This window comes from Sciurus carolinensis, chromosome 1, assembly GCF_902686445.1.
Source record: "Sciurus carolinensis chromosome 1, mSciCar1.2, whole genome shotgun sequence".
In the NCBI taxonomy this organism is placed as follows: Eukaryota; Metazoa; Chordata; class Mammalia; order Rodentia; family Sciuridae; genus Sciurus; species Sciurus carolinensis.
In genome coordinates, this window is record NC_062213.1 from 191,894,894 (window position 1) to 192,178,290 (window position 283,397).

At 50.7% G+C, this 283,397-nt stretch overlaps 5 protein-coding genes, 1 long non-coding RNA gene and 1 pseudogene across 23 annotated transcripts; 3 read left to right on the plus strand and 4 right to left on the minus strand.

The window, feature by feature from the left end:
* Positions 1–1,649: 1,649 nt before the first annotated feature.
* Positions 1,650–37,319, minus strand: Ncmap (non-compact myelin associated protein). The gene is made up of 5 exons (XM_047565489.1): positions 37,287–37,319; positions 14,803–15,001; positions 10,682–10,767; positions 6,203–6,287; positions 1,650–4,386 (listed from the first exon to the last, which is right to left on the minus strand). The coding sequence occupies exons 3-5, from the start codon at positions 10,758–10,760 to the stop codon at positions 4,245–4,247; spliced, it is 306 nt and encodes a 101-aa protein (XP_047421445.1). The 5' UTR covers positions 10,761–10,767; positions 14,803–15,001; positions 37,287–37,319; the 3' UTR covers positions 1,650–4,244.
* Positions 22,140–27,144, plus strand: LOC124966009 (centrosomal protein of 83 kDa-like; annotated as a pseudogene).
* Positions 37,320–56,716: 19,397 nt separating the features above from the next.
* Rcan3 (RCAN family member 3) lies at positions 56,717–83,538 on the minus strand. 4 transcript variants are annotated; one of them, XM_047565641.1, is made up of 5 exons: positions 83,523–83,538; positions 75,425–75,676; positions 59,654–59,827; positions 58,224–58,395; positions 56,717–57,033 (listed from the first exon to the last, which is right to left on the minus strand). In XM_047565641.1, the coding sequence occupies exons 2-5, from the start codon at positions 75,620–75,622 to the stop codon at positions 56,852–56,854; spliced, it is 726 nt and encodes a 241-aa protein (XP_047421597.1). In that variant the 5' UTR covers positions 75,623–75,676; positions 83,523–83,538; the 3' UTR covers positions 56,717–56,851. The 4 variants fall into 4 exon arrangements, with proteins under 4 accessions (XP_047421597.1, XP_047421587.1, XP_047421603.1 ...); XM_047565631.1 differs by lacking the exon at positions 83,523–83,538 and adding an exon at positions 83,101–83,359; XM_047565647.1 differs by lacking the exon at positions 83,523–83,538 and adding an exon at positions 82,727–82,912 and having other exon boundaries at positions 59,654–59,776.
* A 6,333-nt stretch (positions 83,539–89,871) lies between these two features.
* Positions 89,872–92,343, plus strand: LOC124984959 (uncharacterized). 2 transcript variants are annotated; one of them, XR_007108759.1, is made up of 4 exons: positions 90,135–90,418; positions 90,958–91,040; positions 91,177–92,066; positions 92,177–92,343. It is a non-coding gene; the product is annotated as an uncharacterized LOC124984959 (long non-coding RNA). The 2 variants fall into 2 exon arrangements; XR_007108760.1 differs by lacking the exon at positions 90,135–90,418 and adding an exon at positions 89,872–90,009 and having other exon boundaries at positions 90,958–92,066.
* Positions 92,344–95,124: 2,781 nt separating this feature from the next.
* On the minus strand, positions 95,125–141,607 carry Nipal3 (NIPA like domain containing 3). Of its 2 annotated transcripts, none has more exons than XM_047553162.1 (12): positions 141,175–141,607; positions 137,760–138,103; positions 119,587–119,655; positions 119,044–119,215; positions 116,995–117,054; positions 115,193–115,338; positions 112,628–112,724; positions 110,449–110,584; positions 108,825–108,913; positions 107,355–107,418; positions 105,368–105,462; positions 95,125–96,449 (listed from the first exon to the last, which is right to left on the minus strand). In XM_047553162.1, exons 2-12 carry the CDS (start codon positions 137,850–137,852, stop codon positions 96,307–96,309), a joined length of 1,164 nt encoding a protein of 387 aa, XP_047409118.1. In that variant the 5' UTR covers positions 137,853–138,103; positions 141,175–141,607; the 3' UTR covers positions 95,125–96,306. The 2 variants fall into 2 exon arrangements, with proteins under 2 accessions (XP_047409118.1, XP_047409108.1); XM_047553152.1 differs by lacking the exon at positions 95,125–96,449 and adding an exon at positions 97,707–101,126 and having other exon boundaries at positions 141,175–141,589.
* Positions 141,608–141,965: 358 nt separating this feature from the next.
* Stpg1 (sperm tail PG-rich repeat containing 1) lies at positions 141,966–181,231 on the plus strand. Of its 13 annotated transcripts, none has more exons than XR_007104972.1 (11): positions 142,648–142,775; positions 144,842–144,960; positions 148,973–149,116; positions 152,798–152,916; positions 158,695–158,796; positions 162,297–162,467; positions 166,805–166,913; positions 170,715–170,880; positions 178,050–178,240; positions 180,128–180,514; positions 180,613–180,753. XR_007104972.1 is itself a non-coding variant. In XM_047524792.1 (11 exons), exons 4-11 carry the CDS (start codon positions 149,047–149,049, stop codon positions 180,202–180,204), a joined length of 1,005 nt encoding a protein of 334 aa, XP_047380748.1. In that variant the 5' UTR covers positions 142,660–142,775; positions 142,867–142,924; positions 144,842–144,960; positions 148,973–149,046; the 3' UTR covers positions 180,205–180,755. The 13 variants fall into 13 exon arrangements, 12 of the variants coding, with proteins under 12 accessions (XP_047380758.1, XP_047380775.1, XP_047380793.1 ...); XM_047524792.1 differs by adding an exon at positions 142,867–142,924 and having other exon boundaries at positions 142,660–142,775; positions 180,128–180,755; XM_047524802.1 differs by lacking the exon at positions 142,648–142,775 and adding an exon at positions 141,966–142,220 and having other exon boundaries at positions 180,128–180,755.
* A 3,253-nt stretch (positions 181,232–184,484) lies between these two features.
* Grhl3 (grainyhead like transcription factor 3) lies at positions 184,485–216,744 on the minus strand. Its single transcript, XM_047529326.1, has 16 exons — positions 216,521–216,744; positions 204,797–204,983; positions 202,145–202,206; positions 200,172–200,517; positions 199,845–199,918; positions 199,236–199,389; positions 199,017–199,128; positions 197,933–198,027; positions 196,043–196,201; positions 195,568–195,646; positions 195,336–195,469; positions 193,693–193,727; positions 192,778–192,866; positions 191,929–192,014; positions 188,883–188,947; positions 184,485–185,314 (listed from the first exon to the last, which is right to left on the minus strand). Exons 1-16 carry the CDS (start codon positions 216,535–216,537, stop codon positions 185,200–185,202), a joined length of 1,809 nt encoding a protein of 602 aa, XP_047385282.1. The 5' UTR covers positions 216,538–216,744; the 3' UTR covers positions 184,485–185,199.
* Between the last annotated feature and the right edge of the window lie 66,653 nt (positions 216,745–283,397).

Here is a 283,397-nt window from a genome sequence, read left to right on the forward strand (position 1 = left end):
TGCTGTGACTAAAAGACCAGAACAATTGTAGATGAGGAAAAGTTTATTTAGGGTCTCGCGGTTTCAGAGACTTTAGTCCACATTTGGCAGGCTCCATTCCTGGGGCCTGCGGCGAGGCAGAACGTCATGGTGGAAGGGTGTGGCAGAGGGAAGCAGCTCACATGATGATCAGGACGCAGAGAGACACCACTTATCAGATACAAAATACATACCCCACGCCACGCCCCCAATGCCAGCTCCTCCAGTCACTCCCTACCCACCATCAGTTACCACTCAGTTAATCCCCCAGGATTAACTCACTGACTGGTTAAGGCCCTCATAACCCAATGGTTTCTACTCATACCCTCTTGCGTTGTCTCTCACATGAGCTTTTGGGGGACACCTCACATCCAGACCATAACAACTACTAAGCTACAGCCCCAGCCCTTCCTATTTTTTTTTTAATTTTGAGACAGGGTCTCACTAAGTTGCTTGAACTTTGATCCTCCTGCCTCAGTTTCCTGAGTCGCTGGGATTATAGACATGCGCCAGGGTGCCCGGCTTTTGTGGGCTCCTTTCATGACTTGACCTGGCTTAGGAACATCTGTATGAGAAAGCAAGAGATTGGAGACCAGTCCCTTCCCAGGTGGGTCACCATGAATAAGTCTGCCACAGCCGTAGGCTTATCAGCTACTGTAGCAGGGCCAGGTGATTGGAAGCCTTGGAAGGGTGGAACTGGGCTTAGAGCCCGGCGTACGACGCCTAAGCTCACACTAAGGCTCTACCCACACCACTGCTCTCGCTGGGCACAACCCACCCGGCCGGCTCCATGGACACGGGGTATAAACCCATGATAATGATGCAGCGCAGCCCCTGGAAGTTCTGATACGCTGCCTCCTGAAATAGTGCCACACACCTGCCACCGGGCAGATTCTGCACAATTCCTGTCCCTTTACGCGACCAGCTTTTAGACTCAACATTCACGACAGGAGTCTGATGGGCAGAGCCTAAGTCTAGACCTTCTTTCTAGCTGCCAGGGACTCTGGGAAAATGAGTGTTTGGCCTTTTCAGCTTTTATGGCAGAAGGTGGCCTGGATGCTTAGAGGATTTCCCAACATGGCAGTGGTCACCAAAAGCAAGACAAGTGCCCACTGCGTCCTCAAAGGACAAGTTACTGCCCTAAGCCTGTTTCCTCATTCACAAAATGGGGATAATGGCGGATCCCATGGGTGGTCTGATAAAGGGGCAGAGGGACTGTTGGTGTAAAAGGCCCCTTGTATGTGGGCACAGTAGGATGGTATTTTATGGTAAATATCATTATTGGTGATTTGAGGTTTTTTCCCTAATGTCTCCTATAATCTCTGGGGTCCCCAAACCTTGGCATCTCAGTGCCTCTGGTTTCTAACCGCAGGCTGTGAGATGGGATTCCACTTGTCATATCTAAGCACGGTGACACGTTTTCTAATTCACGGAAAGGTCTGTTGTGGGGGGCCTGCCGTTCCCTTCAGTCTACAGAAGTGTGTGAAAGGGCTCAGGTATTCCCCAAGAACCCCACTTACACTGTCAGGGAAAGGCGGTGTTTAGAAAAGACACTTGTTAGCTCTAAACTTGATTGGAAATAACTCAACACATGTTTTGAGTTAAACCTTTTTTTATTTTTAAACTTTCTACTTTAAGCATTTAATATCTTTTATGGATTCAGTGGCCGAAGGAGGGGACATCTACTCAGTCAAGCGAGGCACCTTGTCAGAAATGAAATCCAGAACTGTGCCCCCGGTGACAGGACCAGCCGCTGGAGCCTGGAGAGCAGGGACCCAGGCTTCCTGTGCGTGCTGGCACCTCAGTCTGCACGTGGGGGCCCTTAGAGGTTGCTTCCTGAGTTATCTTCATTAGTTAAAAACAAGACACTAAAATCCTTTTATCTGCATCCCCTTCACCCCTCTGTCCCCCTTCTTTCCTGCATGTCCAAGTCTCCATTTAGCCAAACTCAGGCTGCAGGTGGAGCTCAGTGGGGGAGCACTTGCCTGTTCTGTGCAAGGCCCCAGGTCCATCCCCCGGGTTGCAATGACAGCAAAACAGGACAGAGAGCAGAGGATGGCCCAGGAAGACTCCGCTTCGGAGAAGAGCAGAGTTTCTGGGCTAAAACATTCCAGACCATCCTTTATAAAGCAAAAAAGTGTTTAAGGGAGCATATCTGTTTGAGGCTTGAGATCTCCAAGAAATGACTTTGCCCTGGCTAGGTGACCTTCCTTCCCTTGTCCCTGGTGCCTCAGTAGCAGGGTGAGTGAAGCAGGAAGCCAGAGAGCTTGGATGGGTTGAGAAAGGGCTTTGATCATGGAGGCCCAGAGACTGCTACCAAATGGCTTTGCCCCTGCTTTCAGCTTGGAAGACAGACCCCTGGACCCTACGCAGTCACAGACAAGCCTGTCCTCCTTTCAGCTCACAAAGGGAGCTGTGCTTCTTTGGCCAGGAATGGCAGGTGAATCACAGAAAGGGACCTGGTTTGGAGTCCAGTCGTTGTAACTCCAGCTGTGTGACTGTGGACAAATACTGATTATTTTTGAGTTGGAAATTTTCATGTGCAAATGGGCAAAATAATGCCTCGCAGGGTTTTGGGGAAAACTAAATCTTACATGGGCTAATTTATGTGAACGCAGAGTACAGAGTACCTGATACTAGCAGAGGTTGAGACACGGAAGGAAGAAAAGATGGTGGTAGAGGAAGAATTTGCCAGTACTTCTCCAGAGCTATTTGAAGGAGTGTTTTTATAGTGGAATAAATGACCTGTGTGACCTGGGCCAGTCCTCTTACCCCATTGCCCCTTGATTTCAAAAGGGATTTCTGACCCCAAGAGAGAGAGACTTCTTGATCTTCTGGGTAAATGTCAGACTAGGTCACTTTCTATGACACAGTATTTATTACCTTGTTTAAGATGCACAATTAAGTCAAAGGGACAGAAAGAATAAAAAAGAAACGGGGAACCCATCCATTGTAAGACATGTTCTGATTTCAGAATCTTTAAAATGTAACCAAATGTATGTAAGTATGTAACTACCACATACCATTGTAATTGGGCTGGTTCCCATTTACTAATGGTCTACTGGGGGGCTGGGCACTCTATTCAAGCTGTAAAGACTTGTGATAACCCGTGAGGCAGTTGTTTCCATTTCTACTTGGTGGTTAGGAAGCTGAACATAGAGAGATGGCCGTTTTTCCAAGGTCACACACCAGGAAGTGAGGCTTGGAAGTTAAGTCTTCTTAATCCTAAAGTGCTATCCCTGATAAGTAGATTGTTCTCCCAGCTCAGGATGAGGGATCAGCTCTCTGCAGAAAAATGGTTGGTGAATGTGGTGTTTGATTATGTCTTGGGTCTCTGCAAGGTGACCAAGAAGGACAGAAGTGACTGAGTTGGAATCTAATTCGTCTCCAAATACTGATCCCTGGAGGTAAGGGGTTAACAGGACTGTCGGGGCTGTTTAGAGTAGAGAGAAATGAGACTGAGGCAGGCCAGTCAACCTACAGCGGGAGGAGGGACCATGATCCAGGGACAGTGTGACAACTTTTATCTTTGCTATTCCTCAAGGTCACCCTACTCCTTCTACGGCACTTTAATAACAGAGCAGAAAACTTTTGAGAAGAATTCCATTTTCTTTTTAACCTTAAAGCAGGGGAATGTGCAGACCAATTGTCACGGGCTAGCTAGCGGTCACCCAGTCCTGGAACAGGTTATAAATTAACAAGTTGTTTTCTGGTTAGTTAGTCCAAGTTAGTTCCCCTGTGCCTGATGATGGGATTGAATGTTTTGCTCTGCAAAGCTGTGGGTACGGCACCTCATCTGAGATGACCCCAGGGGCAGACTCCTCTGTGACACTCTCAGAAACACTCCTGGACCCTCGCCTCCTGACCAGCAGAGTCAGGACCACATGTCTGTCTGTCTGTCTGTCTGTCTGCCTATCTGTCTAGTTAGAGCATTTGTGGGCAGAGAGCCAAACCCACGTCAGTGGGTTCTCAGCTTAGCTCCACCTCATCAGATGACAAAAAAAAAAAAAAAAATGTTGCACAGCTTTCGCAGAGTGGCAGCAGGGACGAGGACGCGGGTGGGGTGGGCCAGGCCAGAACGAGGGTAAGGACCTCCTGAAGCTGTGGGATGGCGTGGAAGATGCCTCTGCCCACGGACTGGAAGAGCAGCCAGAGAAGCGCGCCTCCAGGCCTCCACTCTGGAGGGAGCTCCTTGGACAGCGGCAGAGACAGCGCCAGGGCAGGGGTCACCGGGTCTCCACGTGGACATCAGCAGGGCCGAAGGTCACCGCGGCAGGCTGCTGGCTGCTGCTGCTGTTTGGGTCCAGGGCAGAAGGCGTCGCCGGCTTGGGGCTCTTGGGCTCCAGCTCCCGCCTTATCCTCATTTTCCTGTAACGAGAGGCACAAGTAGCAGGGAATGGGACTAGGGTTCTGAGGAAAGGGTCAGCGCAGATCATCATGACGCAACTGTTGACTGCAGAATTTATCAGCTGGAAGGACCTTAGACATCAGCTGGTCTGACCCTTCAATTTTTTGTTTAGCTTATTTAGTTTTATTTGTTCCTATTAATGAATGAATGAAGTGTCAGAAGAGCGACTATATTCAAGACAAGATGAGAATGTTACATGACTTTCATTCAGAGGTTTAGTGTTAATTAAGCTCTGCAGCCTCATATGCTTGCTAAGTCTATTGCTAGAAATATTTAAAAGCTTTTTCTTTTTTCTTTTTGTTATGGGGAATTGAATCTGGGGTGCTTTACTACTGAGCTAAGTCCTTTTTTAATTTTTAATTTTGAGACAGAGTCTTACTAAGTTGCTTAGGGTCTCACTAAATTGCTGAGGCTAGCCTCCATCCAACTTGCAATCCTCCTGCCTCAGCCTCCAGAGTTGCTGGGATTACAGGCGAGTGTCACTGGGTCTAACTTAAAAACTTTTTACATCATTGAGAATGTACTTAAAAGGTATATCCTGTCTTCAGTTCATGCCATAAAAATCAATAACTAACAACTGTGAATTCTAACACCTATGTATTTCATTTTGTTGACAGGATTGTTTTTAAAAAGTTTACATCCTTCAGAAGTGGCACAAATATTACAATTAGCACCCCAAAACATTTCACCAATTTACCAACTGTTGAAAAGTTGTCACATTTGGTTTTCTCTCTCATCTGTCTTTCTGTCTCTCTCTTTGCATGTGCTCAGAGTTCTTAAACATCATGAGCCCACCGTGAGCCAGGGGCAGACGGATCCCGTGACTTCACTCCTGTGGGTGCCTATAAAGAACAAGGGCGCTCTCCATGTGCTCCTGACTCAATTGTCACACTCTGAGATGCTTCCATTTTAAAGATCATGGAATCGAGACACAGGTTTTGACAGAATGAAGAGGTGCCCAAGTCTCAAATCCCAGCCCAGGCAGCAGCGTGAACAGGAACTGGGGTGTCCAACCAGATGAGCACCTGGGAGAGGGCCCACAGCTCCAGCAATGAGGGAGAGGAACGAAGGTGGGCATCGGTGTGATCTGATGCCACTTCTTGGTTTGGGATCGACCCAAATGCTAACACCGTAAGTATTTCTAAGAAAAACACTTAATGTTACTGTTGTTATGGTTTGGATATGAGGGGTTCCCCAAAAGTTCCTGTGTTAATGCAGGAATATCCAGGGTGAAATGACTGGATTGTGAGAGCCGAACCTAACCAGTGGATCCTAGTTTGAATGGAGGGTGTGGTCCCTGTAGGCAGTGGGGTGCGGCTGGCCCATGCGGGTCACTAGAGCTGTGTCCTGAGGGGCTCATCTTCCCGGCAGCCCCTGCCCCTTGCTCTGCTTCTCAGCTTCCAGGAGGTGAGTAGCTTTTTTCCACCATGCCCTCTGCCATGATGCTCTGCCTCACCTGGGGCCCAGAGCCATGGAGCCAGCTGACCATGGACTGAACTTCTGAAATTATGAACTTAAGATAAACTTTTCCTCTTCTAAGTTGTTCTTGTCAGGTATTTTGGCCACAGTGACAAAGAGCTAACAGTTATTATTACATGTAACAAGGGGAGTGTTTTCTTTGACGCCAGAAGGACTGGGTTTGAATCCCACCTTGGCCAGTTAGGACCGAGCCACCTTGAACACGTGACTCAGGCCCAGCACCAGTTTCTACACTGAAGGGAACAGACAGAGCCCAGGGCCCAGAACCCAGGGCCCAGAGCCCAGGGCCTCCCATACCTGTTGTACATCTTGAGCAGGATCAGAACCACGGTGAAGATGATGATGACAACCACCACAATGGCGGCCACAATGGCTCCAGAACCTAGAGGGGAGAGGAGCCAAGATGGCGACTGTGGATTCAGTTAGACGTGCAATGTGGGGGGTGCCCTCCGCGCCACAGGAAGGAAGATGGGACCTTCCAGCCCTGCTGGGAGGAGGCGTGTGACCACTCTCCACGTGACTCTGTCCTGGGATCAACTGGGAGGGATCCAGGACATCACCATCTCTCCTCCTTCCCCAGGAAACCTAGTTTTATTTGAATTTGAAGTAAACAAAGAATAATATTTTAGGATGTCTTTGCCATGCAAAAAAATTGACACTTTCTTATACTAAATATTTGCTTATTGTTTGTCCAAAAATCTAATTTAAATGGGAATTCTGGAGTTTATTTGGCAACCCTACCACCAAAGGTCAACTGGCAATGTCTGGCAATGTTTTCGGCTATCACAACTTGGGGACAGGGGACAGACGAAGGAATTGCAGCTAGTGTCCTGGGTGGGGATCAGGAATAATGTAACTGAGGCACAAGACAGCTCCCCACACAGAGAATTATCCAGCAGAGGTTGAAAACCTTAATTAAAGTCTTCACACGAGACTCTTCAGGGAGGAAAGAGCCATGTTGCCCTGGGGTGGGTGGCATCCCTGCTCCTCCTAATTTCCCTTCTGGTCTTTCTTCCTATGAATATTTGTAAGTGATTTTTTGCTTTGTTTTTATTTTAGTTAACCTTTTAAAAAGGCATGATGTGTATTCACAAAAGAACCCAAATCATAAGCTGAGTACACACACCTGTGTCAACAACCTCCCTATCAAGAGACAGGCCCGCACCAGGATTCCGGGAGGCCTGGCGCCCCCTCCAGGCAGCCCAGCGAACCTCCTCCTAGTCTCTTCTACCACCACAGGTGGGTGCCACCTGGCTTTGAACTTCCTGTCTATGGAAAGGGTACCGTTTAAATGGAAGAGTACCTTTTGCATCTGGTTTCTTTTATTCAACATTATGTTTCTATGCACATAATCTAATGGTTGTGACATAGTGTGTATAAAATGTGTATATATCTCATTCTAATTTCTACATTTATATCATCACAGTATTCCCATGGTACCAGTCTTCATAATCAACATTTATTATTTGACATTTCATGGGTTAAATTATTATACCTTGTTAAGTCATTTAGAATATGAGTAATGCGGGATTAAACATCCTCATACAGCTTTTCAATATTCAGGATTATTTCCTTAAAGTTAATTCCCCAGGGCTGGGGTTGAGGCTCAGTGGTAGAGCGCTTGCCTAGCATGTGTGAGGCATTAGGTTCGATTCTCAGAGCCACATAAAAAAATAAATTAAATAAAGATATTGTGTCCATCTACCGCTAAAAATATTTTTTTAAAAAAATGAATTCCCTAGAATCACATAGATTGAAGTATGGACATGTTTATGGTTCTTGATATTTTCATTATCAGTCCTGACATGGATGTTGATTTTGAATCTAAAATTAGGGAGGGGTGGGAAGGGTGGGAGGGGTGGGGGGGAAGGGAAAAAATAACAGAATGAATCAAACAACATTACCCTATTTAAATTTGTGATTACACAAATGGTATGCCTTTACGCCATGTACAAACAGAGAAACAACATGTATCCCATTTGTTTACAATAAAAAAAAAAAGTAGAAGTGGTAAAATATAACACATTTTGTAAATTTCTTTTTATTAAAATTCTTATGTAATGTTTTGGGTGAAGGCAATAGCCAAACCCCCTGTTCAGGAGTACAGAATGTATGCTGGTCCTCGGGAGCACCAGGCACTGTGTTTACCATGAGGCAAGAGTTGTTTCTTATGTCTGTGGGTTTTGTTTACTTTGTTTTGCTGTGTATCTAGTGTGTATAAAAGACAAAAGAGTCCTAATCTGCAGCAAGTCTTTCTAGATGTTAAAGAGGTTGCCATTGTATGACAAAAGTAGAATTTGTAAACAAATTTTGTATGTTTTGTTTTGAAGTTCCTAGGAAGGATTGTCTTCTAAAAATTTGAGCATTATAGCCCACTGGGTCAGTGAAGGGCCAGAATGCTCATGTGTTGAAGACATTTTCAAATTAGAACTATCATTACATGTATGTAGTTTATTCAAGACTGTCATGTACATGGTGGACATGGTGGACAAATTAAGTCCTCACTTGAAACATGTAGTCTGTCCAGATGTTTAGAAGTGTCCAGTGTATATTAAATATAGAGGTAGTAAAATATCACTTTATAAATATCTTTTTGCTAAAATTCATATGAAATATTGTCTTTTGGGAATGGAACTGTTAAACCACCTCTGTGAGCAGTATAGTACTGTCTGCACTTGTTCAGTGATGTGGAGGAGGTGGGAGGGAAGCAATTGCAAAAGGTTACTGTGTTCATACTTGGACATTTTCAGACATGCCTTTTGTTTTGCTGTGTATATAGTATATATATTGGACAAATGAGTCCAAATTTTGCAACATCTAGTCTCTAAATGTTAAAGAGGTTGCCAGTGTATGACCAAGTAATTAGTAAAATTAGCACATTTTATTAAAAAATAAATAAATAAATAAGTAAAATAAAATTAGGGACCAGGAGCTGGTATTGAAATTAGAGTCCCAGATACTGAACTTGTTTTTAATAGTGAAAAATGAAAACAACATAAGTATTCTCAACATTTGAGATTATTGGGAATTGGTGAAGATTATGGTGTTCTGGACAATGGAGTGCTGTGTAGCCATCAAAAATCATGAAGGAAATATGTAATTACATGGAAAGATGATTATGATATTAGAAAACAGAATAGGGAACATGCTTGCATTTTTACCATGTGCCTATTTTTCCATATTTGGGAATATTTCCTTAGGATAGATTTTCCAGATATAGGATTAATAAGTTATTTGAAGATATTAATAGAGATTTAATATGCACATACAGGGTCACATTGGCGAATGCAGACCCGTGGTTCTTAGGGCAGTGAGGTCTTTTTCCTCCTCCCTTTTAGCTTATATTTATACTTTCAGAATTATCTACAAAAATCATGTTACTTTTGTATTACTGAAACAAGGAGAGGTATTTTGCCTGTCTGTTTTATGGGAAAAGTTTGCAACTGTGCTGGGGCTGATACGAATAGATCTGGCCTACAGCAGAGTTTGGAGAAGAGACGGTGAACCCAGGGCAGATTCAGATGACCTGGGGGACCCCACCCCAAGAGCGACCCCTTCTGGGTCTCCAAGGAAGAGATGCGTGCCGCCATCCATCCAGGCCCCTGTCTGGATGGTATCACAGCCTGGGGCTGCCGCTGGGGACACTCTCCTTGGGTGTGGAAGCCTGTGCTCAGGTGGAGGTGTGAACCGTTAAACACACAGCCCGCTGAGGGACCCGAAGAACCCCTGCGTCTCCTTGTGCAATCAGCTGGCTTTCTGAAAGACCTGTCCTCACATTTTTCTTTCTAGGTCCCCCTCGTTCCTGGCAAGATCTCCCCAGGACTGGCTCTTCCCTCCTCCATTAAGTTACTCCTTTAGGAGTCGATGGGATGTTTTCGGCTTGCAAAATAGTATGAAGTAATACTGGGGAATGATATTGGCCAAATTATGTTGATATAGTGTGTGTATGTTAAAAAAGGTAACAATGAATCCATCATTAGGTACAACTATTAATGTATCAATAAAAATATGGAAAAATAGTGCGAAAGTAGCTACATTTTAAAGAGACATCTTCAAAGAGAGATTCAAATTTCCATTGCCTTCTAGACCTGAAGACTCCCTAATAAAAATAACAGTAAAATAAGTCTATAATAATAATAATAATACTTGTTAGGAACTTAGCATGCGCCAGAGGCTATTCTTTTTTTTTTTTTTTTTTTGGTGCTGGGATTGAACTCAGTTACTTAACCACTGAGCCTCATCCTCAGTCCTTTTACATTTATTTTATTATTTATTTATTTATTTCTTGGTGCTGGGGATTGAACCCAGGGCCTTGTACATGTGAGGCAAGCACTCTATCAACTGAGCTGTATCCCCTGCCCCTTTCTTTATTTTTTACTTTGAGACAGGGTCTTGCTAAATTGCCTAGGGCCTCACTAAGTTGCTGAGGCTAGCTCTGAACTTGCAATCCTCCTGCCTCAAGCTCCTAAATCGCTGGGATTATAGGTGCGTACCACCGCGCCCAGCACCAGAGGCTATTCTAAACTCTTCCAGGGATTATGTCTTTGAGTTCTTACAACATTTGCATGAGGCAGCTTCATTAACATCCCTATCTTATTGATGAGGAAACTGAGGCCCAGGACAGAGGTTATGTGCCCCGGGTCATGCGGTTAGCCAGTGGTTGAACAGGGACTGAGGCCCAGCCCTCCGTCTCCAGAGTCCCTCTGTGCTCTTGACCTCTGCACCAGGAGCTGACCTGGCCCACCTTCCCCAGCCTTCATGCCCGGGTGGCCTTACTCTTGTACAGGAAGTCTTCGCCCCTGGTGGTCATGTTCAAGAAGAAGGTGGTATCCCCCAAAGTGGTGGCTGTGGTCATCTCGATCCTGATGAGAACACAGAAGAAATTTTGCTTAAAACCAGAATAAGCCATATTATTCCTTTTGGTCTTTATCTGGATGACTGTAGAATATTCTAGTTTGCAGTTTCTTTTTTGACAGCCAGTAAACCCATGGCCCATTACTAGCTACCCCCTCCCAGTAGGGGGTGTTGAAAAAACGATACACAAGATTTCTAAAGAGCTTCATTCTTCAAAGAAGTTTAAATTCATTCAATGGTGTTCATTCAACTCCTCCTGTGTTTCAAAATACCTAAAATGATCTTCTAGAAGCCATGTGAGGTAAGTTACTGATGACACGAAGCCCTCAGGGTTATACGGAGCCCAGGTTTACCCAGTGCAGTTTAACCCAGTTGACCTCCCATTCTAGCGGGCCTTTCTTCACCTGGCAATAAGGCCTGGAATGGGGATTCTGCATTTAGAAGGGTTTTGTTTTTGTGTTTGGTACCAGGGAATGTCTCTGCACCTTGGCACAGTACTTATCCTCTCTGTCACTGAGAAGTGGCTGTCCTCTGCATTGTGCTGTGGAGCAAGGAGAGGCTCAGAGTGGTTGAATGATTTTGCCAAAGTCACACAGCAAGGAAGAGACAGAACTTAAGACGTAAACATACTCTCTGAGTGAACAATGTGTGTGTGTGTGTGTGTGTATATATATATATATATATATTTTTTTTTTTTTTTTTTTTTTTTTCCCCCTGACACCACACAAATCAAAATTCACAATACTAAACTGGTGGTGGTGGTGTGTTCATGTAACCACACTACTCAGGAAGCTGAGGTGGCAGGATCACTTGAGTCCAGGAGCTTGAGCCCAGCCTGGGCAACAGAGAGGCCCTGTCTCAAAAATATTAATAAACATCACAATCCTATAATGTCACTCTTGAGGGGCAAGTCAGGAGTGTGGAGTTAATTTGATGTCATGCCACCAGAAGAAACAGTTGAGATTCTTCACCATGAATTACAGTGCCCACAGTGATAATTACAGATCAATTACAGATCATTGCTCTGAACTATAGGGGTTAAGAAAAAAGGGGAAACAAACTGGGGGGGGTCTTTTTTTTTTTTTTTTTTTTAGACAGGGTCCTGCTATGTCTTCCAAGCTGACCTCGAACTCCTGGGCTCAACACCCTCCTGCTTCAGCCTCCTGAGTAGCTGAAACTGCACCTGTACATCACTGTGCCCAGCTACACATCTGTTTTGCTACACTATTTCAGAGTGGTTCTTTTACTACAGCTGTGGACAGCTTGGTGGCTCATGAAGAATAAGTTAGATGTGGTGGCAGACATCAGTAATCCCAGTGAGCCAAGTCGGGAGAATGGCAAGTTAGAGGCCGGCCTCAGCAACTAAGTGAGACCCTGTCTCAAAATAAGACATAAAGAGGGCTGGGGATGTGGTTCAGTAGTAAAGTGTCTCCGGTTCAATCCTCAGTACCAAGAAAAGAAAGAGAGAGGGAGAATTATCTTGGGCTATTTATAATCCTAAGAAGCCAGAAGGCTCGATGCAGCCACACCATCTTCTAGAGAAAAGATATTTTGTATATTAAAATATATTCTGTGTAATAAAATATGTGCATATTTTCTTTTTTAAAGTGAGATTTTTTGGGGGGGGAGGATTGGGGATTGAATCCAAGGGCATTCTACCACTGAGCCACATCCCATCTCCTTTTAAAATTTTTATTTTGAGGCAGGTTGGGTTCAAACTTGAACTCCTCCTGTTTGGGATTACAGCCATGTGCCTCCATGCGGAGCTGAAGTACTTTTTAAATTACAAAGATGAATAGAATAGGATCCCACGTACTTGCCACTCAGATTTAACATATTTACAGTCACGTTTTCTTCAGTTCTTTATTAAAAATTGAGATGAAGTTGAAGTAGCTTTTGTCTCAATCCCATTTTCTCCCTTCCTCAAGAAACTGTGACCTTGACCATCAGGGGTATCCCCATCAAAGCTTTAAAATGTCCCAGGCAGACGTCTCTACCCTCCAACGTTCTCTACAGAGGGGCTCTACGCCTTTATTAGATGGCTGTCAAGCGCCCGCTAGGCCACCTGGCGCCACGCTAGGTGCTGGGAAGACCCTAGTGAAGTCACCTCCTTGCCGTGGGAAGCTCACCCTGGGGGAGGGTGGGGAAGAGAGTCTGTCGGGTTTGCTGCTGTCACCCCGGGGCTCGGTCTTCCCCGTAGGTGCACCTACATCCGGCAGAGAACGCCGGTCCCTGACTTCCCAGCCCATTTCCAGCCTCTCGGCTCCTGACATCGCCGCTCCTGAAGGGCCAAATGGTGGCCGCACCCCTCCCGCCATGGCTGGTGCTGCTGTGTCTGGGAGGGTCACTGTGGGTCCCCCACACTCCTCACAGTGGTCCTCCCTGAGAATCCCCGCCTCCGGCTGCAGCTCCCCAGCCTCCCAGCTCTGATGGACCTGGTCAGCCTTCCCCTGCACACGTCCACCGGGTCAGACGTTTGCTCCCAGCCCGGGGATTCTGGCGACTGTGGCCTGCACTGGGGTCCTCACAGCTTCACAGTGGCCGCCGGCCGCCTGGCCCCGTTGATCCGCAGGAAGGGTTCTGCCTTCACCCTGAGTCCAGGGTCTGCCTGTCGGTTCTCCTTCCCAAGGGCCTAATCCTCAGACCCCCACCAGGAGACCCCAGGGGCTCTGCCTGGGTCCCTCGCCCACCACCGTCTTCCGCCTGGCCTTCTGGGCTCCCACTGCCTTAACCGGGCCCAGCCAGCCAAGCTCTGGGCCAGCCGCCCTGGGGGGACTCCCACCTGAGAGAATCAACCGTCCTGTCCTCTCCCTCCCACGGCAGAGCTGCTCTGCCAGAAACGCCACCTCCTGTCGCAGTCACTGTCTGGCAAGTTCATGGCCAGGGACTTGAAGGGAGAGACTAAGGGTCTGGGTCTTCTCGCCCTGGAGCCAGTCACCGAGGCCCTCCCAGTTGAGTTCACTCTTTGTAAACGGAGGGGCCTTTCTCCCAGGGAGCTGAGGCTCAGGGGAAAGGCGTGGAAAGGCCTCGAAGTGCTTCCTAAAGGGCAGCTCTAAGCATCGCAGTGGGTAGTAGTAAATAGTTGCTGAGCGAATTAAGAGGGGGATCTGGAGCTCCAATCAAGGAAAAGTTCTGTCCATAAAAATAAGCATGGACACACACGAGAATGTGGAGTGGAAGTCCCCCCACCCCTACCAGCAAGGAGAGATGCCGGCTCTCACGTACAGGCGTCCATCCCAGCATGCAAAGGGTGTTAGGTGCAAGTCGCTAAACCTTGTGCTTCTATCCTCAGCAGCATCAAGCCGAGAAGACTCACCAGTGATGCTTTCTTACAATTCCTTTTAAAAACAGAAATGCAGGGCTGGGGATATAGCTCTGTTGGTAGAGTGCTTGCCTCATAAGCACAAAGCCCTGGGTTCGATCCCTAGTACCACAAACAAACAAAAACAGAAATGCAAATAGGTGGCCACTGATCAAGGGTCACTCTGAGAGAGAGATGTGATACAATCACTGGATAACCCAAACTGCACCTGCAGAAACATCCTCCAGAAAACCAACGTGTGACCTGCATCTGACCTGCAACGTCAGAAGCCACCATCTGAGCACCTGCCACAGGCCAAGACCTTGTGCCAGGTGTTTCTTACCCATGCACTGGTTGTGCAGAGCTGGGAATGGAGCCCAGGGCATCTACCACTGAGCTACACCCCCAGTCCTTTTAATTTTTTTGAGACAGGGTCTTGCTGAGTTGTCCAGTCTGACCATGGACTTGAGATCCTCCTGCCTCAGTGTCTGGAGTTGCTGAAATTACAGGTGTGCTCCACAACACCCGACCTTTCCCCTGGTTTCAGCTGAGGACCCCAAGACCTGGGACTATGAAGCTTACTTTCCATATAGTCTGGAAGCTGTAGAGCTGGGGTGTGAATCTAACATTGCAGTTTGCAAAGCCCACCCACCACCATCACCCTACTCCTGATTTGCACCCAATGGGGTCCATGAATAATCACCACAAGAATCCATGGGCATACACAGGCACACACACTGACCCGTAATGCAGCACCTACGGACACAGGACACAGGTTCCTCCGCAGGTCCTTCAGGGGCGACCTCCTGGGTGCTGAGTTCCAGGTGCAGACTCTCTCTCCGATGGGCCCAGTTCCTCCTCTTTCTGGGAGAACAGTGAATAATCCCAGAGCAGATCTTGCCTCATCTCAGGACCGAAGGCTTTCAATTACATCTCTGTTCCTGCCACATCAGAGAAGGTGGGAGGGGGGTGGTGAACATCTATGGCCAAGGATGTGGGTGTTTTCATGTGTGGGACCTCGGCGACTGTTGCTAACCAAGTGAGGTCCAGTCGAGGAATTTTAGAATCAAGTGTGACTGAGATGAGGGTCCATGGTCGCAGAAAACAGGGAGGTTCCAGAGAGGGTGAGGCCAGTTTTCACTGACAGAGGCTAATTTAATGATAATGATGTATTGTGCGACAGGCACTACACTTTACATGCTAGATCTCATTTAATCCTCAGTCCTATCCAGTAAGGAGGTGGCGATCATTGCGTCCCTGCTATAGATGGAGAAACTGAGGCTCAGAGCAGAGAAGAAACCCCTAAGTTCACAAGGCTAATATGAAAGCCATGGTAGGATTTAGGTAGGGGTCTGATCACAGCCTCTTCTTCATAAACCCTCATTGGCTTCCCGTTCTGGGAATGCCCCGAATCAATGTGGGGAGTTGAGAAAACCCACTCAGGTTAGGGTTCAGCAGAGAGGCATGGCCCTTGTCCCAGGCCCTGGACTTTGACTATGACCCAATTGGACCCGGTGCTTGGCCACACTCTGGTCTCTGCCTTTGGCTGAGCCTTAATCACATTTACAGAATCTGCAAGGAACTGTTGTTCCCGGGGGCTGTGGACAAATGGCCCTGCGTGGGAGGCCAGTTTGGGAAGCGGTGGAGGGTCATGAACATTTACTTGTTGACTCATTCCTCAAGTGTGAGAACCATCTGGGAAATAAATGCTGTCTGACCCCCGTCCCCAAGCTGGCTCCCCTAGGGCACCCCTTTCCCTCTGGCTTGCCTTACACGTTCCTGCCTGATGTGACAACAAGGACACTGCCAACCCCAGCAGACGCCCCCACGAAGTGCCAACAGTAATGCAAGCATAGGTCACCCATGAAGGCCCTGAACCTACCCAAACATTGGGGTTGACTTCTGCCGTTACCTGAGAGATGCCAGGCGCCGTGCCTTGATCTCCGGAGACAAGGACCTCGCTGTGCCCTGAGCAGTCCCCCGAGCTACTGAATGCTTCGTCAGAAAACCAACCTTCATGTTGACACCCGTAATTTTTTTTTTTTGGTGGTGCTGGGTATTGAACCCAGAGCCTTGGGCATGCCTGGCAAGCACCCTACCAACTGAGCAATAGCCCCAACCCCCTCGTAATTTTTAAAAATTCAAAACTGACATTTTATTTTTCTGAAGTTTATCATTTTTTTACTGTTCTACTTCGTTATACAAGAAAGCAGAATGCATTTTGATTCATCGTACACAAATGGAGTACAGTTTTTCATTTCTCTGGTTGTACTGAAGTTTATAATTTTTACAAAACAAAAAGCATGTATCAAATCCAGCAGAACGGATAGAATTTCTGTACCAGCTTTCACAAAAGTCAGCGATTTTGAAACTGGTAACCAATGTAAATATGAAACACTTGGGCACCTTGTGATTTTCACTTATTGACCCTAATTCTCTCTGTCTTTTTTAAAGTGTATTTTTAGTTGTCAATGAATCTTTTATTTTATTTATTTATATGCAGTACTGAGTATCAAACCCAGGACCTCATACATGGCAGGCAAGCGCTCTACCACTGAGCCATGACTCCAGCCCCCTAGTTCTCTTTTGCCATCTCTTCTACATGACAACCTGTCAGTCTTGAGAGCACTTCTCTGTATGGAAGGTGGAATTCAAACTCACCTGGGTGTAAATTAGGACTGTTGATTTCAGCACAGCAATTCTACCTCCCACCAGTAGGTGGCGATAGCGTTGGCTGTAGGTTGGTAAATGTCCTGTTGAACCCAAACTTGCTAAATAGAGGGACTTTCTGTCTCCTGGAAAACAGTAATTGTGTGTTTTCTGATGATTTTCTTCTCTGGCTTAAATATTCCCAGCTCCTCAAACCATCCTTAGATAACAGTGTCCATCATTCCTGTGTCAACATCTCCCTTAAATATGGTACACTAAACTGCACACATGACGTCGGCGGGGGGCCTGATGTGTTTAGAATGACATTTCTCTTGAGACTCCAGAGACCTGAGTGTGAATTCTACCACTTCCTAGCTGCATGTTGTAGGTCAACCTTTTTTCATCTGTTGATTTTCTGATCTGTAAAATAGGAATTACCGTTGTCATAGGGTTTGGGGAAATAAATGAGATGAAACATGTAACATATTTGGCATCCCAGCGGGAACCTCATCCACTGCTGTCACACTGGGTTAATGCAAATGGCCCACGAGCAGCTGCAGAGCACCACTCTCCTGTGCCCGTTGACCACCCACAACCCTTTCCAGACTTATCTTGCTTCTGGGCAAACAAAGCCCCAAGGTCTGCAGGTCAAGTGAGCTTCATAAACTCCAAGGCAACAGAGCAGCATTATGAGTGGTGACAATATTATGACGAGCTCTTGTCCCGTGACCAGGACTCCATTCTACACTTGTGGAAATGACTTTGGGAAATTCAGTGCAGGACTTTACATTGGCCCTCGTTAGCCTTGACCTTGTTGATTTGGTCCCTCAGGAGAGAGATTCCAGCTCCTCCTGGGAGGCTCTTGAGAACAGTGTGGTGGCGGTTCCCAGGTGGTAGTGTGGTGACAGAGCACATTGTGGAGGAGCTTGTGACCCAATGGATTCTAATCTTGGCCTTACCACTGACCAGTTCCATGGGCCGCTTCTCCAGGCCTCAGTGTTTTCCTCTGTAAACTGGGCTAACGTGAGAATCAACGAGCTGCCCTGACTGGCCAGCATGGTGCCTGTGGGTGGTGGCTCTTGGGTCAGTGTCCATTGCCGTGCTTCTTCCCTTCTTCTCTGACTCCAGTCTGAGAGCTCCCTGCTCCTCCTTGGAGCTCCCTGTTCTCCATCGGGTCACGCACTTAAGCAGGTATAGACAGGGATGTGAGGGAGCCAGACCGTGTGCGTGGTGTCCCAGGAGGGCATCTGAGGTGGGCTTCACCAGGACTTCTGGAAGCTCTGACCTTCCTCTCTTCCACTGAGGGCAGAGCCAGAGCAAATAGTGACCCCCACCAGGGAGGCAGGAGGTCCCAAGGGGAGGAGTAGGGCTCAGGAGCTACTGATGGCAGGAGAGCAAGCCACAGGTTTATCACTTGGGTGAAAATCTGGTGACCAGGATTGACTTGGCCACTCACCTGCCATGTGACCCTGGAAAGGCCTCCTCCTTCCTGGATCTTGGTTTTCCGGTCTGCAAAATGGCCCAGATTGGAGATAATCTTGGAGGGCCTGCCCAACCTGTGGTTCGGGTACACGGAGCTGACATTCACAGCTTAACTCAAGGACTACTGTTTCCCAGAGGTTATCCTTCGGTGTATGGACTCGGGGGTGTCAGAGAGGGAGTCAGCAGGAGTGGATCCAGCTGGAAGGCAGGAATCCTTCCTGGAAGGCAGCAGACACCAGCGTAACCAGAGAACTTCCGGGGGCGGGGGTGGGAGGTTTGACGAGGCCGCAGCAGTGCCGTGGAACCCCTCAGAAAGAGTCTCCAAACACCCTGCTGGGTGCACAGTACCCAGGTTGCTCAAATCCTCCACAGCCATTCCCTGCATTCTCCATTGCTGCGGGGTCTCAGGCCATCTCATATGCACCCCATCTGTCCTGTCTGTTTGGGGTTCCTTCCCATTGTGTGTCAGAACTCCCAAAGTTGAGGTCTGAATTCTGCTGAATGCCCTTGAACCTAAGTCAGACACAACTGCATGCAGAATAATGTTCCATATGGTTGGTTCTCAGAAATTTGGAAGCACATCTTATGCTTCCTATACCCATCCGTGCCTTCCTCCTCCCAACCTCTGATGTACCACCACTGTCCTCGGGGCACGCATCCATCCTTCCACCTGTCCTCCTGCCCTGTCCTTCATTCAGCCAGTACCCACCACAGCCCAGCACCATGAGGACTGTAGAGCTCAGTCAGAGAGGATGAGCAATGGAGCTGTTTCCTTCCAGAATCTTTCCTCCAGTCAGTCCTTATTGGACAGCTTCCTCCCCACACTGGCTCTGCACTGATCATGGAGATGTGATGATTCATATTCTAGTGAAGAATTACGGGAGGAAGTGGTTCTGGAAGTGTTTGTTCCGGGCCCACCTCATCTGAGAAGTCTTATTGACTTGCTCTGTTTAGATGATGGCTTGAATATCCTTCCCGTCTCTGATTGTGTGGCTCACATTGTAAGGAAAGGGGCTCAAGGAGTTTCTAACCCAAGACCTGCAAACACCATGAGCTCATGCTCAAGCGTAACAGAGGTCCCAGATGAAAGTGGTCACAAGGCACATTTTGCCTAGTGCCAAGAGGTCAGCACAGAGTGTGCCAGGAGTCGGTGGGAGGAAGGGACCGTGGGCGTCCTGGTCGAGACAGACCGAACTGGAATGTGACCTGGGGTTTCCATTCGCCCCTCAGTCTTTAGGCCTAAGCCAAGGGCCCAGCGCTCAAGCGTTCTCAGACTACATCTGAGCTCCCGCAAGCCTCGCCAGGTGTCCCACCCTCCCCGAGGGAGGAGGGAAGGCACAGTGTTGAAGGTTGATGCCGCTCAGTGTAGTTAGAGGAAAGTAATTTCACCCTGAAGTTCTAACTAGAAAGGGAGGGAGCTAACGTTTAGGCAGACACGACGTGCCAGGAACCGGGGTCTTACTTACGTCTCTCATTTAATCAACACAAGGGAGTGCTCCGTATCTCCATTTTGCTGATGAGACTCAGAGATTCAGAGAGGTTAAGTGATTAGCCCAAAGCAGCAAGTGAATGGAGGAGCTGAGTCTCCAACTCGGCTCTTGCACTTCCAAACTGTCAGAGGCTGCCAAGGCCCCAGGAGGTAAGCAGTATCGTAGGGACACTCTGGGGGCAAGTGGCCCTGCTGGGGAAGGACTCTGCTCATTGTCCTTTCTACCTGTTGACATTTGGAAGCCAAGAAGTACAGCAGGGCCTGAGGACAGCAGGGTTTCCTAGGCCCTGCGCTACTGACACTGGGTCCAGATCACTCTTTGTCACACAGGGCTGTCCTGCGCATAGTAGGATGTTTAGTTGCTTCCTGGATCTTTAAGAGGCCGGAAGCATCCCCTAGTTGTGATGACCCCCTGGCTGAGAACCACTGGAGCAGCGCCACCAGACCTATTCTGAACAGTTTCCTACTCTCTCCCTCCAAGAAGTTTCTAGACAAGGAGGAAAACGTCCAGTTTGTTCTTACATCTGTGGATAAACAACCAATAACAATGATGATGATGATGATGATCACCACAAACACAATAGGTACCTTTAGCGGGCTGGGGAGATAGCTCAGCTGGTAGAGTGCTTGCCTCTCAAGCACTAGGCCCTGAGTTCAATCCCCAGTACCGCAAAAAAAAAAAAAAAAAAAAAAAGGTACCTTTAGCAAGTGCTTACTGTGTACCAGCTACCACGCTAAGTACTACATGCTAAGTACCACTTACCATACTAAGTACTACATGCTAAGTACTTTACATATATTTTTCCACAGATATTTTCCCAATTTTACAGATGAAGGAACTGAGGCTCAGAGAGGTTAGGTAATTTGCCTGAGGTATCTGTGCTAATATATGGCAAAGCTAGGATAAATTCATTTCCTATTGCTGCACTTACAAATGTCTTCAAACTTAGTGGCTTAAAACAACGTGTGTGTGTGTGTGTGTGTGTGTGTGTGTGTGTGTGGCGTTAGGGGCAGCTGTCTAAAGGCAGTCTCAGTGGGCTAAAGTCAGGGTCCGCAGGGCTGCCTCCTTCTGAAGGCTCTGGGGGACAATCTTTCCTGCCCACACTGCTTGGCTCCTTCCCGGGTCTCGCGACCAGCAGGGTGGCACCCTCCTGTCTCCTGATCTCTGCTTCCCTCATTGTATCTGGCTGAGAACCATTGTATCTCATTTCTTTGATTCTCAGGCCACCTCTTATAAGGACCTTGTGGTCAGTCCAGGGTCATGTCCCCATCTCCAAGGCTTAAATTAGTCCCTTTTGCCTTACAGACTCGGGTATTCCCAGGCTGCGGGGCTGGGTGTGGACGTCTTTGGCCTGCTGCACACGATTTGGACTCTTCTGTGAACCTAAGGTTTGTGCCTCCCTGCCCGCCCTTCATCCTGGGATGAGAGCCAGGGCCTTGTGCACGCTGGGCAAGTCCTCGGCCACTGAGTCGGATCAGACAGCGGCAGGGCGGTTGGCAATGGCTGCATCAAGAGGACATCAGAGCAGGAGCCACCAGGACCACGCCTGGCTGGCTGGGGCGGGGTGTGCACACGGGGCTCGGGAGGCCCTGGGCAGGTAGACCTCTGCGCCCAGGAGGTGATTGTGTGCGCCCAGTAGCCCACCCTGTACCCGAACTTCAAACACCTCCAACAGCTCCTCCTGCCCTGAGGTAGGGACCCCTCCCCGCCCCAACCCGACCCTCCAGTTGGGCTCTTCTGCCTTCGCCCAAGGGAAGTGACTTATATTCTAAAATTCACAGGAGAATGCGTCCTGGAGGACGTGCCTGCTACAGGGGCAGAGCAGGACAGGTGAAGGGGACCCGGGGACTGGGACCCTGACAGGAAGGAGCTGGGGGAACCAGGGGCTGCCCACTGGGGGGAGGAGCAGGTGCAGGGGACTTTGTCAGGCATGAAAAAATGAAACAAGTAGATCTGCTGATGTGTCTGTCTAGACTGAACAGTGATCTACTCTCCTGTTGGCTTTGGGAGATTCACTTACGATAGAAAACCAACTCCCCAAGGGCTCTCCTGGCATGTGCGAGGCCCTGAGCTCAGGCCGTGGTACAGAGGTTTCTGGGTTACTTCTGTCACCTATTAAAAGCAAGAATATGGGTCTCAGGACCGGGTCGGCACTGCGGTCCTGAGCTGTGATGGGCGTCTGGCTGAGCTGGCGCCTCCGCCGCGCCTGGGCGCCGGGACCGTTCCCGCATCCTTGAGGGGTCCTGACCACCGAGGAGGAGCGGGGCCTCTTCGCGGCCGCCCTCTCCATTCTCGGAGCTCTCCCGGGACACCTCATATTTCCCCAGGGTCCCGAGCCTGAGAGTCCCTCTTGGTCCTCCTACTCCAGTACTGCAGCCTGCGGCGCGAGCGGCCGCTCGGACCTCGCCAGACCTGGCGGGCTGGGCGGACACCCCTACCGTGGGACCTTATCTCTCAGCCCCAATGCCTCCGCGAGCAGAGTTGAGTGGGTGCCGGTGGTTGGAGCTGTGGAGGTGTCCTCCCGGGGCGGATGTGGCCAGAACACCCGTCACGGTTAAGTTTTCTGCGCGCACGTTGCAAGGACCGTGTGGGAGAATGGTATAATTTGGTTTCCTGAGATTCTGTCTTAACAAGAAAGAAGTGGGAAATACTCCTGAAAAAAAGAACTAAAACAAAAAGAAAGCCACAACTTACTTTTACATGATTGTCAGCTTAGTTACCAATATGGACACTTTTCCTAACATTTTTCCACCTGGTGGAGACAGTGGACTAAATTCTGAATCTGAGTTCCAAAAATTGCTAATTGATGAAAGGTTACGATGTGACCATCATAAAACTAATTATCAGACTCTCAAAGCCGAACACACAAGATTGCAGGGTGAGTATATAAAGTCACAAAATGAACTCAAGCGCCTGTTAAATGAAAAGGAAATGAACCAGGAAAAATTCCAGCTGCTGCTTGAAGAGCTAAAAAGGGAACTAGTAGAGCAAACTAAAGACTTAGAAGAAATAAAACTTCAGGTATTAACTCCACAAAAACTGGAATTGTTAAGAGCCCAAATACAACAAGAATTAGACACTCCAATGAGAGAACGTTTACAGAATCTGGATGAAGAAGTGGAGAAGTATAGAGCTGAATATAATAAGCTTCGCTATGAACATACATTTCTCAAGTCAGAATTTGAACACCAGAAAGGAGAGTTTGCACGCATTTCAGAAGAAGAAAAAATAAAAGACTGCAAGACTGGAGAAAGATAAAGAAGAACTACATAACCAGCTGTTTAGTGTTGATCTCACAAGAGACAGCAAACGAGTGGAGCAACTTGTAGGAGAAAAAGTCCATTTGTCTCAGAAATTAAAAGGTTTAGAGACTGAAGTAGCAGAATTACGGGCTGAAAAAGAGAATTCTGGTGCTCAGATAGAAAATGTCCAAAGAATACAGGTGTGACAGTTGGCTGAGATGCAGGCTACAGTTAGGTCCCTGCAGGTAAGGTTTTAATTGCTTCCCAGTAGAGTATGGCATAGTTTTTAAAAATGCAATTGACAAGCCTTTGAGTTTTAGAGCATAAATGTGTGCTCACCAGTCTAATGCTGACGCATTTGTGGAATCCCAAGAGTATGTGTTTTCTCTGTAAAGAATAAAGCTATTGATTCATAAGCAAAAAAAAAAAAAAAAAAAAAAAAAAAAAGCAAGAATATGTAATGTAATTAATTGACTTTTCCCAGGTGAGGACCACCAACCTCCTCCACGCTATGCTCCCTGGAGCTCTTTATTTATTTATTTCTAAAGAACAAAGGCGAGGTCAGACATGGCAGCGCACATCTGTAATCCCAGTGACTCAGGAGGCTGAGGCAGGAAGATTCAAGTTCAAAGCCAGCCTCAGCAACTCAGTGAGACCCTGTTTCAAAATAAAAATAAAATACAATAAAATAAAAATTAACTAAAAAGGGCTGGGCATGTAACTCAATGGTAAAGCACCCCTGAGTTTAATCCCCAGAACCAAAAAAACCAAAAACCAAAAAACAAACAGATAAATAAACCAAAAAACCCCACCAAGGCCAGTAACTCTTGGCAATTCAAAAACCCTGAGTTTTTCCCATAATTGACTTTTGATTCTCTGCCTTTCCCGCTGCTTTTCTAGGGGCTCGAACAACCTCCAGGTGTTTGTTACTAATGGGTTGAGGATACAATGCTCCCTGGAGTATCTGCATTGTGATCCAGAATTCTAGGAAACCCGGCGGTCCGCTACCTTACTGTGACAATCCTTGGAGCCTGAGTGTGCTGGTCTGTGGACCTTCCTGATTCAGGGGGCCGCCTTGGAAGCCCTGACCAGAGACCGGATGTGGGGCGAGAACCCTGGCCTGGAAGCGAGGAGCCCTGGACTCAGTCTCGCCCCTGATCCTCACTCGCTGTGTGACCTCGGGCAGCTCATCTGGTCTGCAGCTTGCTCTCTGCTGAACCCAGAGCTGGGACCCAGTGACCTCCCTCTTGAGTCCTTCCATCCTGCGACTTGGAGGCCCGGTGAGGTTGGGGACGTGGCCCGGCCCTCCCCAGCGCTGCTGCCCACGCCCTGCATCCCGGCAGGCTGTGCCCTCCCCTGGCCTGCCCACGCGGGGCCCGGACCGCTGCTGGCCAGGAGGAACAATGCCAGCCGTTCAGGCTGAGTGGCTGGCGAGAGCTGGCCGGCGGCCAGTCACAACAGCCCGGGGTACAGAGGGGCGTTTGTCTGGGGACCACGGCTTCATGTAAACTGCCCTCTGGTCTCCTGCCTCCCCTTCTCTACCCTCATGGGACGTGGACGCTGCACAGACCCCAGCAGCTCTGCCGTGGCCTGGAGGCTGGAAAGAGGAGGAGGCGGCAGGAAGGCAGGGAGGCCTGTGTGCAGCCAGGGGCCCCCGTGGGTGGCAGGGGAGACCCTGGAGGGACGTGGCCAGGCTGCCCAGAGAGGCTCGGGGCGGCTCCTGACTCCCTCACTGACTAGTGAAGAGATCGTGGGCCCAGGTTTCCCCCTCTCTGGGCCTCAGTGTCCTCAGCTTTAAAATGGGGTGACTGTCTTGCCCTGAGGACTCCACTAAATAAAACCAGGGCTGGTAACCGGCAGCGTGTGTAGTGAGAGCGAGCGTGGACTCAGGGCTCGGGTCCCAAGCCACCTGACACCCGAAACTCACTCTTGGGGACAAACTTCTCAGTGTCCCCGTTTTCCTCCTCTGGACCATAGGACTGAATAAGAAGCGAGTGACGGCATCCTGCCCGGTGAGCATGCTTGCACGGACGCGGACTCGGTCACGGCCACGGTCACGGCCACATCCTCATTTTTCTCCTATGATACCTTTTTTGTGGTCTCTAAATATTATTTATTTTCCAATATGGAAACATTATTTTCCACCTTCAAAAGACTTGTCCTCTGATTTGAAAAGAAATTAAAACCTCCTTGGGGGTCCTTGAAAGTGTTACAGTCCTGGTCCGCCGTGCCCAGTGGCTGTGCCTTGCTTCAGAGTTCTCTCGGTGCTGACCTGCCCTGGGCACCCTCGCCAAGGTCCGCTGGGCCCCAGGAACCTTTGGCTCTGAGGGATCCACCTTGGGCTCAGGACCCTGGGACGCTGGTGCCTCACACCCCACAGAGCTGAGCTCAGGAGGCCTGTCTGTGCCAAACCTCCTAGTTTTAATGTGGTCGAGCCCTGTCCCCAGAGGCTGAGGGGACCCCAGAGAACCTCAGGTCTGGGAGAATCCAGGTGAGCCCCACAGCGGGGGGCCCAGGTGTGTGGCTGGGCCTGACTCCCCGGGAACCAGGGTGTCGGGTGATGAGCATCTCCACTGGCTCTGTGCCACCCCTGGGGCTTGGGGCTTCGTGTTCCTGGTCCCGGTGAACCCTCATTGCACACCACCCTGCTTTACACCCAAGGAAACAGGCTCAGAGAGGCCGGGTAAGCTGTCCAGAGTCACAGAGCTGCCAGAGCAGGGTCGGCCTGCCCTGCTCCCTCCCTCCTTAAGTGTTGGAGGGAGGTGGAAGGAACTTTCTGGGTGTTCGCGCACGAGAGCAAACTGTGAGTCGGGTCCCGGAAAGACAAGAATGGGCAGGAAAGTGGTTCTGGAGGATGTGTGGAGTGCAAACAGGACACCCCATCCTCGCAGGCTGAGGGGCCGAGACGTGGGGAGAGGACGGTGCAGTGCGTGTGCCTCCCTGTGTGGGGGTCCCCAGCCCGCCCCACATGGCCAACAGGTACCATCTCCTCACCAAGCTGCCAGGGCCACGTCTGTTTACCCAGAAACCACAGCGGGCGCAGAGCTCAGCCCAAACCTGCCCATTCAGGGACTCCTGGCTGCCTTGGGAAGGGCCTCTGAGTCTCAGAGGAAGAAGTGACTGAGGCCAGGCGGGCCAGGGGCCCAAGGGAGGAGGGGGTTCTAGTTCTAGCCCACCCCCACCTCCAAATCGCTCATTAGCTGGCGGGTGCTGTGCCCTCCGTGTGACCCATCGGCCCACAATGGGGAGGATGGGGAGCTACCAGCTGCGTCCAACCCGCCCTGGGAACCCTGAGACGGCAAATGTGACCTCGCCTGTCTCTGCTTAGACCTTCAGCGGACCCATCGCTCTGGTGCGTGAAGCCGGAACTCCCGGCTGGCCCTCCACCTGGCGCCCAGGCGCCGCGGCCACGCTGGTCAAGGTTTGTTCTGAGTGTCGCACACCCAAGGGGCTTCAAAGCCTCTGCACAAAATCAAAGAATGTAAAATCGCGCATTCAGGATTGTTTTCTGCCCATCCCAAGTGAAAATGATGCTACTTGGGCTACACTGGATTAATGCCATATCCAAACCCAGCCGGCTCCTTGTTGCTTTGGGGACGTGGTTCCTGGGCCTTTCGAGTTATGCCTGTGGCCGGTATTGTGGAGAAGGGCGCTGATTCATACCCCGCCCTCTCTTGGCTGCCTCTCCTACCAACACTGACTCATTCATTTGTTCAGTGCATTCAGGAAATATCTGCGGAGCACGTACCATGTGCTAGGGAGAGCGTCACACACTGGCGACGAGAAGGAAATGACACCGCGGTGGCCTTTGGGGCCACGTGGAGCTTCTGAACACTGCCTCAAAGACACCGAGGAGCTGGGTGGCACACTCGCGGGCCCTGAATCACACGGCCACTGCTTCCTTTCACACTTATTCTAGAATGGCCTCCTAACCCCGTCTGCCTGGAGAACTTCTATTTATACTTCAAAACCCCAAAACCTTCAAACACTTAAAAAACTCACATTAAGGCTGTCACTAAGCTCTAAAAGAGTCACCCCTGAGGACTTCACCACCTCCACTCCCTTCTAGGATCCCTCACTACGATTTCCTGCTGTCGGCACGTGACGGTCCTACTGGTCTCAGCGTCACCGCCTGTCCTGCTCCCCTCCCAGACTTTCCGCCCCACTCCCCCTCCTGAACTCCTCCAGAGAAGAGCCACCAACTGGAACTGCCTGCTGTGAGCTGCCCGTCCTCTAGAGAAGCTGGCTGCTGCACAAGGGCACCTGTCTTTCTCCTCCAAGGCCGGGGTCCAGTGCCCGGCACGGTTCTTGGTGCCTTGAAGGCAGCTGGACGTGCGGAGGGTGGACCCTGGCAGCTGAGAGCAGGCTGTGACTCGCAGGCCCAGCAGCGGGACTGCTGGGTCCAGTCCTGGCCTTTTCTCAGGGTCCCACTGGCCGTTATCATCATCAAATCACGTGATCAGCTACGGTTGTCGCCACATGTCCGCTGTCCCCAGCCGCTCCATCAGCAACCTGAGTGCCCAGGCTGTGTCTTGGTCCTGCCCTGCCCAGCGCACGTCTCAGAATCTGGTCTTTCCATTGCAGAGAATGACACATCATTCGGGGGCTTCCGAAGCTAGAAACCTAAGACGCCCCGCCGTCACCAGTCCACCAACCCGTCACAGCTCTCTGTCGCCCTTTCTTACAGATGCCTTGTCTCCCTCCCCGTCCCCACCTCTCCAGGTCTAGGCTCCTTCAGGATCTGGACCCAATAGCTCCCTGCAGCCTCCTCCCTGTAGGAGCTCAGCCCTGTCAGTCACTCCCAGCTCTGCCACAGGGCCTTTGCATGTGCCAGGCCACCTTTTCCTCCCTACTGATTCCTCTGATGCTTTAACCCCGTGTTGCATCAGATCTCCACACTGTGTCCCCTCACGGTGCTGTGTCCCCTGCTCGCCACGGGTGGTAGTTAGCACCTTCCCTTAGACCAGTGGAGGATCCCCTCCTGGACTCTGAATTCCATGAAAGCAGGGGCTTTATTCAGCCTCAACCGCCAGCGCTGTGGACACCACGGGGCACAGCGTAGGCGGCAACGCTCAGTCGGTGCATGAGCTAAATAAGTTCCCACTAAGTGGATGAGCAGAGGGCCTCCAAGATGGCTGGCTGGCCAACAGCCCTGAGCAAGGGTGGAGCCCGGGCCACCGCGCCTGCTTCTCGCTCCACCTGTGGCCCCACCGTGACACAGTGTGACACTAAGCACGCGATGGCTCCGGGGGCCGTGGAGCTCAGGGGGAGGGCGCCGACTGGAGGGCTGGAACCAGAGAGGCACCAGTGGCCACGGGGCTCTCGGGCCGTGGGGTCAGAGTGACCAGGCCTGAATCAGTCACAGAACAGCAGCCGGCGTTCATCCGGTTCTCAGGGCCAGGCCCTGCTGAGGGTCTCGTCCCCCCAGAAGGACGCACATTATCATCTAAAATTTATATGTGGGGAAACTGAGGCACCAGAGGCTAAGTTTTTACCCATGATGCCAAGTGAGGTTGATGTGAACCAGGGAGTCTGACTTCAGAGTCTGGCCACGTGTGGAGGATTCCACTGTAAAAACATTCAGTGAGCGCTTACTGTGCCCCAAGCACTTTCTAAACACTTCATAAATAAGTTTCTCACTGGAATAGTCTGTAACCCATTTCACCCGGTAAGAACTCTATGAGGTGAGTATCAGGATCTTCACCTGAGGTTCAGAGGGGTTAAGTAACTTGTCTGGGGTCACACAGCTTGCAAAAGTGGTGGAACAGGGTGGAACTTAGACTAAATAGCCCAGAGTTCCAAATTTCAGTCTCTGTTTCACTGCTTCTTCTCGATGAGTGAGAATCGTTATTAACTGAGATTTTGTAAGGTGGAGAAAGGAGGAGTGATATCCCAGCTGGGACGAACAGTGAGGATGAAGACGGCGGGGGGGGGGGGCAAGACACACTCAGGAAGGGAAGTGGAGGGCTGGTTGGGGATGGGACAGTGAGGGACCCAGGACAGCGGAGCTGAGGGCCCAGGGAAGGCCAGGGTGTAGATGAGAGGTGAGGGTTTCAGTGGGAATCAACCCCTCAGGGAAGAAGCTCCATGCTCTGCTCTCAAGAATCCCTATGCTGTGACTCCATGTGAGGGGTTGGAAAAGTCAGCAGGTCAGAGCCTGACGGGCTCTGCTGGGTGGTCTTTGGAAAGTTACTTACCCTCTCTGTGCTTTTATTTCCTTTTCTGTAAAATGGAGGTAATAACAGGACCCCCCTTCACTGGATGACTGTCTAGGTGAAATGAAATAATAAGTATCAAGCCCCTGATGGTGTTCAGCACAGAGCAGCCCTTGAATAGTGTTCATTTTCCTCCCTTCCCAAAGATCTCTCCAAACCACCAGCTGTGCCAGAATCAAGAATAAAATTAATGACGGCCCTAAGGTGAGGGAGGAAGAAGAGGGGACCTGCAGCTTTCCAGTTTCAAAGTTCGTCTGAGACCAAGAAAAAAGAATTGGTTTCCATCCTGCTGTGTCAACTCTGGGTTTTATAACCGAGTCCCCAGGTAGGAGCCCTGTGGGGCCTCCAGGAGGCAGGCCGGCGGCCGCATAAATAAATACCCTGCACTCTGTCCCGGCGCAGGTGGCAACGCCCAGCCTGCAAGGGCGGCCTGGCCCGAGGAAGCTGGGTGGGGCCTGAGCTCTGCAGGGCAGGGCAGGAGACCTGGGATCCAGGCCCAACCCTGCCTGGGACAGGGACACATCACGAGCCAGCACCTCCTTAGGCGCTGGGTGCCTGGGAGGCGAGATTCCTGCGGGGCTGGGAGCTGTGGAGCCCAGGGGCTGCGCCCCAACCACCTGCCTCCCGCCACCCGTCCCCCCATCCTGCCTCCTGCACCCTCCACAGCTTGGCTGTGGGACTTCTGGGGACCTGCTGGCATTTGTCCCCTCTTGTGAGATGCAGGCTTTGGAATCAGACCTGGGTGCGAATTCCGACGGTCTTGTCACCTTGGGCCTGTGACCCCGAGGCCTGTCTCCTTCCTCGTTGTGAACACCAAAGGTGCTAAATATTTCGCCTTACTGTATGCACCAGGCACACGAAGGGCCCTGCAGGCCTACCTCACCCTCCCTCTCCTCCAAGACCACCCGAGGTTCCTGCCCGTCAAGGAGGCCATGCTCCCTTGGGACCCTCTCGTCCGCCTACAGCAGGCGCCTGGCCAGCACTGGCCTGGGCCGAGCTCTCAGTGGGGCGGCCCTGTCTTCCTTTCTATGGGAGGTGCCCCTGGGGACACAGTGCCTCAGTTACAGCCACGCTGCCAGCACGGGCTGCCCTTCAGAAGGCCCCCAAAGAAGAGAGGAGGAGCCCGTGTGGACAGGAGGAGAGCAGCCCCGGAGGCCTGGCCAGCAGGGTGGGCTCTGACATCCACTCTGTCCTCTGCTCCGACCGCCTGAGCCCAGGCCACCAGGCAGCCCCTCTCAGCGCTGTGTGACCAGGGAGCTTCTCTGGGCTCCTTCAGTGCCTGGACGTAGGGCAGATTTTTTTAATTGCAAATTAGGACATTGGTTCCAATGAAGTGGCCAAGTGTGGACCTGGACGCTACGGGATGAAGGCCCGACCGTGCGCCCAGCATTCAGGAACCGTCTCCCAGGTGCCCAGAGGGACGCGCGGCGAGCTTTCTTGGCCGCTTGGGGCTGGGATGTGTTAGTGTGAAGGACGGGCCACAGCCCCTCCCGAGGAGCAGCCACTTAAGGGAAGCAGAACTGGAATCACGGAACGTTGCCGCCCTCTCCGGTCTCCGAGTTCACGGATCCCTTCAAACAGGCTGCGGAATGGAGCCCAGTTCTGCCCCAGCAGCCAAACCTCCGGAGACAGCTCTGTCTTCCCCGCGCTGACTTCCTCCCTCGCCCACTCCTGCAGAATGGGTGGCTTCCTGTCCCCTAATCTCACCAGCACGTCCCCCTGTGCAAGCTGCAGTTTCCCAAGGGCCACACGGCACACCAGACCATGCCCCATCCAGAGGCAGAGCCACCTGCCCGCTTGCCTGGCGTGGGTGGCCCCATGGCGCCTGAGAGCACTAGCGCATGTTGGAAGTGATGCTGGCTTTCTGGACATTGTCTCCAAGTGGCAGCCACTGCTTCCTGCCTCTCCAGATCCTCATTCTTGGGACCCTCCCTCTCGGACCTGGGTCACCATGCTGCAGAGGTCCAGGGCACGCGGGGAGGAGCATGTGCTAGGTGACAGCCCCTGCTGAGCTCCCAGTGACCAGCCTGGTGGAAAGCCCTGGGAGGGAGCCGTCGCGGACCCCCAAGCCACTGAGCCTTTGGAGCATCTGGCCACAACCTCAGGATCTCCTGAGCGCCTCCCGGCCGATCCCAGCCGACTGAAGGAGGCGGGAGAGCAGGTAAGTTGTTTTAAGCCACCAGGTGTTGGAGTGGTCGGTTCCACCGCCCAGGGAGCCCGCCAGCCCACACCCAGCCAGCCCGCTCTGCCATGGCGCCCACCGCTCCAGCTGAGTCTCCTCCACCTCGGCTCTCTTCTAAAAATTGTTTGCAACAGTCCCGAGGGCTTTGTATGGAGAGCCCGTCTTTCCTTAAGACACGCTGGCCTCATTCTAAACAGAGATTTTCCTTCTTTCTTTTTTTTCCTCCCCGGGTTAGGGATCAAACTTGGCTTCGCACCCTGAGCTACATCCCAGCCCCCTAAACAGAAAATTCCTACCACTTCTCAAAATGGGAAACCAATGTCACTTGCCATTAAAAGAAAGTAACAAAGGGAATCAGATGAAACAATGTCATTAAGTTCCAGCTAGACAGGGCTTCCTTCCAAATGTCTGAGCCCAAGGCCCCCCTCTTCTCTTGGAAAGTTAAACAACAGTGCTTCAGGGACACTGTGACACAGGCAACCAGACCCCGAGTTCCAGGACCTGGAGTGACACACAGCAGCTTTTGGATCCCCAGATCTGGAACTGAGCCATGTGGCCTTGGATCCAGCAGTTCTGGGCAGCTTGCGACTCCTCCGCTTGACCGATTTGGGCAGTCCCTGGTTCCCCAGACAATGGCTCCCCGGATCTGGCCAGCTCTCAGCATTTAGGAAGGCCCCAGACTTTCCAATACTTTTTTTTTTTCAAAAACTAGTTGTGTCAGATACTGTCCTTCCTAGAGTGCCCAACACCACTTCTGGGTCTTGCGCTAACTTGCACACGCTAACTCTGCAGCTTGCACACGCAAACTGCAGCTCTGCAGCATCTCCTGGAACGGGCTCCTTTTATTATTTTAGTATTCCTCTGGGAGCACTTTCAATGTGGTCTTTGTGTATTCCACCTTCTGAGGCTTTATTTGCCCAAGAATATTTTTTTAATGACCTCATGTTTCAATGACAATTTGGCTGGCTTTAAGATGCTGGATTGAAAGAGTTCTTTTCTTTCAATTCTTTATGACATTACCTCCTCGACTTCCTTTGTGGGGTGTTGTTAGGGAGAACTCTGTCAATCTGATTTTTGCTCCTTGGTAAATGATCTGCTATTCCTGCTCTTTGTCTTTGTCCTCCCCGTTTCTAATTTTGCCATGGTATTTCTGGATTTTTCTTCTACTGTTGGTTATTGCATGAATCCTTTCAATCCGCGTTCATTCACCTCTCTGTAATTTTGGAATATTTCATCTCCATTAGTTCTTCAATAAGAAATATTTGACTGGCACTCTGCCAGGTATGACAAGAGGCTTCACCTTTAAGTCCCTGGGGAGAAGCGGGCTGGGCTCCTATGAGATTCCACCTGCAGGGCTGGGTGGGGGTGGGGCTAGAGGAAGGTGGATGGAGGAGGAAGTCTGAGCCCTGGGCTTTTCTGAATGGCTCAGTCCTGCAGGCTTCAGCTGTACCAGAGGACGTCCTCCTGGACCCCTGGACCGGAGCTGCCAATTTCTGCATGAATGAGGCAGACAGTGATTGACTCAGGACAAGGAGCAGGGACCCAGGTGAGGGAGCGTCCCTAAAGGGCAGGCAAGTGGTAGGGCCTGGAGTCCAGACTCTGTCAAGCTTCCTCATTCCCTACTCGTGCAGGAGGAAGCAGGAGACCCTCTGCGGCTGCAGGTTCCTCCTCCGTGGGTCCAGTCAATGGTGGATTGAAATACTTGAAAATCAACTGCATCTGCATGGAACACACTCTTTTTTTAAATCCCCTAACACGATAACTGCTATTTACATAGCATGTACAGTCTTAGGTATTATAAGTCATCTCGAGATGATCCAAGATGATTTGAAGCCCACAGGGAGGATGTGGGCAGGTTTTGTGCAAATATGTCACCATTTTATCCTCAGGGACTTAGCATCCACGGATGTGGATGTCGGTGGGAGGGTCCCCTGTATGACCCACAGCACTGCGCTGGGTGGTGGGGAGTCCACAGGAAACCAGGCACAGCCCTGGCCTTCCTGGGGGTTACACTCTGGCCACACACAAGACTTGGGCCCAAATTCTGGCACCACCACCTGGGAAAGCCTTTCTGGCTTCAGTGTCTGCAACTGGAGATAGAGGTGGCGCTTCACCATAGGGTTCCCGAGGCTTAGGGGTAGGGGCGGGGGCTGTGGAAAGGCTGCCACGTGATTAGCACAATGGCCAGAGCACGGAAAGCTCGTGAAAATGTTAAGTATTCTTGCTACCATGACCAGTGGCGTTACTGGGGGAATCAGGTAGATAGGGACTTGGAGCTCTTTCTTAAAGGTACACGAATTCATTCCCTTTCATCCTACGGGCAAACGAGTCACACTTCAGGTTTGTACCTGGAGAGAAGGCAGAGGAGGGGCATCCCGAATTTCAGAGAAAGAAAGAAGACGGAATGAATGGGCTTGGCTCTTCGAAAGGTTTGATCAAAAAGCAGCAAGGGCCAAGGCAGTGGACGACACTTGTCATCCCAGCAACTTGGGAGGCTGAGGTACGAGGATCACAAGTTCAGAGCCAGCCTCGACAATTGAGCAAGGCCTTCAGCAACTCAGCGAGACCCTGTCTCAAAATAAAATGTAAAAAGGACTGGGGATGTGGCTTAGTGGTCAAGCACTCCTGGGCATAGTCCCTGGTACCAATAAAATAAAAGAGCAGCCAGGGGGTTGGACATGTGGCTCAGTGGTGGAGCCCTGGCTTAGCGCACGTGAGACCCTGACCCTGGGCTCAATTCTCAGGATGGGAAAAAAAAAAAAAAAAAAAAAAAAAAAAAGGCGGCAACAGGGAGGGAAAAACAAACAAACCGAGTTCTACTTTCTCGAACAAACTCAATACCATTAAAGGTGCTGAGATCACAGATAACCAGTCCTTTCCCCCAGTTTTCTTTTTCCTTCCCCCCTCCCTTCCTCCTTTCTCTCTTCCTGCCTTCCTAGCCAACAGGCGGTACAGCGAAGGGGTCAGAGCTCCACAGTGACGGGCGGGCCGAGTCCCAGGCCTGCCCCTCCTTTGCACAGGGGGCCTAGTGGCCCAGGGCCCGCGAAGCTTTCAGAAGCCCACAAATGTTGTCATTTCTTTCAAAATCCTAAGGAAAAAGGATCTTGTAGGTTGAAGAAAATGCTCTAATGTACCAATACAATCATAAACTTCATTTTAAATATTTTTTGTAAGAGAAGGGGCTCACAAAGGCCTAACAGCCTCAGGCCAGGCAAGTCAGAATCCATCCCTGCCTGACTCTGTGACAACAGGCAAGTTGCTTCATCTCTCTGGACTTAGCAGGGAACTAAGGAACAACCACACCCCCCAGGGATGCTGTGGGTGGAACAGGGACTGAGGCATGTGGAGCATTTAGCCCTGTGTGGGCACCGAGGAGACTCTCACGGGCAAGGGCTGCCGTTTGTTTGCCTCTGTGAGCTGCAGGCTGAAGTCCTAGGGACCCTCAGGAGGGAGGTGGGCTGGCACAGCAGTGGGGGCAAGCCACGCAGCTGCTAAGGAGACACCCCAGGCGGAGGAACAGGTAGAAACCTCAGAGCAAACCCCTGGGTGCCGGCGGCCTGTCAAACCCACGCAGGCCGCAGCGCGCTCCCCCGAGCTCCCAGCAGAGCGAGGGCTGTGCTGAAGAGGTGGGCTCTGTCCCTGACGGCCTGACCGGCTAAATGCAGGGGAACCGTGACAGGAATTTTACTTATTTGTTTATTCCGGTTCACGGTTTCAGAGGTTTAGTCCACCGTCGGCTCCGGGTCCCAGGCGAGGCGGAACGGTGTGGCAGAAGGCATGGCAGAGAAGCACCGCTGCCTCAAGGTGGCCGGAGAGCAGAGGGAGAGGGGGACAGGAATTTTAAGCCCCTGAGGCTGTTTGTCCTAAAAGTTGGCTCAGTGGCCCCAGACACAGGATTCTCCAAAGAGGAAACCCACACTCATTACGTGACTGCTGTGGAATCACCGTCTCTCATTAAGACATCAGGAAACTGAGGCTCAGGGAGGCCATGGGCTTGAGCCCAGGGCAGGGTGCAGGGCAAAGTCCCTGTGCTCTGTCCCTCTGCTGCTGCACTGCTGCTTGGAGCAAGGCCCGCCGGCCCTCCACCAGTGTGGCCAGCGTGGCCAGCCCCACCGAGGGCCCCAGTGGCTCAGGCGTGCCTGGCTCGGGCCACAGGCCCCCGAGCAGGCCTGGGGCTGGAGCAGAACAGACCTCTCTGTCTCAGACGTTGGCACGCCCTCTTTTCCATCCTCAGGCCAAACTGCAGCCACCTCCCGTGGGAGTTTCAAACCACACGAGCGGTTCCAGCCCCACCGCCCCGCCCCCGCAGCCTCCCCAGGAGTCCGAGGAGCCCCACTGGCAGCTCCAACTCCTTCCTGTGGCCCTGCCTCCTCCTGCCCACCGAGGATCTATACTTCAGATCAGCAGCTCAATTCAGGGCAAACAAGGGCTCCATTCTACCAGATCCCAAGGCAAAGAGCGGGATGCCAGGGGCGGAGAGACCTGGGCGGCTCGGGAGGCCGACGGATGGGGAGCCTGAGTGCGCCTACCCTCTCCGGAGCCCAGTGTCCTCGCCTTTGACCGAGGGGCACCCTCTGCTGCCTTCCGGGTTCCTGCAGCTCCGACACTGACTCCTCGCACTGGGACCAGTGGGGTGGGCTCGGCCTTTCTCTCAGAGACCCAGGCTAGCACACTGGCCAGGCCTCCTGGAAGGTGCAGAAGTCCAGTACCGGCTCCTCTTCTGACATGGAGGGAGAGTGGAGTGACCGACATGGGAGGGGGATCCACCCCTCAAGTTGGAAGTGGACAATGAAAACAGAAGCTCAAGGTCAGTTTCGTCAGGATCTCCCCTCAAAGCCAAGCACCCAGACGGCACCCTGGCTGTCTCCGTCCCACCAATATTCACTGGGCCCCTGACAGGTGCCAGGCGCCAGGCTGGGCCGGGTAAAATGAGGATCCAGGCAGCTTCGCTCTCCGTGCTCAGAGTTCACAGATATTAAACAAATGACGGGGACCATGACTGATAAAGGCAGAAGAAGCCACACGCTCTTGGAGGGGCGGAGTCTCCGGATGATGTGATTCTCTGAATCTGTCAGAAAAACTGCTTCCCGTGGAACCCCTGGGAAAGGAGGGGCTGGCCCAGGGTTAAGACAGCCAGGAGTTAGGAGCAACCTGAGTCCCCACCTGCACAGTGAACCACCGGGTCCCCTCCCAGCTCCGCTCAAATCCCACCTCTTCCAAAAAGTCCTCCAGGATTTTCCTCCCAGACTCCAGGGCTTCCTGTTCCTTCTAACCCTGTCTTGTATTTGACCCAGTCACCTCCTCCTCCCTCAGGGGTACCCTGAGGACCAGAGTCCTCTGCATCTTTCCTCTGAGGGGGCAGCTCAGTGGGTGCTGTGGGACCTGCTCCAGTCGGTCTGTCCAATTTGCTGATCTGATCGAAACCTGGGTTCCTCCCAGTGGGTTTTCATCTCTTCAAACTGCAAATCCTCCAGAGGGGCCTCCGCATTGGGCCGACCGTCAAGACGCCCATTTCACAGAGGAGGCAAACACTGGTCCCAAGCGAGTCAAAGCCCATTCTACCGCGCGGCTTTTGTTCCAGGGGTCTAGGTCTCACCACTGGGGGCTTGGATGGTGGGTGGGAGGAGGAAACGATTTCTAGACGCCCAAAATATTACCCCCCAGTGCTGGCTGACTCTAGGGCGCTTCTCCGTGCTGGGTGGGGTTCGGTTTGCACTCTGGACACCTTTACGCACGCGCTCGGACTCCACCTGGATGATCAGCCTCCCCCCACCGTTCCCGACCACCGCCCCAAAGGGTCAGGCACCAGACACTCACTCCCACGAAGGTGGGGCGAGATCGGGGGCGCCTCGACCGCACCCTCGGACTCTCCCAGCCGGGTGCGCCGGGCAGGTGACGGCGAGCCGCAGACCTGAACCTGGCCGCGGCTCGCACTCGGCGGATCCAGACGACACCGCCCCTCCTACCTGCTCGGACGACCCCGCTCGGCCTCCTGCCGGCCCCACCGCGGTCCCTACGCGTGGTGGCCGCCGCCGTCGGCTCCCGGCGCCGCCCACCTGGGGATCCCGCCCCTGCCCGGGGGTCCCGCCCCGGCCCCGCCCCGCACAGGTGATCTCCGGGAGCCTCGGGGGCCGCCTGGGGGTGCCAGCGTCCCGCACGCTGGAGTGGCGGCGCCTCCCCGCGGCGTCCCCACGCAGTTCTTGGGCCCGGCTCTTTTTGGGGACTCGGTTTTGGCACCCCTGGGTGCTCAGTCCCCGGCTACATCTTTCAGGTGAGACTCCGCAGAAGGCAACAGGACAAATTACGCTGATCTGAGCCCTGGGAACCTGCGGAGTGTCCTGAAAGTAGGAGGACGGAGATCTGACTGAAGGGTTTGGGGGCAGCTTGAGATTTGGACCATGGCGGAATGTTAGACCCCAGCGACCAAGGACTGACAGCTGGCAGGGGTCAAAACTTGCGCAGGGAATCAGACTCTCCTGTCAGGCTCTTGCTGTCTCCTGGGAGCCCAGAACTGTATGCCTGGCACACAGTAGGCCTCCACCGGTATTGATGGAAAGAGGGAGAGATCTTAGAAGGGGTAATCTCAATCCCCTCCTAGAACAAGGAGGGAAACGGAGACTTGAGAAGCAGAGGTGATTTTGCTCAAGGTCACAAAGCAGGTGAGTGACGAGGAGGATAGACCCACATTTCCGGATATCATTTTCAGATTATATCCAGAAAATGACTGGTTATGCATTGAGTGCTGGTGAGGTGCTTTCAAGCTCTGATCCTTTCCTCCCTGTTAACTATGAACTGAGAAAGAGCTTACTCTACCTTCATAGGAAACTCCAAGGTATAATTCCGTCACTTTCCTTCTTTACTAAAGACATGGGGCGTGAGGTTTCAAGGGCTTCCCTGTGGTGGGTGGACCTGGTCACTAGGAGGAACCGTGTCTGGAGCCAGGAGGTCAGGGGGAGTCTGAGGCACGAAACTATATATAGGGCCACTTTAGGATGTTTCCAGAAACTCTTCTGTGCTGTGTCTCGAAGCAGGGGCACAGCAGTCAGATGGTCTAGGTTCAAATTCTGGTTCATGGTTTACTAATTCAAAACAGCAGTAGTTTTTATAAGTTCTCTGAGACTCAGTTCCTTCTGGAAAGTGAAAATAATATACTATACTATGGTATGATTATGGTGAGGAATGCAAATGAGGCGTTTGTAATGCTGGCAAATGGGAGAACTATCTGGCTATGTGGTAGGACCTGGGGAGGGGAAGGTGCTGGCGTATAGGAGCCTTGGCATCTCCAAGAAGGTCCTCCTCTGAGAGATTTGGAGATTCTTCTGTTCTCCATGGCTGTGCCCCACCTCCTATGGTCTCCCTTAACTCAAGCCCAAGCCTGCAGAACACCTGCATGTCAGAATGACCTGAAGGGGCTTGGGGACAGAGTTTTGTCTCACCAGTCCTCCCCATAACCAGGGTCAGGCACAAAAGGGAGCCATGCCCCGTGAGGCACAAGAATAAGAAGGCTCCAGGTAAGCTTTATCTCTCAGCTTATTCATTCATTAAGCACTGCAGAATGTTCATGAAGGGCTGGGCACTTAGAGAGGCAGGGCTGAGTCAACAGCAGCCCCTCCCAGCTCTGTAGACCTCACCTTCCAGTGGGGGCAGCTCAGGGCCAGTTGGTACCCAGCGACCAAGGATGGTAATGCAAAGCAAAAGTAATTTGCTGAAAGTTCTATGAAGGAAGTAATAACACTCTGTCATTGGTCATTTTGGACGGGAGTCTGTGTGTGCCGAGTCTGAGGGCAGAGTGGACAGAATGAGAGCAAAGGCAGGCAGAGGTCAGATGCTGCAAGATCTTACAAGTCAGAGCAAGGAGTACAGACTTTATTCCAAGGCCTGTGGAGGGTGCGAAGGAAAGCAACAACTTGCTTTTGCCTACTTGCTTTTGCCTTTTTTTTACTGCTAAAAATCACCCGACTGGCTGCATGGTGATTGAGGGACCCCAGGTGGGAGGGTGATTGGACAGTAGGTAGCAGTGGGAACTAAGTGATGTGTGATATGTCCTGCAGGAAGGACGGACAGGAACTGCTGATGCGAGGAAGGTTAAAAAAAAAAACGGTCTTGAGGTGTCTTGGTTGCCGGTGAGTCAATTCGTGCCCTGAGCATCCGAGGCTTCCATGACCGAAATCTCCTAGCTGAGCAGGAGGCAATTCAGGGACCGTCTTGTCTTCCTTGGGCCTTGTACCAAGAGCCTGAGCCCAGGGAGGCAAGAACCAAGCCCAGGTCTCACGCGTGTTATGTAAAATCTGCACACACTCACAGTTCCAAGGGACAGTGTAGCCAGACTCACCGTGCCGCATCAGGAAGCCTCAGACACACAAGCACTGGGAGTTGGCAGCACGTGGGAATGCACGCGCACACAGAAAGTGGAAACACACGCGTGAACTCCTCCAGCTGTAGCATGTCTGTGCCTGTGTGCTGATTAAGATCTGAGGGACAGTGGTGGACATGAAGAAAGCGTGCTGATCTTCCCCGTCTTCTTTCCTAAAAAAGATGATGCTTACCTAAGCAGGTTTGCATGTCAACGAGAATTGCTTGTAGAATCGCCAGCAAGCCATCTTGGTCTCGGTTGTGCCACGGGGATTCTGTGTCCTGGGAGATCACAAAGTAGGAGGAAGGGCTTGGGGGTGGAGCTCAGGGGTGGAGTTTCAGCCTCACATGCCCGAGGCCCTGGGTTCAATCCCCAGACCCAACCATGGAAAGGGAAAAAGAAAAAGGACAAACGTTGCTCCACATGCCACCATCCACGTCCACATGCCGCCAGCGACCCTTCCCTGCCTGATGAGCAGAGGTCGCTGCGGCCTGCAGGCGGCTGGGTTTTCATCTCAGCCAGGATTGTCCGGTCTCCCTCCTTCCCTCAAAGCCTTAATCTGCTGTTCGTGGCTTTCGAGGCGGTTGCTGGGGGAACCAGCCAAATGTCACGTAGGATTAAAATGCAGTTTCCGTGGGGAGACGAAGCACAGGGAATCATGAGTCCAGAGAAACCCCAGTCCACACGGAATAGCCAATATGGAAAAGAAAGGATAACTGCTTCTGGAATCAGCTCCTTGCCTCTCAACCAAGGGGGTGGGGGACTGCAGAGGCCAAAAGACTCCGGTCATGGCTCTTAATTATTTACCGGGCACAAAGTGCTGTTCGTCACACGGCTGTTTCCAGATAGATGCCTGCTGCATGCTGCCTAGGGGTGGGACTCAGAGGAGGGCAGGGCTCCTGTCCTGTATGCCAACTCCCATTTCCCCTCTGGGAACATCTGAGGATGGAGAGTGAGGAGAGAAGAGAGTCAGGGACCAGCGTCAGGGTCTGGAACCCCCCCGCAGGCTGCGTGATCTCTCTGGGACCCTGTCTTCTTATTTGTAAAATGTCAGGTGCACCACGTGGTCTCAGAGACCTCTCCCAGCTCGGCGCTAAGTTCCATTCTCACGGCTGCCCCTTTAAATAGCCAGTCCGGGGAATTCCCCCAGAGCTTCCTCATTTTCGTGCTACATTTTAGGAATCAGCACAAACCACTTACAGGTAACTAAAGGGGAAAAGTCCCTTCCCAGAGTGAAAATGGGAAGCAGTAAATTAAGTTAAGCCCTTTGCCATCAGCAGAAGCCACTTTTCACCTTGAACCAGGAAGACAGGTTTATGTCTAGAGAATCTGAAGAGCACTTCCGGCTGCAGTTAGCCCTCACAGCCCTCTTGAGGCGGAACCTGCGTCCTCTGAACCTGCAGGGTCCATCACTGTCAAGCTCACCCTAGCAATCCCAGAGTAGAGCCAGAGAAAACAGTGAGAAGAGACCTAATCCAATAGCCACTATTTTTGTGACCCCGGTCAGGTCTCCTAACCTCCATGTCTCCAATCTCTTCCATAATCAGTTCATTCATTCCATGAATATTTACTGAGTGCCTGCTGTATACCAGCAATGAGTAAAAGAGAACAGTAATCCCACCTTGATGACTATATCATTCGAAGGGGGAACCAACAAACATGAATAAGCCAAGCTGGGTGCATTGGCACCTGCCTATAATTCCAGCGGCTCAGGAGGCAGCTGAGGCAGGAGGATCCCAAGTTCAAGGCCAGCCTCAGCAAATAAGCAGGTCCTAAGCAACTTAGTGAGACCCTGTCTCAAAATAAAAAGTAAAAATGGCTGGGAATGTAATTATAGTATTATAAATGGACATTTTGTGCAATCAGCACATTACAGCAGTTCCTTTTTTTGTGGGGGGTGCTGGGGATGGAACCCAGGGCCTCATGCATGCGAGGCAAGCACTCCACCGATTGAGCCATATCCCCAGCCCCGTCTGTAACAGTTCTAAAAGCCCAGGACACGTGACGATCCAGGAAGAGAGAACCCCAGTGTGGGCAGACGTGAGCATCCTCCCACCGACTCTGAAAGACTTTTGCAGGGCCCAGCCACAGAACTGGGCCTCTAAGGTGGGGCCAGACTGCCATGCCTGTTGATGAGGGACCCAGGTGATTCCAGGGCCACTCAGGTTCAGGCCTAGAGAGAGTGGCCTGCACAAGGGCTGGCAGCTGGGAACTCTGGTACCCAGACCTGAACTCCTCTCCCAGGCTGGACGTTCACTGTGTGCCCTTCAAGTGTCTTGGGAGCCCCACCAGGGTGTCCCGGCATCTTGCCCCCGCCCACCTTCCTGCAGCTGGGCTGTCTCACTCGTTGAGGACAAAACACGGAGGGCTCTGATGGACTCTTCCCATGGTGACCAGGCTGTCAGTCATTCCGTGTCAACCTCGGTATGGGGGACCTGTGTTCCCCCTACTCATATACTGAAGTCCTAACCTCCAGAACAGACAGTCTCCATGGTTCAATGATGATTTTTGACTTTACAATGATGTGAAGATGATATACATTAAGTAGGAACCGTACTTCGAATTGAGAATTTTGAATGTTTTCAGGCTAGTGATATTTGGGCTACTCATCTCCTGAGACGACGGAGGGCAACAAGTGCAGCTCCCAGGTAGCTCCGTGATCACCAGGAGGCACAGACACTCTACAGTGTATGTGTTGCTAAGCCAAGAGGTGCAATGTGTGTAGGTGTATTAAATCCATTTCTGACTTTTAAAATATTTATTAAATATTATTATTATTATTATTATTTTGGTACCAGGGCTTGAACCCAGGGGAACTTTCCCACTGAGCCACGTCCCCAGCCCTTTTTATTGTGAGACAGGGTCTCACTAAGTTGCCGAGGCTTGTCTCGAACCTGTGCTTCTCCTGCCTCTCAGCCTCCTGAGTCGCCGGGATTGCAGGCGTGTACCACTGTGCCTGGCAGCCATTTTGACTTTTGGTATTTCTAACTTAGGATGAGTTTCTCTTTTCAAGTCACTTTAGAATGTAACTATTAAAAGAAAAGGCCTTTAAAGTGGTAATTAAGGCAAACTGAGATCATATGGGTGAACCCTGAACCAGTATGACTGGTGTCCTTATGGTAAGAGGAGTTAAGGGAACCCACACAGAGGGAGGACCATGTGAGGACACTGGAAAAGGGCTCTCTGTAAGCCAAAGAGGGGTGGGACCTGTGGAGAGCGGTGACAGAGGATGGGAGAGCAGTGACAGATTGGGGGTCTCTGATGACCTCATGGCTGTGGCAAGCCTGGTGCCTGGGATGTTCCTGTGCAAGGGCACAGGATGCTCAGCTGCTGTGGCAATGCCCTGCACGAGGAGGCTGTGCAAGAGTCCTGTCAGCTCTGACCTCGATCCCGGCACACAGCTCCCAGGAAGGAAGGAATTCTCATGCTAGACAGCCACGATGTTTCCCCAGCTCCACTTCTCCGGGTCCTGCCCACCTTACAGCAACTTCAAGCAATGGACTTCCTTGGGAGCTGCACAAAGCTCCTAGCATTGCACTTTGCAGCTGTGGATTGAAACTGTGGAGAAGCTACATAGATGTCCTAGTTTCTGTAACTTTCCTGAATACAAAGAATAATGGTTGCATCGTCTTTAACCTGATAACAAGACGTATATAAATAAAGATTGCTGGCGTGACTCTTCAGATCTGCATCTCCATCAGAGAGTAGGCTCCACCTGATCCCAGCTTTATCTTCAAAATCTGTGTCTGTGAATCTTTATTTTTCAAATCCCCCTTCACCCCTCACCGGACCCGAGAGTTTGGTCGAGCTGGTCATGACAGTGGCCCAGAGGAAATCAACCTTGCCAACACCTTGATCCTGGACTTGCAGCCTCCAGAACTGTGAGGAAACAAATGTGTCACTTAGCTAAGTCACTAGTCTATGGTACCTTATTATGACAGCCCTAACAAAACCAATGCAATTAAACTTCAGGGGAAGCCTGAAAAAACCCTCTAACTTCACTTGTTTATATATATATATATATATATATATATATATATATATATATATATATATATATATTTTTTTTTTTTTTTTTTTTTTTTTTTTTAGTGCTGGGGATTAAGCCCAGGGCCTTGGATCTGTCAGGCAAGTGCTCTGCCACTCAGCTACACCTGGAGTCTTTCACTTGCTTGAATTACTTGCTTCCAGTTGACTTTAAAATCACGAATTTTGGAGGTCACACAGCCAGTTGAGCGATGAATTGTGACTCTCCCACCAGCTTGGCTTAAGATTACACCTCTGACGTGTGGTCATGATAATAACAGTTGCCTAGGATACTTTTCAGGGACTTGAAGGCCTTTTCAGGGTCTTTTCAGTTGAGCCTGGACAGGTGTCCAGTGGGTGCCATCGAAAGGAGGAAAGCTCATGCTAATACCACCGTTTTCTGAATATGAGTCCCATGAAAAACCAATGAGAGTATGACCCCGGGTGGCCCATGGGTGACATCACCTCCAGCACCTTTCCCCACACTTTAAGGCACTCTGATTCTTAATCCATAAATATCCTAAAATCCCATCCTCAGAGAGGCAAGTTGGAGCCAGGGTCCCCCCTCCATGTTTGGCCACTGTGCAATTAAGTTTTCTCTTTTGCAAAGATATTGCTTCAGTTAATTGCACGGCAGGCAGAACAGGCTAGGTTTGGTAATGTGACCCTGTAGTCGGCCACCTCACAGGGGCTTCCAGGCCTTGTTGGCATTGGAAGGTCAAAGGAGATCTTGGTTTGATTGTGCTAGCAGCCTCTGAACTATATGCACCCTTCCAGGTTCAAGACTAATTTCAACTATCCGTTCCCAAGGAACTTTTTTTTATACTCACAATAGAATTGACCTTACTTTTCCTTTGGAGAGGGTACTGGGAAGTGAACCCACTGAACTCCACCCATAACCTTTTTTTATTTTGAGACAGAGTCTTGCTAGGTTGCTGAGGCTGGCCTTGAACTTGTGCTCCTCCTGCCTCAGCCTCCTGAGTTGTTAGGTTTGCAGGTGTGTGCTAATTCACCTAGCCATTTCCTTTTCTTGTAGATACAGGTGAATTTATTTTCCTTCTCCTACTAGATCGTGGGCATCTCATTTCATCTTCATCTTTGCATCCTCTAGAAACACAATCCTCTAGAAACATACTAGATGTCTAGAAAATGATCAGGTTGAGTAAACTAGTCTTTGGCCATCGGATAAGGGTCAATGATAAAAATTACAGCTCACAACTAGGTAACGTGTGTAACGTATACAACCCACTTAATCACGTAGACAACTCTCAGTGGTGGATACACTATTGCACTTTACACATGGAGGAACTGAGGCTTGGACAGGTCTCCCACCCGCCCAGGGTACCCAGGGAGAGCCCTTGTGATCGGAGCTGGAGATGGCCACGGATCTTCGGGGAACCTAAGCTCTGGGCGGACTCTTCATTAACACTCCTCATCTGACGGTGTTCGACTCTTGCCCGTGTCCCTGGAGCATCATTGCTGCCCTCACTGTGCTCCCCCGCTTTGCCAGAGCTCCCCCCTTCTCCACCCACCTCCCTGGGGGCCGCACCGGGCCATTCCTCCCAGAGACCAGCACCTGCGCACTCAGCTCCTCCTCTCCACGACGGCCTTCCTTCACCATCCCATGCCAAGTCCCATCTAACCTCACAAGTTGTTGGCGAAGGCTTGGTCCTTGTCCCCAGTGCCAATCCAATCATGAGGACACGGTTTTGAAGAAAAGAGAAAAGGAAGTTTTATTGCTTTGCTAGCAAGGGAGAAACATGGGAGACTCCTGTCCCAAAGGCTGCGATTCTACCCATCAGGGGAACAGGGGGCTTTTAGAGAGGTGGGTGACTCAAAGGTTACGTGCCCGTGTTCTCTGTTGGAGTCAAAATTCACTTGTTAATTTGGGAGATGGTCATTTCTGAGATCTTCTGGTGCCATCCCCAAAGTCTGGATTACTTTGTTTCTGTGATGGATGTGTGCTCAAGGACAGAAAAATCTGCCTAAAATGTGGAAGAAAGATAAACCTTTTCCCCCTGAGATCAGGGATGGGGAGAGATTAGGGAGGAGCAGTGAGAGAGGAAGAAAAGAAACATGTCCATTTTAAAAATAAGTTGCCGTGACAGAGCAGTAAGAGCTGGATTCAAAGCATAAAGTGGATCACGGTTACAAAATGATGTCCCCCCACACCAACACCACCGTGGGGCTTGATGGCGCCTGCCTGTAATCTAGTGGCTCTGGAGACTGAGGTAGGGGGATTGTGAGTTCAAAGCCAGCCTCAGCAACTTAGCGAGGCCCTAAGCAACTCAGTGAGACCCTGTCTCTAAATAAAATACAAAATAGGACTGGGGAGGTGGCTCAGTGGTCGAGTGTCCCTGAGTTCAATTCCTGGTACCAAAAAACAAACAAACAAAATGACTTCCCCCCTCTTGGGGCATCCTGGCTCTGGCTTTGCACCCCTACCGAGCCCTCGGTTGTCTTCTGTCTCATGTTTGGCTGCCTGTTTTGTTGTAGGCTCTAGGAGGGGAGGCTGGGATTTATATTTCCTGGAGTATTTTATGCTGAATAGATTTTAAAAATAAGTTTGAATTGCAAAATGGGCTCATTTGCCTTATAACACCCTTTGACTTGCGCAGACTCTGTGCTCCTTGCCAGCTGTGCCTGAGGCCAGCAGAGGTGCCTAGCTGGGCATTTACACAAGAGACGCTTACTCAGGGTGCACGTTGGGGCTCTGAGACATTTGGGACCAGATGTGGCCATTGACTTTATTTTTCTCTTTGCCTAGAGCTGCTCGGTCTAGGGACATCACTCCTGGGAGAGGAAGGAGTGTCTATGTGGGGTGTTCACAGCTCCCAGAATCCAGGACTTGGCTTTCTGTTCTAAGACCTTCTCAGGCACTCAGGGAAAATGGAGGTGGAGGTGACCCAGTCCCCTCCCTTTATCATCCAAATCTGCTAAACACAGAATTCCGGCTGCCCACCCGTCTGGGCGCTGTGGGATTTTTTTCTGAAAAGACAGGTGTCCCCAGAGACGTGCCTTTCAGATTGGCAGACGAAGGCCGAGCATTTTCGTGCTTCTCTTAGTCTCTCTACCAGGCGAACTGGAGAACCCCGTCCGCGCAGCCTGGCCTGGTTCAAAGGCCAGTGTTCTTTGGGTCTAGTGCGGCTCACCGGGGATTTGGGAAGTGGCACAGGTTTGACACCAAATAGCTCTGCTTGCCAGGTGTTTGCTCACACTGTGAGGTGGGGTCGTTACCCTGTGTAACACACGGGAAAGTGGGCCACAAAATGACCGGCCAAGACATCACGGCATTGCTGAGATTTGGAGCACAGTGGCTTAATTCTGAACCCCTGTTTCCTTCCAGGTTTTAATTACACACACCCTCCCCAGCCTGAGAGTGCGCATGGAACACTGTGGGCCTGGGCGTCAGGGTCAGCCATGCTTTGGGGTGTCTTCTCAGACTTTGTCATTTCGCCCAGTTCTTCTGGCTTTGGGAATGACAAAGCCAGCCCTCATTTATCATTTGGGAATGACACTCAGCCCTCAGCTTCTTAGAGTGGAAGGGACTTGCTGTGGTCACCTGGGGAGCTCTGAGGAGTCAAGGTCATAACCGGACTTGCGGCTGCCTCTGTCCTACGGAGGCTTTGGCCAGGGCAACCAGAGCTTGTGCCAGAGAAAACTCATCTCACCAATCAGGGGCAGCTCACAGATGAGCAGCCACCCAACAGGACAGGCGATGGCATCCCAGGGAAGCCGGTGGCGGTGCCCTAAATACAACATTGGTCATAAATAAAGATACCAAAAGTTGTTTTCAGGACCACGCCTTTGGCTATTGGTCAAATGCAAGCACAGAAGAATTTGTAACCATCAAGTTCAGCAAGCATAACACAAAATCAACACCATTCCAGACCATTGTGCTCTCTGCTGATGGGACCATCCTCCTACATCCCTGTCACTACCACTTTTGGGACAAAGTATAAACTCGCTAGGTGGCAGCCAGGGTCCGCCGTCTTTCCCGCACTGTCTCCTACGGTGGCCTCTTACACTCAGCCCTCAGCTGAACAGCTTACTCCCGAAACCTTGCCTCTCCTGTCTGAGGCCTCCAGCTGGGCTCGGTCCCGGTCCTGCTCTCCGCCGGCCCTGGTTCCTGTTGTTCTTGAGTGGAACGTGCTAACCGTGTAGACTCAGTCGCTTGGTTTTCCTGTGTTTAAGGCCCCTGTGCGACGTCCTCGGATGCTGCTATGATCACATCCCAGGTCTCCACCGGGAGCGCGCTCACTGTTCATTTCCCGAAACCAGGTTTTCTAGAAACAGCTTTGTCTTCCCAACTAACTGAAAAGATGTGTAGAAGGGTCGTTTTAAATTTCTCTTTGTTTGGAGATCCCTTCATGTGGATGGATATGGCATATAGGATTTTGCTGTGGGTAATGACTCGAACATTTCCTTGTGACCTAACCCTCGATGACTTTCTTTTTTGATGTTTGATACACGACGTGCTACTTTCTGAGTGCAGTTCTTTGCTATGGTCTGAATGACTGTGACCTTCCAAAATTCCTCTATTGAATCCTAGCCCTCAGTGTGATAGAATCAGGTGACTGGGGGTGATTAGGTTTTGGGAACTGGCGCCCCCTTGTAAGGCCTCCTGATAGGGTTAGTGGCCTCATAAGAGGCTGAAGAGAGCAGCGTTTTCCTCTTCTACCATGAGAGGGCACAGCGAGAAAGGGGCCTCTCCAGAGGCCGAGTCTGCTGGCACCTCGACCTTGAATTCTACCAGCCTCCAGCCTGTGACTATAAATCAATTTGTTGTTTTTAAGTATTTACGCCCACTTTACGGTCTTCTGTTGCAGCAGTCTAAATGGACTTTGATGGTTTTATTTATATACATGCACACACATACTATGTGATATACAATCTATAATATAGATCACATAGTTATATGTCATGATACTAGAGTATATTATGATGTAATACGTATTTTATATAATGTGATATAGTCCATATTACACATAACCTATACTTGGGCTGTTTATCATTTATTTATCCATTTTGTGGTTCTGGGTACAGAACCCAGGGCTTGTGATGTTGGACAAATGCTCCACCCCTGAGCTACACCCCGGCCCTAGCTTGTTATTTAAATCTCTGTTATCCGCACTCTTGTTTGCCTACCTGATCTCTCAGGATAGACAGTGAAACCTCCCCTTCCTTGCCCCATGTCGCACAGTGCTGGGTCACCATCTGACCCCAGGCTTGGTCTGACTCCAAACCCAGGATCACTGACTATCTGCAGAGATCCTCGCCACCCAGACTTCACCAGAAGTCTCCTCCCCGGGCCACTCAACTCTCCTTCTCCATGCCGCAGGGTGGCCCCCCACCACCACTTCTGCGACATCACCTGTCCTGAAGCCCCACCTGCACAGTCCTCCTTCACCTCACCCTCCCTCAAACCCGGTAACCCACAGGGCAGAGTTCCCCACCTCAGCCTCACTACCCGCTCCTCCAGCATGAGTGCTCCGCTGGCCCAGTTCAGCGTCTGCTTTGGCTGCTCCCTGTCTCAGGACCTTCCTCTTTGTCTCTTCCCTACCAAGGTTTACTCTTTTCTTACTGCCCTGCTCATCCCTTCTCTCTCATGAGGACTTTCTTACTGAGTTCAGCTTGCTGTGATGGCTCCACCTGAAGAATTTCTATAGTACTTCTCCATCCATCCATCCATCCATCCATCCATCCATCCATCCGTCTTGCCATCCATTCTTCCATCCATCCATCCATCTTACCATCCATCCTTCCATCCATCCATCCATCCATCTTACCATCCATCCATCCTTCAGTCCATTCATCCTTCCATCCTTCCATCTTGGCATCCATCCTTCCATTCATCTATCCATACTCCATCCCTTCATCCTTTCATTCACCCATCCTTCCATTCTTCCATCCATCCATCCTTCAGTCTGTTCATCCCTCCATCCTTCCATCTTAGCATTCATCCTTCCATCCATCTATCCATACATCCATCCCTTCATCCTTTCATTCACCCATCCTTCCATTCTTCCATCCATCCATCCTTCTGTCCATTCATCCTTCCATCCCTCCATCTTACCATCCATCCTTCCATCCATCCATTTTTCCTTCCATCTATTCATCCATTCATCCATCCATCCACCCACCCATCCCTCCATCCTTTCATCCACCCATCCTTCCACCTATCCGTCCATCCTTCCATCTTGCCATTCATCCTTCTATATTTCCATCTTTCCATCCATCCTTCTATCCTTCCATCCTCCCATCCATCCATCCTTCCACCCTCCAGTCCTTCCATCCTGCAGAGCTGGGTTTTATCAGGTACAGCACACACACTAAGAATGAGGCATAGGTCTAGCTCCAGATTAGGAAGAGATGACTGCAATCCACACCAATGGCACAGGGTAATTTCACATGATGACATTGGGCCGAGCACCATGGGAACATGATGATGCACAAGAGGAGCACGATCCCTGGCCCGTGGAGCCTGCACCCTCTGGGGAGACCTCCAGTGCCAGGACCGAAGGTGCACAGGGCTGGAGAGCTGGTAGAGGCAAGGAGCAAGCAAGGACCTGCAACCCAGGTAGTGGCAGCAGGGCTGGAGAAGGGACACCAGAGATGGTCGTGCCTGGCAAGATTTTCATATGGAGTAAGAAGCGCTAACGACTTGCTCCTACACTGTGTAGGGCTGCTGCAGCAAGGTACCACAAGCTGGGTAGTTTAGACAACAGAAGTGTGTTGTTGTCTCATAGTTATGGAGGCTGGAAGTTCAAGGTCAAGTTGTCAGCAGAGTCAGCTCCTCCTGGCCTTTAGGAGAATCACTACAATCTCTGTGTTCATCTTCACATGGCATTCACCGTGTGTGTGTGTGTGTGTGTGTGTGTGTGTCTGTCTGTCTGTCCAATTTCCCTTTTTTTTTTTTTTAGAAGAACACCAGTCACATTGAATCAGGGCCCACTCTAATGACCATGTCTCCAATGACTCTATCTCCAAATGAGGTCACCATATGAAATACTGTGGGATAGGACTTCAACTTCTTTAATGAAAGATAAAAATATATTGATAAGCCAGCCACCATGGCACACACCTGTATTTCCAGCCACTCAGGAGACTGAGGCAGGAGGATCACAAATTTGAGGCCAGCCTTGGCAATTTAGCAGACCCTAAGCAGCCTAATGAGATCAGGCATGGTAGTGCACACTGGTAATCCCAGCGGTCCAGAAGCCTGAGGTAGGAGGATAGAAAGTTCGGTCAGCCTTGGCAACTTAGTGAGACCCTGTCTCAAAAGAAAAAGGGCTAGGAATGTTGCTCAGTGGTTAAGTGCCCCTGGGTTCAATTCTGGTATAAAATAAAATAAAATGAAATAAAAAGAGTTAGGGATATGACTCAGTGGAAAAGCACCCCTGGGTTCAGTCCCTATGGGAAAAACAAAAAAAGAATTAGCAGGCTGCTAGAAAATCATCTGCTGCCCAAAGGCTGCTTCTCATTTGCCAAAGAGACAAATCTCCATCCTAAAGTTTCCAGCAGTTATTATAAATTTCTGATGGGATAGAATAAATAGCCTAGGAAATGACTAAAGTTATCAAGGAAATAAGTAATAGAAGATGAGAAAATTTGGACCATTAAAGTAGGTAATGCCATTACCATTAAAGTAGGGCTCAGCCAGGCAATCTCTGGGAAATTATTTTTGGTCTCATTTCCTCTCTCGGTGGAGGGGACCTGGTCAAATCTCCCAGCTTAGAAGACAGCATACATTTCCATTAAATATATCAATTATTCAAAAGACACGAGAAAGACAGCGCCAGGTCAACAATTCACCTGATTACCTCTTTGAACCAAAAGGAAATGGTGAATCTAGATTCAAACCACACACTGTGCCATTTTCCCGCAGTTGGTGGTTCTTGCACCAGCCTCATGTAACCACAGGTTGTTCCAATGACGACTGCATGTACGTGATGGCCCCAGTGGATTGTATCACCTAGGGACGTCGGGCTGTCTCAGTTGGTGTTAAATATGCTCGTGAGGTTCACGCCCCAACATTTCCTAATGACGCATTTCTGAGAGCGTAATCCTGTCCTTAGGCCATGCACAACCCTACGGCGACCTGGAGACTGAGTGCACATTTAGAAGTTCCTAGAATTATTGCAATCCAGAAACTTTAATTCTGCCCAATATTTTGGACCACAATGCTTTCCAAAATAACATACTCTGAATCACCCATTTACGGGTCACTTCCACTTATACTTTGTCTCAGATGACCAGGGAAGCTCGGCAAAATCTGAGAACTTTCCTACATAAGAATTTTAATCCTTTCTGCTTCTATTTTACAGCCATGTTTCCTGGTGAGCATAGAAGGAAGTGAGAGTTATGCTTGCTCCTTCTCTTTTGACATTTCTTGGTGATAAGAGGACTCTGAGGGCTGGGGAGATAGCTCAGTCGGTAGAGTGCCTGCCTCGCATGCATAAGGCCCTGGGTTCGATCCTCAGCACCGCAAAAAAAAAAAAAAAAAAAAAAAAGACTCTGATACCTACGTTGTTGAATTTTACTTTTAAGATCATCTATGAGGGAAGTTTCTTAAATCTTTATGTTTTCCATTCTGTATTTTTTAAAATTATTTTTTCCCTTAGGATGTTTATAGTGGTTTTCCAACTTGCTGTCTTAACCAGAGCGCCCTTAGCTCACATGAAACCTGGTGCTGAGATCAGCGTGTTCAACGGACAGAAGTTGAAGAAAGAGGGCCCCGGCCCCAGGAACCCCGCTGCTAAGCTCCACCTGGAGGCACAACAGTTTGGAGAAGCATCTGTAAAAGTGGATATGGCTTTGGTGGCCGTGCTTTCGTTTTATTAAGAGCAAAGATATTTAGAACCTTTGACTAAGATATTTTCTCTGGAAAACTCAAAGATTTCAGTTTAACAGAGCAGAATGGTAGAAAGAACCTGGAATCATGGCTTCTGGTCATTCCCAGGTGGCTCCGGCCCAGGTGTGCGAGCTGGGTGTCACCTTGTGTGCAGGCGTGGGGTGGGTGGAGAGGGAGAGGCAGCTGAAGGGGCTTTGGTTCTGCAGAGCTCTGGCTGGGCTGAGGCGCCCCCCTCCTTCACACCTAGCCACCCGTTACCTGTTCTTTTTTACACTGGGTGTCATGTAAGATTTCTTTTGAACAAAGAGCAGAGTTCTAAGGCTTAAAAATAAGTCTTAACAAAACCATTGTACCAGAGAAACTCCACAGTCTTCCAGTTTCAATATTTTGATTTGGAGATTTTTTTTTAAAAGTCAAGACAGAAAATAAGCCTTATCAGGAATAAACCATGCTTAAGGGAGGAGTAAACCAGGCGGAGACTTTTCTTGGTGTGCAGCTACACTACAGTCTTTATTCGGGCGGTGATGACTCACGCTTGAACTCCGGCACAGAACAGCATTAATGTTCAATGGGACTCTTGTTACAGGAACAAACATAATATTTCACTTCCCTGTCTTTTTTGTGTTATTACCTAAATGTAACTGATACATATTGAGAATTGTACAAAGAACTCAATTCAGTGGACTGATTAAATAAAAACTTTATTTTTATTACTTTTAAAAACAAAACAGGTCACAAGTCATCACAAAGCTTCCCCGCCAAAATTACATTCTGCTTTTGTGTCACCTCGACAGGACAAGGAATGTTCAGAGGTCCTCAAAACAGAAGTGTGAAAGCTCGCAAGGAACAAACAGGTACAAACCATGGGCTGTCTGTCCAAGCCACTGACCTGCGGAACACACACACACAGAGATCACAGTTCCCTGAAGGACAAAGAATATTCTCCACGGCTTACAGTACCAGGAAGTACCCAGACGGGAAGTGAGATCACAAATGTGTTCAGATACAACAGTAAATTCAACTCTTGGGCAATGTGACATGACGGAGGAAGTCTCTGAGGCTGGAAGGTGTGCAGGACGGAGGACGTACACCCACACTCGCTCTGGGGACAGAAGCTCCGAGGCACGTGGTCCAATGATGGCGTGGGCCCTCTCTCTCCTCGAGCCCCAATCTGAGTTTGGAGGACTGGGGACCAAAGAGGAAATGATGTGGAGAAGCACATGTCACCTGCATAGATCAACATAAACCTTCTGCACCACAGGAAGGGACCTTCCGTCAAGGCCACGCTGGAGCTGGAGTTGGATGGCGTGACGGTTGGAGAAGGAAACGTGGGTTTGCGGGACGGACCCTGCGTCGGATTTAGTGAAAGGTCTTTAGACGTTTATGTCAGTGGGCAGAGGCGCTAGTACTCAGCCCCAGGTTGGTTCTTAACCTGGGCTGGACGACGTTCGCCATGGTTTTTAGTCAGTGGACTCAGCAGTTATTCTTGCTTCAGCTGCCGTGGGGCTTGCGGATTTGGATGACGGCACCTCCAAGTTGGTCACACCCACCCCCCAATTTGTGATGGAGGAAAACAGCTCACTCTGATGGCCATGCTGTGGCTGACCCCTCGAAGGGGAGCTGCCAAAGCACGCAGGTACTGATCAAATGATTGACCAGGGCTCACACCTCTGATCATTTCAGTGTATGCTTTAAAAAAGGCAGTTTCTATAATAGTTGCTAGAAGCAACTCTTGCCCCTGGTCATCTGTTCCTTTACACAGTCCCAGTAATTTTAAGTCGCTTGTTTCCTTGAATGCAGGAAGGTGTAAATGTGCAAAATAAGGAGCACGGAGAGGAAGAGGAAAGACTGTCAGCCCACCTGTCCCACAGGTCTGAGGTCCTGACTCCACAGAGAGGACAGGACCTGGCCCATCACAAACTGAGTGCATTTTCCATGGCTTCATTATGTCTGAGATTTGCCTTCTGAAAATAAATCCATAATTTATATAGAAAGTATATAGAAATAATATATAGAAAGTATAGCCGGGGGTGGTGGGGCACACCTGTAATCCCAGCGGCTCGGGAGGCTGAGGCAGGAGGCTTCGAGTTCAAAGCCAGCCTCGGCAAAAGTGAGGTGCTAAACAACTCAGTGAGAAAAAAAAAAAGTATAAAGCATGTACTTTTGGTTTAAAATTTTCTTCAATTTATTCAGTACTCTCAAAAAAATTAAGAAAAAAAGAATAAAAAAAATTGATTAGGTTGTACTGCTTGACTTCATGGAAAAAAATCTTACATGTTCTTCAATTGGCAGGTAGAGAAGGAAAGCCAAGCCAAATAACAAAACATCATGGGTTTTGATCATTTCAAATATTAGAGTGAATAAATATTACCTAATAGGAAATTTTTAAATTTCCCAACTGTTGAAATTATATGCATTTCCTGACAAATAGGATCCATCCTGCTATCAGAAAGAGGCAGAGTCCCGAGCTCAAAACTGCAGAGCAGAGCTGGGTGCTGGCGGGTGCCAGGGTCCCAGCGCCCCAAAGCATCAGCTGAGCCCAGGAGTTTGAGACCAACCAGGGTGACACAGTAAGACTGCATTGCAAAAAATAAATAAATAACAAAATAAATTTACCGTGTGGCTCTCAGCTGAACTGAGAAATGATGATCTGAATTCAATAAATTACTTGTTTATGGAATTGTAAATTTCAACTGAATTTACATGGAGGCTTAGCAATGGCAAATATGTACAAATAGAAGAGTTTATCATCTCAGGATGTGTGGGGAACAAAAAAACCCCAGAAAGATTTTATTTTCTTCAATTTGTTTGTGAGTGTGTGTGCAATATATTTTAAGTCCTCAGAAATAAATTCTACTATAATAACAACTAAACTACAACGACATGTGACCAACAATACACAGGGATCACGGTTTGAATTTCTGTACTTTTCTTTCTTTGCAGCGGCAGTCACTTTGGTTTATCAGCTCTAACTGCTACACAATTCCTTCACATACAGCCCGGGAGCTCTGGACACTGCCACACAAAGAAAGCAGCACACAGAGTACAGAGCCAGCCGGCCAGCCTGGCCAAGAGCAAAGCCCTCTCAGCTGCGGGCCCTTTTGGTAAGAGGGGCTGCAAATTCTGAATAGACCACAAAGCATTAAGAGGACCCTATTTCTACCTTGGGAGGTTCGAATACACATTCTGAAATGTAAGTGAGAAACTATCCTGTTTTAAGGAAAAATGACAACGGTAAGCCAACATAAGAAATTTCATTGAAAAGAAAAGTATGATCTTCCCCTCACCTGCTAATTCACAGAAAAATAGTACGTAGGACTTTTCCTCCCAAGCAAGCTGAAAATGTTTCCATGGAAAAATTTAAAATAGTCATCAGAAAAACCTCGTGGTTACCTTTTCTAATTTCAAGACTACGATGATAAACACAAATGTCTGTATAGCACAGAAAAACTCAAGAACTAGTGGTTAACACATGCTGGAGAAGGTAGTGGGGGAACAGTGGGGAGTACAGAGGCAGCACAGGGTCACCGTAACAGGATGCAGCAGCCACCCCAATCGCAGCCAGTCAAGCTTCCTGGTGACGCGTCTCTCTTCCCAAGTGCCAGTTCTTCCCCAGCAGCCCATCTCTGGGCCGTCATATACCAGGAAGAGAGATCGGCACGCACCATTCCCCAGCTTCTCAACAGGAGCCTACAAGGGGAAAGAACAGCGCTGCACACTGATCCAAGCTATTGGGTCCGATAATCATAGTGGATTTGGCATTTCTTCCCCAACGCTAACCAAAGAATAAAATTGGGAAAAATGATTTCTAAGAATTATTCTGTATTCAATGTTCTTTTTCGTGCAGAAAAAAAAAGGCATCTAGCCAAATAACAATTACCCTTGATGGATCTATTAGATAGAAGCCATCATACCAATACAAGAACACCCACACCAGATTATCAAAATGGTCAGACTATTTTTAAATTCATAAAAATGGGACTGTAAACGGGGTGATTACGGCTCAGGTGTTGGTACCCCGTGCTGTGTGCAATCGGGGGAGTTAATGTTGCCAGGGGTGGGGAAGCCATTTCCTAGTCGTTCCTGTTTAAAATGGTCACCCGTGCCACATCTTGGGGGCTAATCCTTTAACGTGCCATTTGGAGTATCACTCAACATTTCAATCGGGTGAAATCAGCGGCGACTCCATCCCACCCGCAGTGAAAGGACGGGCCTGGGTCCCTTGCAGCCTCACCCCCTGGGACCACAGCGCCCCCAGGCGGCGACGGCCAGAGCTGCTGCGGAGGCTCCGCCCGGGCTCACAGCGCGCAGTCGAAGGCCTGGGGCTCCGTGCGCACGGTGCTGGGGGGTTCCGGGCGCCGGGTCTGGGTGATTCTCTGCTTGGGCAGTTTGGGTTCCTCCTCTTCAGTTTCGCTTTCGCAGACATGAACCACCACGCTGGGCGTGGACTCGGTTCCCGCGTGCAGTTCGTACTTCTCCCCTGTGGAGGCAGACGGGCCACAATGGCCCCAAAGCGTCAGTGCCAGCGCAGAGACCCGCTGGTCCCCCTGCACAGCTTGCTCTATTGGCAGGTTTACTATCTGATTTTTAAAGGTCTCTAAATCCTCTGGCAGAGTACTTTATCTCGCTTTGGAGTTAGAGAGGCGACAATTCAAGGCTCCTACAGTGTTGTTCCGGGCCTTAACATGGAAGTGCCCTTTACTGTTTCGTGAGGGATGTCAGGGAACCTGCTTGACCTCTCGATGGCTTCAGTGTCCCCCGGAGACGCTGGTAGGGCTCCGGGCAGCACTGGCAATCTCTCTATCCTGGACCCTCAGACGTCTAAAGGGGTCTCTGATGTCTAAAAACAGCACCAGCCCCTTCTCTAAGCCACCCCAACCCCTACACCTGGAGGTGCAGGTTGCCCTGGGCGGACATGGGATCTCTTTCTTAGGTACTTTAAAGGATACGGCAGGTAGAGAGATTAGAGAAGCAGTATAACAAATACAAGCCCAGAGAAGAATTTGGAAGGGATGATGTGACCTGGCTACTAAGTCCCTGAGACACACTCGAAGTAGTGGTCATCTGTCTGGAACATGATGGGGCCCAAGAGAGAAGTCACCTAATACTGGTCCTCGAAGAATTTGTAACAGTGAAAATTACAGTAATATCGAACTGGTGCGGTGGCGCCCGCCTGTAATCCCAGCGGCTCAGGAGGCTGAGGCAGGAGGATGGAAGTCCAAAACCAGCCTCAGCAACTTAGCGAGACCCTGTCTTTTAAATACAATAAACAAACAAACAAACAAAAAAATGGTGCTGCGGACGTGGCTCAGCAGTTAAGTGGCCCTGAGTTTAATCCCTGGCACCAAGAAAAAAAAAGTCAGTAATATTGAGTGTCATGCATATATAATTTAATCCCCATAATCACAGTGAACATTAGGACTATAACTGAATATATTAGGGTTATGTCTACTTTATGGAGGAAAGAAACCAAGGCTCAGAAACCTGAGGCTCGGAACTTGCTCAGGACCTCAGAACTAGAGAGTGCACGGCTGGAACCTGGGCCGAGGCTGGGGCGGCTGCATTTCCATTCTCACTGTGCGCCCAGGTGGCTAGAACACACCACGCTGAATGCGGTCTCTGACACAAAAGTGTCTGGGGTTGAAAACAGGAAAAACCAAAGTCTGTTACCTGGCCCCAGTTTGGAAACCGCACAGAGAAGGTCGTAATTTATCACAGGCATGGCGTCTTGGCTCTGCTTCCATCCCACCGGAGGGGATGCTGGAGGGGAGATGAGGAACTGCTTGGCAGGCTGTGGTGGCAGTAGGTAGGACTTGTCCCGGGCCTCACTGGACATCTGCACCTGCAGGAAGGGAGAGACTCACAGCCACTTTGCAGATCTGGCGATTTTTCTTTATTGCCATCTTTACAAGAATTGTTACAGTGTTTCAGAGAAAATGTAAACTTGCTCTTAAATGGTCTATGATCTCCAAGAAGGTGGGATGGGGTCCATTTGGTTCGCTGCACGGGGCCACATATATCAGGTGCTTATTAAATATGAGATGGGCGGAAGAATGAATGAATGAACAATAAGCAGGGAGAGGCATAGCAGAGACGCTTCCCAAAGGTCCACGAGGTCAGGGCCTGCTCCCCGGTGGCCCTCTGGGGCAGCCCGCAGGACGCGGCGCTAATGGGAGGTCTTCAGTGCCTTGAAGGGGACCGTGGGACTCCTGCCTCTTTCCTTTCTGCTTCCTGAACTCGAGGTGAGTGGCTCCGGCCCCCTGAGCTCTGGCCACAAGGTGCTGCCCTCACCGTGCACTCTTGCTCAAAGCAAGGGGCCAGCGATCACCCACAGAAACCTCCAAACCAGGAGCCAAAGCACCCTCTTCTGGTTACAGGTCGGGTCCCCAGGGGTTTGCTCTAGTGATGCAGAGCCAGTCCCCTGCCAAACCCCCTTCTGAGAAGACACGTGACTGTGTCGTCTGATTCTGAACTCCCTCTCAAAGGACGACTGGGAACTGTCCACACAGCTCCTTCATTAGGCAGCACCTGGAACGCAAGATGACAAACCTCTCGCTGTTCATTTAGAAGCTGAGACCAAGGCGGGCGGGAATGCTTTTTTTAAAATAGTATACTTCATTCATGAGAAGAGACCTAATGACTTGTTCCAATGACTTCTTTGGGGGTGGGGGGACTGGTTTATGATAGAGCCACACTCCTGCAGGATCAGAGGACCAGGGCCAACCGCCCACAGCCTGAATCAAAACCCAGAAAGGTGATCAGAGAGACGTCTCTCTCCAATCTCAGGAGGATGTCGCATTCTCAGTGCCAGATACAGAGGGAAAAAATTAATTCCCTAAGCACAGCGTCGCAGGGCTCCACCCTCGCAGAGCCCTCCGCTGAACAAAGCTGGCGGGCAAAGGAATTCCTTAAACTCGTTACAGCAAAACCAAGTTAAGAGGTGAATAAGGTTGTGGGCGTATGAAAGGGACATTTTACATGATCTTGCTGGCTGGTATCGTTCGTTTCAAAAACCTCTGATAGGATGGGACGGAAAAGGGAGAGCTGGAAGTACTTGCAGGGGAGGAAGGAGAGAGCGCCCCCTGCGGGCGGCAAGGTACCTGTGCGAAATACAGCTTCAGCTTCTTCCCGTGGAAGTCGGTTTCGTGGAGCTCGATGCGAGCGCGCGCGGCCGCCTCAGGCTTGCTGAAATTTATCCTGACTCTTCGAAAGCTTTTGAATAACTGAAAGGTAACGCGGTCATCGTAGAGGGTGAAAAGGGCTTGGAATCTCTCCTGTAAAGGGAGGAGCAGCGGGGTACGGAGCGTGGGGAAAGGAGAAAAAGTAGATTTTAAGGCTCCGTTCCATGTGCACGCAATACAGGGCGAGGAAATCACTGCCCGTTTAACCAAAGGAAATTTAAATCACTCAACAGAAGTAAGGGGGTAAAACTCACTAGGAGTTATCTTTTCCCCCCAAAAGCAGACTTCTCCTGTAGGCACGTAAGATTTAAGATCCTGGCATTCATATGCTAAATTCTGCAATTTGCACTTACCTTAAATAAAATGGACTTTATTAAATACTGTGTAGATTCAAATGCTATAAATACAAGGTATAAATATATGCTACAAATGTCCAATGACAGAACAAGAACATGACCACTGTTTTGAAGTCACCAATGCCAGTTTTTTTCCTTATCACATTCTATTCCTCCACCCTAATTTCTAGAATTTTGTGAGTATTCCCTTGCTTTCTTTTCATAATTTCACGACATTTTTCTGTGTCCTTAAAAATGGACACAGACTTCCACAACTTGTGATTTTGTTTAGATTGTGTTCTTAGGATTCTACCTGTTCCTCTGTTAATGTGTTCTTTTTCAGGGCTATTTAATATTCTATGGCTGAACCATAATGCAGTTTAGCTATTCCAACACCGTGGTGAATTGAACTGCCTCCAGTTTTTTACTACTACAGTGCTGCAGTGAACATTCTTGTACAAAGATGTTGGTACCCACATGTGTGAGATTCTCTGGTGCATATACATACATGTGGAACTCTTTGGGTCTTGGGGTTGGCACATCTTTTTTATTTTTTAACATTTTTATTTGTTGATGGACCTTTATTTTATTCACTTATTTATATGTGGTGCTGAGAATCGAATCCCGTGCCTCACAATGCTAGGCAAGCGCTCTACCACTGAGCCCCAGCTCCAGCCCAGGCACATCTTTAATAGACAATGCAAGATAGTTTCCCAATGTGTTTGTACCATTTATTCTCTAAGAGCAGATATATGTTCTCTTGTTTCACATCTCTGCCTACCCTTGACAGTTAATTCATGAGGTCTGGGACAGGAAATGGCCTCTCTAGCTTTGACAATAATTCATATTTCCTTGAATGATAACAAGGTTGAGCCTCTTCACATTTATTATTTGGTTTCTTCTCTCCCCCCGACCCCAGCTCCTTCTTTTTGGTACTGGGGATTGAACCCAGGGTACTCCACCACTGAGCTACAACTCCAGCACCATGTCTCATCTCCTGCTGTTGGAAGCTCTTTATCCTGATTTCTTTTTTTGTCTGTCTGTCTGAACTCCCGATCACCAGGAGAGACGGGTTAATTTCTCCCACTACTCGGCGAGCTTACTCTCCCTCGTCACCTGCTCGTTTTTACCTGTATTTCTTGAGGTTCTGTTATCACCAGCGTACAGGCTGGTGCGGGGAGCAGTCTCCATCCTGTGCGTCTGACCTTTCTGTACCCTTGTTTTGGATATGTCCCCTGAACTGTGTGCGCGCGCACACGATGGATGTGTGCTCTCCTGGTGTAAATAAACCCGGTTCATCTTTTAAAGGAGGAACCAGTCCACGGTTGGGATTACTGACATTTTTAGATGGCTACTATCCTAAGTATTTGTCTCAGATTTTTATGTCTGTTTTCTTTCCTTTTTGTCCCCGCCCCGCACTTCCCTCCACTGAATGAAATTCCTATGAAAGATACTAATGTGCTTTTGGCACCTTTAAAAAAGAAAAATGCCTGATTCCCAGTGGCTGCAGCTTCTGTATGACGAAGGCAAAACAAGATCTTTTTCTTTCTCAAGGTTTATATTGGGATTATGTATTTTCACAGAATAGCAGGATTTTTTTTGATAAAAAGTAAAATTATATATATCCATACACATATCCACAACACACACCTGAGCACAAACTAATGGAAGACAGAACGGAATTAGAACAGGAAGAACAGAAATATTTGAGTCATTCTATGAGGTTGAGAAAAAAAAATAACTGGCTCTTTTTTCATTTATTCATGAACGAGGATAATGGAAAAATTAACTTCAGCTACCAGAAGAACAGCAATGAAACTTTCTTCACCATATACGTAACAGTTTAATAACTGAAAGGTAACAAAACAGACTTAAGAAACTTCTTGGTGCTTCTAGAAATACTCCCTTGGCTTGTCGGTAGTGAAACAATAAGGACCCACGCATTAGCTTTGCTCTGCCCATTTCAATTGTCTGCTGATCCTAAAGTGTAAATCCTACGAGCCTCACGTATGAACACTTACCTAACACTTTGCAAGACTCCTCCAATCAGATAAGATATAAAAGTTTGTCCTGAAGCAAATATTCTTTCCATGTTCAAATGCCCCTCGTTATCTAGAAAATTACAATTATCCTAAAAATTATGTTATTAATTTTATTCATTCAAAAAATGTTAAGCAACTAAATGCACGCTCAACCTGGTATTAAGTCTGGCTCTTCAATGTTGTACAAGCAGCTTTAAAAGAAGGTCAGCTTTAAGATAAGCCCTATTTTTACTTACTATTGTTTTCACATATTAAAGTAAAATGGACAAATACATAATATAGACAAAGAATTTTAAAATAGCATATCAGTTCTTAAATGAAAACATGTTCCATCAGCATCCATTTCAAAGATTTGTTGCTTTTAAAAAGAATTAGAATGAAGATGTTGTGAAATCACATTAAATTCTTGATAGCAGTGTATTTTAAATGTTTTGATATTAAAATTTCCATGAGTGATAGTTAAGAAACATCAATACTGAACACAGTAGAAATGGAAATTAAGGCCAGACTAATTAAGTATGGCTGGTGACATATGTTGTCATTCTGTACATAAATTGTTTTCTTTGTCCAGGATAACAATAGGACACTAGGATTTGGGTTTGGTTTTTTTTTTGGTAATTGGAATTAAACCCAGGAAGTGGACAGGGGTTGTGGCTCAGTGGCACTGGGTTCCATCCTCAGCACCACATAAAAAGTATTGTGTCCATCCACAACTAAAAAACATATATTTAAAAAAAAAAAAAAAAACCCAGGGGAGCTTGACCCTACCTATAGCCCAGTACTTCCTTTCTTTCTTTCTCTTTTCTTGAGACAGGGTCTTGCTAAACTGCCCAGGCTGGCCTCCAACTTGCAATCCTCCTGTCCCCACCTCTCAGAGTGGCTGGGATCATAGACTTAGGCCTTGCTGCTAATTATTCCTAATAACTCACAACGAATAACTTTTCAGAATTGGTTTTGTTGTTTGTTTTTTCCACAATCCCACAGTGCTGGGGATTCGAACCCGGGCCTTGCACATGCAAGACAAGCACTCTACGTGATGGGCTATGTCCTCAGCACAAATAACTTTTCAATGTAACAATGCCTGTATGACACAAACTGTCTTGCAAATGGTTACTTGTATACATTTTTCTTCCTACTGCCCTTCAAAACAAATTTTTTTTCATTCCAGAAATACACTGGAGCTGAGTGTACCCTGCAGAGGAGAGCAGGGGTCATCTGGGTCCCTCCCTGCTAAATCCACTACTTTGACCTAATTAAGAACTTTCGAAAACCGTGGGCTCTGGGGTGTAGCTCTGTGGTACAGAACATGTTCAGTACAAGAGACCCTGGGTTTGGTCCCCAGCGTGCACTCAGTTTTACACACACACACACCTTACACAGGAATGAGGACATGCAAGAGTTGATTAGTAAGTTTTTCTAAGTTTTGTGATTGTTGTTTCCCTCTCATATTCATTTTTCTCCTTTATGTGGCATAACCATGGATTATGAAGTATGTGACATCTAGCAGAAACTTGAACATTTTTTAAGAGCAAAACTTATAGGTTGTATATCTCTGTCTGAAAAGCTTGGGACCAGAAGTGGCTCAGGTTGAATATTCGCATAGACTTTACCAGTTAAGCATCCCTAATCCAAAAATCCAAAATATGAAATGTTGTAAAATTCAAAACTTTTCCCACACCAACACAATGTTCAAAAAATCTTAGATTTTGGAGCATTTTGGATTTGGGACTTTTGGATTCGGGATGCTCAACCTATATTAATTGAGTAATAAATTAATTGAGTAATATAGGTAAAAGCCCTCGGCTGGTAGCCTTCCTGAGCTGCCCCTGCTGTCACAGAAGGGATTTAGAGGACAGTGAACCGAAAATGACTTGTGGTGACCACTAAGGTTAGCAGTTCAAAAACCAAATTTTCTCCTTAGAATCGTTTCAGCACTAATTCACTTTTATAAGTTTCCGAATTTCCTGATATAAAATTAACATCACCCTGTTATAAGGTCGTGGTTGCACATTTCCTTCAGATAAAAAAACGGGACGTGCAACATGGAAACAGCCTGGACCTGGCTCCGCCGGCTCACGCCACGCCCTGGCTCTTCTCTCACCTGCGTGGGTTTCCGCCAAGCAGAGCGGAGGTTGCCTTCTGAGCCCGAGGTCACTAGGTAGCTGGGCAACCGGACCCCCAAATCGGTCGTGTGGAAAAGCCAGCTGGGAAGGTGGGCTTCCAGGAGTTAGAGAGGAGGGCCCAGGGCAGGTTGTCCTGACCTTCCTGAAGCCCCACGGCCCCTCTCCGCCCCCCTGTGCCAGAGCAGCAGAGCTTCCCTGTCACCGAGGAGCGAGTATGGACGTGACCTTCTGTACCCCCCCCCCCTCGGCCTGGTAGCGAGAAGCCCATCCCTTCTGAACAATTCCCTGTTGAGAAGCGGTGCTCCATCCACTCCCTGTGAAACTCTCCTTGGTGTCCTAAGGCAAGAAACTTCCACACCCTACGTCTTTCTGTAAGTCCGATACAGAAAATTCCATTTCTCCAGTGGGCAGGGACTGCAGGTTCCTTGATGTCTTGGGCAAGGCCTCCCTTTCTGCCTGGTGACAGGCAAGTGCCTGTTGTGATCCTAAGGTCTAAGTCTTTCCAAAATTCCTGTTGAAATGGAATCCCTAATGTGGTTGTATTAACAGGTGACTGGGTCAAGAGGGGTCCCCTTATAAATGCGATTAACATTTGCATGAAAGAGGCCTGAGGAACACCATATGGGACACAAAGAAGGGGCGATCTATGAGGAACAGTCCTCATCAGACACCAGATGTGCTGGAGCCTTCATCTCCGACTTCCCAGCCTCTAGACCTGTAAGCAATACCTTTTTGCTGTTTATAAACTACCCATCGTGGGGTATTTTGTTACAGTAACCCAAACTAAGACACTGCCTTTGTTTCTCCTCAATCATCACTGCTCACTAAAACAATCAGAGAAGACTTGACTGACCAGAAAAAGGCGCACATACAGCTAAGCAGGACGAATTAAAAACTTTGATAATCTCAGCACTCGTAGAATTCTGGGACCTGAATTCAAAAGTGCTAGACGGGAGAACATATTACAAAATTCAAAACCTTCTATAACCTTTATTATTTATGATGCTTCAACACTTTTACAGACCAGAAAGAAGCATGTAACTGAATCAAAATTCAAGAACATACAAAATTCACCAAACTGGACACTTCCACCAAGTTAATAAAAAAATGCACAGGGAAAACAGGAGGAGGCAGGAGCAGGAGGCTAGAGCTGCAGACAGAGGAGGCTCATGGGCCTCAGCCTCACTGAGCGCAGCCTGTGGGACCAGAGCCTGTGTCCTGAGTGCCTGTCACCAAGCTGGCTGTGAGCACAGGAAGGCTGACTCTGGCCAGGTACTACTCCCCACTTTGAATCAGGACAACACATCCTTAGATTAGTAGTAATTCTGCTTATTAAAATTCCGGTCTTCTGTAGATAAGTTGGAAGAGATCTATCAACACACAAGTTGCTTTGGAGCAGTGCTAGCTCAGAAGAGCTAGAAAACACAGGAAGGAGCGCAGCACAGCCACGGCCAAGTGCACCCCGCGGAGCATCAGCGGCGAGGCTGATTAGCAGCTGTCTGGCCTCTGCCAGGGGTCCGGCCGCACAGTGTTCACGGAGCGAAGGCGCTGTTCTCGCGTGGTGATACTTACGCCACGTGGCCACCAACAGAAAGCACTTAATTTGGCCCTTCTGGACAACACTTTTTGGAGACATGTGATCTCCAGAAGCAGTTCGAGAACCCCTACAAGCACGGCTTTGTTTGTTTGTTTGTTTGCGATGCTGGGGATTAAACCAGGCTCAGCGCTTGCTGAGCACGCAAGGTACCAGCTTCTGACAGCTGGTTTCTGTTTTGCAGCCTGAAGGTTGTTTGGTTGTTCAGATTATGAAGCCCCATGTCCCCTCACTGCCCCACTGGCTACCTTCGTCATCGCTGGGCACCTTGAAGAGGCTGTCAGGTTACAGGTAGGCAATTATCTAAAGTCTCAAAATAGCCCACAGAACCCTTCAGGCTCTGAACCTGCCCAGGCCCTTGAGCTCGATGTACCACTTTGATCTACGCCATCCCGGGTGAGAAGAGCACTCCGTGTCTTCCTCCTGCAAAGCACACAACTGTCCCAGGACCAGGCAAGCTGGGTCGCACAGACGGCTGCCCAGGTCAGCCAGGAGGGTCCACGCCAGATTCACGAGGAAACCCACCATGCCGCTTGCCTGGTGCCCCCCGACCTGTACCCGCTCTGCCTGTCCTGAGAAAGTCCAGGCTGTGCCTCAATCTCCAGCCCCGCCCGGGGCTCCATCTTGCACACCTGCCTCTTCTCCCCGGGCGTAGAATGCTGCCCCCGCCCGTCAGAGACCACACTGTCAACCCGATGACCTCTTCTCTGTGATTTTGGTGACTGAGCACTGGCTTCATAAATACCCACGCCACCTCCCTTCTGAGTAGACAGGCTCCACTCCTGAGGGTTGGTGGCTTTCTGTCGCTGGCCTTTCATGTGGATAAAATACTCCTGGGTCCAGTAAGAGACTGCCCGTTTCTTCCAACAGGAGACCACGAAAGAAAGGCCTCAGGAGGAGCCCGCAGCCTGGGCGGTGACTTCAGGAAGACCTGCGGAAGCCGTGGCCTGTCAGCTGTACAGCAGCGGCACGCCGGCCCTCTGCCGTCTGGGTGTCGGTTCTGGCTCTCCTAGATAGCTGCATGACCGTGGGCAAGGGAATTTCCTTTGCTGTGCCTACAAGTTCAATGAGGAAGATACAAAAGCCCACTTCCTGGGGTTGCTGAGAGGGAACACACAGAGCTCTGAGAACAGCTCTCTACCAGGCAGAACCGCTTCCCCTAACAAACAGGGAAGCGCTCTCCAGGGGTCCACTGGACAGTCCCGCCACGGAAAAACTGGGATCCCAGGAAGGTGGCGAATGCCCAGTGAGGACACGATATGAACCAGACAGCAGGCACGTGGAAATCGCTGATGTGAGAGTAGAATGTGCCCTCCTGACAGTCCCACCCCTGCTGGACACTCTCCTGGGAGACCTGTCCCAGGCGGCTTGGTACAGTGGGTGACAAGGTAACCGCTCATCAGTGACATCAGTGGTCAACTTCCTAGGATCCTTCTAACTGTCCCTATGGTCCTGAGCACCCTGAAGCAGAGGACCCTGTCACTCTGCCGTGAACCCTGACTTGAAGGGGGTGCCGGAGAGGGCTGTGTTTCTAGTCAGTCTACACAGTGGAAAAGTGCATTGCATTCACTTCTGCAGCTTTTATTAATTTTATCTTTTTTGTTTGTTTGTTTTCTATTGGTTAAAATGAACTGCTCCCGATGGCCTTGATGATGGCCTGCCTCTGGTGCCATGCCAGAATGGGACAATGAAAAGCCACCTAAAACAAAGTGGCTGATTCAAAGTTGTCAACATATGTAAGAAAAACGAGGAGCAGGAGGACAGATGTTGGGGGCTATGCCATGTGGGCTGTGTCGGTATGGCGCCTGGCGGCCAGCCGGAGGTTGCTTTGATCACATTGGCTGTGAGGAGGTTGATTAACATAAGCACACCCAGGTGATTTGTCATTGGTGGTATCCAATTAAGTCCATGCACACAACGAGTGCACAGGTGTTCCTGAGTGCTCCTGCTTGGGCCTGCTTGTTTTAACCTTTGCCGTGATAGGGCAGCTGGCTCCTCGCCTGATCTCAACTGGTGTGGTCCTGCCCTCCGCCTCCTGGAGGGAATATAAGCAGGCAATAGGCAGAAGGCAAAAAGCAGCAGCTAGCAGAGAGAAGCAGCAGCAGTAAGAAGCAGCAGAACTCGAAGAAAAAATAGATCTCTGATAAGTGTAGAAGCCTATCTTTCTCTAAATCTTTCTCTATAAGCATAGAAGCCGGGGCTGGGGAGATAGCTCAGTTGGTAGAGTGCTTGCCTTGTAAGCACAAGGCCCTGGGTTCAATCCCCAGCACCCCCCCAAAAAAAAAAAAGCATAGAAGCCTGTCTTTCTCTGAAAACTTCCTATAAAGGCAAAGCCTCTCTTCCTCTCAAAGGTTTCTCTTCTTCTATAAATTAGTGAATATAGGAAAAGTAGTTTATTCCCAGTCTGCCTCCGATAAATACCCGTGCAATTGTTGCTGCAGGTGGTAATAAATATCCACGGAATTGTTGCCGCGGGCGGCGACAGACAGGATTGTTCATTAAGGCTGATTACACACAAAGATGAATGAAAACAGCCAGGTGCAGTGGCACACACCTGTAATCCCAGCAGCTCGGGAGGCTGAGGCAGGAGGATCTCAAGTTCAAAGCCAGCCTCAACAACTTAGCAACTCAGTGAGACCCTGTCTCTAAATAAAATGCAAAATAGGGCTGGGGATGTGGCTCCGTGGTAGAGGGCTCCTGGGTTCAATTGCTGGTATCCATTGGAAAAAAACCCAAAAAACCCACCAGATTTCCCGCGTGGGCCTGCCTGTGCGCCCAGTGACTGCGGAGGACAGGAGCTCTGCTTCCCTGGGCTCGTCTGCATTTCTGTGTGCACCTCACTCGAGACTATCTGGAGGTCCCTCCACGCACCCACTCATCTGCTAAGCCCGGCACCGGTCAGGGTGTGAGGAACACCGGTTGGTGTGGGTTCTTCTGGTGCAGAGGTTCTTCTTCTTCTTGGTAGTGTGTCCTGCATGCATATCAGAGGATGGAGTGAGCTGGAAGGGTAGTGACCTCTCTTTCCAAAAGGAGGTAAACTTGAAGGAATGTCAGAAACAATCATGGGAAGGAACTGAAGGAGGCACATTATTTGGTGTTTTGGAAAAAAATCTGACTCTTCCTGAAGATTCCATCAGGAAGCATTAAATGGGGCCACTTGATAGAGCATGCACATGCTGATGGGCAGCGTGGGGATGTGCGTGGGGATCCCAGCGGGGGTGAGGGGGCGATCATGTGGAGGGTGGCCTGGCATGGGGTGTCAGAGCCCAGCAGGGATGAGGACAGCGTGTCCAAGGAAGGGCAGCCCGACACAGGATGCAGAGGGAGGGTGTCCGGGCAGAGCTGCCAGAGGACGGTGCCGAAGCCCAGGCAGGGTGACAGGGGAGGAGGGGGAAGTGTACAGGCGGGAACGCTGTAGAAAGGAGTGTCCGTCCAGGACGGTGGCCCAGGACACACAGGAAGTGGGTGGCTGCACCATAGCAGGGGAGGTGACTCAACAAACGAACATGAGACCATTTCTTCTCTCAGAGGAAAGCGTCATAATGCGGTTCCTGGAGTTGGGAGCACCAGGTTACACCCGTGAGTACATCTGTACCTCTGCATTTCCTGGCTGCGTCCAGCAAGTGACCCTCCAAGAGAAGCGAGCACACCCAGCTCCCACACCTTGGCTTCTAAACACCTCACTGAAAGTCGTTAGCGAGATGGCTGATCCCTGGGCGGCGGCAGGGAAGGCGCCAAGTCATCCCGGAATATCCTGGTGTGCTAACAAGTCAAGGGCCCAAAGAATGACGGGCGGGCGTCAGCAGGCGCAGGAGCCGTCTCGCGCAGGGCGAACGCTGGCCCCGTCTTTATTTTGTTTTTTCATACTGGGGGTTGAACCCAGGAGCCCGTAAGGGTGCTCGACCTGAGCTACTTCCTCAGCCCTTTCTGCTTGGAGACAGGGCCTCCCTAAGTTGCCCAAACTGGTCTTGAACTTGTGATCGTTTCGTTTTAGCTTCCCAAGTTGCTGGGATTACAGTAGGCTTGTGCCACTGCATCTGGCTGGGTTTTTCAATTTCTGCCCAAAACAAAACAAAACAAAAAACAAACCTTTGGGATTCTGATAGGTATTGAGCTGGATCTAAAATTTGGGGCCTAGTATCAGCCAACCTTCTGTATCTGTGGGTTCTGCATCTGCAGAATCGACCAACCATGGATTAAAAATGTAGTTCGGCCTGTGATAGTTGTGTTTATACAAAACACCTACAGACATTTTCCATGTCATTATTCCCTAAACAATACAGCAGAACACAGACCTACCTTTATAGGCATCATAAAGACTCTGGAGGTGAGTTAAAGTACACGGGAGGATGGGCGCAGGCTCTGCCACTTCACATAAGGTCCTGAAGGTCCACAGACTGTGGGATCTGTGGGGATCTCAGAACCCTTCCCTACAGACACTGAGGACAACTGTACTGAGTTTCCCTGTTCATGAACATGGGCCACCTTTCCATTTACTTGTCTTTTTTAACTCCTTGCATCAAGGTTTTATAGTTTCCAGTGTACAAGTGAAAAATGAGTTCTAGAACAAGTCCTGACTGTGAGCCCGCTGGATAAAGTAGGTTCTCCAGTATTTAACCTAGCCTCATCGCTGACTAAATCTATTGAATTCTTGACCAGAAAAGCACAGTAGATTCAATCAAATCCTCCTTTGTTGAAATCTTATGATGTGTCAGGCTGTTAAAAACACAGTTCACAATATCAGGAACATTCTTCCTTAGAGTCCCCCTTCAACAAACCACTTTCCTCAAATGCTTTTACTTCTGGGTGGAATACAGTGCTGGAACACCCAACAACTGATTTTAGTCAAATCAGCTCATTCGGCTAACTTCCAAGTATCACTTGTTTTTCTTATTTTCTATTCTGCCTTAGATAAAGAGGGTAGAATCAAACACTAGACAGAACAATTTAAATAGTTTACATGACTACACAGACCCCGAGAGAATTTGGGTCATTGTATCTGAGATCATAAATTTCAGATTACATCTCCAACTTACAACATAACCTACCTCTGCTCTTTTTTTTTTTTTTTTTTGTTAACCTTATTTTTCTATTTATTTGCATTGTCATGTGTTTTAACATTAAAAATACATTCTTTAGGAATGAAAGTCTGAATATGCAGCACTGTTGTTATTAAATTGTTCTGTTTCTGAAGATTATCGGCATGCAATGATTTTACGACATATTATTAATTCCAAACATTTATTTCACTTCATTCTTCAATACCCTCTTGTTTTTGCCCCCAGACTGAGATTTTACAGACTGTTTTGCAGCCCTCTGTATAAAGTACGTTCCCAGGTGGACACCCATGAAAGACACCCCAGCTACAAGAAGCCAGTTCTTTCTAATCCAACTGGTGCTTTTTATTTCTTCTTTTGATATCAAGTTCTGGCTCAAAGTCGCTTCTTTCTGAAAGTCGCAAGCCTACTATTTCCCTTGGATCTGGCTCTTCGGTGAACTTGCAAGTGTCAGACTATCTGGCTCAGGAATGTCGTCCTTATTAGTATTTGGAAGACAGGACTGCTTTTGATTCTTTGCCACCCCAAATGTATGAGCCCAATTAAAGGTACAACCAGAACTTTGTAGTCTCTCCAGAAGTTCTGAAAGCTCATAGTCCTTTGGCGTCAATGTACCTGCCCACCAGCCGCTGTGCTTCCTGAGGCCGCCACGCCGCCAGCAGGCACGCGAGGCTGAACCTCACTCTGCTGCAGCCCCCCTACCTCTGCTCTTAATTCTGTTTCTTGGTCCCAGCACAGCAGCATTAATCACCAACAGCCAGGACACAGAATCCATCCGTTGACACACACACACACAGGTGTCACTCTGCCCTGGGAACTGAGATGCTGAGTGTCCCTGATCAAGCAGGGGATCTTGATACACCCCATTAAAATGAGAAAAACACTCAAATAAAAGGAGAACAGGTCAGTAGAAGTCATTCTTTATCCAAAGAGACTGTATTCCACAACCCACGCTGCATTTCTTTACAAAGTCAGTCCTGGGCTGTTTTGGCCTAGTCTAGAGTACTGCTCTCAGTACCACTTACTGAGTCCACGCAGACACCAGACCTAAGGCACACATTATAAAAACTTACATTATATTTTGAAAACACCTCATGCTCAAATCACAAGCAAGTCCAATTTTCCTGCACCATAACCAGCCACCCAATGCTAAGGAAATAAGAATGTTCCTGGTTTACTTTCTTTGGGTTAATTGTTTTCCTCTCACATGCACACTGCTTTTAAGAAACATTGATGATGGACAGCCCAAATCCAGCAAATTTGCCTTTATATGTTAACGGCACCTGTGATATTTGTGCTAGTACCATTCAGAAAGATGTAAAAGCTTGTTTCAACCACGAGCTGGCCATAAAGACAAAAATCTTTTCAAGTCAGGAAAAAAGTTATTTTAAAAATAAAGTGCTTAATTGCAATCAGGACAGATTTTTCTAAAATCCATCAAAAGTGTTCACTCTTTTGAGTTCTGCATCCACGAGGATCACCTGCAAAAACAGGTGATTCCAAAGCCAGGCGCAATAGTGCACGCCTGTAAATCCAGCTACTCAGGAGGCTGAGGCAGGAGGATCCCAAGTTTCAGCAACTCAGTGAGACTCTGCTTTAAAATAATGTAAACAGGGCTGGGGATGTGGCTCAGTAGTAGAGCCTTGAGCACGTGTGAGGCCTTGGGTTCAATCTCCAGCACGGCCAACAAAACACAGGTGATTCCAGGAGAAAATAAAGCAGAAGCAAAACATGAACAAACCCTTTGCTTTTGCCCACATTTTATATCCAACTGATAATCTCTGTATATGTACGTGTGTGTGTACACACATACACATATTTACAGTTTCAGATAATACTGTTGAAATGATTACCCAAGATTCACTACGATGAGGAATTACATACCATGTGAAGGCTACTGAATTGCCACTGCTACTAGAATTTCTGCTGAGATGATTTTTGGTCTGAATCTGGGTTAGATACAACCCCCAGGTTATTTTAAAAATGAAAACTATCAAGAACTCACCCCTTTGGCAAGTTAAAAACCTCCTAGGCTGTGGTTAGAAAAGGTTGAAAAAGGTTTAAAATTGTGAGGCTTCTTGCCAGAATTCTTACGAGTCCAAATTTATGACAAACTGGTCTGAAGACCCCCCCACACACACACCAGGTCTCTGGAAGAGCGCCGCGTCTGCAGGTAAGCCTTGCAGCCTCCCATCTACTTCCGTCCTCTCTAGGTTATTTAAAATACCTAACTCAATGCAAATGCTATGTAAACAGCTGTCACACAGCACTGCTTAGGGGCTGTGACAAGGAAAAACCGCACAGCACACATTCATGGGAGTTACTTTTTTTGAATATTTTCAACCACCCGCAAGACATGAAGGGCCAGAGGTCAGACGTGTGGTTTCTCACAACAAACAGCAAGGTTTACTTATTTATAGTATAAAAATTTAGAGTTCTCTAAAAGAGGGGAAAACTAGGAAAGACAATTCAAAATTTCCAAATTGTGACAGAACCTGGGACAGGAAATAACATTTATAAATGAAAATGACCCCCAAAGACACAAAGTTCAGGACTGGGACCCCCTTGCTCCACTGCGGGGTCTGTCACTGAGCCGCAGGTTTACTTGGAGAACCTAAGAGTCTCTCCCTACCACTCCACCTCCACTGGTCAGCTGACCTTCCTACCCAGTTCCGATGGCTATTCCTGTAGGGAATACACCCCACGGAGGGCAGGTTCGTGCAACTGACCCAGCGCTCTGCACAATGGCCCTGCACCAGCCTGATTTCTGCCAGCCACACAGGACTGCCTTCTGCCTGGCATGTCCATACTCCCTGATGCAGCTCTCTTGCATAGTCTGTTCCCTCTGGGCCCAATTCCCTGCTTTTCTATGCTAAAATTCCCTCCCGCAGTGCCTCACTGATACCAAGTCCTCAGGAGATCTTTTATTTTACCTGGTGTGATCCTGTCTCCTTGGATACCTCAGAACACTTGCAAGGGCTTCCAAAAGTGCTAACGTTCCATCTTATATCATAACCGATCATCATCTCGCCACCAGACTGTAAACCCTGGGATGCGGAAGCTGCATGAGTCATGCTCTATCCACAAAGCAGGTGGCGTGGTGCCTTACACACTGTAGATGCTCAAGGGTGGACTGAGTCAAACTGGAGGGGTTCCACTCCAGGAAGGAAATCGTTTGAGTGCGCAGACAGAAAATTAAAGGGGTAATAATGTACTTTGAGAAGAAGTCTCAGAACATGGGAAACACAGAACAGTGGCAGAAACACATTACTTTTTGTGGGATTAAAACCTATGCCCTTAGCCAGGCACAGTGGTGCACACCTGTAATCCTAGCAGCTTGGGAGGCTGAGGCAGGAGGATCTCGAGTTCAAAGCCAGCCTCAGCAAGAGTGAGACACTAAGTAACTCAATGAGACCCTGTCTCTAAATAAAATTAAAAAATAGGGCTGGGGATGTGGCTCAGAGGCTGAGTGTCCCTGAGTTCAGTCCCCAGTACCAAAAAAAAAAAAAAAAAAAAAAAAAAAAAAAGACCTATGGGCATATTTAGCCAGTTGTGGTGGTGCATACCTGTAATCCCAGCAACTCAGGAGGCTGAGGCAGAGGATCAAAAATTTGAGGCCAGTCTCAGCAAATGAGAGAGACCCTCTCTCAAAATAAAAAAATAAAAAAGAGCTGGGGATGTGGCTTAGTGGTAAAGCACCTCTGGGCTCAATCTCCAGTACAAAAAACAAAAAAGACCTGAGGGCTTTTGAGGTTATGATGAGAAACTACACATCACATAAAACTTCTTTCCAGGTAAATAATAAATGAACTAAAGGACAGTACCCTTTAAAGAAACAAACTGAATAATTTTTTCCCAGACAAGTTGTCAAAAGTATTAAAAAATGTTTAACAATGATGCTACAATGAAATTCTAAGTAGTCCTAACTGGCTGTATGTAATCCGCCCCAGGAAAAAGCAGAATTACTTCTTTTGTGAGTACTCCCAGGGAATAGGAAGACAAGCTGAAAATCTTGAGCTTTTCCTTAATTGCAGTCTCCAAAAAAGAATGAATACATGAATGAGTAGATTTAATAAGACTTATGCAAAGTCCATTAAAAGCCAGTGCTTTATGCCGGACATGGTGGCATGTGCCTATTATCCTAGCAGTTCTGGAGGCTGAGGCAGAAGGATCACGAGTCAAAGTCAGCCTCAGCAAAAGCGAGGTGCTAAGCAACTCAGTGAGACCTTGTCTGCAAATAAAATACAAAATAGGGCTGGGGATTGGCTCAGTGGTCAGGTGCCCTTGAGTTCAATCCCCAGTATAAAAAAAATAATAATAAAATAAATAGAAGCCAGTGCTTCTCAAAATATTTGTGGAGAAGGACTGGTTTTTAAATATTTCCTATCTCTGCACACCTGTACTCTTTTCAAATCCAACACAAAGGCCTTAGGTTGACAAGCTTTCTGTACTGACTTTGTCAAGGGTCAATAAAACTTGCTTCCCCCAAACCCACATTCTACAGGTTAGAAACTCAGGGTAGGCAGGATGGGCGCCTACCTTCTGCTCCGGGACTTCGAACACTGCTTCGTGGACACTGCAAGCAAAGAGTGAGGTAGGCAGATCGCTTAAATCCATCATCTCTTCCAAATCATCTTCATTTTCACCAAAAACCATCTCTTCTTCCTCTTCTTGGTCACTGCTACACAGATCTGATTGGCTGTCATTCCAAGATTTCATAGTGTCCCTTAGCATCATCCTCTAAAAGCAGATCTTTTCTGTTTTTCAAGTTCTAGGATCTCTACCGGGAACCTACAGGTAAAAGGAAAAAAATAAAACAACACAGAGATAAAACTCTGAACCACTCCATGCCCCATTCACTCAATCTCAAGACAGCTGTCCATCAAGGGGAGTGACTCCCTCCAGGAAAGCTCAATCAGCATTCAAATCAACGCCCCTCTGGCCTCACAGGTGAATTCCACACCCCCTAATTCGGCTGGCTTGGCACGATTTGCAGGACAGATGAAGAAAGCAAGTGTCTTCTAGTGACACTGGAAGAGGACACCGGACCAAGATCCTGCCGACGTGTTCGCTGGCTGGCAAGCAGCAGGAAGGAAGTCTGTGAGCCAGAGCGGCTGGCACATATTTGTTTTGCGTTTTAGCTCTAAAACATTGAAACTGGCACAGCAGAATCAAACCCACGCGGAGCCGCCCGCCATCTGCGCCCTGGAGCGTGGTCTGCGGAGCGGTTCTTGGCCAGGGTAGTCTTTTTCGACGACTTCTCTCTAAGCATTGCTACTCAGAACCGAAAGCTCTACCGAGTCAGTCTTTCTGAATACATCCTAGAAGTGTTTACAGGAGCCAAGCCCCACACAAACGACAATCCAAAAGATGTCCTTTCCTGAACTTTTACACACCACGAATTTAAGTGAGAGACCTGGAGCCGAGAGTGTCCCTCTGCAGTCAGGCTGCTCATCACCACCCAGGCCGAGTCCCACCGACAGCCCACGTTCCAAGGGCAGTTTGAGAACGCGCATGTCAGGCGCAGGAACACTCGGGGATCCTGAGTATTGCTACCGTCGTGGTACCCGAGATTTTTCTCCTTTATTTGAAAGAACACAAGACCACTGCACAATGATAATTATAGGATAAAGTAGTTTTTTTCCCCATTTCTCTATGGTATCAATCAAGACTAATTCTAAAAAGTATGTAGCTCAGTGGCAGAGGGCTTGCCTCACACGTGCTGGATTCTCAGCACCACAAATAAATGAACAAAATAAAGGTCTATCAACATCTAAAAAATATTTAAAAAGAAGTAAAGTCTTCACTCGTTCTCATAAACATTCTGAGTGCCTGCAGCCTGGTACCAGGGGACACTAGATGAACGGGACATGGTTCCTACCCTCACCAAGCCCCGCCCAAGCAAGCATTTCCCCTCCTCAGTGCCAGTCATCCTCCGGGCTCCTCCTAAAGCACCCCACTCCTACCTGGCTGCTACACTCTCAGCTCCTCCGCCCCCACCTGCTCCTCCGGAGACAGGGCGCTGGAGATCCCCACCACTGGATTCTCCCTTCCCGCTCCCACCTGGCTCCCCTTCGCCTTTCCCACCAGCTTCCTGGGGAGAGTCATCCACATTTGCTTTCCTCACCTCCTCACCACCTGCCACTCCCCAATCCAGTAGGTTGGGCTCCTGCCACTGTCTCTCAGCTCCAGCTGTCCTCGTTAAGGTCAGCAACAAGTTCCAGGAGTTGGACTCGGATTCCAGGTCTCAGCCTGCGCCTGCCCCGCCTGCCCTCGCTGCCCACCCGCTCATCCTCACACCTGTCCCTGACTCCTCCTCACCAGCCGGTTCCCACTGGCTCCTTCTCCACCCCCTTTACACCTGAGCCTGCAGGAGGCTTCCACCCCTTCTCTCCTCCTTCTCCTGGTCTTCCAGGGGGTCAGATTCGCGCTGGAACCTTTACCCCCCAGCGGTTCTCAACTCAGTTCTGGGTCTCCACATGTGGGTGCCCCAACACTGCCTCTCATTTCACACGGTTCTCAAGCCAGGAGGGATGGCACCAAGGCTGTGGGAGAAGCGAGAGCTGGATCTTGTCCCCCCACCAAGAGCCCCCAGGAGGTTCGGAGCTGGTCCGTGGTCCTTCTTGACTCTGTCCGGGCCTCAGCCCCTTTCTCCTGGGAGGCTGGCAGGTCCTACGGCTGTTTTGCACTGATTCCTTTAATTAGATCAGTGTGCCAGAGCTCTCCAGCCTGAGGGGGCCCCGGAGAGGGTGGCGCAGGTAGGAAACGCTATCACACTGAAGTTTCCTTATCATCTTTAGGACCAGGATGTCACGCGAGTCTGCCACTTCTCTGTTCGACGTTATGGTTATTTATTTTCAACTCACTCCTGCCCACCACACTGCCAGTGCCTCTGAACTCCAGCCCTGCCTCGTTTCCAGCCGCCAGCTGCTTAACAAGCTCTCCTGAACAGAAGCAGAGCGCGCCACGCTGACCCTCTGGCACGTAAGCGCGGACAAAGGGGAGTTTAATTCTGCCTGGGATTAGAGAGCGGCCCTCCAAGGAGGCTGCACTGAGAGGTCCGGGATGAACAGAGTTTCGGCAGGAAAAGAATGGGGTGTGCTCGGGGTCGAGCCAACTGTGCATGAGTGCAGACAGGGACACAAAAAGATGAGCGTGCTCACAAGTCACATGCTGTGGAGCGGGTGCGGTGCAGGGACCGAGGGGGTGGCAGAGACAAAGCCAGACAGGCAGGTGTGGGCCAGGCTGCCACGCCAGTGGAGCTACAGGGCTTGACCTGAAACCAGTCAATCAGCACACCAGGGAGGTGACAAAAACCAACCCAATTTAACTTCTAGTATCGGTAAAACTTCTAGTATCAGGGGCTCTCAGTGGCACTGTTAATATCTGCTCCCTCCCAGCCATTAAAAAGAGGCACGGAAAAGGCTGTGCCCAGATTTTTAAGAGGTTGAGATGTTGGGGGGCTCTGGATGGAAAGCTTTTGAGAAAGCGAGCTTATCTTTTTGTGTGTGTGTGGTGGCAGGTGCGGCACCCACTCGGCCACAGCCCAGCCCCCAGCCTATTTTTGATAAGACATTTTTGTTTGTTTCATGTTCCCTCCTCCAACCCTAAAAAGAAGAAGCAGAGCACAGGAAACAATCCTTCACCTAACTTAAAAAAAAAAAAAATCTTAGAATGATGTATCTTCATTTCCTGTTTTCTACCTTCAGTTTTGAGTAACTTTTTCTTTTGATGAAACTTCAAACAGAAGTTATAAGAATCATCCAAGGAACTCCTGAATAGCCTTTACCCAGAGTTACCAGTTTTGCCCATTTGCGTCATCATTCTTTGTCTCTATTTAAAAAAAAAGATTTTTCATGTATTTTGGTCATGTCAGGTACTAGAGATTGAACCCAGGATGCTATACCACTGAGCTACATCCCCAGTCCTTTTAATTAAAAAAAAAAAATTTTGGGGGGGGGGACTGGGAATTGAACTCAGGGACACTCAACCACTGAACCACATCCCCAGCCCTATTTTGTATATTATTTAGAAACAGGGTCTCACTGAGTTGCTTAGGGCCTCACTAAGTTGGTGAGGTTGGCTTTGAACTCTCGATCCTCCTGCCTCAGCCTCCCAATCCTCTGGGATTACACACATGTGATATCACACCCAGCCTTTTACCTTTTCTCTATTTTTACACACATGCTCTGAACCATTAAAAGTAAGATCAAGTATATACCCTATTACTCCCAAATGACTTCAGTGTGTACGAACAAGATCATTCTCTTGCATAACCCAAAGTATTGAAAACATTGATATAAAACTATCTAATTCACGATCTATATTCAAATTTTCTGTTATCCCAATAATGTCCCTTTCAAAGTTGTAGATTACTATTATTTGCACTTATACCAAAATATTTCAATAATCTTTACAGTCCTGCTACATTTTATTCACTCACACATTTTTACATACTTAGAAAGGATGGACAGCTAAAATGCCACAGTAACTACAGACACGTCTGAGCAGTCCGTAGGTAACCCCAGGAAGAGTCAGGCTCCAACTCAGCCTTCCTAGGTTTGAATTCTGGCTCCTTCAATACTCTATGTTGGATAAACCGTTTTGCCTATTTCTTCAACTATAAATAGAGATAATAATCCTCACCCATTAAGGATATTAGGAGAATTAAGTGAGAGAATACATGCTAAAATCCAGAATAATAGTTTGCATATAGTTTGGGCTCAATAATGAATTATTTTAACATAAGCATGATCTGTTAGTGCACTGTTGGGTTGAAAGGGCCCCAAAGGTATCAGAACCATTGGTGGAACTGATATTCAAATCATAAAATGAACAACAACAACAACAACAACAAAAAAAAAAAAAAAACAAGGAAAATACATACCTCCAAATGATCTAATTCCAAACACCCAAAAAAAAAAAAAAAGGGGTAGCAAAAATAAAACAATTTGTATCCCCAAGAAAACTACTGCAGCAGACTTATAAACAAAGACAGCTTCCGAACTACTAGTAGAGATAGTAATCTGGTTCCATTATGAAAACATGTGAAGATTAAAAACAGAGCTGGCTGGGAAAAGGCCACAGTGCCATTTTATGGGCCTTACAGAATTTTATGTCACCATGCATATAGCATACATTAGAGACTTTATCATTCAGATGTTGATTCTCTTGCTAAAGACAAACCAGGAGGGTTTCTTCAACATTGTCAACCGTTGCATAATTTTCTCACATCAGAAAATCACATGTGAAAAGGAGAGTAATATGTTGGAAGGTCATTTAGGGTAACTCAGCTGTTACTTAAAAGGTAAACTCCGTTTCATTAGGGCAAAGAAAACAACTGCAGAAGCCCATTGGTTCTTTGAGGCTCTTCCTGGAGTCGTTACTGACTCTGCCTGACTCTATTATAAGACTGGGTTCTCCCTCGGTTCACTAACCCAGGGAAATCTTGACCCACCCGGCAGAAAGGCTGAGCCCACATCCTCTTGCTTCTGCAAGCAAAGGTCTGAGCTAATCAGGGTTCAGCATCATCTCCTGCGCAACTGTAGCTGGGGCTGGCTTCTGGCAAACTGTTTCTTCATGGAAACATCAAATGAGTGGAAAAACTCCAAGGAGCAGGACCATCTGCTCCACTAGGACAGGCCTTGTGACAAAAGCAATCCATCAAGGCAAAATGTCACACACACGGAGTTGATTTTGCATTTTCTGCTCTGATAAGAAAAAGGTAAATTCCCCTCTAGGCTTTTAACAAATAATTTTTCAAAAATAACATGATTTCAATTTGGGAAACATTTTAATGCCTTAGCCAGATGTACTTCCTAATGTTTTGGGTATGTTTAAAATGCTACAAATACTGGAAGCAAATGTGTACCTCATTTGAATTTATAATTTAGAGTAAAATTTTAAAAGGCCACTCAGGACTGACAATGTGGAGGTTCTGAATGTCTATTTTGAAGTCTCTACCTTCTGTTTTGTTCTCATTTACCGCTCACAGGTAAAATGTTACCATTTTTAGTAGCTGTAATAAAAAAATTGGTGCAATAATTAAGTAGGTGAAATTATGGGCTAGGGATGTAACTCAGCATTAGAATACTTTCCTACCATATGCAAGGTTCCATCCCCAGCACTGCAAAAGGAAAAAAAAAAAAAGGTGAAAATTAGATTTTTATATTTGTGTGTGTGTTCACAACCTATGCTGTTTTTGCTGCTAATCTAGAATTGGTCCTGTTACAATTGAGGTTCCTGCTGCACCAGAAACAGCAGTATCTGTTGGCATGAGAGAGAAAACAGAAATAACAACAAAAATAAACTGTCAAGAATATAAGAAAATAACAGGTTTTAAAGAATAATTGAAGTAGGGCTGGGGAGATAGCTCAGCTGGTAGAGTGCTTGCCTCGCAAGCACAAGGCCCTGAGTTCGATCCCCAGTACCGCAAAAAAAGAAGAAAAAAAAAAAGAATTGAAATAGAGCCATGAAAGTCTCATGCTATTTGTTTAATGTATATAATCTACTTCTACTTAATATAATCTCTACCTTCTAGGGGCAAAGTGGAGATCCCTGTCTGGCCTCTACCTTCCATGGGATCTGGGGTAGGGGCCCTAAGAAACAAAAGCCACTGACCCTTAGGGCTTCCACTATGTCACAGGCTTCACTCTGACAGATTTCTAAGTCACATTATTCTTCACAATGGTTTGCTTTTTCTTAGACCAACAACCCCTATAACATCATACAGAATTGGTTCTCATTTGTTACCCTAACGTTCACGTTTTAAAGCTTTCAAATGGTACATTTCAACAGCAGGAGAAATCCTATTTAACATAAATAGGCACGGAAATCTCTATCCAAGGAAACCTCTGGCCAGTGAGGTGAAATGTAAAGCTGTTGATATGGGTAATGGTACTCTGAGTTGCTCAGCTTTTCTGTCTTCCTGCATCCAAAGTCCATTTCTAGAATAACCTACATAAAATATCCACTGAAAGAATGAATTTGTGCGATGCATAAACATCTAGATCCCAAGTCTTCATATTATATTTTTGCAGTTCAATATACCTAACCAGAGCTAATGAGATAGTCTTAAGAGATTTTAAGTCCCATGTAACCCCGGGTACAGATAAATCAGTTGATTCTCTTGCCTAATAGTACATCAGAGACTTCTATTAAATGAGACTTCCATGAAAAGTTCAATGTGTTGTACTGGGTAGTTTTCAATAAGGGAAATCGAGTATTTTTGGTTTTGAACCCCATATCAAAACATCATTTTAATCCTAGTGTGCATCTGAAAAACGGATGTGAACTGCTCCCTACGCTAGAATCCTAATCTCTAAAGGAGATGATCAGATTTTGCACGGAAGCTGGGACGAAGCGACCTGGGAAGAGGCCACTGACTGCTCTACCTGTGCAGGCAGCAGACAGGCGCAGGTAACAAGTTGCAAGAAGTCACGGAATAAATGTGGCGGTTATCCATGCACCACGGGGAAGGGGCCCTGGAGGACGACAGGGGCTTCCACCTCCTGGCCCGGGTTTACTAACTGCACCTTCCTGCCTTCCGGGGAAGAGCGGGCCTGTCAGCTTTTGGAAAAGTCAGTTTGTGGGAGAGAATTGCCGGTGGAGGAGAGAAAGCGTGGTGGTGGTGGGGGGTGGTCCTGGATGCACCCGACCCCACCCCGCAAAGACAGCCAGGGAAGAGCCGGGCGCGGGCGGCTGGACAGGGGGCACTCGCCGCCGCGCCTGGGGGCCCGGCTCGCCGGGGCACCCCCCTCCCGGGCACCTGCGACGGCCCCCGCCCCGGCTGCACACCTGCTGGGAGAGGCCAGGCGCCCGCCCCGCGGGGAGGGGACTCACCTGCGCGCTCGCCGCGGCGGGAAGGAGGGCCCAGGCCGGGGCTGCGGGGAGCTGGCGCGGCGACCAGCGCGGCCGGGGGCGCACAGACGCCGCGCCCGGGCGGAGGGCAGAGCCGGAGCCGCCGCCGCCACGCCCTCGACGCGGGGAAGCGGCCGCCTCGGCGGGGACGCGGGCGGCGCCTGGGGCCGAGCGCGGCTGCCCGCGCTGCGCGCGCTCCCGGGCCGCACCCCCTCCTCCTTCCGGCGGGCGGGGGCCCTCCCTGCGCGCTCCCGCCCGCCGCGCCCGCCGCGCCCGCCGCGCCCGCCGCCCGTTCCCCGTTGCTCCGAGGTGGGGGCTTTAGGTACCCCCGAAAACGGGATCTTGGGCGGCCTTACCGTTTCCCACCGTGGCCAGAAATAGGCTCTCTCTTTTCCTGCCAGCCCCATATGGCAGTCCCCAGCTCAGTGAGTGGGAATGTCACTAACTCAGGGCCAGTTACTACGTACACGGCGCACAGCGCTCGGCCAGCTTCACCTCGCTTAACCTCTCAGCCACCAGCGAGCCGGATATTATTGTCCCCGCCTTACAGACAAGGAGGGGCTTCCTGGTCCTAATCGCCGAGGAGCGGCGGCTAGCAAGGGGCCGAGGGGTGGATGGCACCAGGTGTGTGACGAGGTCCCCCGGCTCCATCCTGGCGCGCTGCGCCCCCTCGCCTTCCTCTTCGCGCTCCGCCCTCTCCCTTCCCCCTCCTTTCCTTGCCCTCCCTCCTCTTGCTGCTCTTCGCCCTACGCCTTATTACTGCGTTAATAATATTTACATTTTTAATGCTCTTTTTGTTTACAAAGCCTTTTCACGCACAGTCTGCTTGTCCCCGAAGCCCTAGGAGACAGTGGGACCTGACGATGCCTGTTTTGCAGTTGAGAGAAGCAGCGGCCTGTGTTGTGCAGGGCCTTGTCCAGTCCAGGTGGCAGGACTGAGGCTACACTGGCAGGTATTATGGTCACAGTTTTGACGAAGCGCCAAAGCCCAGGCTGGAGGGGACTGCGTCTCTTCCTGAGAAGGCAATGGGGATCCCGAGCAGGAAAGGAAACTTGTCTCAGCTCAAGTCTGCAAAGATATGCAGTTAGAAAAAAAATCAGCTCTGATCACTCCCTATGCCCCCCTTCAGAGGCCACATAAAGCAAAGTGAAATTCAAGGGCAAAGAAGCCGTGTTGTCACCCAGCACTGGCGTCACAGGGCCGAAAGGTGAAGCCGAGTGTAACATGGTCTAATTACTGTTAGAATTAAATCAGGAAAAGGGTTGGTTTAGGACCCCATCCTCCTTAGGACTACTCCCCAGCATAGCCACAGCTGTGCCCACAGATCACCCCGTGGCTCTCAGTGCTCTCTGCAGCCCCTGACCTGGGGCTCCCACTCCATCTTGACTAACCGAGTTCTTCACCTTCACTTATTGACGAGTGTTTACCGAGAGCCACTTTTTTGTCAAGGTCACACTAAGAACTGCAGTCATTTTTCCTTCTCCAAATTTTTCTTAAACAGCAGCTTCTGCAAAGATTGAGTTTTTAAGTCTGATGTTTTTGCACACTGGGGGTTTTGTATCCCTGCTTAAGATCCATGATTCACAGAAGTGGTTTTGAGAGATCCTAAGTCAAAAGACCAGATAGGCCTTGTTTAACTCGGTCTCCCCATGCTACCAACCAGAGTCCTCGAACTGTGTCCCACTGGTCTGATTTGGGTTACTGGCACATCACAAACCCGCCCTCTGGAGAAAGGGTGTTGGAACATTCCCACAGCCCAGGCCTGGGTCATATGCTCAGTCTCATGGACTGAGAACTGGGGAGAGGTGGCTTCCTGGGCTAGGGATTTTGTCCCTCACTCCAGGTCTGCTCCCTGCCCCACCCTGATGCATGCCTCAAGAGGCCAACCTGCCTGCCCCGCTTCCATAGGTCCCTTATCCTTTGGCTTATTGTTGAATTTGTCCGATAGAAGATGCTTGTGGAGGCAGGGGCTGGAGGAAGGAAGGGCATCCATGGTCCCTTCCCTTCTGGGTGGCTACACACGTGCACTGAATGAAGCTTTTGCCAGGTGACCTTCTTCATTCAGGTGCTCTCTCCTGGCTCTGGTGAACCCAGTGGCTCCCCTGTGGCCACCCTCAGGGTGTCACACCGTCCCTCCTGCCTGTTTCCCTCTACCCTGTTCAAACGTGTGTCTAGAACAGTCACTGAGCCTTCCCTGCACCAGCGATTTGCTGGAACGATGGTCACATTGACCAAAGGACATCCCAGCTTCTGTTACCAAGGGAAAGGGAAGTGAATGAGGAGTCAGCACCAGCAACAAGATCACAGTACTGGTTGGGAAGAGGAATGACAATGATGCAGACCAGAGACCACCGTGACCTGGACAAAGGGCCTTTAGGAAGAAATGGTGACAAAGAGTAGGATTCTGGCTGTATTTCAAAAGCAAATTTCATGCAATTTACTGACGAGTTATTTGTAAATGACAAGCAACAGAGAGGAGTCAAGGACAGAAGGGGTGGAGTGTAGGCCTGAACTCCCTCCGTCTGGGGACTTGGGAAAGAGGCCTGGTGGCTGGTTGAACGTGAGGGCTTACATGAGATGACCCAGGGGAAGACGCAGAACAGAACACAAAACAGTCAGAGGAAAAATCCAGAACAGCACTGAGGTGGGCCAAGGAAGAGTTGCCATCTTGTATCAGTCAACTAGGTTGTGAGCAACTCGAGAACTGGAGGAGAATGGAATCTTCCACACCCTTCTTCTTTCCGGTCCCGGGTAGCCAGGCGACCGGCACACAGCGTGTAACAAATGCTCGTTATGAATGAACTGGACACCGGCCCCTCCCTCCTCGCATCACCGAGAGGCTTGACCTACAGGAAAGGGGAGCGTGAAAGTGATCCGGCCTGGCTCCAGCCACTGAAACCCCTGCCCAGGCTGATAAGCGTTTCGCGGTCCTGGAAAACTCGAGAAGCACCGGTCGGTGATGCAGCACATCCTGTGTAGCACAGCTCTTGTCTTTCGGGAAAATTTCCAGACAGGAGATTTCGTTTCAGATTTCCTTATCCTTACTTGAGTGGGTTTAACAGTCACTACTCTAAAACATCTTTATTAGATGGGTGTTAGGCTGTACTCGGGAGTAACGCAAGTGACAGAAGGGGTCCCTTTCAACCTGAAATGCTGTGCCGGTGGGATGCAAAGGGATGCAGCCATTTTGGAAACTGCTTGCCGGTTCATAAGGCTAAATGTACACCTCACCCATGCCCCCGAAGTTCCACTCCTAGATATATATTCAAAAGACATGTAGGTGAATTTCCAGAGAGAGAGAGAAAGAGAAAGAGAGAGAGAGAGATGCTCAACATCTTCATCCATAATATCACCAGACTGGAAATATCCGAAATATCCATCAACAGAAGAATAATGAACTATGGCATATTCAAATAATGGAATAGTAACATGATAGAAATAAAGAAGTCGAACAGACAGTATTACCCTATGTACATGTATGATTACATGAATGGTGTAAATCTACAATGTGCACAACCACAGAAATGAAAATTTGTACCCCATTTGTGTACAAGGAATTAAAAAGCAGTCTGTAAAAATAAAATCTAAGGAAAAGAAATAATGTCGAACTACCAATGCATATGATAATATAGATAAATCTAAAAAAAATTATTGAGCAAAAGAATTATCTATATACCAAAGATGTCTGATTCCGTTTACGCGGAGTTCCAGAAGAGGTGAAACTACTTGATGATAAGTATCGGAACCGTAGTTGCTTCTGAGGAGTGAGGATCGATTGGACAGGACACAAGGGAACAATCAGGGCTCCTGGAAATGTTCTTTTTCTGCCAATGAATACATTCCACACATTTTCATTGAATGTCTCCTATTTGGCAGCCGCAGGTCTAGGCATCGGCAACATGAGTGAGTAGAACAGATCATGTTGCTGCTTTTATATAGATCTGCCTTCTTTTTTTAACCTCAGTTCTTCTTATTGACTAATCATATCAGTGCGTTTCAAATTCTTTGCATATTTGTTTGTGATACTGGGATGGAACCCAGGACTTCACACGTGCTCAGCAAGTGTTCTTCCACTGAGTTGCACCCCCACTTAACCCTCAACTTTTTTTTTTGGCATTAGGGATTGAACCCAGGGGTGCTTAGCCACCAAGCCACATCCCCAGCCCTTTATATTTATTTATTTTTGACACAGGGTCTCTCTGATTTGCTTAGGGACTTGCTAAGTTGCTGAGGATGAACTTGAGTTTGTGATCCTCCTGCCTCAGCCTCACGAGTTGCAGGGATTACAGGAATGGGCCACCGCGCCTGGCTCCTCAGGGCATTTTACATAGAAAAAAGGGGACTTTCCTTAAATAGAGCTGATAAAGACAGGTCTGAGGAGCTTTCTTTTCCCTTCATTTTTTAGTGGCTGGACAGAGGCAGCAGAATGCTTCATGGAGTTGGGTGTATCATTAACTGTGTTCCTTTGAGCAAGTTCTTTAACCTGTTGAGCCTTACTTTTCTCATCTGTTAAATAGAATTGTTGAGAACTTGCCTTGTAGGGTTGTTTTATAAATACCAGACGCATTAAGATGCCCAGTGAGCATTAAAGTGTTTTTAACGTTTACAAGTAAAATTTTATTATTATCTTCTACCCAACGAGATATGAACAAAAGGAAACTGTCTTGAATGGGAGAGGTACCCCTTTCCTTTTTTTCTAGCCTACTCAAGTGAATATGATGGCTGAATCTTCAGCAGCCATTTGGGACCAGAGAGTAACCCTGAAGATGGCAGCCACATGTGAGGATGTTGGATCAGAAAGATGAGGAGCCTGAGTCCCTTGTGACACCAGAGTTGCCACACCAGCCCTGGGTTGCCAACATCCAGACTGCTTTTGCCTGGGAGAGATATATTCCTGTATCTTATTAGATGTCCGTTGCGACCAAACATCATCCCAATTGACATACCCTGGTAAGTAATCCTGTGGAAGAGAGGAAGACAGCGAACAGCTGCTGCTGACTATAAGAAATGACCTCAGAAGAAACCATGGCCTGAGAAAGGAAGAAGGAAGGAGCTAGAACCCAACCTGCTTCAACTCAGTGGAACAGTTTTTCTCTGCCTTTGCCTACATCTTTTTCCCATCAGTGTGCACCTGGCTGTGCTGGATATTTAAATTCATGATTGCCATGTGCTCTAGACCTCCCGTGGGATTTGTCTCATCCATGATATGTTTTCCTGAAGAGTCTGAAATTAGCCTGCCTCTTGGGTAATACCCTCCTGTGTCTCTTGCTCTTGGCAGATCAGCTGTCCCCAGGCAGAGAGGAAGGCGATCCATTTGTCTGCAGGATTCAACCGTCTATCATCAGCACCATGTTCAACATCAGCTGGGAGATGAATGATATCAATTTTTGAATTTTTCACCTTCTCACTATAAAAAATGGACTTGGCTTAAGCGATAATTTGAAAACAAAAGCATAAATAAGAAAGTTAAATTCAGTTTCATTCCTATGATACTGAGATAGCCACTATTCAATATTTTCATATTTCCTTCCAATCTGAAGATTAGGGTTTATCATTGGAGTCATTCAATTTGGATCTCCAGTTTATTTGCTAACATTAGATTGCAAGCATATCCTGTGTTTCAAAACCTATTTTAAAGTGTGTTTAAATGATGACCTAATAGTACATTGATTACTACATATTATGTCATATTGCATTATCGTGTGTGCTCTTTTACGTTTTGAATTATTCTCTTATTTTTAGAATCAAGGTTTCTTTCAAAATTTCCCTTCCTGAACTAACCCTACAATGAATGCCTGAATACATGAACACAATCTTGCATTTATGTTTTTTTCATTAGCATAGATTCCAGCAGAGGTTACTAGGACATGAACCTTTCAAAACTCCTTTGGAAAAATCACAAAATGCATTTCCAAAAGGGTGCAGGAACCAACCGTACCTCCCACATCCTCGGCCTAAATCTCAATTCTTCCTTAATAATTCTGCGTACTGTGTTTAATTTTAAAAGGCTTTCCTGTTCAATAGAACACAAATAAAAACAACCAGCTAACCAAACGAAAAGCCACACCTCTTGATTATTAGGAGAATGAAGCTTTTCCTACCTGGGCTTCATTTGAAATCTGCTCAGCTTCTTCTCCTGCTGAGCTATTAGCATCGTTTCATTGATTATAACAACACTATGTTGTAAACAGTAACCTTGCTATTGTATTCGTTGAAAATTTTCTCTTAATGACTTCCCTTTTGACATTTTTCTTTTTCCTTTCTTTTGATACAGACATTTCACGGTTTTTGTTTGTATGTGAATATGTTGAACTTGGACACTGTGACCTCTTCCCTTGCTGATTAACAGTGACCTTCATTTGTTTTTTTGATGATTTGTACTTTTGTTACTGCTTAAGATCCCTTAAAATTTATTTTACTATAAAAATATGAAGTAAGACTCAATCTTAAATTCTTTCCCTAATAGTTCTAACATTTATTATTAAATGATCATTTTAGAGCTGGCTCAGTGGCACAGGCCTATAATCCCAGCTACATGGGAGGATGAGGCAGGAGGATCATAAGTTTGAGGCCAGTCTTAGCAATCTAGTAAGACCCTGTCTCAAAATAAAATAAAAAGGATTGGGGGGGGGGCGTGGATACAGCTCAGTGGTGGAGCCCTTGCCTCGCATGTAGGAAGCTCTGGGTTCAATCCCTGGTATACTGCAAGGAAAAAACTCCATTTGACCCAATCCTTCATATACAATTTAGTACATGTATTTCCAGACTATGCCTTCTGTTTCGTGGATGTAGCTGCGAATGGAAATGGTTTTGGTGGCTGTGGTTTTATTTATCTGGAAGGGAAGGTCAGGGTACACATATTTCAGATACTTTTCAGAAAAGTTTTACCAATCTAGGCTGCCTCCTCCCCACCCACCCCTTCCCACCACCCCAACCTCAGCTGTGCAGGAGAGCCACCAGAGCTGTAGGGGGGTTTACTTCAAAGTCTCCAGGGCTGGGGCTCAGAGGCAGGGCACTTACCCAGCATGCACTGGGCTCAATCCCTGGCACCACCAAAAAAAAAAAAAAAAAGCCTTCAGAAGACACAGGCTGACATCCTGCTTGTGCTTCTGCCCGAACTGGTTGTCGCACCCCGAGCAAATCCACCTGCTCTAAGCCCACTTCCTCTTCAGCTCCAGGGCAGTGACAGTGGTGACTCCCCATAAGATGGTGTTGAGGCGCCAATGAACTGTTTCTGCAAGCTTCTGGAAAATCTTAATTAAAAGGTAGGCCGCCAATAACTATGAAATGTTTATAAAAAGAAACACTTTTTTTTTTTTTTTAAAAAAAGCACTCTTGGGTAATCTGGAGCATTGGCTATGGAACTGCATCTTTGGGCGTGTCCTGAACCCAGACGCGGGGTGAGCGTTCATCTTGCCATGCTCTTCCAAGTGACAGAGACTCCCTCTACCCGCAGACCCAGGCTGGGGACCCAACTGCGGGTGGGTAGTTGTCAAGGGCCCCTGTCCCCGCCGCTCCAGGTTGAGGGGCACCTCTCTCTAAATGTCCCGATCCTTGAACTTGCTGGTTAATCTGAGTTCTAGATGAGTGGAGAAGAATAAGCCTGGATTTCCAGAATCAGGATGGAGGGACGTGGGACAGAGAGCAAAGGAGCAGATGGAACCCTGAGAACAGGTGGCTGTGGGAATCGCGGTGGCTGCGTGTCGTGGAGTCCCCGTCCTGCCCATGGTGGGGTCGTGCCAGGCAGTGGGCAGGTGGCACAGAGCTGAGAGAGCGCCTGGAGACGTGGGCGGGACGGGTGATTTGTTGGAGAGCTCACCACTGATCAGCGGCTGCTCCAGGAAGAGCCCAGTGGCAACCATGGGCTGGCAGACAACGCCTGTCCCTCAAGGTGCTTCACCAAGCAGCGGCTCTGTCCCCCATGGTGCTTTGCCCAGTGGTGGGACCAGTGACATTATCCTTTCCACAATGCCCTCAGAGGCTGATGTTGCAGAGTGACACGGTCAGCAGTCGCTGAGCTTGCCTGACCAGCATCCCAGCGTACTGGTGAGAGGGCAGCTTTCTACAGATGACAGGCTGCTCTGGTCCCCAGTGTGCTTCAAGGGCACGTGTGTCTGCACCTCCCGCCCCACCTGCTCCCAGTGCCCCTCAGCGTGGCTAGGTTTCAGGGCACATCCAGGAACATGGTATTTTACTGTCCCCTTTCCTTTCAGGGCTGTACCCTGTCAGTGTGTACTCAAGAGACAAAACCACATCAGTGGCGCACGACTGTCATCCCAGCCGCTCGAAAGCTGAGGTAGGAGGACTGCAGATTGGGGGCCGTCCTCGGCAACTTAGTGAGACCCTGTCTCAAAATAAAAAACTCAAAGGGCTGGGAATGTGTCCCCGTGGTAGAGCGCCCAGTACTGAAAACAACAACTAAAACCCCACAGCAGGGACTTAATGGCGTCAACGTACATAGAGGATCGTCATCTGAACACGGAGTTATGAACCAGGGAACTGGACTGAGGCAGAGTGCCAAAGAATTGCCCACGTAGCAACTTTAGGAAGCAGTAACCATGCCCAGGAGATGGGAACCATGGGAAGAGGTTGTTAAGATCACCTCTTGGCAGAGAAGAGGGCTCTCAGACAGGAGCAAAGCACCTGCCAGACTCGGGTGAATCCTGCAGACGCTACGCTGAGGCATCCTGTGGTGGAGTCCACCTGTCCCACGGTTCCATTCATTTGCAAGTCCAGACGGGGAACCTACAGAGGCAGCAGACCCATGGCTATCTTGGGCTGGGAGGTGGGGATAGGGCATCGGGGGTGCAGGAGGGGACAGTTAAGAGATATGGGGCTTCTTTTCAATAATTGTGGTAAAATATACCCAACATACTGGGTGTAAAACATGTAATCCCAGCAGTTTGAGAGGCTGAGGCAGGAGGATCGTGAGTTCAAGGCCAGCCTCAGTAACTTAGGGAGGTGCTAAGCAACTTAGTGAGAACCTAAGTAACTTGGCAAGACCCTGTCTCAAAATAAAAAATAAAAAAGGGCTGGGTGTGTGGTTCTGTGGTTAGTACCCCTGAGTTCAATCCCTAGTACCAAAAAAAATATATCTCCAACATTAACGTTACCATTTCAACCATTTTCAAGCATACGGATCCCTCCGGGGCAGGAAGAACATTCATGCTGTTGCGCTGCCGTCACTACATCCATCTCCAGAACTTTTTCATCTTGCAAAACTGAATCTCTGCACTCATTAAACATTAACTCCACAGCCCAGCCCTTGTCCGCCGCCACTCCACTTCCTGCCTCTGTGAGCCTGGTATTCCAGGTGCTTCATGTAAGTGGAATCATATGCTATTTGTCCCCTTAAGTCTCTTATTTCAGTGCCATCGTATCTTCAAGCTTCATTTGTCTGCAGCAGATGTCACTATGTTTCACTGTGTGTAGGTGCCACATCCTGTGTGTCCTTTTATCCCTTGACGGACATGGGTTGCTTCCACCTTTTGGTTATTGTCAACAATGCTGCTATGAACACCGACGTACAAATATCCATTCAAGACCCTGTTTCTGGCTTTTTAGTGCATACGCCCAGAATCCCTTGACAGGTGAGGGTCATACATGCCTGTGAGGACACTAAAAACCCTTGAATTGTACATTTTAACTCAGCGAATCATATGTTATGTGGATTTCATCAATAAAGCTGTTTTTCTATATCAAAGCCTGGACCTGGTGGGGCACACCTATAATCCAGTTACTCGGGAGGCTGAGGCAGGAGGACTGCAAGTTCAAAGCCAGCCTCAGCAAGGTAGCAAGAGCCTAAAGTATACTGTCACCAAATAAAGAGTTAAAAGGGCTGGAGATGTGGCGCAGTGGTTAGGCACCTCTGGGTTCAATCTCTGGAATGAAAAAATAAAAATAAAAAAGATCGGAGGAGGAAGCCAGGGACCTGGGACATGGACCTCTTCGGAGTGGGCGTGGCGTCTCTGAGGGAGGTGCCAGGGAGTTGGCTGTGTAAGAATTGGAAAGAACCATGATCTAGATCCAGCTGCTGCTCCATGGGAGCAAAGGAGCTTCGCTGTACATGGGAACAGGAAGCAGCAAGGCCCTTTGGCCTCCTCCAGCCTCAGTTTCCCTGGCAGGCCCTGGCAGGGAGCAGTAGGTAAAGGGCAAGGGATGCCCCAGCATCCCAAAGCCAACAACAGAAGGACGGGTTTGAAGCAAAGAGAAAATGACCGGCGTGTTAGTGGCCGGAAGCCTTTTCTCTTCAGTAGGTCAAGGCTAGCTGAGTCTAGAGGGGTCTAAGAAAAGACCCAGGAATCTCAAGATAAGGTTGACCTAGGGCAAACCCCCTCACGATGGGGGATGAGGTCAATGTCGTGGGAACAGTCACCCCTGCCTCCCCTGAGGTAGCCAAAGTCGATCCTCAAGGCCCAAAGAAAGGCAGGAAGATCTTTGCCTTCTGCCTCTCGCCCATCTCTAGTTCAGCCGCTCCCCGGCTCAAAGAAGGGCCCTGGCTGGGGTTGTTGAGGCTTTACTCTGTGCCAGGACTAAAACAGTACAGGCTCCTACGAGGGAGATGCATTATTATCCCACCTTCACGGATGAGGAGCCTGAGGGTCAGAGGGGTTCCGTGCTCTCCCAAGGGAGAAGGCAGGGAGGGTGTGTGCCCTGCTCAGCCGCAGTGCTGGGCTGCCTCCTGCGGCCCCACCTGTCCTCCTCTCCCTCATTATCCCACAGGCCATGCGGTCTTCCTTCCATCAGGCAGCCACACACAGATCTAGACAAACGGGCCACAGCACTTGGCCACAGGCAGGGGTTTCTGGTGCCGCCAGTGTTCCAGCTGGGTGGCAGCCGAGTGGCCCAGTCCTGAGAGGGCCTTTGAGGGTAGGGTGTAAAGACAGGTTCTTTGGAGAAGACTGCTCTTTCTGGACCTGGTGGGATCAGCCAGGCCTAGATTCTCTGGTGTGTGGCGCTTGCTGGTGGAGGGGAGAGGGCGTGGAGAGCTGGCCCCGGCTGGGAAGGCTTACCTGGAGCCAGGTGAGAACCTGCTTGTGCCATTTCCAGGGTTGCTAGGGCTTGTGGGAGGCACAGGGTGGAGGGCTGTTCTTTCCCTAGGACAGGAGTGGGTGGGGGAGGGCACATCGGTTAGAGGTCACCAGCAGAGAGCAGCTGAGCTCCCTGGGTGCTGGCCTCGAGAGCAGAGGTCACAGCAAGACAAGAAAGTAGAAAGCCCAAGACAAGGTGCGGAGCACAGCCCACTGGAAACATTCCCTGAGAAGCTAAGAAATCCAGGGGCTGGGGTGCAGCTCGGTGGTAGAGCCATGTGCCTGGCAGGCACGAGGCCCTGGGTTCCATCCCTGGCACTAAAATCCCAACTTAAACCAGACCACACGCCCCAGGAGATGGGAAGACAATGTCACATTGAAGGGGACTAATTTCTGCTTTTAGAAGCTTGTAATAAAGCCAGGTGCTGTGGCACATGCCTATGATCCCAGCAACTCAGGAGGCTGAGGCAGGAGGATCCCAAGTTCAAGGCCGGTCTCAGCAACTAAAGGACAAAATAAAAAAAATAAGGTGATCTGGGGACGTGGCCCCACGACCTGGTGAGGCCTGGGACATATGGGTTCCACTGAAGTACAAGTTAGATGAACTCACTTATCCAAGTGGGTCACTGGGTAACTGGAGCCACTGGCGTTAGCTGACCTGGCTGGAAGTGACATGAACATCTATCTCTTGCTGTTCAGTTCACAAGCATCCCAGGGAGCTCTGAGCCTTTTCTCAAGTCCCAAGCCTTTGGATTTTAAAATGGCAGCAGTGATTTGGAAATGCCCACACTGTGAAGTCTATCTTTCTTCTTGAATTTCTGTGATTCATTTCAATCAGAATGGATGCCTGAACTTTGAGGAATTGGTCCTTTTCAGTGTCCTTATTTGATGAAATAAGAAGTTTAAACAAGAACAATGAACTCAGACTTGCCCTACCAGATAGTAAAACACACCGGAAAGCCTCAATAATTTCAACAGCGTGTTACTGATGAATGACCAGGGAGATAGTTCAACAGAACAGGGCACAAGTCCCCAAAGTATAGAAACTTAGTATTATATTAGTGACATTCAATTCATTAGGGTACAGTTGGACGAGTCCAGGTACAGTCCTGGGCACTGGGTGAGGCTGGTCGCTATCTGCACTAAGTCAACTTGACTCCACCCATCGCCCTGTACCCAGGATAAACTCCAAGCCGCTCTCGGGTGTAAACGTAAAGCAAAAATGCGAAAAGGGTAGAAGATATGAGAGAATTCTTTTATAATCTTGGAGTCGGAAAGACCTTTCAAACTGGTTTGAAATCCAGAAGACATATAAGAAAAGACATTGTCTCTATAAAAATATTTACATATACAATTAGGTATATAGAAGCAGTTGAATTTTATATAAATACACACAAAAAAACCAGATTTTTTCAAAGCAGTAATAATAATAATAATAATAACATAAGTAAATCAAAAGGCAAAAAGCCAAACTGGGAAGAAATACTTGTAGTTCAGATCACAAAAATGGGTTCATCCATGGCAAAAATCACTTTGAAACCAGTAGGAGGCATTGAATAGTGGGTAAAGAAAGTGGACAATTTTTCAGAAAAAAAAAAAAAAAGTGGTACACAAATAACCACGTGCAACGATGTCTAGTCTCGTTCATATGAAGAGAGGTGTTTATGACTTGAATAACTGAAGACTAGATATTTGGAAACCACAGCAGTCTATGCGGCTCTCTGGCCTCCTAGCCTGGGAGAAGCGCACAGTTGTGTTTCTGTTGTTTTGGGGTTAAGGACAAAGACTTTAGGAGAGTTCGAAGGGGCTTTGTGACTTGTTTTTTAATTAAAAAGCAGTCCTGGGAGTCGGGCGTATAAAGACTTCCCGAGTGCAAAGCTGAGATTCACGGTTCAGCGTAAAATGGGGAAGGGAGGCATGTCCTCGCTGATCTCGTGTCCCCGAGGCCTCACAGGACCTTTGTCTTGTCACACCAGCACCTGTGGCATCACGGTGGCGAGAGGTCCACCTCTTGGCTTGCATTTGTTTTATATTTATAACCTGATGTTCCGCTGGGCGCGTTGTGGTTTAATAAGGCCATAACAGAACGCGGGTGCTGATGTGCCAAACAATCTGTCCCTGACACAGGCTTGGACTTTGTTTCCCTCTTGTCAAGAAAGCTGAATTTATCTTGAAGCAAAACTAATTAGAAAAGTATGAAAGAGAACAAGTTTAGCTACAGAGAGTAACTTTTTGCCAATTTCTAAAAATGTTTACGGCTTCAGGACACCAAAACTTACAGCTACTGAATGACCTTCAAGTTGTGTGGTTTCGTTCAATAAAGTCTGAGATGCTTGGATTCCTGTGGACTCTACAGTAGCCCCAGCCCTGTGGTGGCTTCCTTTGTCTGGTTAGGGTTAGAGGGTGGGACCAGTGACACATGGTCCTTAGAGACTCAGTTGATGACCTTCTGTTCTGCAAGTGCCCAGGCTCCCTTGAAACTGTTTTCTTTCCCTTTACAGCCAAAGCTGCAGTCCTAACACACGGTAGACCTCATGCCCACTGAAACCCCGCTCCAACACTGGGAAAGGCAGCCCAGCCGAGGAGGAGCTCAGGGTCCACAGCCAGGCAGTCCTGGGCTGGAATCCTGGTTCTGCTGCTCACCAGCGATGTGACCCAAGCCTCAGTTTCTTCATCTGTAAAATGGGGATAAGATTAAAATATAAAGGAGACTTGAGATAAACATGAGGTCTTTATGTGTCATGTAGTATACAGTAAATGCTTCATAAATGTGTCATAAAGGAGATATAAGATGTACTTAAGGTCTTCATGTATCATGGTATACAGTGCTTTGTAAAGGTATGAGTGTGTACACATTTATGTAAGTGTGTGGTATGTACTATACCACATCTGCCTTCGTGGGTTGGAACCTCAGCATGAAGAGACATGTGTGCATAGAATTGCTTAATTAAGAACTATCACAAGTGTTCATTAAATATTTTAAAATGAAAAAAATTTAATTAAAGGTTAAATATGAGGTGTCCCCTCAAAGCTCACGTGAGACAAAGCAAGAACATTTAGAGGTGAAATGACTGGGTTATGCAAGCCTTAACCTAGAAATGCATTAATCCACTTGAATGGTATTAACTGGGTGGTAACTGCAGGCAGGTAGGAGGTGTCTGGGTGAGGGGGGTCCCGGGGGTGTACAGAGCTCCCTCTGCGTCCTGCTTGCCAGGTCCTGAGTTGCTCCTCTTCCACACCTTTCGGCCAGAATGTTCTGCCTCACCTCAGGCCCAGAGCAGGGGAGTTGGCAATCTACAGACTGAGACCTCAGAAACTGTGAGCGCCAAATAAACTTTTCTTCTTCTAAAGTTGTTCTGGTCAGGTCTTTCGGTCACAGCAGCAAACAAGCTGATTAAAACCAGCGGAAAACTATTACTTAAATACAACACAATGTCCTGATGGGATGATGGTCTTGGTTCCAAGACTTTCCATCTATTAATTCATCTGATCTTCATAATAACCCTTAGGTAGTTAACTAATATTCCTGTTTCACATTTTTGGCACAGAGATGTTAAGTAACTCGTCCTATACCACACAGCTGATGAACGGTATAGTCAGAATGTATGCTTTAACCGTTGAATGAAAAAAAGGTGCTCAATTCAGCTTCACTTGCAATCACGGGCGTCCCTAGGTCTGTACTGCTAGAACAGCAGCCGCTAGCTATGTGTGCATTTTTAAATTTAAATTGAAATGAAAGGAAATTAGCAACTCAGTTCCTTAGTCACTCTAGCCACTTTTAAAGTGCTCCACAGCGACAAGTGGACAATGGCCCCCACACCGGGCTGCCCTGACCCCGAACACTTCTGTCACCACAGAAAGTGCTATTAGACAGTGCTGTTCTAGACGAATCTAGAAAATATTAGCCAAACAAGACTCAAATTCAACAGATACTGGGTGGATTTTTTTTTTTAATTAAATATCACTTCATGTTATTTGCACCTAGTACACATTTTTTTTTTGAAAAATAAGACATGCCATATTAGTCACAAAGTTAACAAAATATAAGCATCCACATAGAAGACATTCTGAAGTGACTTCACTTACACAGCTTCTCCGAGAGACACACAGCGACTCTTTTTTGCCTACCAGCCAGTGCTGGGTCAGATTTAGGAGCTCGCACCCCAGCACCACCCTGATGGAGGCCCCGTGTCCGCACAGCACCCTCAAGCTGGCTGGTTGCCACCAGAAATGCAGTGGAGACCCGGCCCTCCCTCCCCGCCAGCATTCAATTCTATGCTGCCAACCCCCGCTTCAAAGGTAGCCTCTGAATTTGTCAGAACTAATGTCTCACCAGGGAACCAGAACCCCAGGCTCAGGCCGGGGGCAGAGGAAGACCAGAGATAGGCTGCAGTTCAGACCCACACTTGGTCAGGCCTGGCTGCCGGGAGGGAGACGGTGTTCAAAGCTGCTTGGGGCCTCGGGGCTGGGAACAGAGCGAAGCAGGACTCCGCTGGGAGTGCAGAGTTCACGTTCCCCTCCAGGTCCTACCAGCCAGTGCTGCATGGCCATTAGTGGACACTCCACTGACACCTAGGGACAGCACCTGGGAGGCCAGCCCAGGGCAGAGTCAGGACCCTGGAGATGTTGGCTCTGCTTCGGTCGCTCTTCCCAGCTGCCTGAGACGCACCTCAGGCTCACTCACGAAACCACCATAGCCTTCGGTGGCCCAGACCTGAGGACAGGGAGCTGCCCGGGCCCTGGGTGGCATGGTCATTGTCACCCAGGAACGACACACAGCAGCCCTGAAGTTAGGATGCCATGTGTCCACTCATCTCGAGAGCTGGCTGGCTCAAGGCCAAATGGCTCATTAGCCAAAGCGGGAAGGGAGGGGTGGAGGGGGCTGGGAGCACACTGAAGGCCAAAGCTCCTCACCTGGCTGCACGCACTGAACGGCTCCCGCTACCTTCTCTGCCACTCTGCCCCTCCCCGACCTTTCAAAAATTACCTAGGAAACGGGAATATCTGAATAGCACTGAAACCCGACTTACTTCCCCTTTGTGTGTCCCTGCAGGGCCAGAGCTTGACCTTGAAAGGTGCCTCCTTAGCTCGTTTCTTCCTTCACACTGAACAAGGCCTCACCCTGCCACTCTCTTCCTCAGGAACCATCCATGGCTCCCATCCCCTCTCAGGGACACTTTACACTCCTCTGCCAAGTACTGAAGCAGCTCGGACTGCACTGCTGATCTTCCGTGGTTCCTCTCCCACTCCTTCCCGGTCTCTCCTTTGGCAATCCCCGCAGTTCTTTGCAAATGCTGGTCCTTCTGCCCAGGCAGGCTCTGCTCAAATCTTAGCTATATTCACCACCATCTGTTACTGGGGCCCAACTCTCCTCCAATTCTGAATACCCTTTGGGCTCAGGGCCTGGCCTGTTGCTTTCTGTGGTCTACTCCTGGGGCCAGGAGTGTAGCTCAGTGGTAGAGTAATTGCCTAGTATGTGCAAGGCCCTGGGTTCATCCCCAGCCCTGCAAAAAAAGGTCTGCAGTCCCTCTTGCACTTGACACCTATCACAGCCCTGCCGGAGTCTCCTGCATCCCCGTGTCTCCCCCTGCTGGCTGGAGGATGGAACTATGTTCTGTTTGTAGCTCCACCCTCTAAATGCTTAATGTGTAGTAAATGTCTCATAAATATTGTTGAACGGAGTCATTACTCATCCTAAGGGGACAGAAAGTTCCTTGTTGCCTTGGTAGGCATTTAGGACAATACAGAAGTGGTTAAGACACAATACAGAAGTAGTTATCAGGACAACAAATAGTGAAGTCAGGAACTAAGTCAGTATTAAGCACAATCTATGAAGATAAGTGACCTGTCAACACTGGCCTGTTAACACTGTTACCTGCCTCCTAGTTAAGGGTGCCTGGGGAGGCAGGAGCTGATCTAAGTGGTACTTAATGGTGGAGAAAAGCTACAGATCCTATGGGGCTTCTCCACCTGCCCAAAGCAGCCCAGAGAGGAAATGGAGAGTAGTTCTAACTTTCTAGCCGGGGGCCCGGAGTCCTAACAGCTGCCTCTTTCCACTGCAGGCTTTCTAGGGGTGATTCTCAGGTTACTAGCTTCAGAATGGCCTATGGTGCCAGGTGCCAATGCAGCCGCTTGGCCCCACCCCAGGACTACCTAAACTGTCTCCCCGGTTGGGATGTAGGAATCTTTATTTTAAATAAACTCCAGGGGGACCCTTAGGCTAATTAAAGTTTGCAAACCTTTTCTTCCATTAACATAGTCAGGTCCGCATCCAGAAGGCGCACCACCTGTCTGTGAGTACTGCTGCTTCTCCCACACACCGTGCTGGGGCTGGGGACCGAGCGGTCTGCACCGACTCCGGGGAAATGACCAGCACAAGGGTGGCCGGGTCTCTAAAGGGGAGCATGGAGGGGCAGCTGGGAGTCTGACTCTGTGATGAGCTGCTCAGGTTTCCCAGGGCGTGTTGGGGGGAAAAGGAAGTCGGCTGTCCTAGCGTCCCTTTTCTTCTAACGATCACCCCCTGGCTCCTATTCCTCCTATTCTCCCTTCTTCTCTAACTTCTCACTTCCTCTGGGGGAAACAATCACGCAGTCCTCACAGGACCAACACCAAAGCAGTTTTTGGAGCAGATCCAGATGACCAGAGGCAGAGGGACGCTGCCAAGGCGCCGGTGACCGCACGTCCTGCCACGCCACACAAAGGGGCGCAAGGATATTGTCAAGGATACGAATCGTGAGTGAGACCGGCCGGCCAGCGTGCCGGCCAGGCGGAGGAAGGCGCGCTTCCGAGGTCTCCAGGCTGCGCCGGATCTAGAAGGAAGGGCACAGTCTCGGCCTGGCTTGAGCCCCGAAGACAAGAGCGGGGCAAACTTTGGTCATTGCCTGGGGAGGCTCAGTGCCCTCCGGAGGCAAGAAGGTAAACCAGGCTGGGCTGAGTTCCACGCAGCCCACCTGGACACTGTCCTCCCTCTCCCCAACCTCCCCACCTGAAAATTCAAGACCAAGGTCACAAAGGCTTTCAAGATCCCCTTCCATAAAGTTCTCGGTTAAAAAAAAGGAAAAAGGAAGAAAAAAAGACTTGAAAGGCAAGTTGTAGCAGAAGGGGAGCCACGTCAGCCTGGGCAGCTAGGGAAGGCGGGGGACACCCCAGGCCTCATTCCTTCTTGGTGTGCTCCAGCACTCGGTAGGGGACCCCGGGGCCACTTCCCGAGCCGTGTTCCTCCTGCATGACTGGCAGCGTGGCCGGAGCGTAGATCTCGGAAATGCTGTCGTTGTTTTCCAGGGCCCCATAGGAAAAAGAAGCTTTGAGGTCAGGCTGGACTGTCATCCCCTTGTCATGCACGTTTTGCATACCTGAAAGGAAATCCACCCCCAGTCGTTATGCAGAAAGGAGGCCCGAGAGGCGGGGCTTCCTCCGCCCGCAACTAAGCGGGCAGCTGGAGCCAGTCATGAGCATGCCCATTTCCTGAACGCTTTAGGCTGAAGAGAGAACACTGGGAAACACACGTTGCTAAGCAACAGAGATAAATCTTCAGGAAATGTGCACACAGACCAGCCACTGTCCGGAGGAACCTCCAGCGGGCCGGAATGAGATGGGATGAGTTTGGATCCAGGGTGGGGTGGAGAGGGCACAGTGCTTTGGATGTGGTAGATGCCAACGCCTGACTGCTGACTAACCCGGAAGCCAGAGCACTTCATCATACTGTGGAGAGATGGCAGTAACTCTCGCATCACCACCGGGTGGGCCGGACGCGAGGGTGCCGACCCTCAACTCTGACATCCCTGCCCAAGCGCAGGGTAGGCTGTGACTGTGCTTATGATCTGTGGGCACCAGATGCGGGTTTCTACTGACATTTGAAGGCAGCGATCTTAATGAACTTCTTTAGCCTGACCCTGTGACTCCTCCAGTCAGGGGGGACGTGGTTACTTCTGAGGGTACCTCTTTTCTTGCCAGGAATAAAGACTTTCAGATTCTCCTGGCCCCAGGATAAGTCAGAAAAAAATGAATGCAAAGTGTCTTCCTGAAGACAGGATGGCTGCATCTGACAGCTGAATGTGCCCCTAAGTAGTAATAATGTCAACAGTAATAGTGTCCCCAACAGGCAATGAGGACAGTGGCTGAAGCCTGTGGAGTGTTCAGATGGTGGCGGATGCTGTTCTGAACAGCGGAACCCGCACTGCCACTGCTGGGGCAGTTAGAGGCTAACCTGCCTGAGAACAGCAGCTGTCCGCCAGGGGTCAAGTCCAGGGGGCCTCACTCTGAAGCCAGCACTCTTAGTTGGAAGGCTGCATGCTCTCCGAGTGCCTGCACTGAATCCCCGAACGATTCTGTAACAGAGATGGCTACCCTCCTCATTTGCTGGATAAGAAAACAGATTCGGAGAGAGGGAGCAACGTGCCTGAGGTCACACAGCTAATGAGGCACAGCAGGGCCCTGCTCTTCTCCAGTCTGCACGGCCCTGGGAAGGCCCGGTCTGTGGAAGGCCCCTTGCCTCCACGCGACACACGACTCAGCGGACGGTCACTTGCAGGGCACAGCTGAAGAGGCTGTGGTTTGGATTTGGGGTTGGGTGACTGTTCCTCAGGGAAGACAGGTGGCTTACAAAGATCATTTAGCTTTTTTTTTTTTTTTTTTTTTTGTGGTGCTGGGGATTTGAACCCAAGGCCTTGTACTTGCAAGGCAAGCACTCTACCAACTGAGCTATCTCCCCAGCCCCATCATTTAGCTTTTGATTTTGACAAAGCTCCTCAGGCAAAGGCCACCAGGAACACACCTATGGCAGAGTACACTCGGGTTTATGGACACTGCAGTGAGATGTCGCTCTGGGGAGCCAGGGTGTGAGCGCAACGGGGTCAGAAAGGCCTCATTCTGGGGTTCGGGTGGGTGCGGGGAGGGGTTGAGGAAGTGAGGCTGCTTTGGATCGATGCTGCCAGGAAGCAGGACTATTTCTTACGGGGCTCTTGGTAGGTCTTCCCTAGGAGGGGAGCCTCGTCTGAGGCTAGCGATGTGACTGGCAAGCAAACAGGAGGTCTCGTACTAGCTGGCAGGGTGCAGGGTGCGGTGCTGGTCTTTCTTTACAGTGTGGACAATGTTCATGTTTTGTCTGTGTTCAGACATAACGACAGAGTGGCCCTGCTTGTGTGGTGACCCACGATGGCCAATGAGGGCCAGGGTGGACTTGTGCTATGGTTTGGATCTAGAATGTTTCCCAAAAGCTCATGCATTGAAAGGATGTTCCCCAAGGAGTGGGGGGGGCTTTTAGGTAGGCCTGGATCATGAAGGTTCGACCTCTGATGTCCCCTGATGGGTGAATGGACTGAACAGACTGCTGGGAGGTGGGAGCCAGTAAGAGGAAGCGGGTCCCTGGGGTGGGCTCTGGAAGGGCTGATCTTCTCCCAGCCCCTTCCTCTCTCTCTCTGCTTCCTGCTGCAGGAGCTGAGCAGCAAGAGGCACTTCTGCCCTGATGTCCTGTCTTGGAGTTGGCCCATCATGGACCAACTGGAACCTGTGAGGCCAAAAGATTTTCCTCCTCCAAATCATTCATGTCAGGTATTTTGGTCACAGCGATGATGAGCTCAACTGCCATTGTTGATCTGTGACATGGTTTCTGCTCAGCAGGAGACACCAGAGCCAGCAGAGGGCCAGCGGTCCCCGGGGCGGGGGCTGCTTTACTCTTCTATTTAAGGAGGCTCCGAGTGCTCGATACGTAAAGCCAATCTCAACTGACACGTAGCGAATTTTTAAACTTTGAGGACCTCTTGAGCAGCAGCTGCTGATCTGCTGTGATGACACCAATCCAGGCAGACAAAAGGCCTGGTCCTCCTGCTGACCAGGGAAACCAAGTGGCTGGAAGGCAGGCTCTGGAAGTTTCTCTGTGTGTGCGCTACCAGGTCCCACAAGTGTTTGAAAACTTGCAAAGTTTTTTTTTTTTTTAAACAAAAGGGAAGTGAAACCAAATCAAAGCAGGCATCTACCATGTCCCAGACACTGTGCAAGAGGCCTTTCCATATATGACACCACTACCCCGGAAGAAGGAAACCAGGTTACAAGTGAGGATGAGCAGGTGGCAGAGGTGGGATTTGAATCCAGGTCATCTGAACCCCAATCCCACGCTCTTCACAGGACAGGACACACCTTTAATCAGGAGTGTACTGACAGTCACTCTGATAGGGCAGGGCCTCCCTTCCTTGACATCTGACCTCCCCCTGGTCACAAGGTACAAAGAGAAAGTTCAAGAAGCACACCTGCAAACAGGCCACAGAATGTTGGTATCTAAAGATTACCCGAGGTTACCTTCTGCTTTCCAACAAAATGTCTGTATATATATACATACAAATACTCGTATAGAAACATACACACACGTAGTTCACAGCACGAACGCACGGACACATACACATGCACGCACACACGGAGTTGACACCTCACCTATCTGGAATTCAGCTATCCAGCGCCCTCATCTATCCGGAACACAGCCGAGAAACAAGGAAGTAAGCAAAAAAGGCGTCTGAGCAGCCAGATTAGACGTTTGAGAGGTCCATGCACCAAAGCCCATGCACTTGACTCAGGTCCCCAACACGGAGCTCATTCCATTTGGTTTTACACCTAATTTGAACGAGCTGGGTGAGATGGGAAGATCGACATGGAGTTGCCACCCTCAGCAGGCTGGTCACAGCGGGAATGACAGACACCAGCTCGACAGCACGAGATGAGGAAGTAATACGAAAGGACCATCAACTGCTTTCACTGGGGATGTGTGGTATGGGAGCACCTCGGTCAGTCCTGAGGACACACCTGTGTCACAGAGTCGCCACCCTAAAGCTGCTCTGGGTTAAGTAGCTCCCTGTGCCATCAGTACGTCTGCATTTTGCTAACGAAGAACGGCTAATTGTGTTTTGGAGAGAGCTCCGTCTTACGTGTTTAAGTTCGTGGTCACTGGCAACCCACAGAATCCAGGACAGCAGCCCTAACTGGAGTTGGCTGGTCCAAAGCCTCAACTTCCCCAGCCTGAATCCCGTTAGGCTGCACAGTACTCTAAGTTCTCCGCAGGCCCCGCCACTCCCTACTGCACAGTGTTTGGCAGATTCACATGTTTACATTACTGTCTGGGCTTCAAGGCATCTGACCTTGTGCTTCTCAGCTCCCTGGAAAATTAGAACAATTCACTCCCTTGTGGAATCCAGGGAGTGGGGTTATAGGATTTGAATTTCATTCATCCTATTTTCCTTCCCCTCTCTGATCATTCCATTCTAACGAGATGAATGGATTTTTCCACTTGCAGGCCTGTAGCCTGGCGCTGCAGATCATAATTACATTCAGTGTGCACCAGGATTTTCTCTAAAAGATCCTGAAATAGACAGGGGAACTGGCAAGATGTACTCTCAAACCCAGCTGAGGTGCCTTAGCTGTTGCCTCCTCTTCTGCACAATGAGATTAAAAAAAAAAAAAAAAAAAAAAAAAAGGAAGAACAGTCACACCATAAAGGCACAGCACGCAGTTCCTGTACCCAGCCCAGAGCTGCACATCTCTTTTCCAACAGGAAATGGCAGTCATTCTATACAGAGGGCCAGCGGGACACGTGAGGTTTTAACGTTACCTGGCATGGCATCCATGGAAATATAGGGCTCAAATGGAATGGCCTTCTTCCTGTTACGGGTGATTAAGAAGACGCCCAAGAATGCAATGAGGCACCTGAGGGAGATCAGAGAGGAAGAGAAGTAAGGCTGGGAGCAGGGACTGGGAGGGACCCTTATGATCACCGGTGATGAGGGAAAGGCCTCACTGCAGAGGGGCCCAGAGAGCTGCCCCGCCAGAGATCAGCAGGAGACAGACACTAGTTGAATAATAAAAGCCCAGAGCAGCCCATAGGCCCTGCACACACTGATCTGTAATCAGAATAAATTAGACTCCTGATTCTTTCACTTCTGCTCAGCCAATAGTTCCAGAACCTTGCCTTTAAAAACTTTAATGGCCTAGATTCCATCACTACCTAAGTAAAAATCTGTAAAAACTGAAAAGGGTGCTCCCTGTGCCCCCTCCTCCTCCCAGGTAGGTGTGTATTCTTCCCCAGTATTTTAGGCATCTTTTCCTGATAGCTTATGTAAACAAGTATAGTTTCTAAAGACAGATGTGTAATTTACATGCAATAAAATACACAAACCCTAAATAGACACCTGGGTGGCTTTTGCTTGTGTCGTCACCTCCCAGGCCCAGGCAGAGCCATTTCCGCCTTGCCTCGGAAGCTTTCGGAGCCCCCTCCCCATGCAAGCCAACCCTGCCCAAGGCAGCTGGTGTCTGACTTCGCTCCCCACGGATTCCATTTGCCTGCTCTCAAATTCTCCTTAGTTAAATCTCACAACCTCTACTTTTCATACCCTACATATTGTTTTTAAGATTCATCTACTTTATCGCATGTGTTAGTAGTTCATTAATCTTAGTTCTGTAGAATTCATTGTCTGAATATTCTATACTTTTTTTTCACTCTCCTGTTGAAAGACATTAGGCTGTTTCTTATTGGAGTTTATTATTGATAAAACTACTCTAGGTACTCATATTGGTGACATATTACCAATATATGAGCTCATTTCTTTTGGGTAAAAATCTAGACGTGGCAGAGCCCACTTTAAAATGTACCTGTTTGCAGGTAATGCACCCTACATGTGGTTCTTGTCACCACCTATAGGCTGGCCTCAAGTTTTCAAACGGCAGAACAGCACTTCACCGATATAGCACAACCAATTTATCCAATTTATCGCCTGGTCAAGGCGATTAGGTTACCTCTTATTGTTAGCTTCTAACAATTAAATAGAATCATCCACGTGTCTTTGTGTCCCCCTCATATGTTCTTCCAAGGTATTACAAATTGAATGCTACATTAAAAACTATGCTCATTTAAAATGTTTATTGACGTTGCCAAGGTGGATCCCCACCTTCAAGTACCACTGGTCTCCAGCACCTCTTGCTGTGAGAAATAGAAAGTCTGGTGGTTCATTTTCAAATTCCAGTATTCAGCCTTAACTGGATCCAATTGTAGCCCTTCCATTTTGCCCGCCCTAATTCTACAATCAGCCAATCGCGTAGATGGTAACACTGAACTCCTCCAATCAGCGTGAAGGGCGGGGCTGCACTGGGTTCAAGATAGAAGCAGGCGGACCACACGCACAGGCGCGCTTGCTAGCCAGGCTCAGGTAGCGCCCCCTTCTGCCAGAAGCCGAGGTTTTCCCCCACCGCCCTCAATCCCCAGCACGTGTTTCATTTCTTGCAACACCTCGTTATTTCCAACGCTGCCAACAAGGTATATTATCAGTTCTGTTAGTTTCTGCAAAACGTTGGCCTCTCATGGAGCTCCAATAGGTGTTTCCTAGATCTGGGGTGAGGATGAGAGCCTTTTCATGCGTCACATGGCAAAGTGATTAAAGCCCGAAATAGAGATTAGGAGAAGGAGATGAGGCCCTTTGGGGAGTAAGAGGGAAGCTCCAAACCCACAGCTCCCCTGGCCCTGAGAGATCCAGAAACCAGAAGGGAGGGCGATCCCGCCTGCGGTCCACTCCACCCTTGCGCCTGCGCCCGCGCCCGGGACTCACCCCAGTGCAAACATGCAGATGTGCAGCACGTCCTCCCCAATGAAGTCCAGGTAGAACACCGCGCCTGCGACAGCCAAGAAGAAAAACGTCACCACCCACCAATCCGCCTAGGACTGGCTAGGCGATTCCCTGCAGGAAACCAGAGCAATCGAAAACATGACCAGCTCTGGAGACATGCTGAGGAATGACTAAAAGCCACTAGGGGAACGGCAGGTCTCCCTGCCCCCAGCCCCACAAGCCCCTCTCGGCCCCACCTTTCTTTATTCACATTTTATTTTGAGATGTCAGACTCATATACTAGCAGAGTTCCATGTACCCACGTGGACTTTCCCAGCCATGTCTTCTGTAACCCCAGGGCGTGATTAAGACCAGGAAAATGGTACTGGGACAATGCCCCTCACCTTATTTCCTCTTCTCACACCCACTCACTCGCCTTCGCCCTCCCCCATCTTGTTGGGATGGATAGACAGGCTTTGTGTCTGAATCTCGAAGGGCATTCAGTGGGTGCCAAGCCTAGGGCTCCCCTCCTGTGGGATGTGGCACCTGTTGCCCTGCAGTCAGCCTCTGTCTGGCATCTGTCACCCAGGCTTCCTGCTGTATTCCTGGGCTCCTACTCCCTCGCTCGGCTTCCGTTTCTAACTCAACCGCAGGGTTTGCTATTCCCTGCCTTGACTTGTTGTCCCCCTTCTCCACCAAGGTTCTCAGCCTGGAGTGCTCCGTGGCTGCTCTGGGTGGAGCTGCTCACAGCCTGGGTCCTGGGAGGCGTGTGCCCTGCTTGTTCCTGCCCCTGAGAACGGGAACCAGGCTCCCCCTGACTACAGTGCAGTGCAGAGCACTCGGCTCCACAGCAGGGCCCTCTTCAAACGGAGGCGCTTGGTTCTTATCAGCTTTTTTACTCTGAGGAGTTTTAGTCACCACTGCGATTTTAAAAATAAACAAACTCATTGATATGCTTGAAACCTCACAAGCAGCCTCAGAAAGAAACTGAAAAAAAATTGGGGGTGGAATAGAAGAAAGGGGGACTCTTTAAGTATGATGATCACTTTCTGAGCACCTAGGATGTTGCAGAAGCTTCACATGCTCATGATCTCCAAAAATGATGCAGAAGAGATGCCCAATCACTTGGCAGTAGGGGCTGGGGTGTGGCTGAAGACAACCCAGACTGTTGCGCAGGACCATCGAGCAGCATGGGGTAGAGGCACCTGCATTATACATAATGCTATTCTGGAGCCAGGTGTTCTTACTCCCATTGTAGGAATACGGAACTGAGCTCACAGCTGAAGTGACTCTCCGAGGGTCACGCGGTGAGCGTGTCCGCACTGAGGTGCAAAGCCAGGTCTCTAGCTCTATGTGCTGCACAGTCTCTGTGAAGTCACGTGACTCCACAGGCAGAACCAGACAGCAGAATCAGCCAAGCCCTTGCCCACTGCTGCTATGGCACAAGGCAGGAACCTGCGACGGTCCCCTTACCTGCAGTGATGGCCACCGTGGTGGACAGGATGTAGCCCACGCTGGCAATCAAGGAGGAGTCGTAGATCTGGGAGGCTTGGCTTAAAAACCTGCAGCACAGAGCGCTCGGTCAGGGCAGGTGGCGGCTGCCTGCAACGCAGCCTGCTCTCAAGTGTGACGGGCGTCCTGGGGCCTAGGAGAGTGGCCTCCTTGGGTCAGGGGCCCCCCCACCCCCCAAGTGGGCCACGCCTTCCCACTTCACAACCCTTGACTGCAGGAACCTTTCACCTGGGATGCCGTTCGACTGCTCCCCACCCTGAGAAGAGCCACTCCTGGGTCTCTCCCACCCACCCGGGCCCCCACCAAGGGATGCTTAGAGCACACATCACAATTTGCCTGTTTTACTATTTAAAAAACTTTTCTTAATTAAAAAATAATATGATCATTGCAATAAAAACAGGAAAAAGAGGGAAAATTAGATTCTTTCCTAATCCCGGCATCTGTGATAAACGCCACCTTCAAGTTGGGAGAGCGCCCTCGTCCTTTCTGGGTGGCATTCTGGGCGGGACCGTGTAGCTGCTTACACCCCACGCACCGAGGCTGTGACCGTCTGTTTACGGGCGGTCCCCTCACCCGGATCCTGAGCGCCTTGGGGCAGCGACTGTGGCTCTGTGCGAGGGCCCTCGGGACTGTGCCCAGTGGGAGCTGTGTCAACCTGGAGCGTGGCAGAGCCTTGTGCCTGGCAGGGGCTCCTGGGGACACTGGAACTTTGAGGTGGACTAACACTAGCCACAGTCAGAACAGTGGTGGTGACCGTTGTCAGTCAGGAGCTGGGGCCTGCGCTGGGTCTGTGTGACACTCGGGCAGGGACTGCGCTCCCTGTGACGGGCAGCCTGCGCCCCAGGGGGGCTGAGCAGGAGGCCGGCAGCTGGACACCTGGCTCTGCTCCCCAACCTCGAACTCTCTTTGGCTCAATTCCCCGTGTTCAGAAAGGGGACAGCATCCCCCTCCAGAGGGTGCCGCGGGGCAGGAAGAGCTGTCCTGTAAAGCACGGTGCGGCCCCGTGGCCCACGGCTGCCCCGCTGACCCCTGGAGGCCACAGGGCTGTGGACTCCAGGCCCAGGGCTGAGTCAGGGGTCCTTCCGCAGGCTGGCCACCTGCAACATTCCTGGGGCAACAGGGCTCGGAGGGAGACCCAGGCCCACCCTCGGGCTGCTGGTCTGATTCCGGCTGAGAGAAAAGAGCACTCTCTGCAACTTGGGAAGGTTTGGGGCGGTTCCCTGAGGACCAGAAATGACGACCCTTACTTTCCACCTAGCAGACAACTAGCCGCCTCCTAGGGAGGACAAAGCCTCAGTTGAAGTCCCCAGGTGGACGTGTGCCTGCCTGGGGAAGAGAGGGCGCCAGGCTGCCTCGTCCTCCTTGTGAGGCAGAGGGGAACAGAAAACCCACCCGTCTCATCTTTCGGGGGCACGAAGCCCTCCACGTGACACCTTAGCACCCCTGTCCCCCCTCTCTGTCACCCTGGAGGTCAACCCTGGTGACCGAATCCTCCCGCCCTCTCCATGGCTTCAAAGCCCACGCTCTCAGATCCAGGTGCTAGAGGCCGACGCAGCGAGGCCCAGGCGGGAAGGCTGCGACTCACGCGGCCTGGTAGATGGCGGTGGCCACCATGCACACGAACATGACGTAGAAGATGGGGTAGTCAAGCTGCAGATTCCCCTGGATGGACAGCACCAGCATCCCGGCCACAGCCTTGACCGTCACCACCGTCATGGAGCCTGCAGATGGAGGACAAGGGCAGGGCAGCCTCAGCGGGACATGGGGGGCAGGCTGGTATATGACCCTAAGGACCTGGTGAGCGATGAGGGGCCCGCTAGCAGTCAAGCTGCCACATGGTGGGATGAAGCAGTTGGGTTGAGTCTCTTCAACCCTCATCAAAGAAGCGGGGGCAGCAGGACAGACAGGCGTTTCTAAATGTTGCTCCTGAGCTCCCTCGATGGGCAGTGTGCTCGTCCCCTGCACCCGAGTGCCTGCCCTGAGCTCAGCACAAGGCCCAAAGGAGCTTCACGTGGACACATGAACTTCCTCTGAGCATCAGCCTCAGGCCGTCACAGGAAAACCCCTGTGCCAAGCGCTCAGGAGCTTCTTAATGCTCCGTCACTTGTTTAAAAACACTCCTTTACCCAGGACGTTTCCAGTGCCTTGGAGCGCACACGCCTGCACGCATACAGGTTCTAACACTTCCTTCTGTACGCTCCGCGGAGCACCCTGCTCGCCCCCTGCAGACCCCCGCTGTGCCCCAGGGCACAGAACGGCTCCTTGGCATGTACCGTCAGGTCCTCTGCCAAGCAGGGGTTAAAAGAAACAACCCCAGGTAGGAGACAAGTGGTGCCTGACCGGCTCCCTGCTCTGCTTCCTGTTTCCGCAGCTGCTGACTTGACCTTCTCCGGCCAACAGCCCGCTGCCCGGTGGCTTCTGGGCCCCTTGGCCACCGCACCAGCTTCCAAACACCAGCAGACACTGAAGACTGGCTCATGCCACCAGGCTGCCCTTGGAGGCTGCCCACGCCTCAGAACCACTGGCCTTCCCACCTTCCAGGAGAGGATGCTTCGGACTCGGATCCCTCCGAACCACTTGGAAAACAGTCACCAAGGAGCGAAGGGCCCACTGATGCTGCGGCAGGGATGAGCCTCAAAAACACCGAGTGCAGCCAAAGCAGCCAGTCACAAGGCTACCAGGTTCCACTTACAGCTGCTGCTCAGAGGGCAGGTTGTGGGGAAGGACGGTGCACGGGAGCCTGGGCCGCGGGGAGGGAACGGGAGTAACTGCCAGCAGCACAGGTTTATTTTGGGGTGAGAAGCTATTCTAGAGCGAGCACGTGAGGATGCTGCACAGCTCCGTGGCTGCACTAGGAGCCCCGCCGGGTGGGCTTCCAACGGGGGCGGGGGCTACGCCATGTGAATCCCAACTCCATAAGCTGCTCAAAAAACAGAACAACACAAGCCTGTGGCAGGGACGCCGCTTGGGGGAGGGGCAGAAGAGAAGCAACAGGAACCGGCTGCTCATCCCACGCAAGCCCTGGTCCTCCCTGCCATTCGGGGCTTCTCTTGTACCCTTTAGAGTGAGGACAGTGGCTCGAACAGGGAGAGCCACCAGCCAGGCACCACAGCATCAGCAAGAGGTGTGCCCAGCGGACACAGGCCCCCTTCTCCTATCAAGTTACAGGCAGGTGGGTCCTTTCTGTTTCTTCTCCTGGCGGAACCATCCCTCTAAAAGGACAGGAGAGGGATGCGGGGTGGGGAGGGGGAGGGAGGGGGAGGGGGGAGGGAGGGGGGGAGAGGAAGGGAGGGCGGAGGGTCCCGCTGTGCCTTGACTCCAGCTCGGATTCTGCACGACCCACAGGGCTCCTGCAGGACTCGCCACCTGCCCCCTCCGCCTTCTCTGAAGTGACCTCTGAGCTGTGTCCCGTGCTCTGGGTGAGGCTTCCTCCCCGGAACCGCCATCGCCCACTCACACCGCCCACGTGTTGGCCAATGTGCCCGCGGCCGTCACCACCTTCCACAGAGGCGCCCAGGACATGGTGCGTCTGTCCCACTGCCACAGCCGCTGCTCCTGGCACGTTAGGAGGCTTGTGATGGAGGGAGAATCCTGGAGATGAAGGGCTGCCTCCCCTGGCGGGACCCCTGCCCTGCGGCTGCCCGGGGCGCCCACCCTGGGGGCCCCAGCGGCTTCTCCATCCGAGGCCTCAGCTCTGTACACAAACCTCCGTTTCCTTCTGGGGACCCTGGTGGTGGCAAAGCCCCTTCCCTGGCCCCACTCACCAAGCAAAGCCACCAAGAGGAGAATGACGAGGACGCTGTTGGCGCTCTTCTCCTTGTAGAAGTACAGCAGCAGGCAGAACAGGACGATCACCACCAGCTGCGGGCAGCAAGCCGAGCTCAGGGGCCAGCGGGCAGCGGCCAGCCGACGTCCCTGCCCAGTGCGCCCACCGGTTACGGGCCCTCTGAGCTAAAGGACGCCAAGAGTTCCCCCCTGACTGACAGGTCCAGTGGGAAGGGAGCCCGAGGGAGGGGTGTTGCCGGTCGGCACAGAAGGTCCCACCCACTCAGGCCCGGCTGGGGAGATGGCCGCCTCGTCCAGGTGGAGATGGGCTGTCCCCTGTCCCTCCTCCAGGAGTGGCCCCATCACACCCGGTGGGTCCAAGAGGAGACACTCGTTCACCCAGCAATGTGGTCAGCGCAGTGTTCGTCCCCGTCCCAGCCCAGCCCCTGACCCGCGCAGCTCGGCGGGGCGTGGGCGGGGCGGAGGCGTCAGTCAGGAGTGAGGGGACTACGCTGAGCTGTGTCTAGGCTGGTGTGGCCGTGGGCAAGTCCACACCCCTGACCCTCAGCCACCCGCCGGGTGACAGGGATGGTGAACCCCCTCCAGGGCCACAGGCCGAGCTTACACCACAGGGGCCTCGTGGAGGGCAGGCCGGGCCCGCGCACTGACCCAGGCCATGGGCCGACACGGTCACAGTCCCGAGCAGCAAAGGGCGGGACCGGGCTTGGAACCTGGGCAGCCTGCTCCTGGGCCACGCAGGTCGCGGTGCCCCGCCAGCAGACCGTGCTACCAGACGCCCAGCCTGACGCCTGAGGGCTGTCCCCACCCGCATCATGACGTGTCCCTTCCACCCTCAGAGCGCGGACGTGTGGCCAGGCCGTCCCAGTCAAGCCCGCCCAGCACCCAGCAGCCCGGAGCAGAAACCTGGGACGGGGCTCGGCTCAGCCCACGCCCCCCAGGGTTGGCTGAGCGTAGAGGCCAAGGCAGAAACCTCAGCGGGTGCTGTGAAGAGGGAATGCCGACTTCCCGTAGCCAGAGGCCAGAGCGCAAGTGTCTCAGCGGCCCGACCCTCCGGCCTCCCGTCGGTGAGTGCGTGTTTTACTTGTTGCCACAGTGGGTGTGTGACCTTCTGTTGGGCCGTTTCTGGTCACCATCATCTTCCACTGCTGGGGACATGCCATCGGGCAGAGGCAGCGTCATCAGGGACGGCCCCGGTCCCGCGTGCGGTCAGGGGTCCCGATCTTCACCACAATTCTTCACGGTCCAACAAGCGCGCCAAGGCCCTTGGCGCTAAGTCCCGAGGTGGCTTCCTAGGCGTTGGTGTCCCGAGAGGCCACGAGTCCTGTGAGCACAGCTCACAGGTCTTCACATCCTTAGTGACTGGCACGTGGGAAGCACGTGGTGTGGCCAAGTCTCTGGCTGGCAGCGCTGCTTCGAGTCATGATAAAGACAGACGAACGGCCTGCCTGGGCATCTACCTCGCGCTGGGTGATTTACATGCCACCTCATGTAGCTCCGACTACCTTCCTAAGTCCAATGATTCATGCCACTTAACAGAGAAGGAAACAGAGAAGGGAAGTGACTTGCCCCGGGCCACACAGCACAGAAGGACTTGTGCTGAGGACACCCTGAGTGAAAGGCCTGCTTTGGGGTGAGGCTTTCTGGAAGGGGCAGGACTCTGGCTCTGTCCTGTGCTCATGGCTCCATGCCCACGAGGGAACCCTGGGCTGGCTGGCGGGAGGGAGATGGTCAGGGACTCTCTCCTCCTCCTGTGGGCCTTCAGAGGAAAAGCAAATTCAGGGAGCTTGAGGCCAGTCGGGGCCCCTGCTGCTCAGGTCAGAGGAAGACACTGAACACCCGTCACTGGCCCTGGGGGAGGCGGTGGCAGGCGGGGCCAGGGGGCCTGGCCTTCACACCCAGGGACCCCGAGCCCGTCAGCTAACCTCCCGGAGCCCCAGCTCCCCTCCATGAAATGGGGAGAAGGCCGACCCGGGCTGTTGGAGGACCTGAGCGGTGTGCCGCAGCCGCCCTGCAGGCCCAGGACGCCGCGAGACCTGCCGCGGCTCCTCCCAGCTCTGCCGCGCTGTCCCCGCTGTCCTGCAGCCTGGGGATGCCCAGGCGCCCTAGCTTTCCACAGCTTCAACAGCTGCGTGGTCCCAGGAAATAACACGCTACGTTGTTAAGGATTTTAACTTGTCACAGCGAGTTCCGTGGTCACTGCAGAAATCTTGGATGAAGAAACAAAAGTGAGTCCTGATTCCATCTCTCAAGACAAAGGCCTGGGGTTCGCTGTTTCCATGTGGTTCTTCAGACGCGGGCCGTGAACCAACCTGACAGCCCTCCAGAAGGGCAGGCTGGCATGGCGACACGTGCGCTCTAGATGTCGCCAAGGACGAGTGGCGCCCCCCGTCCTGGGACTCCTACGCCCCCCAGCACGGCCTCCGGGACCCAGGAGACGCGCTGTGACTCACAGAATCCCCTCCTGCTGGGTACTGAGGTTTCTGCTTTCAGGACCCGGCCCCCGGTCCCGCTGTCTCAGGTGAGGGGCCAGAGCCTTCTCTTACCATGTACAGGAGGAAAGGCCAGCTCACAAGGTGCCTGGTGATGTTCTCGCCCGTCATCTTCTCGTGGCTGTTGGGCGCGAAGGTCACCAGCAGGTAGGTGCCCACGATAGCCAAGCCGCAGCCCACAAAGGACAGGACGTAGCGCCCTGTAGGGAGAGAGGGGTGGTCAGTGGCCTCCGAGGGCGCAGGCCACACCATTTTGGGAGCTTCCTGCTCCTGAAACCATTTTAAGCTTTTTCAGAGACAGGGAAGTTAGAGTGTGGTCTGGGAACCCACGTCCCTTCACGGAGATTCTAAGTAGACCGTTGGCTATACTTGCTTGCACCTTCCTACCCATCTCGCCAGCCCTCTCTCCATTCACTTCTTATTTCTGGAGGCATCTCAGAGCAACCTACAGACAGTGGTATATACCTCATCCTCAGAGCTTTATAAGAATATCAGTGTCCTGGTCCCAGTCCTGGCCTCAGAATCTCCAAGGACAGAGCTCGGCCACCATTAGGTCACAGCATCTAGAAAGCCCACATCCTCTCGTCCTCCTGTCTCCCTGGTCTCCCCCTCTCTTCACTCACCTCCCTCTGGCTGCACGACACACTGATAGAAACACACCAAGTCTATTCTGCCTCAGGGCCTTTGCACCTGCTACTCCCTCTGGGAGCACATCCTAGACACACAGTGCCCAGACCTCGGCACAGAACTGGGCATAGTTGTCTACTATTATCTAGGTTTGGGCTCAAAAATCACCTCTTCAGAGACTCTGACCCTTGGCAAGTCTAGGCAAATGTCTCCATCTCCCAGTCCTGCTCTAAGAAGCAGTCTATTTTTTTCTTTGTGATACCAGGGGCTGAACCCAAGGTGCTTAACCACTGGGCAACAACACCAACTCTTTTTATTATTTTGAGACAGAGTCTCAGTATGTTGCTTACAGCCTTGCTAAGTGCTGAGGCTGGTTTCAAACCTGCGATCCTCCTGCCTCAGCCTCCTGAGCCACTGGGGTTACAGGCATGTGCCACTGTGCAGGGCTCTATTGTTTTCTGAAGCACTCTGTGTGATCTAGAATTATCTAATTTGATTGTCTGCTTGTTTATTGTACCCCGCAACACTCGCACAGAGAGACCATGATCTCTGTGGGAGCAGGAGCCCATCTGTCCTACTGCGGGATCCCCAGACCTACAACACAGCATGGCACTTGGTTACGGGGTTGGGGGGAACGCTTCTTCCCCAGTCCTCAGGTTCCCATGTGGAGGGACCTCCTTTAAAGTAACACTTCTGCTTCTAACAGTTGGTCCATGTTTTCAACTGGGTGGAGCTAATCTATTTTAAAAAGTTGAAACGTGGGGTTTTAAATATTTTTTGTTTGAGGGACAGGTCCCAGGGCTAACTGGGAGCTGGGGGGCATTGGGGGGCTGTGAACAAGTTCACCGGGCTGCGTACCTAAGCTGCAGGCTCCAATCCAGTGGTATTATTGGTAATAAGGAGAACATCGGCCTCCGGGTTTGACCCTATTGCTCGGGAACCCAGACGGGGAAGGAGTGCGCCTTTCATCGGGTCTCCGAAACTCCCAATAATAGATGCTCAATAAATATAGCCTGGAGGGAATGAATGAAGGTCCATTTTCAAAAGTCTGACAGATGGCTCTGCACGTAGCCCAGCCTGGGGCCGGTGATCAAAAACCCCGCTCTGAGGAGCTGAACCTGGACAGCAGCACAGAGGGGACAGGAGGCAGAGGTCTCCTAGGCGGGTGAGTGGGTTTCATCTTGAATGAAAGCATAGAATGAGGCTGGGGCTCAAGTCGATGGACTTACTCAGGAAGTCTTTCGGTCTCCATTTTTCCTTGATGAATATGACCCCTATGATGGCGCTGGCTGCAAAAGGGACGGAAGGAGGTGAGGCTGCTGTCCTGAGAGGACGCCCCGCCCGCACCCTCCGGCGGCTCCCCCCGCGGGGCTTGTTCCTTCCTGACCTCTCACTCCCAAGAGCCCGGTCCCGTCCCTGCTCCTCCACCTCGGGAAGGGGAGCACTGCTGGACACCCGCCTCTGGTGGGCTCTGTGGGCCCCGTGGGGACGCCGAGGCGGGAGAGGTGAAGGGCCCGTTCAGGATGGTGCGCCCGAGCCAGGCGCCGGCTCCTGCAGCGCCTCTGCCTCCCCTTCCTCTCCTTGAGCCCGCGGCGCCTGCAGGTGCTCGATGCTGGGCGGGGCCAGCAGTCACCGTGAACGGACCTGGGCCGCCCTCCAGCCCCGCCCAGCCGGCTGACATGGCCTCGGGAGTGACCCGGCTCCCTAGCCTGTGAGGCGCATCGGCTGGATCCAGCTGCCCCCACTTGCTGGGTCCTGACCGCCAGGAGCTTGAAGGAGCCACAGAGGACTGGTCGCCTCCTTGCTCTGCCTATCAGCAGCCACCACAGACCAGCCCCTGCCTTCCTCCTGTCCACCTCCCTTTCTCCGTCTCCGTCTCTGTGTGAGGCTCAGTTTATCAGCACACACTTCTCTTGAATTATAGGGGCAACTAAATAAGGTAGCACATGTAACTCATTTGGGCAGAGAGTAAATGCTCAATAACTAAACTGTTATCATTTAAGTGACCAACAAGCCACAGGTACCCAATGAATGGCAGTGGTGGTTGTTACGATTATTATTTGCAGTACCAGGGATTGAACCCAGGGGTGCTTTGCCACTCAGCCCCATCCCAGTCCTTTTTATTTTGAGACAGGGTCTCGCTAAGTTACTTAGGGCCTCACTAAATTGCTGAGGCTGGCCTTGAACTTGCCACCCTCCTGCCTCTGGCTCCTGAGTGGCTGGAATTACAGGCGTGCACTTCTACGCCTGGCTAGTTATTATCTTTAATATTATTTTTCCTGAGTAACCTCAGAAGCTCTAAGAGTTCCTTAGGTCTAGTGGCTGATACCGGAAATCTCATCATAATTCAGACTTTTAAGAATATTTAATATTTACTAAAGTTCAAAGACTAATATTTAAAGTGTTACTCACACATCTCTCTCTGCAATGGGCAGGAGAGAGATAAGGGTGCAAATCTAAGTATCTACAGGGGCTGGGCAATAATGTAGGTGCAGAAAATGGTCCAGAAGTCAACAGGGAAAGGCGGAGACCGTGACAAAGCCTTGCCTTAACGAGGGGCTTTCTGATGACACTACACTGCTGTGCAGGGAAAGAGCAGACTCTGCTCACCTGCAGGCTGCCAGTGCACCAGCCATCAGGGACCAGGCCTTAACAGGGTCAAGAGAGCCGAGTGTTCACGAATTACTTTGAGGAGAATTTTTTCTGGCTATTTTACTTGTGACCTCAGGCCCTCGAGCTCCTTTCTCTCTCACTGGTTTGAATACTCTGAGTTGCTGGTTCAGGGACCAGACATGGTAGAGGAACGGCAGATGTGGAAGTGAGTGACATTATTAAAAGGGAATCAGGGTGCCCTTCCTAGAGGCGCAGGGCATCTGAACCCCAGAGAAGCTGAGTTTATCTTGACAGTGTTAACATGCGCGGGCCAGGGTTTATCTTCCTCCTGCCGTGGAAATAAAAAGCCATTCTGACAAACTTCCTGAATTTTGAACAGGTTCTGGAGCCTGAGGCCCAGCTGCAATGGGCTGGGGAAGGACCGGTGCCCCTTTGGCCTCAGTTTCCTCATCTGTAAAATGGGAAGAATGACGGGGTCTCTGAGAAGTTGGTGGGAGGGTGGGAAGACCCGCAGGTGCTCACGCCAGGGCCCGGGTCTGACGCCCTTGTGGGCCTGAGCTCTTGTTCTCCCGGCAGGAGCTTCGTTTGAGGGGTGCCTCTGACCCTGGCGGTGACACTCTGGTCACACAGGCGGTGAGTCCCTGGGGAGGGCGGGACCCTCTTACCGATCATGGAGACGGCGCTGAGGGGCACGATCAGCGAGAGCGGGGCGAAGGCGTAGGAGGCGAACACGCCCAGCTCACCCAGCAGCATGAGGAACAGGCCCAGCCACCACGTCTTGGTCTTGAAGTAGGCGCGGGGGTCCTTGGAGCCTGCCAGGCGGATGTGGCAGTACTTCTGGAAATCCGAGAACGAGATTTGGGGGGAAACAACGCTGGGACGCAAGCCTCCTGGGTCTACGCCCCACTTTGCGTCCTTAGAGAAGAGTAAAGCCACCGCCCGCGACCGCCAGCTCCTTACTCCAGAGCAAGGCCAACGGGGAGGATGAGCCCAGAACCAGGGAGGCCGGTCAGGGGGCCACCGCACAGTCCCCGCCAGAGCTGGGGGAGGGAGCGCGGCACAGGATCCAGGGAGATTCTGGAACAGTCCTCCAGGTACCGTTGCAGGCACAGCCCGGGGTGGCCCATGGCCAGGAGGCAGCTGGACCTGGACAAGACGCCCACTTCCTGCCCTCTCCGCTCTGGACAGTGCCAGTGGTGGCGACTTACCTGGAGGTTAAGGGCGATGCTGACCACAAGGTGCCCAAAAATCGCCAGCAGGGCTCCAATCAGGTTTTCCTGGAAGGAAAGTTCCCAGAGAGACGTGAGTCCCCGCCCAGCCAGGGGACCCAGGAAATAGCTGACGCTCAACTAATACTGTCCCCATACAAAACCAACGCCCATCGCCCCTTCACCCCGGCCCTCTGCTGGGATCCTACTACCCAGGGCTTCTCTGGCAGCCTTGCTGGTTCACTGGCCGCCTGAATTGGATACCCCAAGAAATGCCATTCTTTGGCTGTGGGGTCACAATGACCAGTGAGGACTAACCTGCCCTGCTCCTCCCTGAGGGGCTGGCTTGTCACCCTCTTGCCCAGAAAAGCCGTTTGGAAACCAGCATTTACAGGAGAAATACAGGCCTGGGTCCTTTCTGCCCTCTTACCAGAGAGTCGCCCCGTTGCCAGAAGTACTCAGAGGCCTCTCAACTGGCTAAGTGCTAGGCCTTTCCATCACTCAGTCTCCAAAATGTTAATTCGTATCATCTTATGAGTGGGTTCAGATTCCTCAGCAGGGTATTTTTTTTAAATGACTATTAAAAAATGTATATTCATTATAGAATAATTAGGAAATACAGATTTTTAAAAAGAACGTCACAATAGAAAAGCCACCTGTAATTCTCCAACCCAGAGATAATTACTACAAACATTTTGGTTCTTATTCCTCTGAACTTTCTTCTGACTACACATTTTAGATGTCAATGGAAATGCTGCTTTACTCTATAAAATGAAAACCTGTTTTATAACCTGCTTTTATTTTTAACTCAATGTATTGTGAACATGTTTTCCTGTCGGCCCTGTTTAATTGGTTTTAAATAAGGGCCAAATAGTTCCTTGTTTGGCTGTGCTGTGTTTTAATATCATTACTGCTACTAGACATTTAGGCCATTTCCTTTTTATTGACTTATTTTCCTGCAGTACTGGGATGGAGTCCAGGGGCACTCTACCGCTGAGCCACATCCCCAGCCCTTTTTCTTTTTTCTTTTTGACACAGGGTCTCACTATGTTGCCCAGGCTGGTTTCAAACTTGTGATCCTCCTGCCTCAGCCTCCCATGTGGCTGGGGGTACAGGTGTGTGCCCAGCTGCATTTCCCTTACAAAACTTTGCTGCGATTGAATATTCTCGTACACGTGTTTGTGCACTTGTGTGGATTAGTCCCTTAGGATACACTCTTTTTTTTCTTTTTTGGCAATGCTGGGGTTGAACTCCGGGCCTTGCGCATGCCAGGCAAGCACTCTACGCCTTCAGTCCCCTTAGGTAAATGCTCAGAAACAGACCTGCTCTTGAGTGCACTGAGCTCAGCCGTTAGGCCACACCCTATTATGTCCCCGACATGCCCACCAGAACTATTCCACACACTGAAGAAATGCTTTATTCTGACCAAATATGAATCCTCCCTTCCCAGGATGCACCTTTCCTAGCCCCCTCTGCTCCTGTCACTCATCCCCCCTCCCTCCCGTCCCTCCCCAGGCTCGAACCCAGTCCTTGCTGGAGCAGTGTCCACTCTAGCAGAGAGCCCCCAAGGTGGCCGGAGCTGCCCGGGCTCCTCCTCCACAGGAAGGGATGAAGTCACCTTCCCTCTACGAGTGCTGAGAGGGAGGGAGGTCACCAGGGAGGGGACAGTGGCTGAAGTCCCCAGGCACAGCTCCCTTACTTCTCCCCCAGCGAGGCGCGGGCTGCGGCACAAGGGAAAGAGCCGGGGAGGGGGCGCCTGGCCTGGGGACACATAAACCGGGCAGGAACCGAGGGACGGTGGAGAGGATTCGTGTCACCTGTCCAGCTGGCTGCCACTGAACAAAAGGCCACGGGGGACAGAGCCGCTGCTTGGCAGCGCACTGAGGGACAGGCGCCATCTGCCAGCCGCTGCCACCGGAATCCTCCTGGAGCAGCGGTGGCCCGTGGTGAGCTCCCCAACAAATCACGTGTCCTGCCCGCGCCTCCAGGCGCTCTCCCCGGCCCTCGGTCGCTGGCCCCACTGCCTGGCACGACCACGGTGGGCGTGCCAAGTGTTCATAAGGGTCAAAGGCAAAACACTGGTGTGGTTAACAAGCTGCCAGGGCCCACGGGCACACCTTGGGGACTTTCTCCAAGTCCACTCAGGCTTCCCGGCTTGCTCAGCTCTGGGACCACGGTCACTGGCTCTGTGGTGGTCACCTGTGACCCTCACTCACCTAACTTTGTCCTCACTTCCCTTTTCTCCTGGGAAGAGCACCCCAGTCCTGCTGGGGAGGACTCCACCCTGTGACTCCCACGGGCGGTCTTGTGGAGACTGTCATCGATGGGGTCCAGGTGGTGGCCTGGGAGATGAAGGCTCCCCCACGGCCAGTCCTGCACGGACCCTTAGCTCCTGTCCCCGGGCCCCTGGAGACATCCTGGTTCCTGCCCTTCCCTCTTTTTTCCTTGAGAGCTGGTTTCTGTTACTTGCAACCAGAGCCCAATGGAACCAAGGCTTGCGTATCTTTAATCCAACTTCCTGTAACATGGCTGTTTTTTTTTTTCCCTTTCTCCTCTTTCTTAGAGTTACGACTTTGCTGAAAAACAATAAAAAACTTTTATTTTTAATCTCTATACATTTGTTATTAATGTGACAACTTTAAAGTTAAAAAAAAACCTTTACCATAAACGAAGTAATTTTTATAAATCTAACAAATTATTGTTACTGGTATAATTAATCTTCAATTCTCTTAAATTTCTAATGCTGCTCACATACAGTAAAATTATTTTACAGCTTTCATTTTGAAATGTCAACTACAGGACTTCTGTTTCTGGGAAGATGGGGTACACAGACTTTCCCCTACTCTTCCTACAACTACAACCCTGGACATGGAGAGTAGACAAACCTAAGACCCTGAAACAGGGGGAGAAGACAGGCTAGGGAACTTGTGACCCCAGGAATGACAAGGTGCCAAGTTCCCTGAGTTTTCTTTTGCCTCTTACATGCCAGACATGGAGCCAAAGAAGCCCCCACCTGGAAACACCAAAGGGAGCAGGGGATGTCGGGGGGAAGCCCCAGGAAAAGCCCAATTTCAGCCCAAAGACCAGGAGGCAGGTGGCTAAGCAAGAAGAGGTTTCAGACCATAAACTGCTCTGCCAAAACACAATGGGAAAGCAATATGGCGCCACCCCACCTGCACCAGCACAGACCGTGTGGAGAGCCTGGCTTTCTACCCTTTCAATGCGGCAACAGGCACCTGCCAGAACCTGAATGGCCATGTCCCTCAAATTCACAAGCTGAAGTCCTAAGGATGACGACATCAGGAGGTGGTGTCTTTGGGAGGCACCTTGGGAACGAGATTTGATTCCTCATGAAAGGGACCTGAAAGAGATCCCTTGGCTTTTCCATCACGTGAGAACACAGGGAGACGCCGCCATCTATGAACCCGACGGCCGGCCCTCACCAGACACTGAATCTGCTGGCTCCTGGATCGTGAGAAATAAATTTCTGTTTACGAGCTACCCAGTTTGTAGTATTCTGTTACAGAAGCCCAAATGGAATAAGGCAGCAGCCCAACTCTCCTTCTGGGACTGCCACAGAAGACCAGCTGGGGAGCCAGCAGCTGGAGAAGGAGCATCCCCTGCCTACCCGCCTGTGGAGACCACCTGGGAAGCCTGGACTTCCACGTCCCACGCACAAAAAGCCTTAATTTTGATGACGTCCAATTCATGTGTTGCTTTCTTTTGCTGTTCAAGCTTTTGAGGTCATATCTTAAAAACTGCTACCTACACGAAAATTTGCAACATTGTTTTCTTCTAAGAATTTTATTGTTTTGTGTGCAGTTCCTTGATTCATTTTGAGTTCATCTTTTAAGTGGTGAGAGGCCAGTTTCACTCCTTCCACACAGGTGTCTTGGCACTCTTGTTGAAAAGACTACACTTTCCTTGATTGATGGTCTTATCAAAAGAATCAGTTGAGCACAGATGTGTGGGTATATTTCCGGACTCTGTTCTATTCCACTGATTCGTGTCTACTCGGCACGCTGATGCTTTCAAGTCCGAGTCCTCTGACTCCATTCCTACTCGTCCAAGATTGTTTTAGCTACTGGGGGTGTCCTGCATTTCCATATGGATTTTAGGATGAGCTTGTCTCTCCCTGCCCCATGATTTTTGGTCAACTCCTTGGTTATTTAAGATGTTGTTTAATTTCCAAATATTTGTGATTTTCTCACTTTGTTGCTGTGGGTTTCCTTTGTTAATGATTTATAATTTCATTCCCTTATCATCAGGAATGATTTTGATCTTTTAAGTTTATCGAGACTGTATCTTCTATCAGAGAATGTTCCGTGTGCACTTGAGAACTGGTGTTTTGTCATTTTGAGTTGTGTGCTCTATGGATTTAGGTCTAGAGGGCTGTAGCACTGTTCAGGTCTTCCACTTCCTTGATGACCTTCTGTCTGGTTTTTCTACCCATTTTTGAAAGTGGGGCATTGATGTCTCTAACTATGTTGTTAGACTGTCTATATCTTCTTTTGATGCCTTTAGTTTTTGCTTCATGTATTTGAGGGTCCTGTTAGGTGTATATATTTTATACATTTTATAATATATTTTATATTATATTATTATTTTTATGTCTTCTTGATAGATTGACCCTTTTAACTTTTTTTTTGGGGGGGGGATACTGGGGATTGAACTCAGGGGCACTCACCACTGAGCCTCACCCCCAGTCCTATTTTGTATTTTATTTAGAGACAGGGTCTCACTGAGTTGCTTAGCACCTTACTGTTGCTGAGACTGGCTTTAAACTTGCGATCCTGCTGCCTCAGTTTCCCAAGCCACTGGGATTACAGGCATGCGCCTGGCTATAATTTAATCTTTTGAACATTATAACAATTTTTTGTCTTAAAGTCTATCTGATGTTAGTATGGTCATCCCTGTGCTCCTTTGGTTACTGTTTGCAAGGAATGCCTTTTTACTTTCAACCTATTTGTGCCTTTGAATCTAAAGTGAGTCTTCTGTAGATAGCATATACTTGGATCATGCGTTGAAAAAAATCTATTCTGACAATCTTTGCTTTTTAATTGGAAAGTTTAATCCTTTAATATTTAGTATAATTGGTGATAAAAAAGGACTTACTTCTGCTATTTTAGCACTTGTTCTCTATATGTCTATGTCTCTTTGTTCCTCAGTTTCTACATTACTGCCTCCCTTGGTTTACACAGCTCTATTTTCCAGTGTAAAAGGTAACTGAATTCAGGGGTGCTCTACCACTGAGCTACATCCCTAGTCCTTTTTATTTTATTTCTAAGTTGCTGAGGTTGACCTTGAACTTGGCATCCTCCTGCCTCAGTATCCTGAATCACCATGCCTGGCCCCTTATTATTTCTTTTACTATTTATTTTTTTAGTGATTTTGCTGAGTATTATACTGAGCATCTTAATTTTTTTTAACAATTCAGCTTAATTTAAGCAGTATACGCAACTTTGCTCCTATACAGCTCCATTTCTCACAATATGCTATTATCGTTACCTTTTTAAAAAAATTCTTTTTAGATCTTGATGGATCTTTATTCATTTATTTATATGTGATGTTGAGAATTGAACCCAGTGCCTTACACATGCTAGGCAAGTGCTCTACCACTCATTACCTTTTAAAAGGTAACCTCTTCATTATCTTTTAAAAGGTAACCACCTTATAGGTGTGGACAGAATTCTGCAATCCTATCATTTAAAAATGATATTCAGTACAGAGAAACAAGATGTATCCCATTTGTTTACAATAAAAATGAATTAAAAAATAAAAGACTGGACTCCTATGAACTGATGAAAAAGCGCTGAAATGGATTTACTGAAGGTCATTTTTACAGTGCACATTTTTGGGAAAGGGAAACCTCAAGGAAAATGAAGCAAAGACATACTGAAGGAAAGATGGCAGGGCAGACAGAGCTGTCCATGTTTCAGAAGATGGATCTCAGCAGATCAATAGGCTTCTTGAAAGTCTGTTAAAGCAGTTTTATAAATCTGGCTACTGGAGCAAGATTGCAGCCACCAAGAAAACTGTGTTTTGTGGAAGCAATAAAGGAGAACTTGTGCATAACAGAGCCGGGCTGTGTTAGTTAACTGCATGATTGTTAACTAAATTACATCTGGACAAAAAAATTCCTCTTGTAAAGCAAAAGATAATTGTGTTCTGAAGCATTCAATATGAAAACAGTGAATTTTTAAAAAAATGATATTTAACTGGAGTCTTTGCCAATTAACAGAAGGAACTTTTTGTTTGTTTGGTTTTGGTACCAGGGATTGAGCCCAGGGGAGCTTAACTCAGCCACATCCTTAGATCTTTTTATATTTGAGACAGGGTCTCCCTAAGTTACTTAGGGTCTCACTAGGTTGCTGAGGCTGGCTTTGAATGTGCGATCCTCCTGCCTCAGCCTCCCACGCTGCTGGGATTACAGGTGTGTGCCACAGTGCCCAGGAAGGAACTTGGTTTCTGTTCCCTAAGTGGCCTAATCTATGCACAAGTAAACAGTGGTAAAGGTGGATGTGGCACATATTATGGGACAGTGACAGCGAAGAGGAGGGATTTCACAGAAGGAATCTGCTCTGGGCATGAGGTCTAACTACCTGGCTTGGTGTCATGTGGCAGAGGCAGCGTGGAAGGGCTGTAACTAAAAGGCAGGATCCAGAGTGACATTCCGTGCTTGGCTGGCTCCTTATACCGCCACATGGCACCTAGCCCGAGGCAGTGTTTCCAACACACTTTCCAACGTTTGTGGACTGAAGACAACTGCAGAAGGCAACCTGCAGGACTCTGGAAACTTCGGGAGGAAACGCTCTTTATGCCTATGAAAGTGTGCCGGCACAGTAAGAAGGTGTCTCAGAAGTCGATGGAGCCCACCTTCATCCAGCCTCACCCTGTGGGCAGCGTGCCTGGCCTACCTCTGAACATGTTTCCTAACTGGACCATGGTGTCAGTGAGAGTCCTGACCCTCAGTGTGGTCGCAGGGACCAACAAGACAAGCCCAGGGGAGCAAGGGGGCATGGTTCTTGCCAGAAACCGAAGGGCTCAGGGAAACAGACTCCTGCCTGCAGGACTTCTCAGAGCCTTCGATAAACACCAACTGCCAATAGCTAGAAAGATCCATCGGCCGACCACAGGGCATCCGAGACCCTCCTGGGTGCTGGGCACATGCTAGCAGTGGGTGGTCGGGACTAGTAAAGAGCTCAGATTTTGGCAACTGGCAGAGCAGGCTTGTTGTAAAGACTGGAAATGATGATGACGATGACAAACAGCAGCACTTACTGGGTCCTCACTTATGTGAACTTTGTACACATTACCTCGTTGAATCCTCACAGTCACCAATAAAGCAGGAAAGGCGACCGCCTCACTTCACAGAGAAGACAGGCACCAGTGCTAAGAGGTGGCTGATAGCGGCTGAAGCACAACTGAGCCCAGGTGTCTGACGCCAGAGCCCCTGCTCTCAACCATGAAGTCACACCACCTGATACGTGAAGCTGCAGCACTGGGCCCGGGCTGGATAGGTCCTTGGTAAACAGCAGGCAACATCGGGGGCTGGATCCTGACCCAACGTCTCCAGGCTCAACGGGATACAGAGGTCAGAGGTCAGCAGAGCAACGTCAGGCGGGGGGGGGGGCGGGGGGCAGACCAGATCCCCACCCTGCAGGCCGAGCGTGCGCCAGGCACTGACTACAAACGTCACGCCCGTCCCCCTCCTCAGGCGATATGTATTAAATAGCTGATCATTTAATCCCACTGTGGGCTGAGCTACCTGAGAGCGCAGACGCACAGGGTGCCCTAGGAATGTGGGGAGGGTGTTTCTGAGGAATGACGGCTGAGATCTAGAGAGGGGCAGGGGTGAGCCAGTCCACGACCCATGGGCTGCTCGTGAGAGGGAAATGAGAATAGGACCTTTGAGGACCAGACCCAGGAAGATGGGCTCAAGGGCACTGAGAGGCAAGGCAGGGTCCAGGGAGGACGGAGGGAAATCAGAGCGTCCAGGGAGGCGGGAGGTGGCCTGCTGCACTGGGGGGCTTTGTCTCTCCTCCCCAGGAGCCTCGGCTTGAGCGTGGAGATGGGAGGAGGCTCCGAGTGACATTGTTGGGACTGTTTCTAAAGGTGAGGTCTGTAGGCCTTCCTCTTCAGATGGGGGCCTGAGACTGACTTCTACAAGGGACCTGATGGCAGTGACTCTTTAGGGACTGGATCACCATCTCTCCCTGTCCTTCTGGGTCCACGGTCGGCTTCCTGTTCGTTCTCCTTTCCCACCTCACCTTTCACACTTTCACAGGAACTTTCTCTCACTTTATTGAAGAGAGGCTTGTCCCTCCCTTATCCTGGGACATTGTCCCGAGTTGGGGAGCTAAGGGGAGTCCTGACATTCTGCTTCCCTGGAGGCTTCCTTGGTGACGGTCAAGACCATGCTAATTCTTTCTTTACCCTCGTCCTTATTCCTATTAAGACAAGACACTTTGGCCCCTGTTGGGATATCCTGAGGCCAGAGAGTCAAGAACTTTATTAATCAGGTTGCACTCCAGCTCTGTTACAAAGATCGAGCTAAACCCGCAGCTCTAAGTTTTAGCAAAAATATATTCAGAGCTAGTGACCAAACAAAAGCCTTTCTAATTCAAATGGAAGTACTCATGCCTGGGGCATCCACGGGAGGCTTCGTTGCGTGTGTAGTGAGGTGCTCTACGGGCAAAGGTGGGGCGAACTTTCCAACAGCTCACTTTCCGCAAACCTTTCTGGACACAGCGGCTGACCGAGGTGCCTCCAAGTGGAAAACGCCACAGACACCACTGGTAATGCCTTTTTGATAAACTTCACGGAAATGGTGAAAGAAAAGCAAAGGCTGTGGTAAATTCAGTGTGTCCGGTACTTTGCTTTGAAAAAGAATGAAGGAGGCCCTAATCATTCCATCAGCCGGCGGGCTGATAAGGTGGTTTATCTCTATGTGATTTTTTTGCACACAACTTGGAAGGAGTTCAAGATGTCAGCGGTGCTGCTAGCACGACATTCTGTTCCGGGTACTTACGCCCGTGTGACGAACTTCCCAGCACTTCCAGCTTTAGAAACCAAACTTGTAATAGAATTGACGCTGAGATCTACCTCATTCCAGCAATTTGTGCTGGTCTTGAATACAGGCATCAATTTTTTTAAAATGAAGAGCCTCATTCTTTTCATTCAGATACTCAATTCTAATACAATGTTAATTTTGGTTCAAAATTATCATAAAACTTATATTCCATTAGTCAATTGCTTGTATCCAGATGTGACAATAAAAAGGATCTTTTGACTAAATCAAACCTATGAACCTTATATCCAAGGAACTTTTTTTTTTTTTGATACCGGGGATTGAACCACTGAGCCACATCCCTATCCCTCTTTATATTTTATTTAGAGACAGGGTCTCACTGAGTTGCTTAGCACCTCGCTAAATTGCTGAGGCTGGCTTTGAACTCATGATTCTCCTGCCTCAGCCTCCCTAGCTGCTGGGATTATAGGCATGCACCATTGCACCTGGCTCAAGGAAATTTTTAAAAATAAAATTGATGAAACATTCTACATTTTTACTTATGGCAAGTGTTAAAATTTTTCTTAATTGGAAGGTCATTAGTCTGAGCCGCCTCCAGCACCTTGGCTTCCTACATAAGCAAACCAAAGTAAGATGAAACTTAATTCAACCAAACAGTGAGTGACTTCTAACCAGGGGCCTTCCGCTGGATCACACTGGAATTAGACACACTTGTCCTGGCTAGATCCAGTCAGGTGCCTTCTTTCCTCTGCGTCTGCATCACCCACAGAAGCCTGCTGTCAAGCTGCTACCCCGAGCTCTGAACCTCTCCTGTTCCGAGTGCTGCCCGATTCATGAAGCACGCTTTGCTCAAATAAACCCTACTAAATCAACTCATCTGATTTTGGCAGGAGCCCATAAAAGCTTTAAGTGTTAAAAGATAGAATTCGGGGATAAAATGCTGTGAGGGAAATAAAAGGGCCCTAAAATACCAGGAGAAAAAAGTATGAGGTCAAATTTCCCAAGAGTTGAGGAGATTGTTTAGGTATTTTTCAGAAGGCTGGGGGTGGGCATTGAATGTGTAATGGTTTTTTATTTTTTTATTTATTTTTAGTTTTTTTTTTTTTGTGGTGCTGGGGATTGAACCCAGGGCCTTGTGTGTGCGAGGCAAGCACTCTACCAACTGAGCTATATCCCCAGTCCTGCAGTTTTTTCAAATACAGGATTTATTGACTTTGCAAATGTTTTAAATTGCAATGAAAAATTTTAGATGGCGACTAAGAGATATACAAGGAAACAGGCAGTATTTCTGTGCAGGGTCAAGTTTGAGGACCTCGAGGAAGTCCTTAGTCACCTGTGGCCTTGACAGAGGATGCAGAGCAAAAGCCCAGCCAGCCTGGCAGGCGCTTCGCCCGCAGCCCTGCTCGCCTGTGCTGTGGGGCAGGCACACGACAGCTTAGGGCAGGTAGGTGACAAAGGACTCTGGCTCCTGCTCAAGAACACATCAAGGTTGTAGTGGCCTTTGTGGGAGACAGAGGGGAGCTGGCAGCGGTCTCTGGGAGTTGAGAAGACCACCTGGGGCTCTCACAGCCGTGGCTACAGGGCTCCTTTCTAAGGCCTGGTTTCTTCCTCCTCTGCCAGTAGGCAGGACAGACTCCCCTCTCTGGGCTGCTTCAGGGACTTCTGAGGCAATCTGAAGGAAGGACTCACCTCAGTTCCTAGGATAAGGTGAACCACGTGAAAACACCCACCTCTGGCCAGCTCTGACCTCCACGATGGCATTTCATATGGTCCCTCCTGTAACTGATGGCCGCCGCTGTATTCTTTGCTCTGATGCGACGCTGACTAATGCACGAGGCTGCCTGAGCATGTGCCCTTGACTCGCCACCCATGGAGGAGAGCCCAGGGAAGAAGGGACCCCCTGTCTCAAAGACACAACAATGCCATTCAGGGAGGGCACTGGTGACGGGTGGAACCCAAAATGAAACCTGTTTACAAAGCACAGGGACAAGCCGAGCCAGGAGCAGAGCATCCGCAGTCCGGCGGCTGCTAGGACAGAGGCTGGCATTTCCTGAGTGCGCCCCGAGTCCTCTGCGCAGCCCTGGGCCACAAATCACCGGTGAGGTAGCAGCATTATGATTCCCACGTATATTTTTCATATTCGATCTTCCTACGTTGCCTAGGCTGGCCTCAAACTCCTGGGCTGAAGTGATCCTCCTGCCTGGGCCTCCCGAGTGGCAGGGATCACAGAGGTGCCCCGCTGCATCCGGCTGTGCTGTCCTGAGTGCATACAGTGGGAGGGGTTTACAGGTGACAAAGTAAGCCTCAGAGAAGCGAAATAACTTAAGGAGGGTAAGGACAGGAGGACCTGAAACTGCAAGTCTGACTTCTGGCCTCCTGGTGACCGTGCTGTCCCACAGGCTCCATGGTGCTGAGGTATCTTCCTGAGGGGACAAAGTGAACTAGGAGAGACATACCCACTGTAAGAGCAGTGCCCCCCCCCAGTGAATGACACAGGCGGCTGAGGTTTCTTTCGAAAGCCATTTCCACACATAGTCATCTCCGTGCATAATAAGCAGGTACAGACAGCCGCCATCAGTGAGAGACAGACAGACATACTCATGCCTTCCATGTGGGCCTCTCAAAGAGCCTCATCAAGGCTAATTATGCCTCCAAACCCTTGTAAGGTGATGACTGGCTCCATCTTACGAGCATTTACAGTCTGGCAAAGAAGCCGCCACCGTCCGGGTCACACAGTTTGCACACACCTGTTAGCCTCCCTCCAGCGCCTGGCCCAGGGTGATCTGAAGATCAGAAGAATCCTCCCCGCAAGCGTCTCCTCCAACCCTCAGAGCCTGAAACTGGGGGACTGGTGGTTCTGGGGTCAGGGAGTGGAGGACAGGGGCAGCACCAGCCAGCTTGCTCCTCAGGACCTGCTGGCTCCTTGCTTGCCAAAGGGCGACCTGGTTCTCACGGAGGTTAAAGTGGGAGGTGCTTGTGAACAGAGTAGCCTGTGAACAAACTCTGAACCTGGATTTGACCTTGGAATCTGGATTTGACCTTGGAATCAGGACTCTCTTAAGAAAAGGTACAGACAGGAATAAGCAGTTCCCTGCAGGTGGGCGGGGAGGAGGGATGGGACCTGGGTAGTGAGAACCGCTTCTTGGAGAATGCAGGCCAGTGTCTTCACTGGGGACATTTAGGTCCCCGACATTGTCCCTGCAATGTCAGATGGGCAGATTTTTCTGAGGAAACACCTAATCCAAGTTCCTGACCATTGCTCAGTTTCTTGGGCAGAGGTTAGATCTCTGCTGATCCGGGGGGAGCAAATGCCATGCTCCCCATGTGGACTGGTACTTGAGGCGGCGCAGGACTAGGTCAAAGTCAGACCGAGCGGGCGGCAGGCCAGGCTGAGCGCGGCTCTTCCCCTGCCACTCTATCCCACGATATTTTCCTGGTGAGGAGAGAGGCCTCCCATCCATCGGGATCCTCATATTTAGGGGAACGTACATCACCTGCATGGGACACCTGGAGAACGCAGGGGCTCTATCCCATACAGGGATGTGAGGCACACGCTAGGACTCAGGGTCACTCCACTCATGTGACCCTAACCCCCACGGGACTATATCATGAGAGCAGGGCACGGGTTGCAACGTCACATGACATGGCCAATACTGACACAAGCCCAGCTGTTCCTAGGGTTTACCTTTATTATCATCATCATGAATGACAACTCCAAGGCCCTCTGACTCTGATGTTTTCTGACCTAAGAACTGATCTTTTACCAACTATAACTCTGAAAAAAAAAAAAAAAAAAAAAAAAAAACTGTCCTCCAAAAGGCAGCCCGAAGTCAGAGAGAAGAAACCTCGAGTAGATATTGGATTCCAAGTGGCAGCTCAGCCCAGACCTGCTGCTCCTGAGGTCTGCCTGCTGTCTGCCTCCAAGAGCCTCTTTTAAACACCGTGGTGACGAGCCGCCATCACTTGAGATTTCAGCTCACCTCCCACAGTGCCTTGGGCTTGGAAGTGCAATCTGGTAAGTACAAAGTCCTGCCTCCTGGCTGGCTCTGAGGGCGCACCGCTTGGGCTAACCAGACCCGGCTACACCTGCCATCTGGCCTCAGGCCACCTCCCTGATGCTCACCTTCTCCGGCAGGTGAGTCATTACCTTCCCTGTGGTTGTCATGTCCACATTTAATCACTAACGTCAGGGAGCGGGAAGGGTCTCACAGAGTACCTGGCACAACATGAGCAGCACAGTGTGGTGGCGAGGACCAAGGACCTCGGCAGTGCACAGACTTGATGTGAACCCCAGCTTTACTACCTGCTGACTGTGTGGCCTCAGGCCAGTAAACGGACCTCTCAGTGCCAGTTTCTGCACATGTAGAATGGGGTCCTATCAGAATCCACCTCATGGGGCTTCCGTGAGGATTAGCATTATCACGTAGCAGTCAACACTCGACAAGTTTTCACTAGGGTCGCTATGCTAGTAATCGTTAATCATGGATAAAGGACCCAAGTCTTCCTGCCAGGAAGACCGAGAAGGTCTTCATGGAAAAGAACTGAAAGGGTGGGTGGGGGTGCTGGGCAGAAGCAGGGAGTGGCACGGGCTGTCGGTTCACGTCACCTCTCAGCCACCCTACAGGCTGGAGTTAACACTGACAGGCAGAGGGCTCGCCCGACATTCCCCAGGGGCATGGCAGAGAGCAACTGAGCTGGGATTTGAACTCAGGTCTTGGTGAGTCCAGGGTCCTTGCTCTGAACCCCCTGCTTGTTCAGAACTTTGTGCCAAGTCCTGTCCTGAAGGAGAGGTACTGTGTTAAGGTATCTCCCCACTTCCCTCCTGGACTCCCCGAGGGAAGCTGCACCTCCGATGACCGTGTGGCAGCTCGCGTTCCACCAGCGCCTGGCGGACTCAGCAGGCTGCAGCCAAAACGCCTAGTCGCTGCCTAGAAGAAACCGAGGCCTGCAGTTTCCTGAATGGCAGTGACCTGCTGGGGCAGACGCCCTCCTGGCTGTAGCACCCTCTCCCAAAACCAGGTTTCAGGTCCTGTTGGGCGGGTGGCAGGCAGCGCCTCATCCACCAATCAGGCTAGACTTGGGGCCACTCAGTGCTTTCCCTGTCCCAAAAGTGACAGGAGACTTGAGGGCCTTCCCAGCCCACACGCCGCTCCTCTCGAGGTGCCCATAATGGTGGAGCCCCAGAAACCAGGCTTGTTGGGTGGTCCCAGCCCCTGGCCAGCCCCACCCTCCCGACCACCACTGACTGGACCGGAGAAGGCAGTGACCCACTGGAGGCCACCAGGTGTTCCTGCTTCTGAAGCGGGCGTGAGTTCCCACCTTCCAGGCCCCCTGGCCCTCCTGCTCCGGAGGGTTGAGCCACACTACAGCCTTATAATTCCCCCTCCACCTCAGCTTTTCTGAAATAGGTTTTTATTCTTTGCACACAAAATGGCCTTGACAAAAATCAAGGTGGAAGGAGAGCGTCTCCCTGCAACCCCTCCCTCCATCCCCAGGCAGAAGGAGCCACACCTCCCCTGACTCCACCTCCTTCCTCCTGTGACCTTGGCCTTTCTGAGCTAAGTGCCTCCCATGGGCCTCGCACACGGCCAGGACTGGGTGAGGTGGTCCACACAGGTGGCTGAGGGGCACGACCACCACGCTTCAGATGAGACTGCAGGATCCCTGAGGTCACTGAGCTAGGAAGGAGCAGAGTCGGGACTCGAACCTGGATCTTCTTCCCCTGACCCCACCCGGTACCACCCTGGGCTCAAAACCAGCTGTTTGCATGCCGGTCTCCCTCAGTACTTCCACTCCTTGGCAGTCGCTGTGACTGACTGCCCTCCGCTCTGGCATGAAGATATTCCACAACAGCAATGGAACAGAATTCGTGATTTAAGTGGCGGTGCGCTAGAACTCCCGGCGAGGAGAGAGCCTGCCGCTTAGACGTCAGCCTATGGCCAAGCGCACCCACTGCGTTTTCTCATTTTCTGCATTCTAGGTGCCCTGGCAGTTCCGGCTTTGCCAATGGGGGAGAGGTGGACCCTCCCCAGCCAGCGAAGTCTCAGCACAGCGAAGGAGCCGCCTCCCCATGCTAACTAGCCACTACAGAGCCCACCCCCCAGCCGCTCCTTTTCCAAACTCTCATCCTGTCCGTGTTTCCCCCGCCCTAAATCAACATGGGGCCAGGCACCAGACAACTGAGGGAAGTCCCCATGTCCCAGAGTCTGCTGGAATTTTTCAAGTTAGCCAGGCCTTCCATGTCACCCCGCCCTGCCCTGCCTTCTCCTGGACATCACAACCAAGGCTCTGGTCAGGGCCTTCCTCGCTGTCTGTGCCCGCCACTGACCCTGGAGCTTCCCCCTTGGCCCTGCATGGCATGGTGTGGCCCCTTCTCCTGGGGAACAATCTGCTTTCAGTGGCACCAGCCTCTCCACACTGTCACTATACGCGAGGCCCAGGCGTGACTTGGAGAACAGCTTCTGTCGCGACACCGACGGCTGCCCATTAAGACTCTAAAAACCAAAAAGCACGTGGACCGTTCCTGCTGTGTCGCAGGAGTGAAGCGCTCAGCACCTGCAGGGCTGAGGCCTGGAGCCTTCACTCAGGCTGAGCCAGGGCTCCTGAACTTCCTCCAGGATCACTCCATGACTGCGCCTTGGTCAGTGTCTTTGAACTTGAGGGAGGGCAGTTACTCCTGGGCTGGGGAAGCGGCTGAGACGGGGAATAAGAAGACTTTGGGGACGACACTGCTCTTGATCTGCAGGCTGGCCAGGTGTGTGCACTCTGTTAAAGTTTCACACCTGGGGCTGGGCTGTGGCTCAGGGGTGGAGAGCTCGCCTGGCGTACGTGAGGCCCCGGGTCCCTTCCTCAGCATGGCATAAAAATGAATAAAGGTATGTGTCCACCTACAGTTAGAAGTATTTTTTAAAAACATTCACATCTAGTGCTATGATTTATGCACTTCTCTGTATGTATATTTCAATAAAATGGTCAAGAAAAATGTTCCCTGGACTGGGGATGTAGCTCAGTGGCACCTGCCTAGCCTGTGTAAGACCCTGGGTACAGCCCCCAGCACCACATTAACAAAGAAAAAAAGGAAAAAAAGTTAGTCTTCTGACTTGTGGCCTGAGATGATCGACTTCTCAGGATGAAGTCGGGGGTGGGGGACTGAGGGCTTAGAGCCCCTCCTGCAGAAGTTCCCACACCTGGCTGATCAGCTGCGTCACCTAAGGAGCTTTTATAAAGTGCAGACTCAGGGTTTCTAGCCTAGATATGCTCAGCCTCCATTTGCAGGTGGGTAAAGAAGAGGCGGAGAGACCTGTATATTTTAGAGCTTCCCCAGTGCTTCCGGTGGCCAGCCAGGATTGGGGCGATTCATGAAGTGTGCCCTTCATTCTACAGAGACAGAAAGCGATGCATAGAGAGGGCATAAGACCTGCCTGAGATCACCCACCAGTGGAGCCTGCTGGGTGGCTCAGTCCTGCTGCACTGTCCAGCTCCAGGCAGGGTGGGTGGCTCCTGCGTGCACAGTCTGCTCGGCTCGCAGGCTGAACCAAACTGACAGAAGCCTTTAATCTCCCCCAGCGCCCCCTCTATCACTCCCTGCCTCGGACCCTCTTTGGCACGCAGGAGGGAGCTGTAGCAAAGAGGGGGCTGGGCGAGGAGCCGAATGCCAGGGAGGGAGTGCCCTGCAGCGCACGGGTGAGGAGCAGGGTGCCAACGTCAGCCTGACCCCCGTTTAAATCCTGGTCATCCTGGGCCATCGCGTCACCTCTCTGAGGTGGGGATAAAAGGTAACAGCAAGTGTGTGGTAACCCTGGTCACTTGGCATGAGTCACTGCTCTAAGTGCTTCACCTGGCTGAATTCAACTCATGCCCGTGACGGCCAGGACCTGGGGACTACTATTACCCCATTTTACAGATGAGGAACACTGTGGCTGCTTTCAGTGTTATGGTGAAGATTACCTGAGAAAATACATTGGAAGAACTAGCAGGGTGCCTGGGCAGAGTACAGAGCTCGATACATATTAGTTATCTTTATCCAGAACTAGTATATTATGGTTCTGCTTCTCAACTTGCAACCTATGTCACTTGCTACGTACGTCACTTCCCATCTCTCAGCCTCATTTTCCCAGTCCACAAAAGGAGAAGGTCTGAGATGACCTCTAAAGTCTTCATTGGCTCCAGTGTATTATCAGTCTCTGATTGATCCAGAAGAAAAAAAGCCTTAAAATCCAAGATGCTGCATTCATAGGTATTTAGAAATATGGACATTTGGCATTAGAAACCCTTTAATTTAAAAAAGGCTCATTCCCTTTGACCTAGTCATGGTAGCTGTCTGAATATATCTAAGAAAACAGAGATGAACACAAAGATTTACATTCTGTGCCTGTCATCGTTTGTGGTCACCCCAGATTAGAAAGGACCTGCCTATCCAACAATAGGGGGTGTGTCATGCAAATTTTCCTACAGCAGCTCACCAGGTTCTGGGGCAATCATTCAAAAAGCATGCTTTCATTCACTCTCCCAGTCATGGGGAAATATTCCACAAGATAGGTTAAGTGAAACAACCAAGATCCAAAACCTCAGTACAACATGGTCCCAAATCCATAATACCAGAAAAAAATAAAGGAGATGAATTATGAACAGCAATTGCCTCGGAGTATTGGCGTATGTGATTTTTTAAAAATCAAACCTTCTAGGTGGTAATGCATTGCCTTCCCCCACTTTTATGATGTTTCCCTATTATTATTATTATTATTATTATTATTGGTACTGGGGATGGAACTCCAGAGCACTTAATCACTGAGCCACATCCCCAGCCCTTTTTCTGGGTGTGTATTTTTTATTTAGAGACAGGGTCTCGCTGAGTTGCTTAATGCCTTGCTAAGTCGCTGAGGCTGGCTTTGAACGCATGATCCTCCTACCTCAGCCTCCTGAGCCTCTGGAATTACAGGCGTGTGCCACCGCGCCTGGCTCGACCTCCCTATTTTTAGGGGTTTTATTGAGCATTTCCTTTCTCTTGATCCCTGTTTCCCTGCATGTCTGTTTCTGCCTGGAACAGGCATGCACACCCTGGATACATCAGCCAGTCAAAGCTGAGATGTGTTTTTCTTGTTTGAAAAATGCAACATTCCAAAAGCAAAAGAAAAGTCCTTGCCTTGTAGGAGAAGGAAGCCTCGCTGGCCGAGCTGGCGCTGCTGGTGGGCAGGAGCTGCTGCAGCTGCAGGCCTGTGCGCTGGGCTCCGTCCATGGCGCCCTAGTGGCACATTCCACAGGGCCTGGCGCGGAGCTGGAGCTGGGGTTAGGCGGGGCGGGCACGGGAAGCCATCGTCCCTCGCGATGCTCACCTCCTCCTGGCAGCCATCTCTTCCTCACGCCAAAACAGCACTCGAGGCTCTTCGGGCTGCTCTACAGCTTTCTCTCGGCTTCCCTGACTGAAGAGCCAGTTTCTGTCTCTCCCAAGCAGACAGACGACGGTGCGCTTCCTGATTCTTGCAGGCTCTAGGGTGGTGCAGAGGAACATTAAAAATGCATGCAGAGTGAAACACAGTCGCAGCTTTGTCACCTGAGAGCACCGTTAGGACCAACACTGGTCAGGAGAGGTGGGGGCATTTGAGACACTGTATATCATACCTTTGGCCCCCTTAATGCTCATTCACCCCAGAAGCCTCCTGGGCCCTTGGCAACTCTTTCCTACTCTCCTTGCTTCCTCCTCCCATACCCTAAACTTCAACCCTCTACTTTATAGGCTCTTTTTTTTTTTTTTTTTTTGTGGTGGTGGGGATTGAACCCGGGGCCTTATGCTTGCAAGACAAGCACTCTACCAACTGAGCTATATCCCCAGCCCTACTTTATAGGCTCTTAAGGATGGAAGTAGAATCCTGCCTACAACCACTTCTCCAAGTCTCAAAAAAGAAAAAGAAAAAGAAAAAAAAAAATCCCATGACCACCAGAGGGAATCACGTGGGTCCCAACTTAGGACCATGGAAGATGGAAGAATTGACAGGGCCAGCCTGGCATTGATGAGGTGACCCTGGACAGGGAGGCAGAAGTCCTGAATGATGGGGTCACTTTGCTTCTTGGAGACTCAGCTGTCTCTTCTGTAAAGTGGGCTAATAATGTGGCCTTAAGTTAAACCAGTGGTGATGATCATCCCTGTTAGCTCCATTGGACTGGTTTTTTCAGTCTTTCTCAAACTTTGCTACCAAACAGAAAAGAAAATATCCTAGTGGTCTGAAGGGTGTGGCCAAAACCCTACCACGTGCAAGGAAAAACAAAACCCAGATCCAGCACACGCACAAGAAAAACTCCAAACAAAATTCGTGTGAATTTGGATATTTGCTTTAATATAAAAATAGATTGCTTCTGATCTGCCATGGTTTACCTTCTCTGGGTGCTTTAACTTTTTAGGCAGCTTCTTGAGCTATAACAGATGGATACTCATGTTCCTAACCCACAGGGCTGGTGTGAGAATTTGATGCAATAAGGCACGTAGAACGCATGCCCAGCAAATGGTCAATCAATGTCAGCTGTTACTAGTTTTAATTTTATTCTCACCATTTTGATCATTTAATTTACTCGTGCATATTCCTTCTGTTCTCTCATGTGACCATCCATGAGATAGTTATTAAGGCTCGTTGTGTGTTAAACAGGCTCAGTTTCTGCCATGCCCCCAGGCTTTAGAAAACTACCTGTCCTAGAGTTTCTAGTGCCTTCTGCCATCTCACACTAAGCCAGGAATGCTGGTTCCTGGTGTGAAGAGCACATGCCTAGGAAACAGGGAGAACACCAAGTCCAGCACCTAGGGGACACCAGAGGCAGCCTTGGTGCCATGGCATCCACGGGACCATCTGGCCTGAGTCTCACTTTGACAACGGGCCTTGGAATTAAACTAATGCTGCTGGCGCCTCCAGTTGAAGCAGTATTCACACACATGCGCTCACCAGGTAACGCCAGAACTCACATCCAATAACCAGACTTCCCTGCCTGTAAAGCCCTATGAATATGGGTTTGCAAAATTATAGGGGAAGCATAATTATTCTTCACTAGACTTTTGTGTGTGTGAAAAGCATTATTGTGTAGTATTGCTATATTCTTGCCTTGGCATTTTTTTTTTAACATAACAAGAGTTTCTTAGAACGGAAGAGTGGTGCAGGGTTCTTTCTGCCTCTGAGAGAGTCTGGGAAGCATCCAAGCTGGAGTTGAAGGGGCACTGGATCCCGGACTCCAGGAAGGCTTGCGAATCCCCTATTCAGCTGCTCCCTCCTGAGATCTAGCCCAGAGTCTGGAAAAGTGACTTGCACAGGAGTCTGCTGGCTGACTAAACACAGGCCTGCTGAGCAGCTGGTGTGCTGTGGCCACCTCAAAGAGTGCCTTACCCAGCCCTAATCAGCCACAACTCCAGAGCACAACAGATAGCCTAGCCCCACCCACAGGATGTCAGAGAAAGCACACAGGCCTTGGGGACCTGCAAAAGGGGGTGGCAGGAATCCAGGCCTCCGAACCGCCTTTAGGCCATCTGCTTTTCTAGTATTGCTTTTGATTGTAGTGTTTTAATTGGCTTTTAAAAAGCAGCTTCCCATTCTCTCTGCCTCAGACTCCCCTGGCCTCTGAGGCATCTCCTGCAAAGATAGAGAGGTCTCCTCAGCTGGGTAAGCATTTTGCCCAGCTGGGAAGGCCTTTGAACTGAAAGACTCAGTGGAACTCTGCAAGCTGTACTCCCTTAGAAGGCGCACATTCTTTGCCTGGTGGCTCTCTTTTCCATTTCAAAGCACTTTTCCAGGACTAACATATGTCCAAGCGGCAAGCAGCCAATGCTGTGTTGCCAGGCAGCCCACAGTTTGAGTACATGGTCACTGACCCAAGAAATAAAGAATTTGCTAGGTGCTAGCTTCCACTTCAACCCCAAGCCCTGATCTCAATGAATGATTTCACAGTCCCAAGAGCAGATTCTTCAGAGGGAAGAACCCTAGCTTGTGCCTGCTAAGAGTAGGGTTTGTATTAGAATTTGGCTCTAAATGAAAATATAAATAAAACATGCTCTTTCCCACCACCTGACGATTCAGCTTCTGGCTGGAGAATGTCAACTCCATGCCAAGCTTTCCCCTTCCTGGGCTTTGGCTCATTGAAGGGTTACAGCTTCAGTCCCCTCCCATGGAGCTGGAAATTCCACACCTGTGTTCCAGCCGCCGCCGTAGACCAAGAATTGCCTGCCTCATCCCACCTGCTAACTCCGACTGCTATTTCCAGGATGCCCGAGCCGGCAAGTGCAAGAGTCATTGTGGCAAAGTTACTGCGTTTCGCTTCCTGGAAGACCGGCATCGCCTTTACTAAGGCCAGCTCGTGCCCACTCTCCTCTCACCCTCGATGCAGAAATGGGAAGAGGAAAGGGGAAGAAAAAAAAAAAAAAAAAAAATCGGAGGCAACAGGACCCAAACCGACAAGGCTGGCGACGGCAAGGAGGGAGGGTATTTATGGTAGGGGATATGAGCTGATGACAAATGTATTGCTTTTCCTGTTAAACGAAAGCTGAATTCGAGTCCCCTTTCTTCCCAGTCTTAATCACGACTCACCGGCGGCGTTCCCTCGAAGATCCACCTGGCCGACGTTTCTGAGAAATGACTTGAACTCTTGGTACAACCCGGAGGCACAGCCTCCTTAATTCCTTCCCAACTCCGAGCTGCCGGGTGCTGCAGTGTTTTGCTTTCAAAAGTCACAATTTGATTTGTCTGGCATCCTGTCGATCAGAAGCTGGCGGGGATTTCACGCAGGCGAGTGGTTGTGAAGAGGGATGGGCGGGACATCCTCCGGTCATTGGCTGTGCGGCTAAGCTTGCTTGAAGCGTGGGGGAGAGACCCGGGGACCCAGCTGGGCGCTCACCTGGCGGGGTCCCCTCTAGTGGCCAGAGGAGGAACGTTGGAGCAACCTTCCTGCCCTCTTCCGGCAGTGCAGGAGCGCTCAGGTGATTGCTCACCTCCACCTGCCCGACAGGTGTCCTTCCTTCTTGTCCTCACGCCCACCTCGCGTGCTCCTGCTATTCCCGCAGTCCACGTCCCCCCGTGCTAAACGTCCTTCAAGACGCAGCTGCCCTCAAAGCCCTCGAGTGTACTGCCCTCGGGTCCCACCTATTGTCTGTGCTCCACACCACACTTCCCAGCACGTCCGCAGCTCAATACAGAAGGACGACCGTGAGCCTTCCACCCGATTGCTGTCCCCACCCCCGTGTTAGCTGTAATAAATAGCATGTGGCGCTGTGCAGAGGACAAGACGCTCTTCACCACATACACATTTTCATGCACAGGCTTTTTGCTTCAGATCCTCACAGCCACTCTGAGGGACACTGAACTCACGCCCATTTTACAGACGAAGAAATGACATTTGGGAGAGAGCTCAACGACGAGAAAGAACCAGTTCTGGGTTCAGATCCTGGGGCAGGGAGAGCTCAGAGGGAAGACCCGAGAGGAGGGGGAGAGCGCACACTGTAGGAACTACCCAAAGGCCGGCGGGGCGGATGGAAGATTTCCTGGGGCGCCGGTACTAGGAGCTGAGACCCAGGAACGCGCCAAGGACAGCTTATGATGTGTCTGGATTCCGTCCTAAATTTAAAGAGAACCATTGAGTAAGCAGGGAAGCGACAAGGTCACCGTGACCTCCTGAAGCGGGGTGGTGGGGTTGGCTTACTAAACGGCTGTACAGTTTCCCAATCGACATTCTGAGGTTTGCATTCATAACCAGGCTCCGACCGAGGGGCATTCTCTTAGGTTTATTCCTGGAAGTGGGATTTTGCGTGAGCAAAATTCCGAGGCTTTTGGGCTATCCCAAGATTTCTGAAGGCTCGCCTAGATAACGCTGAATTAGTGTCCCCACCGGTCTCGGGAATAATTAACCGGAACCCTGAATTTCTGGCAGCTTCCCTGCCGGATTTTGAAACGCCTCTAATGATTGGTCAATAACTTTCACGCTAAAGAAACGGAGGACACCATTGGCTGAAGGTAGCGAGCCGACTCCGAATGTTAGTCCTGTGGTTGCCACAGCAACCGGGAGGTTGGGCGGGCCAGATTCAGCCCCCCGGACCCACAGGTAGGAGGCGGTTCCAGTTGGGGACCCGTCCCTGAGGTCCTGAGGAGAACACCGCGCACCCCATGGGACGTCCACTGAGATCCGCAGCTCCCGGGTGCGTACGGAGTCCCTGTGCCCCTTCCTGGAGCTGAGCCCTCAGTGTCCCCGCCTGAAAGCGGTGACGACCGCGGCGCGCCTTCTCCTAGGTCCTGCGAGTGGCGTGGACACCTGATCCTTTGCCTCAGCCTTTGCAAGTGCACAGAGGTTTGGGGGTTCCGATGCCGGGTGGCGGGAGAACCTCACATTGCTGAGCTCTAACCCGGGTTCACCCAGCTCATCCGCTGCCCCTTCACAAATGTCCTTCCTGTTCAGGGATTGGATTTACCCATATATAAGACGAAAGGGTGAGACTGCAGTCTAGTGGTCACTAGTCAGCCGCTAGACACACTTCCAGCCCTCTGACACGCTTTCTTAGTCTAAAAAAAAAAAAAAAAAAAAAAAAAAATACCTAAGTGGTAATTAATCTGAGGGTGCTTTGAAAAATGTAAAATGCTCCCAAGATGCTTGATAGCATTACAACTAAATCGTTAAAAATCCACTGTAGTCAAAACTACTTATGCAAATTCCATAAAATTCCACATAAAGTAACAGTATACCTGGCTTAGTGTATGTACTTATATATCTTGATATATCAATGCTATTCCCATACACATATGCTATATATATTGATGTACCAATATATACTTATTATATTTTGATATACCCTGTACAGTAATATGTATAAATGTATGATATAATACTATAGTATAAACACAAAATATAATTATACTGTAGCTATATAATAACATTTGTAAAAAGAGATGGTAGAATGAAAGCAGCTTATTGTTACAATTATGTGAGTTAAATATAGAATCTAGTTCTGGGAAGACCATAAACAAATAATAATGTACAACATAATATTGGGTAGTGAAAAGTGCTTTCAAAGAAATAGAGGAAGGTGCTGGAGACAGATGGGGTAGTTCTTCTTAAGAGAGGCTGGTCAGGGAAGACATTCCTAAGAAGGTGTGAACAGAAACCTAGATGATTTTAATGACAGGAAAGCTGTCCATAGAGTGAGAACAGGTAGCCCCCATACCACAAGGAGCTATTACAGAAGCCTGAGACATTCTGGGGGAAGAGGATTAGTCTTTAGTCTTAACAGCTGCTTTTTCAAATTCTTGAAGTACAGTCATATAGGGCATCTTACTGTGACTCACAATGAGAAATGCACTTTACATTATGACCCCATGCACACAAAAATTTCACAAAGACGATAGACCCAAATTTTGAAAAAAAATCATCAATGTGGAAGAGAAATGAGACTTATTCTGAGTTGGTTTCAAGTAGTAGAAGTAGGATGGGTGAGAGAGTGAGAAACTGCTTTGATACAGGAAAGAACTTTCTAGCAATTAGAACTGCCCAACAGTGATGCCTCTGGAATTCTCAAACTGCATCTGCAGAACCTCAGTGTTCTGTGAGGATTTAAGACTGATGCAAATGTTTGCTTTGTATTTTGAAACTATACAATATCTAGCTTTTAAAAACCAACCATACTGACTCAAGTGTGGTAAATGTCAGACTTTAGCATGTTAACATTTAGTGTGTGCCACCGGAGAGCAGAGGTCAGGCTTCATGAGTTTGAAGGCTGATTCTACCCTGCTCCTCGTGTGATCTTGAACGAGTCACTTAACCCTTCCTTCTAAACTTCAGTCCTCTCGTGTGTAAAGCGGGTGATACTTCACTGGATCACGTTAGGACTGTATGAAGTATCTGTACAAGAGATACTTGTGGACTGTAAGTTCAATAAATGCTAGCTATTGTTTGCAGCTGTTAATACAAAATCTCTGTACCTATTAAAACCTAATGTTAAAAGAGCCTCCTGCAGGTCAGGCTGCATTAACTGCTTCAGTAGATCATCATGCGAATCCTCACAAGTATCCTGAGAGGGACGTGCTCTCATCCTTTCCAGTTTATGGAGGAAGAAATGAGCCCAGAAGTTAAACAACTCATCCCAAATCAGAGCTATTAAGTGGCAGGACTAGAACCTTGAACCCAGAACTAGATACTATACTGCTCCCACCTGGGAATCACTTGTCTATGAGTTGGTTGGGAGGAAAGTGTATCTTCACTGCTCTTTCTCAGATTCTAGGCCCATGACAACCTGTCATGAACAATTGTATAAACAAGTACCCCAGTGAGGCACCCCTGAGCAGCACTCCGTTCACACCTGGGCTGCACCAACTCCCCTCTCGACTTCACAGGTAGGTGGGGGAGGTAACGGTGCTGTCTCTCGGTGGCAGGGTTCGGGATTGTTTTTAATGTTTCTGTAATTTCTTACATTTACAGCATTTTGATAATTTGGATACATTGTTATTATAATGAGAAGTTAATTTTAATCACCTGTCATTCTAGAACACTGATGCATTTTTTAGTAAGTTTTATTGAAGTTAGGGAGGTAGATGGTTCTTATTGAAACAATACAGCCCTAAAGGTTTTGTGAATGCTGGTTGCTTTTCTAGACCCTTAAAGACCTGGTTGCAACGGAGTGGCGTTTGTGCTGTGATCATGATTGATTTGCTTCTGTTGTTTGGAATCTTTAATTTCTTGGAGGGTAATGCTAGTAATTCGATTAAATGTTACATTCTTAGTGTGGATTGTCAGCCAATAAAAGACTGAGAAACGTGACGGTGAGGGTGACAGAATGAAGTAAGGAATGAATACTTGGGTGAGAGGAGGGTCTAGTTTAGCATTAAATTATTTATTTCATTCTTCATTCATTAGTATTTGCAGATGGTGTGAGTTCTGTGGGTGGGGGGAATGGGCAAGGTCAAACCCAAGTCCACTCATGAGAAAAGGAACACTCTGGATATCAGAGTATTCATGCCAATGACCACCGAAAACTGGACAAATGTAACTCTTTTTAGACATGGGGAAACAGGCAGGTCACGCTGCAATTCCTGAGGTAGAAAAACAAGATGAGCCCTACGGTCGTCCCCACTTAGGCTGGGGACAGTTTCCAGGCCACCTCACAGGGGTTGGAGGGGGAGTTAAGGAGAGCTATGGATTTTGAATGTACTCAAAGGCCCATGGTTGCAGGCTCTGTCCCCAGACTGTGGCACTGTTGGGAGGTAGCAGAACCTTCAGGAGGTGGGACCTAATGAAAGGAAGTTAGATCACTGAGGGTGTGCCCTTGAAGAGGTATCCGGCCCTGGTTCCTTCCTGTTTCTCTTTGCTTCCTGTCTGCCATGAAGTGAATAGGCCTCCCCTGCCATGTGTTCCCACCATGACGTACTGTGTTGCCACAGGCCCAGAGCAATAGGGTCTAGCAGCTCTGGATTGAAACCTCTGAAACTGTAAGTCAAAGTAAACTTTTCCTCCTTTTAAGTTAATTATCTCAGGTATTTTGTCACAGTGACAGCAAGCTGACTAACACAAGGAGTTAGAGACCAGAGTTGAGGGAGGTCAAAGAATCCAGAATTTATAAGCTAGAATACCAGGGGTGGGGAACTGTAGAGAAAATACAGAAATCTAAAGAGGGGTCTCCCCAAGTCTTCAGCTGAATAATAATCTACTCATGTATGAAAAGAAACTAAGACTGGGGCAGACCTACCAGAAAATAGCAGGTTGAACACTTCCTGGGGCTATTCAGATGGGAGTATTTCATGTTCCCATAAAACGGAATGGAGAGGCATTGGATTAGAGAGGGGCTGGGGAGAGTCCACAGAAGTACATGCCCCAGTAGTGGAGACAAATTGTTCCAAGGATACAAGGTCACTTTTCAAAGTTTGAAATCCTGGAAGGATCAAGTAAATATACAGGTATCTAGAAGTATACCCGAGGCAGGGGGAATACAACATTCTTTTCAAGAATACATCACAATGCATCACTCAATAATGTAAAATTCACAATATCTAGTTCCAATACAAGATCACCATGAAAAGACACAGAAAAATATGAATCCTGTGCAAGAGAATAATCAATCAATAGACTAGTCCCAGAAATTACCTTAAAGCAACTATTATAAATCTTACAAATGTGCTCAAGGATGTAATGGAAAACAGGAACACAATGAGGCTAGGAATGGAAGAGGCTTTTTTTTTTTTTAACTTAAGTCATTTTTAAAACAATTAAAAAACAATTGATAGCATATGCAGAAGATTAGACACTATGGAAAGTCAGAGAGACTGAAGACATAACAATATAAGAAAGGAAGGAGAAATCAGGAAAAAAACCCTGAAAAACAGTGACTGAATGTTTCCCAAATTTGATGAAAACTATAAACTTACAGATTCAGGAAGTTCAGTGAAGCCCAAACATTTAGAAACATTAAAGAAAGTTATGTCATTAAGTCAAATGACTGAGAGGTACTCATCAAAATCATAGAAAGTAGAAGGGTGGTTCCCAAGAGGGTGGGGAGGGAATGTGGAGGAAATGGCATCTTGTAGGAAGTGCCAAGGGGAGATTTGGTTCTGCAAGATGAGAAGACTTAGAGAGCTAGATACTGGTGGAAGTTGCACATTATGAACTGAATTCCACTGAACTGTCTACTTAGAAATGGTGAAGATATTGCTTACAATCAAAATAATAATCACTTGAAATTTTTTTAATCTCAAAAATATAGAAATGATTAATATGGTTAATTGTTATAATATGTGTATTTTAACACATTAAAAACATTGGAAAACATCAAATTTCTGAATAAAAGTGATAAGCAAAAGTTTAAAAGTAGAGAAAGACATTACTGACAGAGGAGAAGAATTACAGTAGACTTCTCATAAAAATTATGGAAGTCAGAAAACAATGGATTAATATATTTTAAAGTGCTAGGGGGTGTTGATAGGAGGAAAAAAACCCCTATGAATCTGATGTCCAGTGAAAATAACTCTTAAAAAATGAAAGAAGGACTGGGGATATAGCTCAGTTGGTAGAGTGCTTGCAAGAAAGTCCCTGGGTTCAATCCCCAGCACGAAAAGAAAAAAAAAAGAGAGAGAGAGAGAGAAAGAAAGAAAATAATGACCATTTCAAACAAATAAAAACCTAGAAAATGTATTATCAATAGACCTGCCTTGCAGAAAATACTAAAAGAAATTCTGTAAGTAGAAGCAGTATGGAACCAGATGGAATCTTAGATTTACAGAATTAAAAAACACTCGAAATGGTAAACATCCAATACATTTTTTCTTATTTTAATCTCTTTAAAAGATAATTGAGTGTGTTTACATTAAAAAATGTGAGATTCATAATATATGTAAAACTACTTTTATGTTTATGTACCATCAATAAACATTTGGAAATTGAAGTTTTTTAAAATTCCATTTTCATGACAAAAATATGATTTACCTCTAGGACTCATTTTAAGAAAATATGTGCAATATCTGTATACCAGTTATAAAATATTGCTGAGAATTTTTAAAAGACCAGAATGTGAGCAAGGCACAGTGGCACACACCTGTAATCCCAGTGACTCAGGGGGCTGAGGCAGGAGGATCACAGGTTCAAGGCCAGCCTGGTCAATTTAGGGAGACCCTGTCTCAAAATAAAAAATAAAAAGGGCTGGGGATGTAGCTCAGTGGTAAAGCACCCCTGGGTTCCACCTCAGTACCAAAAAATTTTTTAAAAAAATAAGAAGAAGGGGGAGGAGGAGGAGGGGGAGGAGACCTAAAGCCTGGGTTTGATCCCCAGCACTGTTGGTGAGGACTTAGAGCAATGGGAACAAATCATGATACATGCAGCAATCTGGAAGATTTCCAAAGATGTCTTTCTAAGTGAAAAAAGACAGACACAAGATACATAATAACCAAAAGCATCGTAGCAATATTGTGACAGATGACAGGCGGGAGGGTACTGGCTGCGAAAGGACTTGGAACTTGTTTGGGATGAAGGTAAATTTAATGTCCTAATCATGGTGACATCACTGGGGATCGAACCCAAGGGCACTCTGCCCCTGAGCTGCAGGCCCAGCCCTTTTTATCTTGAGACACGGTCAACACTGATGAATTTTTTTGTATGTTAGTTATATCCCAGGAAAGCTAAATTTATAAAATGAAAATAAAATCCAGAGCGTTAAGTAGCTCTGTCAGCAACATCAGCAGCCAGCTCTTGCAGATCTCCTACTGCAGGCCTCACAAAGTGCAGAGGACCTGGGGGGTCACAGAACTTGGTGAAACTCAGCCTCTGCCCCACAAGACTTCCCAGTCTAGCCTGTAGATAGAACAGAACCCCCTTGTGATAATCACAGTGTGAAATGATCCCTACAAATGTTGCATTTTGCAGTTTCAGGTGCTTAGAAGAATAGGTAGCAGAGGTTTTCCTCAAATAAATGGAATGCATCACAGAACTTTGCTAACATGGACAACTCTGCACAGAAAGATGAACGCCCTGGCAAACCCTCCAGACATGCCAGCAAGATACACAAAGGTCTATTCAATTTTAATAACCCATCTGTACAGGAAGAGGAGGGTTTTTGACAGTTCACGAGAGCACATTGGGTGGGAATATAGTAAATCCTGGGTAGTGTCCGCCAGGCTGTCCTAAAGGCATATGGGATTGATGGCCTTAGGTTCTGCTGCCCTTACTGTTTCTTGACTGGCAAGAAACTATGAGAAGGAAGGAGGGGGTAAGAAGGATGTCTCCTAGACAAAAAAAAAAAAAAAAAAGCAGACTATATATTCCCATGTATTTGGTAAGAATCACAGTCCTCAAATTCTAGCTGTGTAAGAGATCTTGCCTTCTTTGTTTCCTAAAATGAAATTTAAGTTCTAACTTTCAGCTCCCATTCATTTACTTTTGATTTCTGGGTTTATAGTTAAAGTTTGTTTCTTACAGGCAGCGGAGAGTTGGGTCTCTCTTTCTTACTCAGTCTGACCATCTCTGTCTTTTAATTGGTATTTTAGACGGTTTATATTTAATGTGATTTATCCCTGTGTTAATTCTGTCATTTTAGAATTTGCTTTTTGTCTGTCCTGTTTATTCTTTATTTTTTGTCTTTTGTGTTGTTTGTGTGCTTCTACTTCATCTCTTTTGTTAAGATATTAGGAATAAGTCTTTGCAGTATTTCCCTCATGGTTGCTTTAGAGCAAAATTTGGCAATATGTGGCCTTTGGGTCAAATCTGAACCACTGCCTGTTTTTATAAATAAGATTTTGTTGAAGCACACCCATTCCTATTTATGTATTCTCTATGACTGCTTTTACTGTATAGTGGCAGAGTTGGATAGTTGCAACAGGGACGATGCAGTATGCAAAGCCTAAAATAATTACTCTCTGGCCCTTGATAGAAAAAGTTCAGACTTTATAGAACTCATCTTTAACTTATCATGACCAACTGTGGTTTTGTAACACTTCACATGGAGAAGAAGCTTAAAGCAATATATTTTAATGTTTCCCTTCCTGGCCTTTGTATTTTTATCATCAAATATTATATATATAATAAACTCCACACTATTTTGTTACTATTATTTTGCTTTAAATATTCAATTATTTTAAACTGATTCATGTTTTCTATTTATATTTAAAAAGATCAATTGATACTCATAAGTATCATTTTACATATACCCAAATATTTACTGTTTCCAGACTCTTCATTCCTTTTTGTAGCTCTGGATTCTCCACTGGTATCATTTTTCTTCTGCCTGAAGGACCACCTTTAGCACCTCTGTAGATCCAGTTTGCTGGTGATTCATTCTTTCGGTTTTTGTGTACTTTGGAATTTTTTGCCGGGTACAGGCTCACACATTTCCCTTCTCAGAGATTTCATCCTCCTTTGGCCAATTTTCGGTGTCTTGATTGTTTCATGTATTTTATCCACTAAATTTTTTTTTTTTCTTTCTGATTCGGAAGGCACATCCCGTCCCATTTAGGCTGGAGACAGAGGTTCAGCCAGAGCGTTTCTCAGGTCCTGTTTCACCATACTGTCATCGAGAGGGCCGCTAAGTCTGCCACCTCCTAGCCAGAGCCTGGACCCCCGTCACGGGGAAGCCTTTCCTTCTCCCGGGAGAACAGCCTCCTCTAAGGCCCTTGTCTTCACGGCCTCCTCTATAAACCCTTAGTTTGCAAACTTAGGCTTTTAGAAACAAGTCTTGCAGCTACTCTGCTATTTGACTTGCTGGAGCGCTTCCTTAAGGCAAAAGGTGCGCAGCCATCACCTACAGAGATGAGGAGCAGAGGCGAAGCGAGGAAACCAACAGCTCTGCCGGGCCCTGCTGCCTCTCCACACTGTCTACCTAAACAGACGCTCAGCTTCTACGTGCTCCAGCCTCAGCCCAGGCAAATGAGGCGAGAGTGTCCCTCTCTCCATTATTTTATCATTGATTTATTGAGTGCTTACTATGAGCCTGGCTCCTGAGGGCAGCACAGGACAGCGGTTAAGAGCCTGTGGTCATGGGACAAATTATGTTCAAACCGCAGCTGTTCTAGTTTCGGCCGTGTGATTTGGATGAGTAACTTAACCCCTCTAACCTCAGTTTCCTCATCTGTAAAGCTGGTTCCTACTAGTACCCCTGAGAGGCTTCTGTTGGCCTTGGGCTGTCCTCTCTGGAAAGGAATTTGGCTTTTTCAAAAATCCAAAGACTGCCAGGTGCCGTGGCTCATGCTGGTAATCACAGTAACTTGGGAGGCTGAGGTGAGAGGATCGCAAATTCGAGGCCAACCTCAGCATCTTAGCGAGGCCCTAAGCAACTTAGTGAGACACTCTCAAAATAAAAAATAGAAAGGATCGAGGATGTGACTGACTCCTGGTAAAGCGACCCTGGGTTCAGTCACTGGGGGGAAAATCAGAGACCAGGAAAACGGCCTTTGGGATGGCGCTCAGGCAAACACACACCTGCTGCTGCCAACCCACCGCTCTCCTTTCTCTTGGCCACCTTGTTCCACGCCACAGGCATTTCCTCCCTGAGGTCGAGGAGCCTGAGGCCGAGATGCTTTGGCTTCCTGCTGTGAGCAGCCCAGGGGCAGGATGGACCCCACTGAAACTTTTCTTGAGTATCAGGAGCAGAGTCGGGAGGTGCTCTCGGGCGGGTGTGGGAAGGTCTCTTTCTCACACGGTGAGGCTTCCTAACTATTCCCACCCTGGTCTGAGAGCAGAGGGGGAGACTGGCTGGCTGGGGCCTTCGTTGTGTTAGGGGTGGGACTGGAGGGAGGGCGGGAGGGAGGTCCTGGCAGGGAGCCTCTGGGACCTGACCTCAGTCTGCCCAGAGCAGAGGGCGGGGCGAGGCTCCAAAGCTGCAGCCAAAAGGCGGGTTGGAGTTGGTGATCAACCTGCTCAGCAGACGGTGCTGCTGTGGAGTCCCAGCAGAGGCCGACAGCGACCCGGACCGCGCGGGGCGGGGCAGTGCGTCTGAACATCTCCGCAGCAGAGCCCAGACGTCTGCAGTGTAACCTCGATTTTCTAGCAAGATCCCTTTCTGCTTTTGATCCCCATGTCTGCTCAAAGCAGAGACCTGCCCCTGCCTTGCCCAGAGTCCTGTAGAGGAGAGCAAGCTCCACGCGGGTTCCTCTGCCCTCTCGGGTCTCTAGGTGTCTGACCCTGGTCCCTGGAGGACTGGGAGCAATGGCTCTTCCCCCTGCCCTTCTCCTCTTCCAGGTGGTCATCCTTCCTGTCACGACCTTCCTTTTCCCTGAGACTATCTGTTTTAATGTGCTTATGTGACCACATCTCGTTAGTGTGAGACTGGAGAGGGGGATTCCCCAATAAATTACCAAAAGGGAAAGAAAAACAAGTGGGGAATTCTTTTTTGAAAATTCAGTTTCATGTTTATCTCTTGTCAAGTGACAAGTTTCACTGGGTGCGGTGGTGCACACCTGTAATCCCAGTGGCTCAGGAGGCTAAGGTAGGAGGATCGTGAGTTTGAGGCCAGCCTCAGCAACTTAGTGAGGCCCTAAGCAACTTAGTGAGACCCTGTCTCAAAGTAAAAATAAAAAGGGTTGGGAATGCGGCTCAGTGGTTAAGTGCCCCTGGGTATAATCCACAGTACAAAAATAAATAAAAGGCAAGTTTCTCTTCTATTCCAATTAAAATAAAACTTTAGTACACACCTCTGTGTTTTCTGCATTTGTCAATTCATTTTTTGGTGCTGATTTTTATTTTGTTTTTGTTGTTTAGGTTTTACTGCTGCATATCCAACACAACCCTCCATTCCTTTTAAATTGCAAACTACATTAGCTCCCGAACAAGAAAAAAAAGGATTTAATAGTCAAGCCAAGAGATTTTATCATAAGAAGGTAATGACATTGGGTGACGGGTGGGTTATTTTTGTCTGGATTTTAACCTGAAGGCCGACGGTTGTGTCTCTCTGTGACCAGCAGAGAGCAGTGTCGTCTGAGGAGTCCCTGCCCGCTCTGCGTCTGCACACTGGGGGACTGTAAGAACGGCTTGGGAGCGTGTACAGCCCTTTCTAGACCCATGGTGTCAAAAATATTGAAGTGAACCACAAATATTTAAAAAGTGTATTTGGAAATCATAAAAATATAAAATTATCCCAAACCCATGTATATCTAGTAAAAAAAAGTTCCATTCCAATTCTTAGAACATGGGAGGAAATCACATGATTTTCTTCAAATAACATGAGGGCAGAGTGTAATAAATCTAGAATTAAGCTTCCTTAAACCATGGCTTATTACTGCATTCCCTGCATCTGCCCCCTCTTCCCCTCATTTCCGTGTCTCCTTTTCTCTCTGGGAAGTTTAGCAGCTCCTGACTGGCCCTTAGTTTGGGGTTTCTGGGGTCTGGCCTTCTCCCCTCTCACCAGCAGGGGGCGGAAGCAACGTGGGAGATTCCTAGTCTGTTTTATTCCTTCCTTGATTAAACCAAGACCTGGAAAAGAACATTCCTTGGAAGTGATCACTCAGTTACCCTTTAAACACGGTGGTCATCCTGCTTCCTTGTCCAGTGGCAGAGGGGGCCAGGAGACCGAGGATCTGAGCACAGGCAAGGTGTGAAGTTGAGAGGCCCCAATATCCTCAACCTGGTTCCTCCTCGGTGAGTGAAAGGGAAGAACCAGAGAAGATTTCCAGTTCCTCTCACCTGTGATATTTTAGGATTTTAAGAAGCAAACAATAAGGAATATTTTGTACACACACACATACACATATGTACTTTCTAAAATTACTTGTAGATTTCCCCAAAGAGGATAAATATCTGCTCAGGCATTTTCTCTCCTTTCTGTTTCTCTGGATCTTAACTGTCAGTCCCTCCTGTTTTCTGTCTGGTTTCCCAGGCGTCAATCTGACATAATACCTCTGCAGGGTATTTGCAGCCCAGCTTCCAATAAAAATAATAGCCACCATTTACTGATCCCTGCCATGTATCAAATCCCTTTCAGGTTGTACCTCTCCTCCCCAGAACAATGCTAACAGGGAGGGTTTATTATCTTAATTTAACAGAAGAGGAAACTGAGTCTTAGGAGGTGGAGTGACCCACCCACGGTCACACACGAAGGGTTTGGCACAGAAGAGGCTCTCAATGAATATTTGCTGACTCGATGTTGAAAGAATTAGACCTCAGCCCAGGCTCAACTCCCTCCAAAGCCTCTCACTCTTTCCACACCGCACCACGCCTGCCTTTGTGGCCTGCGAGGCCGTAAATTTGGCTGATGAAAGTCAGCATGTTTCTAGAAAGGCCTTGGCCAAACAGACTGAGCTCAGTTGAGGGCAAGATGAGGGACCAAGGGCCGAGGCTCCATCCGGGCGATTGGTCCTGGAGACTCAGGTCCAAAGACAGAGGCCTGACTTGGATAATGCCATTTAAAACACTCGCATTTCCAAAACGTTTCCTACTGAAGGAGCCAGGGTGGCAGCCAGCCAAAGCTTTAGGCAGCATCAAACACAGAGGCAGCAGGCTCAGACGTTTGATCCCCTTTTCAAATGTGGCAGTGTTCTTTGGCTAAGGTGAAACCTCTCATCTAAGTATGTGAAATCGACATTAAAAGCGTGAGTTTTATGGAGAGGGCCCGGAGCAGGCCGCCTGTGTTCCATTCTGTCGCTAGCCAGCCACGTCTTTTCTGGGCTCCAGTTTCCTCATCGGCAACATGAAATTCAGGTTGTATAAATTTTGAGATCCTTGCAAGTTATAAACACAGAAAATCATATTCCGTGTTTATCATCCTCATTTTTCCTGAGGGAAATGAGCATTGAGAAGCTAAGGAGGTTTTTCAACATCACCCAATAATTTAGTGAGGCAATCCAAATTAAAAGCAGATCTGAAACCTCCGGTGCCTTCACCGCCCTCCTTAAAACAGGAACCATGCACAGCCCGCGCCCGATCTCGTCCATGGCCTGCGTCCTCACCTCACGCCTGGGCCCACCGTGCGTATCTGGAGCCCAGAGAATCGCGGCCTCTGGAAGGTGCACTCACCTCCCCAGGCTAACTGCCCGAGGCCACGGGCCTCCTTGCCCTATCACAGTCCCCAGGAGATGGCCGCTAGGGGCGGGAGTCCCTTGCAGGGCTCCGTGTCTGCCCTGGCCATTTGGTCTGCTAGGAATGGAGTCTGCTTTGCTGGCATTTTGTCCGGTATTTGCAGATGTGCTGGCCTCGGCACTCACGCAGAGCAGGGTCTGTGTCACAGCCCAGGACCCTGCTGGACATTTTCTCCCGCCCCCCCTTCTCATTCCCATTTCACCATAGATTGAGGTCACCATTTCCCAAGCTGTGTGACCCTAAGGTCATGCCAAAGCCCATGGATGAGCCAGGGAAAGGGGAACTACTACTGCTGCTCAAAGTTGAAACTGCTGTCTCCTCTGTCCCTCCCTGGGTTGCTCGTGGGGACCAGGAGCACAGTTAGAAAGTCACCGCCCTCCCGGCACCTTGCCTCTGCAGGTTCACAGGTGGTGAGGGGCCTGCGGCCCAGCGAGGGCGTGTGCCCTGGCGACGTGCCAGCTCTCTTTCCTGTTGGCCTGTACGCTCTGCACTTCTTGGACCACAGTCAAACTCAGCGGAAGCTCTCCCCCCGCCTTGGGTGAAGTCAACAGGGTGGATGGACATGTTGTCCTGAGACCCTGAAACGAAGCCATTTGTGAAAAGAAGCGGTTCCCTGAGGAACTCTGAATTCGCCCGCAATGTTACCAGTAGACTAGCCACAGGCCAGAGCTGTTCCGCCTCAGGCCCGGCCTCCTGCTACACACCCAGCCCTGGCAAACTCTCGTCCTGAGGAGCACCAGCTAACCACTTCCAAAATAGCCCAAAGCCAGGTGGCGCATCTTTGCAGATCTAGTGTGGTCTTTAGCCAGTGTTTCTGCAGAGCCTGTATTTTCCAAGCCAGAAATTGGTTTGGCAAACCAGTGATTTGATAAACACCAGAGTACTAATTGGACAGAATTTTAAGATCAGGGTCAGAAGATCCAGGCTGTGTGGAGATGTAACTGATTCTGGGCTCTGGAATATAAAGCCCTGCCTTGACCCCGCTTCCTCCCTCTCCCTCCTCCTCCTCACCTCTCCGCCTAGCCTGAGCTCAGGTGACTGTGGGTTGTTGTCCACTCTTGGCACATGCAGCAGCTGCCCACCCAGGACCTGACTGCTTCAAATGAGCTCTCAGAGTCCTTTCAACCCAGTGTTGCCCGATGTATGTTGGGTGGAAGATGGGAGCACACTGTCCCAACTTAACTTACCACTGTCACAACATAGTACTCGCCTGAACGGTGACCCCGCAGGGAAAAGGTCTGGATTTTTATCATCCACCCAAAGAGCCACCCCTCCTAGGAGCTGTGGGAGAAAACCTGGATCCTCCACCGCTGGCTATCATTCGAGGGTCACCCCCGCTCCCCTCTGCAAGAACAAGCCCCCATAGGCAGCCTTTGCCAATCCCTGTGGTCTAAATGCTCCTCCACTGGCCAGCTGCAGCTGCTGCTGCCTGGAGGCCTCTTCATGGACATTAAGAGCAAGGGCAGCCCTCTTTCCTCCAGGCTGAGAGGTGACCGTCCTCTTCCTGCTTGCTCTGGGCTCACGCCAGTTTGCAGTGTGGCAGAGTTAAAGTATGAGTGAGCTCCAGTAGGGTCAGATTTAGCAGATAAAAATACAGGTCCTCAGTTAAGTTAGAATGTCAGATAACTATTTTATTAGTATAAGTATGTCCCAAATGGCACATGGATATACTTATACTAAAATAGCTATGGGTTGTTTATCTGGAATTCTAACTGAGCGGGTCAGGGAGGGTTAGGGCGTCCATTCACATTTGTGTTTCATCTAGCAACTCTTTCTCCCCAGGCACACGTGAGCGCTCGGAAAACTGTCGTGAAGAGATATGTGGGGTTTGAGCGGGGGTGGCAGACTGGGACTTAGGGGTGTGTTTCTTCTGTCCCTCGTTTAAACCTGGCAGAGCCACATACTCCCTGCTGCAGCTTTCCCTGGATTCAGGGACTCTGGGGGCTCAGTAGCATCTCAAGGCCCAACACCTTAGATTTAGAGAAACCGAGGCCCAAACAGGTGGCTTGACAAGATCGTGTGGCTGGTAGCAGCAACATTTCCTCTGTGCCAAATGCTCTGACTCTTGCCCCATGGCAGGTGGGCAGGGCAGGTGATTCCTGCTTTATAGATGCCGACCGTCCCCAATGGACAGATGGGAGCCGACTGCCAGGGACAGGAGGCACAGCGAACCCCGGGCACTCGGGCCCAGGCTGAGCTGCGGAGAGCCCTGGTGGCATGGGGGCAGGTGTGAGGGGCTACGGGGATGGGAAGAGACCTGTTGGGGAGCGTCTGCAGGTGAGCTCGCTCAGCGAGCCCCCCGGGTGCCGGGCCCTGTTCTGGTCCTTACATGCTCTTGCTCATCTGAACCCCGTTTTAAAGAGGAGAAGATGGGGCCAAAGAGAGAAGACCCCAGGTCACATAACTAGTAAGCGTCAGAGCCAGAATTTGAGCCGCACAGCCTCAGTGCATTCTCAGTTAAGTTAGAACTGAACTCAACCACGGAACCGGACTAATTCTCAGATGAGCCTGTGTAGGACAGGCAGGCCCCTGGTTATGAGTCAGGGATTCTGGTCTCGGTGCTGGTTCAGGGCTCTGTGGCCCTGGCCCTCATAGTCAGTCAGACTGGAAAGTCCTGGAAGGCCCCTTTCTGCCCCAAGGAAGGCAGTAGGGACATGGCAAGATCCGCAGTCTGGTTGTCTGGGTTCAAACCTGGGCCTCGGCTGTGAGCCTCGGGGCCCCAGAACGTGGCTGCCAAGGGCTGGGTGAGGCGTAAAGCAGATGATGCCGCAGGCCGCACGCTGAGGGCAGGTACGGCCACCTAGGGCAGTGGGACTCTGGGCAAGTTCACCTCCTCGTGCCTTGGTTTCTTTATGAAGTGGGTTGGCAGCTTCTTCCTCACCGGAGGTGCTGAAATGAGACAAGCTTTGAGCAGCCCTAGCACCCAGTAGGTGCCTGGTAAACGCTCACCCTGGCGAGGCCTCCCTGTCCTTTGATGGCCTGGCCATCCTCTGTGGATGATGTGTTCTTCCCCCTGGTGACTAGCCTGGGACGTGGCCACCTAGCTGCAGTGGCTCTGCCTCTGTCCCTCTCAGCTCGCCTGCAGCATCTAGCACCTGGCCCGTGAGCTCCCCTCCTTTGGTCTGAGCTAGAAGTGGTCAGGCCCAGTCTGTTTCCTTTGCTTTCTACATAGAAACGCGCCCTGGTGTCTCAAAAGGCCCAGGAGGAAGCTGAGTCAGGTGGGGCGTGGTGGACGTGAGGTCTGTCCCCGTCCCCTTACCCAGTCCATACACAGGACTCGCACACCAACTGTATCTGGTGGCCCTTTGTATCCTCATTTCTCTAATGACACAAAGGAACCCCAACAGCCTTCTTTAGGAGGACAGTACAGCGTGGTCCTTGGGAGTCCTGCCCCACCACTCGGTGACTGAAAGGGACGCCGGGCAAGTTGGGAAACAGTGCAGCTGGATGGCCGCCCCCCCGAAGGGACACTGCTGCCTGTCCTGTAGGGTGACAGTGAAGCTTGGTGGCAACAGGCTCCTAGCTGGTGGAAAAGCGCTTGGTCCCTCTGCGTGCTAATGTGGCTGCCTTCTCTTGGCTTGCAGGATGACCTTCCGGGTCCCGGGTTCTACAACGTCATCCACAAGTCCCCCGTGTTCAACAGCGTCTCGCTGTCCAAGAAGGGAACCTGCACCTTTCCCTCCATGGTGAGTGCCCGTCCCTGGGTCGGTCACGTCCTTCCGCAGCGTGCCATCAGCGCGGGCCCAGGTTCCTTCTCTCCAAAGGCCTTGGTTCTAATTATGAGAGGAAAAGCCTCCTCCAGTGGCACACAGGTAAACTGGACCCAGTGTCACACGTCATCGCACGTCGCCAGGGTGGGAAGGGAAGCTAGAGGAAGATCCAGAACCCGATCATCCAAACCAATACTGTCATCATCGAGTGAGCCGTGCCAGTGTCTTCCTGAGATGCCTAGGCATGCCAGGAAAATGTTACTCCTAACCTATTTTGTCCTCAAATTGATTTTGACACACTTGCTTATTCTAATCTGGTTGATCCAATTATCGAGAAATCTGACGGAACCAAAAAGAAAGCAGGTTGCGGGTCTGAAGAGGGATCCCTGCTTCTTCCTCCTCTTTTTGTAGGATGTGGGATTTTTATCTTTCTAAGAGTTTTAAAAAGTTTTAGTTGTAGATGGACAAAATATCTTTATTTTTTAAATTTATTTTTAAAGTGGTGCTGAGAATCGAACCCAGTGCCTCACACACGCCAGGCAAGCGCTCTACCACTGGGCCACAAACCCGGCCCCAGGATTTCTCTCTTTGTTGAGTCTCTAGACAATCAAATAGAAAATCAAATATGAAGAAATACCAATGATCCGGGCCAGATCTGGGTGAAGACGTTTGTTTCCTATTTTTCTTTCCTTGTTTGGCTGGGGTTGGCGCCCAGGATGTCAATCAGGGTAGCAAGCGCTCTACCAAACCACATTCCAGCTTATGAATATTTTTAAGAAAAGGACTATCAGCCTTAAAAAATATTTATAAATTGTCAAGAAAAATAGACACAGTGAAAGAGGCAGATTAGGGCAAGTCCAGCCGAGGAAGAAGAGAGAACTCATCTCTTGTGGGGGTGCTGATTCCTGACATTGGGACTGATTGTTTAACCATACAAGGGGCCGTTTCAGTCACACTGAACGCAGCCGCCGCTGCAAGTCCAGCTTGGCAGAGGTGAATCCTTCAGGAGTAAACAAACCAGCTTGGAGTTGACTCCCTGTTACCAAAGAGGCCGAGGACGCACGTGTCCCTAGCGAGTCCCCACACATCAGGCCTCTACCTATTTTTCTGTCCCCACCTCAGGAAAGAGGCTCAAAAGCCATCTCGCAACGCCCTGGCACAGAGGAGACCTGAGCCCTGATCCTGACTCAGCCGTGGAGCGCGGTGTGACCTCAAGCACGTCACCTCGGTGTCCCGGTTGGGAGGCTCCCCGAAGGCGCTGGGCAGAGTGCATGAGTGAGGTGCTCCCTGAAGCTGCAGAGCGTCACCACGGCTCCGCCTGAGTCACAGGCAGTACTTCCGGCAACACCTAGGCTTTCTCTCCCAGAGCTGCTCACCAAGAGGGCTCTGCCCCTCCCCCCTGGGTGCCAGGATGGACACTGGAGAGCAGCGTCCTGCTGGGACTTACCTGCCACGACCTTCCAAATGGAGAAGGGCCCCAAGGGAAGGTCTGAGATTACAGAAGCGAACCAGGCCTGTGGGGCTTGACAGAACTCAGAACCAAGCCCAGAGAGGGCTGGTGCTGAGTTGTCCTCCTTTGATGGCGGAGGGACTGTGTATTTATGTTTCCAAACACTTGAGTTCCTGGATCTTTGGGCAGGGTCCCCACGTGTGGATGCCGTCTGTCGAGTGTCCCTGCACTGTCCCTCGTTCCTGTGTGAGCTGGAAGAGAGCGCCATCTCTCCACCCCTCCCGCAGTGACCCTCACACTGAGCATCTCTCCGCTTCCAGATCCCAAGACTCTGAGGGAGTCAAAGTCGCCCTCATCAGAGAGAGACGGCATGGCCCGCGGAGTGCGCCTGGGTGAGGCTGACCCCAAACCTCTGTGAATTCAGAAACTTCCTGGTCACCGTGGGAACAACTGCACCCAGCCTTTAGCGAAGCCCTGTCATCTCTCTGTGTCCACGGGACGTAAAGTGCCCCATTAATCCATTCGAAATCTCCGCTCCAGAACTTTTCACTGGACTGACCAGGAGGTCTGGCGCAGGTGGCCTTGTATTGCATGCGGGCAGGAGTGACGCTGGAGGGGTCAGTGTGTGCTGGAGAGAGGTTCAGAGATCCAGCGTGTGGCCAGATGGGAGCCCACAGGCCTGGCAGGTGAACCAGGCGTGCAGAGTGCGGGTGAGGGAGTTCCTCCCAGCTACGCTCCGAAGCTAATCCCATTACAATGCCTTTGAAACCTCACCTCTCCTGGGAATTCTTTAGAACAAATTTTTTTTTCCAAAATGCAAAACTAATGTCTTTTTAGCCAAAAAAGGTTCTCTGATGGAGTAAGTTTGCAGTTAGTCAGGGACCATGCCTCTCAGCCCGCTCCCTTTAGCATGGGTATCTGACCTTCGTGGCACGGCGTGGGCAGAGCACCTGGCCAAGAGCGTGGGTCCACCTGCTCAGCCAGCCCAGGTTCAACTTCCTCATCCATAAAGTGGGGACGCGCCTAATACCACTCAGGATTCTCATGAAGATCAAACGCAAGGAAAAGTCCTCGGTAAACAATTGGCCAAAATACAAAGGAGGAGCGAGGCTGTGGCGCGCGGACTTCCCTGAACTTCAGCAGGAGGAGGCAGAGCTGGCCTGGAACCAGACCGGGACCTCGCTGAGGACACCCCCACCTCTGGAGGTCCCTCCACCAGGCCTGAGCACCGTCCCCTCTGCGCACGGGGTGGGCTGGGGCTGCGATGGGCGCCGACGCCCTCCTCAGCTCCCCCCACCGCTGGGCTTGTGCATTTGTTGACCCCTGTCAACGCGGGGGGGGAACCCAGGGCCGTGTTCTCAAGCTTTTAGCCGTAAAATCATGGGAAATGTTTTATCAGACTCCAATACCAGCCGTGCTGTGCTGGGTAAAGCGATGCTATCGCTGAGTTTCCGTGGCTTTTGTCCCTGTTCATTTGACAAACATTGGTTCTGTTTGTTTTTCAACTGAAAATAGTTTATGGTGGCACCGTGGAAGGAATGGGATTGGTTCTGTTGAAACAGCAGAAATATGAAAGGGTTTTATGAAAGCGGTAATTGGGAGGGGGCGGGAGGCCCGGGTGGAGGCTAGCCTCCTGTCCCTTTAGACACGCCAAGCAGATCCTCGCTCAGACCTAAGGAACAGGAGGCAGGATCTACTCGGAGGGAAAGCCTCAGCTGGGGAAGAACGTCGAAAACTTCCCATCATATAAATTACCCAACAGCCTATGAGTCAACCTTAACAGGATTGGGTGGAAATGCATTTATGGCAAAATTATTTTTGCCAAGTCCCAAACAGAAGATGAATAATTTGAGTTAATTCACAGACCCGAAACGGGCCTGGACTTGCATTTTCCCAGAGCAGATTCTCAAAGCCCGAGGTCAATTGATCTTGTCACCTCTGCGGTCTCTTTTTAGAAGGTGCTTTCAGACCTGTGCTTTAGGGTCTTTATGTGACCATGCTGATTCCTTTGCCTTCTTCCTCACAGAGCGCCCGGCTGGGCACCGTCATTTCTAAATATCCCGCAGCAAACGCGTACACGATCCCGTCAGATTTTATTTCGAAGAAAGACTTCAGTAATTCCTGCTCCAGCATGTTCCAGTCGCCAAGCTTCATGAAAGTTCTCAAATCCGAAACCCCCGCACCAAACCATTACAACGTAAGAACGTTGCACGCGGCTGCTGGACGCAGGTGGGGGGACGGCATTTTGTGCAGTTGGTCACTCAGTCAGCATCTGCTGAAGACTCCACGGGTCCTGAGCAGCCGAGAGGCCAGCATGGGGCCGCAGGAGGACCCCTGTCCTGGGAGACACCCTGCGATCACTCTTGCCATCTGCGTCTGGGGCGGTTTCCTCCCCTGGGGCAGCGGGAACCTTCCTCAGCGCGCGCTCTGCAGACCCATGCGTTCCCTTTTTGGGTTCTTCCAGGGAATGTCAACCCCTATCTCTCCATTTTAGAAGGCTGGTTTTTTAACAGTCATGCTCTGCCAACCGTGATCACCTTGTGAATGCTGAGGCAGAATGGGACAGTGGGCACGTCGCCCACAGGAAGGTTGGGTTCACGTCATGGCCCTGCCCATCTCTAACCGCGGGGCTCTGGGCAGGTCCCTGAACTTTTCAGGACTTAGTTGAGTGATCTACAAAATGGGTGTATGCGTCCACCTCATAGTGTTCACACGAATGTTAAGTGAGATGGGCTGGCGGGGTGCCCTGCACAGCACCTGCACCCCAGGCTGCGCGATGGGGTGGAATTCATTAGACTTGCCCTGCAGGGTTATGACCAGGAGCCAGAGGCAACAAATGTGAGAGCCCTTTGCCATGTGTGATCTGTGAACAGCAAGAAGATATTAATGTTATTGTGCCATGTATCATACTGTGCTGGTCTAAGATTAGTTCATTTTCAATTTTTTTCTTTTGTAATATTTATAAGTCACGTGCATTTTTCTGATCGCAAAGAGCCTGCCCATCTTCTGTGACCGATCCAATCAATTATAATGTGCTCAAAGCAATACAGGTGCCTGCCAGGCCAGCACTGTCCAACAGAAATCCAACAGGGGCCAGCTAGGCCATCTAACATTTTCTAGTGGCCACATTGAAATAGTGAGAAGGAACAGGTGAAAATAACTTTCATCATATATTTTATTTAATACAGCAGGTCCAAAATATTATTGTTTCAATTTCTAATCAATATAAAAATATCTTAGGAAGAGTCTTTTCTCATGTTAAATCTTTAAAAAGCAGTGTATAAGCTGGGCATGGTGCCACAAGCCTGTGATCCCAGGGACTGGGAAGGTGGAGGCAGGAGGATCGCAAGTTCAAAGCCAGCCTCAGCACCTTAGTGAGGCCCTAAGCAACTGAGTAAGACCCTGTCTCTAAATACAAAAGGGCTGGGGATGTGGCTCAGTGGCAAAGTGCCCCTGGGTTCAATCCCCAGTCCCAAAAATGAATAAATAAATACAATCCAGTGTCTGTTCTCTACCTGAAGCAGCTCCTGAGTCTAACCAGCCATGTTTCCGGTGGTGGTCGCATGCGGCATGTGCTGCTGTCCTGGGTAGCACTGTTCTAGGTCTTTCCCTGGGATAACTGGGAGTGATGCTGGTGGCGGAGGTGAGAGTGGTGGAGTGCTTTTCATAGACTAAGTGCTGATCTGAGAGTTAGGTGTTCATTATATTTAGTACCCACGAGAGTCCATGAAATAAATCACCCCCAGTTTACAGAAGAGAAAGCTGGGGCTCGGGGAGGTGAGGGGCCTGCCCGAAGGTACCAGTTCCAAGACATCATTTCCACGTTGGTGGGCGGGAGGGGAAGCTGGAAATGACCAGGGTCACCCTGTTCTGGCCCTGCCAGGCTCCTCTTCATGAGTCCTAGTACCACGCTGTGCCAGGCTGGCGATGCCGCTTAGACTCCTGTGGGGAGCTCAGACAAGAGCCAGTAAATGGACAAAGTTGTTACAGTCTGTAGTCAGTTTTGAGAGAGACAAACATGTCTTCCTCAACTTGAGATAAGAATTCATGAGGGACAGTAACATGTCCTTCAGACTTAGTGGTCAGAGATGGCTCAGAGGCTGAAACCCAAGAATTGAAGGAGAGGCTAGAGCTGAGGGAAGAGCATGTACAAAGGTCCTGGGGCAGCAGAGAACTTAGCTCATGAGGAACTACAAGAAGGTCAAATGGCTATTGTATTGTGAGTCAGGAAAAGGGAGAAGGGAGGCCAGACAGGCAATGGTCAGTTTTTAGCATGCCCCAGAGACCCGGGTAGGGAGTCTGAACTCTGTTCTGCATGTCCTCAGAAGACCATGAGGGGGTGGGAAGTGTGAGATGATGCGACCTGAGCTACTTTTTAAACCAACTTCTCCGGCTACTCACGGCGAACGAGTGCGTGTGAGTTCGGAGTAGGTCCTGGAACACCAGCAAGGAGACTGTTAGGCTACCAGGGCGAGGACAGGTGTGTCCAAGGAAGCTGTAATGCAGGTGTGGCCACTGTGCCTCTGCCATCGGAGGGGACCAGGTGACCTGGGGGACAGGCAGTCAGGCTGCGGGTGTGAGCGGCGCTCTGCTGGTGGCGAAGGTCAATCCTTGGTAGTGTCTCCCTGCCCCCAGCCTCTGCCTGCTCCAGAGGCCCCCGCCGCCCCTCTTCAGCGCCCAGCACGGGTCCTGGGCGCAGCAAGCAAGAGATAAGCGTCTGTGACCTGGAAGGAAAAGCCCCTGTCCTGCACGGGCGACAGTGGCAGCGGCCGTCCCCAGGTCGGGTCTCCTGTGCTGAGGGTCGAGCTCGGCACGTGCTTGTTCACGGTGGTTGACGTGACTCTGGAGGTAACACGTGCTCGCCATGACCTGCGTCCAAGTCCTGGAAGACCCTGCCCACTCTGCCGCCCCAGGTGACCGCCAGGGGCTGGGCGTGATTGCCCTCTGTCCCCGGGGTCCCCATGCAGCATGGGGGTCCTGCTGCGGGCGTCCCGGGCGCTCTGCCTTGCTGTGCCGCGGATTTCTGGCCATGGCGACACAGGAACCCTGTTCTCTTTGAACCTACTCGGTGCTTTCCTGATGCCACGGCCACGCGGTGACAGGGTACAGGAGAATGCCCGCTTCCCTGCCACGCGGCCTTCCGTCTGGGTGCAGAATACAGTGGGATCTGTTTCGTCTGCAGGAGGCTTTTTCCTGGCCAGAGAACAATGATGGAGTCAGGTGGGAGCAGAAGAGGGTAATCCTGTTAGTCACGCTGCTGAGCCTGGCTCTGCTTGGGGCAGCGGGAGGGCTCCCCACTTCTCCTGTCCCTGCTGCTGTGTCACTACCTCCTCTCTGGCGACCTGGTCCCCTCCCTACCTCCAGTAATTAGCCTGCCCATCTGGTCTCTTTGTTTGGCCTCTCTGCATGCGGTCTGGCCTCCAGGTCCCTGGGAACAGCTAAATTCCTCCACCTCTGTCAACACAAAATCGAAATGCCATCTGCAATTCTCGAGAAATAGAGGAGTATCTAGAAATATCAAACCCAGCAAATAGTTCCACGCATTCAGCAAATATTCCCAGGGCTCACGGGGACGATTTTTATTGCATCTGTTATCTAATGAATTCAGGGGACCGATTGCAAACTGGCATTTAAAATATTTATGATTCATTTGTAACAGAAGAATGATCTCAGGTTGCCTTTTCTATGGTTTTTAGAGTTCTGAACATAGTGGATGCTTTCAAATGTATGTTGTGGGAATCAGACAAAATTCTTAATTTCTGGTCAGTCCAGAAAAGTCAGGAGAGGGAGTGCTTTACAAATCTGATCACAATCTGAAATGATCTGATCCTCTGTGTGCCCCAAATGCTACATTTAGAGGACTGTTTGGATAGTGAGGAATGCAGCCAGGGATCAGGGCGGGGATGGGAGGACTTAGTGTCCTGAAAAGATTAAAAATAGTAGGAAAATGAAATGAAAATGATTTGTGTGTATAGCACCACATACTTTTGTGTTTCTTTTGGTACTGGGGATTGAACCCCAGGGCTATTGACCACTGAGCCACATCCTCAGCCTTCTTTTGTATTTTATTCAGAGACAGGATCTCACTGAGTTGCTTAGGGCCTCACTAAGTTGCTGAGGCTGACTATGAACTCGAGATCCTCCTGCCTCAGCCTCCCGAGCCACTGGGATGATAGGCATGGGCCACCGTGCCCGGTTAGCACCACATACTTCTTAAGAACTTCCCTATAGCTGGCTTCTGTTGGCTGCCCCCACCCCTGATGATGCTCTGTGGCGCCCCTTTTACAGATGACAACAGTCAGGTTCAGAGAGGTGGAACAGCCCCAGCAGGGCCACGCAGGTTGGGGACCAGACCCAGAGCACCTGAGCTGGGATACCAGTGAGGCCACAGAGAGACCCTTTCAGCCTCTGTCAGGTCACTTTCTGACAAGGACGCGGTTAAATTTGATTTTTTAATTCAAATTTGCTACTTGTGTGGGCAAGAGGACGAAGACAGAGAGAGGAAGGCACTGACCCCTTCTGGCTCTCCCCCAGGCCTCCCTCTCTTGCTGCAAGCAGAAGAACAACGTCTCTGCCCGGGCTGGGTTCGTGTCAAAGACCCAGAGGGGATCTTTCACTGTCCCCGAAACAGGACCTGCCCCAGGTGAGCCACGGCCTCGCTTTGGCCTCTGCCTAAGACTCCTACTGCAGCTCTGATCTGCAGGGCATCCATTTCTTTTGTGGGAAGTGTCTGTGAGAGGGGGAGGAGGGGAGGGAGGGGGAGAAGGAGGAGGGAGGGTAAGAGGGAGAGGGTGAAGGAGGAGGGAGGGTAACAGGGAGGGGGAGAAGGAGGAGGGAGGGGGAGAAGGAGGAGGGAGGGGGAGAAGGAGGAGAGGGGGAGGGGGAGGGAGTGGTGAAGGAGGAGGGAGGGTAAGAGGGAGAGGGTGAAGGAGGAGGGAGGGTAACAGGGAGGGGGAGAAGGAGGAGGGAGGGGAGAAGGAGGAGGGAGGGGGAGGGGGAGGGAGTGGTGAAGGAGGAGGGAGGGGGAGAAGGAGGAGGGAGGGGGAGGGGGAGGGAGTGGTGAAGGAGGAGGGAGGGTAAGAGGGAGGGGGAGGAGGAGAGGAGGGAGGGGAGAGGGAGGAGGGGGAGGGGGAGGAGATGGTGGTGGCAGCAGGGGCAGGTGCTAAATGGGGAGGAGAAGGGTGAGAGACCAGCTCCGCCCAGGGAAGCTGCACTGGCTCTGGAAGTGCCCCCGCCGCCCCCGCAGGGCTCCTGGCCTCCCTTCCAGGTCCAGGCACATGGACTTGGGGCAGCCACGTGGGGAAGAGGCTTCTCCCCTCAGCAGGGGCAGATTTGCACACCCCAGCTGCACCACAGGACGTGGGAGGCGGGGACCCAGAAGGAATGATAGCAGGTCCTGGTCCTTCGACAGGCCGAGGTGCCTTTCCTCCTGAGCAGAGGCCATGTCACCCTCTGTGACGGCCCATGTGCTGAGAGCCGACTCCTTGCTGGCCCTCACCTGTCATGGGTGCATTCAGCCCTGTCTTCGGACAAGGAAATGGAGGCCCAGACAGGTGAAGTGACTTGCCCAGTGTCCCCGGCCAGCACAGGGCAGGCCTGTGCCCAGAGGTGAGGGGCCCACTTCCCCATTGTTCCGTGGTGTTCTCTGGACTGTCTGGATTCAGGACAGTCCTGAATGGGACCGAGGAGGGGCGCAGAACCACTGCCCAGATCAGCCCAGAGAGGTCCTGAAGGTCCTTGAGCCCAGAGCTCAGAGGAGGGGCAGGGAGCCTTGGCCTCTGCGACCGAGCCTCTCGCGGGAGGGAGGGTGTGGATAAAATTGCAGCGCACACGTCAGATTTCGCCAAATCCAGGTTACAGCTGAGATCAGTCTGGGGCTGAATAACAATCCTGCGCTAATTAGGAGGCTCAGCCCAGCTGAAGCTCCCTGCCTTGCGTCACCCGTCACCCGTGGGCAAGGCCCCACCTTGCTGTTTACACAGAAGAGCAAAGCTGGCGTTCTGGGCTCGGCTGGAGTCCCTGCCAGGGGGCCAAGGATGTGGTGCCCCTCTGGCCAGCCCGATGGGCTTCCTTTTTTCCGGGAGGTCCCAAGGACAACACAGAGCCGGAGGGGAGGGGCTCCAGCACCTGTAAGCACCTCTGTGCGCTGGGGGCTTGTGTTCCTTTCCTCCACCGAATGCTCCAGAACCCATGGAGCCTGTGTGGTCCACCCCTGAAGCTTCTTCTGCTTGGTCTCCATTTTACAGGTGAAAGCAATGCCTAGGACACCCTGGGTGACTTGCCCAGGGTCCCACAGCTGGGTCCCTTCAGGTCACACTTGCTACTTTCAGATCACACCTTCCTGGCAGGAGGCTCCCTACACTTTTTAATTTCTGGCTTTTGCTTTTCATTCTTTTCAAGTTTGTGATTTAAATGTTGCTTTAACATTTTTTTGTGAGAATGTGTGTGTGTGTGTGTATGAAAGAGAGAGAGAGAAACACAAACATAAGAGGACTGTACCACTATTGGCATCTACCTTTTAAAATTTTAAGCATATAATATATTGATATATTATATATTTCATGTGGTTGAAAACCCTTCCAAGAAGCCCCAAACGGTGGTACATGCCTGTAAATCCCATCAACTTGGGAGGTTGAGGCAGGAGTTTCTCAAGTTCGAGGCTAGCCTCAGCAACTTAGCAAGACCTTGTCTCAAAATAAGAAAGATCAAAAGATCTGGAGATGAAGTTCAGTGGTAAGGTACTCCTGGGTTTAATCCCAGGTTGGAAAAAAAAAAAATCCTTCCAACACACCCTTCTTAGTGGCTGCGTAGTGTTCCATAGCATGATGGGACCATAAAGGAAGGCACGAACGCCCTCTTGTTGGAAATCTAGGTGGCTTGAAATTGGTCGTCAATCCACACAGAGTGGCAGTGAGTGCCCTTGCACCAACCATTTGTGTACAAGCAAGGTTACTTCCTCATATAAATCGCTTAAAGTGGAATTGCTAAGTCAAAAGGTATGTAAAATATTTAAGGTTTTTGATGTTTGTGACAAAGTGCCCTGCAGCACCAGGGGAATTTGTCCTCTTGCTTCTACGGGGCGCCCGCTTTTCCCCATTGGAGATGATCCTTTTAATCAGACCTTGCTAACAAGCACCCTACTGTTTCATTACTTTTGCAACAGAAATGTAAGTTCTATTTAAAGCAATTAAAATCAGATTTACAGTGCCTGGAGAATTTGAAATAACGTCCCCAGCCTCTGCTGTGACGAATCCCACCTTTCTGGACTCTGCCTGTTCTTCATCGGCATGTGCCATTTGCACTTAGGCACTATGGTCGTGGATGCAGGCTCGGGACTTGGTGTCCTGATTCACCGGCATACTGACACGCATGTCCTTGTGGCTTTAGGGGCTCTATGTTCACCACGGTCAGGGTGCCCTGCCCTCAGACTGGCCCTTGAACCAATTCTGCCCCCACGCTCAGACATTTAGGCTATTTATTTACTTCTCCTTTCTTACGTGGTCGCAACTGTGTTCTTGCTGTGTTCTTCGTTGGGTCTAGAACTTTTCTGTTCTACCAAATAATTTCCTTAACTTCTGAGTGGAGGGGAGCCTTGGTCAGGGCGGGCAGACGTCTCGAAAGTCTTTGCCCTTTTCCAGGGCTGCTGGCAACTGAGGAGAGGGAGCTGTCCCCAGCTCAGGACATTCTCTCCTTCTCTGAAGTCTTTTGCCCAAATACATCGGATTCCATCACAGTTTCTTGAGATGGGCATGGTGGGAAAGCACGGGCTTTTGAAGCAGGTGGACTTTTCTCTACATAATGGGTGTCCAATATGTATCTGTTGCTGTGTAATATTTATTAACAAACCATTAAAATATCATTTAACTATCATAACATCCCTGTTTTTTATTGAGGTACCAGGGATTGAACCCAGAGGCACTTAACCACTGAACCACATCCCCAGCCCTTTTTTATTTTTTGTTTAGAGACAGGGTCTCGCTGAGTTTCTTAAGGGCTAGCTAAATTGCTGAGGCTGGCTTTGACCTCGTGATCCTCCTGCCTCAGCCTCCCAAGCTGCTGGGATTACAGGTGTGCGCCACCGCGCCTGGTGAGATTTGTCATTCTTGCTCTGTAGAGGAGCAAGCTGGGCTTGAGCAAGGTCGAGAGAGCCAAGTCTCTGGTTAGACGAACATCCTCTGGAAAGTTAGTTAGTGCTTTTGAGTCTCCGTTTCTTTGTGTTAGAACGGAGGGGACAATGCCCAACGTGAGTATCGGGTGAACCCGGGCGTGATGCCCGGGGCCGGGTCCTCGAAAAGGGGAGTATTACTCTTAGCTACTCCAGGCATCTACCCTTTGACCCTTGTGGAGTGATATTGCCTTATAATGTATTCTTAGGTGGGAGATACTCATTTTTACCTTTTGGAGGAGAGTTTCTTATTCTGTTTTAAAATTTCTTTCTGTCTAGGGCATTACGATATCAACGAGTCCTTTGTGAAGCAGTCACCAAAGACGTTAATGTCTTGCTTTAAATCAAAAACTGATCGTGGGCTAAAGCTGACCTCAACAGGCCCAGGTCCCGGTTATTACAACCCGAACGATCACACCAGAGTTCCAAAAAAGACCCATATCCCGTGAGTCCTGATTATTCTTTTGCTGATTTATCTTTACAAGGTGGTACTGGGGCAGTATCCTAATGTGGGCAGAAAGGAGAGGGGTGCCACTGCTCAGCAGGATTGGGTAGCAGGGACCCTTGCAGACACATAGTAGGTGCTCAGTAAAGGCTTGTCCAATGTATCATATTTATTGAGTAACTATGCGTCAGAAACTTAGAATCTCACTCAATGATCACGATGACCCTGTTGTAAGAATAATTATTCTTACTTCATAAGGAAGAAGCTAGACTTCAGCTCCCTTGGTTTTGATGTTTGTGACCATAGTGGGCCTCAGGACGGTGTGGGTCTTCCCACGTTCCCCGTGGTGCTGTGCCTTCCGCGGCTGACACAGTCCTGTTTCTACAGCATAAAGGCTCCACGGGGCGGCAGGACCTGGGGGCAGGAGGCTGTCTGAGTTTTGGGTCAGACCTGCTGAATTTGAACCTCGGCTCTGCTGTTTTTGTGCTCTGTGACCTTGGGCAGTATGTCAACCTCTTTGAGCCTCCGTGCCCTCATCTGTAAAGTGGGGTAACTCAAGCCTCGTGGGGTTGCTTTCAGAATTGAAAATACACCTTAGCAGATAGTAGGTGTAAGTGGCGACTTAATACTAGCCCAAATTTAAAAAGTGGAGCTAGACCCCTGTGTCATCCTGTTTAACATTCAGCGTGTTTAATGTTACTTTCACCTAAGAGGCTTCAGACGCACACACAGAGCTCATTCATTTCTCCAATGGCAGTAGAACTTCTAGAACTATCTGCAGTACAGTCAGTCGCCATCTAAGCCCTCCCTCTGCCGCTCCTCCAGGCACAGCTGGCCCCTGGGCAGGTCGAGGCAGGTGTAGCCACTTGGGTCTCTCCAGAGAGGTCAAGCGGGTGCCCAAGGTCACAGTCACCGTGGGTTGGAAGTCCAGGCAATGCCAGCTGGCACTATTGAGCGCCATCTGACCGTCAGCCTAGGACGAGGGGATGGGGATTAGGGAGGGGAGCAAGTCCTGAACCTGCCAAGTCCAACAGCATCTGGAGAAGGGCCTTGGACCTCAGAGGGTGGCGACTAGCTGAGTCCCTTCTGCCCTGCAGTTCTTGAGTGCTGCGGGTTGGCCCGTCCCAGACTCCAGAAACAGGCTTCCTGCAAATGTCAGAGACTTCTGCTCCAGGCTGGCTTGGTCACCACCACAAGCAAGCTGTCCCCTGCTCTGCAGGTAAACCCAGTGGTTGTGAGTGGCAGACCTGAGTCTGAGTCCCAGCTCCGTCCCCGTCTGGTCTCAGGCTTCAGTTCGGATGCGAATCCACCTCCCAGGGCTTCTGTGAGGCTTAGAAGGAACTGCCACTTTCTTCTCAGGGGACAGCCGAGAACTATGCGTCTGTGGCACTGAGCGGTGTCCCAGCCCACGGGTACATCCTGTGGTGCGCAGGTCAGGAAGCGTCCGTCTCCCCAGACCCTTGGCCGTCCCTCTTATCACAGCTGCATTATCCACATCCTATGGACACGTGAGGACATCAGATACAGCTGTTATTTGAGATGGTAGCTCAAGCCCCAGCACAAATCTGGAAGTTCCTTTCAGAAAAAATGGCAACATGAGACAGGAGAGCAGAGAACTTTTAGTTTTCAACCGTCTCACCTCGAGGAGTGTTGTTTGGTTTTTGCTCGGGTTTAGAGCAGTGATGCAAACTCATTGTTGGTCTCATTTGGTGGCATTTGTGTCTGTCAGTCAGCAGGCTCCGGAAGTCTCTGGTTTTATGCTGGAGGCTGTGGGTGCTCAGGAAGCGGGGTTCGCCCAGGAGCAACCCCAGAGCAAGGCAGAGGAGTAGTATCATCCGCTCCTCACGTGGGACCCCAGGTGGTGATGCCACACAGTCCACAGGGCACCAGTGGGGCCGAGCGGCCCTGTGTGTCTGGGGTGTCACGCGCTGGCCTTCTGTGCTGCTTCCTGAAGGAAAGGTCCTGCTTGCTCGGTCTGGGAAGCACCAAGCACTGGTCCTTGCATCTCTGGGCCTCCCTTTCTCCACGAGTGAAGAGGGGCATCCGCTCATTTCTGACACTCCGGGACCCCAGGAGTGTCATATCGCTCAGGGGACATGGTGGCCATGTCACTCAGGGGAACACAGAAGGGGGTCATGAACGGAGGCCAGCCTGGACCACGGAGGAGAGGTCCAAAATGTCCGCTTTTAAGTTGACAAGAAAGGCTGGAGGTGAGAAATCTACAATTTGAAAAGCAAGAAGATAAAACGGATATGCGTTGGGCTGTTCTAGAAAAGTGTTCATTTGTTTAGCTGGTGGTGAGGGAAACGGTGGAACAGAAAGAAAGACACAGTCGAGAGTTGAAGGAATATCTGGCTCCCGCCTGTCACATTCCAGTTCGTTTCCTCCTGTGTCCTGGAGGGCAGGGGGACAGGAGCCTGGGCCTGTGGTGGGTGGTCAGGCCCCTGCAGTGTCCGCACTGCTTCCTCCGAGACGCCTGCCGCCCTTGTTCAGACTTTGTCCACAGCAGCCTGGTCACCTGTGGGCCCCCGGGGTCCCCATCCTTGGGTTACAGCTTGTGGAAACAGCTTTGTCCAGGCTGCGGGGTGTGAGGCGGGCGTCTTTCCCCTGAGCAGCTCATCCGTGCGAGCCCCAAAGAGCCGAGCCAGAGAGCAGGAGGGGCCACCGGGCTGTCCCCAGGGAGACCGCGGGCCGCGAGGCAGTGGGTTCCGCCAGCTCTGAGGTCAGGGCCCATGGGATCCCGCCTCCCCGACTCGCCGGCCCCTGGGGTCTGGGGCAGGCAGGTCACTTAGCCCCCTGGGGAGTCCAGATTCATCTCGGGAATTGGAATAAAGCCACTTGTGACTCATCTCAGTGAATCGGGAACACTGCTGCACTCACCAGGATGAAAGGAGGTGGCCGCTGACCCGGGCGGCCTTGTGCTCTTGTCCTACCTGGAAGCGGGTCCTGGGCACCCGCCCATGTTCCAGAGAGGCCCCCGTAGGGCGGGTGCCGTGCCAGGGGCCGGCCCTTCCGAGCCCCTTGGCTGGAGAGCGCGTCCCGGCCACTGGCTGACTCGAAACTCAGAGGACTTCTCAGCCTCCCGTGCAGCCCAGGTTTCCCTTCTCCAGGTCTTGGGTGTCCACCGCTGGGTGACTCAGGCGAGTGGGGTGAGTCAGGGTCAGGGCTTCGGAGACCCGAGCAGCTCCTCCTGGCCCAGCGGCCCACTCGCCAGTGTGGGGTGGCACCCAGAGCCAGCTCCCGGGCTTCCTCCACTTCCTGGAGACTTTGAGCCACTGGCTTTGCACGGGCACGCTGTCCCCGTCACAGCCAGAGCCAAAGAATCAAGCCCGCTGGCCCCGGTCCAATTTGGGTAATTACGTTGCACCCATCTGAAGATCCCCTGGGATTTCCAATTAGATATGGGATGCTTCTTCCCAAGCGACTGTCATCTGTCACCCGCTACCCTGTTGAACAGATACCACATTCCACCCCAGAGGCAATCGGCCGCCCTTTTTATGTCGAGAGAAATTGCCTCCTCATCCTTCCCAACCCTGGGAACCCCTGAGGCAGAGTGAATCTGTGCCTGGGAGTGTCCGGAGGGTCTCGGATGCCAGCGACCTGCTGAGTCCTCCAGGACACTCATTATTCTGGGCGATTTGCAAGCAGCTCATGCTGGAAGCTGCAAACACACTTAATCCTGTGGGGCCCACCGCGAGCCTTTGAAAGGTGTCTCCAGGTGAGCGCAGTTCGGTTCTGTGAGGCAGCAGGAGGCTCAGAAGGCTCGTCTGTGGTGTGGGCCGCCCTGGGTCCGATCTGCATTTCCGGTTAGATTTGCCTCCACACCAGGACCACCCTGGCCAGGGTTAGTCTTAGGTGGGGCTCAAGTGTCCAGCTGGCTCCTTTGCTCCCTCAGGGCCTCTGCTTTGCTCTGAGGTCCAGGAGTGTCCTCCCTGGGGGTCCCACAGCTGAACTAGACAAGCGTCCTTCACGTGGGGCAGTAGGAGGCCTGGGAATCTCACGCGTTATGTGCAGAGGGAAGAGGAGCAGCAGGGTGCGCTGGGGCCAGGAGCCTCGGCAGCGGTCACCTGCTGTCAGCCTCCCGCCTCTCCCAGGGGACGGGGTGCTGGAGCCCACAGCGAGGTGCAGATGTGCTGTGGCCTGGACCTGGGACCAGCTCTGGGCCCTCGACCTCCCTGTCGAGGCGGGAGGGGGACGTCCGGGCGTCGGTCAGGGAGGGGGAAGCGGGAAGCATGAGTCAGAGCGGCAGAGAAGACGGGTGTTCCTGGCCGAGGGCGCAGCGGGGCAGAGCATAGAGCTGCCAGCAGTGCTGTGCTGAGTGTTTCGGGGGTGGCATGGGAGTGGGACGCACAGGAAGTTGGGCCACGGAGCTTCCCCTTGACCTGGGGTCCGTGGGGTGGGGGTGGGGGTTGGAAACAAGCAACAGCCAGGAATCATGGGTAGATGGAGGGCTGAAGGCAGTGGAGGGCCCGGCCTTCCTCTCCTGGTGTCCCCAACTCTACCACGTGCCCTGGGGCTGTCACACCTTCCCTGCTTGTGCCCTGCTGGGCCGCTTGCTGCTGGCACGTCCTTCCCACCTGGGGGTTTCCTGCCTCCCTTGCGGGGCACCTGCTACCTCTCCCAGAGTGGGTTTCTGGGCTCGACCAGCAGCAGGTGCCCGTCTGTCTTCTTCATCTGCATTCTCTGTACACAGAGTCTTAAACTCTATCCTAGCCCGTGTCAAAAGTGACCAAGGAAAGCTGCGGTTAGTCTTTCCAACACTCAAGGGTGTCAGCATTATTGCCGCCGTTTCACAGATGGAGAAACTGAGGCTTGGGAAGGCCAAGTGACTTTCCCAAGGACACACAGCTGGTGGGCGGGGAGGGAAACACCTTCTGAGTGCTCCGCTGTCCTGCTTAGCTGTCAGCAGTCACGACTGTCCTAGCAGAGGACTGTCCAGACTCGGGGATGTTCAACTCTGTGCCTTAGCATGGAGCAGCCTGGATCCCCCAGGGCCTGGCGCGGAGTCGCACACACGGCTGGTGCATACACGGCTGAGGGTGCTGGGTCACCCCTGGCCTATAGACAGAGCCAGGAAGGGGCCTCTCTAGCCTGTCCCTGCAACAGGGTTGTGGGATGCTGGCTCAGCCTGCTAGGCCTCCTGCAGGCCACCCCGCACAGCAAACCAGACACCCCGGGGTCTTTTCAAAGCACAGAGAGGGACTCCTGGCCTTGGGGTGACCCAGACCAACAGGGCAACCCATGCAGTGGTTGGCTCCTCCTGGCTCTCATTTCTAGGACTCAAGCCTGACTCTCAAAGGGGCCAGTTGCCCACTCATCAAATTTCTGGGGTGCTGCAAAGGGGGAGTCACAGCCAGGACTGGGAGAAGCCAGTGTCTCTTTATGAGGGGAGAGGTTGTTGGTCTCACCCTGTAATCGGTTCTCCCATGCAGCCTGGGGTGGGGGAGAAGGGAGGCGTGTCTCCTCCTTTAACTGGTGTGGACATCTTTGTTCTAAATAGGAGTACCCAAGCCAGCTGTTCTTCTGTCACAAGACGTGAGCCTCAGGCAAAGTTAGAGCAGCTTTCCTTGGTCTCCCCAGCAGTGGGATGTCCCGTGCCTCCGGGTGACTCTGTGTGAGCGGCCCCAAACCTCTCTCTCCTGAAGCGTAGCTGCTTCTCTGTGGTGCTGCTGGACCAAAACAATAGCTACTTTTATTGAGCACCTACTACGTGCTGGTGCCGGGAGTGGTGCTTGACATGCTCTCTGAATCATAACACTCCGATGAAGAGCAGGCGTTTTGGTCCTGGCTAACTGACACCCCGAGGTACAAGGAGCTCGGGCACTTGTCCAAAGTCTCACAGCCTATCAGTGGCATGACTGGAACTCAGACCCAGGTCTCCACAACTCTGGAACTCAATCCCTTTTGCCATGGTGCTTTCTCCAAATTGCTAGACCCCAGTGACTTCCTGCCAGCATCCCACCCATTTGCTCTGTGACTTTAAATACATGACTTTCTCTAGACACCAAGTTATTTAGCAAAATAAGGAGGCTGACTGGACATCTCTATGTCCCTTTGTCTCTCTGGGTTTAAAAAGGTGGTGGCCCACAGGCAGCAGAACGCCAGGACCCAGGAATCCCTAGTCCCCTCCTCTGCTTGGAGGAGGATGAGGCTCCTGGGCCCTCTGGTTCCCTGAGAGCCTTCTCTCTCCACTTGGTGAGAGACCTTAGAAGGAACTCTGGGCACAAGGCAGGAGAGGCGGCCCTTGCTCTGCAGGACAGGACAGCCCCCAGGACACCCTGGCAACCAGTAGAACTGCAAGTTGAGGCCTGGTGAAGGGTCACAGCTGGAAGGGACCTCAGAGGTCATCTTGCCCAACTCAGTTTACAGATGGGGAGACTGAATTAGTGAGAGAGAACTTGGACTCGGTCCAGGATCCATTTAGCTTTCTGTAATCGCTCAAGGCTAGAGATAAACGGGCTCCCTCTCCCTAAGGAGGCAGAAGACAGACTGAAATCAGTGACCATGGAAGCCGTGTCCTGAGAACACTCTGGATGCCCAGCCCAGTGTCTTCCCATTCCTGCATCTTGCCTGTCCAGGAAGATATCAGCAGAATTTTGGGACCTTAATGCTGAGACAGTCCCTAGATTTCTGCTAGTCACGGGATAACGAATCCCTGGAACGTGGGATGCCTTTTCACCTTGCCTGACCATGGCAGGCATCACAAGTAGATCGCCAACTCCTCTTCCCCTTGAGCCCACCTGAGGCCTTAGTACTTTCTGCAGAGCTCCAACCAGGCACTACCAATCGATCAGAGTTGGCGCATCAGCTCAACGCTGCTGCCCTTCCTGATTAGCACCGTGACCAGAGCTGTACCAGCACATCCTGAGCACTCAGCTCTGCACTAGGCCCTGTTCTGGGTATCGTGTTTGAATTGCATTATCTCATTTAACCCTGGCAAAAGCCTACAAGGTGGGTACTGCTATGGTCACCCTTGTGTAGACGAAGAAACTGAGGTCCAGGGGCCTGGGGCTCGTGAGCACTGGAGCGAGGCTCTGCCCAGCTCTCGGGTACCATGCCCGGGCCCCTCTCAGCACCCTGGGGTCGTGCTGGCCCTGGCCGTTCTAAAAGTCAGCGCTTCCCCAAAGGTCCCCTTCAGTGACATCTTCCCATTTTTGTCTTTTCCAAAGGAAAAACCCTATGCTGAACTTCTCTGCCCAGCCGTTGCCTCTGCCCCCGAAGCCCCCTCTGCCGGGCCCCGGGCAGTACGAGATCGTGGACTACGCAGGGCCCCCCAAGCACTTCATCTCCAGCGCGTCGTTCGTGTCCAACACCAGCCGGTGGACAGCAGGGCCGACCCAGCCAGGCCTGCCGGGCCCAGGTCAGAGGCGGGTTCTAAGTGATCGTAAATGCCAGCTCTGGTGGAATTGTTTGTCATTCCTAGGCTTTGACGCCACTGGTTTATAGGCTGTTTGCTAAACAGGTTACAGGGTGAGAGAAGATTTAGGAGTTATCAGCTCACATTTTCAAGAGTATAAAAAGATTTTGTTTTCTTTTTTAAGGTGAAAGGGCTCTTAGAGGTGATCCAGGTCAGGGATTTACAACCAAGGCCTGGGAAGGTTCAAGAGGTCAGACAGGCGCGAGGTGGTCAGTGACTCTGAATCCCCGAAATACTGGGGAACCGCAGACATTATTTTCTGTGGGAAGGGGACGCTCTTGTCAGATTATCAGAAAAACTCTTATTTGTAAAAAGGTACATGCCATGCGGGTGTGATTCCAGCTACTGCAGAGGCTGAGGCAGGAGGTTCACAATTCAAGGCCAGCTTGGGCAACTTGGGTCTCTCAAAATAAAAAACCAAAAGGACTGGGGGTGTGCTCAGTGTGACCCCCTTGGTTCAGTGCCTGGTACCACAAGAAAAAAACATTAAGCCACTGGTCTAGCCTGGCCAGGACATTTTACAGACAGGGAGACCTGGAGAGCAAGCTGTCCACAGTGCCTTAGTGGCAGACAGAGGCCCAAACACCTTGCTCATGGCGACCAGGGACTGTTCAGTGGAACTGCTCCTGAGCCAGCCCCACCCCCATCCTACAGAGGAGCCAACGGTGACCCGGGATTCCCCGGGAGCCAGTGTCCCGAGGGCCTCATTCTGATGGCGATCTCCGTGCTTCCTCACCTATCTGTAGCGCTCCATAGATCCCCTTAGCTATCACCGCTCCCTGACAATGGCCAGAGCTGGTGGCATCAGGGACCAACAGGTGTGACTGGGTGGCAGGTGACATAGGAGAAAGGCAAAGCAGGTGAGAGTTGAAGATGTTCCCACCCTGGGAGGCTGAGGTGACAGTCCTGGTGTGTGTCCCCCAAGGCACCAGTCTGGTAGGGGGACCCCCCCAAACACACACAGGAGAGGAAAATGGAAGAGGGGGCAGGAGAAGGCCATTCTCCTAGCTTGGGCCTTGCAGGCTTGGTGACCGCAGAGGTGTGACCCTGGGGCTTCCAGTCGGCCCAGGAGAAAGTGACTTGGTCCAGTGAGAGTGCCTCCGTAAGGCCTGTGAGCTCCAGGGGCCTCCGGATGGCCTGTCTGACCCTGTGTGGCCCTGTCCCCTAGAGCTTTGTCTGCCTGTAGGCACCCAGTGAGCACGTGCAGGCATCTGCCTTGGGTGTGCACCGTGTCCCCGGCTGCCGTGGGCGTCTCTCAGCAGCGTCCTCAGAGGACACCTTAGGGACCCTCGTTAGTGAAGCCGGTTCCATAGAAGCACCTCAGGCTGTGGTTCCCAAGCCCTACTTGTCCTGGTTGCTCATCATCCTAGAGGACCATGTCTGCAATTGGCTTTTACTTTTCTGGAAGATTCTGAACTTAAAAAAAAATTCCACCAAGTTAATACCTTGGGTCTTTAAGAATTTTCCTTTAATCAACATGTTTTTTGAATTTTGTGGAAAACAGTCTTGCAAATTTTATCCTGTTAAAGAAGTTGAAAGGAGGGTCGGGTGGTGGCTCAGTTGGTAGAACACTTGCCCGGCCTGCGGGAGGCCCGGGGTTCAACCCCCAGCACCACAAAACAGAAACGAAAGCAGAAACGTTAAAGAGAAATAATTCCCCAAGCCAAGTTCAAGTCCAGGCCTGGGCAGTTAAGAGCCAGGTGCCATGAGGCCATTCCCTTCCTGCCTCTCTGCCTCCTCCCTGGGAGGCACGTGGCCTTTCCAGCTCTGAGGCAGGTGCCAGAGAACCCAGCCACCGACTCTCGCTCTTCATGTCCTCTCTCTCCTCAGCCACCTACAAGCCGGAGTTCCCGGGGAAGCAGTCCTTCCTCTACAATGAGGACAACAAATGGATCCCAGTGATGTAGCGAGGTGGTGGTGCCACACAGGCCCAGGGAGAACCCCAGCCCCAGCCCCCAGCCCGGCTCCCCAGGATATTCATCAGGAGGACCTGTGTTGCACGTGGCAGCTGACAACCCACCACCCAGTGCTACTGCGAGGCAGCTGCAATCACCCTTGCCTGGGGCCGCCACCCCCACCAGCCCCCGCAACGTCCCCCCCAGGGAGCCCCCAGGTTCTCTCCCAGAAACCCCCGCAGACTGGCCCTGCACGACTCACCTCCGTGGACTCCAGGGAGGAGACGGGTCCACCTGGACGGCAGCCAGCAGCAGATTCCCAGTATGGAAGCTGATCCCGAGCAGGGGGTCAGGGGTGGGGTGGCCCTGCATGGTCCCAGCCATCCGCCCTTGACTTCTGGACTCCCCCATGATTTTCAGGAACCAGGAAGGCCCAGGAACACCTGTGACAGAGACAGGAAGGTGCTGGCTGGGCCCTGGGTGCCCGCTGAAGCTTCATGTTGCGCCTTCGGGAAGAACCTGGAAGCTGGCCACCAGGTGCTTTGTCGTTACCCACCGGAGAGCCGCCCCAGAGGTTTATAGGCTCATACAGCAGGTGTGACAGTTCCTTGCTGGAGCCAGAGCCCTGGAAAGAGCAGTTCCAAGGGTCACAGAGCCCTGTGCCTGCCGGCTCACTTCCCCTGCCCTCGCTCCTGCCTGAGTCTGGTCTCCATCCCCTCCTGACCTCCCGCTCCAGTGTCAGAGACAGACTATTGACCAAGTCTGACGCCGTCTCTAAGCCCTCTGCTGGCCTGCGTGTCCAGAGAACCAAGGTGAAGTGGAGCCGTCCATGCGGCCTCCTCCCTCGGCGGCGTGGTCTCTCTTGCACCTCCCCGGCCCCAGCCCTGACCCCTCATGTCCAGGCCTCTGGCTTTGCTGCCACTGTTTTCTCTGGGAATGTTGCATCCTGGGCCTTCCTGTTAGAACCGGCTGCTGACTGACTCTGCCTCTGGGGAGGGGTGGGTGAAGAAGAGGGAGGGAAAGGACGGAATACCGTGTTCAATTAAACCGAATTCTTGCTTCTCACTAAAGCTGGCCTTGTTGTGAACTTCAGACTCCTGCAAGGTCCCCGTGGCCCTGGCATGACTGAGAGGCAGCCGGGAGCACTGTGTCAGGAGCAAGGAGTTGGGGGCTTAAAGACAGAGCCACCTTGGCTTCCATCTGCACTTCCGGGGCCTCCGCTTCTCCTCCAAGGGAAGAGCTGGGGTGGGGTTCTGACACTTCCAGAGACTGAGCAGATTATGCATCACGTGAAACAGGTCAGGTGGGCACCGGGACTGGCACAAGGTGCTTGCCCAACACAGCTCAGCTCCAGCTGCTTGGTGCCAGAGTGGAGATTTTCTATTAGACTCTGGGAAATCTTTTTTTTTTTTTTTTTTTTTTTTGTTTAGTACTGGGGATTGAACCCACAGGTGCTCTATCACTGAGCTAGATCCCCAGACCTTTTTTAAATTTTATTTTGGGACAGGGTCTCACTACGTTGCCAAGGTTGGCCTCAACCTCCAGAGTTACCAGAATTATAGGTGTGAGTCATCATGGGAAATCTGCACAATATTAAATCTCTTAACATGAGATGCAGACAACTATCCTTTTCTGGGTTAAAGGAAACTCTTTGGTGAGTCATCAATTGTCCACATTTGTGCTAGAAGTTCTGTGAGACTCTTCAAAGCCAACACTCGAAGCGTGTCACTGGGAGTAACTTTGAGCTTCCTTGACCTTGGGTACCCTTTGTGACCTCAGCAGGTAACTGGGCTGCTATTTGATGGCCTTGGGGCTCCTTTGGGCAGAGACTAGTGATAATGTTTAGGAAAACAGCAAAGGCCTCTTTTAGCCTTCATAGGACCAGCAATTGAAGACTCTTGCCAGTGACCCTCCAAGTGGATCAGGGAAGAGGGACCTGGGGAGAGAGGAGCAGGGCTGTTTTCTCGTCCAGTCGGAATCCACATTCTGGCTGACAGAACTGTGCTGAGGCCCTACGCGCAGATGTCCTGTCTTGATCATCCTCGTCGCCTTCTCCATGTCATGGGCTGTTCACAGCTCCAGCCCCTGAGGTTCCAACCCTCGCCTGGACACTAGGCTCACCTCAAGAGGGAGCTGTTGCTGGGCATGGTGGCACCCACCAGTGATCCCAGTGACTTGGGAGACTGAGGCGGGAGCATCACAAGTTCAAGACCAGCTTGGGCAACTTAGCAAGACCCTCAGCAATTTAGCAAAACCCTGTCTTAAAACATAAAAAGGGTTGGGAATATAGCTCAGTGGTAGAGCATCCTTGGGTTCAAATTTCAGTGCCAAAAAAAAAAATTAAAATAAAAAGAGGGAGCCATTACAGAACCCACGCTGAGAGCGTGCCCAGGCTCCAACCCTCAAAGTTCTGACTTAATTGATCATTGGTACCTTCACTGAGGTCCATGGTGTGCTTGCAATGTACCTGGCTAGTGTTAGGATACACTAATACTTTTAAAGTATTTCCCAATGTTAGTGTGCACACGGATCACTTAGAAACCTTGTTAAAATGCAGGTTTGGTAGGTCTGGGGTGGAGCCTGAGACTCTGCATTTCCAGCAAGCTCCTGGGTGAGCCCCATTCTGTCACCCACGTGATGCCTGCTGCGCAGCAGTGCAGGCAGACACCGTGGACTGTCGAGGCTCCAGGGCCTGTGGAGTCAGGGCCTCTTCAGAGCAGTAGGTCTCGGATCCGAGGTTCTGGGTTGCACGCCACAATCATGTGATGGGGAACATCACAGAGTGCTGACACCTGACCCCGCCCAGGGACGCTAGCTCATTTAATTACTCCAAGGTGGAGTCTGGACCATGGCATGAGAAGGGGGCGAGAGAAGAGATCGGTAAAAGCTGTCAGGGTGTTTCCAACAGGTGATCAGGACTGAGGGGCAGCACCTTCCGTGTTCCCAACTGGCTCTGGGAAGGAAGCTGGGGAGGATGCTCAGATGAAGGAAAGCCGAGCGCCTACTGTGTGCGCGGAGCCTGTGTTACTACTCATGCTGAGCACTCAGGTTGTTTCTCTTTTTTCTTTTTGGGGTGGGGTCTCATCATGTTGCCCAGGTGGGCCTCAAACTCGCCATCCTCCCGCTTCAGTTGGGATTACGGGTTAGCTACCACACCCGGCTGCCTTCTGTTGCTTACCCTTCACACATCGATTTTCTCTGACCGCTAGAGGATGACGTCACAGCAGCAGCCAGGCCTGGGCTGGGCAGAGTAACCCTGGATGTGCCACAGGGTCCCTCCTGCAGGGCCACACAAGCCATGTTGGAGCCCGGTCAGCGATGCTGATCCTGCCCTTAGCCTTTTGAGATTTTGTTCAAAGTGAATTTTTTTGACCTTAATTTTAAAAAGATGCTGCATTGTACTATTATCTAACTTCTTTACTGAGCTCTCTGGCACCCCTTAATTTTTATGGCCAAGGCTGGTGCCTCACTTGCCAACCCTGGTCCCAGCCCTGACTCTAGGCAGGGCCTCGGGAGTTGAACCGTAAACTCTGGCGAAGCTGGAGGTTCTAACAGGAATCCTGGTTTTCAAACTGTAAAAAGAATTTTGTTTCGACCAACATTTATGAGAAACCCTGATGTGTAAAAAGCAGAGCTGGTGGGATTGAAGGCAGCGAGGTGCTCAGGGACGCGTCCCCTCCCCCACATCATGGGCTCTGAGCCCAGCAGTGACCTTGAGGCTCTCAGGATGACAGCTACCACCAGTGTAGACCACCTCCTGCACCGTCCAGGCAGAGGCCAGCCGGATGCAGCATTGGGAAGGGAAGAAGGGAAGGACGGAAGCCGGGACTTGTGGTTTGTTCTCTGGGGGAAACGCAGGGCGTGGGTGGTGGTATCCCTGGCCTAACGCTCCCACCGTGGCTGACTTCAGCACCAACGTGGTGTCACTGGCCGTGCTGTCGGAAGAGATGTGCATAGTCATTTTAGGACCCCATAGGAGCTGGCCCCAGAGAGAGTACAAGAAGGTCCCGTGGCTCAACCTGGGCTCTGCCCCTGGTTCCAGCTGTGAGTTCCCCGCCATGGCCATTCTAGGTCCTTCCAGGCCTTTATCTCGGAGTCAATGATCCTTGGGTGTAACCATCAGCCTTGTGGGACCACAGGGACTGCACTGCCTTCAGGGTCTGCGCTCCCCTCCATCCTGCAGCCTGGGGCAAGGACCCCGGGACAGAGCCTAGGGGAGAGGAGACAGGCCTCATCCACCCGCCCCCTGTGCTGGAAGACCCTCGAGAAAGGAGGGAACGCAGCTCGTGAAGTGTACATAGGGAGACTTTTATTACTAAACACTACGAGCATACAAAATGCATAATCGAATAACAGCTAAAAAAATAGTCCAAGAAATGTGAAATACACATTTTTTGAAATGATAAAAATGTATCCATGAAAAATATAAAATGCTGCATATATATATACAATATATTTATATATATAACGTAAATAAGAAATGTGTACAGCAGCGACGGCAAGGCGGAAGCTTCGCACAGTGGGCTCTTTGTTCCGGAGAGCTCCATTATTTACATCTTGCATGAGAAGTCAGTGAGAGAGTCACTTCCATGGGCATGTCTTTTAAAAGTCCTTTGCACGGAAAAATCAAGAATTTTCAAAGGGTGAGAATCCTTGGTCTGAAGTTGACGGAAGAATCCAGAGTGGGGCCACACCAGCGTGAGCCAGCGGTGCGGCCTGAGGTGGGAGGGTGGGCTTCGCCCTCGAGAGGCCGCCTGCAGGGGACTGTGAGGAGGAGCAGGCAGGCGGGCAAGTGCTGTCCAGGCGCTGTGGCTGGTGGGCAGGCACTGGAAGGATTCAAGCAAGGATGGGGTTCAGATTAGGAGACCCCCAAAGTCCCTTCCTGGCTTGACGTCTGTGGTCTGTGACTTGGGGGCCACTTCACTCAAGGAGCACATTCAAGTAACAGCACTGAGGCACGCAGAGAGGTTACGTGTGGCAGGGGCCACGTCCCGGGGTTCGAGGGCCCTACAGCTCCTTCAGGATGATCTGAATCTTGCCGTCCATCTCCCCCATGTCCAGCAGGAAGGCCACGTGGTTGCTGTAATGCTGAATGATGTTGTTGTCCATGTTGACCAAGATCCTGGAAGAGAGGAGGGGCTCGGTTGGAACATGCCAGGCGCCTGTGTCCTGGCTCTCTGAGGGACAGAGAGGACAGCAACACTTTGGGCACCTCACAAACTCCCTTGGGTCCTGGCCACCAGCCTGCAGGATGGGTCGTCACAGTCCTCTTTACAGGAGGGTAGCTGAGTCACACTTCCAACCCTGCTGCACAGGAGCTTGGAGTAACACAGGCAGATCTGGGGGAGCCACAGTGTTCCCCTGGTCACCGAGTGCGGACTGGGACACAGGGTGAGTTCAAGTCAGGAGGTGTGGCAGTTCAACAGGAGGCTGTGACCGATGTGCCACTCAGGTATGCTGGCCACACAGGAGGCAGGTGCCACAAACCCCGGCTCGGCGTTATGCCCTGAAGCTGAAATCCCATAGATACAAGGGGTGACCCCCTTGCCCCACTTTCCGTGCCAGGACCTGGCCAACCTGACAGACAGAACCGTCACCCGGACCCTCTGCCCTATCCATTCGGCTCCAGCACTCGCTGAGGATGTGCCGCGGGAGATCCGCTCCCCACCCTGCCCTCCAGGAGTGAAGGCGCTCATAGCCTGGGGAAGGAGTCCCAGAGCTGGGTGCTGCTCCAGGTCCAGAGGAGGAAGCTGGGGTTCCGAGAGGCACAGCGGTTTGCCCAAGGTCACACAGTAAGAGGCAGCAGGGCTGGACCCGAACCTGGACCTTTGTCTCGCCTGCAGTTCCCGAGGAGCCCTGCTAATCCAGGCTGGGAAGCGGCAGAGAGAACCACGCGCCCCCGGGGAGCCCGTTTCCCTGGGCAGGAGCAGCAGGCAGAGGTCTGCTTTCACAAGGACCCATGAGAGGGCAGTGGGGACAGTAGTGAGGGCCACAGCCTGCGTCCAGCTGTCCCTGCCAGCAGCAGCCTGGGGAGGCCGGGCCTGGGCTCAGAGCTGTTTCGGGATCCCTCTCCCTGGGTCCTGTCTGGAGTCCCTGCATTTCACAGAAGGGTCTTTGTCTGGGGGGCTGGAGGCCAGGAACAGGCCAGAGGTGACAAGGGCTGGACAAGGAGTGGGCACTGGGTCAGCATTTCCCTGGGTGGCGCTGACGGGCAGGTGCCTGTCACTGGGCAGGGCCTCACCTGCTGCGACCCAGGCTGACTCCACCCGCAGGGCCTTCCATCACCAGAGCTCACGGCCCTCCCCTCCGAGGACAGTGACTAGGGGGTCCTGGGTGGCAGGGCTTGTCAGGGACTGCTGTCACAGAGTGTGGCCTTGGGTGACCTCCCAGTTCCTAGCTGACTTCTGTCTTGGGTCCCATTAAGCCCCTGGCCAGCCGCCAGCAAAAGCGATGTATCTGCTCATCTTTCAGGTGCCCCGCGGTGCTTGTAAAGCGATCCTGTCTACCTCTGCCGTGGGGCGTCCCCAGCGTCTGCAAGAGGACAGCCACCGGCTCAGGACGTCTCCTCGCACGAGGACCCTGACGGAGCCTGCGGATGTATCCGGTCTCCTCTCCCCAAAGGTGTTTTGGGAACATTCTCATGTAGCCATTTCAGACCAGCCCAGGGCTGGGGTTTCCGAGGGCACGGTGGGAGGGTGCGGACTGCCTCTGCAGGGCCACTGAGCGACGCCCGGGGCCACCACTGAGCGATGCCCGGGGCCACCACTGAGTGACGCCCTGGGACAGCCGGCCATGGTCCTTATTGCACATGGCTTAGCAGTCAGCGGAACAGGAGGAGGAGAGAGAAAACGGGGAAGGGGCTTGTGTGTGGATTTAGGCAGGTGGGTTACTAACTGGTGAGCTTGTAACTACCTGCTCAGGACCTCAGTTTCCTCATCTGTAGAAACTGAGACAATACCTCCGAGCTCAAAGGGTCCATTATCTAGCCCAGCGCCACCCTGGATGAAGGACTCTGCCAACGGAAGTTATTATAATTAGGATGGACACAGCGGCTGCGGCTTCAGGGAGAGTCTCTGGCGACCCAGTCAGTGAAGCAGGGTGGGCATCCCTGTGGCACCCCAGGTGGGAGTTTTGGGGGGTCTGCCCAGGTGGGGCTGAAGCCAGGGACGTGGGCGTGGCCCTAAGGGGACGTGGGGCTGGGCTTGCCTGGGCAACGCAGAGCCATGAAGTAGATCTGGCTCTAGAGAGCGGCCGAGCCGCGGTTTGAAACCGAAACTTGGGGGAAAATAAACACACGTGAAAAAACACTCGAGACACTTACACAACCCAAACCAATGGGTGCTGCCCCGGGCAGGGATGGAAACCTTCTCCAGCTGTGACCTTCAAGGGAGGCTGGTAGAACCAGAGGAGCGGGGGAGGCCAGGCCCCGGGCCTGCTTAGAGGAGGCCTCCGAAGCCTTTGAAAAGGGAAACCCACGGACAGCAGCCCCAGGGCAGTGCCTGGGCACCATCCAGGGCTCTCCTAAGAGCACCTGGATCAGACGGCCAGCACGGAGGGTCAGGGCTGAGCTGTGGGCAGAGGGCTAGGTCCTGGATCCTCCGGGCCGAAAGGAGCCGTGCCAGTTACTCACTGCCCCATCCTGGGCTGGGAAGTGACTTGGTCAGGAAGGGCTGCAGAGGCCCAGCTTGCTGACTCTGACCAGGGGACTGACGCCTGGGAGTCCAGTCACCATGTGACGTTCTCCTCCTGGCAACCAAGGGATCTGCCGGGCCGACAGCAAAGGGCTCTGTGAGGCCAGGAGCCTGTGGAGGGCAGCCGGGCACTGCCCACCCCGAGAGGGTACAGCTGTTCTCCTCCACCCAGCCCAGCCTGGAGGTGGGGTAGCATAGGCCCGGGAGCGTCCCTGGCTGGCCACAGCTCCCTCTGCAGGTTCAGGGCTGTCCTGCTCCGACTCCCTGTAGCAACTTTGCTAGGCCTTCCTGCCTCTGTGTCTCCATTCCACTGCTGAATGTCCACTGCCCTGAACATCGCTCGTCACCTCTGAGCCTGTTTCCCTGTCTGTAAAAAGTGAGCCATGGCCAAGCAACGTGGTGCACGCCTGTAATCCCTGTGGCTCGGGAGGCTGAGGAAGGAGGATCGCAAGTTCAAAGCCAGCCTCAGCAAAAGCAAGGTGCTAAGCACCTCAGTGAGACCCCGTCTCTAAATAAAATACAAAAAAGGGCTGGGAATGTGGCCCAGGGATAGGGTGTCCTGAGTTCAATCCCAGGTACCCCCCAAAGAAACAGTAAGCTGGGGCATTGCCCTCTTAGTGCAGTGGTGCTGGTTAAACAAGACAGGCTCAGCCCATAATCTGAAACACAGGAGGTGACCCAGCAAGCAGTGGCCACTGTGATCAGTATTGCCCTAATCAAATATCTTGGTTATCCCGTGGCCTTGGGATTTGAACTTGGGGTTTCTGATATGTCTGCACTTCCCCTCCACCCTAGGGGGTTGTGAAGGAAGACCCTACTCCTCCCTACTCCCCTCCCTCCCACTAGTGACCAGTGCCCGGTCTCTGCAGGTAGAAGGGTGGCCAGTGGCCTTGGCCGGATTGTGGCCAACTCCACATCCCCTCAGCCTCTCCATGGAGGCCGAGTATGAAGCCTCCTCCTGCTGAGCAGTCAGTGGGTGGGGCTGAACCAGGCACTTACCCCCGCTTGCACTTCTTGTAGACTTTGTAAATGTTCTCCTCGGGGAACCCGTACTTCTCAGAGATCTGGAAGAGAAAGGTAGGGGACTCACTGCCTGCTGCCCAACCCAGGTTTTACATACCATTGCTTTTTACTATCTGATTATAAATGTAATATATGTATGTGTGTGTGTGTGTGTGTGCCATGTGTGTAATATACATACAAACATATATATACACACATACACATATGTGTGTATATACATACACATATATATATATACACACAGAAATTGAAATCATCCATAATCCTGTTTCCAGAGATGAACACTGCTGACATCGTGGTGTGCGCCTTCCCGTGTATACAGATAATTTTGTATTCTATGTAGATAGTTTTGTATCACTATAAACTTATCATCACTGAGAAGCCTTCCTAATGAGCATATCCCATTTCCCTTAACTCCTGCCTAGTGCCAGACACGTGGTGGCCCAGCGCTCAGGGTGCACACCATTCACCAGCTGAGGGACTATTATGGTTTAGATGTGAGGTGTCCCCCAAAAGCTCATGTGTGAGACAGAGCAAGAAGGCTTAGAGGTGAAATGACTGGGTTACGGGAGCCGCAATCCAATCAGTGGATCAACCCCCTGGTAGGGGTTCACTGAGGGCCAACTGCAGGCTGGTAGGGTGTGGCTGGAGGAGGCGGGTCACTGGGGGCGAGTCTTGGGGTGCATATTTTGTATGAGATGAGTGGAGTCTCTGTCTGCTTCCTGGCACCATGTTCCCTCCACCACACTCTTCCATGATGTTCTGCCTCACCGTGAGCCCCAAGGGAGGCAGCCAGCCTTCTATGAACTGAGACCTCTGAACCTGTGAACCCCCAAATACACTTTTCCTCCTCTAATTGTTCTTGTCAGGTCCTTTGGTTGCAGCAGCTAAAAAGCTGAGTAAAACAATGACCTTCTGCAAACTGCTCATGGGGACGGTAGGGTCTACCTCCTAGGGTCGCTGGAAGAATTGAAGGAATCAATCCATGTAAAACACTCAGGAGGGCTCCTGGCACCTAGTGAGACCTCCGTAAGTGACCACAACATTACTTTAAAAGGAGAGAAGCGGGGTGCGCCTTGCTGTGCTGAGGGGTCAACCCGAACCTTTCTGGGCAGGAACTATGAGCCTAGCCCGGGGGTGTGCCTGTGAGCCCGAGAGGGAAAGCCAGGCACTGAGGCCCAGAGCATGTTAGCGCCCCACACGTCCCAGATGGGGACGCCTCCTCTCCAGATGGGGAACCACACGCAGAGGCCTGTGGGGCTCCCGCAGCCCAAGCCACCCACTTCTCCCCAGAGCTCCCAAAGTCTCCTCCGCCGCAAACAGATCTAGTCTGGTCCCAGCTCTACACCTGGTGTGGCAGAACTTTGAATAGGTCCCCTCACTTCTCTGAGCCTCAGTTTCCTCATTTGTAAAGTGAGGAAGGAACGTGCAATAAAAGGTGTCCCCAGAGGGTGTCTCCACCCATGACGCTTAGGTAATGGATGCAGCCTGGTACCCATCCCGCGGAGAAGCTCAGTAACAGTGTTTAGAGGAATTGGCTGCCTTGAAGCTGCAGCACGGCCGGGTCAGGGACTCCGGGAGCTCAGCCTCTGTGGGCATTTTAGGAAGAGGATTGGGTTCAGCTCTTCAGTTATCCTTTTCTTTTCTTTCTTTCTTTTTTTAATTTTTTTTTTTTTTTTTTTTTTTTTGGTGGTGGTATTGGGGCTTGAACCCAGGGGTGCTCTACCACTGAGCTATATCCCCAGCCCTTTTTATTTTTTAATTTTGAGGTAGGATCTTGCCCAGGCTGGCCTTGAACCTGGAATCTTCCTGTCTCAGCCTCCTCTGTGATTACCTAAGTGCACCACCACACTCAGCTCCCAGTTACTCTGACGCAGATCTTTCCACACCAGAAAAGCCCTCGGACTGTCTCAGTGGTGACGCAACTAGAAGCTACCAGGGAGAATCGAAGGAACGACTCCAAACTCTCTAAACATGAATCGAACAAATTGCACAAAGACAGCATGAGCTCCCTCAAGAGGTAGTGAGCGCCCCCTCAAGTCCAGCATGGACACTCAGAGGGCTGCTGGGAGGGAGCTCCAGCCCCGGTGGGAAGCTGACCCTGTGAGGTACTGTGCAACCTGAGTCGAGTCCACATTCAAGGGCCATTAACGACCTTTTGTGAGCCCAGCTTCCTGGGTATGATGCCAAGCAGGCTGACAGCGTGTGAGGAGGACAGGACAGCAGGGTGGAGAGAGCGTGGACCGCGATGTAGCACTGACTCCTCCAGCCAGGTAACCGAGGCAGTCCCCCGACCTCTGGGGCTGCTTCCTCATGGGACACCAGAAGGTGCTGCCAGTACCACTTTCCAGCTTGTGAGAGAACGCCGGGGGCCTTCAGGTGCGGCCTACCCGACACAATGCCTGGCACCCAGGGGCGTTCATGGGAGGGAGCCAAGTGACAGTGGGATTCACTTTTCTCTCCTGCAGCCAGAGGTCCTGGAAGCCCCTGACTTTTCTGGGGGCTCCACCTCAGGCACAGCTGCCCTGGAGGCGTCTGAGCTCGCTGAGTTTTGCTCGGGGCTGGGCTGTGTGGCCTGCTCTCTGGCAGTGGGGGTTGGGCAGGTCTCCTTGCCCAGGTACCACCCTCAGCCACCCCAGCCAGCACCCCAGCCAACCCGAGCAGGAGGAATGAGGCCCCCGGGAGAGAAAACACAGTGACTCTGGGCCTGGCCTTTTGGGTTTCATTCCCATTAAACCAGAAACAGGTTTGCAAAACCAACAAAGGCCCTGGCCTGTCAGAAAGCAGCCATCAGATTAAGAGGATTTATGGTGTGCGCGACTCCCAGGGTGGAGCCGCGGTTCTGGCTGGGAGGTAACATCGCGCCCACCCCCACAGGAGGCCCCGCAGGCCCCCAGAGGTGGGACGGGTGGGCCACCAGAAAGCCCGGGCTCCTGGCTGTTCCCTCCCAGACACCCTGTGGGAAGTGAACCCCCTGGGGCAGGCTGGGCCAGGCCAGGGCGGTGGACCCCCAGTGTCTTACCGCATTCCTCAGCCCCTGCAGGTCCGGGGTCTTCAACATGAGGGCGTCGAAAACCTCCTCGGTCTCCCTCCGAACATACAACAACACTGAAAACAGCGGAGAGCTTTCAGGTGTGAGAAGCAGGAAGACCCCGGGGGGGATCTTGGAAATACTACTCCAGCGTTAAGATTTATTTCTGCTGGGGGCCGTGCCCGGCTGGGAAAGGCAGCCTGGAAACACACTGTCCTGCTTTGGGCCCATTTGAATACCTGCTCTGGTACCTGTAGCCAGGTGACCTTAACATCACTGTGCCTCATTGTTTTGGTCTGCAAAATTCCCAAATTGTGCAAATTGTTTTGGTCAGTAATTCCCACCCCAACTTCAGAGGGTGGGAATTACTGACGACATTTAGCAACACCAAGCGCATTGCTAAGCTCGGATCAAGGGTACTGGGAGTTGTGGACCAGAGCTGCTGGTTTCTTCCTCGTGGTCAGCTACAGCCCCCAGAGGCCTGGGCTAGCCTGACCACACAGACACGGAAGTCACAGACTTAAGAGTGTCAAAGCTGGAAGAGCAGAAACGAAACCTCAGCCAGCTCCCACCCCTTAGGGAAGGTGTGGGGCTCCTCCAGCATAAAGGGTCTGCCACCCGAGCACCTGCCCCAAGACACCCGCAGCCAAACAGGGTAAAAGCAGGCAGGAGCCCTGCAGCCCATGGCTACCTCTCCAATACCTAGGGACCCCCATTACCCTGCAGGCCTTGGCCAAAGCCCAGCCCCAAGGAGGGAAGCCCTCCCCCTGCTCTCCCCAGGGAGGCCGCACGGGGTGGGGCCAGGTGGGCTCTGGGAGCAAACAGGGTGGGCAGAGCTACCTCTCTGAAGGTCGTCTTCCTTGGCCTGCTTGGAGGGCAGAGGCTCAAACTCCTCCGCGAAGGGTGAGCAGGTGCGCTTCAGGGGCAGCCTGTGGGGATGGGAGGGTGGTGAGGCCCTTGGACCTCCAGGGGCCCCGGAAGTGGAGGCAGCTGCAGGAGGGCGGGTGCAAAGCAGGCGTGCAGTGGGCCCAGTCTAGCTCTGGGCCCTGGGGCAGGTTCCTTAGCCTCGCGTGACCCCATCTATAATGTAGGGTGACCAGAAAGTACAGCGTGCAGCTGCGGTAGACAACGCAGGTGGCGGTCAGTGGACGATGGCCGCCATCAGCCTGTTCCCTTGGAAAGAATCAGGCGGGGCAAGAGGTCATGGGAGGAGGAAGGACTGAGGGTCTAGGAGTGAGACAGACAGGGGTCCAGTCCTGCCTCTGCTGCTTGATGGCCGTGGGACCGCCCTGCCTTGGCGTCGCCGTCCATGGAGGAGAGCAGTCAGCTCTCTGGGGCAGCTGTGAGGGGCAGGGACGTGACCCCTGGGAGCGGAGTGGGCAGAGGTCTTGGCACTGGGAGGGGCTGGAAATAACCAGATCTGCACGAGGCACCGCAGCCTCTCTGCCTGCCCCATGGCCGTCCTGCCTCTGCGCGACGTGGGGGCTGGGTGGGGGTGACGGGGACCCTCTCGGTGGCCTCTGGGTGCGCCGTCCTGGACAAGGCCCCCCTGCTCTCTGAAAGCACCCCTCCCAGAGCTTTTTCTCTCCCTTTTACAAGCAGGCGTCTTCGCCAGAGATTCGCCGACTTTTCTTATAAAACAAACCCATAAAAACCCAGGCGGTTTCAGCGAGGAGAGAGAAGCACGCTGGGGGCTGGGGCGAGTTTCGCAGGCGGGCGACGTGAGGGGACGGGAGCGCGGCCGCTGCTCCGTACCTGTTGGCGTTGCCGTGTCCGGCTGAGGTGACCGCCTGCAACGAAGAGAAAGGGACGTTTCCCGTCACAAGCAGGAAACCCAGAGGAGCCTCGGCCCTGGCTGGGGGCTTTCTGGGAGGAACGCTGTGGGGGAGGGGCGGCGCCTCAGTGCTTTCCAGGCTCCTGTTCGGACGCGTCCCCTAAGTGGGCTGCATCCCCTTTGAAGGGAGTCACCTGGCCCAAGCTGCTGAGTCAGGGGGCAATGGACCCCAGGTGGTGGGAAAGCATGGTTGGCAGACCAGTGAGCCCACCCAGCCCGTGTGCCCCGAGGGCTGGGAGCCGCAGCTGGGACCTGGGGCTGGGGCAGAGGGCCCTTCTGTGCACCTGGCACTGCTGCTCCTATTGTGCTGTCTGGTGGTTGCCGCCCTTTGAGAGCCTGTGAGAACCAGGCTCAAAGAGCCCCTGGGGTGACACAGCCAGCATGAGGCAGGCTCGGGCCTCTGCCTGCTGTTTCCCTGAGACCCCTCTGGGGCTCAGGTGTGCAGGGGCTGGTCCCTCTCCCTTCCCCAGGATTAGTTGTCAGCTGGCCACAAGTAAACCAGTCCCTAGTGGTCATCTCCCTGCGTGGGGCCGGCTGGCTGGAGGAGTCAAGAGAGAAGAGTCCATGTAGCCACCTGGGTCGTGGAGGCCTTGGTGCTGCTACCAGGGCAGGGCAGGGAGGACCGAGGACGCAGGACGTGCTTTCAGTGGGCTGGGGCCACACAGGTCTGGCTGCTCTTTTCAGCCCCCAGGCCCACCTCCTTGTCCTAAGTCAACACACCAAACCCACCGTGGGCACCCGGCCGTCTCTGCAGACACTCCCACTGAAACTCTGGGGAGCCGTGCCCTCCAAGGAGGGGAGCTGTCGGATCGCTTGATATGAATCAGGGCTCAGACAGGCTCGGGCCCGGACTCCGTTACTGACTCGTTTATGACCCTGTCTGAGAAAGGGGATGAACAGTCTCTCTCAAAAGACAGCTGGGTGGGGGAGCCAGATAACACGCCACCTCTGGCCAGCTCACTCCCGGTGCTGAGAAGCGGCCCCCCTGGCTTGACAGGCGGAGCAGCTCGTGGGCAAGGGATGGATCCTGCAGTCAGGCTGCTGGGTCCAAATTCTGGCTCTGCACTTTCTAGCTGTGTGATGCGGGGAGGTTTCTTAACTTCCCTGTGCCTCCACTTGGGGCCCAGAGCTCTGGGGGCAGAGCGTGGACACGACAGGGTTGCGGTGAAGGCTGGCGGGTGACGCGTGCGCACAGCACGAGCCTGCTGCACCCGAGTGCTGCCGTCACCCTCCAGCCAGCTCCAGCATGGCCGCGGTGGGGCCTGGGGCTGAGATGCCCGACACCTCCCGGCGGGAACACTCTGATGAACACAAAGCCCATTCCCTCACCAACGTTCTACTCTTGGATGGAATAGGTCACTGACGTTACAGGACCACGTGTCCATTTTTTCAATCCCCTAGGACTCAGTAAGTATATGATTATTTAACAGCAAGACCTAGAAACATCTAGATTGGCCAGTGTGGTGAGTGGCAGGTTGCTCTCCACTGGACTGGGCTACGGCAGGCCCCCACAAGGGACCAGGACCCTCGTGGCCCCTCTTCCCAAACAGGTCCCTGCCCTCACCCCTCCAGAGCGCTGCAGGCTGGAGAAGTGTACGTTGGGGATGAACAGCACAGGCGGGGTCTCCAGGTTGGGTTCAGGCCGCAGGTAGGTGGTCTCGTTGCCCCTGAAGCCTGACAGCAGGCAGCCCTTGACACCTGATGGGAAAGGAAGCCATGGGCCTGAGGTCCCTCCATGCAGGTCCCCGGCCCCGGCCTCCTCCCCTTCACCCTGCCCCAGCCCCGCCCCCACTAACCACTGCTGCTGGAGTCCGGGCACTTGACCTTCCTTCGGAACTGCTTCCGCTCATCATCCCGCATCTTCCTTTCAGCTCCCTGGTGGGGGAGAAGGGGGTCACCAAGGGCCTGGGAGGGGCTGGCTACTTCACAACTGCGGCTTTGGACTTTGCATCCTAAATAGGGGCCCACCTTACAGTTCCAACGGTGAGGCCAGGAAATGGGAAGATACCAGCACCTGGCCCAGCCTGGTCCTGCCCACCTGGGGTCAGCAAGGCCGTGAGAGAGGGAAAGAGGGAGAAGGAAGAAACAGAGAGACACCGAACTGCAGAGAGACAGGAGGATGCACAGGGAAGCACACATGGCAGGACGTGGAGAGAAACATCAGCGAGCAAGAGAGAGTGAAAGACACACCCAGAGAAGCCAGGGGGACGCGCGGTGGGGCCTGGCCCTCGTCCCTCCCAGGACGCAGCAAGGACTCACCCGCCCACCCACCTTGTCACAGAAGATCTTGATCTGGCACACCGCACGGTGCACCAAACGCTCAGTGCCCGAGCCACAGTCGTAGGTGTCGATTTGCAAGTTCAAGGGGACACCTTTCACCCCCTTCTGCGAGGAGAAGTCTGTGCTCAGGCAGTTGACGCCAATGAAGACCTGGGGACAGAGTCGGGCGCTGGGTCAGTGGCCTGCACAGGTCTCCAGCCCTGGTAGTTGAGGCTTCTGTGCCTGGTGACGGGGAGACTGATGCTCAGAGAGGCGGGGCAGCTCTCCCAGGAAACACAGGCCACGGGGTTGGAGGAGGGGTGCAGACAGACTCAAGACCCCTCACCCATGGGTGGGGTGCTCCCGCTAGCCCACCAAGGGCAGCCCACGTTAGGGGTCCTTCAGACCCTGAAAACCCAGAACCTCATTTTCCTGCAACTGAGGGACACTGCTTTCCTGCAGCCCCAGGGACGCAGAGGGAGAGACGCAGTGCCCTCCACTCCTGACGTCAGATCCAGCATCGCCGCACCCTCCAGCAAGAGGTTCTCTCTACTCATGCCTCGCCCTCTCGCACCCGTCACTGGTCACCTGCACTTACAGTTGTGGCGTCTCTGACAGAGACAGAAGTCCCCCACACTCCCAGGTAGTCAGGGAAGATGAGCCACCCAGACCTGTGGCAGGAAGCTGGACCCTGCCACGCAGGCGCCTGTGGCTTTGGACAAATCCTCCCTGAGCCTCGATGTCCTTGTTAAACCTGTCTCGTGTGGCCAAGGTTGTGCCCTACTGGGGGCAGCCTGGTGGTCTCAGCCGGGCCAGCCCTGGCTGCCCCGCCTGTGACCCTCTTCCAGCTCACCACCCCGCATGGTCCGCGTCCAGGCTGGCCCGTGTTCTTTGGGACCTTGCTCTTGGAAACGGCCCTGACCTGAGCAGTGGGGTTCAGGGAGGGTGCCTGAGCAGACCTCCTTTGTCCTGCCGTGGGGGCCAGGCCCGCAGGCACATGCCGGACATACCGCCCCCTCGGCGGCTCAGCCCTGATGCAGCCCCCACCCGGCTCCCAGCGCGCACCTGAGAAAGACCCAAGCCTGGGGCCCTGGAGGCTGTGAGAAAGTCCCCACCGAAACCCACCACTCCCTTCCCACGAAACTCTCCCACCTCCCTGCAGTGAGGCGCGGCTCCTCCCCGGCCCATCTGAACGACAACCACCCCTGCCTTGGGGCCTCCCCTCCTGTCCTGGAGCTCCTTCCCTGGTCTTCCCCCTGCAGCTGGCTGGCTGGCTGCTCCGGGCGGGAGGCCACGGCAGGGAGGCAGGGCCACAGATGCCTTTGAGAGGAGCTGGAGCCAGCCCTCGCCGGCCAGGCAAGCCCGGTCCAGCAGGCCGTTGACCCAGACTGGTGCCTCCACGCCAGCTCTCCGGGCAGCAGCAGGACCCGGCGGGGCCCACAAGCACACACAGGCCGGTGGGACAACCCTGCCACTACCTGGCAGCTGGGTTACCCTTCCCGCCTTGCTGACCGAGAGCAGCGAACCAGCTGGGAGTGGAGACTGCAGCTCCCAGACTCCCAAGCGTCACCCGGCAACCTGGTTTGCTGTGTGACTCACACGCGCGCAGGCGCCCCAGCGGGTACGCACAGGGGACTGGATGGGTACCGAGAGCCGCCCTTGTGCACAGGCCTGTGTTCCACCCCTTGCCTGTCTCACCCGACCATCACTGCGGCCTGTCAGCTGGTGCCATGACGACACAGTCGAGAAAGCGGATGGCTGGTGGGTGGCAAGGCTGGGTGCAGACCCCGCCTGTGGGCCCGGGGTCCCAGCTTCCACCACTCTGATCCTGCCTCTCCACGGTGTCAGAGCACATGCCCCAATCCAAGGGCCCCCTGGGGTAGGAACACCGCACCCACTGACCTTGGCCTCCTCGGTGACATTCCACATGAAGGACAGGGCGTTGTAGGCCACCTCCTCGATGTGCTGCACAGTGTTGAAGTTCTCTTTGCAGTCAGCTGAAACCACAGGAGCGGGGGCAGCGTCAGGAGGGAAGGGACGCGGGGCGCCTGGCGGGGTGTGTCAGCTCCAGCCAGGGGAGCAGATCTGCCCGGAACCCCGGGTCTGCCAACAAGGCCACGGCCCCTGTCATCTTGTGTGGGGGTCATACTTTCCCTGGGGATTAGTAAGTAGGTGATCTCCCAGAAAAAGGGACAGAAGTGACTTGTAGTAATAGCAGTAACAGGGCCGTAACAGCTTCTTGAATAATTAAGATGAGGCAAGCCCTCAGGCAACCCTCACAACTCTGCTATGTCTATTCAGTTTATACATGAGGAAAATGGAGCTCAGAGAGGTTTGGCTACTTGGCCAAGGTCACACAGTTAATAAAAGGCAGAGCCAGGACTGGGGTTCAGATCTGTCTGGTTCTGCAACCCATGCTCCTAACTCCCCTACCACCTGGCCTCTCAGACAAGTCACTCAACTGTCCCCCATTATATCATGTTCTGCAGGATACACGGTACCAAGCAGAAACCAGCACCACAGGCAGGCAAGGGAGCTGGCCTGTCACTTGACAGCTGAACAAACTGAGGCTGAGGAAGAGGAGGTGACCCAGGCTGGAGCCAGGAAGAGGGTGGAGACAACCTGCAGACGTGAGGCGGGCTGTGCCTCCCCCTAGCCCAGGGTGGGTGGGGCAGGGCACACAGGGTGGCGAGGGTCCCACGCCCAAAAGAACCGCCAGTGCTGTGCTGCAGCTGTCCGTCACCATTGCTGGCCGGGCGCGGTCATCTCTGTGCTGTGTCCACTAGCCACGCCCCCAGGAGACAGACGGGCCAGTGTCTGGGGCCTATCTCTCTGACACTGCAGCGTCCCCAGGCCCTGTGTATCCCAAAGTACCCTGGAAAGGGGGCCACTGCTTCACGTTAGCAGGTGCAGGTCCCTGCGCCCCGGTGGGCCGGGTCCGAGGTGGCAGGGCCGGGAGCTGGGCCAGGGTGGGGCGGGCGCTCACCCACGTCGATGACGCGCTGCTTGGCGGTGGGCTGCCGGGAATGCCAGTGCCTCCAGAGCCGCAGCTGCTCCACCGGGACCTTCTCGTTGTCGAAGACGACCATCACCACGCTCTGCGGCACAGCAGCCACGTCGGCCCGGCACCCAGGCCCCCCCAGGCCCCTCTCCCTGGGCCCGGCAGCCCCTCCCGGCCCTCCCCAGTGGCTCCGAGCCAACGCACCTTGACCTTGTTGGAGGATAGGGCGAGGCCCGAGCCGCCGGCTGGGGTCCGCAGGGTGACGGGGTAGAACTGGCCCTTGTTGAGGTAGGCCATGGGCGACTCGCCTGACTTGACGTGGATGGCTTTGGGGGAGCCCAGGGTGTACTCGAAGTCGCTGCGGGGGAGGAGCGGGCAGTGAGGCTTGGCCGCAGGAGGCTCCGGGGCAGCGAGCCTGAGGCTGTCACGGACTCGCTCTGTGACCTTCCAAGTCACTTTACCTGCCTGGGCCTCGGTTTCTGCGTTTTTGGGTTCTAGGTAATGGCTTGCTTGAGCCAGAGTCTTGCTGAATAATGAGGGTCTGAAGAAAACCAGAGAAGCCGGAGAGGTGGCAAAGCCACAGGGAGGCCAAGGACAAGAGTCGGGGTTTTCCAACGTTGCTGAGCGCCACGCTCCCGGCTGCAGCCCAGCACAGGACGTGGAGATCATTCTCTTCCCTTTTATCTACCCCCCCACACACACACTCTGTTTCCATTCACTGATGACGTGCTGGGGACCGAATCAAGCTGTCTGCAGACCCTGCCCCTGCCAAGCCCCTGTCCCCTGGTCAAGGATCCAGCGGGGCCACATTACCTCTTGAGGCTAGGATAGTCCTCTGCACATGGGGGTTCCGGGGACGCTTTCAGGATGTCTGGGAAGAGCAGCGACTGCAGAGAAACAACCCCGAGATAGTAAGTGACCACATTCAGGTGTCAGGGGCCTCAGCCCAGGATGGTGTGCACAGCAGTAGAGACTGTGCAGTGGGCAACTTGGACAATGGTATGTGGCAACCCCGCCTTGGCTCCAGGACATTTCCTTCCATGGATTCCAAAGCTCAGCCCTTTCCCCTATCTCCTCTCCTTCTGTGCCTGTGTACACATACCCAGGGACATTGCCAGGGGTACAGGAGTGGGCCCTCACCTCCTGCGGGTCATCTTTGAAGGTGCTGTCTGGCTGCCAGCGCTGTGTCGGGGGCACCCCATGAATGCTCTCGAACAAGGAGCTGAGGGAGCCGTTATCATACATGTCACTGGTGGGCAAGAGGTAGCCGTCCTCGGGGCCCGCTTCCATCTTGCTGGGGCCTGCGGGGAGGGCGGCAGCCTTGCCAGGGTTGGGCACAGGAGCCTCCAGGCTCATCAGGCTGTTCTTCTTGAGCAGCTCTGGGTACTCTGGGGTTCCAGGCACGTTCTCTGAGAGGAATTTCACCAGGTGCGTGGGGCTCTCGAGGGGCGTGAGGTCTGTCTGGTATTCCACGCCATGGTAGAACCTGCGGGGAGAGGAGGGGCAAAGTGAGTGCTCATCTTTGCCCAGGGGGAAGGGGGTCCTTGGCTGGACTGGAGGTGACTGTCACACTGACACACTCAACTTCTTCCGTCCAATTTTCCTTTGGTGCTAGGGATCGAATCTGGGGCCACTGAGTTATGTCCTCAGCCCTTTTATTTTATTTTGAGGGTCTTGCTAAGTTGCTGAGGCTGACCTCAAACTTGCAATCCTCCTACCTTAGCCTCCGGAGTCACTGGAATTACAGATGTGTGTCACTGCACCCACTGCATCCTGGATACTATTCAGGCCCTTCCCACTTGCAGGAAGCAAGACACCATAGCAGGCCAATTTGTACCAGGGATGAGAAGAGGGTGTTGAGAATGGAACCACATACATGCTCAGGGTCGAGGGGGAAACGTGTTTTGTGCATTACAGGACTCATTAATACAAAAAATTCCAAGTTTAATCATTTATTTCTTAGATGGAGTCAAACATCCCTGTGTCAAAAATGTTCACACTTCCAAAAAACTGTGCTACATCAGCCCATGAGCTGTGCAGGGGAGGGGGCTGTGTATCTGCGGCTGTAGTTAATATATGTTTAGAGAAAGCTCTGGAGGATGCACCTGGTTGTTAAGGGGAGAGCAGGTAGGACCTTTTTACACTTTTTTACTGTTCACTTCTGGAATTAGTTTGAGGAAGGCCCCACACTCCTAGCCCACTGCTCCAGCCGAGGCCGGGAGCCGAGCAGGCTGTCAGCGCACACCCTGCGTCCCACGCAGCGCTCAGTGTCTGCCTTAGCAGCTGGGGTTTCCTGGAAGGCAGGAAGGCCCACAAGGCTTCCCAGCAGGGGCCTTGCTCAGTCATTTTTGAGAAGCCACCCAATTGGCCGGAAAGGAGAAAGAAGAGAGAGGGGAGCAAGGTCCCTCCAGTACCCATCTGGCCATGTGCAGGGCCTGGCTGCTTCTACCAGGAAAGGAACACTAGTGGCCTGAGGCACTAATGCCAGGCAGAAGCCCAGAGAACCAGAGGGAAGATGTCCAGGAACTCAACGGTCCCCTCCACCAGGGACAGCACGGCTATCCCTCCCTGCAAAAGGCTGGGGGCTGGGGAGGAAGGTTTGGAGCAGAAAAGCTGCCTGCAGGGCTTTTCACCACTGGGGCTTTGAAGTTTGTTTTCAGTAAACAGCTCACATGGCCTAGGGCATGGTGTGTGTGTGTGTGTGTGTGTGTGTGTGTGTCCTGCAAGCATGAGACAGCCCCTTGCCTCTTCTGCCCTTACCAGCCCCTTGGAAAATATTTTGAAATATCTTATGCAATTACACTGCCATACGGACAGCTTTAAGGGTTAGGGGCTTGGCTTAGTGGCAGAGTGCCCGCCTCGCATGCTTGAGGCCCTGGGTTCGATCTCCAGCTCTGCAAAAAGAAAGAAAAAGAAGAAGAGGAGGGAGGGGAAGAGAAGAATAATTTAATTTTTTCTTCTGATTTTAAAAGAAATGAAAACACTTTCAGGAGCCCCTAAAGGCACTGTGGGTCCTGCTCACGAGTCTCCTGTGCCTAACAGGCAAGTCAGCCCCTGTTAAAGAGGATGGGGGTGCGGGGAGGGGGGAGGGCAAAGAGACAAAGACACCTCACCTCTTTCCTTGGTCATTTCGGCCCCCAGTGCTGGAGGACAGTATCCGCTTCTCCTTGGGGCCCTGGGAGGAGAAAGGAAGGATTTATGAATGATTCTTGGCTAAGATCTAGCTGTTTAGGGCCTCAATCCCCTTCTGCGGCTTTGGCCTGGAACTCTGGGAGAAAATTCACAAGTCTTTCAGGTTGGCAGTAACTCTAGCCACCATTTAGTCTGGGCCCCATGTTAGGGAGTAGAAAGAAATAGCTCAGGCTTACAAGTTAAGGCACACTGAACTTGGAGTCCGGCAGACCTGGCTTCCTCCCTTTATTGCTTAAAAGTTCTGTGTAACATTGTATAAAAGACTGCACCTCCCTGAGATGGCTTCTTCATATGTCAAGTGTGGGATTATAAAACCAACTTCAAGGGAACTATGAAGATTTATTAATAAAATAATACTGGCTTTTAAAATAGTACTCCCTATACACTAGACCTTGTCAAATGCTTCTATTCTCTAATTTAACCTCACCCCACCCTGAGATGTCAACTAGCATCACCACCACGTGGATGAGGAGACGAGGACCAGAGAGACGCCATTGTCTTGGTGCTAAGGAGCATGGACTCGGAATCCAGATTTCTCAGTTCAATTCCTAGATGTGTGCCAGCTGGGCCTGGGCAGGGCACTCAGCTGCCCACACGTCACATCCTCAACTGTAAAACACGGTGATGAAAGCAATGGCTGTGGGTGCTTAGAACAGCCCCTAGTGCAAGGCAGCATCCCTGTAAATGTGACCTTTCATGATTACAAAATATCATTACACCGCAGAACACTCTAGCTCATTGTCCCTAAGGCTGATAAAGCTAAGACTCCAAGACAGGCTAGTGACTCCAAAGCCTGGGCTCTTAGTCACACCCCATGGGACAGTATTTGAGAAGGTGCCAGCCTTCAATAAGAAGCAGGAAGTGGTCACCTTTACCACTGTGTTGCCCAAAACCACTTGGCCAGCCGTGGCATGCCAAGGTTTTGAACTCCAAGCTGGTACTCCGGCCATAACACAATGCCATGTCCTCACTACCCACAGGGCTGCCCCAGACCCAGGTGGGTCTCATCAAGACACCGTGCTGCACAAAAACTAGCACAGATGTCACCTTCGAAGCCTGGCCCCACCATTCTGGCCCTGGGAATGACCTCTTGTCCAAGGGAGATAGTGCTGGATTTTATTTATCTTATGGTCCAAATTAACCTATAAATTCCAGGCTGGGTTTGAATCAGACTGAGAATCTGGCTCTTGCCATGGCCCGCACTGAGGCGGTCACTGCAATTCCTCTCCTGCTGGCCTGGGCTAGGCACCATCGTCCTCTGGGGAAGCAGCAGGGTAAGGAAAGCAGGTCACTCCAGGACGAGAACCCAAGTCAGAGGAGAGTTTGCACCTTCTCCTACCTGGACCCACCTGCCTCTGCCCTCCTTTGGCCTCTGAATTCATGAAGAGAATCTGTCTTCCTTCTTGTGGCAAAGTGGATAAAATACTTCCCAGGCTAGTAAGTTTAAGGGCTTACAGGCAAGATGGCTCTAAATCTTCAAGTTCAGTTCCAAATCAGCTATCTCAAAAACTGGCTATTCTTGTCCCTCGTCCCTGAATCTAGGAAAGTCTTCTGGTGCAGTCCCCCAGCCCAGGGATAGCAAGTACGTTTGCTGTCTTGAGTCCGTTCTGGCAGGGATGCTGGGGTACGGGGCTGCCAAGCTTCTGCAGCCCCAGGTTCCCCAATGAGAATGCGGCCTGCCATCCATTAGCAATGCCTGGCACGGGTGAAGGCGCGTCTCCTGTGTTCCACATTTGTGGTTGCTAACTGGATCAAGCCCCATCTATCAGAGATGAACTCCTGTTCTCAGGAACCAATGGTCTCAGAGTCAAGGTCAGGGCCCTGGAAATAATTAGAGAACAAGAGAAGACAGTATGGTGGCAGAGGCAGGAAGGAGAGTCGGAGGCCCAGGAGAGGGACAGGGGCATGGCAGAATGGCATCCAAGAGACGGTGGCCTTGGCCAGGCTCGGAAGGAAGGAAGGAAGGAAGGAAGGAAGGAAGGAAGGAAGGAAGGAAGGAAGGAAGGAAGGGGAAAGGAAAGGAAAGAGGGAGGGAAGGAGGGAGGAAAGAGGGAGGAAGGAGGGAAAGCGGAAGGAAGGAGGGAGGGAAGAGGGGGCGAGAGAGGAGCTGTGTTCCCGGAGGTGGGGTGATGGGAGGCTGGGATGATCCAGGGGCAGGACAGACCAAGGGTGGTGGGTGGAGTGTGACTGGCGAGGTGTTCATCACCCAGCCAACACTGTGGTGCCCTGGGTGACGGGGCCCTACAGGGCATGGAGAGTCGGTAACAATCACAGCATCTTCCCGCCCTCCTTGCTCAGTGTCATGGAGAAAATGGAGAAATGAGTGAACATGCGGCCGGTTTCTTAGGATAGATGGGGAGGATGACAGTGGGGTTCCCTCACCCCATGAGGGAATGAGGTGACATTGAAGCTAAGACCCAAGCAGAGAATAGAGCTCAGTCAGGAGGAAGGGGCAGCAGCCCGGAAGAGGAAACAGCGTGTACAAAGGCCCTGAGGCGAGGGGCTGGGGCCTGCTGCCGGGTGGCTGCCGAGCCTGAAGCAGACCCGCGCCGGGTGGGAAGGGGCGGAGGTACCATGTAGTAATCGTAGAGGAAGCTCAGGGCTGCCACGCTGTCCTCGTCCCCATTGACTCTCATCATGGCCTTCGTGGCCGCCGTCAAGGGGTTTTCCAGGTACGTCTTCCAGGCCTCGTCTTCGCTGGTGCAGGGGAACTTCTGAAAGTTGACCGGGTCATTCTTCAGCAGTCGCACGGACCTGAAGCTGAAGGCGCATGAGGGGGTCAGATTTAGGAAGGTTCCTGCGTGCACAGCCTCAGGCCCGTGCCCAGGAATTCAGAGCCACCGGCCTGGAAACTCAGACCTGCTCTGCCACCATGAGGCAGCGCGGGGCAGCGGGAGGATGTGAGCGCTGGAGCTCCACAGCACCAACGCCGCCACGCAAGCTGTGGACCTTGGGCCTTGGGTCCCTTCCCTGCAACGTGAGGACCCCAGAGCCGACCTTGAGCCACTTGAGGGGATTCAGCAAGACACTGCGGTAGTAGATACATTTGGGGGAACTATACGACTGGATGGGAAATGACAATGACAAGTCCAGACGGCCCAGCATGTGCTCTCCTGAGGAGGTGCGGATCACCGTGGTGGGGAAACCACAGCAAACGACAGAACGCATGGCAGGGAGCCTGAGGCAGCTGGTCTCGGGAACTGGCACCGTGGAGCGACTGTACTGTAGGGTCCCAGACAGCTGCCAGAAGCCAGGACCTGGAGTTGCAGAACGGGGTGCTATGCCAAGAAGCTCGACAGACACAAGGCATGGTGGCCCAAGGGACAAGCCCAGGGGCTCAAAGGCGAGGGGCCGGGAAGAGCTTCATGAAGGAGGCAGACATTTAGTTGGGGACACTCAGCACTGGGAATTGCTTCTCTCAGAAGGGGAGGGGAACAGGAATGGGGACGTAATACAGGATAGCGACGATGATAAAAATGGCATCCAGTCTGTCCTGGGCATCGGCCATGTTTTAGTCACTGAACTTGATACTTCTCATGAATTATCATCTAGCCCATTCTCGGCATGACCCTGCTAAGGCAGGTCCTGTTATTATTCCTATTATATAGGAAACTCAGAAAAGTTAAAAGGTATGGTCCAGGGTCCCAGTCAGGGATGGCCCTGAGCAGATTCAGGCTCTCGCAGGAGGGTGCTGCAGCACAGGACGGTGTTCTCGGACTACAGCTGCGTGAGAAGGATTCAGGGGGCTTGCTAAGCGCAGGTGGTGGGCGCAGCCCTGGAGTTCCTGAATCCCCCCGTCTGGGGTGACTGAGAATGTGTATTTCTTACAGCTTCCCTGGTGACAGCGGCTGCTGGAAGCCGGGGGCCCACACTTTGAGACTGGCTCAGAGGTACCCGCTCTCAGGCAGGAGCAAAGCTGGCTGTGCGCACTTTAGAGCAGAGCATGTGAGGAGGCTGTAGATGAGAGGGTGAGCTCTCCAGGCTGGGGCTGGAGAGAACCCCAGAGATGAAGCAGGTACTCCCTAGCCTTCTGCTGCCCCAAGTCCCCGCTTCCTACATGGGCCTGAGGGACTCCCCCGCGTTAGGCCTTAGCATCCACGCCAGCTGCCATTCACCATGACATTCATTAGATCTGCTCATTACGAGACACTTCAAGGTAAGGATCGTTCACTTCCACTCACAGACACCTGAGACTGAGGATGAGGAAACGCCCAAGATCGTCCGGCTGTCAATGACACAACCAGGACAGAAACTCAGGCTTGTCCCGCACCACAGCCACATGCGTTCCACTAAGTCACCTGCTCGACCATAATCCAAGAGGGCCGTCTTTACCGGAGCAGAGCAATGTGTCCGTAATGAAATTTGTGTCAGACTAGTGGGTGGGCAAGGGCCTCCTGTCACCCGTGACTCAGGCCCACATTCTCCAGCTTGGTAGACACAGCAGCCAGGCAGACCTAGGCAGGCAGTGGGGGTGGAGGGGACTTCGTCCAAGGCAGTGTCTCCCATTCCACTGGGCCCCAGCTGTGGGGCGTGGGGCTCTGAGAGGGAGGCAGAAGGAGCTGTCACACAAGAAAGAGAGATGACAGAAACCTTCCTGCTCTAGGGACGTGGAGAGGAGGCACACCCCAAGTTTCTGCTGCTATAAATCAAGGAGCCACAGACAGAGGGGTGAGAAGAGGCCCTCCTAGTTGCCTCTTGGGCCTGGGGTTAGAGGAACTTACTGAACGAGCCCGGGTGGCTGCCCCCACTCTGCCCAGCCCCAGGCTAAAGGGAACTCCAAGCTCAGGAGGCGTGGGAGAAACAGGAAGGCTGGAAGGCCTTGGCGGCTCCTCCCCAACAGGCCAGCTAGCGCTTCGCACCTCTTCTCGTTTGTAACTAAGTCTAGTAAAAGTACCCACTGTGTCGGGTTATGAGGATTAAGGGCACGAGCACCTGAAAATGCTTTGAACTGAGCCTGGCACGTAATAAGCACTTAGTGTGGGCAAACTGTTACGGTACTCCAGGCTGGCTTGGGGCTAGATGCGAGGGGCTGCGAAATCTTACAAGACACGGTCACATGAAACAGACGCAGAACCTGGCCCGGGATCAAAAGGTGGAGTTAGGAGCTATCAGCTGTCTTACTGTTTTTATGTATGTATGTGTCTATGTATATATTGGAACACTGGGGATCAAACCCAGGACTTCAAGCCTGCTAGGCAGGTGCCCTACCACTGAGCTACACACCCCCAAGTCCTTTTCTAAATTTTATTTTGAGATGAGACCTTGCTCAGTTGCCCAGGCTGACCTGGAACTTACAACCCTCCTGCCTCAGCCTGCTGGGCCCGGGATTACAGGTGTATACTACTGTGCCTGGCTGTCCTACTCTTTTTAAAAAAGAAATTTTAGGAGACAACGAAAAAGTCAGACCTAAAACAAAAGAATGGATTGTGTTTTCTGATCACCTGGGAGACTGTCCTGGCCTACGGGAGTCTCCAATGCACTCTCTGGGGATCCCAAAGTCTGATTCCTTGATAAACAGCAGGTGCTGTATCTTAAGCATTTACTATAGGGAGACACAGGATTGACTGTCTCGGCGCGACCTCTCATCTCCCACATACAGCAGCGCTGAAAAACAGGAATTACCAACCCCTTTTACAGAAGGGGAAATTGAGTCAGTTCAGGCAATATCACCTGCACTGGGACCCGTTGGGCCAAGATGCAGCTCTGGACCTCTCTGTTAGTCTCCTTTCCAGATGCCTTTCCTATTCTGGAAATCTCCCCTCTCTGGAATACACTGAACCCGTTCTCTGCTGCAAGGCGGAGAGGAATTTCCCACCCACACCAGCAGGTAGGAACTCGGCAGGAAGACAAGAGGATGACTGGGAGCGTTCCGGTCAGAAGCTGGAACCCTGGTGTCCTGGCCCCAAGGCCTGCCCACACCACCAGTCATCTCATGTTCCAGGACTGAGCAACTAGTCTCCAGAAAGTCTTGACTATGGATAAGGTTAGCATTGCATTGCATGTCGCATCCTGAAATCCAGTAAGTTTTGGCTCTCCGCGCTCTTGTGTGCCCTCTCTCTCTCTCTCTCTTTCTCTCTCATACTGGGATTAAACCCAGTGGTACTTTACCACTGAGCTACATCCCTAGTCCTTTGTTGTTGTTATTGTTGTGTTAAAACGGGGTCTCACGAAGTTGCTGAGGAGCCTGGCCTCCAACTGATCCTCCTGCCTCAGCCTTTCCAGTGGCTGGGATTACAGGAGTGCCCCACCACACCCCGCTCTGTCCTGTTTTCTTAAAGACTGGGTTGAAGACTCAGCCGGTGAGACAGGAGGAAAAATCCCAGGAGTAGATGCAGGATGAATGGGGAAAGGCTTCCAAGAAGGAATCACTGAAGAGTGACGGGCCAGAACAGAGGGGAAACTCGGGGACTCCTCTCTCATGAGGTCACCTTCCCTAGGGCCTACACAAATTCTCTGTTGGTATCTGTGTCCAAGAAGGAACTCCTGAGCCATCAGAAGATGAAAGGGGAATGGCAGGGTGCTGCACTTGGCCTTGGGCGACCTTACCGACTTCAGACCTCATGGTGGGCACCACGGACGCACTGCCCATGGTTTGGTAACCGTGTCCTGGAGTAGGCCCCTTTGCCTTCTGAGCCCATTTCCTTATCTGTGACATGGGTCTATTGAGAGACTTCTGTCTGCCAGTCAAGGACTGTTCTAGATAGATAAGGCTCTGCTCCCACGGAACTTAGTGTCTAATTGGAGAAGACAGACCATAAACAAGTAGGTAAATGAGTTAATTTTAGTTAGTGATAAGTGCTGTGAGGAAAATTAGAACACGGTAATGTAATGGAGAGTCACCAGGGTGGCTACTTTAGAGGAGAGTTAATCTCCTGGGTTGTTAGGAGAATTAAGTGCATTTACGTGAGAAATGTGCTTAGCCTAGAGCCTGCCAGAGGATAATCTCTCAGCAAATAATAGCCATCATCACATCGTCATCCTGGAACCCCCAAACGAGAGTACAGGGGAGCCTGCCCAGGGTGCTTAGGTTATCACTGCCCCCAAGCCTCCTGTCTGTGAACCAGCTTCCATGTCAAAAACAAAGGAGAGAGTTAATAACCCCTTGCCCCGGCTTTCACGTTCATTATCTTAAGGAGCCTCCCTTCACACATGGTGTGTTATTATTCCTACTTTAAAGACCCGGAAATAGACAACAGAGACATTAGGTGACCTGATATCTGGCCTGAGAACTCTGTGACTAGCTGCTTTTCCAAGGGATACAGGAGAGAATCAAAAAACAACAAATCTGCACGGCACCATCCATCATTTTACAAGCTTCTTTCAAGTAACTACTCTGTGCCAGACCCTGTCCTGGGAAAAGGTTGCAGACAAGGGGTCAGCAAGGGTGCATTTGAATGGGAGTAGGACAGACAAGACCACAAAACCAGAGTGCGAGTATCAGACAGGCGGAGGAAGCCACGAAGGAAGAGCAGCCAGAGGACTTCCAACCTGCCCAGACCCGGGAGTGAGGGAGGCTTGCCGAGGAGGGGGTGCAGGGAAGCAGGAGGATAGACCTGGGTGCGGAGGGCCGAGGACCTCCCAGGTGAGAGCAAAGGCATAACCTGGACAGCTCCCAGGGTTGTCCGCCTACTGTGTGCCAAGTCCAGCCAGATGCTCCGCATGTGTCACCTTGCCTCAGGACGGCCAGCCCACTGAGGAGGAAACGCAAGTCCGGCATTGGATCATCACTCACATTTGCATAGTGTGCTCTATTTCTCGGCAGCTTCTCATGTACCTGTCATAGCTGAGAGCCTGCAACGCCCCTGTCAGGTAGGGAGGGGAGATATGACTGTCCCCATTTGATAGCAGGAAAAACAGTCATGGACAGGGCTGCTGGTTTGCCTGAGGCCACCCAGCTGGTCCCTCAAGGTGTCAAGCCTAGAACTGAGGTCTCTGGCGCCCAGCATCCAGAACCTTCACAGCCACCTCCTCAGGGCCTCCCCATCTGGCTTCTCCTTTGGGAAAGAGTTGGAAATAAGACCAAGAGAGAGGAGCTCAGCAATCTGGCTGCTGGGCCTCACTCATGGAGGTCTCCCATCACTAGCCCACAGGGGTGTGCCAACGGCCTGGGAGGGGCCCGGGGAGGCTGGGGTCTTGCTCCAGCAGTATATTCTGGTTCGAGGCACAGAAGGGGTGTGGTACCAGCCACTCCATGCCCAGTCACCCTCTTAGCCTCCTGACTCCAACACACATCATCCTAGGCACCAGGATGGAGGAGGCCAAGAGAGGTAAGGTGGGTTTCACCTCAGCAAGCCCCTCTGCCTGGCAGTGTTACCAGCTTTCTGCCTGAGCCACTTAACACTCCCAGTGGGACTAAGGAGATGCTGTCTCAGCCAGTTGTTAGGGCCTCTTGTCATCATTTCACTGCGTGAAACATAGGGATTTAAGGTACAAAGAAATCTTAGAAATCCAGTCCCAGAGAGGAGGTGTGACTTGCCCAAGGACACACAGCAGGATTGAGACTCAAGGTTCCTCACCCGCTGCCCAGTGGTCAGCTCAATCGCTCCCCGTCTCCTAGTCATCTACTCATCTCCACCATTCAGAGAAGGTCCTACGTACCCTCACTCAGCTTTGCAGAAAGTGGAAGAAAACCGACCACCAACGTGGGTAAGTTTAACCCCAGTTGACAGAGGCGCCCGTTTGGGACCAATCTGGGGAGCTGGACCCCACTTCCCTCCAGCCTGAGGAAGGACAGTTCCAGGGGCCACTTGAGCTGGGTGTGACACCCAGACACGCCCAGTCAGTGACCTGCCAAACCGTGCTGTGAGCCGCCCAGCCTCATTGGCAGTGATCAGTCACACTCACTGATCATCCCAGGGAGGCCCTGCCACAGCTGCCCACGGAGGGACCACTTCCCAGTCAGCCCGGCGCACCATGCCCCAGGGTTCTTGTGCCTGCCGGGAGCCCATCTGGTTTTCTGGACGTGCAGGGAAATGTGTCTTGTCACATGAGCTGGGGGCTCCTTTGGGGTAGAGTGGAGGGCATAGTTTTTTACTGATTCTGATTTGAACAAGGCCATGTGAACACATGGTGACAGGGGTAGGCGGCCCTAGAGCTGTGCAGAGCTGGGTTCCAGTTTCATCCCTGCTACCCGCTGTGTGACTTTAGGCAAGCAACTTGACATCTCTGTGCCTGAGTTTCTAACCTACAAAATGTAGGAAGAAGAAAGCATTAACCTCACAGAATTATTATGATAGCTACCTTTCATGAAGGGATTACCAAGCACCAGGTGCTAGCTAAACAATTCCTAGTCATTGTCTTATTTCATCATTACACCGACTTTGGGAACTGTTTCTGTTGGAAGATGCAATGAGAGGATGCAGCAGTGATCAGCACAGTGCCAGCACATAATGGAACCATTATCACAACCACTAATACTTTGTGACCGAGCCCTCACCAACTGCACGGTTCGCAGCCTCACTTTCTCCCACTTATAAAACGGGCCAGCTATTCCCAGCTGGCAGAAGCAGACTTGGTGCTTGGAGATTCCAAGATAAGAGGGGTGAGCATCACCTCCTCCCCATCTGGATCCAGGTGGGCAAGTCGAGGGCCGTCAGCCTCCAGCAACCACTGCTAGTTGCATGTAAATTAATTATGTGCCATTTTCTAATTATACCAGAAACTCACTTTCTGTCCTTTGAAAAATTCTTCCCTGTTGAGAATTGTTCTTTCATACTCTCTTCTCTTGATTTCTTGTCAGGTTTTCTGGGGGTTTTGCTCCATTGTTCAGCAGAGATGTGAAAGGAGCTGAAATCCACCCCTACACCCAGAGTGCCACATCCCTTCATCCGCTCCCTGGGTCACTCAACATTGACTGAAGGTGACTCTCCAAGAGGCCATGGGAAGAGCGCTGGGGACACAATGCTGACTACCTCGCGATTTCTGCCCTCGAAAGTTCCCGATTCTAACACCAAACACCGATGAGATGATTTCTCTTCGAGACTTTCACTAGGTCAGTTGCTGCCAGTCAGGATTATCTGCTACATTTTACAAGCAGGAAAGCTGAGTTCCAGAAGGGGAAGGCAGGTAAGAGAAGGGACAGGAACTAAATTGTTCAGTACAGTTAGGTCCTGTGCCTTTCTGTTCTCACACGGGTCCTGTGAGTGGGTGTTTCTGTCCCTGTTTTACCCACACGAAGACTGACACTTAGGTAAGAGCTGGAGACGTCCTCCGATCCACAGGCAGCGGAGTGGGCCTTTAAACACAGGTGTGCTTCCGAAGCAAGGTCCTGGGTGCGCTGACTCATCGACTGCGCTGCAGGTCAGGAGTGGATCTGGGAACCTCCTGCCTCCCAGTCCTCTGCCTGGTCTTCTAGGCCAATGGTCTTAAACTTGAACATGCATCAGAATCACCTGGAGGGCCTGTTAAAACACATAAGGCCGAGCCCCGCCCCCAGAGTTTCTGATTTAGTAGGTCTAGGGTGGGGCCGAGAATTTGCATTTCCAAGTTCCCAGATGATGAGGAAGAGGATGATCCAGGGACCACACTTTGAGAACACTGTTCGAGTGAACTAATAATTCTCTTTAAAACAGTGAGGTGAACTAATCTCTCTTAAAAATAGTGATTCCTTCTCTCCCCATTCCTCATTTCAAAAGCAACATAGGTTTGTAAAAGTATGTATATAAAATGTGAAACCTACAAAGACACAGGAAGCAGAGAATTCATTCACATTTCCACTCTGAGAAAACTACTGTTAACAGTCCAACAAATCTCCTTGTCCTTTTAAAACGTCTAGGCACAGGGTGGCATAGTGTTCTGTCTTCAGGTTAAGACCCACTTAAGATCCCAGTTCTTTGGCGAGACCCGGGGCACTCCTGAGTCAAGCTTTGGTCCAGTCTTCTGCAAAGTTGCATTTACACTCCCACACCTCTGTGTCTTGGGAGGAATAAAGGCGACAATGTATTTATTAAATACGTGACACAATACCTGATGCGGGTCAGTGCTCAATTTTTGCTGTTTTGGCTTTAACCCAATGAAAAGCTGGGGATCCAAACTGCGCTTTGGCTCTGCTGCCCTTTCTGCCTCCTGTTCCTCAGTGTGGGGCTTCTTGACAAACTGCTGGGCCTGTCGCTGGCTTTCAGAGCCTAAGGGACCTCGGGCGCCTGGGCCGCCGTTAGGGTAGTCCCTCGGCCTCTCGGCACAGTCCGCCTGTTTTACAGCCCGAGCTTAATGAGGGCTTTTAACTTTTCATTCACCAGCAGCGTAACTCCGACTTTTAATAACACACCTTGTGCACGACAAAAATTTGCTCCTGGCAATCATGGTTTCGACCACAAAACCGCAGCGGGGAGGCGTTCCTGGTTAACTCTTTCAGCGCTCCAGGCAGTCTGGAGCCGGTGCTCCCGAGATCAGATGGACGGCGGCGGCGGGGCCTTGGCCACTGGCCCAGCCTGGATCCCAGCCCCCAGCCACCTCGCTCAGTCGCCCCTCTCAGGGGACTTGGGGACGGGGATAAAATTCCCAAGGGGTGGGGGTGGGGGTGGGGGGGGTGGGAGTCCAGGCTGCGGGATGATCCTGACATTGAGCCTCCGTTTGGTGGACCTACTGTGTGCCAGGTCGCAATGCGGCCAAGCCCTGCTTTCCTCCGCCGTGACACCGCGCCCGACGCAAGGCTCGAGGCCGGACGGTGCGGGCGTGCCAGGCACACAAGGGCCCTAGGGGCACCTGCAAGGGCCAGGGGCCACAAGCGCGCACAGCAGCTGGCCTAGGTCCGGTCGGTGGCTCACAGTGCCCACTCAGGCAGGCTGAGGGCGACCAGCGCGCAGGCGCAGCGCGGCACAGGCTCGGGCTGTTTCTCCGCGAGCACTAGGGCCGCGGCCCCAGGAGCCTGCGCGGCAGAGGCCAGCCGCAGGGCACGGGAGGCTGCGGGCTGGAGGCAGCCAGGGCGGCGGGCAGAGGCCTGGGGGCTGGCGGAGGCGCCCGGCGCTGGGCCCGACCACATGAAAGGCCCAGGCGCTCGCCACCCACCAGCTGCCTAGAGCTGGTTTCTGACGCCACCGGCAGGCCTCCATGCTGCCCAACACCCGGCCTTGGAAGTGCCGCCTTCCACCCGAGGCCTAGTCATCAGGCCACATCTTGGAGCTCCTACTCCAGGCGGTGATCCACTTATGGGAGCTCACTGCTCCCCTGCCAGGTAGGTGTTCATAGACGTCATTCACAGATGGGGAAACTGAGGGTCAGGGAGGACAAACAGAGTCACCAGGATCCTGCAGCTGGTAAGAGGCAGAATGGAGAGATCCAAGTCCAACTTTGTGCACTGTGCCCAGGGCTGGCAAGAGTTGGTCCCTCTATCAGGGCTCAGGATGAATGTTTGAACCAGTCTTCCCAGCTCCATGCTTGTTAAGGGGTTGCCCCAGCAAGACCGGAGGTCACAACAGCAGCAGGGCAGAACTTGCAAGCCAAGCACCTGGTATCCCCCCTTATCAATAGGGGCAGCTAAGCCCCAGGCTCTGTCATTGTAATCTCAAGAGGTGGCTTCAGAGTCAGCCTGCAATTACTCAGCAGGCACAGGCTTCCCTCTCCAAGCACCCAAATAGAGAACCCGCCACTGTCAGCAGACATGACTTCAAATCCAAATCATTAAGGAGAAGAAAAGCAGAAAACCTTTTTGTCCAAGTAACCCGCTTCAGGACACTTGCCCTCTAAGGAGCAACACAAATAGATTCTGCCTGCAACCTCTGCAGTTTTAACCAGCAGATCTAAATGGGATGGAGGCACATCTCAAATTTTTTTGTGTGGATGTTCCAAGTGTGGAAAGCTGGAAAGCAAGAGGGTTCATAAAAGCTCACTTGCTTATTTTTCTATGAAATAACAATGGAGTTATTAGCTTGCTCCCTTTCGGGCTTTAAAGGAATCACTATTGTGAAGTTGTTGAATCCTGAACAACTGCATAAGGTGGGTACCACTTTGGTCACAGTTTACAGGCAAGGACCCTGAGAAGCGAAGCAACTTGCCCAAAGTCACACGGATAAGTGGCAGGACTGGGACTTGAACCCAAACATCCGTGCAGTGCTCCCTCTCTTATTCTAGTTTGTGGTCAACACTTTGTCAACCCCGGGGAAATTCAAATGATATCCGATGCTCATTAACCTCAGTGACTGTACTATGAACATAACTGACTGACCCAGAAGAGCCCAAGAGCTGGCTAGAATCATGGACTCCCAACTGCAGTCAGGAGCAGACAGCTGCTCTGCCTATAGTCTTTAAGTTCTTAAAACAATCAATTGAGTAGCTTGGAAGTAAAAAAAGATCATTCAGCCCTTGCCTCTGCCCACTCACCCCTGAGGGTGGCAGGAAGAGGAGAGTCAGTGTTTAAAAGGTCGGCTTCTCTTACCAGCGACGTAAACCCCAGCTAAAGCAGCCCTGATCCTAGCCTCATCCCACCTCCTCAGAGGTCTGGACCTCCATCCAGGATCCACAGTAAAGGTCAGCATTAGCCAGTTATGATTCTGAATCCCAAATCTGGGCAGGGATGCACCTGCCTCCTGCCAGGCAACAGAAGTGACCTCACCAAAAACCACTCCTTGGCTTCCCCAGCCGTAGAACTGCCTCTGAATAAAATCAACCACATTTTATGAACACCTCTTCAGACCTTGGCTCTGTGCTAAGCATTTTACAGACTTCAGCCACTTAACTCTCTTGAGAATCCTACAAAGCATTCTTGTACCCATTTTCCAGATGAGGAAAATGAAGCTCGGATAAGTTGGATGACTTGTCCAAGAACACACAACTCACAAGGGAGAGCCTGGATCTGAACCTAGGTCAAGCCCACCACAGAGTGCACGTTTCCCCACCACACTGCCTTTCTTGCTTGGGATGGCTCCCACTCAACAAACAAGTCCCTTCAGAGAAACCCAACTCTCTGCCCAAGACGCTACGGGAGCCACCTCGAAGAAGTTTCTTTTGGGAAGAAGATGGAAAGGCTCCATGAGGCTGGGATGGCCTCTCATTTCCGAGGCCCCTTCAGCGTATCAGAAAGTGGGGCTCCAAACCTTCAGTTTCAGTCCTGTGTTTCCCTCCCTGGCTCGAAACTGCTCCTCAGAGAGAAAGAGAAAAAGTATTTTCCCAGGGAAACACTCAGCTCCAGCTCGAGACTGGGGCTTGCCTCGACACGCAGCGCAGGATCCTCGGCCCATTCATTTACCCTTACAAATTGCCGTGTGAATCCTGGCGCCGGCCTCGCCGCGCGTCCCCGCTCGGAAACCCCATCCAGACCCTAGGCCCAGAGGGCGGCCCGGCATCCCCCGACGGTCACTCACTCAAGTTCATTCGACATCTTCCTGCTCCCGGCTCCGGCGACCCGCGCGCTGCGGCTCCGCTGACCGCTGGTCCCTAATGCGGGCCCGACGCAGACATCCCCTGCCCAGGGAAGGGTTTGATTTATGTTGAGGTTTGGGTGTTGGGATTTTGCTGACAGGTAGGTTCCCGGCAGCGCTGGCGCTGATTGGCTGTGGATACAGGTGCCTGCGACTGCCGAATACCTCAACAGGTGCAGCTGTTAACTCTTGGCCCGCCGCGCAGGGGCGGAGTCCTGGGGGGCTGGCTGGGCGGAGCCGGCCAATTCCTTTCCCGGTGAGGGGGCGGGGGGCGGAGACGAGCGGAGGAGGGAGGAGAAAAAAATGCTGGAAAGAAGCGAGACAACCCGAGTGAAAAATACAAGGCTTCAAAACACCTCGATCCCTGTGTCTAGTTAGTATCTCGGATCCCAGAAACATCCCCCCGACCACAGCCCTTTGCCCCCTCTTCTGCCACGGGGAGATCTCAAAGGAGAACGCAGATTCTCCCCAGGTAGGTCTCTCTATAAGTTCCCTTCTTTTCCTCAGGACTTTTCCCCTAAGACAATATTTATGGATGATATTTTCCAATCATCCAAGCGACTTCTTGTGATTTTCCTGGTAACCCTCAATGGTGGACTCACAGCCCCCCCACTCTGTCTTCCTCCCGACGCCCACCGCACAGGAGGGAGGAAATGCAGGCTTGCTTTGCCAAGGGTACAACCTCGAGTCAGAACCCGTTTCTGACTCCTCAGACCTCGTCCTCCCAGTGTGGCTCCCCGCTTGAGCTGAATCCAGTGGCCTCAATTCAACCTGCATTTATTGAGCACCAGATATATGAGAGGTCCTACTCTGGGTTCTGGGAAAATAGGCCAAAAAACCAGGGTTACTATTTACCATCTGTGTGTGTGTGAGTGTGTGTGTGTGTTAACAGTGGGGGAGTAGGGCCAGGGCAGCTTTTTATCTAGTATGATACAGATCTAAATGGGATGTGGGCAAACCACGGGCCTCTGGCCAGCACAGAAGGGATGGAAAAGTTGAAGCTGGCCACCTCTGAAGCCTTAGCTAGCCAGTCATTTCTCAAACTCCTGAGTGTTCCGTTCTGCACTGGGAACTCAAGAGAAATCAGATGCCAGGTGGAGCAATTGGGGAATAATTGCCATGAGCTGTCTTCTATAAAGAACACGGTTGGTAAAGCCAGAATATCCACAGACACAAAGAGGACAACGCTGGAGCTTTTAAAAGAGATTCCACCAGGATTAATTTGAAATTAAATGTAAGCTGAAGATCTTGGGATCTTTTCCTCCCGGTTCTCTCTTGCTGCCCGCTCCCGCTTTGCCTGGTCTGCCTGGGAACCTTACCTGGGCTTTCTCTCTCACAGGCAAGCACGGCTGCACGGGCTGAGATCTGATGGAGGTTCCAAGGGGAAATTCAGAATTCAAAGGTGCCCCCTTGGGTTTGAAAACAGTGGAGAGTTTGATTTTTTCATTGGAGGCTGTGTGGAGGCCCCCCAGAGCCCCCACAATAGTACATAATAACAATTGCTGATAATCAAGTCACCTCCTCAGAACAGCCCTCTCCCGTCACCCCTGCTGAAGGAGGCATTCAGCTCTTATGTCACACCACTTCATTTGTATCCTCTGCAGAGGCCTCTGGACTTTTGGATATTTTTCTAACTAATCGTCTGTCTCCCTTCCTCTGGAATATGAATGCTGAAGAGCAAAGACCTTGCTGTCTCGTTCACCTGACTCTCCAATTCAGCCTCTGGCTTCCAGCGGGCTCGATACTACGGTCTCAGGCACCGGCCCAGCTCCACCTTCGTGGGCATTATCTCATTTAATCCTTAAGCCACCCTGGGGGACAGACACTTCTTACTCCCACTTTATAGATGAACAGACTGAGGTACAGAGTGATCAGGTAAACTGCTCAAGCTGCCCAGTGAGGCAGTGGGACTGGAGCTGGATTTAGTCAAGAGCACCGCCTGCACAGCCGCTTCACAGGGGCTGGTGGCAGGAAGGCCGGTTTCCAATAAGACTGCAGAGCTCGCTGCAGCCTCCAGGGTGGCGCGCTTCTCTGTGAACTGTCCCCTGGGAAGGCTGTGGTTTCTGTCAGCAGTGTTGCAAGGCACTGGCGGAGGGCTGGGTGACTCATGCTGCCCGGGCCTGGGGGGGCTGGAACTCCGGGCGCAAGTCTGTGCGCACTGGGCTTATCTACTCACTCATTATTTTTATTTTTTGCAGCACCGGGAATTGAACCTAGGGGCACTCTACCACTAAGCTCTATCTCCAGCCCTTTATCTTTTATTTTGAGGGCAGCGTCGCACCAAGTTGCCAGGCTGCCCTCAAACTGGTGATCCTTTCAGGTAGCTGGGTTAGAGGTGTGTGCCACGGTGCCCGGCTCACTGACCTTTTGAATTGATTGATTACTGTCTGTAGTACTGGGGATTGAAGCCACGGGCACTGTGTCATGGAGCTAAGTCCCCAGCCCGATCTAGCTAGCTAGCTATTTTTTTTTTGAGACAGGGTCTTGCTGAGTTGTCCGGACTGGCCTCAAACATGTGATCTTCCTGCCTCAGCCTCCTGAGTTGCCAGGATCACAGATGTGTACAACCGCACTGGGCTTCACTGGGCTTTTAAAAAAATAGATCCTCTTTCACTATCTTTGGGTCCTGCCTCTTTGATCAGCCAAGTCCATCTTCGGAGATGGGCAGAGGCCCAGGTCATGAGGGGTTTCTATGCCTTCACACACAGGAAGGCTGCAGGTGGGTAGGACGGAGGGACTAGTGGTCTGGGGTAGGCAGGCAGGACACCACGAACCCGTTTGCAATGGTAGAGGACCCCTCAAACAGCAGGTGCACCTCCCTGTTAGGAGGCAAGGCTGCTCCAGGCCTTCGTTCCCACCAGGCAGAGAGACCAAGGTTTTAAAGAGACACGGCCCAGCTGTTGCTGCAGCCCGTCCTGCTCCTGGGCAGCGTGAGCTTGGCCCACGACTGGGTGAGGCTGACCCTTCTTTCCCCTTCTGGCATAACCCAGTTCTTTGGTTCTCTGTCAAGGAGATTAAGAAAAGACCAACCAATCACATGTGACAGTGATTATATTCACAATGACATTAAATAACGATGGCTGCTAGTTAGTGTTCACGTTGTGCAAGCACCGTGCTGAGAGTTACTTGCGTTATGGGATGGTATGGCTCTAAGACTAACGGAAGTCTACGTAAACCCCAACTCAGCCGGGCACAATGCTGTACACCTGGAATCCCAGCAACTCGGGAGGCCGAGGCTGGAGGATCACAAGCTCAAGGTCAGCCTCAGAAACTTAGTGAGAACCTGTCTCAAAATTTAAAAAGGACTGGGGGCGTAGCTCAGTGTTAAAAATGTCACCGGGTTCAATCCCCAGTACCAAAACCAGTCAAATCTCAGCCCAGCCTTTTACTTGCTCCAGTCGGTTGGGCAGATGACTTTAGCTCTGAGGCTCAGTTTTCTCACCTGTAAAATGGATATAAAATTAATACCCAGTCCCCATAAGGTCACTGTGTGTCCAGTGAGATACTGCACGTGAAGCACATGGTGCTCAGTTGTCCGACTAGCCTTTCTCCCTCCTTTAATTCTCGTTCGGACCTAAGGAAGAAGAGGGCAACCTTATTTTACAAATGAAGAAACTGAGGCTTCTGCTGGTTAAACGAGTTACTAAACATCAGAAGCTAGTAAGTGAAGGAACTGAGATTTGAATTCTCCTGACTCCATTCTGGTAGAATTGGCCTAAGTTAAAGAAGGTTCTGAATTCAGGTTCTGCCTGACCGCTGGCCTCTCAACTCTCACTGAGTAAATCCTCTCCTCTCGGAGCCCCAGTTTCCACCCCTGTAAAGCCAGATTAGTGAATCACGGAAGGGTGGATTTAATATCAGGAGCACCTAGGTTTTCTTTCCGGATGACTCTGTTCCTCCTCCAGATGTTGTGATCTGTCCTGTTGGAGGGTGGCCCAGCCCTTCGTCCCTCCCCCCCCTTAAAAGACTGTGACTGCCCTGAGTCAACTGCCCTGGAAGAACGCGACACTCCCTGTGGTGTGCAGTGAGCTTAGGCCACTGAGCCTGGGAAGCTGGGTGAGCCAGGCTGCTTTGTGAAGCTTGGGACCTTTATTCCACACAGTGACCCTGCTTACAACCCTTCCTTTTCTAACAGCTTAGAACTTGATTATCTGAAACTTTTAATGAAAATTTGGTGGCCTGTTGAAATGATATATACCTAGCCGGGTATGTGGCATACTCCTGTAATCCTAGCAGCTTGGGAGGCTGAGGCAGGAGGATGGCGAGTTCAAAGCCAGCCTCAGTAACTTAGTGAGGCCCTAAGCACCTTACTAGACTCTGTCACAAAGTTAAAAAAAAAGGGGGGGGGGGGCTGGAGATGTGGCTCAGTGGTTAAGCACCCCTGGGTTCAATCCCTGGTACCAAAAAGAAAGAAAAAAAAAGAAAAAAGAAAAATGGCGTATCCCTATCTGTACCTTTCTGTGGCACTGAAATGACAAGATTAATCTTTCCCTGTCCCACTCCCAAAATGTTCTGCATTGAGCTTGTATTGCTTTTGAATTAGAAAATCTACATAATGCCCCGGTTTAAATGTCATTAAACCAAAATAAGTGCCCATTGACTAAATAGCCATTGTGTCCCCAGCCTTCCTGGGGGAAAGCTGCAGCTAGAGGGAAGAGATTCAGAGCCCTTGCTGGGTGCTTCCATAGGACGTGCAGGGACGGAGAATGGAGGCTGACTGATGTGCAGGCACCAAACTTCAAGCTCAGGTGCTCCATCTGATTGTGACTTAGCAGTAACAGTTACGCCCATGTATTGAGCACTTAACTCTGTGACACTTAGTTTAGATGGTTGTCCCCATTTCCACCTGTAAAATGTGGTCACACAGTTCACCCCAGGTGGACATCTTTCCTGCACTATTGTCCGAGTTACTAAAGGACGTAAGAAGCTCTGGAGTCACCGCCTGAGACCGTGGACAACAACTTCGCTTCCTCTTTCCTGGGTTCCTTCCTCAGTGAAGCGATTATCATGAGGATTAGACAAGATAACTCAGCGTGCCGGGCACCGTTCTCGTCCTTTAAGTGCCTACCACGTAATTCTCGCAAGAGTCCCAGGAAGTAGGTGCCATGCTTACCCCCATTTTACAGAAGAGGAAGTGGGCTCAGAGAGGCAAGGTAGCATCTGAGGTCCCCTGGCTATTCACTTAGTTACTGAGACTCAAACCGAGGTCTGCTTGACCCCAAAGCTGTGGAAGCTGTCCTTCTGGTCTCATGGGTTCCTTTTTGGAACAAAGCCTAGAAAGGATCGACAAAGGAGAAACATTGAGGGGCTCGCTGATAGTACAGGGAAGTGGGTGGGTCCGTAAGCTTCTGGAGGGCAGAACTGTACCATGAAAAGCAAACTCACGTAGCACCTGTCCCAGGTCTCAATGGCCGCTCAGTAGGACTTGTTGAGAAATGAAGAATGGACGGGAGAGTGTCATTTATACCAGTTACTAACATTCTGAGCAGACTTGCTGTTGCCTTTACCTGCAAGGGAAGCCTCCAAAGTTTGAACCCCTACTCCTCTTTTAACTGGCCTACGCCAGTGTCTTCACAACAGACCTGTGATTCCCCTGCTGTAAGTAGTCTCCCCTTCACTCCTCATCCCTAAGAATTAAATGAGGCATGGATGTTAAACCAGTGACAAAAACGGGTACCGAGTCAAAGGGAGCTGGTGTTATGGGTGAGCATCGACCTAGGAAGCAGTCCTCTCAGCCACTTCCTGTCCTATGAACTCCAGCTGAGCTCATAGCAGCAGGTACTCCACTCCCTTCAAAACAGCCCCGTCTGTGTGCAGAGCTGGTTCCAGGTATCTGCCTGAACTTTCTCTCTGATCTGGCAGCCTCCCCGAGAGGCGGGAACAAGAAGGTGTTATTGGTCCCACTTGAGGGATAAACCGAGGTTCAGAGAGAGTGCCCCAGCCAAGCGAAGGACTTTGGATTAGCACCTCAGCATCATCCGAGATGTGGGTTCCCAGGGGGTCCCAGAGGCCTGCTGAGGGATGCCCCTAAAGCTCTACAGGTGTTTCATCCTCGTTCTCTTCTCTGCCCATCACTGGAAGGAGTGGAAAGTGGAGGACACGGGCCTCCTTTGAAGGTTTGGGTGGGCCTGGTAGTTGTGCTCATGCGGAATCCGGGACAGGAGTGGGCAGCCTCCGGCCCTTTGACAGTCTGTACTTCAGATATTTATCACAGCTCTGCCAATAACACCACCTACATTCCTTCCTAGAGGTTCCTTGAACATGAGGACTCATTATAGGGTCTAAGGTCACCCTGAAAGCGTCCCTTAAAAAATAAGAGAAAGTCTCTGCATACCCAGAAAGTAAGCAGTTATTCTTGTCACGTATTAAGTTAAGGATGAAAGAAAATGCTAACCCAGTAGTGGCCGGGGTGGGGGAATGGGCTTCTCTCCTGGCTGGGAAGAATGAACCAGTTGGAACTTAGCTGTCATCCTTTGACCTGGCAGTTTCACCCATAGGAATTTAGTCTAAGCAAATAATCTCTGTGTGCAGAGAGTCATCTACAAGGACGGGCATCGGGCATGGCTCAGTCCTGAGAAAAGAGAACTAATACCAACAGCCCTCAGCAGAGGTCCGGGGGAGTAAATGCAGACACTGAAGGCAGCTGCCCACCAGGCCACAATTTAAAAGGGGCCACAGAGGTGTCCTTAGTCCCCTGGAAGTCATTTACCTTTGTTAGCATTTGCTCATCATCTCTGAATCCTCACAGGGATCTCATGAGGTAAGAGCTACTGTCCCCACTTACAGATGAGGAAAGGGAGGCCCAGGGGTGGCCCAACTTACCCAGGTTATGCTTTGAGGGGCTCTAGGGATTGGACCCCATGGTGCTTTGCCACTGAGCTTTATCCCCAGTTCTTTTTTAAATTTTTTTTTTTTTTTTTTTTTTTTTTTTTTTTTTTTTTTTTTAAGGCAGGGTCTTGCTCAGTTGCCGAGACTGGCCTTGAATTTGTGATCCTGCCCCAGCCTCCTCAGTCGCACTTCCAGGGTCTCTGAGCCGAGTGGAGCCTGGGTCTGATTGCCTGTATGTAAGTCTTTCCCTTCCTCTGCCTTTAGCAAACTGGTCCATTCCTGTATGTAAAGTCCATTTCTATGAATAGAGAAAGAGCAGAAGGACACTCACAGAGGAGTTCATGGAAAATGGAGGCAGGTATGATTTATGTTTATTCTTTTTGCTTACCTGGTGACATTCTTCTGTTAATAGGAAAAAGAAATTTTGCAGTTATTAAAAAGTAGCAAGTCAAAGTAGGCTTTTATCCCTGAGCTGTGCAGGAAGCAGCCCAAGAGCCATTCAGAGACTCTTCCTCTGCTACCAGGAATCAGCGGAACAGGAAGCAGCCAGAGAGGGGTGCTGGGAAGAACGCGCTCTCAGACCAGGAGGGGAGGCCTGCCCCAAAGAGCTGAGCCCAGCCACCTGGTGGCCCACTCTTTCCAGGGACCAGGATCCCAGGCCCCAGCAGCCTCTCTGCTGTCCACCGCTATCGCTGTTGCTGGGTCCATCTTCAGCCTGTGCCTAACGGGCCATTACACAACACACTGCCCACTTCCAAATAAAAGTACATTGTGGAGGAAGAACTACTGATCCCAATCATCGTCATGGCAAGCAACCCTGAAAATGTACTCCTTCCTCTGCAGGGTCAAGGAAGGGCTTTGAGGGTTAGGCTGAGGGTTTTCTGGAAGGAATACAGTGGGGAAATGGCCAGGGTCTGGTTCAGGCAGAGAGGTTCCTGGGGCCCCAGTGCTGACCAGAAAGAGCAAGTGGGCAGGGCAGGACTGCCTTCCTGGGTCTGGGTGGGGCCCGTGCGCTCTGGGCTCAGAGAGGTCCAGATAGGCACAGTGAAACCAGGGATCCCAGCCAGCTGGTTACTTGGGAGAGTTCCTTCAAAGGCTACCACTGGTGTTTAGATCTGATCCTGCTGGGGAGAGAGAGAGGGAGCGGGGGTTTTGCTGGGGCTCTTCTGAGTTCTGCAGCCCCCTGGGAAGACAGAAGCCATGGGTTCAGAGGTTAAGTGCTCTGTCTCGGGTCTGAACATTTGGGTGAGGGATTTTCTGAACCCTGGCAGGCCTGCCAAGCAAGATTTTTAAGATTCTGTATTTGGCACCAGATGAATAGCAGAGAGGAATAGGAAGGGAAGGATTTAGAAACTGTGATGTTTGGTCCTCACCAAGGTGACCACTCCAAGTCACCGTCCATCTCTTGACTGATGATTTGCCACTGTGCCCATTCCCTGGGCTCTGGAGGGCTGCCCACACCACCCAGATGCTTGCAGGGCTGTGCTCAGCTCTCCTACCCATCCAGGCCCGGGTCATCTATCGTGTTTATTTACCACAGTGTCCATTCCTCAGCTGCTCTGGACTATCCTTCCCTTCAAGATCCAACTATCTACATTCATGCAGTGTTCATGTATTATCTCATTCAGTGAATACGAGATTGACTTAATCATTGAAAGTCGGAGCTGGTCATGGTGGCACATTTCTGTAATCCCAGCAGCTGGGATGCTGAGGCTGGAGGATCGCAAGCTCCAGACCAGCCTGGGCGACTTATTGAGACCCTGTCTCAAAATTTTAAAAAGAGCTGCGGATATACCTCAGTGGCAAACACCCCTGGGTTCAGTCCAGTACTAACAACAACAGGCAACCCCCAAAGAGGAGGAACTGGGGTGTGGCCCGGTGGTAGAGTGCATGTTGGCACGTGTGAGGCCCTGGGTCCATCCCAGCACCCACCGCCATTATAATCACTGCCGCTTTGTTTTAGTCCGCGTTCTTCGCTGCTGCGACTAAAGGACCTGATCAAAACCACTGCAGAGGAGGACAAGTTTATTTGGAGGCTCACGGTTTCAGAGGACTCAGTCCTCAGTCAAGGCGGGTGGAACATCATGGTGGAGTGTGGGGCAGAGGGAAGCAGCTCACGTGATGATCAGGAGGCAGAGCTGTCCCGACCCGCGGGACATCAACGCGGATGGCAAACCTAAGAGAGAAGGAATGAAGGGACAAGAGACGCAGGGAGAGACAGCAAGACAGGAATTCTGATCAAGCTGCAAATTTTTATTGTTCTCACGGGTATTTATGCTGAGGGAATGATGGGTATGACGAGGTGCAGCCTGGTTGGTTGTATTCTTCTGCTGGGTTCTTGATAGGGTGCAAATTCGCGCTGGCGGGAAGGTGAAGTTCGCGCCGGCGGGAAAGTGTAGTCCTGGAAGAGAAGCCGTGGGCGCCATAGGCGCCATACTGTCAGAATTATCAGCCAGGAGGGGGGGGGAGGGGTGCTACTGCTTATTGTAAAGGTCAGAATGTTCTCAGAATGAGAACTTCTTGGTCCCTGACATTTCCCCCTTTCTTATATAAAATTATTGACCATTTTTCGATAGCCATATTTTAAGGGGGTGATAGAGGTTATGTGGCGAGACGGGGGCACAGCTTGCCTGAACAGGTATAGGGCTGGAGTGACAATCCCTCGGGAACTGCGCCTGTCTTAGGTTGTCCGTGGCAGAGCAACATCCTTACCCGTCATTGGATAATGAGGCTCTGGCCCTCATTTCCTGTCTTAGGTTGGTATGAGCTCTCACGAATCTTACCCGTCATTGGCTGTCCAGTTCAGCTCACAGGGGTGATGGTCTTTTAAGATCACCATCACGATCCATCATCTCCAGTCGATGGTAATGAACCTGAATAGGTTTCGCCTGTATAGCCTCAATTTGAGCTTTAAGAAAAGCCATGATCTTGTTGAATATCAAAGGACCTATAGATACAATAAGCAGCAAGCAAAGGAGGGGACGAGCCGCAGCAGGGTCCTCAAGTCCTGCATGGCTGTGGGAGAGCAGTGAACAGGCAGCCATTATCCAGAGAAGCAATGGTGTGCAGTCACAGGGTCTGTCATTCAGGGGATTTTTCGCATAGATTGTCGGCTGCATCTATAAGAGAGGAAGATTCATCCTCAGGGGGAAGGTTTCCGTCCCTGGGTTGTGGTAAATCATTGACCTGTTTGACCAGGTGTTCTGGTAACCATCTTGGGGCTGCTTGTTCTTGATCTAAAATACAAGCTGAGCCTCGTCCCCAAATGAGGACGGGATCTGGGCCTTTCCATTTATTTGTTAAAGGATCGCACCACATAACAGATGGGCGAGCAGAATTAGAAGAGGGATGCCAATGTCTGTCTGCGGTCGAATGTCCTTCATTGTCTAGGGTAAGAAAGTTAAGAGCAAATAATGCATGATTAAGGCGATCCCTGGGAGTGGTAAATGCAAGGGAAGAGGCCTTAAGGCGGGTAAGCCAGGTTTTTAAGGTGAGGTGTGCACGTTCCACAATGCCTTGACCTTGAGGGTTATATGGAATTCCAGTAGTATGAGAGATTTGAAGAGTGGCACAAAACTGTTTGAACTTGGTACTGGTATATGCAGGGCCATTATCTGTCTTAATATGTGCTGGCTTTCCCATTATGGAAAAGGCTGAGACAAGATGAGAAATGACATCCTTGGTAGCTTCTCCGCAATGCGGTGATGCAAAAATAAAGCCACTAAAGGTATCTATGGAAACATGTATGTACTTTGTTTTCCCAAATTCAGGAAAGTGAGTAACATCCATCTGCCAAATCTGATTGGGCAGTAATCCTCGAGGGTTAACACCCAGATGTTGAATAGGAAGGGAGACAACGCAAGCAGGACACGCTTTTACAATTTCCCTTGCTTGTTGCCTGGTAATTTTACAGAGTAACCGAAGGCTCTGAGAATTTAAGTGGTGAAGTTTGTGTACATCTGTGGCCTCTTGGATGGATCCAATAAGAACTGGGAAAAGGGACCGAGTGGCTGCATCAGCCTGAGCATTACCCCGTGATAGGGGACCGGGAAGATCAGAATGTGCTCTAATGTGTCCTAAGAAAAATGGATGTTTTCTAGCCTGAATTAGTTGTTGAAGCTGGTTAAACAAAAAGGCTGCATTGGAGGAAGCCTTAATGGCGGGTGAAATTTCCAATAGGGGCACAGAATGGGCAATGTAAGCACTGTCTGTATAAATATTAATAGGTTTATCAAAAAATGTCATAAAGACTTGTGTTATAGCAAACAATTCTACAAGCTGTGCTGATGGATAAGCAGTGTCAAAGGTGGTAGGCTGATTATCAACAACAAAGGCTGCACGGCCATTGCTGGAGCCATCTGTAAAAACAGTAAGGGCTTGTGGAATAGGAGCCTTCCAAGTAACCCGAGGAAAAATAAATGGATGTAACTGAGCAAAATGCAAAAGGGGGTCATTGGGAAGGTGGTTATCGATTATTCCCAAAAAGCCTGATAGAGCAATACCCCATTCATCCCTCGTCTGTAGCAAAAATTGGGTTTGATCCTTAGTGTATGGAATCAGAATGTTATCAGGGTCTTTGCCAAAATGTTGTCGAGAAAGCAAGCGACCTTTAATAATGATAGAAGCTACCTGAGCAGGATAGACAGCAATAACTTTAGAGGATGTGGTGGGCAAATGAACCCAGAGCAAGGGGCAACCTTTATTTTTAAAATGTGGATCCCGCTGCCAGAATAGTCCCGTGGGTGTATGAGGGGTGTGTAATATAACCAAAACCAAAGGAAGGTTATAAGATATTTGTATAACAAATTGTTGAGCGATGGCTTCTGTGACTTGAATTAATGCTTGCCGTGCCTCGGGAGTAAGCTCTCGAGGAGAAGAAGGGTCAGAATCTCCCCTTAAAATATCATTAAGAGGCAAAAGCACATAGGTGGGTAGTTTTAAATATGGTCTTAGCCATTGGATATCCCCTAGTAGTTTTTGGAAATCGTTAAGAGTGTGGAGATGGTCCACACGCAATTGTATATTAGGGATTTGAATTTGATTAGTTTGAAGTTTGAGGCCCAAGTAGGTGTAGGGGTCCTGTGTTTGAACCTTATCAGGGGCTATCTGAAGTCCCAAGGCAGTAAGGGCTTTATAGAGATCCAAATAACAATTGTTAAGATCATAGGTATTAGGTGCAGCAATTAACAAATCATCCATATAATGTAATATATAAACTTGTGGCCACCGCTCTCTCACAGGGTCTACTGCTTGAGCAACATATTTTTGGCAAAGACTAGGGCTGTTAGCCATACCCTGGGGAAGGACCTTCCATTGAAATCTTTGCATAGGGCCCTGAAAATTGATGCGGGGGAGGCTGAAAGCAAAATAGGGTCTGTCATCAGGATGTAAAGGAATAGTAAAAAAGCAATCTTTTAAGTCGATGACCATTTTATAATAGTCCCTAGGAATAGCTACCGGTGTAGGGATGCCTGGCTGTAATGCCCCCATCGGGCGCATAACCTTATTGATAGCGCGCAAATCCTGTAAAAGGCGCCATTTGCCTGATTTCTTCTTAATAACAAAAATAGGAGTATTCCAGGGTGAGGTTGAGGGTTCCACATGGCCGGCTGTCAACTGTTCCTGTACTAACATGGAGGCAGCCTCTAATTTTTCTTGGGTAAGGGGCCACTGATCCACCCACACAGGAGTTTGAGTTTCCCAAATAATTTTGTCTGCATGGGGTACAGGAGGGTCAGGGACCGACACTAAAAATCCAAATACCCAAGTCCAAATTTGTCTGTTTTTTGTATGGGCTGTACAGGCTCAACCTGTCCTTGTCCTAGCCTTCCAAGGCCTGTACCAGGGATAAAGCCCATACGAAGCATTTGATGAGTGACTAAAGAGTCGGGACTAGCAAGAATAACTTTCATTTGGCTTAGAATGTCTCGTCCCCAAAGGTTGACAGGGAGATCAGGAACAACGAAGGGGGTAACGGTTCCTTTATTCCCTGTGTTATCTTTTGTGTCAGTCCAATTAAGCACCCTGGAGCTAACTAAGGGGTTTCTTGACTGCCCTATTCCTTTAAGGTCAGTTAGGGATGAGGTGAGGGGCCATTCTGATGGCCAATATTTTTGAGAAATAACTGTGGCGTCCGCACCAGTATCTAGGATCCCTTGGAATTTCTTTCCTTCAATAAATAAGGTAAGAGTGGGTCTTTTGTGGGAGATAGGTTGGACCCAATACACATCAGAGGAACCTAAAGAGGCTGTGTTTCCTGGTGAATTTCCTGAATTGAGGGGAAGGAGTATTAATTGTGCAATTTTTGTTCCTGCAGGGATGGCAGCTACTCCGTTAACAGCTGTGGCCAGTATTTTAATTTCTCCAGTGTAATCATCATCAATGATGCCAGGGAAGACCTGAACACCTTGTAAGGTGGTAGGAGCTCTCCCAAGAATAAGAGCACACATATGAGGTGGAGGGGGGCCTACAACCCCAGTGGGTATTATTTGAGGTCCTTGCATAGAGTCTAATATTGTATCGGTGGAGGCACAGAGGTCCAATCCTGCGCTGCCTGGGGTAGCACGTTGGAGGGAGGTGATTGTGGAGAAGGACAGGGAGCCTGGATTGGGTTGGGAGTCTGAGAGGGAACAAACCTTATTGCCCCTGGGTTTGCTCTGGGGGTGGTCGGGGCCAGGGGCTGGCCCCGAGAGGAGTTTCCCGAGAAGTTAGAGGGAATAGGCTGTCCAAGGGCATTGGTCTTGGATCTACACTCCTTGGCCCAGTGGCGACCTTTACCACATTTAGGGCAAAGGGTGAGCGGAGGTGGTTTAGTCCCTGTTTGAGGAGATATGGGTCCTTGACCCAGTTTCCCTGTTGGGCAGTCTCGCGCAAAATGGCCAGGTTGTTTGCAAGTAAAGCAAGTACGTGGGCCAGGGTGGTGAAGGGCCTTGGTGAAGGCGGCACCAATGGCGAGACCCATGGCATGGGCTGTTCCTACCCCGGCACACAGCCTAATGAAGTCAGAAAGGTCCCCTTTATCTTTGTGGGGCCGAAGAACATCTTGACATATTGGGTTGGCATTTTCAAAGGCAAGATATTTTACAAAGGAGCTCTCGTTTTCACTTGGTCCAAGTAAGCGCTCCGCAGTTAGATTAAGCTGGGCAACAAAGTCACTGTAAGGCTCGTCAGGACCCTGACGAATTTTTGCTAAGGAGGTGGTGGCCGAGCCCTTTTGAGGGAGCCGTCTCCAAGCATGCAAACCAGCAGTTTGAACCTGTGCTAGGAGCCCAGTAGGAAAGCGTGCCTGTTTAGGGTTAGTATCAAATGGCGCATTACCCACTAGTTTAACATAGGTCCAGGATTTAGAGGAAGACTTGGTTGAATTTTTTTGGGCAGTTTCCCGATAGTATTCCCTAAAGTCTGCGTTCCACAACAGGAAGTCACCCGCACTGAGGGTGGCTCGGGCCAAAAATTTCCAATCATTAGGGGTGAGCCACTGTGTACTATGGTTCTCTAGCAAGGCCAGTGTATAAGGTGCAGTGGGGCCATACTGCGTACAAGCCTTTTTAAGTCTTTCAAGAAAGCGGAGGCTCAGCCTTTTATAAGAACCAAGGGCTCCACTCTGTCCAGAGGTGGGCTCCTCCTCATCCCCTGATTCCTGGTCCTCCTCTTGTTCCCTCTCTGGTTCTACCTCTTGTTCCTCCCCTGATTCCTCTTCCTGACTTCCTTTTAAATTCTCTGCTTCAGTTTGTGCGGGCTGATCTGCTTGACTGCGAGTGACTGGAAAGGCAAGAACAGGCTGACCACGTGGCTTCACCTTACGAGTATTGAGGGGTCTTGGGCCAGTTTGTGTTAACTCCGTGCCCAAGGCCAGTGAGCGAAGCTCGGCATCAAGGGCTTTTAGTTCTTTTAAAAGTTGGATTTGTTCCCGCCTATGTTGGAGAGACTCGCGTAAAGGGGTTAGATTAGGCAAGGGAAGTGGGGAAAAAATGTCTGGGGGGGCAGTAGGTCCCTGAAGGGCCGGAGCACGAAAGGCAGGGGGTGTATAAGTGGGAAGTGGATTTTTAAGAGGTGGCAGGTCTGGAGAATGGTGTTGAGCCGCTGCCTCCAGGGTAGCCTCCTCCTCTGGGGTCACATCATCATAGGGATTTAAAACCGGATAAATCTTAGGGGGACTTTTAGGGGACTTTTTTGGTAAGGTGGGGTCTGGGAGGTTCCCGGGGTCTGGGAGGGTCCCAGGGTCCTGAGAAGGCTGAGTAGGGGGCATATGAATACTAACCGAAGGGCATGCCGATGGGGGGCGAGAGGTGGATTGCATTGCCTGCTCCCCAATCTTTACAAGTTTTAAAGTACCACTGTCAAAGGGTGAGCTTTTAAGAATCTCATTAATTAAATTCCAATAAGAAAAGGCAGTGACAGGCACCTTTTGAGGACCAAAAGTCTCATAATAATCTTTGAGGCAGTCTCCTACTCTGAGCCACCTTTTACCATCAATTGACCCCTCGAGGGGAAACCAAGGACACAAATCCTCTATGTATGAAAAGAATGATCTTAAATCCTTTTTCTTAATATGCGCTCCCCGAGTCTTGAGGGCCTCCTCGAGACCCGTCAGAAACAAATCATGTGACGAAACTGCTTGTCCCATGGTGCGTCACTCACCTTGCGCTGGCCTCACTCTCCTCCTGGATCTGACTCCCGGTCGCGTCCACCTAGGCGATCCCGAATCCCGCTTGGCCAAGTCTTCCCCAGAGGGCAGCGTTCGCTTCTCAAACAAAGGCTCGAGCCAACCACGTTGGGCGCCAACTGTTCCGACCCGCGGGACATCAACGCGGACGGCAAAACTAAGAGAGAAGGAATGAAGGGACAAGAGACGCAGGGAGAGACAGCAAGACAGGAATTCTGATCAAGCTGCAAATTTTTATTGTTCTCACGGGTATTTATGCTGAGGGAATGAGGGGTATGACGAGGTGCAGCCTGGTTGGTTGTGTTCTTCTGCTGGGTTCCTGATAGGGTGCAAATTCGCGCTGGCGGGAAGGTGAAGTTCGCGCCGGCGGGAAAGTGTAGTCCCGGAAGAGAAGCCGTGGGCACCATAGGCGCCATACTGTCAGAATTATCAGCCAGGAGGGGGGGAGGGGCGCTGCTGCTTATTGTAAAGGTCAGAATGTTCTCAGAATGAGAACTTCTTGGTCCCTGACACAGAGCGCCACTCGCCAGGTGCACGTACGTGCCCCAAAGCCACGCCCAGTGCCACCTCCGCCATCCGCACCCCACCACTTCAGTCACCACTCGGTCAGGCCCCGTGGGGATTCATTCACTGACTGGTCAAGACTCTCACCGCCCCACCATCTCTCCGCTGAGCCTTCTTGCACTGTGTCACATGTGAGCTTTGGGGACACCTCACATCCAAACTGCAACACACTTATTGAGCACTAAACTGTGAGCCAGGTCTGCGTGCTCGATCCTCCCTGCTTCCCTCAGGCCTTACAGTTGCCCACGTTTGTTTGGCAGGTGTGGAAGCAGGCCATGGCCACTCTAGAGTAACCACTGTGCTGGGATTTGAACTCCGGTCGTTTGGCTCAAATGCTGACCCATCACCTCCGTTACCTCAGTGAGCGGTCCTTGCGTAAACCTTCTGGGGTCTTGCTCAGGTCCAGCATCTGCTCCACAGGCTGGGGAGGGAGATCAGCTGTGAACATGCCCACTAGGGAGCCCAGGGGCCCTCCGTGGACACGCCCCCTCAGGAGCCCAGGGGGCCCTCCGTGGACAGCCCACTAGGAAGCCCGGGGAGGACCTCTCTGAAGTTCCTCTACCTGGAAACATCCGTCCTATACATCACAGTGGACTTTTGCAGTGTTGGCTTTGTTAACGAATTTCCCAGAACCTCTTCTGTTGGAGGAGTCTGTGAGAGGCTGCTCTTACCCCCAGGGAGCACAGAGCTCTCCCGGGGAACACCTGCCTCAGCACTCACACCGGTAACAGCGCAGCCAGGTGAGTGCTGGGATTCTGAAGCCCACCTACTTGAGTTCCAGCTCTGGCTCTCACTTACTGCTGTGTGTCCTCAGGCAAGCGCTTTGACCTCTCGGAGCCCAGTCTTTTCATCTGCAAAGTACGCATAACTCCTACCTCTTAAGGTTTTTGCAAATGAGGTAATATATGCAGAACATTTAACACTGTTCTGGTGCGTGATAAGACCTGATAAACGTTGGCCATTGTTTTCACTGTTAGAGATCGGCATATCTTGCCACCCAGTGAAACAGTGAGTCCTTGTCTGGTCTCTTCCTTTGGGCAGATGATGGGGTTAGTCACCATGTTCCCTACCTCGGAGGCTGGGGCATGACGTTGCTCTGTGCCCAGTTTCCCTAGAAGCCTGACTCATGCCTGGGCAGCTCTGTGTGGACGAGCCCCGTTGACAGTGAGCACCTGGTACCTCAGGTCTTGTGCAGACACCCCAGCCTGCCCAGTGATGGACCCTGAAGAAATCTCCAAGGAGTCTTGATAAGCAGGTGATAAGAATTTGACTCTCCAGCCTATGACTTTGGTTGTTTGGCCATATTTCAAAATGACCAGTGGCCTTTGAATTGTCTGACGACACAGTCTAGGGTCACAGTATTTCATTTGGCTGCTCTTGCACTAAAGCGACCACTCAGAAGTGGCCCCATCTGGGTGGGACCAGTGTGGAAGTCTGTGTTTCACACTCTTCCCTCTCCAGACCTTGGGGTCCCCTGGAGCCTGTGAAGTGCTTTAGGGGTGTTGAAAGTGGAGGCCCTTCATTAAGGACGTGCTGTACCTTCAGTTGTGTTAAGGATTGTCAACCGGGGCTTGGAGACACTAGGTTTGAAACCTGGCTCTGCTTTTTGTTAGCCGTGACCCTGAGCTTAAGGACTTTTTTTTTTCTTCAGTCAGTTTCCTTATCTGTAAAATGGGAATAGCATTTATTTCATAGGATGGTTGTGAGGACTACCTGCATACCAAGGGCTTGCTGCAGTTCCCGGCATGTGGTGGAGAGCTCCAGAGCTGTGGCCGGTACTGTCCTTGCAGAGGGAGGAGCGAGCCTTGGACCGAGTTGAGCTGCCTCCAGGGTCAGGGTTCCTGCTGTGTCCGGGCCGCGCTCACCTAGGCAAGTCACTCCTGCTCTCTGAGCGGATCTCCAACTGTGAAATGATGGTTTGAGATTGAAAGTCACTCGGTACTTTCCAGCAGGCTGAGCTCTGTGACTTTGAAGGTCCTTAAAAAAAAAGGTAGAAAGAATAAGCACCAGATTCCAAGGTGGCGTTTCGTAAACCCCAGCAACTTGATAACATCTTCAAAACCCACTATGTCCAGCAGCTGCCGGTCAGAACTTCCTCAGCCAAGGAGAACTGTCCGCACGACCCAGGGTGCTGTCTGGAGCTCCAGCAAGGCCCAGGGCAGCCCCGAGAGCGGAGAGCGCAGCCTGGGCACAGCTGGGCACAGAGCACAGCCCCAGCCTCAGGCCAGGGATGCGCCTGGGTGCCTTGGGCCGGAGCCCTCCGCTTCCCCGAGGGGATTGGTTGGTGGCAGGAGAGGACGCTTACTGTAAACAGCCTCACCCGGGAAGCAGGGCTGTGCTCTCAGGGGGCCGCTGACCTCTGACATCCCCTCCCGGCCCCCCAGCAATCTGAGTCACGCCCAGCAGGAGACAAATGACAGGACTGAAGGAGGCATTCAGGGTCCCTGAGAGAGTCCCTCCTCCAGGCTCCCCCACCCTGGGGGGGTGGCACTGGTGGGCTTTACGGAAAATAAAAACAGTGACAACAGCCACCAGAAGCACCAAGCAGTTGGTTCCAACTTGTCCTACCAGTTTTCACCCCTACTGTGAAAGAGTCACTTAACCATTTTAAGGCTACAAGTTTCCCTTTAGGGTCACAATGGGCTTTAGAGGAATTCAGTCCCTTTAACAAGCGCCCTTCACAGCCTGCGTGACAGCTCTGTGCCAGTTTGCACCCATGTGTCACGATGTCCCGGCTCGCCATGGGGTGGGGACGGGGACTCATGATGACTCTCATTTATCAGGTGGGGAAACTGAGCCAAGAGAACTAAAGGAACTTCCTCCGGTAAGTGACAGGGTTAGGGTTTGGGCCCAGGTCCCCAATTGCTCCCAGACCTCGTGGGCAGTCCTCGCGAAGCTCTGCCCCGAGCTGAGGTGCAGATCCGCCTGCCTCTGGGCACCGTGGCGCTGGAAGACCCGCCTGACCGCTTTCTAGTCCTTGACAGCAGGAACGGGAAGCGCAGCTTCAAGAGGTGACTGGTCCGAGCTGTTGGTCGGGACAGAGCGCAGTGCCCCTCGAGCTTCTGTCTGTGGGAAGGGGGGTGTGGGCCTAGAGACTGCGGAGGGCCTTCTTCCCAGCCGGTCATGCCCAGGGGCCAGTAACCAAGGGCTCCCAGCCTTTCTCCTCGGCTCCAAGCCCTGCCCTGCTCTGGCCCAGCCTTCCTGGGAATTGGCTTCCCGCTCCTGGCCTCGAATCACTTCCAAACAAGTGCGTCCCCAGGAAGGCACAGTGCCCGGCCCCCCGGGCCCCAAGCCATCTGAGGGCAGAACATCCGGGCAAACCTCACGCCCGACCCTCTTGCAAGTTAACAAGGCACAGACGCACCGACCACGATTTCATCCTCCCTGTCCCCAGCCAGTGCCCATCGTGACCCGGAGAAGCAGTGACAGTGAGAGTGAAGAGGTCGCGAATTGATGAGGATGTTTCCGGAAGAATCGAGGATCTCCCAGGATTCGGGCGGGGAGAGAATTTGAAACGACCGCAGCGGGGGTTTACCCCACTGTGACTTTCTTTCTTCCTCGGTGCAGGACCAAAGCCCAGGATGGGACATGATGGACAGACCAAAGTCCAGAGCCCAGGCCAGAGTGGTGCTTTTTTTTGGTGAATGAAGGGACAGACTGTAGAGAGGGTGGACATGGTGGACATGGTGGACGGACACTCTGGCCATCAAGTGACTGACATCCTGGCCTCCGGGCTCTTTCTGACCTCTGTGCTGTTGCCTCGAGTGGCTACACATGTGCCTTGCTAATTTGCTGAGGCTGGACTTGAGCCTGCAATCCTCCCACCTGAGCCTCCTGAGCTGCTGGGATTACAGGGTGCACCACCATGCCTGGTTCTGTGGTATAAATTTAATCTAAAAATAAAAATCACCACCCAGGTCTCACTCCTTCATCCGTTATTCTCTCAAGCACGCTATACGTGCTGCTGGCCTCCATTTAGTGTCGCCCGGCTCCCTGGAAGTGAAGCTGCTTCCTAGCTCTCTGCTTTCCTGCCTCATAAGACCTTCTACCTCAGGCCTCATGACGTGCATTCTACAAATGTTTGTGAGTTTGAGCGGAAGCCAGATTCATGAAAATAAAGAAGAAAAACAATAGCTATCATGTATTAAGCACCTACTATGTGCCAAACTGTATGCTAAGTTCTTTACACACATATTTAAGACTTGAATTAAGTACAGAGTAGCCCTAAGTCTTTCCCACAGGTTTATATGCATAACAAATGTGAATGGTTTAGCCTCATTACATTATAACACAGAAAAAACAATAGTGATCACCTTCCAACTCCAGGCCTCTGTGTGGCTGAGGCGCATGTCATCATGCCCTCCCTTTTGCATTGAAGATACAGCTGGCCCTTCGCATCTGGGCTCTCTGTCTGTGGATTCAACCAGCCATGGATCAAAGATATTTGGAGAAAAGAATCTTGTCTCTACTGAACACGTACAGACTTCTCTTGTAGTCGTTATTCCCTGAACAATATAGCAAAACAACACTTAGATAACATCTGCTTTATATTAGATATTGTAAGTAAGGAGATGACCTAAAGCATACAGAGGATACGTGTAGGTCATGTGCACACACTTCACATAAGGGACTTGAGCACCTGCAGACTTGGGTATTTTCTGGGGGTCACGGAACCAATCCCCAGATGATGCCAAGGGGTGACTGCACTGAGACCCAAGGTCACAAAAACATGTAGTGCCAGCAGCCAGCAGTAGAATGCAAACCCAGGACCACCTGATCTCAGACTACTTAAGCCAGACTGACTCAAGAGGCATCACAGAAATAAAAAAAAAAAAAAAACGGTGAGATCTTTTTGGCCCAGAGATGTGCAAACAGCAGTTCCCGAGGCCTCGCTTCATAACCCTGACCGCCCGACATGGGCTGTGCACTCTGGGGCTCGGTACCCAACCTCACTCAGCCTGGTGTCCCCCATTTGCTAATGCGGAGCCTCTGAGCGTCTGTAAGTTCTCACCTCATCATTGCTGTTTTTTGTTTTGCTATTTTTACTGTGATCACAACCACCTGTCCCTCCCCAGCCGCAGTGACTTTGGTCTGGTCCCACCCGCTTCCTTTCAGCTGGGACCTCGCTGTCAAGGAGTGGCTGTGATGGACAGTTTCATTGTGAACAGTTATCACAGCAGCAGGGCAGCCTGTGACTCAGAGCGGTCCGTGCACTCCCTGGGCACGGTGACTCTAGGGATCCCGAGCTGACTTGGAAGAAACAAAACACCTTTTTTTTTTTTTTTAAGGATCTTCACTACCTCCTTTGGACTTCTCTTCTCCTAACTCATTCTGAAATGAAGTTGGGGTGATGAATGGGATCAGTGAGACCTAGACGCCCCCTTTGAGTTTCTGGTGAAGTCCCAACTTGGCACACAGCAGCTGACGGAGACGTGGACCTGCCAGCTGGAGACCTGGTCCTTGGGCTTCCGAGCAAGGCGCTGGCTGGGAGTGAGCTCTGAAGGCCAGACACGAGGGGTCCTGTCCTGCCTGAATTAGTCCCCGGGCAGTGGAAGATCTGCCAGGGAGAATCCCTCAGAGTTGAAGGGTTTGGTTTTGTGATGTGAACAGTTGGAAAATCCATTTGCGTGTGAAATGACCACTTCCCTTCTAATGATAAGCACATTGAGAGGAAAAACCAAGGAAAGACTAAATACTCGTGGTTTTCCATCCAGGGAGGTCTGCCGTGGTTCTTCCTCACCTTTCCTCTCGTGGGAAAGCAGATCCACCGAGCTAACTGCAAGGAAGTGAACCCTAATCCTGGTCATGTGTGGTGGGCTAGTCTCTCAAATTCTGAGCCTCAGTTTCCTCAATCATAAAATGAAAGTAAAAAGAGCACCGAGGACACTTAAGTGTTCATTAAACTTTTCTAAAAGCAAGCATTATGTTATAGAATTGAAATAATGCCTGAGAGTGACTCAACTGATGTGAGTTCTTACAGTAGTAACTATGTTTTCTTCCCCTCAAAATGCTGTTGTGTTATGGATAATGTTTATATCCCGCCTCTTAACCCTCTAAACTGCAATATATTCCTCTTTCCAGCATTGAATGTTGTATAATGACCTTTATATGGAAGAACTGTGCCTCAATTTCTGGTCCCCCATGAGGGCATGGACGTGTTCAATATCACATTATCATAAACGGTGCTGCAGGAGCATGGTCATGGCTAAACATTCGTGACCAGCCTTGATTATTTCCTGGGGGCCGATTTGAAGCAGTAGAACCCCGGGGTTTTAAGGGAAGGCTCAAGTGTATGCTTGTGATATTGTCCTTGCAGCCAGATCCTTTCCCACCAGCACTGGGTTTTATCATGTTTGTCCATCTTAAGCACTTATTCTTTTTTTTTTTTTTGCGGTACTGGGGATCAAACTCAGGGCCTTGTGTTTGCAAGGCAAGCACTCTACCAGCTGAGCTATCTCCCCAGCCCAAGCACTTTTTCTTGAGCAATGGAATTTCTTGCTGAGAAATGGAGGACAGTGAGGAACGAGTTCCTTCATCTCTGCGTTCTCTCGTGCCCAGCATGCCCTCTGCCCAGGGTGCACGTTCAGGAAGCATAACTGGATCTGGAAGCTGTGGGCGACTTTTTCAGTGCCCTGCACCGTCAATCACATGAGATGCACGAGCTAACAACGAAGAATTACCTGGATGAAATTCAGAGACTGCACCAAGGAGGGCAAAGGTTTTCCAGATGTTAGTCCCCCAAGCCCGGAGTTCCAAGCTCAGCCTGGGTCGGGCTGCTTGTCCAGGGACAGATTTTCACATGCAATTCAGGGTCCGCTCCAGGTTCAGATATTGGTGGGGGGAGCTGCTCTGAGCCAAGAGACCTGGTCTCACTGTCACCGTCAGGCAGAGCCCGGCTGGCTGCTGCGCCCTCCAGGGTGTGGCTTCCCCATCTATTTACGGGGCAGCGTGATCTTAGTCCCACCAGAGGGGTTTGGACAGTCGGGACTCTGCTTCCCTCCTCCTCCCGTTCATCAACAGCACGTCATGCCTGCTACCTGTGCTGGGGACGGGGCGGCCTGGGGGACTCCTGGCCCTGCCACGTTCTCACGATAGAGCGTGGGCAGTGCGGCCCTGCTCTCAGGGCTTATTGGGAGGATTAAATGCTCTCCTCTGTTCAAAGCACCGAGGTCAAAGCTCGGCACGTAGGAGCACTGAGCGCCGGCCACAGCGTCTCATTTAAACTCCCAGTGACCCTGCGAGGTAGCTGTTCACTGTTTGCTCCGTTTTAAGGCAGGGGATCCAGGCACAGGGAAGCCCCACAGCGGGCAAGGACGACACCAGGATTCGATCCCAGGTCTGTGTGACGCAGGGCTGTCTCCAGGACCCTACAATGTGGAAGCTGGAACGCAGATCATCTAATCCAGTTCCCTCGCCTAACGAACCAGGAGATCAAGGGCACAGACAGGACGTTAGTGACAGCAGGGCTGGGGCTCCGGCTCCTCCTGGCCCCAGGGGCCCAGAGGCAGCGAAGCCTCTGGTGCGGCCCCGCTCCTCAGCCCGGGGCCTCGGCTCTGAGAGGAGCGCAGGAGCCCGGGGGCACTTGAGCGATGGCAGCCGGAGCAGCCCGCAGCCCGGCTCGGGGCCTGGCAGGTGCCAGGGAAGGCATTGCTGTCAGTGGCCGCTCCAGTTACTTCTTTTGTCCTATAATTCCAGTCCCGGTCCCTCCCAGCCATCTGCCGCCTCCTGCCTGGACTTGCACTGGCTTCGACTCCCCTAGGTGCCAAGGCAGGGCGACTCCGAAAGTGTGCTCCTCCCCAGCCTCGCCCTGTCCTGGCTTCAGGTCCCCCGCTGGGTGGGGTGGGGTGAGCTGCACCAAGAGGTCCCAGGAGGAAGGGTCCCTGCCCTCCCTCCTCAGCAGTCACACCTCCTCTGCATGGCTTTTAGACTCTTTAAAAAAGAGTGATATATTTTATTTAACCCACTATATAAAAGGTATTATTTCAATGTGCAATGACTATAAATAATTAACAAGATATTTTACAATATTTTTGTGCAAGTCTTTGAAATTGGCTGTGTATTTTACACTTGCAACACACTAAACAAGAGAATAGCCCTAAAGTCCATCAACTAATGAATAGATTAAAAAGGTGATAATACATCTACCCTGTGGAATATTATGCAGCCATAAACAAGAGTGAAGCGTAACAGGAATGAACCTTGAAAACGATTGCTAAGTGAAAGAAACCAGACATGGTCCCCATTTTGAATGATTCCATTTTATGAAACGTGCAGAATAGACAAACCGGTGAAGACAGAGACTAGATCAGTAGTTGCCAGGGGCTTGGGGTAGGAGGAAATGACTGTTTGCAGCTATGAGGTTTCTTCTTGGGTCTCACTCCCAGACAGCAGGCGGCCATCCGGCTCACCTCCGGGCTCTTTCTACAGCCCCCTGCCCTCTTGCAGCGAGGGGTGTCAAGACCCCCCAGCTAGCCTCTGGCGGGAGGGAGCCGGCAGGGTTGAGGAAGCCAGAGACCCAGCAGCTCCCTCAGGGCCCTGAAAGGTGGGAGAGACGCTGTCTCACCTGAGGCCTGGACGCCTGACCCAGTTTTAAAGGGCGAATTTTTCCAACAAACCCCCTCTGAGCTCGGCTCCTCAGCTCTTCACAATAAAGTGGAGGAAAGGGGAAACCAAGTGTCTTGCGACCGCAGAAAGACAGCCACTCCTTCCCCTGCGTGCTTCTGCGGCAGCTCTCAGGACGAAGGAGCCCAGCCTAGAAGCAAAAGCACTTCAGAGTCCAACGCCAACAGCAGGTGATGATTTCCCTTCAGCTCCAACCCCCTGGGCTGGAGAGGAGGGGTCCAGACCGAAAAGGCGGGTACGAGACATAAGAGCAGAAGTGAGTCCCTGACGCCTAGTTCGGGTCTGAACCACCAAGCTGGGGGTGGATTTGCCGGGTCTCTCCCAGAGTGTCCTGCTGTCCATCTATTCTTTCCCCCCAAAATATAATATAGATTTTCTGGAGACATTTTTTTTTCAAAGGACCAAAGCCAGTACATGGCTAAAAATTTCTAAAGCCACATCTTTAAAATTCAATGGGAGTATTTAAAAATCTTCTAAACTATTTTTCTGTCCATAAGTAAGTAGATTTTCTCTCCCCACAAAAATAGAATCACAGACCAGATACTGGGTTTTGTGAACTTGATTTCTTCAAAAAACGGTTACCAGTCATTTGTTGTGGTTGTTAGTCTTAACGACCACCTCACTAGTTCTCAGGCAAACCAGGTAAATGATTAAGATAGACAGAGACGGTCCATGCCAGCCTCCTGGGAGGGGAACTTGACCCGACCCGGTGAGGTAAACCCCATCTCTCCCTGTTAAACATGGCTGTCAGGCAGTCAAGGTCCGAGAGGAAAGAATAGCAGCCTGGTCAGCACTTCGTCTTCTGTGCCTGCCACCTGTTTTATTAAGCATGCCGGTGTGTCAAATGCCACCGAATGAAAAGAAAGGGGTTTCGCTAAGGAGGACTATATCCCCTCCCCTCCAGCCCTTCCTCCACCCACCTCAGCTTGAGGCTAAGGGAATAGCTCCTGTGAAAGCCACTTCCTCAGAGAGCAGAAACTGAATCCAGGGTCACTCGACCACTGAGCCACATCCCCAGCCCTCTTTATTGGGAGACAGGGTCTCGCTAAGTTGTTTAGGGCCTCACTAAATGACTGAGGCCGGCCTCCAACTCATGAGCCTCTTGCCTCAGCCTCCCAAGTCTGGGACGACAAGTGTTTGATACCACACCCTGGGGGAGACCAATTTCTGGCTCTCTGAATATCGAAAACAATGTAGATAGGAGGTCTCTTCAGTCCTGGCTAGCTGTGTGTTTGTCATGTGTTCCCTCTGGGGACAGGAAGTGGCCAGCTCAAGGCCCACCTTGACCTAGGTGGAATGAATGAGCCAGATACTTGCCCCTTCCCCTTTCCAGTGAAGGAACCCTCTTGCCTGGTCCGGTGTCAGACTTTGCAAGGCAATAAACAGCCTATAAACGTCCTAAGAAAGAATGCTCAGGAAGGAGGAAACGCCAATTAAGGAAATCCTGAATGTTCTCAGCCTGCTCATTATGAAGAAGCACATAATAAGAGGCAAAGTGGAGAAGCTTATAAATTGCCTAGCAAAGCCCCAGAGTAGCTGGGGTGGGGCCCGGCAGCAGGAGCCCCGGGTTCGCTAGTGGGGTTACTGGAGCCCTGCCTGGCCCCGCGATTGCCCAATGCCAGGCCGGTGGTTCCTCCCTGTCTTACTGGGAGAGGTAAGTTTGAGGGAGGTGACCATTGCACTGTCACCCACAAAGCAGAGCGATACTCGCTCTGGGCCACAGAGGGAAGTGGGTCACGGGGGAATATCGGACTCCGGCTTTGTCTTGGGGACGTGTTCCTGGATCAGGAAACGTGCAGGCCCTCTCTGTCCCTCTCTTCTGGCACATCTGCCCCTCCCAGAAAACACATTATAAAAAAGAGAGAGGAAAGCAGGGCAGAGCAGCTTGGGACTTCTAGAAAGTCCTTCCCTCCGAGGACTCCCGCCATAGCTGCCGTGTGGTCGTAGGAGCCTCTTGGCCAAAGGTGGACATTCCGTCAGAGAAAACCCAGAACAGAGGAGCTCCTTGACTCACACAGCAAATGAGGGGTTTGGTTTAATTTGCTTTCCATCAAAGATTCTGTCGCTTACTGTGGTTCCTACGATGCGACGGCTTCGGATAAGCAAGACGGGAACACCATGACTCAGTCATGATTTTGCAATTCGGGATCTGGGAGAAAATGGAAAACGTATTCTCAAATGTGGCGCGGGGTGCCTCCAAGACCCAGAGGTCTCCTGACACCTGAGGCCTGTATCCAGGTGGGAGAGACCTCACGGCTCCTCACCAGCGACGCTAACGATGACGCCAGAGCAGAGGGGCCGCATCCGCCCCGACTGCACCCTTGTCTGTCAGGCACTTGACGACGTATTTTCTTATCTCACAATAAGTCCAGGAATAAACCCAGGCTCAGAGAGGTAATGTGACGCCCCAGGATCACACCACGTCAGAGCCAAGACCAGAGGCAGGGCTCTGGATTCCAGAGCCCGGTGTCAGGTTGTGAGGCTGTTCGGAAGGCAGATCGGGGCTGAGGTTCAGAACACGGGCTCCCAGAAAGGCCTGGGAGCTGATGGGCCACTCACTGGGGTGAGTCACTTCACCTCCCTGAGACTCAGGGTTTTTTTCAGCTGTAAAATGGGGGAAATAGCAGCATTTGTGAGGATTCGATACAGCATTTCACATCGGGTGCTTAGCACGCACAGGAAGCCACCTGTCACTGCAGGCCGATGGGGCTCGGGGCCCGGCAGGGAGGGGCTGAGGTGGAGCCCAGCAGGGCCTTCAGAGGACCTGCACAAAGCGGGCTCATCACGTCCACGGTTTTGGCGAAACCCACAATTATAACCCCCTGCCACCTGGTCCGGGGACACTGAGCATCTCCCTAAGCTCCGGGATCAGGTCTCATCACCGTATGTGTGGACAAGCTGGCACAGGGTGTCCAGGGAGACAGGGCGGGGGGAGGGACACTCGTCAGGCAGCAGGGCACACCCAAAATCGCACAAAGGGTCACCCACCCAAAGGGAGAAGGCGACCCCTCTCCGGGATGGGAGCCCTAGAGTTCCCGCCCAGGGCTGGGGGTCCCCCGAGCTCATATGTAATGTCCGAATCTGAGCCCGGTTCATAAGAAACAGCAGCTCCTCCCACCCAGCTCTTGCCACAGGCCACACTCTGGGCTGCCACGTTCCACGTGGGACCTAAGGGCTCCCCCAGCAGCCCGGTGGCGAACAGCGGTTCCTGCACACCGGCCTCTGTTCTAAGCACTCCGTGTGTATCCGTTCACCCAGGGCCACGGGCGAGTTCCTTCTTACCCCTTTTTACAGACAGGGAAACTGAGGCTCAAAGCCATTAAGTAACCTGCTCAAGGTCACAGGGCTAGAAAGTGAGGCAGCTTCATCTCCAAGTGGGGCCGCCCGGACCTGGCCACATTTAATCCCTGCTTCTCTCTCCCAGGAGCCACCATTACGGTCCCTCTCTCCTAGGAGTCACTGTCATTGTCCCCACTTGGCAGAGAGCAAGCAGAGGCTAGAGGTGACGTCACAGCCATGCACTGCCGTCCGGCACCCTGGCCACGTTCCCACTGAGCTGTTCTTCCTTCAGGTGGACTAAGTGTCGTGCTGGGAAGGGAGAGCCGGGGACCCAGGAATAACCACAGTCTGTCGCTGGGCTGGTGTCTCCAATCGCTTCAATCTACGGACGAGGAAATGAGGTCCCCAGAGGTGAGGTCCCTGCCCTGCCAGAGAGAGTGGGGCAGAGGCTTGAAGCCCTGGCTCCTGAGCTGAAGCCCTGGGGCGTCCACGTCCCAGAGAAGGCCTGGATCTCCACTCTCGGGAAGTCCTCCTTCTGGGGCCCGAAGGTGATTGGTTGTCAGGTCACTTAGAAAAGATGCGTGGTCGGCAAGCGCCCTGTCCTCCTGTGCGTCAGTGTCTGGGGCGGGAGGGGTGGAGGACGCAGCCCCGATGCTGGCCCGTGGAGGTTCCTCCGGGGGGACAGGGGTTGGGGCCGGGAGGGTGGACCAGCTGTGTTATGGAAGCCCCAAGTTCATGAGGCCCCCGACGTTACCGCCAGGGAGGGCTCCCCGGGCCAGGCTGGCCTCCCAGTTGGACTTGGGAGAGCTGGGGACTGCCACAGAAGGGCCTGGGGACACCAGGGGGCCGCGGGGAAGGCCTGGAGACAGGATTGCCCAGGGCATGACGGGGAGCAGGGGACTGGACTGGGAAGGAAGCGGAAGGAGATCCCCTGGCCGGTCCGTCGGAACCACACGGCAGAAGGCAGAGGAGTCGGGACCCAAGGATTCAGGGAGCAGGGTGAGCAGGGCAGCCCTGCGTCACCACCCCAGGTGGGGTGTCTGCCTCCTGAAACACCTCCAAGGGACAAGCCATGCCGATCCTGGCTACGAGGGCCACCTCTGGAGCCCGCTGCGCAGACTCCAGCCCAGCTTCCTCACCGACCAGCCCTGGGAACGAGACCCCAGGACTTTGCTTCTCTGAGCTTCAGTTTCCTCATCTGTAAAATAGGGGCAGCAGCACTATCTTCTAGGATTGGAGCCAGGATTAAATTAGCTAATAGACTCCAAATGCACAGAGCAGAGCCAGTCACAGAGTAGAGCCAGTCACAGAGTAGAGCCAGTCACAGAGCTAGCGCTTGTTACACATGGATTCCTTCAGCTGCTCCCCTTTCTGCTGGTGGTCAGGGAAGAAGGAGCTCCAAGGGGGTTCCACTTCATTCGGAGGCTGCTCATTGGAGACTTTCTTTGGTCATCCAGGCCATTGGTTCCACCCCCAACCTCCCTCCCCGTCCTATGCAGGGCACGTGCCGACTCTGACCGTGGCCTTCTATTCCATTTGGTGACCGTGGTCTACTCCGTTTGGGCCAGGTTTGCCGTAAGAAGCTCAGCTGTCTCTGGGCCCATTTTTTTCGACTCGCAGGTCTTCACAGGGCACCGGTCTGTGTGCCAGGCCCTGTGCTGAGCCCGGCAAAGCCCAGTGTGGAGTGCAGCCCTGCCCTGGGCGAGCTGCCACCCTGGCCCTGAGCCCAGGGCTTGTGACTGTTAACCAGCACCCTGGGAGTGTGCGGAGCAGGCTCTGGGAACCACGAGGAAAGGGCGCAGACCCAGGGCCACCGCAGAAGTGCAGAGAGGAGGGCGAGGCTGTCCCTGCCAGGGAGGAAAGCCTGTCACCGCCTGGTGTCACGAAGTGCCGGAGATTGAACCGGGGTCTCGGGTGTGCCGGGCCCCTGAGCTGTAGCCCCAGCCTTTTTGTTTTGTTTTAGCTGCAGGTGGACAAAATACCTTTATTTTATTTTTGCGGCGCTGAGGATGGAGCCCAGGGCCTCACGCTGCTAGGCGAGCTCACTACCCCTGAGCCCCGCTCCTGCCCCCCAGCCTTTTCTGTTTTATGTTGAGACAGGGTCTGACTAAGTTGCCCAGGGTGGTCTCAAGCCTGTGACCCTCCTGCCTCCGTCTCCCAGGGAGCTGGGATTCCTGGCAGGCATCCTTGTGCAGGGCCAACATTCAGACAGTTGTCTCAATGGCCAGAGGGGACAGATGGGGAAAAGAGTCCCCGAATGTGAGGCGGACCTGGGGCTCTGGCGCAGAAAGCCCTTCCCCAAGCCAGGTGGAAAGCCCGGCTCCGCCCCAAGGTACTGCCCACGTGGTCACCGGGTCACCATGATGGCAATGGTGGCTGGTTTCGAGCACCCTGCTGCGTGTCCGGCGATGAGCTTGGCGTTCTGCAGGTCCTTAACCCCTCGCTGGATTCTAGGGCCACTCCGTGAAGGGCAGGGAACCAGGTCCAGACTCCGGCCCCTGGAGCAGCCTCAGGGCCCGCGCAGGCACAGCGAGCTTGCTGAGTGCCAGCTGGATCCTTGAAAGCAGAAGAAGGCCGAGTCGGCACCGTCGGGCCTCATTATATGCAGATTCCACGTTTTTAAATTTGCCTACCTGCTGAACTATTTTTATGACACCCCCCCACACTCAGCGATTATGGTGCTTTTTGTGTCATTCACACTCAGACAGAGCAGCCCAAACTGGGGAACACGGAGGTCCTCAGTGTGTACGTTCCCAGCAGAGGTCAGTGACACCCTGCCTTCTTGTTTAAGCCTTCTCTTGTTTAAGACAAGTGGTATTAAATAAGTGGTATTTATTTAACGTAAGAATCACATAATACAAAGTTACATATTGATCCAGGTGTGGTGGCACACGCCTGTAATCTCAGCAGCTTGGGAGGCTGAGGCAGGAGGATCACAAGTTTGAGGCCAGCCTCAGCAACTTAGTGAGGCCCTGTCTCACAATAAAAAATAACAAGGACTATAGTGTTCAGTGGCAAAGTACCCCTGGCTTCAATCCCCAGTACCGAAAAAAAAAGAAGAAGAAGTTATAAGATGCTTGGTCGATGAAAATGTTGTGACCCACACACAGGAACCTGGCCATGAATTCCTTCAAGGAGCAATGACTCAGTATTTGCTGATTCAGCATCTGCAGCAACTTAGAGGAGAATTAGTGCAAATAACTAGAAATGACTCTACTTCCACTAAATGGAAGTATGGAAATTCTTCATCAAAGTTCCTTGGGGGCAGGGGGCGTGACTCGGCAGTAGCATTCAGGAGGCCCCGGGTTCCACCCCAGCACCCCCACCCCCACACACACACACGGGCACATGTCCTTATTATTTGAAATATTTTAACCGATTCGGAAGAAAATGAAAGGTTGAAAGTCTCCTTTTATCTTCCACCCCACCCCCAGCCTGCCACTCTTCCCCCATCTATTCTTTGATGGTTTCATTCAGACTGTTTTATAAAAGTATTTACAAGATTTATTTATAGTACCATGATTTTTAAACCTTCTTGTTCAGACTCTTATATACATTTACAGTCACATCAAAGGATATATGTTCCTATTTAGGGTTATTTTTAAGTTAACCTATATGGGACCCTACTGTGTGAATTATTTCGCGAACTCTCTTTCCCTTACCAGTGGTGTCTTCGAGTTGCTGAGTCCACAGACCCGCCTCTTTCAAACCTCTGCGTGCTGGGCAGGCACGTTCTCTAGTGTGTTTAGCCACTTCCCCCTTTTTTTTTCATTATTGGGGATTGAACCCGGGAGGGCTCTACCACTGAGCTACATCCCCAGCCCTTTTAATTTTTTATTGTCACTGATTTGCGAAGACTGGCCTCCAACTTGTGATCCTCCTGCCTCGGACTCCTGAGTCGCTGGAATTACGGGCGTGTGCCACCATGCCCGACTCCACTTCCCCCTTTGATGGACACTTTGGGTTCTTTCCGTTTCTTCACTATCACAAACTCTCATTTATGTGGTGCTGCGGATGGAACCCGGGGCCTCAGACACACGTGGCGTGTGCTCTGCCTCTGAGCTGCAGCCCCGGCCCCACAAACATTTCTGGCCCACGACAATGGAGAGTCATAACTGAATCAGGTCCAACAGGCCCTTTTGTAGATGGGACTTCTATTCCTCCTGGGGGGCTTTCACTGGGAGAAGTCAGGCAAGTCTTGCTTGGATCCGGGGCAGAGCGAGGGCCAGAGAGCCAGAAGCCCAGTGGAGAGCCAGTTATGGGTAGAGAAGCAGTGCCTGCAAGGGCAGGGCAGGCGGGCACAGGGCCCGCCCCACAGTGCGTGTGGTCCCATTCCTCGGGCCCTGTGTGAACACCCAGCTTTGTCACCAGCTGAATAGGAAAGTCAGCCCCAATTAGCGCCGATGTGAGGGCCTCTAACCCTCCTGTGAGGCCTTTGAGAAAGCACAATAGGGCGGGCCTTCCAGCCCAAACAGGTCTGACTCCGAGACACATGTCCAGCAGGAACGCCAGGCCCTCCTCTGGGGGTCTTCAGTGCGGGATTTTGAACACAGCCCCCAGTCTTGGAGGGTCTTTGCCCAAAGGGCCGTGTCCAGCGGGGCAGGCCTCAGTGCCAGGAAGGCAGGATCTCATGGCTGGTGAAGGCTTTGACATGAGAGGCCTGGATTCCGCCCCAGCTGAGAAACCCTAGAGTCTTATCTCCTCTGGGCCTTGGTTCCCTCATCCATAAAATGGGGACAGTAGTCATATGACTTCAAGAACTTAGGCTTGGGGGCTGGGGTTGTGGCTCAGTGGTAAAGCACTCGCCTAGCATGCCTGAGGCCCTGGGTTCGATCCTCAGTGCCACACTAAAATAAAATAAAGGTATTGTGTCCACCTACAACTAAAACGAAAGAATTTTTTAAAGGGAACTTAGGTTTATATCAGATCACACAGAGTCCCTTTCTGACCCCCCTCTTCAAAACTGCAGGTCTCCCGCCCGGGCCCGCATCTCTCCCTCCTGCCCTGCCTGACCTCCTTCCCTAGCCTGTCACCCTCCAGTCGCTCACAGTCACCTCGTCTGGGTGAGTATCACTTCTCTTCCCGGCGTAAGCTGGACAAGGACAGAGCTTCTATCCTTTTGTCCACTGCCAGGTCCTGAGAGCCTGATCCAGTGCCTGCGGCATGGGAGGCCTCGGGCCATCCTGGCTGCACACGGAGCGCTGAGCCCGGTGCGCGGCCCGAGCGTCTTCTGTAAAAGGCGGCTTCGCGGCCACGGCAGCGGCATCCCTCTTATTCTCGGTGTGGTTCCCCAGGGCACACGCGCAGCAGCCCTTGGGCACAGGCTGTGCCTCTCGGGATTCTCGCCCTCCCCAGCTCACACGCTGAGGAGCAGACACAGCTGGGCCTGTGGCCACTGCACAGCGGTCCGGCCTCGCCCCAGAGTCTCCTCGCGTGGAGCCTGCGCGTGCGCGTATGTACGTGTGTCCACGTGTGTCCACGGACTTTCCCTTCAGCACGGAGTCCGGTGGGGCCACACTCTCCACCGCCGCCCCCTTTCCCTCAAGATGAAGGTCAAGGTGTGGCTGCATCTGGGGCAGCCGGCTGCGCTTGGCCGGGCGTGTAGCAGCCTGCGTGTGTGCTGGGCCGCGGCAGCGTGGGCGAGGCCCAGGGTTTGCCTGCCCCAGCGGCCTGGCCTTCAGAACGGGCCTGTCTGGGCCTGCCCGCCCCTAATCTGACCACAGAATCAGGGAACTGACTGAACCCCAACTCGTTCTCGGGGAGCTTGGACGCCCAGAGCCACGAGGCGCCTCAGCCTGAACCCCGAGGTTTCTGTTCCTCGCCTGGCCTTGGCCCGGCCCTGACCTGGCAAGGTGCCAAGCCACAGGCCTCACCGAAACACAGGGGGTCTCGTGACCACGGGCCATCCCCGGGGTCCTGAGAGGGGCACACGTGTTTCCTGAGGGCCACGCAGTGTAAGAGCTGCATGGGCAGCTGCAGGTGGAGCTGAGGAGCTGGCCAGAGACTCGGCCCTCTCCTCTGGAGCGTCCAGCCTGGCCTGAGGAGACGGACATGAAACAAAGAGGCCCGAAGTTCCAGCGGTGGCGTGACGAGGCCCAGGAGGGAAACTACAAAGGACTGTGGGTGCTGCTAACTGGGCACTGAACTGAGCCAGGTGTCCTCTGAAGGAACGGCATCTCAGCTGCACCGGAAGGACAGCTGGCACTGACCACACTCAGGCGCGGGGTGGAGGCGGGCGGCCGGGTGGTGACTCCGGGAGGGAACAGCAGGCACGGAGGCCCAGGAGCAAGACCGAGGCACGACGTGATTTCATTGAAACACTGCATCACCCCGAGAGAAAAGTTTTTATTTTGCCGATGAGGAAACCGGGGCTGGAAGAGGTTAGGTAACCTGCCCGAGATTCCACGGTGCGTATCCAGCCCGTGGGGTTTTCCTGAGGACTCAGCCTGAGTCACCCCCCCTCCAAAAGATGGGTCTCATTTACCCGTGGAAATGTTCAAAGTTTCAGGGTTAATGAGGTTTCTGGAGAGGAAACCCATGATGGAGAGACAGACAGAGAGGGAGAGAGAATAAGGAAAGGAAGAATCCTAGTTCCGAGGTTACCGGGAAGGTAATTCCAGGATTGAAACCTCCTTTCCCTGGCTCTTCCTTGGACACTGTCCCATCTGATACACCCTCCTGGAGTGAATCACCATGCAAAGCCAGCCAGAGGTGTGCAGATACGTAAATAAATAAAAGTCTTGTGGCCCAGGTGCCCCTCCTGGACGAGGCAGCTCAGCTGCGTTTCCAGGTACTAGACAGAGGCCGTCTGAGGGCTCCGTTCTTCACAGAGGGTTTTCCCTGGGCTGTGGAATGAGGTCGACTCAAACAGGCAAAGAAAACACTGCTGGGATTGGATCTGGGTAACAGAAGAAGACGGAGCTCGGCGGTTCCCGGGGAAGGCCTGGGTGAGGTGCCGGCCACTCACTGTGACCAGCTTCATGTTTACGGACGAGCCCAGAGAGCTGTCGCCTATCCCGAGGTGAACAACCTCAGCGTGACTTTCCGGGCTGGAGAAGGTGGCAGTTGTTTTGAGGAAGCTCCAGTTGTCACCTCCCACACTCTCTGACAGGGACCTGATGACTATGACTGCAGCCTCAGGTGGCAAGTGAGGCCCAGGTACCCACCTGTCTCCAGGTAGCCGCACCTACCTGGATGCGCATTGGGTAACTTGGCACGGGCCACTCATTTCCACCGGCATTTCCATGTGCCCAGGTGAGTCGGTGTCTACCTGTCACAAGCCTCAGGGCCCCGACCTTGCCTGTGGACCAGGGATCTCCAAGGGAGCAGCGAAGCGAGACTTCTGGTCCAAAGGGCAGAGGCGTCCCCAAGCCAGCTTCAGGAACAGGCTGGGCACCTTCTCTCAGGGTCCAGCAGGCTGAGGGCCCTGGAGACATCTGAAAAATCCCTCCGGAAACAACTGCCTGAGACCTTTGAAAACAGGACACAGTGAGGCTGATTAACTTGCCCAGGGTCACACAACTAGTGCCTGGCGGTCAGGACTAGAATGGGGCGTGGGGTAGTCTGCTCATATCTGCTCCTGGGTGTGTATGGAACAGAGGTCCGGAAGTCTGGGCTCAAAGTGATTGTCCTTTACCGGTGGGATTGGGGGGAGGGGGCTTTCACCTTCTTTCACACACACTTGTTTATTATCTCATTTTGTTTTGTTTTTATAACATACATTGTTTTCAGGGAAATGTGAAAGATAGTCTTTATTTGTTTGTTTTTGGTACTGGGGATTGAACCCAGGGGTGCTCTACCACTGAGCTACATCTCTAGCCCTTTTTATTTTTTGAGACAGGGCTTGCTAAATTGCTGAGTCCGGCTTCTACCTTGAGATCCTCCTGCCTCAGCCTCCCAACTAGCTGGAATCACAGGCCTCTGCCACCTGTCCCAGTGAAGAGATATGTTGTAAACATGGTACTTCCATTAGTAATACTTAACCAAAGGCCTTAAAATATCCTAAGGGAGTAATCACATGGAGTCTAGGGGAAGGGATCTAAGATAGGGTCTAGAGTTGTTGCTCCTGAACCCATTGCTTTATCACTTCTCGTGTGTGTGACACATTCCACATGTGGGACTTCTGTCACTGGAACATTATGCAGCCTGTAATAGTAGAGGTTCAAGCCAGGTGAGGAGGCACGTCCTTATAATCCTAGTTACTCAGGAGGATGAGGCAGGAGGATTTCGAGTTCAAGGACAGCCTGGGCAACCTAGTGAGACCCTGCCTCTGTTTCAAAGAACATGCAATGACAAGGGGGACATGTTAATGATACAGAGTAAAATCAGGAAAGAGGATATACAACTGTATACATAGCATGATGCCAAGTATGCTTTTTAAAAAATTTATGTGGAAAATACTAGAAAAAATGTTCTAAGCATTATTAATAGTTATCTCTTGTTATCTAAGTAACAGAGTTATGGTAATGTTAAGCTTCTTTCTACTTTTATTCATTTTCCAATTTTTCAGCAATAATCATATATAACTTGCTTATAACTTTTATATATGACTTTTCTAATTGACCACAATAACAAAACTGCTAATGTTTACTAGTAATTGCTTTGTGCCAGGCACTATGCTAAGAATGTTCAAGTATCATCTCATTTAACCTTCACAACAGGAGTAGATCTGAGGAAAAAAAGACTTAGAAATGTTAAGCGATTTGTCCTTTGTCACTCAACTGGCATGGGGTGACACCAGGACCAGAATTCAGGCACTATGACTGCAGAGGCTACTCTCAACCATTATAGATGCTATTTTTCTTTAGAATAAAGATGGATCTTTGAGGACAGGCTCCTCTTCACTGTGCCCAGAAGGCAGGGAGACCAGATGCAGGCTGCCACATACAGTCGAGCAGATTGTGTTCTGCCTAAGAGAGCATATCCTCTGCTTGGTGTCCTGGGAGCCTTGGCAAGGACTTGTACACATCTAGAGAAAGAGCTTCCTTTTCAGGGAAATGTGGATTCAAACCTTAATAAGATGCTACTACATACCTACCAGAAACGTTGAAAAGACTGACATCATCAAGTGTTGGCAAGGATGTGGAGCAACCAGAACTCTCATTCACTGTTGGTGGTAAAATGATACATTGTTGGTGGTGTAACAAAATGATTTGACCACTTGAGGAAAATATTTGTCAGTATTTTATAAAATGAAATGTACACTTATTATGTGACTCCACCATTATACTCTTCAGTATTTACTCAAGAGAAATCAAAGCATATGTTCACAGAAAGTCTTGTATGAGTCATTGTAAGCATCTTTTCATAACAGCTCCAAATGGAAATGGCTGAGGTCTCTCAACAAGAAAAAGGATAAAAAAAAACAAAAAACAAAAAAAAAACTGTATATTCCTGTAAGAGAATTCTACATCAATTAGAGAATTCTAATAGAAATAAGAAGGAATGAATTACTGATATGCACAACAATATGGACAAATCTCAAAAACAGAATGTTGAGCCAGTGGGTGGCACATGCCTATAATCCTAGTGGCTTGGGAGGCTGAAGTAAGAGGATTGCAAGTTCAAAACCAGCCTCAGCAACAGTGAGACAGACGCTAAGTAACTCAGAGAGACCCTGTCTCTAAATAAATACCAAAAAGGGCTTGGCATGTAGCTCAGTGGTTGAGTGCCCCTGAGTTCAATCTCTGGTACCAAACAAACAAACAAACCAGAATGTTGAGTAAAAGGAGTCTTACACAAAAAAAGTATATACAGTTTGATTCCGTTTATATCAATTTTAAAACAGGCAAAACTAATCAATCATGGGAAAATATCAGAACAGTGTGTTGCAGGGAGTTGAGGAGAGCCCTAACTTTCTAGGGTGATGGAAATGTTCTCTTTCTTGATAGGATTTGAGGTCATGCAGGTGTATACATTTATCAAAATTCAATAAATGTGAATTTAAGATTTACACATTTCATAAGTTGTACAACAAAAGGACAATATTGTGAGCAACTGTAAAATTCTAGTTAAAGATCTGCACACTGAAGCCTTAAGCCAAGTATATTGGTGTCTGAAATTTACCTTGAAATGCATAAAAAATAGAGGCATTAAATGAATAAAGGGGTGACTTTATACCATGGGGTTAGATGTTGATGGTAGAGTTCTGATGGCAAGTTTGAGGGTATACCGTAAAAAATGCTTTCAACTTTACTATGTATTTGAAAACTTTAATAATAAAATATTTAAAAAATATACTTGCTATATACACACATAAAGCTGCATGAAAGAAGTCAGGCACAGAATCCATGATGCGTGAGTACATTTAACTGAAGGCAGAACACACAATGAACTGATGTGATTAGCGAGGCTAGAGGCCAGGACAGGGTCGAGGAGTGTCCAGGTTTCTGGAAAAAGTTCTACTTCTGACTGTGTGTGGTGGCAGGTGAGGCAGGAGGATTGCCAGTTTGAGACCAGCCTGGGCTACTTCGTGAGGCCCTATGTCAAAATTTAAACATTTTTAAAGGGCTAGGGATGTGGCTCAGTGAAGTAGCAACCCTGGGTTTGATCCCCAGTACTGGGGGGAAGGGTGTTCTGATCCAGACCGAGGTGCTAATGATGTGGTGGGCATAATTTTCTACAAGGTATATTCCACTTTTCTATATGCATCTCATACTTAGTAAAATGAGTTTTTAAAAGACACCAAGTCACCAACTCCAGCTGCAATCCCTATATGGTAACTATTCACCCCATCCTGCGTCCCTGACGCTGAGTGCTTCCCCTCCTCCCCCACACCTCTGTCCCTCCCCTCCACCAGGGCAGCCACCATCCTGACTCTGAAACACATTCCCCCACGTCCAACAGGACAGGGACGAGTATGGTAAAATGGAAAGGAAAGATCCCTGCTTTCAAGTCAGAGAAATTCGGATTCAAATTCTGGTTCTGCCACTTAGTGGCTGTGTGACTGGGAAATGCTGTCCCTGAGATTAACTGCTGGCTTCTGTACTCTCGGCTGTCCTGTTTCCAACACCACCAGGGGTGTCATGGCTGGACAGCAAGAAGGACTTTGGGTGTGGCTGGGGGCACAGGGACCACCCAGATTCAACCTCACTGAGGCTGTTTCCTCATCTACGTAGCAGAGCTAATAATTCCTGCCTGGCGGGGTAGCTGTGAGAACTTTAGATCCATTAGCTTGAAGACCTCTGGGGACACCCCCCCACCACCACCCCTTCTTGAAGTTTCCAAAGCCCACTCTGGGGTATGTCTCAGCTCGGGTGTCCAAGCTGACTGTAACTTGGACATCCTGGAATGGAGGGTCCAGAGCTGTGGGGCCATGGATGCCCCACCCCCTGTGCAGTAACGGCCCTTGGGCACCTGTCCCTGGGTACTAGCGGAGTAGCCCAGTTGGCTCAGCCTGGAAGTCACTCCAGCTATTAAGTTCATGATTGCCCTTTGGTGAGTAACCTGCAAACCTGGAGCAGTCATCTCCTGGAAGAAGCTCCATTCAGGCACAAAGCGTCTGCTTAGGGTGCTGGCAAGATCCGGGATAAACCAACAGCTGCTGGACTTGACCCCTGAGGAAGGAATGATTTATTTTATTTTATTTTATTTTTGGCATGGGGGATTGAATGTAGAGGCTCTTAACTACTGAGCCACATCCCCAGTCCTTTTTATTTTTTTATTTTGAGACAGGGTCTCGCTAAGTTGCTTAGGGAGGGGAAGAACTAATCTTTATCACAAGTCTTCTCACTGGGGTCAGTTTTGGGTGTCGGGACAGGCACATTCACACTGGTGAGCTCATGGCCACAACCCTGCAAGAGGTCAGTGTGAGTTCTCCTACATTCTGAATGGGAGAATTGAGGGTTGGCGTGGTTCAGCCATACGTTACACAGCAGAAAAGCTGGCGCTGGGGTTCAAAGTCTCTGCAGATGCTCTGCCATCCTCTATGTGCTGAGCCTACAAGCCAGTTGCCTTCGGCCAAGCTTAAAGGGCAGAGTCATAGGACATGCCTGTGATCCCAGAGACTCCGGAGACTGAGGCAGGAAGATCACAAGTTTGAGGCCAGCCTTAGCAATGTAGTGAGAACCTGTCTCAAAAAAAAAAAAAAAAAAAAAAAAAAAGCCTACGGATGTGGCTCAGTGGAGAGCACCCCTGGATTCAATCCCCAGTACCTGGGAAAACTCAAAAATAAGTAAATAAAAATAGTGCCATATGGAATATACCTGGCTGACCTGATTGAAGCAGCTGAGTGTCAAAATATCTGGGTAGACAGGAAGAAAAGTCAGTGTGAGTTGAAACAAATAATTATCCCAGGCCCCCAGCTCTTAGGAGCTGCTTTACTTAGTGGTAAAGGTAACAGGGTCCCTGAGCCAGCTTGCCTGCGTCCAAACCCCAGTTTACCACTGACCAGCTGTGCGACTTCAGGCATGTTGCCAAACTTCTCTGTTCCTAGTTCACTCGTCTGTACGATGGGGGTAGACGATGACAGCTGTCTACCATTCCTATCTCTTGGTTAACAGGAGGATTACGCAGTTAACGTATGCAGAGTGCTTAGGGCAGAGCCTGGCACGCTGCGCACGTGGTAAAAGTGCCCGTGATTCCATCTATGAGTTGGGCAACGTGCCCAAGGCACTTGAGTTGTGCTACACGCCAAAATATCTTTGCTGAGTTGCAATTTGACATTATACCCTGGTTTTTATAGAGGGTGGGGGTGGCAAGCAGCTAGTGAGAATGTCAATGTCACAAAGCCGAAGGCATCGTTCACCACATTGCACAATCCCCTTATCTGGAGATTCCCATGCCCTGTTCCTCCCGGAGCTGAGCTCCAGAGACGAGTGCCTCTCTGACCAGTGCGTGGATGTTTGGGAGTCGCTCAAGACCCCCTTGGCTCTCAGGAACGTGGACATGAAAGGCAATGGCCATTTGGCCACTGTACTCCTAGGCACAAGGGTTCCTGTTGGTTGCTTTATTTACAGACAATTTTTAGTTTAACCTTTAATTGTTTTGAAATAGAAGTTTCACAGGGAGGGCTGGGGAAAGATTGATCACTGGGGACTAAGTCACAGTTAGATGGGAACAGGAAGTTCTGGTGAGCAATTGCACAGTAGGGTGACTACAGATAACGATAAGGCACTGTACATTTCATAAGCTAGGAGAAAGGATTTTGAAAGTTTTCACTGTAAAGAGATAATAAATGTTTGGGGAGATGGATGTGCCTAACCTGATTTAAATGGTACACAATATGGATATGTATCCAAACATGACATTAATATGTACAATTTTCTGTTTCATGTATCAGTTAAAAATAAATTTTAAAAAAGAATTTATTTCATAGGCTTTCTGATTTTAAAATAAATGCTTTTGTACATTGAAGAAAGAAATTAAGGAAGACCTTAGAAGATGGAAAGATCTCCCATGTTCTTGGATAGGCAGAATTAATATTGTCAAAATGGCCATACTACCAAAAGTGCTATACAGATTCAATGCAATTCCAATTAAAATCCCAATGATGTACCTCACAGAAATAGAGCAAGCAATCATGAAATTCATCTGGAAGAATAAGAAACCCAGAATAGCTAAAGCAATCCTTAGCAGGAAGAATGAAACAGGGGGTATCACAATACCAGAACTTCAACTATACTACAAAGTAATAGTAACAAAAACAGCATGGTATTGGCACCAAAATAGACAGGTAGATCAATGGTACAGAATAGAGGACACGGACACAAACCCAAATAAATACAATTTTCTCATACTAGACAAAGGTGCCAAAAATACGCAATGGAGAAAAGATAGCCTCTTCAACAAATGGTGCTGGGAAAACTGGAAATCCATATGCAACAGAATGAAACTAAACCCCTATCTCTCACCTTGCACAAAACTCATATCACAATGGATCAAGGACCTTGAAATCAGACCAGAGACCCTGCATCTTATAGAAGAAAAAGTAGGTCCAAATCTTCACCTTGTTGGCTTAGGATCAGACTTCCTTAACAGGACTCCCATAGCACAAGAAATAAAAGCAAGAATCAATAACTGGGACAGATTCAAACTAAAAAACTTTCTCTCAGCAAAGGAAACTATCAACAATGCGAAGAGAGAGCCTACAGAGTGGAAGAATATCTTTGCCACTCATACTTCAGATAGAGCACTAATTTCCAGAATATATAAAGAACTCAAAAAACTCTTCACCAAGAATACAAATAACCCAATCAACAAATGGGCTAAGGATATGAATAGACACTTCACAGAAGAAGATCTACAAGCAATCAACAAACATATGAAAAAATGTTCACCATCTTTAGTAATAAGAGAAATGCAAATCAAAACTACACTAAGATTCCATCTCACCCCAATTAGAATGGCGATTATCAAGAATACAAGCAACAATAGGTGTTGGAGAGGATGTGGGGAAAAAGGTACACTCACACATTGCTGGTGGGGCTGCAAATTAGTGCAGCCACTCTGGAAAGCAGTGTGGAGATTCCTTAGAAAACTTGGAATGGACCTACCATTTGACCCAGCTATCCCACTCCTCGGCCTATACCCAAAGGACTTAAAATCAGCATACTACAGAGATACAGCCACATCAATGTTCATAGTTGCTCAATTCACAATAGCCAGACTGTGGAACCAACCTAGATGCCCTTCAATTGATGAATGGATAAAGAAACTGTGATATATATATATATATATATATATATATATATATATATATATATACACAATGGAATATTACTCAGCTATAAAGAATAATAAAATTATGGCATTTGCAGGCAAATGGATGAAATTGGAGAATATCGTGTTAAGTGAGATAAGCCAATCTCAAAAATCCAAAAGGCGAATGATCTCACTGATAAGTGGATGATGACACGTAATGGGGGGGGAGGGGGGGCAAGAATGGAGGAGGGAGGGACTGTATAGAGGGAAAAGAGAGGTGGGAGGGGTGGGGGGGAAGGAAAAAAATAACGGAATGAATCAAACATCATTACTCTATGTAAATGTATGAATATGCAAATGGTATGCTGCTACTCCATGTACAATCAGAAACAACATGTATCCCATTTGTTTACAATAAAAACAAATTTAAAAATAAAATAAAATAAATGCTTTTGTATTATAAACAAAAAAATTCCACTTTTTGATGTATCCCTGTGCAGACTTACATGCATTAGGATATATGAGATTGTGCGTGTTCTGTCTAGGTGTGTTATGGATATTTGTACATGTTGTGTGTGTGTGTGTGTGCACGTACACTTTTTGAGTTGGGGTGCTGCCGGGGATCAAGTCCAGGATCTTGCACGTGACAAGCAGATCCTCTACCACTGAACTGTACCTCTAACCCTGCCCATCCACTTTTGGACAAAACTTTAAAAAGGAAGCATGAAGGCACCCTGTTTTGAAACGCACCTTAATCTTCCAGCTGCCAATAGACTTTTTATAGGGCAACAACAGAAATAACCTCATTCGTTCATTCAGTAAAATATTTAGGTATTCATCAAATATTTACTAGGCACTTTCTTGAGTCACTGAGAATATAGAGGTGAACAGAAAGGACAAGGACCACCCCTCATGCGAGTTACTGAGCCACCACACCATGAAGAATGAGCATTTCAACTGTGCTGCAAAGACCACAATGCCCTGTGTGGGGGCAACGTGTGAAAGGCCGGCCCTAAGAGCCTGCTTCAAAGACGCGTCATTTGAGCTCAGTCCTGAGTAACGAGGATGGAACAGCTCTGACTGGACCCAGGCGGAGGACATGCTAAGGTGGCAGCAACAGCAAGTAGGTTCTGTTTTAGGACCAGCAGGCAGACTGGTGTGGCTGGAGCAGAGGGGGAGATCAGATCCTGCAAACCACAGGGGAGGGTTTGGAGTTTGTTTTAAACCTCATGCTCTGATTAGCCATTTGAAAACCAGGATCCCTGTGGCTGCTTGGCGGGGACTAGACGACGGAGGGACCAAGAGAGATTGAGGGCAGCATGCAGAATCCAGGGTGGCCGGGCTTAGTTTTGGAGTAAGCCAACAGGGGTGCTTACAGAGGCAGGGACAGCGGCTCGGGTTGGCTCGGAGACTTTCAATCACAGCAATAGTTATTACTTACTGAGCATTATTAATGCCAAAAATGGTGCTGAGCTCACTTGCAAATCCATATTTGCCCAAAGTGGACTGTGGTGTCGCACAGATTAGACCCACCTGAGGCCCTTGCAAAGTCGTGTGTCATTAATCCAGGGACTCTTCTTATTCATCGCCCAGCTTGAGCACGCCAGCCCTCCTTCAGCCATACGGCAAGGCCACAGGGAGGACTCCCATGTTTGCTTTACGGAGTGAGAAACTGGGGCTCTGGACGCGTAGGTGACTTGCCTAAACTCAGCTTCCCCTGCCATGCGCCTGGACAGCTCAGCGTGGCAGTCAAAAGACTGACACGGAAAACGTACCGCACGTCAGAACTCTCCTTTATGGATTGGCTAGCACCAAACATTATCTTTCCTTTTTATCTTCATTTTCACCGCTTTGGGGTGTGACCTGGACTGGGCTCAAAACCACTGGTCATAAATCCTTTCCACCTGCAGCCAGCATGAAGCACCATCTCGACAGCAGTTAATTACCTTTAATGATCATCGATAACACCAATAATTGCATCTCCATTCATTGAGTGCTTACTACAAGCCAGGTCCTATACTAAGTGCTTTGGACACATTGTTTCCTTTACGCACCCAAGTGAGTGTGGGCCAGAAACCCTCACAGTTCCGCCCGGGATAGCTATCGCAGGAGACTGAGATACCATCAGCTCTGCAGGGTGAATAAGCATCTCAGGCCTTGCTACCATTTCCATAATGAGGCAGTGGCTTCTGACCTACTTCCTGGGTCAAAAGTGGCCTCTGGGCCTTGGCCTCTTATAGGGGGGATTTGGTGGTTCTAGTGGCAAAATCTGACCCATGGCCTGTCCCTTTATGGTCTGGAACACAGTGGGGCAGTGGGTACTGGTGATGGAAAATGGGAGGAAAGGCGAAGTGTGAATCGGGCTCTGGCGCCCTGACCACTGGGTACCAGCGAAGTCAGCCTCAGCAGGATGGCATCCCAGGGAGGGCAGCCTGTTGCAGCTGCAAGTGCACGTCCTCCCTGATGACACCTGGGGGCTCAGTGTCACCGGGGGTGCGTTTTTCCCCACTCCTCTCCCACTCTCAGCGCAGCCCCCAGGATGTCCCTGGGGAAGAGGCAGAGAGCTGTGAGGGAGAAATGCGGGGGTAGAGGCATTCCACCTGGGGACTCCTGGGTTCCTGCACTCACTGGATTCTCTGCCTGTACATCCATCCACTCGTCCACCAACCCACTCTTCCATTCACCTCTCCGTCTATCCATCCACCCACTCATCTACCCGTCTACACTACTCTTAGGCTGTGTATCGCTCATACAGGAAACAGAAGTGAACTGGCAACGCATGGACTTGTAAGTCTTCGGGGGCACTTACTAAGCTGTGCGAAATAACTTCAGCTGGATTAGTCAGTCGCGGGCACACGTCCCAGCCCATTATTTGCATGGCTGTGGTAAGTCACTTGTCTTCATGAGCCTCAATCCCTTCATCTGTAAACGGGAGTGATTATAATACCTGATTCATGAAGTTGTTGTGAGAATTAATGGAAATAAGTGACTAAAGTATGATCCCCGCCATGATTGGTTACTTCCTCCTTTTCTTCTTTAAGTTCTCTGAGAGGTACTGGACTAGATAAGATCTGGTTCCCATCATAAAGGTACTTAGAGTATCGAGGGAGAGTGACCAAGGGTTTAGCCCTTACTCTTTGCCAGACATTGTGAAATCCTTTATTTTTAAATTTAGATTGTCCAAAAATACGATGAGGAAGGTTTTATAATCTCCATTTCACAGATGAGAAAACAGAGGCTCAGTCAGTAAATTGACTTGCCAAGTTTGCACAGCTAGTAAGTGGCCAGGCTGGGATTTGAACAGGGTTCCTCCTACTGCAGATTCCACCTTTAAACACTAAGCTATAGTGTGTATATGGCTATAGAGTGTTGGAGGAAATAAGTATCCTAACAAAAGTTCCAGCATATTCTTCCAGAAACACAGAGGGAAAAAAAAATGTTTGGATTTCTTAGAGAGGGTGGTATTTGAACTCCATATTTAAGAAAATGAATCTAGAATATTCTCTCACAGAAATTGCAAGCAGAAACTGCCCTCTAGGCAGAAAGCCCGGTCAGGTAGCAGCACAGAGGAGAATGGAGTACGGTAGTTCTGGGCTGTAATCTCAGGATCATGCCATTTACAAAGCCTGAAGAGTCATTTTAGTCAAAATCCATCACCTCACAAAATAGAGGTCCAAGAGGGGTTTGGGGCATTTTTTGTCTTGTTCAATACCATATCATGGAAACCTACTGTGTACCAGGCAATGCTGTGGACAGAGTGGACAGGACAGTTGAGGTATCAATGAATAAACAAGTGAGGAAACAGAGGAGGTAGCTCTGTTGGGTACAGGGTGCCTGTCTTAAGCACAAGGTTTGCCTTGGAAACGAGTCAGACTGGCCAAAGGTGACACTTCATTTCTTGACCACACACTTTATCCCCTGATCTCCTCCGTATGTTTTGAGGTTATCTGTTCAAGTGAACATGTGCTATCAACTCTCCCAACCCAGATGGAGTATCTGGAGTTCTAGGGGTGACAGATTTGAAGCTGTCAACTTTGTGGAACACACATCTGGTTCTGGACATGCAAGGAAGAGATAAGCCCGAAGCCTCCGTCATCTCAAAGGTTGAGCTCTGCTTGATGAAGTGAGAATCGCAGAGGTTCTGATCATTTTTTTAAACTTGCATTTCCATAAGTATTAATGAAATAAAGCACCTTTTTTGTTTGGGTTTGTTTGTTTCACAGTACTGGGGACTGAATTGAACTCAGGGCCTTATGCGTGCTAGGCAAGCGCTCTACCACTAAGCTATGTTCCCAGCCCTGAAGTGAAGCATCTCTTCATACATCTCCTAGCTATGTGGGTTTTCTGCTTTGTGAGATGCTTGCTGATAGCCTTTGTTTTTTCTTTGACTTCCTCCTCACTTTGCACAGGAAGAAACTATAGTCAAAAAAGTCACATGATTTGCCTAAACTCAGAGAAATAATTTATATGAAATTAAGAAAAATATGTAATCTATTGGATGATACCTGCTCAAGATTACTTATGAGACTGAATTTAAAATAATTAAGAACAACCCTAGATGAGAGACACCATCATTGGGTGAAGGGAGCATGGGATCCAGAGTCAGCCAGCCTTGGTCAGCTCCAAATTGGCTTTCCCTGTACTCGCTGTGTGGTCTCCGGTGAGTGCTGAGCCAAGCAGGGCACCTACCCTGGGGCTCACTCAGTAACCATTTATTCTCCCCTCCTGCTCCTTCCTGGAGGGTGAAGAGAGCATGGGGGTGTGGGAGTCAAGTCCCACAGGCATGGATGGTGCTGTGGGTTGAATGGGTCCCACTGAGAGGAAGTAGACTAACATGGATGGTAGGGTAGACTGAATAATAGCCCCCCAAAATGTCTAGTCCTAATCCCAGAACCTGAGAACAGGTGTCTTTATACAGTGAAAGCAACTTTGCAACTGTAATTAAGGATCTTGAGATGGACAGTTATAAGGGTGTAAGGCCCAGGGTTATGACAACAGAAGGAAAGTAGGAAGGCGAGAGACAAAGAGCGAAGGGAGGTAGCAGCGGAGGCTGGAGTGAGGTGCTCTGAGGAGGAAGGAGCCGAGCCAAGGACAGCAGTAGCCTTCAGACACTGAGAGGGGAGCAAATCAGATTCCTCCTAGAGCCTTCAGAGGGAGCATTCCTGGACTCTGGCCCAGTTAAGCCTCTGGCCTCTAGAATAGGTGGAGGCAACTGTGTGTGTGTGTGTGTGTGTGTGTGTGTGTGTGTGTGTGTTTTGGAGCTGCTTGGGAGGGAACCCAGGGTCTTGGGCAGGCTGAGCAAGCGCTCTATCACTGAGCTACCCCCCCAGGTCTTTGTGTTGTTATAAACCACTACCTTTGGGGTTCAGCAGAGCAGTAACAGGAAACCAATACAGATGGCATCTCAGAAAGACCAAGTTTTCTGAAAGAGAGGAAAGAATTCATGGTGACAAAATAATGGAATAGACCCACTATTTGACCCAATTATCCCACTCCTCGGTTTATACCCAAAGGACTTAAAAATCATCATAGAGTGATGCAGCCACATCAATGTTTACAGCAGTTCAATTCATCTTGGCTAAAATATACACTACTCTTTCAGTGTTTATTTTGCACCCATAACTATTCAAAACTCATCTATCTCATTTAATTTTCACATCACCAAGTGAATTATAAGCCATCATCCCCTTTGCCCCTAGGAGAACAGAGGCCCAGCAAGTGCAAGGAATTTAGTCATATTAAGTCAGCAGAGAAGCAGGTGTTAGAACCCAGGCCTGCCTGTCACCAAAACATCATGCTCTTCTCGAAATATTAGTCTCCTATGGCATGGGCAGAGGCCAGAGGAGGTCTGGAAGTTTCAGAGCTGGTGGGCTGGTGGGCCTCTGCCAGGTCCATTTTATCGTCCTTATTCCTGGCAGTGTGCCAATGCTGAGGAGGCCTATGCATCCTCCCTGGGGAGTGGGGTGAGACGCAGGGAAGTGCCCGAGAACCACACGGCAGGATTCTAAAAACATACCCACAATACGAAAGCCCAACTAAGTTTAAAGGAAATGGAAAGAGGAAAAATCAGAGGTTGGGTATGGTTGGAATATGGTCTGTCCTCTCTGAAATTCATATTGAAATGCAATGCTTATTAGGAGATACTGGAGGTGGGGTCTTTCAGAGGCAATTAGGGCTCTGTTCTCATGAGTGGATTAATCCACTTGTGTCATTAGCTTGAGAGTGAACTATATCAAAGTTAGTGTGGCTAACTCTCTCAAACGCTCCCTATCTCTCACCAGGTGATGCCCTCTGCCACCTTGGGACTCTGCCAACAAGAAGGCCATCCCCAGATGCAGTCCCTTGAAGTTGCATCAAAACTGTGAGCCCAAATAAACCTCATTTGTAAAGTACCTTACCTGGTCTGTGGTAGTCCATCACTAGCAACAAAAAATGGACTAAGACAGTGAGGTCAGCAGGGTGGGCTACAGAGACAAGGTGGAGCCTTAAGTGGACCAGAAGAACATACGGGAATTAGGGAGGGGGGAAGAGGCCACACTAAGGAGGCCGACAGCTCAAGAAGGGTATGGTGTCCATAGTTTGCCAGGCCCAATGGGAATTGCCAAAATTTAATCCCAGAAAAACTTAAGTGACTCCACAGGAAAACCCTGAAGCCTCCCATCATTCAACAAGGAAGGGAAGGGTTCGAAGGTAGGAATGAGCAAGTTACAAACTCATGGAAAGACCTTTCTTCGCATCAGTTATCAAAGGAATGAAAATTCAGACAAGATGCAAATATTTGCCTATCAAATCAGCCCAGATGTGAGAAAATGATAAAGCCTTGTGTTGCCAAGGGTGTGGGTGAAACAGGCGCTCTCATTCATGGCTGGTGGGAGTGGAAATTAGCACAGCCTTTTGGGAAAACAATTTGGCAATGTCTATCAAAAGCCCTGGTATGTTTACATCCTTTGATCCTGGGCCACCTCCTCTGGGAATTGTACAGAGAGAAAACCTTTATAAATGAAATCCTCACTGCATCCTTGCTTATTCAGTAAAGTAGCAATGGAAGTGCCCAGGAGTGGCATGTTAGGTGTATTATGGTATCTCTTGCCTAGGGAAATAGTATAATCCATTCAAAATAAGGGTAATAATGAACTTGGATTGACGTGTCCACAATATTAAGTGAACACAGCAGGACCCAAAATTGCATACCCAGCAGAGTTGACATATAAAAACAAATATTTTTGTGATCATGGTTAGAAAACAGTGTTCACCCCCTTAGCTGTTTTAAGCACAGTTATTGTTAACTTTGTGCACATTGTCGTCAAACAGATCTCTATAACTTTTTTATCTTGCGTCCCTAAAACTCTGCACCCACCAAACATTTTCCCCGGAAACCACCACTCTACTTTCTGTTTCTGAGTTTGATTACTTTACACACAACTGGGATTGCGCAGTATTCAACTTTTTTACGACTGGTTTATTTCACTTAGCATGATGTCAAAGTATTTTTTAAATAGTAATTTTCAAAGGATTCAAATAAAATATGCCAAATCTTATGGTTGTCTGTGGGTGGCGGGTCTAAGTATGATTTTTAAAATTCTTTTTATGTTTCCCTTTTTCCAAGTTGTTTAGATTTGTATTGTCCTCTTAATGACAAATGAGACTTGTTTCATTTTAAGGAAATGGGCAAGGAAAAGAAGCCCCAGAAGTCTGGGAAGTAGCACATCTCAAACTCATCATGTCCTGCAAAGGTGATAACCTGAGCCACAGGAGAGTCGAAGCTCAAAGAATTCCAGGTTTCTCTGTGATCTTGCCCTTGTGGAAAGCCAGCTGCCTTCTGGGTAGGGCCTGCAAGCCAGGGACTGGAGGCTGCCAGGGTTCTCCCCTCTGAGTGCCTTCCAGCCCTGTGTATGGATTAGAGATGGGGCCAGCTGACACTCACCACCCAGCAGATGGGTGATTCACTCCTTCCTCTCCTGGGGAATGTTAAATAGCTGTCTGCTCTGAGCTCTCTCTAAACCCACCCTGCCAAACAGCCCTTGGGGACTTAAAGTAGTCCAACCCCACCCGCTGCGTGCAGAGTTACAAGGAGGAACTGATGCTGATTTAAAAAGAACCTCAGTAGGTATGAACCGGAAAGTAGGCGGAGGTCACAGAAACACATCCACCCAATCCCATACAGCTCTGAGTCCACTGCTCTATCAGAAGATCCTTGCGGGCCCAGATCTTTTTTGTCCAGCACCTCCACCCTCCAGCCCTGATTACAGGGTTTTAAGCCTCCTAGAGAATTCATAAATATTCATTCATTGGATGAACCAAGAGCATCCTATCATTTAGAAAAACAGCTCATTTGAGGTGTGGTGCATTCGTCTTGGGAAATCACCAAGACACTGGAAAGTTACAGCAACAGGCAGGGGACCACAGGGAGGAGACCTTAGGCAGGGGAGCTGGGAAGGCCCCAAGGCACATCAGAGGGGCTCTCTGCTCCCTTTCATACCTCCCTGCTCCCTGTGACTTCGAAGTGATGGATGCTCCCAAGCTGGTGCTCATCCATATCCTGGATGAGAACACAGAGAGACCAAGGGCAGCCCAGATCACTGCTCCCCTCCTACCCAGGTCAGCTGAAAATAAGAAACTTTAACTGGTATGGTCCCTGACAAGGGCCAGGAACTGAGTATGAGTGCAAGCTAAGTGACCTCTGCTAGGTCACATATCCAATGGGCAACAAACTACATAACAAGGCAGACCCAATTTTTCAATATTCACTTGTAGAGTTCTTAGAAACTTGACATGTATCACCTAATTCCAATGTCACCCTGGGAGGAAGGGACTATTCTCACCCTCACTTTACAAACAAAGGAAGCCCAGATTCAGAGAGGTTTAGGAAACCTCCCAAAGTGATAGGTGGTACAGGTGGGATCTGATGACTTACAACCTTGGCCTGTCACCAGGCCAAGTTGCCTCCCGTCTACACCTACCTGTTAAGTGTTGCTATGAGGCTTGAAAATGAGGTCAGGTATGTGAAAGCATGTTGTGATCTCAACACACTGTATGATTGTTAGACTGGCTGCAGAGACAGTCAGTCACAGGACTGGGAGAAAGGAAGAGACTGGAAAATTTCATGACCATCTGCCACACCTGCATCTGCCCCTATACCTTCTCAATTCCCATGAGGGTGTTTGGCCCTCAGGCAGCCCATCCCTCCCAAGGTAGGCAGGAAGGAATTTTCCCCGCTCTGGAACCAAGAGTGGTTTCACAACAAGGGCTGCACCCTGTGGGCTCTCTGTACCACCCAATCGCTCTATCCATCAGCAGGCAAGCTGTCCAGAGTACTTACTATGGGCTCAGCACAGCACCAAGCCCTCCGTCCCTACTGGGTGCCCAGCCAGGCTGGAGAAGGGAAGACCCCATGAAAGCAGCCTGATTCCAGAGCCCCGAGGAAAGAGAGTCTGACTAGACGAAGGCCTCTTCCAGATATCACTGGAGGTAAGAAAGCACAGGTGACAAAATCACAAGTTGTATAGTCCGGCTCTCTGCTGACTACTGGCTGACTCAACTGCAAAACGCATCACCCATTCATCGGGGTGACCACACACCTTCCCAGTGAGGTGGGGTGGCATAGGGTTCGGCAACATGCGCTCCTGAATCAGACCTGGGGTGGAACCAGGCACTGCTTCTTCCTTGTTGGGGGACTTTAGTTGAACAACTTCAACTTTCTGATCCTCAGTGGCCAACACCTGCAAAACCGGACTCATGTGACCCATCCACGAGATTTCTGTGAGGAGTGGAGGCTTTAGCAAAGCAGGTGCTCAGTAAAAGCACTTGTACGTGGCCAGTGCTAACAAGGGTGGGTAGGTTACAGGATGAATGAGAAAAAGCCTTGCCTAAAAGGATTACACACACAGTAACAGGGACAGAACAGCACAGAGCTACCTCATAACAATGACCAGATTGAACACTGAGTTATTTCATTTAATCCTTGTCCAAGATTAGGCAACAAAAAAGTTGGGGAATAAGGATTTGAACCCAGAACTGTCATATTAAAAAGAGTTATTAGTTGACTTGGAGAAAACAGATTGGATTCAGAGCTAAGAAACAGGAATGAGCCCCCTTTCGGATCAATTTCCCAGCTGTTTCATTTAAAGCATTTGGAAACAAATGTAATTGTGCACTTGTTGGGTTGGTTAATCACCCAATTATGTGTGAGAGAAGAAACTGAAACCAGGCATGGTCCTATGGACAGTAAATTACAGAGGCAAGGTTTGAAATTTGTTGTGACTCTTGAGCCTGTGCGGCTCTCCTGTGCTAGGCCACTCTGTCGGCCAGGCCACTCTGTCACACTCCATCAGCCCTAAGAGAAGGGATACTCACCACTGGTCTGTCAGTGAAGCAGCAAGCTGACCAATCGCCACCGTTCTACTTCATTCACTCAAGTAAAGAATTCATTTGCACCAGGGTGAGGGTGTCTCCTTGATGACCTGCTCAGGACACCAGGCACTGAAGCAAGGAGACGAGATATCCTCTCCCTGAACCCGTATGTGTATTATGACCTACTGTGTGCTGCACCCTCTACTAAGTCCCCAGCACATAAAAGTCGCGACCTCCCTGTGCTTCTACGCCAGCGACGAGCCAAGGCGAGCACCCACGAACAGTCCAGCCACACAAGGCAAACCAGAAGCTCAGTTTTACTTTGAAATCTAATCATGAAGGCCTCGGAATCATACAGACCTGGATTCACACCTGGGTTCTGACACTCAGAGCCTGTGTAGTTTTGAGCAAGTCACTTCACCCCTGTGATCCCGTGAAATGGAGCAAGAGGAAGCCGCTCCATAATGCTGGCTGATACCAACTGCCGCGCAGAACAGAATGGGTTCCAGGGCGGCCTCGGGTTGAAGGCGGGCTGGGGTAACAGACGAAGGACCGAACACTAACTGTCCTAGTTGTGTGACCTACGTGGGTGATTCCACTACTCGGAACCCTCGGTTCCTCCTACAAACCGAAGGCGGCCACGGCAGGCTTCCCGGAGGAGACGGGGCTTGTAAAAGCTGACAGGAAAGGAAGCCCGTGTCACAGAGGAGGAACAGCGAACCGCCTGGGACAAGGCCTCCAAGGGACCTGGTACTGGGTCAGAATGAAAATAGAGTCCGAGGGCAGCCGCTAGCCTCAAAACACCCTGTAGGACCCGCAGGCAGTCGCGGCTAGCGAGTTGGACACGCGCTCCTTCCGGATCTACGACGCAGGCGCAGAAGAAGCTGGCCCCGCCTCCCAGGCCAGAGCGCACTTCCTGCTCCAGGGTGCACCGCGGTCTTGCTTCTGGTGGCAGGCTCCGATTGGGCCTCAACCGGCCCACAGACCAACACCGAGCTCTCCTATTGGACAGGGCCTCATGCAGACCTGCCTCTCTAAGGCACCTTGGGCCAATCAGCTGAAGCAGGGCTGGGGGCGGGGAGGTGTCACTGGGAGATGGGCCCGGCCGAGCTCCAGCCACAGCCGGGAAGGAACCATTTTCCTGAACTCTCAGGACCCTTGATTTTACAGCCAGATCTGGCTCACTCGCAGAGTTAGCACCACTTCCTCAATGTCATTTGACCAGTAGCCAGACTCCATCCTCCCTGTTGGCCAAGTTTATGAGGCGTTGCCAGAATGTCGTCATTCCTGGCCCTGCAACCGAATTTGTGTCCACCAGCATGACCCAACATGAGAGCAAGGAGGAGAATTACCTTGGTCATTGATTGGAAGCCTACACAGGGTTTCGTGGATGGCTGCTGTGACCTGAGCACCAAGAGGAACATCAAGACGGTGCAGCCACAGACAGTGTCTGCTTCCTTGGAGAAACAAGACATTTTCAGAAATACAGTGCAAAATAGAAAGCGTGCCTCAGAAGAGACAGAGAGGCTGACCACGCTGGCGCACATCTGTAATCCCCGCGACTTGGGAGGCTGAGGCAGGAGGATCACAAGTTCAAGGCCAGCTTCAGAAGCTAGCAACTTAGACCCAGTTTTGAAACAAACAAACAAACAAAAAACAACAACAAAAAACGCTGGACTGGGAGTGACTGGGGATGCGACTCGGTGGTAAAGGTTCTCTTGATTCAACCACCAAATCAAAAAAAGAATAAGAAGAAAAATGGGGTGCTCTAGTGCTTAGGGAGGTCTCCTTGGATGTAGTAGTGTTGGAGCTCTGGCGCAGGAAAGATGGATCAGATGGCGTCTTAGGATAATGCCACTGAGGCCCAACTGAGTATTGGTGAAGTACTCCTAACCCTCACAAGATCTCTGTCACCGGGAGGCAGAAGAGTGTAGTGGTTAGGAGCACAAGCTTTAGAGACAGCCTACATGACTTCAAATTCCCATTCTCCTATTTGCAAGTTCTGCAACTTTATCTCACCTATCTCTTGGAGTGGATGTGAGTTTTGAATAAAGTAGTGAAAGTAGCTTGGTGCCTGAAGAATGTTATGAATTCTCAAGTGATCTCATGCCCTCAAGTCAGCACAGCACATAGACTCCACAAGGACAAGACTGAAACTGCGGACTCTTCTCATTCCCCAGTGATCTGCAGTTCACCCTGGATGGTGAGAAGAGAGGGTGCAGCAGACCCACAGGGGTGCCTTCCTCTGATGGCCCCAGGTGAGTCGGGGAAGGCTTATCCTCACTGATCTGCCAGGCTTGTAATGCAGTCAGTGAAGTTCCCCTGCTTCCTGAGGCCTTGTTCTGAGACTGACCTTTCACTGGATGAGAAGGACACCTTTAGTGTTTGAAAAAGACAGAAGCTGACCCCCACCTTCTTGGTTTGTCTGTAGGTGGCAGTCACCAGCTAGGCACATGCAAAGGTTTCCAACCCTTTGACTCTCAGCGTTTCTCAACTCCTTCCTCCGGGCACCTTAGGAGTAGGGGAGGCTTCCAGTGTGACTCCAGCCTTTCCACAGTTTAGGACAAAGTTTCCCTTTCGGTTGGCCCTCCCTTCTGGTTGTGTTTATCACTATATTCTCATCCATTAGAAATAGATTTTAAAGTCCCAGCAAGGGAAGAATTGTTGAACTTTGCTCCACCTTTTGGAATTGCCTTTATTTAAATATTAACCTTAAAGTAATTTATTGGGGCTGGGTCCTCAAGGATCAGATCTGTGCCCGATTCATCGCTATTGTTCCCAGAATGGACTCCAAGGCCCCATACAGAGTAGGTGCCCCGTGAGTATTTGAGGAGTGGATGCATGGACGCCACAGCTCATTTTTGCCTAGACACTTGGGAGCTCATGTCCTAACAGGAAATTGTCCCAGTGTCATCCTCTGATCCAACCTAGGTTGTTGCCTGAAATTAACCCATTTGACAGTTTATCTTTTCGAATTCACCTTTGCTCTCCCTGGCCTCCTGGAGTTTGAATTCTCTTTTAAAAGCACTTGCGAAGGGTTCTTAGCCTAGTGTCTCGAGGGCTTTGACAGGTTCCTGAGTTCTCCGAAAGCACATGGAGAATTCTTAAAAGTGTGTGGGTCGTTCTCTTGTGGTCAGGGTCACCAGTAGAATTTAAAAAGGGCTGTGATAAGAAAAAGTCAAGAAGTGCAGTCAGGACGAGGGTTGCACCTGGACACTTTCTCAAGTTCCTGGGCCATCAGTTTTCCTATGACACGTGTTCGCCGCCCTCTGCGTGACGGAGTTGTTACGGAGGCCGGGGAGCTGCTCTCCCCGCACAGGGTTGGCGTCAGGATTCCTTGTGTTTTGAGGTTCCAGAAGTCAGGCTGGGTGTTCTGCATGCACCTCTGCACTCACTCCAACTTTTCTCGAAGGGCTTCCATTGCTCTGGGAGACTTCCTGGGGTGCACAGGGCCTAAGGGTCTTTGCACACCGCTCTTCGCTCCCAATGCAGTGCTGGGGCCGGAAGCAGGGGCTCCTGCCACTGGGCGAGCAGCTCCACTCCCGCCCCAGCCCAGCTCTTTTTGGGTTCCTTGAACAGGCCTTGCTTCTTCCCAGAGTAGGGACCTCTGCACTTGTTGTTCCTGGGCGCCTTCTCAGGTATCCCCCCTTCCCTCCTTGCCTGGGTACCGCTTGCTTTTCCTTCAGATCCCTGCTCCATTATCGGTTCCCAGGATGACTTCCCTGACTGCCGGTGACTTATGTTCCGGGCACCGGGCACTGCTTCATTCTATGCCAGGGGACTCCTGCGATGTCACAGTGATGTCTGTCATTCCTTACTGGGCGCCTAGCACCACACTGATTATGGGCCGCAGGAACCACCTCTGGTTTTCCTCTCTATTCTACTCCCAACTTGTGTGCACTTGATAGGTGCTAAATAAACATGTTCAGAGTAAGAAAACTGTCTGCACAGACTGGAGCAGCTCTAGCTGAAACAGTTTCTCAGAGGCCTTTTTACTGAGTCTGTGCTGCTCACAGGAGGGCTTGTTCATGTGGATGGTGTAGGATGGTTATTTGGGGTATAACCTGGTGGTTGGAGCACAGATTCTGGCTCGACCACTTATTAACCCTGTTGCCCCAAGCAGGTTATTTAGTCTCTGTGTTTGGTTTTCCTCCTCTATAACACGGGGGTGATCATACCACTAACTTCATAGGGTCTTGTGAAAAATTGACAAATACACACGTGTGCAAAGCACAGAACAGTGTCCAGCCAGTATGTGGCCCTCATTATTGGCCTTATAATCCAAGTTCCTCCTACATTTGGCATTGAATACTTGATGCATCTAAAACTTAGGAACCTTCACTTTAGATTTCTTCACCCTCTTTTCATTTACTCAGCCAGCACAAGTAGCAAGGTCGTGACAAAGCCACACTGATAAGTGGATCCAGGGTGGTTCACCAGGCTTGTTAGATGAATGAAACAGTCAAAATGCCAGCCTCCCTATGCATGTGAGCCAAGTCTTAGTTTAGCAAAACGCCAAATGACCACATCTTGGATCATGGAGTTTGCTTACTAAGAGATGAAACCCAAAATATTTTATCAGCGGATGCAAGCCAGAGTTTGAAGGGAGAATTCATTAATGCCCCTGATTCTTCAGAATGAATAATAATTCACACTATTCCTTTGAACCAGGGAAGCAGCTTACATTTGCTGAGCATCTACTATATCCCGGACATTTTGCAAACATTATTCTTTAATTTGATCCTCATGTCAACCCTGCATTTGGAAATGAGCAAAATGTCTGTGAGACATTAAGCTTGGTACCCAAGGTCACACAGTGGAATGACTGGTATTTGAGTATAATAGGACTGACTCCAAAGCTCATTCTCTTTCTGATAATATTGGGCACTTTTGTTAGAAAAAGCTCTGGAAAAGTCTCTGTGGTGTTGGAATGGTCTGTATCCTTATTTTGGTAATGGTTATACAAATCCATACATGTGATAAAATCTCATTGAAACACATGTACATATACCACACACAGAGACTGCATGTAACTAGACACTTGTAAATTCCAAAGATTTATTTTTGATACTGGTACTGTATCAATGTCAGTTTTCTGGCCTCGCCTCAACAGTGTCCTGTGGTAGCATAACGCGTTGTTGAGGAAAGCTGGGTAAAGGGCACGTGGGAACTCCCTAAACCATTTTTGCAACTTCTTGTGAGTCAAACTATTTAGAAATAAAAGTACTAAAACTCTGAAAGTTAGGAAAAGGTTATTTAAGGGGGAGTTGAGGATACCTAACAAACAGTGGACTTCCCCATCTAACTTTTGGGTCCTTTTGGGTCAAGAGACTTGCAAAGGCTGAGGAAGAGGCAGCCCTACCCTGGGGCCCACACGCACCATCAGACCACCCTGTGCATGTGACTGACAGTCACACTCGTCACTAAGACACACCCTGACTGGCCTGATCCAGTGGTGTGCCGAAGCCAACTTGTGCCAGCTTTCAAGAGCTAGTCGTGTGCATCTGTTCCCAGTTCTGCGTTTGAGTGACTTTGGGTTGGTAGCTTGAAACCAGCCATGGAGGGCCCTTTGAACATGGAAATTGGCGAGTGCCACAGATCGGAGCCTTTTCTTTTTCCTGGACAGCACACCCCCCTCTGGGCTATCTCATACCCCACACCAGAAAGACAGTCAGTCTTGTGCTTCCCAAGGGGCAGTGGGGTACCTAGCATGAGAGCTGGCTCTAGCACCAGTTCAGTTTCCAATTGTCATTGACAAGCCATACAGAGATCATTTTGGTCATTCTGACTTATGGCACTAGTCAGCGCTTTGAGACCTTCAGATGACAAATAGGAGATGTTCACCCCCCATGTTCTGAACCAGCCAGAGAGGCTACAGTGGCCTGGCACAGTGGCTTTGTCCTGGCCTAGAGGCTCTCCACTTGGTGAGGGTACCTTAGGAGGGCAAGATCCCCATCTGGGATTCAGTTAACCCAGGTAATAAAGCTAGATGGTCCCTAAGGGTTATCTCTAAGCACCACTTTCAAAATGGGGCCTCAGCCCTGAATCTGCTACCTGTTCCTGGTCTGGACATAGATGTCTCTTCACCTCTTTGAGGTCTCATATGCTCCATCTATGATGGGGGACAATAATCTCTCATTAAAAAAAAAATTATTCTGAGACCAAAATGAATTGTAGATGTACCTCCTGCCCTCAAGGGGGTCCCAGTCCTGTGGGAGACTTAAAACACACCCTCCAAATCAATGACAGCTGAGTTTCCTGAAATGTGGCAGAGATCATTTTAGTTAGCATTCAGACTAGTATTTTTCTGTGTTAATTGCATATTTAGGCATTTAAGATGTCTCAAGAAAAACATAACACAAGAAGTAATCACAGAACTCATGGATACTATTGCTGAGAATAATACATTTTAAAAATGGGAATCAGGGCTGGGGAGATAGCTCAGTTGGTAGAGTGCTTGCCTTGCAAGCACAAGGCCCTGGGTTCGATCCCCAGCACCACAAAAAAAAAAAAAAAAAAAAAAAAAAAAAAAAATGGGACTCAAAATCCAACTTAGAATGTTCACTTAAGAAAAAAACCCAGAATAGCTAAAGCAATCCTCAGCAGAAAGAGCGAAGCAGGGGGTATCACAATACCAGATCTTCAACTCTACTACAAAGCAATAGTAACAAAAACGGCATGGTATTGGCATCAAAATAGACAGGTAGATCAATGGTACAGAATAGAGGACATGGACATAAACCCAAATAAATACAATTTTCTCATACTAGACAAAGGTCCCAAAAATATGCAATGGAGAAAAGATAGCCTCTTCAATAAATGGTACTAGGAAAACTGGAAAACCATATGCAACAGAATGAAATTAAACCCCTATCTCTCACCCTGCACAAAACTCAACTCAAAATGGATCAAGGACCTCGGAATCAGACCAGAGACCCTGCATCTTATAGAAGAAAAAGTAGGTCCAAATCTTCAACATGTCAGCTTAGGATCAGACTTCCTTAACAGGACTCCCATAGCACAAGAAATAAAAGCAAGAATCAACAACTGGGATAGATTCAAACTAAAAAGCTTTCTCTCAGCAAAGGAAACTATCAGTAATGTGAAGAGAGAGCCTACAGAATGGGAGAAAATCTTTGCCACTCATACTACAGATAGAGCGCGAATTTACAGAATATATAAAAAAAACTCAAAAAACTCTACACCAAGAATACAAATAATCCAATCAACAAATGGGGTAAGGAAATGAACAGACACTTCACAGAAGATGTACAAGCAGTCAACAGATATATGAAAAAATGTTCACCATCTTTAGTAATAAGAGAAATGCAAATCAAAACTACAGTAAGATTCCATCTCACCCCAATTAGAATGGCGATTATCAAGAACACAAGCAACAATAGGTGTTGGCAAGGATGTGGGGAAAAAGGTACACTCATACATTGCTGGTGGGGCTGCAAATTAGTGCAGCCACTCTGGAATGCAGTGTGGAGATTCCTCAGAAAACTTGGAATGGAACCACCATTTGACCCAGCTATCCCTTGGCCTATACCCAAAGGACTTAAAATTAGCCTACTACAGAGATACAGCCACATCAATGTTCATTGCTGCTCAATTCACCATAGCCAGATTGTGGAACCAACCTAGATGTCTTTCAGTTGATGAATGAATAAACTGTGGCATATGTATACAATGGAATATTACTCCACCATAAAGAATGATAAAATTATGGCATTTGCAGGCAAATGGATGAAATTGGAGAATATCATGCTAAGTGAGATAAGCCAATCTCAAAAAACCAAAGGACGAATGATCTTGTTGATAAGTGGATGATGACATATAATGGGGGGTGGGAGGGGTTAGGGTTAGGGTTAGGGTTAGGGATAGGGAGGAGGGCAAGAATGGAGGAAGGAAGGACTGTATAGAGGGAAAAGAGGGTTGGGTGGGGTGGGGGGGAAGGGGGAAAAATGGCAGAATGAACCAAACAACATTGCCCTGTGTAAATTTATGATTACACGAATGGTATGCCTTGACTCCATGTACAGAGACTCAAAATGTATCCCATTTGTTTACAATAAAAAAAAAGAAAAAAAGATGGATATTATAGGGAAATCTCAAAAGTGAAGCTTTGTAAATGCTGAAAGCAGAAGTCCTCGAAGTGGAGGCTCCAGGCTCCTTCAACTGATCTGCTGCAGAGTAGTGGGCAAACTTGAGCTTCACGCATTGAAGACCTGGACAGTAGTTCTCCCTGTCCATCAGAGAGGGGGCTGCAGGGCTGAGGGGCTCTTGACAGAGTCGTGCTAGGTGCCACCAGATCAGTTAGCATGCTTTGGGCCGGAAGAAATGGAACTGTGGCTGAAAGTAGTTTAAACTGGGCGGGATTTTATAGGCCTCATTCCTGGAAGCCCAGAGGTGGGCGGGCCCCAGGGCTGCCTGTGTGATGGCCCCACAGTGTCTGTAGGTCCTGGTTCCCTCTGCTCTCTACTCTGCAGTGCAGCGTTGACCCCACCTAAGACTGGCTCCTCTCAGCCCCCGAGGAATGGCTGCCTCTGATTCCATGCCTCCTCTGGCTACACGCCTGCCCCCTTCTTCGTGAAAGGAAGAGAGACAGCCTCTTACAGCCGTCATACAAAAGTTCTTCCTTTCAGTCTGACCCAGATGATGTGGGTGCCCTGCCCACTCTGAGCCAATAATCGTTGCCAGGGGAAGGCCATTCTCCGCTTGCCTTAAGCCTGGGTTTCTGAAGCAGTCATGAGGAGGGGTCACCAAGGATGGCCTGGACCCAGCTGGGCTTCAGTACACTCCTTACAGTACTACCGCTGCTCCCCAGTGGAGGAGCAGCAGAACAGTGGAGGAACAACCTCATCGTCACCAACATTGCTGTGGCAGGAATTGCCAGATGATCGATCACCAGGCTCATTTCCTCTGCTTCCCAGGCACACAGCTGGACTACACTTCCCAGACTCCCTTGCTCTCAGAAGACAGTCACATGACAGTTTTAGCCAATGGCCTGAGGGAGGAAGCAGATCTGTGCCCCTCTGCTGTCTGGAATAAAAATGTTCCTAAGGCGAGAGCTGGTAAAAATTGTAATATTAAATTAATTAATTGATCAGTTTTTTGCAGGGCTGAGGATCAGTCCAGGTCTTCACATATGCTAGCCAATTGTTCTCCCACTAAGCGACTCCTGCAGCCGTCTGCCAATATTTCGGAATTTGCAGACCACAAATGATTGCTGTCACATTTCATTCCACAAATATAAAGATTAACTCAGAATGGATCATAGGATCTGGGGGTGTAGCTCAGTGATAGAGTGCCTTCCTAGCATGCATGAGGTCCTGGGTTTGATCCCCAGCAAGACACACACACACACACACACACACACACACACACACACGCTCAAAGAAAAAGAAGACCATATACCTAAATATAAAACCTAAAATCATGAAATTTGTTGAGGAAAACAGTATAAAACCTTTGTAGGCTATTTTTTTTTCCCCAACTGCAGCAGAAGACTTTTGTGACCTTGGATTAGTAATAAGATTTCTTAGTTAGCACAACCACAATTCAATAAAGGGAAAATTGATAAATTGGGTTTCATAAAAATTAAAAATTTATATTCTTCAAAAAAGGTAATTTTTAAAATTTAGTTAATATTTGCAGAAACAACTTACCAGCCCTTGCTTTAGAAACGTTTTTATTGCAGAGAGCTGAGTGGAACACATCAGTTCCACCTATATTCCACTGGGTAGATGTGGCCCTTTAGAGAATAAAAAGACAAACTACAAAATCAAATACAGTGCCTGCTGGTAACGAACCAAATAATAAAATACAAAAAGAAGTAATAAAATAACATAAAATATAATAAAAACAGTTAAACACACAAAAAAGATACAAATGCAAAATACAAACAATATATTTACAAATCATTTGATAAGAGACTTTTGTTCAGAATATATAAAGAACCCTTAAAACTCAATAATATGAAAAGAGATATCTCAAGTTAAAAAATGGGCAAGAGATTTGATCTTTACCCAGTCAGATGGTACATGAAAAGATACTCACCAGCACATCATGGAAATCAACAGGACTGACTTTATCAAGTATTTCAAGGATGTGAACAACTGGAATTCTCGTACACTGCTGGTAGCAATGTAAAATTATATAACCGTCTACATTAAAGTTTGCTATTTCCTTTAAAAGCTGAATATACCAGCCCTATCATTCAGCTCTTCCACTCCTAGGTTTTTGCCCAAGAGAAAGGGAAGCTTATGTCCATTCAAAGACTTGTTCATGAATATTCATGGCGTCGTCCTATGTCATAGCCCCAAATTGCAAATAATCTAAACATCCATCAGCTGACCCACAGATGCAGTATGTTGTAGCCATCCACTTCAGCAACAGAAATCACTGAGCTATTGATGCATGCAGCTTCCGGACGGGTCTCAATATCACTGTGCTGGGAGAGAGAAGCCAGACAGAAGAGATTCCATTGATACAGAATGCAGGACATATAAACTAAACTATGGTGACAGAAAGCAGATCAGTCCCTGCCTAGTGATGGTGTGGCAAAAAGGGGTAGGAGAAAGGGACTGCCAAGGGGCTTCTAGAGGTGATAGTATCTATCTTTATTTTGGTGATTTTTATAATTGTGTGTGTATTTATAATTGTATGTGTGTGTGTTTGTGTGTGTGTGTGTCTTACAAAATCATATACTTCCAATAGGTACAGTTTATCATTTATCATTACCCCTTAAAAGCTTTTAAACAAAAAAATCAAGGTGCAATATAGAATTGGTAGTGACAGGAAAGATAATCCAAATATGTTACACTCTAAAAATAAATAACCTTACAAGATAGCAAATATAATATGATCTCAATTTTATAAACCCACAAACACACAAGTCTTGAAGAATATTTTACAATTAAAAAGACTATTTGTACTATAGCTATCCTATTTGTCCCAACAGTCTTACTTTTAAGAATCCATCCAAGCAGTGGGAGACTGGGGAGAAAGAGTGTAAAATAGACTATCATGTACATATGTGTAGGTTGTTCACTGCACAAGAACATCAGGCAGAGGGACCATGTGGCAATGGAGCCCAGCCTGCACTCTGCTGTGTACTCTGTTGCAGGCTGGTGTGTATCTGGAAGGTGGTCTTATTCTGATGTGCAAAAAGCTTCTAGATGGACTGGGCATAGCCCAGTTGTTAAAGGTGTAAATATGTTGGGATGACCATTGTAACATTGTCTACAACAAATCAGAAACCACCTGGATGTATACCAGTGGGGGAGGGGGGTTGGATCAAGTTCAACCCAGCACTACAAGGAAAACACACAGTTATTATTAGAGTCGCAGGAGTCCCCTAGAGAGGTGTCCTGAAAGAATGTGAACGACGGGAAGCAAACCGCAGGGTGACTGGGCTCAGTGACTGCCAGGTCTCTTGGAATTTGCTGGATGATCCCTTCAGTTCCTTGCGTATGTCTCCGTTTTCCCTCTTGCTCCTCTGGACATTTTCCACGTTGCTGGTTGAAGACATTAAAGCGGCTGCCTGTCGGCCTCCATTGGCAGAAGACGTCAATCTAGGACACAGACTGTTGTGCGTGTAACAGAAGTTTTGACTGAAGGCGAGGGACGTGTTTGTGCAAGTGCATATGCGCGCGCCTGCTTGAGGGCTTGGAAGAGACTGGCGCGGGGGCTGAAGGGGAGCCGGACCCGTGGCCCCTTCACCTCCGCCGGCACCGCTGACTGCTGCAAAGGCACCTGCTACTTTTGTAGTTAATAAAACAAAACCAGGCATGGAATTCCTTGCATTATTTGTGCAACTTCCTGTAAGTTTGAAATTAAAGCTTAAAATCAAAATTTAAAACCTAACCATTTAAAAATGAACAAAATTAAAGTCAGTTTGGTTTTTTTTTCATAATTTTAAAATTTGTTCTAATTAGTTATGCATGACAGTAGAATGCATTTTGACATATACATAAATGGAGTGTAACTTCTCATTTTTCTGGTTGTACACGATGTAGAATTACATCACTCATGTAATCATATGTGCACATAGGTGATAATATCCAACTCATTCTACTGTCCTTGCTACCCCTTTGCCCCCTCCCCTCCCTTCACTCCCCCTACCTTGTCCAAAGTACCTCTATTCTTCCATAGCAGCCCCCTTATTGTACATTAGCATCCACATATCAGAGAAAACATTCACCCTTTGGTTCTTTGGGGTTGGCTTATTTTTGCTTAGCATGATGTTCTCTAGCTCCATCCATTTAAATGCAAATGCCATAATTTCATTTTTCTTAAAGGCTAATGTTCCATCATGTGATATACCACAGTTTCTTTATCCATTCATCAGTTGAAGGGCGCCTAGGTTGGTTCCACAATCTAGCTATTGTGAATTAAGCAGCTATGAACATTGATGTGGTTGCATCACTGTAGTATGCTGATTTTAAGTCCTTTGGGTATAAACCAAGGAGTGGGATAGCTGGGTCAAATGGTGGGTCCATTCCGAGTTTTCTGAGTAAACTCCATACTGCTTTCCATGGTGGTTGCACCAATTTGCAGTCCCACCAGCCATGTAGGAGTGTGCCTTTCCCCCACATCCTCACCAACACTTGTTGTTGCTTGTATTCTTGATAATTGCCACTCTAACTGGAGTGAGATGACATCTCAGTGTAGTTTTGATTTGCATTTCTCTAATTGCTAGAGATGTTGAACATTTTTTCATATATTTGTTGGTCATTGTATTTCTTCTTCTGTGAAGTGTCTGTTCAGTTCCTTAAACCATTTATTGATTGGGTTATTGGGGGGTTTTTGGGGGGGTGTTAGGGTTTTTGAGTTCTTTATCTATCCTGGAGATTAGTGTTCTGAGGTGCATGTGGTAAAGATTTTCTCCCATTCTGTACGCTCTCTCTTCATGTTTCCTTTGCTGAGAAGCTTTTTAGTTTGATTCCATCCCATTTGTTGATTCTTGATTTTACTTGTGTTTTAAGGATCTTGTTAAGGAAGTCAGTTCCTTAGTCAACATGGTAGAAATTTGGGCCTACTTTTTCTTCTATTAGGCACAGGGTCTCTGTTCTAGTGCTTAAGTCCTGGACCCACTTAGAGTTTTATGCAGGCTGAGAGATAGGGGTTTAATTGCAGTCTGCTACATATGGATTTCCAGTTTTCCCAGCACCAGTTGTTGAAGAGGCTCTCTTTTCTCCAGTGAATGTTTTTGGTGCCTTTGTCTAGTGTGAGGTAACTGTATTTATGTGGGTTTGTCTCTCTGTCTTCCATTCTGTACCGTTGGTCTACTTGTCTGTTTTGGTGCCAATACCATGCTGTTTTTTTTTTTTTTTTTCCTTTTTAATTTATTTTTATTGTAAACAAATGGGATACATGTTGTTTCGGTTTATACATGGAGTAACAGCATACCATTTACATATTCATACATTTACATAGAGTAATGATTTTTGATTCATTCCGTTATTTTTTTCCTTCCCCCCCACCCCTCCCACCTCTCTTTTCCCTCTATACAGTCCCTCCCCCCTCCATTCTTGCCCCCCTCCCACCCCCCATTATGTGTCATCATCCGCTTATCAGTGAGATCATTCGCCTTTTGGATTTTTGAGATTGGCTTATCTCACTTAGCATGATAGTCTCCAATTTCATCCATTTGCCTGCAAATGCCATGATTTTATTATTCTTTATAGCTGAGTAATATTCCATTGTGTATATATATATATATATATATATATATATATATATATATACCACAGTTTCTTTATCCATTCATCAATTGAAGGGCATCTAGGTTGGTTCCACAGTCTGGCTATTGTGAATTGAGCAGCTATGAACATTGATGTGGCTGTATCTCTGTAGTATGCTGAT

Bases quoted from the DNA above. Each gene is read 5' to 3' on its own strand.
- Grhl3 (XM_047529326.1), bottom strand. The intron at 199,390-199,844 runs GTAATGTGGCCC...CCTCCCCCGCAG, and splicing joins GACTATCCTAGCCTCAAGAG to CGACTTCGAGTACACCCTGG. The intron at 198,028-199,016 runs GTGAGCGCCCGC...CTGTGGTTTCAG, and splicing joins GCAGCGCGTCATCGACGTGG to CTGACTGCAAAGAGAACTTC.
- Rcan3 (XM_047565641.1), bottom strand. From the start codon at position 75,622: ATGATGCTAAGGGACACTATGAAATCTTGGAATGACAGCCAATCAGAT. The intron at 58,396-59,653 runs GTACCTTGCCGC...CCCTTCCTGCAG, and splicing joins TGAAGCTGTATTTCGCACAG to GTGCAGATGTCCAGTGAGGC. The intron at 57,034-58,223 runs GTAACAGACTTT...CTGCCTCCACAG, and splicing joins GGTTTCCAAACTGGGGCCAG to GGGAGAAGTACGAACTGCAC.
- Stpg1 (XM_047524802.1), top strand. From the start codon at position 149,047: ATGGACAACTCTGCACAGAAAGATGAACGCCCTGGCAAACCCTCCAGA. The intron at 158,797-162,296 runs GTGAGTGCCCGT...TCTTCCTCACAG, and splicing joins CCTGCACCTTTCCCTCCATG to AGCGCCCGGCTGGGCACCGT. The intron at 162,468-166,804 runs GTAAGAACGTTG...GCTCTCCCCCAG, and splicing joins CCGCACCAAACCATTACAAC to GCCTCCCTCTCTTGCTGCAA.
- Nipal3 (XM_047553152.1), bottom strand. From the start codon at position 137,852: ATGGACGGAGCCCAGCGCACAGGCCTGCAGCTGCAGCAGCTCCTGCCC. The intron at 117,055-119,043 runs GTAAGAGGGTCC...TCCCTTTTGCAG, and splicing joins CAGCGCCGTCTCCATGATCG to CCAGCGCCATCATAGGGGTC. The intron at 108,914-110,448 runs GTGAGTCGCAGC...TCTGTGCTGCAG, and splicing joins ACCGCCATCTACCAGGCCGC to GTTTTTAAGCCAAGCCTCCC.
- Ncmap (XM_047565489.1), bottom strand. From the start codon at position 10,760: ATGACCACAGCCACCACTTTGGGGGATACCACCTTCTTCTTGAACATG. The intron at 6,288-10,681 runs GTAAGGCCACCC...TCTCCCCTCTAG, and splicing joins CGAAGACTTCCTGTACAAGA to GTTCTGGAGCCATTGTGGCC. The intron at 4,387-6,202 runs GTATGGGAGGCC...CTCTCGTTACAG, and splicing joins CTGCTCAAGATGTACAACAG to GAAAATGAGGATAAGGCGGG.